Source organism: Eleginops maclovinus, chromosome 8, assembly GCF_036324505.1.
Source record: "Eleginops maclovinus isolate JMC-PN-2008 ecotype Puerto Natales chromosome 8, JC_Emac_rtc_rv5, whole genome shotgun sequence".
NCBI classification, from domain to species: Eukaryota; Metazoa; Chordata; class Actinopteri; order Perciformes; family Eleginopidae; genus Eleginops; species Eleginops maclovinus.
Genome location: NC_086356.1, coordinates 10,987,788 through 11,276,145, shown reverse-complemented (window position 1 = coordinate 11,276,145; position 288,358 = coordinate 10,987,788). Strand labels below are relative to the sequence as shown.

The 288,358-nt window shown below is 40.1% G+C and overlaps 12 protein-coding genes across 23 annotated transcripts; 7 read left to right on the top strand and 5 right to left on the bottom strand.

The window, feature by feature from the left end:
• Positions 1-10,483: 10,483 nt before the first annotated feature.
• Positions 10,484-45,980, bottom strand: eng (endoglin). Of its 3 annotated transcripts, none has more exons than XM_063889154.1 (14): positions 45,888-45,980; positions 44,628-44,771; positions 31,962-32,104; positions 26,424-26,537; positions 22,234-22,411; positions 19,629-19,797; positions 19,427-19,529; positions 18,998-19,193; positions 18,611-18,762; positions 18,134-18,364; positions 17,823-17,889; positions 14,508-14,618; positions 14,371-14,418; positions 10,484-14,284 (listed from the first exon to the last, which is right to left on the bottom strand). In XM_063889154.1, the coding sequence occupies exons 2-14, from the start codon at positions 44,683-44,685 to the stop codon at positions 14,163-14,165; spliced, it is 1,692 nt and encodes a 563-aa protein (XP_063745224.1). In that variant the 5' UTR covers positions 44,686-44,771; positions 45,888-45,980; the 3' UTR covers positions 10,484-14,162. The 3 variants fall into 3 exon arrangements, with proteins under 3 accessions (XP_063745224.1, XP_063745223.1, XP_063745225.1); XM_063889153.1 differs by having other exon boundaries at positions 44,628-44,826; positions 45,888-45,976; XM_063889155.1 differs by having other exon boundaries at positions 44,628-44,803; positions 45,888-45,973.
• A 5,193-nt stretch (positions 45,981-51,173) lies between these two features.
• On the bottom strand, positions 51,174-57,073 carry ak1 (adenylate kinase 1). Its single transcript, XM_063889400.1, has 7 exons — positions 56,923-57,073; positions 53,825-53,861; positions 52,928-52,963; positions 52,657-52,820; positions 52,269-52,385; positions 51,993-52,184; positions 51,174-51,910 (listed from the first exon to the last, which is right to left on the bottom strand). Exons 2-7 carry the CDS (start codon positions 53,829-53,831, stop codon positions 51,842-51,844), a joined length of 585 nt encoding a protein of 194 aa, XP_063745470.1. The 5' UTR covers positions 53,832-53,861; positions 56,923-57,073; the 3' UTR covers positions 51,174-51,841.
• A 566-nt stretch (positions 57,074-57,639) lies between these two features.
• Positions 57,640-78,391, bottom strand: gpsm1b (G protein signaling modulator 1b). 3 transcript variants are annotated; one of them, XM_063889399.1, is made up of 14 exons: positions 78,159-78,391; positions 70,556-70,777; positions 69,326-69,461; positions 68,768-68,910; positions 68,323-68,446; positions 67,103-67,218; positions 66,712-66,867; positions 66,513-66,621; positions 66,269-66,383; positions 64,693-64,763; positions 64,418-64,588; positions 60,266-60,428; positions 59,754-59,959; positions 57,640-59,574 (listed from the first exon to the last, which is right to left on the bottom strand). In XM_063889399.1, exons 1-14 carry the CDS (start codon positions 78,218-78,220, stop codon positions 59,374-59,376), a joined length of 1,995 nt encoding a protein of 664 aa, XP_063745469.1. In that variant the 5' UTR covers positions 78,221-78,391; the 3' UTR covers positions 57,640-59,373. The 3 variants fall into 3 exon arrangements, with proteins under 3 accessions (XP_063745469.1, XP_063745468.1, XP_063745467.1); XM_063889398.1 differs by lacking the exon at positions 78,159-78,391 and adding an exon at positions 71,797-72,501 and having other exon boundaries at positions 60,305-60,428; XM_063889397.1 differs by lacking the exon at positions 78,159-78,391 and adding an exon at positions 71,797-72,493.
• A 14,330-nt stretch (positions 78,392-92,721) lies between these two features.
• Positions 92,722-102,955, top strand: lhx3 (LIM homeobox 3). The gene is made up of 6 exons (XM_063889819.1): positions 92,722-93,189; positions 97,934-98,105; positions 98,217-98,419; positions 100,030-100,181; positions 101,237-101,408; positions 101,742-102,955. Exons 1-6 carry the CDS (start codon positions 93,120-93,122, stop codon positions 102,173-102,175), a joined length of 1,203 nt encoding a protein of 400 aa, XP_063745889.1. The 5' UTR covers positions 92,722-93,119; the 3' UTR covers positions 102,176-102,955.
• A 28,932-nt stretch (positions 102,956-131,887) lies between these two features.
• LOC134868009 (transmembrane protein 250) lies at positions 131,888-133,607 on the top strand. Its single transcript, XM_063888862.1, has 2 exons — positions 131,888-132,093; positions 132,417-133,607. Exon 2 carries the CDS (start codon positions 132,596-132,598, stop codon positions 133,013-133,015), a length of 420 nt encoding a protein of 139 aa, XP_063744932.1. The 5' UTR covers positions 131,888-132,093; positions 132,417-132,595; the 3' UTR covers positions 133,016-133,607.
• Positions 133,608-137,112: 3,505 nt separating this feature from the next.
• LOC134868226 (nucleus accumbens-associated protein 2) lies at positions 137,113-165,227 on the top strand. Of its 2 annotated transcripts, none has more exons than XM_063889194.1 (7): positions 137,113-137,613; positions 154,950-155,131; positions 155,244-156,008; positions 157,541-157,717; positions 158,961-159,066; positions 159,305-159,402; positions 159,493-165,227. In XM_063889194.1, the coding sequence occupies exons 2-7, from the start codon at positions 155,020-155,022 to the stop codon at positions 160,011-160,013; spliced, it is 1,779 nt and encodes a 592-aa protein (XP_063745264.1). In that variant the 5' UTR covers positions 137,113-137,613; positions 154,950-155,019; the 3' UTR covers positions 160,014-165,227. The 2 variants fall into 2 exon arrangements, with proteins under 2 accessions (XP_063745264.1, XP_063745265.1); XM_063889195.1 differs by lacking the exon at positions 137,113-137,613 and adding an exon at positions 153,262-153,795.
• A 674-nt stretch (positions 165,228-165,901) lies between these two features.
• Positions 165,902-192,774, top strand: nup214 (nucleoporin 214). Of its 3 annotated transcripts, none has more exons than XM_063889979.1 (36): positions 165,902-166,055; positions 166,846-167,041; positions 167,181-167,335; positions 167,825-168,023; positions 168,115-168,185; positions 168,283-168,346; positions 168,533-168,636; positions 169,343-169,449; positions 169,570-169,639; positions 170,083-170,206; positions 172,437-172,595; positions 173,288-173,717; positions 173,795-173,931; positions 174,036-174,136; positions 174,944-175,027; positions 177,003-177,152; positions 177,303-177,461; positions 177,541-177,644; positions 177,721-177,900; positions 178,073-178,161; positions 178,247-178,330; positions 178,922-179,230; positions 179,862-180,023; positions 180,355-180,460; positions 181,606-181,660; positions 182,257-182,326; positions 182,506-182,590; positions 183,227-183,279; positions 183,367-184,776; positions 186,441-186,505; positions 186,609-186,795; positions 186,918-187,070; positions 188,545-188,716; positions 190,308-190,453; positions 191,056-191,095; positions 192,184-192,774. In XM_063889979.1, exons 1-36 carry the CDS (start codon positions 166,014-166,016, stop codon positions 192,218-192,220), a joined length of 5,859 nt encoding a protein of 1,952 aa, XP_063746049.1. In that variant the 5' UTR covers positions 165,902-166,013; the 3' UTR covers positions 192,221-192,774. The 3 variants fall into 3 exon arrangements, with proteins under 3 accessions (XP_063746049.1, XP_063746048.1, XP_063746046.1); XM_063889978.1 differs by having other exon boundaries at positions 174,941-175,027; positions 186,612-186,795; XM_063889976.1 differs by having other exon boundaries at positions 174,941-175,027.
• Positions 192,775-199,501: 6,727 nt separating this feature from the next.
• fam78ab (family with sequence similarity 78 member Ab) lies at positions 199,502-211,150 on the bottom strand. 2 transcript variants are annotated; one of them, XM_063889985.1, is made up of 3 exons: positions 210,656-211,150; positions 209,633-209,936; positions 199,502-204,655 (listed from the first exon to the last, which is right to left on the bottom strand). In XM_063889985.1, exons 2-3 carry the CDS (start codon positions 209,893-209,895, stop codon positions 204,130-204,132), a joined length of 789 nt encoding a protein of 262 aa, XP_063746055.1. In that variant the 5' UTR covers positions 209,896-209,936; positions 210,656-211,150; the 3' UTR covers positions 199,502-204,129. The 2 variants fall into 2 exon arrangements, with proteins under 2 accessions (XP_063746055.1, XP_063746054.1); XM_063889984.1 differs by having other exon boundaries at positions 209,633-211,150.
• LOC134868693 (inactive phospholipid phosphatase 7) lies at positions 209,631-219,018 on the top strand. Of its 4 annotated transcripts, none has more exons than XM_063889982.1 (4): positions 209,631-209,983; positions 211,998-212,113; positions 212,282-213,012; positions 217,502-219,018. In XM_063889982.1, the coding sequence occupies exons 3-4, from the start codon at positions 212,541-212,543 to the stop codon at positions 217,888-217,890; spliced, it is 861 nt and encodes a 286-aa protein (XP_063746052.1). In that variant the 5' UTR covers positions 209,631-209,983; positions 211,998-212,113; positions 212,282-212,540; the 3' UTR covers positions 217,891-219,018. The 4 variants fall into 4 exon arrangements, with proteins under 4 accessions (XP_063746052.1, XP_063746051.1, XP_063746053.1 ...); XM_063889981.1 differs by having other exon boundaries at positions 209,631-210,306; XM_063889983.1 differs by lacking the exon at positions 211,998-212,113 and having other exon boundaries at positions 209,631-210,306.
• Positions 219,019-221,694: 2,676 nt separating this feature from the next.
• Positions 221,695-240,895, top strand: prrc2b (proline-rich coiled-coil 2B). Its single transcript, XM_063889420.1, is given in 32 exon segments — positions 221,695-221,841; positions 224,947-225,124; positions 225,249-225,426; positions 225,820-225,922; positions 226,382-226,445; positions 226,597-226,740; positions 226,861-227,174; positions 227,316-227,440; positions 227,547-227,710; positions 228,100-228,184; positions 228,273-228,354; positions 228,356-228,442; positions 229,343-229,682; positions 229,788-229,993; positions 230,716-230,917; positions 231,001-231,208; positions 231,384-233,423; positions 233,815-233,972; positions 234,222-234,337; positions 234,424-234,565; positions 234,780-234,856; positions 235,004-235,291; positions 235,491-235,592; positions 235,754-235,946; positions 236,030-236,127; positions 236,220-236,347; positions 236,479-236,719; positions 236,893-237,060; positions 237,172-237,251; positions 237,384-237,465; positions 237,851-238,060; positions 238,789-240,895. Coding segments are annotated over 31 exon segments (6,708 nt in total). The 5' UTR covers positions 221,695-221,841; positions 224,947-225,009; the 3' UTR covers positions 238,957-240,895.
• Positions 240,896-244,049: 3,154 nt separating this feature from the next.
• Positions 244,050-247,024, top strand: edf1 (endothelial differentiation-related factor 1). Its single transcript, XM_063890074.1, has 5 exons — positions 244,050-244,309; positions 245,367-245,418; positions 245,534-245,694; positions 246,272-246,365; positions 246,449-247,024. The coding sequence occupies exons 1-5, from the start codon at positions 244,232-244,234 to the stop codon at positions 246,508-246,510; spliced, it is 447 nt and encodes a 148-aa protein (XP_063746144.1). The 5' UTR covers positions 244,050-244,231; the 3' UTR covers positions 246,511-247,024.
• A 2,967-nt stretch (positions 247,025-249,991) lies between these two features.
• Positions 249,992-268,736, bottom strand: LOC134868489 (inactive tyrosine-protein kinase PRAG1). The gene is made up of 6 exons (XM_063889668.1): positions 268,522-268,736; positions 265,025-265,368; positions 263,293-264,944; positions 256,092-256,237; positions 253,999-254,765; positions 249,992-252,533 (listed from the first exon to the last, which is right to left on the bottom strand). The coding sequence occupies exons 2-6, from the start codon at positions 265,292-265,294 to the stop codon at positions 251,373-251,375; spliced, it is 3,996 nt and encodes a 1,331-aa protein (XP_063745738.1). The 5' UTR covers positions 265,295-265,368; positions 268,522-268,736; the 3' UTR covers positions 249,992-251,372.
• Between the last annotated feature and the right edge of the window lie 19,622 nt (positions 268,737-288,358).

Sequence of the window (288,358 nt, the reverse complement as noted above, 5' to 3'; positions counted from 1 at the left end):
CCCAGTCATTTACAGCTGATTGCCCGCCTTCCCAAACTAATCTGGCCAATCGGGTCATGGCTCTGAAACGGTAGTGAAGAGTTAAACAAAAATAAACATTGTTTTCAACATTTAACAAAATCCTCAAGGCCTAAGTAGATTAATTATCTGACCTTACAAAACACTGTACATTCAAAACAAACGAGATCTTAACAAAACGGATAGTTTTTAACTTAATTAGCACACCTTACATCACACACATTTTAGACCAACCACAGCCAAGACTCCACCTACTCAGAACACATATAAGCAGCAGCTTGGAGGTGTGCTCCCCCTTTGAGCACTGGCACAAGATGGCCTCCAGGTCTGAACAAAGGAAAGGGTAAATCATATTGTGATTGTGTGGCTTTTTAAGTGAAATGAATTTAAATACACAGCATCTTTATTTGCCTATGTAAATGTGTGTTATGAATTTTAACTTAAATAAAGACAGCTATTCTAGAACATTTGCCTACCTTTCTTAACAAAGAAACAAATGTTAGTGAGGGAGTGTTTGCTTCCTCACAGCTTGGATGCTCACAGGAACTCACTAATTGGCAGTACCATGTTGCTAGACGTGCAGTGGAATCAGTTGCGTGCTACCGCTCTGCCCACTGTAAGCAACATAATACACAAGATCAAATACCTTGGGAATCTATACCAATAGTGTTAACTATTACACACAGTCTGGTAATCCAGGTGATTCAGAATTTTTAGCAGTTGTTTAAATGTCTGTGTTTGTACAGCAAATTTAGGATTTTAGATGTCAGTTGACTTGATAACTCATCCAACACTGTCTCCTGCCTGCCAAGTTAGGATCATCTGCAGCACTTACTGTGACAACTGTGTTCTAGGTCCACACATTATTCACACATCTATAAACTACTTCAATATACACCACAAACCGCCACTAAACCTGTAGTAGCAGATTATTTGATATATGTGACATGGTGTCTGGTGGCTAATTAAATGACTCTTATTAATGTGTACACAAAACTGCAACATGCACACAGAACATAATATTCCTGTTTATAGCTGTACATTGTGTCTTTATAACTGTGGGTCTTACACTGTTCTGATCTGATGTGTTTGTTGTTCTCTGGCAGGCAGACAGTTTTATAGTGCTTTTTGCCATTGTTGTGTTGATTCCTAAACCTTTGTGTTTGTTTGGATCACAGGGTGCAACTTTAAAAGCAGTCAGAAAGCACTGTGGTAGAGTTGAATAGTTGTGAATGTGTGACATGAAGAATGCTGTGTTGTAGAAAACGTGATTCCACTTCACACCTAATGGACTGCAGATTGCAAGTGTTCCAAAAAAAGGCCCAGACATTTTGTCAAGGTGACAACACAGCTGAGATCTTGGTCAGACATATAACAAACGCATTCCTACTGTTCATTGGTGCGATAATGTAAATGTTCACTCCTTGCAGAAATGTAATAGCTTCTGTGATGCATTCAAGTCTGAATCCTGCAAAGCACCATAATCTTGTTCCAGATCGTCCATGGTTTCAAACCAAATAACAGGCAAATACAGTATCTAGACTTCCTTCTATTTGGTACCATCATAAAGCCTTAAGCTCCGATCACAGATCACATATCTCATCTCTATGCAGTGAGCTTTACACAGGAACATATGAACACACAGAGAGAAACAGACAAAGTAGGACAAAACACCATGCTGCTTATAACCTTTTCTTAAAGCGCTCCATCTCTGGGTATTTAGGCATCACAAACACAGAACAGAGCAGTGGGCAAACAGGGACGCTGCCCTAGTCTGACCTCGCTAGAAATGGGATGACTTTGATATTCCCAGGGCACACGACACTAGGCCTTTGGATTAAAAGCCTTTTATTCACAATGACCTTTCCCTTTCTGTCTTTCCTCTGAGAAATCTTCCCTCCTTCTACTGCCATCCCAGTGACAGGCCATCCCCATACAAAACAAAAGGCCAAGTGGTAGGGTGACACAAAGTCAATATGGGCGACTTGTTCCCATTTGAACACATCACACAGTAACCTGTGTGTTATTGTTATCTATAACTCATTGGGGAGATAATGCAACCAGAGATGAGACGTGTTGATTTATCACCATTGTTCCATGCCTGATGCATTTTGAACAAACTGTAGATTAACTGTCTTCATTAAAGTAAAAATGTTGAAGTAGTGGATGTTGTGTTTTTCAGATTTTTAATCTACCTTCCTAAAACTTTAAGTGTTAACATATTTTCACTCTTTCCTGGTTTTGCTTTAATCCTTTACTTTTGACAATAGGCACTTTATCATCCAGTGCTCTATGGTTGACAGGACGCAGTGTGACACATACCTGATTGGTTTCCAGCCTCCATCCATGTCCAAGAACACTGGTCATTATCACCTTCTCCATGTGGACGTGGCCTCTCACCCTAAATATGTCATGTCTGCGGGTGGACATGGAACTGATTCATTACTTAATCTTATATTTTGATGCTTGATGGTGGTACAACAGCTCCCATGAGGTTTTGACAGCCCACCTATGTCAAAGCTGTTTGAGAGGTGCAAGTGTTGGCTGCTGGACTAACAGATAAAACAGCATATTTCACAGCTTTTTAAATTAAGCTTTTTGGATTAAATGGGATGATTTAAATATTTAAAAAGGAATACAGAAACAGAAAACCTGGAAGGCATAAGAAACCTCTAACAAAAATGAAAGTAATGTGATGACATTCTCTTTCATATACAAGTTACTGAAGTCAAATACAATTAAAGCATCAGATAAAGAATTATTACCCTTTACAATAATTCTGCTTTTATGAGAGAGAAAAAGACATGGCATAATGCATCATTTGTTCTCTTTTACTTGTATCGTCTATGAATAATTCCCATTGAATTGGCTTCCACTTATGCAGCTCCCCACAGATTTGGAGCTGTGCTCATGAAATCTTACACTCAGACTTACAGTCAGCACAAGCATGTACATACTGAGAATTTACAGGAATAAATAAGCACAAATTTTACTCGAGTACACGAGTAGCCTTTTTAGGATGCAGTAGAATTATGAAATAATGTATAAAAGTGTTTGCTTTTGGAAAACCATATGAAGAGATTTTACTGCAGAACTTCCTTTAAATGGGCATTTTTTATTTCATAATGCAATCTCTATTATATTTTCAGGTATTAAAAATGATTATGAACACCAATCTGTTCTACTAGCGTGTGAATTGCCTCAGCAGGACTCGTATACATATCTCTGCAATCACAACTGCATTAACAGACACACACACACACACACACACACACTTTCTTTGAAGTATGGATAAAGCATGGAATATAATCATAATAATTCAATTTGCACGCACATTAACATGTATGTTGTTCCCCTAAATTCATTACGGCTGTGTTTTTGGCTCGAGGCTTTGTTTGTCATTGTCCAATTGGTCTATGCCACCCGCTAGTAACTTTATCTCTCAGTCCAGCTTTGCCTCCACCATGGCCAATTCCTTCTATCCCTCCACCCACAAAAACTGTCCTCTTTGCACAAGCCCCCCTCATTCATTCTAATTAAGCCAACTGAAACTAAATAGCAGAAGCTTTGTTTACAAGGGGCTAGCTGTGCTCAGCATTCTGTGCACGCAGACACTTGTCTTTGCAGCCAGTCAGGGGTTTATCTAGAGCTACACTTTCTGCTTACACTAATTTACATTTGTGTTTTCCTTTCCACTTATTTACATATCTGCCACTGTGGGGCTAGGTTCCCGCTGCAGAAGAAATGTATCAATCACATTTCAACTATGACTAACACAGGCTTTTCCAGGACCACAAAATGATTGGCAAACACTTTTTTTTTCAAGTTTTGAGAGATTGAAGAGTGATGCAATAATGTCATCACCCAGCAAGGAGATGATAATGTTAGACGAGGTCAATGAGGATTTAAGTCTTAGCTAAATAACATCGCCAGGAAAAAAAAGATCTAAAGACAGCCAAACAAGTTGAAAGAATATATCCAATACTGACAATCTCTTGACATCTTCACATAGTTGATAAGAGATCAAACACCCGACAGCATGGTGCAATCCATTCTGTGCCACCTCAGAATGATCGAGTTAAAGAGGACTTTGCGAAGGATTAGAAAAACATAGAGAATCGAGATGAGTGATCGTTAATAAACTCAAAACACATGATTATTTGTCAAAAATGTCTTCACACAATTAAACATTCAAATGCTGCCAAGGCTAGGATGCCAAACCCTCCAAACATCATTAGCCAGTGTTCAGCCCTGGAAAATACCCTCAATAAATGATTTAGTCTTGAAAAACAACATTTACAGGCTATGGTGCGTTAACAAGTTCTTTTTAAAACTAGTTAGCTGTTATGCTTATCTTATATAGTGTGCTAAGATTGAAACAACTGTGGCGAGTCAGCTGTGTAATTGGCCAATATATTATGTTCCTATCCAGGAACATACGTTGATGTAACTGCGTTTGAATGTAGGTTTGGCCTGTAATGTAACCAGTTCATTCACTCTCATTGATGTCTGTCTGAAATCACTAACATAGCTACACATAACAAGCAGAAACACCGCCAGTTTGATACTATGCTGAATGAAAGTGGTAAACTAGAAAAGTTCTCTCAGAGAACTCGGGATTAGCCATTAAAGGAGAGAGCAACCAAGATGAAAAAACTATAATCCGTTGTGGCAGTAAGCAAAGAGCCAACCCAGAAGAGAAAACAAAACCCAATACCTATAAAGCGTTTAGCTGTGGCCAATTACACACCAGCTGGATCACCAGGAAAGAAGCTCAAGAAGCTCACCCTCTGTCTCACTCCAACAGTCGGTTTAAAGGAAAAACATTACTCTTCTAAAACACTTAAAACAAAGGTAGGGTTGTGGAATGGCAGTGCTTACGGCAGTAAAAAAAAATGCTTCAGGCCCCACTTTTAGGTATCTCACTTGAAATAATATTCAGTCTGAGCACCACTGACAACCTGGCAATTTTAGATGAGGAGACAAGCAAGGGTATTTGGAGGTAAAACTGCTTCAGAAGTGGAATCTATTGACCACTAGCATCAAATTGAATAAGTTGGAGTTTCTGATCGGTGTTATGGATCCCAATCAGGTGAACACGTGGATTGAGATGTGCACTTGACTTCTGGTTAAAATATACATCACAGTGATAAGAGCTTCAAAGGGGTTTGTGTGATTTTAGAGAGTAGCTATCCTTTCAGCAATTAAAAGTAGATACATATAAAAGAAGCTGGAAAAAAAGTACAGGCCTATGCTGCATCCATCAGAGCTCTAATGCACACCCCGTTCATTTTCATGCAGGTGATGTGAGCCCCTAATCACAAAACACATGATGTGGGTCTTATCATTTTGTGATAACTATAACACGCCACATTGTAACAAATTAACATGTGATTAAATAGCAGGTCCTGTGTGTAGTGGAAATTTCTTTAAACATGTTCAATAGTTAGGAGCATGCACAAGTGGAAGGAATGAAGCAAAGGGAGCAAACATAAAAGAAGGCATGGTTTAGTTAACACCTCTGAGGTGTTTGCGCTGCAGTTCCAGAGGTGTCTGCATTTTGAAGGAAAGGGATTTGCTCCGAGCACCCAGCACTGCCTATGAGTTAGAGGATTACCCCTTTCCAGGCTGTGGAGGCACAGCGAGGTGTGGGCTAGTATATGGTATGCTTCTGAGGGAGTGAATTTGAGAGTGTGGGTGAAAGATGGGGAGAGAGGCTGAGCCTGTACACAGTGCTGATGTCTGTAAACAACCTTGTGTGCAGCACATCGCCTCAGGGTGTGAAAGTCTGAGGGAGAGGCGGCTTACTCCAAGCAGCTTCAGTTATGCTCTCATGTAGCTTCCTGAATTCAACATGCCCTCGAGGCTTTATAGGCTTCATGTCAGGATCAGTCACAGATTTGTGAACCTGATTCTAAAAAAGATAAGTTAAATATAGATAGACCTATGATTATCTTAAGTGCAAACAACGCGTAGAAAATCAATCATTTGTCATCCTTTCCAAAAAACAATATTATTACATTGTTTTAGTTATAACTGCTGTCGTTAAAAGTTCATGGTACCTTGCTCTGCAATGAGGCTCACTGTCTTCTTCTGTTCATAGACAATCTAAGTATTTAGAGAAAGTGATCAATATAGCACCATCTGGTGGTGGTAAATGGTAGTCCATTTATCAGAGTAATTAAATGTAATGGGACGTTTCCCTACAGCCACTCATTACGCAGCGTTCCAGGCAAATCTGACACTATAATGAAAGTTATGCTGGGATAGTTTATCTTTTTAATTTAATTATAGGCGCAGGTCAACTCTACACAATTGACAGTTTGTTGAGTACTTATGCAGTGCTCAGGGACATGCAATTAAACACTTGACCTTTACTGTCTAGAATCATTTCAAGATTCTTTTTACTCAATGTTGATTATCATGTTCTCCCATTTGTATATTCTTACTTAAAATGATCAAATGGAATCATCATATTTTTTAATCATTCTATTTGACTGATTTACAATTTTGTAATATGCTATGTTTATAAAAATGAAAGATACGTATTTGTCAATTAACCAGATAAATAATTCATAGATAATAATGAATTATGCTATCAACAATTAAGAACGTCAAAATCAAGTTAAAATCTGACAAAACTGTAAAATTCTGATGTTAGTATGTCTGTGTATTTATTGAATAACCCCATAGTTACGATGAGGTTCTTTAAATAGAATTGGGCGTTATTTTACTACCTTCTGACTATGAAGACAGTTTTATTGAAGGTTACGGACAATACAATGCCTTTGCTGTTATTCAGCTGAGAGCAACCTGTCTCTTCAGACTAGCTCAGCTCAGCTATCTTTGTCTAATCACATTTTTCTCATCTCTTTCACTTTCACTGTACTTTTCGGTTATGTTTCAGCATGGTTATTACAACAGATCTTGTTAGTGTCCGTTTAAAGGTTGGTTTCCCCTTCAAACAGCATCCATACATGTACAGTGGTATGCAAAAGTTTGGGCACCCCTCTGAGATTTCATGACAATTTGCTTTTCCTTTATAATAGAAGATCACAGCAACAACATTTGTTTTCCTACAAAGATGTAGACGTTTTAGTGTTTTCCAGACCAAAATTCTTAGGGTAGCATTACATAGTTTTATTATAATAAAATAAAATGCAAAAAATGGGATGTGCAAAAGTTTGGGCACCCTTATAAATAGCATTCATTTCAACACCTGTACGGATTTATAGCTGACAGGTTGCTGCACAAAATTGCTTTGATTAGCTCATTAGACCTTCAATTACAAAGACAGGTGGAACCAATCATGAAAAAGGCTATTTAACATAGGTAATAGCTGGCTGTGCCTGGCCTAGGTTCTTTATTAGGGAGTGGCAAGATGGGGACCTCAAAACAACTCTCCACTGACCTGAAAGCTAAGATAATCCAACATTATAAATTAGGAGAAGGGTACAAAAAATTATCTGACAGGTTTAAACTGTCTGTCTCCACAGTCAGAAACGTAGTTGTGAAATGGAAGGCCACAGGAACAGTCCGTGTGAAGGAAAGATGTGGTAGGCCGACAAAAATAGGGGAAAGGCACAGGCGAAGGATGGTGAAAATGGTCACAGAGAAGCCACAGACCACCTCCAGAGAACTACAACAACATCTGGCTGCTGATGGTGTAGTTGTTCACCGTTCCACAATCCAGCGTACTTTGCACCAGGAAGAGCTCATTGGAAGGGTGATGTGCAAAAAGCCTTTCCTGAGTGTTAATCACAAGAAGAGTCGCATGAGGTATGCAAAAGCACATCTGGACAAGCCAGAAGCATTTTGGAACAAAATACTGTGGTCAGATGAGACCAAGATTGAGTTATTTGGTCATAACATGAACAGGTATGCATGGCGAAAAAAACACACTGCATTCAATGAAAAGAACTTGTTGCCCACTGTAAAATTTGGTGGAGGATCTATCATGTTATGGGGCTGTGTGGCTAGCACAGGTACTGGAAAACTTGTTAAAGTTGAGGGCCACATGAATTCCTTACAGTACCAGGAGATTCTTGACAAGAATGTTCTAGAGTCAGTCACAAAGTTGAAGCTACGCCGGGGTTGGATTTTTCAGCAGGACAATGATCCTAAGCACCGATCAAAATCCACCAAGGAATTCATGCAGAAGCACAGGTACAATGTTCTGGAATGGCCATCCCAGTCCCCAGACCTTAACATCATTGAAAATGTATGGATTTATTTGAAGAAGGCTGTCCATGCACGGAGGCCAAGAAACCTGACTGAACTGGAGACGTTTTGTGTGGAAGAATGGGCCAAAATACCACCTGCCAGGCTTAAGGGACTTGTCTGTGGCTACAGGAGGCGTCTACAGGCCGTTATTGCAGCAAAAGGAGGCAATACTAAATATTAATGGAATTATTTCTTAGGGGTGCCCAAATTTATGCACATGCCTATTTTTGTTTGAATGCACATAAACATGTTTCTGTTTGACCAATAAAAGTTATTTCACTACTGAGATGTTTCTGTTACCATAAGGTATAACATATGTTAAAATGAAGTTGCTGCTTCAAAAGCTCAGCAAGTGACAAACTGATGCAGTGGTTTTCCTAAGGGGTGCCCAAACTTTTGCATACCACTGTATATGTTCACGTTTTTGAGCATGCAAAGCGGTTGACATGTGAAAAGTTAACAACTTAATTGTACTCAACGATGTCAGTACGCATAATACACATAGTAAATGAAATAATTTCCCCCAATGCAACTTGTTAAGTGATATGAGGCTATGAGCTGACCAACAAACCTTCAATAATGACCATTTACTGTACTTTTTTCTTGAGAAGATAGTGGCTATATTTTTTACTATAAATTCCAAAGACAGAGTTTATATAGAAGCAATATCCTTAAAGCGCATAGTGCCATACAATACAGACACCTGCTTCTTTATTCAGAATAGTAGTCACACAAAAAGACCTAGACTGTTTGATCCCATCAAGAGAAAAGGGAAATCCCTTTTCTTTGATTTACATCATCATTTTTTTTATTACAAAGTTGTGATGAAAGGTTTTGCCCTAGGGTAATTGTTGCATGATTTATGCACTTTTGAAAAGAAAAGATTCGTACAGAGATGTAAAGCTGAATTGGTAAGCCTGCAAGGACACACACAAAGGCGTCACATAATACAGCCTGTGAAGGCCAAATGGTTCCACGGTCGTATCTGGAGATGACGGCAGCCCATAAACATATATTGTGTGCCTTGGCTCTAGTCCTGAAATAAGATTTTGTATATAACAAGGAAAATGTGAAACCTTAGGAAGGGACATGAAAGAAAACACTATTATTGTTATAATTTCTCCTAACAATAAAGGATATATATGACTCATAACACCATTATAGTGTAATGTTTTCATTTCTTTATGCTCATTGTGTTTTCACGTCACTCATTAGGCATGTTGTGCTATCCATTGTATGAAATGACAAAAAGATAATTTTCTGCATAATTATGAGAGTTAAATAACTACAAATATTGTCAACCACATTTTATTTTTGTAAGAAACACGTGTGAGAACTAAAAGTTAAAAGAGAAATAAAATAAATGTAAAAAAATTGTATCAGGATTATTGTCATGTTTACTCTGGTGCCGATAAGTATACACAGTATACAGTATATGATGTAGTTTGTACTATCTGTTTATGTATGTGCATTAGTAGCATGGTGATTTCAGGACTTTTACCTGTAATGGTGTAATCTTTGACTTTGTAGTCTTGCTAGTTTTACTTGTGTTGAGAGAATGAGAAAATTAAATCAGCTACTAAGAAATTATTTAAAAGTTGAAAATAATATAAGATTTTCGGTTTAGCTCGGTTGTTTGTTTAAGATCTTAGAATCCTTTGAGTAAAAGACACTTGTTTTTCAGGTTTTTATCTCGACTCCTGTTGTGTAGGCTTTGGATTTTACGTGTTTAAACTGTAAAAATCTCGGTTATTAGTCATTATGCCAAACCAAACATGTCCACTTCTTGGGTAGATGGCAACTTTTTCTTATTCCTTGCCAATTCTGTGAGAAGTCTCCCTAAGCTCACAGTTCTCATGTGGAAGTGTCATCATATCAGTAACACAGAATATAACAGAGTAAGCTAGCACCTACAGTAGAGGCAACAAGTGACGGTGTCGCAGCATTAAAGCTGACAACACCAGACTGAGGACAGGACATTTTCTCCACAGCATGTTCAACAATATATTTTAATTAGGTAGTTTACAGTTAATACAGAATATCTATATGTTACTTTTTGTCATTGTTGTTTAAACATTTTAAATTGTGTAATATTTTCTAGACCTTCCAAATGTGCCAGATTATTACTTTAGGACATAACGGGTCCCTGGAGATCTGGGGAGCTTGTGCTTTCCAAACCCACATAATGTGATTACCCACTACAATGCCGCACTGCTGTGAGACAGACCCCAGACAACTCAAATAGCGTTTGTCATATTCACTTTATTAAGATAAATCTGGACAAAACATATATTTCTTCACAGACAACATGAAGGTACATGACATCAGTTGAGTACTGTCTCAAGAAATAGATCCATTTTAAATGGTTTGAAAGTAACTCTGCATCTAAGGAGACATTCTGACATGTTCAGGCTTCTTTAATAAGAATTCATAATTTGGACATTGTTGTGCTCACATAAATGCAGGTATAGTTTGTTGTACAGACACAGACACACAGACACAAACACAGACACAGACCGTCCGTTTTGGAGGAAGCTGTTTTCAGAGGTAACGAAGATCTACAGGTGAATAAACTGGCAGCCTGTCTGATTTTACTGTCAGTGCTCAGACAGAATGTGTCACTGGGAATCGTTTAACACAGGTACGGCCTACCTGACATTTAAAAAATATATATCCTACAATTAAAAGAAAAAAGTTCTCACCAGCCAAACATTTTCACTCTTAAGTTTGAGCCTTCCATGTACAGGAGAAGTTTGTGAGTGATGAACACTTTTCCTGGGATGCGTTTTTGGACAGACATTGTGTTTTTCAGAATGCACTTCCCCATCACACCCACTGAAGATAGCAAAATGAACACAAAACAATGTCAGGATGTCAGTATCAGCAGAAATATGCCATGTTTTGGACAGCAGGGGAATTGTAGAGTTAGCAAAAATCCAACTTTTGTCTTCGACTTGTGATGTGACACGCACTGTCTGACTACAATATTATTGAAAGTCAAATCTATATGGGGATAAAAAAAAACAAAGATTACAATACAAAACAAATGTTATGCATTTGACAAGTGCCATGATTAGGAATTGTCCCAGTTCTCCGAAAATGTAAAAGAACAAAGCATGTTAAGAAAATGCCTCATATCATACAACACTTACAATAAAAAAACATGGTAAAAAAAATACATATAGACATTACATAGGAGTTTACCTCATCATATTGCACAAATACTCAAGTGGAAATTTGTACTGGCCCTCTTTGTTCTCCGTATCACAAAATACAACAAGGAGATTAAGCATGCACAGAGAAATGTACTGTACATGCACGCCCGCTGAGTAGGAGAGCGGGTAATAAGCTACATAGCTCACATACAATGAGGAGACATTTTGGAAATGCAGTTACTTCGGAAACGTTGAATATTTCTGTGATTACGTTTGAAAGCGAATAAATTATTTTAACCAAAGAAGGCAAAGTAACTATCGGGAGTGTGAATATATACATATATATGCATGTACAAGTAGATTAGTGAGTCAAATATTTATAAAGAAACATTTTTAAAAATCACAATTTTGGTGCATGTGCCAAAGCTATGTTCTGTGAATACACATGTCTGATTGATACCACAAAACAATTGCTGAAAATATGTTTTTAGAGGTAACAGTAATAACAGTAAATACATTGACAGTCCTACATTGAACCAAATATTGGATTTACGGATCAACCGTCACTACAGTTTTAGCTCTCATGAGTTCCTTATTATGCATCTATACATGTTCTGTCTAGCCTTAGCACTGCAGGGCCTGAAGCAGCCTATCAAAGCAGGGAGCAGAGGTTAATCATTTGAAAGTTAAACTTGTCTCTCACAAAGCTCAATTTCCATAGTATTTGGCATGTTGTGTGATACCTGGAAATATGTTTTAAAGCACTCTTTATGGGGTAAAAAGCATTAATGATTGACTGATGTGTAGTTGCAACTAACATATCCTCATAAAACAGTCCGTATGATATCTTACAAAAAGATCACTTGTTATTTTTCAAATAATCTTCAACTTAAGTCCAGCAACAGTTCAGTGCAGAACATGAACAATTCAAATGTTTGGGTTGGGTTAAAATAAGTAAATCATCTTTGACTTTTTGTTTAATACTAAACACAAAGTCTTCTGTTTGATTAAACCCATCAATTAACCCAACCTCCTCCATAAGCTAATTTTCTGACTGAAATAGAGGCTCACAATTATGTATCAAATTGTGTGAGCTTTTATTTGTATTGGTATTGGAGTACAAATGGTGAATGAGGATATGTTATTGCAATACATATAACATGGCCTTATACTGTTTTTACTATTGATCATGCTAGTCCTAGTAGGCTGTAATCAGAACTGGTGACTTAAACGGGAAGTTTAAATTAAAAACATAGGGAACGTTGGGGTGGGGTGTTTCTTTTATATATATTTGATCTATATTTGGATTATTGTAACTCAACAGGTCTAAGATTGTCAGTTTCAACAGAAATGGGGTTTTGTAACACATTTCTTTAATAAAACATTAGCTTCTCATCTCACAGAATTGATTGCGAGGCAAAAACTTATCAAAATAGAATTTAGTAAAACAGAGACATATCATTCATAGTATGGTGAAAACAATTTGGACTGAAATGGATATGTGCAAAGGAAAAGTACTGGAATTCAACCTCCAGACAGACTATTTTGGGGAAACTCCACCCTGTGGGCGTAGCTGTATTAGTGGCGCTTTAATCCTTATACAGTGAAAGTCTGACGCCGGATAGATTTGGTACAAACTCCTCATTATAAGCACATTACTCAGCTCTGGATACAGCCATGCATCTCTTCATGCTGTGATTTACATTACAAGAGTGATTATGTCTCAGCTTACACGTTTTTCCACCTAATGGTGCTTCATTTATTGCTTCTTTTAGGGAAAATAATGCAATGTAAGATCATTTTATTGCGTAATTAAGAAGTGTAAGTATATTTGTATTTAACTTTCAATAAACAATGGAACAAAGACTTTCATAAAAAGGCTCTTTACAGCTATCGCATCGCATAAAAATGACACCATGACTTTGTTTTGTGAGCTACAAATGACCCAGAAGATGAACTTAAAGATGAACCAAAAGTGACACAGAATACATAACATTAAGAATAAAGCAGAAAATAATATCAATTCACCAGAGAAATCTAGTTTTAAGTTTAAACTTAGCTCCAGATTTCTTAAAAACAGGAGGTAGCTGTTAACTATTGACCTCAAACTCCAATTAAGACAAATAGCCCTTAAAGTGAGCATTTCATTGATGGGTTTGAGATCCTAACATGATGAGCTTTTCAGTCCCCTAGACGTTGTTGATAACATTTTGGACTGACCTAGCCAGGAGCCCTTTGGATTGAAGAAGCTTGGATGTGAATGCAAAACAGCTTTTAATCTGTTTTTCAAAGACGATCTTTTGACTGGATTGTCTCCTGTTAAGTATTATTGTGCTTCCATCAGGCAAGCACAATTCATTGAAAGGAATGCAGTGAATTTCCTGTAAGCTCATGGGGGATATGGTTTGTTTTTCCTGTTGCTGGGAGCCAATTTTCTTTTTTTTTGTGTCCTTTTGCCCTCCTTAACTTCCTGTCTAGGAGCTTGACTTAACAGAGAGGATACAGAGGTAAGCGTCAGAGGCCACTGATTAGACTTCTGTTATCCCTCACACAGCTACTAGCCGCTCCAATCCACCAAAAAAAAAACCCTCCCAGGACAGATCCATTTCAGGCTTGGTGGGTCAAAGACATAAATTGTGCTTCATAATGAGAATTAAAAATGGAAATGCTTTATAAGCATTAATAAAGAAAACAAAAGCACATAACCCGTATAGGTGACTTTGAAGGAAGACAGTGGCTCTGCTGGTGGTGAAGATTACCATAATCTCATGCCATGCTGCTGGTCGGTGTGCTTTGGGTGCTTCCAATGCTTGCATTGGCGCTACTGTTCTCAGAAGGGGAAGGGTTGTTAGAAACTGGTTGTCGTTTAGCTCCTGAGCAGGGACATCCTGAAGGAACATGAAAGAGAAGTCAATAAGAACCTGGAAAAAATAGGAAAAAAACTAAAACTAAAAAAAAGGTTAAAAGTTCTTACCAGTAAGATTTGCTGCAGTTGAGCTAATGTCCAGTCCAGTTGGGTAACCTGAGAAAATCAGATTGAGACGATTTCAAATACAGACAAATATCATTAATATTAAATCTGAAACGATGTATTGTTAGTTATACATTTACCTGTTTTTATTTTGATAAACCACAGTGCTCCAATAAGTAATACTCCAATCAGGAACCCTCCAAATGCAATGCCCAGTACACCAGGTAGACTGAAATCAATGCACGGTTGGGCTGAAACATACACAGGAAAAAACACAAGTTATGCAAGCTTCAGATAAAAAACAGCAACCATTCACGAAAACACAATATGAAAATAAATAAGCAGAGACTTGAAATGTTCTTGATATACAGAAGGTGGTCCATCACAGTTAATGTTCTGATAGTGTTTTGTATTTGCATCACAATGAGTATTATAATGATAGTTGTTGATGCAAAGAAGTGAGATTGTTTCAGATCCAGATATATATAATATATAATTTTTCACTCAGGAACAGCAAAGAGTTCAAAGATTTCAGCAACCTCATCAGATTGGCTGATTTCTCCTGAGAAGTACAACAAACCAGTAGTACCGGTTGCCTGCACCACATTTTCTTGCAGTGTAACAAAACACCCACGCAGTAATTGTACCGGTGGGTCGAGTGAGTATGTTTTGAGGCAAATGCATTGTGAATTCAAGGTGTAAGAGTTTGTTGGAATGCATAAATAAAGGTGTTTAAAACAAAAACAAATCTTTCTTAAAACAATAGAACAATTTAATGAAGATAAATACAACACAAAAATAGACATAGACTCATATATTGATGGTATGGATTTAAAAAAACGACAAACAGCAATGCTCAATATATGCTATTTGCACAAGGTCTTTTAATACTTCTCCCCTCTAGTTACCATGGCAATTTTAGCAAAGCCCACGCAGTATATAACATTGTTTTTGCAGGGTTCGACCTGGCTGACCTGAACCCAACATTGTCTCTGTTGTAATTTAATAATACAAATTTACAATCAAGTTTGACATTGATGGTTCTGTGTGCTTGCCCCGCACAACGTCCTTCATGTCTGACAAACTTAATAGAAAACATAAAAATCTGAGCCAGCAGCAATAAAATATAATTTTCTCTTAAATCAGCTCTGAAAAAGTAAGAGAACAGGCAAACACTGAGACTCCCTCAAGCCCATGACATGCAGCAGTGTGGCATACACATCTGGCGTGAGCATGGCGAGGCCATCCCACAGTTTTTCTTCGCTCATTGTGGTCTGGCAAGGCCGTGAATGGATTACCTTGAGGTAGATGCCATTTCAATAAGGCTGTGCAATAAATCACTGATACATTCCCCCTTCACTCAGACTTCACCTACAACTCTACAGTCACTGATCTTTGCTTTTTAAATCAGTAAAAAAAAAAACATGCTAGATATTCTTAATTTCTTGAACAACTTAATTAAACCTAGATCATGTCTAAATGATTTTGACAGCTGATAGCAGCTTGAAGGTTTGAAATGTTATATTTTCAACTTAACTGGGTTGAAAAAATTGGGACATTTTTGTTAAGACTCAAATAATCCATCATACTCATCAAATAATAATATATTTTAGCTTTGAAAGTGTGTGTATGCTATGTGTTGCAAATCAACAAAACAACACACCCTTCCTTCTTTGCTTCTTCTGCTACCTGTAGAGCTCATCCCAAGTATTCAGAACATTTGGAAGAAACTAATCATCACCTTAGCACGAGTTTCTCTCACCTGCCTCTGCTGCCTTCTGCCTCCTGGTGGAACGTGCTAGGCTAAGTGCTAACTGGGCTTCATAACCCTCCCTGTCCTGAAGTACATTAAATAGAGGACATGAAGGACAAAAGAGAGTGGGTTGTTTTGTAGAAACAAGTATATGTACCACTTTAATAGTAACTATTGCCCATGAAAAGAGCCGGAATTAACTTATTGATGGTATCAGAACATTTTAACTGAATTGTAGTGACATTAGGAAAGTACAAAGCCTGATTTTGTTCATTTGGTCAAACAAATATCAAGCAAATTAAACATGACCCAGATCACAACAGTGACATCCTGTGGCCATTCATGGCGACTGCATTCCAGAGAGCCAACCCAGTTTGTTGATCTGTCAGCGAGGAACATTCCTTGACCCTGAATGAGCCAGAAACATCACAGCAACTCCTGCAGGCTTTCTCTAGAGAGTTTTTTCTGTAATCAGTTGCTGTGTTCGTCTGTACGAGTGAGGCTTTGACAGCAAAGCTGAATAAACAAGAGCAGGAAGCAGACGCTCCACTGAAGGTGGACAGGAGGAGGCAGAGCCCTTTGTATGAACACTAGCAAACAGGAATGAAGCTGATGTAAACCTTTGTATCTCTTACACTGGATAATGAAAGGAACTACATAAACAAACCTACTAACCTTGCACTATTTCTATAATTCAGCTCCATGTCTCCAGGAAAACCAAAATGTTATTGCGCAAGTTAAAGCAAAAAAAGCAAAGACTAAGAGGGGACAAACAGGACACAGGAAAGCATGGATGAGTAGTTTAGTCTGCAGCAGCACTGTATGCTGCAACAGTGACATACCAACCTTTATCTCTCCGCTCTAGGAGGAAATGGAGGATAAAGGAAGCTTAAGGAATGAACACATCCATTATCAGTTTTACAAGCCTGACAACTCCAGGAGACTCCACATTGAGTCAACATCTTCTTCCTTTGTATTTTTTTGAAACAGTTTGAATTTTCATATGAATTATGTCTGGAGACTATTTTCTCTGTAAAGCATGACATCTTTCCTTGTTTGAGTCAACTGTGTTGAATGCTCCAACAATAGCAGCAGGCCCAGTGGCTGTGTTTGGACAGCAACACAGTCAGACCCCCTTGGAAACACAAAGGACCCCCCCCCCCTCCCATGAGGGCCATTACTTCTGATTGTGGCCACAAGGTCAGCCTGCAGACCTTCCTAAAGGACGAGGCCCGGCCCCACAGCCCCTTACTGGCTTCACTGCATATCCTGAGTTCACTGCTATGACAACCACCTGCGCTCCACTGAAAGCAACAATTGGGATGAAAATTATTTGCGATTCACTGGCCAGAAGCAACAGACTAGCAACTAGGTCCAAAGGCAAAAAACGGTCATACCATTTTTTGTTTATATTGTCATTACTGTAAAAGCAATTTGTATTTGTCTCTTAATGTGTTGTTGAAACAAATAAAATAAATGATCAACCCCATTTTATTATACTTTATTTTATTAATAATGTTAACATTCATATAAAAAAAGGAAATTATCTACCAATAATCAACCAAATATTCAACTAATTCAATTGATATACCCGAGTATAGTTTCCTTATAACACATTGGGATTTGTTCTAATGTGTTCCAATGAGCAGATTGGGAATTCCACTCCAATCGATCCATATTTTGGAGTTTAAACTGAACTCACTTGGTGGTTGCAGACACGGCTGGGTAACCTCCAGATTCCTCTTCACTCTTCCTCCATCTCCACATTTCTAGTGAGGCAGTGAAAGAAATAAGTTATTACCATACCCATAAGGTCACCTGTCACAAGTGTGTGGAAAAACACATTCAGCCTTTAGTATTTTTGCTGTTGGCCAAGACTCAACAAAAGGCTCCCATCACAACAGATTCTACAATGACCTCCACCATATATTTCAGGCAAACAGAGGAAGTTTGTGACACAAGTTACGATTTGTGTCATGAAGTGTTGTTTTCGAATGAAATGTTGACTCCTACCTCACTGTAGCAAAGTTTGACAGAGCATTCCAGGTCCCACGTGGTGGTGGTCAGCTCTTGGAGCTGATCTAAGGAGAAGCTCAGTCGGGTGCTGTTGGGACAAGAATTTGCAGAGCAAGCCTCTGGCATGAAGGGCAACTCTTTCACTACAGAGCATGAGCCAGTGGAGCGCACAAAGCAGCTGATCACCTTAATGGTCAAGACAATATCCCCAAAGGTGTGCCCTGAGATCTACAGGAAACAGAAAAGATACAAACACATTTAAACAGAATGGAAAGAGTAATAATAAGCACAAGAATCTATCAAACGGGCATTTTCTGAGCCTTAACTACAAATGCAATGAGTGTACAGCTGTGCGTATAAAAGTGAATGTGTTTCACATTGAAATAAAGAATTATACACAACTGCATTAAAGTGATTTTGAAATGTTGAATTAAGAGGCGTGAAATACAGCGAAGAGGGTGAATGATTTCTTACCTCTGCATAAATCCTCTTGTTACTCGGCACCCTGGTGTTAGGGTCCATTGGAGATTGGTAGTCTGGGGAGGTGTATAGCTGCATCAGCAGGGGCATCTGATGGGTGGCGTCAGTGGTGATGGGGGTAACTGTTGTTGCTGCAGTTTCTTTAGCTGAGGGAAAAATGGGTAAAATAAAAAAGATCAACATAGAAATGTTTATATGTTTACTTTTATTATTTAAAAATGAAATTGGTGAAGAATAGTTATTAAAGCACTCATCATCCAAAATGTTCCATCTTTGTGTTTGCATTGTGTAACATGTATTGAGCGTAGGCTGTGGCCTTTTTTTCAGTTCCCAATCTATTCTCTTTGTCAAAAATGCCTCAAAGCTGAAAAATCATCATACCTTCAGAGTTATCCTCTCTTTTAAGAACCAGAAGGATCATAGAACTCTCTGGTCTGACTTCAGTGTAGCTGGTGAATGTACTGGCTTTGAAATAATCTAAAGCTTTCCTTTGCACGTCCCCTGCATTGTCGCTGTTCAGTGTGATTGAAGGCGCGATTCTGTGTTTGATGGTGGGCAGCAGGATGTCATTGTTAGACTGTAGAGAAGGAGAAGACCAGGTTAAATAAATGATTAACATTCACTCAGAGATTCTCTTGCACAAGCAGTCACACAAAAACATTTTCCCAGGTTACTGTGTGTAAGAAATACTCTAACCCTGTTAAGCTATATCACTCTATTGAGTGGAATCAGTGTCCTTATTTATCTTATCTCACATCTGGTCGTGATACAACAAATATATACTGTATGTGTGTGTGGGTGTTAGCTTACACCAAAATGTGTGTGCAGTAGGTTGATGAAGGTCCATGTGGTGCCCTGAGGGCCTCTCAGGAACAAACTGGTTTTCTGAGTGTCAACGCGGACTGAAACATTGCTGCAATATGAAGAATCAGAATAAACATTATAAAACTTTTGCCAAAAAAAGAAAAAAACAATACATGAGGCGCCATGCTGTGTGAATTGCAATGGTTACCAAGGGATGGCACTCTCTGGGATGTTTATGATGTGAAGCTCAGTTTCATCATTTGGATTCTGTTGCGGTGGGGAGCAAGATGAAGACAAGGTGTATTTAATCTTCATGAAGTCCTTCTTTGATGCATCTTCATTTCTAAGTGTGCAGATAGAGGAGCCTGGTTTGGTTCCTGTAAAACCACAAACATGCATTTACCATTATGTTGGCTAAACAAACAAGATTAAATAGGGAAATAATAAGATTACATAGAAACAAGACAAAAGCTCAAAAAAACGGACTGACGGAACTTCTGTTTTGCATTGGGGTAGCGGCTGCAGTAATTGGCAAAAACCAATCAAAATTGTTTTACTATTCATACAACAGAGTAGTTTGACGGTGAGTGATGCTCGGAGAGACTATTGCTGGTCGGTGAAATAAGTTCAGTTTACAGAGTTGAGTTGCCAACACTGGAAATCCATAGCCTGCAGCAGAAACCAAACCGCAGGGACAGGCATATCAGTACCATACCTTTCCCCGCTATAGGAGAAGTTCCAGGAGCAGTCTCATGAGGGTACACTACGCTCAGCCTTTGACCAAATAATGCTGACTGATGGTTTGCAGGTGCACCCTGTTGCAGAACTTAAATTGCTACGCACATTTTGGTTCCAAAACACTATGCTGGTAATGGGGGATGTATAGCCCACAGTAGTACCTCGTATAACCTTATCAAACCAGCATCCTCATCCTCCATCCTCCAAGAGACTTTTAACAATGTGGACATGTATTTGCAATGATTTTTGAGTGCTTTTTCACTTTCATTGACTTTCACTATCAGTCCTGATATTGTGTAACTAATATTTTAAGAGAAGTTTCTTTAACACTGTGTTTGCCATCTTGCTTGAGTCTACAAAGCCTCTGCGTACCTAACATAACACAAACTATGACAATGTACCATGATACTGATATTTCAACAGTATTATGGGGTTTACGGCTTTCACAAAATATTAACACAATGAGAAAATAATCATTAGTAATGTTCAAGTCAAAATTAGGACGATATCTAGTCTCATATGTTAGCCAGCCCTAGCCATTACATTGTGCTATAAACATTATTTTCATTTTGATCAATTTAAGTAAAAAACATTTCAAATAGACACTCTGTCTTTCCCACTCCTTAAAAAGCTTCTTCACACCAGCAATAGCATTATCTTAACTTCACATCGAGACATTAACGAGGGACATTTCCTTCTTTTCTCCTCAGCAAGCTTTCATAGCAAAGCACTGTTGTATAGTCATTGCAGACTTTTCAAACGCCTACAGCAAAGCCTACACAAGTTCACCTAACACCTCGATACGGGCCAAGGGATACAACAAAATAGCAATGTAAACTGTAGCACTGCTTGAATTGAATGCCCTGGACTATGAGTGAGTAAAAGACAGATTACTAAAAACATAACATTTCATCACATTTGGAGAAGGACAGAAAATTATAAGAAGAGAGATTAACACTTAACTGCTAAGAAATACTGAAAAAACACAGGACTTAAACACTGGAAATCCAGCTACTGGCAATTGCAGCCAATACTATTTGTAGTATGTAGCCTTTCATGAGGATTTCCTTTAAATCATATTAGCCTCCATCTTTAGCATTGGTGGCTTTTCAAAGTTCAGGAATTAGTTTCAAACATGCATCAATATATAGTACAAAGCACTTTCAATTGGGTTGCAAAACCAAAACCCCACATGGTGGAAATATGCTCTATATATGTTATGGTTAAATAAACACACATTTCCCCTAAGTAGGTTTCTCTAAGTCTAAACAGATCCTCTCAGTTATTAAATTCAGCTTTTTTTTGCTGTTATTACTCAAGCTGTTGTTTAGCTCACTGCTGCATATGATAAAGGATTACGCATAACGCTCCCCTGGAAACGTCTCATAAATGTCAACATTAGTATGTGCAGTCTCTGTGTGAATGTAAAATGTGAAAAGTGGAAGTACATTATATATGGTGTATTCGGTATCTTCAGTATAAAGAACTGCGACATAGCAATATATATATTGAAATGGACTATCTTGTTTGTCTTAGAGGGTTTTTGGCCCACACATTATTGTAAAAAAGCATGGCATCTGCTTCTACACAATGTGTTTTTTTTAATGCAACGTGGTCTTTATAACAGCACTGTTTTGTCAGTGATTCACACTAGGAAATGTCCCACACACTTATAATAAGAGAATGTTAGTGATAAATGTTAACAGGAGAGAGACAGAGAGAGAGAGAGCTTTGTATGTGTACACAAACGCTGTATGCAGCAGTGATTACTGTACTGCAAACTCGCTGCTGACTTATGTAAGCTGTAGCTGTATGTACTTCCTTTGGTCCCTTCGGCAACACAAACATGGCCTTAGACCAAACAAAGATGCAGATAGCATACTGTAGATACAAATCATAGTAAGGCTGATGACTTTTAAACTATTTAAAGCAGGCAGAAAGTTGTGTACAGTACCATGTTATGCAATCTGATGGAATCCTGTAATTGACTTCCTCCGAATTGGCAAATTCAACCAACAAGTAAATAGAAGAAACCCTATAAGTGTTAAAAACGTATTTTCTAAAACGACTCTCACCGTTTGTTCCTGTCGACGTCAGCTTTATCAGATTTCGGATTGTGGTGAATGAAGTTACACCCCCAAACTCCTGACTCGCCCACTTGACCAGCTCCTCGTCTTCAGAGGGAAAGTCTCTCTTGTAGACGTTGTTGTTATGTACGTTAGAATAAAGGGTAATGTTGGAGTCATTTTTTACCTGGAAAGTAGAGCCCAAGTCATGACAATTAGTTTCATTACATACTATTTCCAGAAAGAGCACAGTCAGAATCACCAACTGTCGGTTATAAAAAAGAAGAAAAACAAGAGTCTGTCTGTAGCAATAACACCAAACTGAGTCAGCTTTTCATTTATTTATATTCACCTCATGTCTGCTCATATTTTGTCATATCAAACGTGTTAGCCCATCCCTTTTGATTCTCCATTATTATTTTTTTCTTACTCTCCACTCAGCGCTCCCTCTATTCTCTGAGCAGGGTGCTGTTAAAAAGAAATGTTTATTATGGTTAAGTGTCCACGAGCACAGCCTGCACAACCCTGTTGGAGCCATGGTCTTTCCTTTGCTTCCTGAGTGGGGCCAGGAAATGGGATCATTTTTAGCTTTGTGCGTCACCACAGTCGGCTGGAATCTGGCTCCATACAAGGTATAAATATATATACATCCATCCCATCGACTAGACACCGCTGTTTCCTCGTCTGGGCCGATGGGAAATAATGGAGTTTACATTAAGCTTTGCATGAATAAGAGGGGGGGGGGGGGGGGGGGGGTTGTGAATAAGGCAGTGGAGGCTGTCTACAGTAAAGTCATGAAATAACAATTTGAGAAAGGAAATATGTGCTCCAGTTTATATTGTTAGCCCTTCCACAGGATTTATAAAACTGACACCGGTTTGTTCTTCTCCGGAGGAAAAAATGCCTAAGTGAAAAAATTAAGTACTGTATAAGTATTTAATTTGTACACACAGTGATGCTCACAAACAGCGTGTTTTGCAGGAAGGAAACACTTTTATGACTGTACAATGAGATCATCTACCAGAAATACATTTAAGATTTTTAAATTAAAGCAGTATAATTGGTCATCATTTTACTTTGTGTTTTAATATGCTTTATTTTAATCACTTTATTCAGTAATCCTAAAGTTTTAACTTAAACACAGATTGTTATTTGGACTAAGTTACGTATTATTGAGCTCATAGCATCATGTGTGACTACATTTGCCGCAACTCAGCCAGTTAATGTTTATCAAGCAGGAGTATGCTTAGTTTAAATAATGAAAGTCCCCTCTCCTAGCGCGTGTGACTATTTGTGCGCGAGTTCATGCATCACAAAGCAAGACAGAAACGAAGGGTGAAAGCCAAGTAAGCCTGAGGGGGTCTTTCTACATAAATATTTGATTGACGGTAGATCAAAAATAGCGTGAAAGGAACCTCCAGAAATAAAAGGAGGGAAAGCCAGTCACGACAGAACCAGGCAGCGGACAGGAAGAAAAAAGGGAAATAACAATGGTTAACATTTTAATGATTACGGTGACATAACTCAGATAAGACACTATCAGTTTGATATTTAGCAGGCTCACAGTAAAGTTCAAGAAACTCAAAATCGTTTTTGAAAAAATGCTTCACTGTCTTCCAGATATTCCAGGAAATTCTGATAATACTTCTTCCCCGTTATTCTTTGTCGTTGGGTATGAGTTTCAGATAATATGGCCCAGCCTGATGAGTAACCTCAGATTCTTCCATAAAGTATTATAGGTATATCCTAAGTGATTATATTATAATACATATCTGATTTAAAGTGGAAACCCTTATTTTGCAACTAACCAAAAAGTATAAAAACTCACAAAACGTATTATACAAAATCAGGCAGTCTCCATGATGTTTTGGTGTGTTTAATTAAACAAGTCCATGTACTAGGGCTAGATTTTGAAACCCAACAAGAGCTGTGATTGTGACACTGAGCCAAGCTGTCAAGCCAATGACGTACATTCTCAGACACAGAACAGATGCTGTTTCTCTTACACTGCAATCTGCAGTAAAACACTATTATCCCCCAGTGATACTGCTCATCCCACGAAAACATCCTGCAGTCACAGGCAATGTTGTCCAGGCTCACGACAGGACATGATACAGGATGTGCGTATCACACTGCTGTCAGCATATCATGATGACATTCTCCTAAAACTTCACCACTGTGAGGTCAGCTGTGATTTCTAATTATCTTATTATGTTTTTGTAGTTGTTATGTGCATCTGCTCATAATGCACAATACTGCTGACAGTTCTTCAAGCACATTAAAGCATTTTATTTTATTTTGCGTGGCTAGTAGCATGCTGTATGAAGCACATTGACATATTGGTTATAAACACAGTAAATATTTAAAATCATTGTTTAAAGATCTAACATGCGAGTCAGCTGCCAAACAGATATGCTCTTTTGAGTACTAATGAGTACAAAACATGTAAGATTTAAATGTACAGTTTGAACCCTGGATAGACCACCAACAGCCAATGCCGGCAGAACTTCTTGCTGTTCCAACTGGACCTGTAAAGTGGTCAGTATAGCTTCTTTACGACCCTGCTTCAGAACCTGTACCTCAAAATGATCTGCAATGTTTAATAGTTGGTCTTTAGAACATTTCTCCAACAATTCCACACAGGGACCCTTTACAAAGTCCTTTGCTGTACCCATATTTCCCTTACCAAGAATGACCAAACCTGGCAACATCAACTTACCCAATGTTGACAAAAGTCCAACCAACTAACATACCATTTAATGACTTTACAGCCCTGTTGTTCCACCCAGACTGGCTTAGTGTGCACACAGCTTCCAAATTATTTTTAACAAGCCAGTTAACAAACAAAATCCATTGACCCTGGTGTTTTAAAGGTTACTATTTGGGCGCAGGCTGAAGATGAAGATTCAACTTTATTGTCATTGCACAGAGTACAAGTACTAGGACAACGAAATGCGGTCTCTGCATTTGACCCATCCTAGTGTTAGGAGCAGTGGGTCAAATCTCAAGTGTTTCCAAGATACGTTTTCAAACCATCCTAAATGTTTTGTCAGTATGCAGGAAGGAATAAAGCTGATAAAATGTTCATTATGATTTCTCCTTTTTAAGGACTTAAACTAACAAAAGTACAACTTTGACCAAGGCACTCTGACACCACCATGCATATTATGGAGTTGTTGCATCAGCACTGGAGGCTGGAACTGCTAACAACATGGACTGATACGATTTAAAAAATGATAATATAATAAATAATGCAACCTATAATTGATTTGTAGCTGGGTGCTTTCAAAACTGTAGACACTGAATATTTTTAATATAGTTTTAGTTATAGTTTTTACATGACAATAAAACAACCGTATTTACAGAAACAGTAGTTCCATGTCTAATCAATTAGAGTTTTTCATGAATAAATTAGACATCAATACTAATAAGCCAATGTCATTACATTTACTCAGTCCCTTTTAAAGTAATTTCCTGTTAAAGAATGTTTTTTTTAGCTTGGTGTTGAAAGACCTTTACACATAAACAGGGATTTTCTGTACTATCACCAATGCAAATTGAAACACCAACATAGTTTGACGCTACAATTACCAACCAATACAACTGCTCTAACACTTTTCCCAATAACAGTATTATTCCTCTATTAACTAGAAACTCCAGTATCTGAATAAAGCATGTTCTTGGCCTCCCTGGACTTAATTTACAGGTTTAATCTGCAGATAGTGTGTAAAAGTCACAATATCCAATTTTATTGGACATTAATTTTACAGCTGATGCCATCAGCCCTTTTTGTTGCTGGCCACTCTCAAACTTCTCTTAGAGATTTATAGTGTGGAAAATAAAAGCTCAAAAACACAAAGTGCCTCGTGCAGAGCAGCCACTGGGGAATATCCACAGAAAACTGACATGGTTCATTTTCTCTTTCAAGCTTCCCTATCCAGAGCTGCACAGCTGTGGCAGACTGTATGTAAAACATCTGGCACTTGACAGAAGCTAAATACATCTGGATACATTTAAAAATGATAAAGTGCAGAAAAAAACACCACTTACTCTACATTTCTAATGATTCGTTTTATATTGTTAGACAGCCTTTTGTATCAATGGCAACCCTTCAGAAAAAGAGCTGAGCACATATTTATTAACTCTGCGACCAGAAAAAGGTATGAGGTGTGGGCACATAATAAAAAGAAGCTACTCACATAAAGTTTTACATCAGTGTTCAGGTTGTGTAGGGCAAAGGATTTGACTCGCGATGTGAGGATGAGGTTCATTGGCTTGGTATTGTTCATTTCGAGAGAAAACATGTTGGAATCCTGAAAGAAATCAGAGATAAAAAAAATGTTACTTAACCTCGCATCCAAAAATAAATGGAAAAATGACATATTCAAATAAGACAAATACAAAAAAAATCTTTATGAAATGTTTCAAGCACAACTTGGACTCCAAGCAAGGCCTCTTGCTCTTTTTACAGAGTAGTCAACTGTGTTAGCATACAGCCCAGTGTGTGGGCACTATTATGTGGGCAGTTTTGGAAAATAAAAAAGCATGACAGCTTCATACTTTACGACCCAGAATAAAATAACCATTACATTTGATTTAAGCTTTTAATACAGAGTGACCCGAACCCTTGAGGCATACAGTATATCACAACAGTAATTATTATGACCTTTTGCACAGAATGAAAATCTGCCAATATGCTGCCTTCAAGCTAGCATTTGTTTTCTGTCTAAAAGACTATATAGCTTCTTCCCAATTTGCAAACCTCCCTATTGGGCATGTGTCATTAGATGAACAGACCTCAAGTTGACAGATGGAGCGACATTTTGCTTGCCGCACCAGGTTTCAAAATATTTCCAACTCCAGGTAAAATTCTATATACGTTTGATTCAAGTTCTACCCTATTGCTATTGTGGGGGTTGTGGCAATTATCTTTGTTTTTGCAACTGTAAAATGTCAACACATGCATCTCTCCAGAAAAAGCAATGCCAGTCAATTCAGTAAAGTTTGTAGACAGACAGGAAACTGTCTTTGCCTTCAGCCTCCATGTTGACTCAGGCATTAATGAGGTAATACAGTTTACTTCTATTCTTATATCTCCATGCAGGGCAAGTAAACAAGGGAAGAAGTCCAAAGCAAACAAAAAACTATCAAAATCAATTATTTACCCAATGTGCAGTGAGCTGCACTTTTTATATATTTATGCGTTATGTCCTTGTAGCATTAAAACTGTGGAAGATATTGTGAAAGTACTCTGGAGTAATAATAAAATGATGAGTAAAAACAGTACAACCTTGTAATGACATTAATAATAATACATGTTACTTAGAATTTTCTAAGGTACAGTAGTCTTATTATTAATTCATGCATTTCGTATAACTTGAAACCCAGTATATGCTCCCACATGTGGCTGATCTTGGCTGTAGTCATTGACATAATTTAACACATAATGTAATACCTCATTAGCCATATTATCAACTGAGGGTAATACAATGGCGTTGTGATTCGGTAATCACCACCACAGTCACTCTATGAATCAGCCTTAATTACCATGCTCCACATGTGCGTAGGGTGAAAGCTGGTACTGCTGCGTTTTATGGATGTAAGTGGTGGTGAGTGAACCTTTTTCACTGTGGAATAATAAGCGAATTTAGCCTTTTTTGACTGACTTGATTCGAATAAATCCTAGTCCTAATTACTTTTGCTTTATAATTGGATTAAGAGAAGAGTCATGGATTTCAAATCAATTGAATTTTATGACTCAATGGATTAGAAAATTAACAACATTTTTTTAAACTCTAGCAAATATCTCAACATTCAAAACATTTAAAAAGTCTGTCTTTTTCTATACGTGATGTCTTTTGACACTAAATACTTCAGTCTGTTTATTTCCAGGTATATTGTTTTCAGAGCTGGGCCTGCTGGGGAGACAATGAGCATGGTGGGGAAACCAGTGTGAATCCCTTATATATAATTCATTTATCTGCTACCTGATGTTGCCTGAGCTCCAAGAGAATTGTGATGAGCTCAGGCTTGAGCTAGGAACATTTTCAGAACCTGTACAGAACAAATGAGGTCTGAGGAGAGCATCAAAAAATTGCCTATGAGCAAAACAAAGATGCATCTGAAAAAGAGGCTTGCACACCAATTGCAATCGATTAACGATTCTTTCATCATTCACACACTACAGTATCTCACCATTGTTTTGTACAGAAGGGGTTGCAAGACTTGCTGCTGCACCTCATAAACGTGCATCTTTAAAGAAACCGAAAAAATATGACATTTGTGAATGTCAAACAATACTGACGACCAGTAGCCTGGATCATCAGTTCAGAAGACATGTTGCCTTGCTTGTCATTGTTGTTTAAACATTTTTATAAGACGCTCTCCAGCTTAAGAAAAACATTTTGAATCATGAAAATAATAAAGCTACAGTGGACCCGAAGACAGAAGGAACAAGAAACAACTGAGACCCCGATATTATCACAGAGAGTGTAAGATTTTCAATTGTAGTGACACAATGTCTTCCCAGAAAAAACACTTTATTCTTTTAAAAGCCATAATGCGAGGCACGTACATAAAGTAAATGAATGAATGGCATTTCCTGTGGAGTTCATTGTGCTTCATACAGAGATAACTCAGTGGTGCTTTCCTTAAATACTCCTTTCTAATGAGCTTCATTGTCTCTCCTTCTATTTCCTCCCCCTTCACCCTTTTGTGACTTTCATTCTTTCCTTTTGAACTCCGAATCATGACTGTTGCAGACCCTGATCACTCACCTTTCTACTTCTCTTCCTGTGCTTTCAAGATACAATTGTTTTCCTTTTCAGACATTTTTTTTTTCTCCAGAGCATTTTTTGAAGGACCTTTGCTGATGCAGTTTCCAGTTATTTCTTTTGGCTCACCACCTTAACTCGAATTGGCTCCGTTGGTGTAGTCTCGGCCTTGTGCCAGGACCCTGACTACCCCACGCCACCATGTGACATCCAGGGACCCTGTGCTAGCAGCTCCTCCCTATGAATTCTCCTGGCTTATGCAGCCCCCTGATGCTCTCTCTATAATTCCCTGAGCAGTCAAACTGTGAGAGTCAACTGTCTCTGGCAGGTTATAAATCAGAAGGAAACACAAAAGAGATGGGAAAGAAGGTGATAAGAAAATTGAAAGGGCAAAGAAAGGGGAGGCAAAAGCAAACCTCCCATCTGATGGGACAGTTTGGCATGAGATGAAGACGTTCCTCTTCCTCAGTGTTGTTTACAAGAAAAATCTGTTACAAACAGACAGTGGTGAGCAGATAGTAGTTCTTATGTCCACTTTCTTTTTTCATTTGATAAAACGATCAGTCCCACAAGAGAGCAGGATGTGCAAGCTCTGTACAACATCCATTGCATCACACAGATCCAATGTCAAATTCCTTTTGTGAACTCCCACACCAATGTATACTATTTAGTAAGACAACTTAGACTGTTTTTGTAGGAACTTTAACTTCTCAATCTTTTCTTACTCCCACATATCATTAAGCAGCTGGTTTCACTCTTCAAGCCTAAAAAGATGAGAAGCATTTCCCTCTTATTAAACTTTAAATCTGTTATGTCATCAAACAGCCTTTTCTCTTCTGATGTTCCAGCCCATACTCCAACACATCCAATAAATGAGACTAAATACTTGGCAAAATAGTCCAACAGTCATTCAGGCAAAGACTGTCATCTGCTTGCACAATGTTAGAACTCATATTCAATGCAAAATAAAGAAAGCCAAAACTTCTTTTACAGATCTGTGTTTATGCGAGGCTTACCAGTTGCATAACAAGTCTCAACATAAAAACAAAAAGTCAATTTTCTTTAATGTCAGATTAATTTTGCTTCCGTTCTCATATAGCCTTCAAATGAAAAAGAACGGTCAGCATTTTGAAAAATGAAAAACAGACAACAAATAAAAAACTGATGCTGAACACAAGTTATGTGAAAGTATTACATAAGGAACCCTAAGTGAGAACAAACAGTAAAAGCAACAAACAGAAAACACTGATAAAGAGATGACTAATGTGAGCTGACCGACAACGTTGGACAGTGAAAAATGGAGTCTGGCTCAGCAATAAAAACATATAGATTAAAACTTTTCTGGAGTTCCAGTCCGGTGTCATTCCCTAGCTAAAAGTTCTACCATAAAAAAAAACACATAACACTTTCTGCAATTATGATGCGTGATTGTTCAACTGGAAATCGAAATTCTTGGAACACACAGCCATATTTGCAGAGCTGGGTTGTCATGAAAGTCTGTTTAGTGTCAAAATAAAATAAAACACTCTGGCATGGTGGAGTTGTCATACGTCTGGCATCCGTTGAGGGTTGGCTTGTTATTTGTCTGATAAAGGTTGGACATGGAGTGAGTGTGTTTACATGTTAAAGTGTGGGAAAAATAGTTTTTTTGCATGTATTTAAGGGATTAGAGTTTGTGAACCTATGAACCAAAACAAAGCCTTAAGAGCAGTTAGCATATTAGAGAGCTTTAGAGATTAGAGATTTAGCATAAGACCTTGATAACATTATCAGACTTTAAATATACATTAAAAAAAGGAAATAATGTTTGCAGCAGCACCACGCGTCTTATTTGGGATTTAAACCTGGGCCATACCAACAATGCAACCAACCGCCTAAGATATCTGTTTGTTTTAAGCTAAGTAGCCTTAAGCAGCTAACCTCAAACACACAGTAAGAACCAAGATAAAGATGTGTGGCAAACTCACTTTTTTTAAACGCCATAGGATATTTTCACTTCTCACTGACACTTTGTCAGTCAATTTATCAGATTTTCTTTTTCAAAACGGTTTACACACAGCTGCTTCTGTAGCCAAGAGGGCTTTTTTCAGCATGCAGTTGTATTCCTTAAAGTCAAGTAAACAGACTTTTAATGTGTAAAAACTTATCTTATCTGTCCTTACTTCTTGCCTCTGCTGACTCTGATTAATCTCCGTATTGTGCACACTAACCTCTCATTCTACATCTGCCATATTTCTCCTTTCGGCCAAACATCAGTGTCTTCCTGCCTCAGCTCATCACATGTCCAACTCCCCCTGCCTATCCAGCTGCTCCTTGTTTGCAAGTGGTATCAGTTTTTATATAGAGGGGAGCTATCAGTCAATCTCTGCCAGGTCTGCCATGTTGTTTTTAGGCAAACCAGCTTTGATGTGCTTTTTTCCACAGCAGAGATTTTGACTGAACAATGGCTCTGTTTTATTCAAGTGTAAGCCAGAGCAGTAAGCCCTGAAAACAAAATCACTGAATCTGTTACCACTATGAACTCAAACCTCCCTGTGTTTATAACAATGATTGACCTATTTTATTATCTAGAAGGCGTACAAGGTGAACATGTATTCAATGCATGGACCAGCATATGGCTTCTTCCTTTTAGGTCTGACTGGACATGACACATTGCACTGTCCACTGCAAAGGATGATTAATTACAGGGTGATAACATACCCATGCACAGCATTGGATTTCAATGAGGAGTAAGCTGGTTGTCAGCCTGACAGATAGCCATAGTGTTGAGTTTAACCGTTCTCTTGCAGTTTAGATTTGCAATTGTCATCTGGTCTACTGAGCAGGTTTCTTTTGCCTGCTGAATTGCACTGCTAAGTTATGGTGCTGCTCTTTCACTAGTATAGCATCGCTTTTTTTTGTCTTCTTCTACTTAATTAGCTCTAGTTTCTCAGCATTTCATTTGTATGACCTTGACATGCTTACCGGGGTGGCAAAGTTGAGGCTGAGGATGTGGACCTCTGCGTTGTCCTGTCTGACGAAGCTGGTCCAACAGCCAATTAGTTCTTCAGTCACGTGCACCCATGGGTTGTCATTACCCTGTTTTGGAACACACGTCTGGCTTGAAGCTGAAAAGAATTAGGTACACATGGTTAAGCAGTATCAGAAACATATAGTCAAGTTTAACTAAATAACCTCTTGCCTCCAACATTATCTAGTTATGTGTATCAAATGCCAAGTACTGAAAGATTATGGCTCAATCCACAAACATCCTGTCATATTTGGATATGAACAGCACATGAATGACGACCATTATTTAAAAGATAGATTAACCCAAAATCTTAGAGAATCCTTTTCTGAATGTGTTATTAGTCATTTTGAAAGCTTTTCCCTGGTCTCAAGAGCATGGATGTTAAATGTGAGGGTAGGACTACATTGTTTAAAAACTAATCTGCCGGTTCACGTTTATCAGGCGTGTCAGGATCCCGGACTGCAGTCATTCATCAAGCCTGCTCACTCTGCTCTCTGCTATGAGCCTGCTGTTTAACCTCGGGATCCGTGCCTCTGGAGGCTGAATTAATCGAGCCGAGGCTGAGCGGTCATATATATATATATATATATATATATATATATATATGAATGCCTGCCATTTGACCCAAGCCATGCGTGTGTTTGTTCTATCGGGTTGTATTGAAAGAGAGTATGTGTGTGCACATCAACTCAACTTGTCAAAAAAAAAGTTGGCAAGGACAAAATATTCTCCAGCAGACCTCATTTTTAATGAAGAGAAACAGTGGAAATAAAGTGTGAAGGGTGGGGTTTTTTTCAAACTCAATCAGAAATCTCTTTCCTGGCACATCTCATTTGATGATTAGAGATGAAAGAGTCTGACTTTGGCATTATGCAAATGTTGTGGTATTGCAGTTTTGGTGGCAACCAATGGCTGACGTCTCTGATCTGCAAAACCTAAAACTTCCTTTTGGAATGGACTCTAATTGGATCAGTCAGAACTAATCTGTACTGCTCTTAAGCCTTAGGTTGCATTTCCGCTGCATTGTACGGTAATATTTATAATGACTTGCCTTTTTTGATTTTTTGTTATGACTTCATCGGAGGTTAAAACATTGCAGAACAGTGATTGTGTTTCAGGCAACGTCCTGCATACACTTCAAATAAGGCAAGCTATCGTCAATAGCAACAGTTTTTTATGATTAATTGGTTTGCCAATGAAAGGATTCAGGAAATGTCCAACACCATGGCCGTCAAAGTAGAATATGGCCTACACTGAGAGGAAACTATCAGCAGTGGAATGAAAGTAAGAAAATCACCTAGTACCAAAGCTAGCCAAGTTAACTCAAGCAGAGCCATACAATGAGGAGGGGAAACATGGCATTAGATAAGTATATCTCCAGTTAGATGAATATACATTAAGCAATATACGTCCAAGCCAAGCATTTACTTTGCATGCCTCAATCACCTCAAGAACAGCTGGTGCTGAAGCATACATGTATAAGCGAGCAAGACTGATATCGTAACAGAAACAAATAATTTAGTAAGCAAATGCTGCATGACATACCGCTCCATTGACTTTTATGAGTCAGCAGGCCACAATCTCTCAGAGAGGAGATAGGGGGTAAAAGAAGTGAAATGAGAAAAAAAGAGGGATGGAGAGGAAAGGGTTAAAAGGAAATCGCAAAGTTTGGAAGGTCAACAGGATGTACCTTTTTTAGAAGCAGCATGAATCAAAGACCCTGGTTACTGCACTCTCATCACAAGTGGTGGAGGAAAATTGAGAAAGTGGTGGAAAGTAATGAATGCAATGAAAAACTGCAACCCAGAGTTAGAACATGTTTCATAATCGGCCCTTTCACCGCTTATTGTTGTCGCCACAATGAAAGTGGGTTGCTATTATGGTCAATTATTAACCACAATATCACTGATTGAAAAGAGCAGCGGATCAGATATGATTTTAATTTGATCAGAGTTGTATCTCATTTTTTTGAATTAGCTGTCACAGACAATATCTTATTGTTGGAAGTGATAAGTCTATTGTTTGTGTCCAATTCAAATCTTATTTGTTCTCCCATTTTCTGTGGAAATGACATTGGGTATTTCTGCCCTTTATTAGTCTTTCATCCCAAAATTAAAAGACACTAGTAAGAGGATTGAGGGGGGGCTGTATCCTGCCTGGAACGATGTCTTCCCTGTTTTTTAGCCTGCTCAGCTTTGGACTGCATCTTTTCTAGCAAATCAAGATGGAGAGCAGTCCACGCTCCCTAGCCATCTCCCTCTACCTCCCTCACTGCATAGGTCAAGGCTGGTTTCCTGTTATTCTGGCCCTCTGTGTTAATGTCTGTTGCTCAATATCCACATCCATAAAGTTATTTCTCTCTTGTTCTGCTGTGACAGAGTCAACGGCCCATGACTGTCGCCCAGGAGGTCTTGGCATAAATCACTCCGACTGCGCAAAAATGTGCACCAGCATATGTGTGTGTGTGTGTGTGTGTGTGTGTGTGTGTCACTGGTCTCTTTTTTACGAGTCACCATAGGATATGAAGAACATTCATTTTGCCCTTTTGACCCCGGAAATGCCAATGGCCTTGCTAAGCGGTTTGCTGGTAAATGAGGTATAGAAGAGCCATTTCATTCCCTGTCCTCTTCATCTACTTATATCAGTGTCGTCCCCCCCCCCCCCCATTTCCCATTTCATGAGAAGACATGTTTATGGATGTTGATGATTTCAATTTAGATGTAAGGTATGAGGGGGAGTAGAAAATATCAGGGAACATACGGGAGGACAGATAATGGACTCAATTCATGAAAAGTGCTTATAATCACATTTATTTGCTTTAATTCTTCAAACTGATTCGATTAAATACATAATGAATATCAATGCTCGAGTAGACTTAAGAAGATTACCGCGTTACCAATGCTATATGGCCGATTTCCAGACTTAATGGGCACTTTTATCTAACTGGAAACATATTAAAGAAAACTGCTTAAATGCTTATAAAATTAAAGAGTGTGCAGCCAAAACAAATGATGGCCAATTTGCGGTTGGTGCAGCAGCTTTTGGGGAAATCAAATTTAGTTGGACTGTGCCAGAACGTTGAATAACTTACAATATAATGCCCTTCTTCCCTCAGCTTTCTCTCGGTTGTCTGCAGTACTCTGGAGCCACAGCTAACGAGGAGAACACAATCTGCCATTTAGTAACTTCACATGTCTAGGGACTATCTGCTTGGTCTTTCCTTACCTCCAGGGCATTCCAGACAAAGATAGGAGACAAGTTCACCAAATCACAGACATCCGCTTTCCATGTGTTCAATCGTGCATAGTACCATTTAGGCTGCTCCACTACTGTGACCATTTTAGGGCATCTCAGTATCAACTTAGAATTAACTTTGTTCTCTTTCAACTGTCTATAAGCTTCATTTGATAAGTTTAGCTCCACATACTGCATTAGCTTCATGTTGTGATACAACGTTAGCATTAGTTATTCTCTATCAGTTTCACCTTTAATCTCTTTATGAGCTACAAATGACAAGTGGTGAATGCATTAAAAACATGTGTGTTTGACACTAAATTACATTATATCATTACATATAGTCTAATAAATATGTTTTCATACTGTGAGGTATTAGCAGACCAAATAAGCATTGTATGGATTAATTTGACATTATGATGATAACAGACCCATCACACCAGAGTTTTGAGTTTTCTCTTACTGTAAGTGGAAAAAATGATGGAAAGCTGTAAGTAAATAACCTAGAGTGGTTGAGAAGGAAGTGGCCACACAAGGCCTTAAGCAAACTCCACCACTCATTTACATAAGCACTGATTCACCATACAAGACAATTTTACACAAACAAATTAGATACATAATTGAGAAGTCACACTGCACGTCCTGAAAATGTCACACTGTGGCACCTGACTGACTGTAACTGTATAAAAAGTGCAAACATAGGCACCTGGTATTGTATCTGAAAGAAGGCGTTATCACTTCTTGTTTTGGACATATTAATGTGTCAGCATGTTATTGGTCAGCAAAAATAAAAATGACCCTTCATTTAAAATGACAGAACCTGGGTTAATAGGGGTTAAAAACCTGCCATCAAGAAGACACTTCCAGGAAAAAAGAAATCTTGAATTACTAACAGATGTTTGCTGTCATTTGAGGAAGTTATATGTTTCACATTTACATTCTTTTTCGAAAAACAGGATACTTAAAAAGGTTGCATTAGGTTAAAAATGTTTGGCAAGGTTTGTTTTTAGTGTAACCGGCCAGTGTTGTTTCTCTTAGCTGGCTTCTTCTGCCAGTAAATTAAAGATCTTTGCCCGTCTGTAACACTGTAGCCTCAGCTGTGAGCATCTGTGCTGTGCCGACATTGCGAGTACTGACAGGCAGTGATGAGGCCTTGAATTATACATTTCTATCACACCTCAACTAAATGTTGATTAAGATTCAAGGGATTGAGTACCTACGGCCCAAATAACAATCTACCTTTTCACTCACCCAGGGTGAGCAAGTAGGCAGATTTGATTACATGCCCTGTCTTTCATGCCTTCCCTCATTATAAGTCACTGTGGAAAAAAACATCATCTACTTGCCAAGAAAAAAGTGGAAGCTACAGTCCATGGCGGGATTCGAAAGAAAGAAGGGGGAGGGCTGGAGGGGAAACCCTGGAAGCAGACGACGTCAACACCAACTGTCTCCCTTGGTCCCTTTGGGATAAAGTAATCTGTTTGCGTCCAGGGTCGGGCGACAAAGTCATGATAGAAAAGGGGGAGGGAGGGGTCAAGAGTCCCATCAGAGTTAGTCAGAGAGGGAAAGGAGAGATTCAAGGCTGGCTAAAGTCTCTCTCAACTCCACAAACACACACACATACACACACACACCTATTGTCCCAGAGTTTCCGCAACTGCAGATGGAGGCCTGACCATCCACAGGAAGGTAAACAAGCCCTTATCAGTGCTCTGCAGGGGCCTGCACTGTCCCCTGGCCTCTCACCCCTGCATACTACACATTACACACTCCATACAACACACAAGCTTCCTGACCATCTCACCTCCCTCCCCCCCAGTTCTGAATTTCTATCCAAAAAAATGTGCTGATTAGTCTAGTCACTTTAATGGCTTAAGGCATTTCTGTGTGTTCCTGTGTGCCAAGTCTTGCGTCCAACGTTTGCTGAAGAGGAACTGAGGATGTGATAGCAGGTCTGGAGACAGCCTGTCTTCACACTAGCTCTGTTTACACCTCTGGGAGCCATTCGTCCGTCGTCTCATCGTTGTCGGCAGCCCGCGGAACAACAAGTCCGACAGTGGCGTATGGAAGGTCTATGGCTCACTTCCTCCCTGGTTCCCTGGCTAACTTTAAGCCCTGGCTGATGCTCATAATTAGCCATTCTATATTATTTGATGCAGATAAATGTAAGCATATCGATTGTGGTTCTTTGTAAGCAAGTAGCAGCTTCAGGCAGGAAAATTGTTTCATCATTTTTTTGTTGATGCTCAAATATACTCTCAGGTGATTTGTTATATTCCACACACCATCAGTTAATGTCTATATACGTCCTTCCCATTCACTTATATGTTGTTTTTTTTCCCCCAGCATACAGTGAAAAAGCACTAGCAAAACACAATTAATCATCCGAGTGTTAATTGGTGGATAGACAGACTCATTTAGAAAGTTTCATGCTAACTGTGTGCACCCAAAGCAGATTGAAGCTTTAGAGATTCATTGCACAGTGGATGCTCCCAATCATTCAAGATTGATGTAGCTTTGCACAACATATGCTTCACGGAGAACCAACAGAGATTAGCTTGCTTTTCTTGACTGATTTTCGCCAGTAAATATTAATGCTTTCCGATACGAGGGTAGCATAGCAATGAAGGCTCTGTTATTTATTGAACATATTTAAAGTGAGTGAAGTCAAAGGAACAATTGAGGACGACAAAAAAAAAAAAAGACTCCTCTAATGTGCAATATACAGGATCAGAGATGCTACCACTTATATAATGGACAGATCTTTTAATATGCCTTCACCGGATTTACTATGATCGGTTGAGAATTTTTATTTTTTTATTTTTCTCTTTATTGAAACACGTAAATTATTGGTCACCAAAGAAACCTATTGGGCTTCTAAGAACATGAAAGCTCTTTGAATTATCTCAAAAGATCTGGGACAGCTTCAAGTTTATGATTTCAATTTCACTATTTAACTAATGTAAGTGTCTGGAATAGGGAGAGCTGTTTGACATATATAAATGTTTTATTCCTGAGGCCTGTGTGAGAAGATTATTAAGTATCCCGAGTTTGACTGTTGGATTTGTTGTAGTTACAGTATATGAGGAGATTAAAATAATCCGTCAGATGTCTCAAGGCTTTTTCCTTGAGCAACATAGTCTGCTTTCTAACGTATCACAGCAATAGGAGCTCAAGAAAAATCCAGTGTTGATCACACAGCCTCATCACATCAAACAAACTGCACTCACACAGTCGGACATCAGAGTGAGATTTCAGCTCTCAAAATACATACTGACCGGTGTAGCACCTGAATTGACAGGAAAACGACCCCCCCAGTACTTAAATCAAGAGTTTCTGTGCCATTATTCAACACTGGATGCACACTGAACACTGACCATTTTTAAAATCAGAGCTTTTTCTTGCAGAAACAAAGTCTGTTCTCTGAAGGTTAATGTACTTATGCAATAAAATTACATGAATATGCTCTAAAATGCCATTTTGGGTTTTGGGGAAAATGTCATTCTCTTAAGGCCTAGAGAAAAGTTCATAGCAAAGGCTTTTCCTTTCAGCAAACACATGACATGAAGCATTTGAGCTGACATTTTAGCAAAGAACATTTTCTTCTGTCAGTGAAAAGATTAAGGGACGGAATCTGCCCAGAATAGTATCCTTGTTAATTAAGTCACTGGTGAATAAAGTTTCAGTGGATTAAAAACACAGTTTGATATAAATCAAACTTTTTTTGTTCTGCCAGGAAGCCCTTCCTACTTTGAGAACCTTTGACCCCTCGAAGTCATAGGTGAGTTAGCTGATTCATCAAGAGTTTTCCCTCCAAATTCTGTCCAGGTACATTTCCTGTGTTTGTGCAGACCCTGGGGTTGACCCTGGGTAGACAGACGTAGAGATTAGAGAACATAATGCAAGGTCTTATCTGCACAGACAGCAGGCATGTTGATAGGAGCATAAGTGGTCGCCATGCTGACGAGGCGTTTATCTTGCCCACTACTAATGAGCCATTCAGCGCTCATGCAACTGCATAATGAAAAGCAGTGGGACACTGGGTGCAGGACATTGTAGTCACACAGCGATCATGTCCAAGAGAAAGAGAAACAGCAAAAAGCTATTATTATCTATAATGATTAAGATCACACATTTAAAATCTTTTTTTTTTTTACTCTTGAGAGCTATTTAGAAGGAGGTATGACTATTTAAGCAGTGCAATTCAAACGTTGTTATTCAGTTAAATACGGTAAAGATCAGACACTATAAGAAGGTAAAAAAGTTGACGGTTTAACACAATTTACAGAAACTAGAGTTCTCTCACAATAGGGAAAGCATGACATATGTTTCTGATGATGGATTGCGAGGAGATAAAAGGGAAGATAACAAAAAGAAACAGATTTATCGTCGAAAAAATTCCAACACTGGAATAAAATGGACCCTTAGCCTCTTCTATCATTGTCACTTAAAACCAAAGAAATGCCATTCATCTGTATTTATTTGTTTAAGCATCCAACAAATATCATTACTTATGAGCCATGCTGCAGATAGAAAGTGTTAGCTGGTGAAAATGATGTGGGAACAAACATCAGAGAGGAACATAGTGTAAGCGAGACTCCCTCACACTGCTTTCTGTTTTCAAACAGAGGAAAAGCGAGGCAGTCAGAAATGGATTGTTATTTGGGAGGGGCATAACATTGGAGGAGATTGAAATCGGTCTGAGGCAGCGACAAGTGGTCGCGTCTCCCTGCCACCCAGTCTGACTGCAGGCAGAGCTGGCTCACGACAGTAAAACAGGGGAAGTGGACTGTTTTGACTCTCAACGCCATTTTTAACATGACGTTTTTTCCTCTTTTTTTTTGGCTCCCACCTTATTCTTCTGCAGCCTGCTTTCCGGGAAACTCTTTATTCTTAAATCAATGACACGCCATTTCTTTTAAATAACAAATGTTTTTCTTTTAAATATATTACTCTTGATCTTTAGTGTTATTACTCAAAGTGTTTAATCTTTGACTGGGTCTCCATATCTCTCAGTCTTTGTCTCGGTCTGGTCCTTTTTTATTATCTGTGTTTGTTAATCCCCTATTTTCTTCATTTTTCCCCACATCTTCCCTCTGAACCACTTATCTGCTATTTGACACTCGCATAAATTTGACCCCCCCCCCCCCCCCCCCCACTCCCCTACTGTCTCCATGAATTATGTTATCTCTGTTTGTCTATCTGTCTGTCTCGCTCCCTTTCCCCCTTTATGAATCATTTTCAGAGGGCCTTCCCTCCTTCTCCCACAGCTCAATAATCACTTTTGTGCTTTTCCTTCAGGCCGTAGAGAGAGACTCTGGGGTAGGCACAAATGCAGCAGGAGGTCTGCTGGTGAGCATGCTTGATGCCTGGCTCCTGCTGGGAAACTTGTTGCAAAAAGGCGATTATTCAACACTACTTCCCCGCCAGGAAACGCCGAGCACATAGTGGATAAAATCCCTAAAAACAAAGACTTCAGTCAGATGCATAGATAATTGTTTATGAGTTGGAATGCCTCAGCCGGCTAAAGTGGTAGAGTTTATTGTATAAGCAATTATGAAGTGGTCTATTAATAAAAAATAACTCCAATTTAATAAGCAACTAGGCAGAAAAAAAGAAAAAGCTCCCAATTTCAAAGTGCGTGCGCAAGGTCCCACAGCTTAGAAATGCCAGATAGGGAAAATACATAAATGCTCAGATTCTAGGATTTCAAGGTTTCAAGGTTTCAAGGTTTTATTGGTCATATGCACAGCATATACAACCTATATGTTGGCAATGAAAATCTTATGTCCCATGCTCCTCCAACAACTCAACATACATGGTGCAAATAAGATAAATAAAATAGTGCAAAAAGAGAGAAGAATATTTACAATAAAAGGATTTAAAAGCCTAATAAAAAGGACAACTTCACACACGAGGATCAGTGTTTATATATAAATAGATATAAAGCAAGGGATAACAAACACTGTTGAGTTGTATTAGGAGAAATGTTGCCATTTTTGTGGCGGTTGAACCATGAATACAAACTAAAAGTCAGTATATCATGGCTTCTGCTGCTCCAGTTTTTACGCTTTTTTTATTTTTCCTCCAGATAAATGTGTGAGAAAAACTAAATCACCCCAGTAACTCTCTAAGGGTGTGTAAAAATGAAATTATAGGTACATTGTGTGTTTTGCCATCGCACCAAATTAAATACATTCGTTAAAATTTGTTCAAAAACAGTTGCAGGGAAATGTTATGAGCTGGTAGCAGTGCACAAACAAACTGAAATATAATAAGATCAACCAAAGAGTAACATCCAACAGTAAATGAAAACAGGCAATATAGTTGGACATCTTTGGACAAAAGCATTTAGCATGTTTTATTAAAAACAAAGGACTCTGACCAAAACAGAGGGAGAATTAATTCAGCTATTGCAAAGGCATCGACGCTTGTATGATCTTGGCACGAAGAAATACCCTAGTTAAATAACTGAGGGGATTTAGACAAATTGTGGCACCACAGGCAGTCAGAGATAAACCCATAGGCTGGACCATGTAAGGCCTTCAAAACAAACAGCAACATTTTAAACACAATTAACCTCACAGGGAGGCAGTGCAGTGAAGCTAAGACCAGCGTGATGTTGTGTGTTTTATTGAAGCCTGACAGAAGTCGGTCCACAGATTATGGATAATCCGCAGACAAGAAAGAGAGGCCTGAAAGATCCCAGTATATAGAGAGTTGTAATAATGAAGGTGTGAGGTGAATGCAAGGTTGGTCTTTTCTGAGTTTAAGAGAGATAGGCAGCGGGTGCCTTTATAAGTAATCAGAGCAGACGAAAACAGGAGGAGTCCCGTCAAAATTAGGGTATCTCTGTAGGAACCATCCAGCAATTTCCATCAACTATAGTTAAATTCAATAATTGTTCCGATTATTCAGGAGATAGTTTATCTGGGTCTGCGGCAGTACTGTTATCTCCATTATTTGGACTCACCCGAGTGATGTTGTTACAATTGCACAACAATAATTTTCCATTAAATAGCCAGTCATCATATTGCATTCGTCTAAAAATAGATAAAATGCATGGCAACAGAACTCAGGCCAGGGGGTTCACTAAGAAAGTATTAAAGTTGGAATTGTCAAGAACTGAAGAGTACATCTAGTGTCAAACATAGACATTATCCTCTGGCTCTACTGGGTCACTTGGCAAGGTTAGCATCTATATAATTACATTTACAGACATAAGTAGTTGGGTTACTGTGAATGCAATAAATGCTGTACAATACAACCAGGCTTCAGACCTTGCAAAATAATTGAAAAAGAATACAAGATATATTCCATATATCCAATCGCCTGAAACTGACCCACAGTGTCTTGGGATTTGTTGCAAGCTGCAGGCTGTTTTTGATTTACTTTTTTTTCCATTTATTACTCCTTCAGAAGGTTTGTGTCTGCTCCCACATTGACTTGCAGCTGTCGTGGATGCTATTACAGAGACCTCAAATCCCAGTAAATATTGCTGTATAGGTGTGGTTTTGTTAAGCATTGCTTTGCCCTGTCTGGGAATTTGATTTGGTATGGAATATACTTTGGGTCTTTGAGTCACACTTGATGTTCATGCTTTATTTGTTCAACAACAGCATACAAATAAGCCAAGTAGACATTGTGAGAGAAAATGACAAATCAATAAGACACTACTGGACTATATAATAAGAAATAAACAATGCCTGAGATATAGGAACTTAAACATGTCATACTAATGTTTTGATTAACGCTTCAACATTCAGCACACAGGGTCAGTGTACCCTTCTGTCTGAGAACAGTGTCACAGCTTCCTCTGGGATTTCTCCGCAAGCTGTTGTAGGCAGAAAAATAAGGGGAGAGATAAAATTGTTGGAAACTCTTTCAAGAGAAAAATAAAATGTTAGGGATTTCGGGACTATTTGTCACAAAGGCAATTAAGGCTGGGCTAAACAGCTCCTCGCAGACTCCATCAGCAGACAGTGAGACTGATCCCCTGCGGTGTAAGCTACACAGGGTCAACTCTACACAGGTCTGCCAGTTGGCCAAAAAATACCTCTGTATCCCTGCCACCAGCACCCCTGCTGAGGGGGTGTTTAGCACCTGTGGCAATACTGTGATTTGTCATACAGTAGGTCAGCTCTGAGGGCAGATTCAGTAAACAGGCTTGCTTTTCTGGCACATAATCTTGACAGTGATATATGCTGCCAGGGCCAATTTGCCTTATTTAAAAAGCAAGTTGGAAATGCCAGTTTATTTTTCTGGTGTATGATTACAGATACGGAGAGTTAATCACTGAAAAGTGAGTGCGGACCACCTCATTTAACTGACAGTTCATGTTTGAATTATATTACATAACATCAGACTGAAGGGAATTGTATAGCTATTAAAAAGCAGCTTATAACAGAGTTTGTGTAGTTTTAACATGCGAAGATTCTTTAGTCAAATCATTTTTCTAACTACTACCAGATTCATACAGATGAAAATACCAGTAAATATAGATTTAAAACTATATATCTACCGTTTTTTGTCTTTTACAAACCAGATCTATAAATTTGGAACATTATATTGAAGATAAATTCAGAAAAATGTAATAATAAATCAAATAGAAATAACTAAACCAGCATTGTTTTATTAATTGAAAGCCAGGTCGCCACTGAAATGCCAGATTGCCGCAGGGAAGTGAAAACCAAACACCCCGAAGCATCTCTGCAGAGCACTGGCGTAAGGCTGGATTATGGCCTGAGGGCACATGGAGGGTTTCACATCCCTATGCCACCTAGTAGGGATTACATGTTTGAATTTGATATGGGCAGCCACAGGCAACCAGTGTTGGTGGTGTTAGAGGGAGGCCAACGGAGGAGGATCACATAGAATCTAAAATCCCCCAACATGTTTGCTTTCTTCTTGTGCCTGTGCGGTCTTACAATAAAACGTTCTTTCTTCACTTAAATCTGAACAAGACAAACAAGTACAGTGATGACTGTGGTTCAATAATTGAAATGAGACTGTTTGGAGTTACATATCCTTTAAATGTAGCTATTGTGTAATACGTTATACTGTAAACTACATGATCTTTTAGTTATTGTAAGGAAAAACCTTCATTCAAGCCCAAACTTCACTACAACTATTTTGCACATGACCACCCTCTACACCACTAACAGCATTGTAAACCATTCTGTCTTCAAACACGATTTCTTTTTCAGAAAACAGTGGTGGATATGTATATTACATTTTAAGTTGATAGAAATAGGCTTTGGAGACTTCCAATCCAGTGGCCTAATGTCTAAGGGTATACAGTTTTCAAAAAGTGTATATGTTAGTATGAAACCCAGTTACACAACCTATACATACTGAAAACACCAAATATGATTTGGTATACTTACCAGAGGCTGCAGCAGAGATGCACAGAAGCAGGGCAAACAGCGCCGCATGACCCTCCATCTCTGTTTAGTTTAAGTTGGAGCTGTTGGTAGAAGCGGAGTCTCTGGGGTGTGAAGATGCTCGAGCAGAGGTTGAAGTGTCCTTGTCTGCAGAGGCAGAGCAGAAGTGACAGTGTCAGCTGTGGAGCAGACAATACCAAGCCTTAAAAAGAAAAAAGGTGGAGAAAAAACAAGCCGGGAATCAATAAGGAAATGTGATGTTTGATAAGGATGTGACATACTGCCAATCTCATACTCAGAGTACAATATTATAAAACAAGTATGGTATGCAAATTTGTATCCTGTTGTTCAAGACTGTTATGAAAAGGATAAAACACACATTATTTGATCCTGTTCAACAATTTGTGTAGTCATAAGTATTGCTGGCTGAACATGAACATTAAAAGTGCAGTTTATCACATCTGATAGGATATTTGATTTATTGCCAGCACCATGGAACCAAATGATTGAGAACACAAAGGGCATTAGTCATTTACACAACCTATTCATCACTGACAGTAAGGGAAATGATGCTCAAATGTCTTGAATTCCTTTAGTGGGATGACAGGATTTTCCTCCTAAAACAATCCCATAATATTTCTGTCCGCCTTCACAATAAGGGTCTAACCCTAAGGGTTATCTGGTGGTCACTAACTTCTGGTCGACCCCGTTTCAGGAAGCAAACCTGCATCGCTTTCTTTAAATAATATCACAATGCCTAGATCAGATAAGGAGGAGACTGCTCTGGTTATATGATTCATATATAGAGAGAAAGGAAGAGCCTGTGTAAACTGTTTATGTAATTCCAGAGAAAAACAGTCACGTTATTTCCCCGCAATAAGGAAGGAAACGGTCTTAAACTATCAACTTAATCACTAAAACTGCACTTAAAAATCAATAAAGTAGGTTTTGTTGGCGAAACAACAAGTAATTGAGTCCACAACTAAATGCATAATAATTAATAAGGCACAACAGAAAAGTAAATATCCATAACAAACGACTATCAGCGTTTTGGGACATAACTCCGTGTTTTCACAACTGTGTTAATTAGCACTTCCAACTGTGTGAGCTCATCATTTCAAAACAGATTTAACGGGGACTGTTCGACGATTCAGGAAAGAGCATGGCTAAGTTACTGCCCGCAAGCTTATCAGGGAAAGAACATAGACTTTATAGACCTCACATCCCTGTGGAAATACGAAAGGTATTAATCACAAAACTTACTCTTTAGGTAGGGTGGCTGTCTTGAATTAAGTATGCTTTATAATCCATGCGCGAGGATGTGGCCGATGTAACGATGTCAGGACTTTCCAAACTTTGTGAGCTGCCGGGGCGGTGCACAATGACTTTTGTAGCCCTCCCATCGGCCTTTTTTTTCTTCCCTTTTCCTGTATGTGCTGCCCTATAGTGCTCCCCCTGACATAGCATTGTCTTATGTGGTCAACACAGCATCTATTAAAAATATGAGTAAATATAACCAATGTTGCAGAAGTGGGAGAAGTGCTGAGGTCTTGTATTTTAATAAGTACCTGAGTGTAGAAAAACTCTGTTTACAAGTCAAAGTCCTGTAATCAAAATTGTACTCAAGTAAAAGTAGAAAAGTATTGGCATCAAAATATACTTAAATTACCATGAGTAAAATGAGTTATCATGCAGATCGTCCCATTTCAAAATAACAATATACATATGTTATTAAAATGAGTGATACATCAAAGCTGGTAAAGTTGGAGCTATTAGAATTACTCTGTATACTGCAAGGTAGCTTGCGAAATTACTTCAGGTGTTACTAAGGTCTTGTTTTAGTGTTGATTATATTTTATATAATTAATCAAAATCTGTAAAGTAACTAAAGGTACTAAAGAAATGCAGTGGCGTAAAAGTACACGATTTTGAATTGTATTGAAGTAGAAGTAAAAAGTACCTCAAAACTGTATTTAAGTACAGTACTTAGTAAATCTACTTAGTTACTTAACATCACCACAAGTTTGTGATTGTATAGCACTGTCTCTTTACTTTGAACTGCTTCAATTATGTTTATTTGCTAGACTTACATTCTTATTGTTCTTTTTCAAGTGTCTGTACTATTCTTATGTAAGTCTACCTTTAACCTTACTTGAATTCAAACTCCAAGTCTCACTGTAAAGTGGAATCTAGCTGCAAGGTTGCATATTACAAACCAAAGTTACAATATTTATAATCCTGTAGATTTCACAAAATACATTCCCATGTGGAAAATTATGTGGATTATTGTCAGAATTTCAAGACAAAGTATGACCACAAATACCTTGGTTTTGCAAGTTATTACTGCTTTTTACTTGCACCTTTATGTAAACTATTTTTGTTGTAGTTGTATTTCTTTATGGCTTCAGTTTTCTTTATGTCACATTATTGGAGGAGCCTGGCAATAAAAATGTTAATAGCAAACAACTACACTGAAGCGGTTGTACAAATGACAGTATGACCTTTAAGTCTTGAATCTTGAAATCTTATGCTACTGTGGAGCCACACATACATCAAGGCATGTTTGTATTCACTTTGACCTCGATAGATATTACTAGTATGTGTTGTAAACTTTACAATCTGCAGAACTAAAAGCATTTTGAGAATTTGATGTATGTATGCATATTTGTATCCGTATTTCATAGCAAATTCTTTTGTTCTTTATTATTAGCTAATATGTTTATTCTGTCTTTAAACTTTAAAAAAGGGTAAAGCCATAGGCTTCTCTTAAAGGAACATAATGTACCTAACAGTATATCACAGTAGGCTACTAAAAAAAAAAAAATGTGGAACAAAGCGTAGACACAACATCCTTTCTGTACTGAACAGACTCAGAGGAGACATCGTTCCGTTGTACTAACTCTCAACACAAAGTATTTTGGCAAAACAGAGCAGTGTGCTACAAAAGCATTTAGAATAATAACAAAAACACAATTTCTCAAACAGCCACTCTGTTAATTTGTCTCTTTTTGCTCGAAGAGTGTGATATTTGGTGTACTTTTTAACAAAACTGGAACACAGCAGGAGAGCAGAAGCTCTGTCTCTATCCTCATCCATTCTCTCTTCCATTCTGTAGAAAAGCCAGTCAAGCTATTTTCAGTTCAATGTGCTCCTAATCCGGATATTTGAAGAAAAGAAAGTCGAAAGGACTGTTTGAAGTGAAGCGCATCTCCTTTTAAGATACATTAAAAAGGATTTATCTGCCTGAACAGTTTTTAATTGTGCTTAATATGAACTTGAACTGTAGACTCTTAACAAGACTCATTTATTTATGATTGCAGATCAAAAGCAATTGATGTATTAATTGACATGTTAGTGTTCTAAAATCCAATAGTAGTGTATAGACAACAGTTATACATAGAGCCCTGTTTTCTGAGACTAGTTGATATTGTGCCCATTGACTCTGTGAACCTGCCTTAACCCCATTCCTTCAGGCAGCACAAACAAAGGAATGACATGGTTGACTACAATTTGACTCTGTGTAACGTAAATAATTGCAATCCTCCAGCAGTCAACATGACTTGGATTTAGTTTCTGAGACATATGTCACAGTTGGCTTTCATTTAAAGTACTTCATCAAATCTGAGGCTGGCCCAAAGACACTTGTGCAGTAGCACTCTCCTTCAATGGCTTTCCTTTTTATTAGAGCCTGCCCCCTACTCCCCACCCCCGCCCATGAGTAGTGTTTCAATAACAGGAAACAATCGGCCATCGTCTTTCATCACAGGTTGACGTTGGTTCCCGCACGGTGCCACTGGGTCTCTGCGGTGCCAGCCCTCAGCAGTCTATAGCAGAGGAGAGAGGGGATAAAGTGTCTGCGCCAGCTTACTTGTTTCCTTATCGTTCTCCAAGGGGGGATCTGACGCATTCACTTGTAGTGGTAATATCCAAGCGTGATACTAGATGAACTAAGGCCTGTCAGCCTTAAACAGTCACTCAATGTACATCTACATATCATAGGGCTGCTACTTGAATGGGCATTCATTTTAGAAGCTTCCCATTTGTAAAATAATTTCTCAATTATTAATGGAACTTGCATTCAACAAAGTGCAGTTAGGATTCAGTAATCAGTGAGTGGTTAATTTTACATTAGAGCAACAACGCTGCATGTAATTGTCTGTGACAGTCGAAAAAAGGATTATTTCTCAGCTAGCTGAGCATATTTAAATCTGTGAATGTCCCCATATCACCCTTTATTGGAAAACTCACTAGTGATGATTCCCACTCGTTACAACTCCATCAAGTTATTTCTGGCCTAGCTTTTATCTGACAACAGAAACAAAAGTATCATGAATGTATAATGAATACATAATCTATGTGACAAGCCACGTGCCATATTACATTTTCCATCTGATTAGTTTTGTTATTAGCAACCTAATTGAAAAGTGACCATTTTTTTCTAAGTACCAAACCTGTAAGTGATATTCACGGCTGATTTCACCTTGATTTCCTTGAAACTATGTCTGTGTTTTTATATAATTGTGCATCTCATTGTCAACTATATATATAATTAAAATAGGGATAATATTATTGTATAATCATCATTTCATACACAAGAAATCTGCGGAGGCTGCTTTCTGTTTTTATGGCTCCCATTGGATCTTAGAACAGCAAACACCAATGGAGTTTTTAAAAGTAAATTGAAGACCTATCTTTTTCATTAGGCTTTTAGTTTGGGGAAATTTTAGTTTTATTACTGTTCATGTTTTATTGTTTTATGGATCTGTATAACTCTTTCTGTTTGTTTATGACTTTTTTCTTTATTTTGTATGTCACCATTATGTTGTATCTGTAAAGCACTTCAAGCTACATCTTGCACGAAAGGTGCTATATAATAAAGATGATTAATATTTTATTATCATTGTTTAAATATTGTTTGATTGTATTTTTATTATCATAAATATTGTTCATATGAATATTTGATTGATTGACATTCTTACTAATCACCATCTTTTGTCTTTCTCTCCGCCACACATCCCACAGCCAACTTCTTATTCCACACACCAGCATGAAGTAAACAAGGAAACATTTTACTGCTTCAAAAAAATGTCCAAACACAAACATCCACACACCCACAAACACACACTAAGACACCCACACACACACACACACACACACACACACACACACACACACACACACACACACACACACACACACACACACACACACACACACACACACACACACACACACACACACACACACACACACACACACACACCACATGTACTGGACCCTGCCATATCTACTCTCTACTCATGGATTATATTCATATGATCAGACATATCATCATAGTGGCTAAAATTGTATTTGTTTGTCTGTTTGTTGTAACCTCGTCAACCTTATTATTATATTTGTCCTTCTTTCACTTTTGTCCAGTTTTTTCACCATATATGAAAAATATAAAAACTAGGTTGTGATCCCATATGTGTCCCTTTCTTTCTCTATCTGCTGTACGTGATAAGTAGCACTGCCACCTCCATTTTCCCCCTTTGTTGTATACCTTTATTAGGTAAGAGCAGCATTCCTAGCATTCAGACAGTATCCTCGATGGCTTTATGAAAGTGCTCACAGGCGCCTTTTCTTGATTGACTTTCCGATGGACACATCCTGTCCCCCTTCAGAAGTCGTTTTCCTCTTCCTCATCCCCACAGCGCAGTCATGTTCAGAGCTCTCCTTGGAGGGTAGCCCGGATACCTGCTGCAGTGTTTGCTTGGCCAGCTGGAAGTGTTTGTGTGTGTGTGTGTGTGTGTGTGTGTGTGTGTGTGTGTGTGTGTGTGTGTGTGTGTGTGTGTGTGTGTGTGTGTGTGTGTGTGTGTGTGTGTGTGTGTGTGTGTGTGTGTGTGTGTGTGTGAGGAAGGTGAGAGGTAGAGGAAGACCTTTGGGTCCTCATGGGCTCAAAGGAAAAGTTATGATAACAGTGGTGAACTGCAGCTGAAGCAATGTGTCCTGTATCCTGTTGTGTCTACATTCTCCAGCACCTTGACCATGGAACATGTTTCCTTTTTCCAACATGATGCATTGTCAAAGTCCCTTGTTAATACGTGTGTGTCTATGTGTTTTTCCAGGATTACTTAAAATGTCAGTCTGCATAGTCAACGTGATGTCACCCTTTGGTTTGTGGACTTTTGGCCATTGACAAAGCACATGCTGCTTTATCCTGTATGTAACTCTAAATGGAAACATGATTCAAGAAGTGGTCATTATGCTGTGTCATAAAAGTCTTGGAACTGGTGTTTAAGAATACAATTGTCGGGACAATGTTTACTGAGTTACAAAATCTAGTGAGAATATCAATCATTTTCTCATAGACTACCATACAATCTGACTTATTTTTGCAACCAGTGTCCCCTGCTGGCCAATAGAAAGAATGCAGGTTGAAAGCATTTAAGTACTGGCTTCATTTCGCTTTCCAGGGGTTGCTCCTAAAATTAGATAACCGTGATGTAGATTGCATGTCCTTGGAAATCACATCTCTTAAAAACACAGCCGCAATTTATTCAAATATCATGTTTTTCGTATACTTTAATTTTTTCTTTATTTTTTGTACATATACTTTATAAACACCCATGTTACATGTGTACATCTTAATGAAAAACATATGTCTGTGCTTGAATCACAGTTGTAAATGGATTAATATAAAATAATGTATTAAATATATGTTCTGTAATAAAAGTAATTGAAATGTTCTGTGAGATGCACCACCTATCTGTTAAACTAAATGCAAGTAGACATATATTCACCAGCTTGTCTCCTTTTGTTCAATGGCACAATCATAACCAAGTGTGTTAGGGTTAACACAAGATTGTGTAAAGTGCAGGTTTGCCCCAGAGTGAGCATGGTGCCTCTAAGGTTAGGAGAATGTTGAAAACTCCTGTCACTTGGATACATCCACATACATGTTTAGCACAGAATAGAAGCAAGCCTTTTGTAAAGAATTCTCAGATACTTCTTTGTACAGACTCACTGTTGTTTGAGCTTTGAGCCTCCCATTGCTGAAGGAGGGGTAAAGTTAAGGCATATTTAATCCTTAACGGCCTTCAGTTTGTTTTGTTTTTTGTTACCAAAATGAGTGGGAAAAGTATTTTTTCTGTTCATGTTTTGCCCTTGTGAAATTGAGACCGACAACATAAAGATGAGATAAAACAACAACCAGACCATCTAGTTCTGTTGTTTTACTTCAGCGCATCAATAGCCGTTGAGACTTGTTTGAAGACCTCATCCACTGGCAGCTCAGAGTCAACCTAGTATATATAAAAAATGTTAGATTTTACACAAAATTCAAACCTTATTTTGAATGTTGACTATCAAAGAAGTCATACACACCTTCCTGACAATGCCGCGGCCCTCGTAGAAGGCGATGACGGGCTCAGTTGCTTTGTAGTACAAGTCCAGGCGCTTCTTGATGGTCTCCTCGTTGTCATCAGAGCGGCCGCTGGTCTCACCGCGCTTCATGAGCCTCTTGACCATGGTCTCTCCTTTAGCATCAACGTAGAGCAGCAGGCAGGGTTTGCCAATCTGGGATCAAGTGTAATATACTTGTTAAAGGTGTTATCATTGTTATGCAGAGATGATTTATGAACACCTCGTGCCCTCTCCTACCTTCTTCTCAAACTCCTCGCCCTGCTTCACCTCACGGGGGTAGCCATCGATAAGGTAGCCCTTGGAGACATCAGCCTTGGCGATCATGGCATCCTTAATCATGTCTAAGACTGTGTCCTGAAGGCAGACAGAACACATTATGATCAACCTTCACAATGATATTCATCTGCTAGTTTATTATACTGACAAAATGTTGTCCCCATAAATATCAATGAGGCTAAATGACAAAATCCCTTCTCTGTATAATGCAACACAGTTAAACGGCACCACAAACTACTACCTCCTAAATGATGATATATTATAGATCAAGTTGAATCAACACCACTCTGAATGACTTTAAAACTTAATAAAGATAGAGTTTATAACAGGACTGTCCGTTTTTTCTTACCAGGGGCACAAGCTCTCCCTTCTGCATGATAGCCTGGAGCTGCTTGCCCCTCTCTGAGCCAGAAGCCACCTCAGCACGGAGCAGATCTCCTGATGACAAGTGAGTGTAGCCATACTTTGCAACCACCTTCTCACACTGGGTGCCCTTTCCAGAGCCAGGTCCACCTGAAAAACAAAAACAAAATATATTGGTGTGCCAAGACGGAGCAGCTTCTAAACGTGTTTTGGTGCAAATTAAAACAAAATTACATAAGTCAGTGAACTGTACTCACCCACTACAAAGATGATCTTTGCATCTTTAATTTTGTCTGAAAAGAGAATGTCAAAAAGACCAAATGTCATTTGATATGGCAAACTTTCTTCTAAAACAGTTACATTTCACAAGTAAAATATAGTTGGAACAAACCATCTTGACAATCAGATGTAGAGGAAAGGTCCTCATTGATATCAGAAGTACTCATATTTTCCATTTGTTAGTTGCAGGGCACTGTGTCGCCTGGTCCTCTATCCTGTTTTGACTGTTGCTTTGGTGTAGCTTTGTGCTATTACTCAAACATTGTTGCTATGGCAACTGTTGTTTCCTGACTTGATATTGTTTTTCAGTCAGGTAACTGTTCTCACGGAACTACGTGTTACTAAGTCTAAATAAAAAGTTATGAAAATACCTTAATATTTGACATATGTTTTCAAATGACTGATTGAAAAACATACACTTTTAAATGAATCTAACTGTATAGGGTTAGGATTAGTTACTATATTGTGAATGTGCACTGTGAAACTAAATTATATCTAAATGATCATTGTTTTAGATTTAGTTTTTCTTATTTACATGCAATATCATATACAAATCTTAGGATAGCCTACATACTGTAGTGCAGTTAAGAAAAAGTAACTATTGTATTCTTCAAAATGACCACACGATGGCGGTAGAGTCTAAGAAAACAGGTTTATTTCTGTCTCATCATTTATCCAGTAAGAAGTCTGAGAAACAGCCTGGTGCTATAAACTTTACATAGCAGCATTTAAATCCTTCAAAGGGAGCTTTTAGTTTCTCTGTTTTATTTATTCAGCAATCCATGCTATCAGGCCCTGGGTTATGGTTTATCTTCTATTCTTATTGACACATAATTAATCATCATCAATGAATGTCTTCCATGATTTAATATTACCTGCCATTGTGTTGCGTTAGATGAGTATTTCCTTTAGCTGAAAGAGAGAAAAGGACACAGAAAAAGAATTAAATAAGTTCCCAGCTGAAGTAACTTCCCCAGAAGCATGTTTTTAGTGTTACATAACAGAGTTTTCTTGGAATCAGTTTCGATGTTTTCAGGAAATTCCTTATTTTGTACCACTCAATAATGAAGACCAACACAAGTAACCCACTTCAATTCTATATTTTTAAACTGATCATTTTTCTTTTTAGAAATATATCAAAAGTAGCCTTAAATGCAATAGTAATAATATTGCTGGTAATGTTGTCCACAATCACATATGTAATGTAAATACAATGTAAATTTCCCCGCTGTGGGACAGTAAAGAATTTCTGATTCTGATTCTGATGCATCTATTAAAATGTTTCGAGAATGGGTGAGAACTTGTCAAAGACTTACCAAAGTTGACGCACTTAGTTTATAAATAGAGCAAAACAATACTAAGAAGTGTTTACAGTGTGTCTCTATACTGATAAAATGTTGCTGTCCCTCTACATCTGATTGAGCCAGGAAATGCCTGTTAATTCTGTGTATATATAAGGAAGACAACAGCCATATGCCTTCCTGTTTACACTTCTGGTTTAGATAACTTAAAGGCACACGAAAGAGGAAGGAGTTATTGGTGCTCTGTAAACAGATATCTTCAGCTAGCTGCTTGCGTGTGTCATGTGTCTCTGGTTAAAAATGTGTGTTTGAAAGATCTTGCTTTAAATAACTTTAACATTTGGCTCAACAGTTGCTGACCCTGTCCAAAATAACGAAGACATTTTGCATCTGAAGGGACTCCATAGATCACTGATGATGCATTAAATACAATTATTTGCATGGATTTTAAATTGTTTTCATATCTTCAATACATATACTGATGCTTGGCATTCATTTGGAGTCCGAATACAACCTTAAGCCAAGTATAAATGTGAAGTACACCGATTAGATTTTGTCTATAAATCATCACAGTGTTAGTCAGATTCTAATACAGTTATGCAGATTTGACCCTTACATTTGTCTGTCACTAACATCACACACACAGGCACAGTATGTTCATCGAAACACCTGAGAGGTTGCTGGTGTCAGTTTTGCGAGAGCAGATTTGTGACACAGGAAAAGGTCTGATTTATTAAGTTTCGTGGTAAGATTCAACCTTGGATCTAAGTTTCTAGGCATGGTTACCAGGAGGAAATTAACATACTGTACTGCACATAAAAATAGTATATGAAACATTTTGAGTACATGCAAAGGTCTCTAGACTTATTAAGTATTGGTGTGTAACCTAATTACCTACATATTTATATTCCTACATTGCAAGGCATAAAAGCAAGGGGAGGGACTTTAGATTACATTAACGAAACCTGGATTTGACCTTGTGACACCAATATGGCAGTTTGCTCAATACCCCATTCTTGCAATAAAAAGAAAATGACTATAGGGCCAGATAAAGAAATGTGCTTGTCTAGTATGATATAGTTGATATGAATTGTTTTATTGTACAGCAGCCGGAGGAATATTGTTGTATCATTATACTGTACATGGTTTGTTTTATATCTAGAGCAAAAATGTGTTTCCTGGTTCAATATTAAGAGTACACCAAAATGCTCAGATGCAACACTCCTCAGCCCTGGAGCTGCTGCTCCTCAGGTGTCCGGTTTTATGTAATGGTCATTTAACCCTGTGGTAAATGTCACTTGGAGGCCGGCATCCATGTCAGCACAGAGCCTGTTTGGGAATCCTTCCCTGGCCTATTATGGTGCCATCATCTGGGTCCCCTGCTTTTTGGCATGTCAGAGGTGTTCTGGTTCTAATGCCATGCCCACAACATCCAATCCTGCATGGAATTGTGGCAGCCAAACATCACATGTCTTTGCTGTAGTTTGATTGTGCTAACAAATTTTCAGACAGAGGCGTTATCAGTGCTGGAGTTGGTGTGGCAAGGTGTTTGCACTGGACTTCATAAGGACAAAGCACAATAAATGTTCTGTAGGATTGTTTACATATTGTTTAATATGTAAATATATGACACCATGTAATACCATGCAATAAGCACTAACCTGATATGTGGAGAACATGTGACTTCTGTAATTCTATCCCTCATGTTCAACTGTACCGATACTGGACTCACCACAACCCCCTCCCAAATGTTAGTGACCAGTCCCACCCTCATGTCTTATAGCTGTTTTTTAACATTTAGCCCTGCTAAAAAAAGACTCAGCTGTTAAGGGATAGTGTGTCGACCATTCTTGAAAAGCACATGGGGCTGAAGCTTTCACTGAGGGCCAGTAGAAGCAACAGGAGTGAAAACAAAGTACTGAGCACATGACCTATTAATGCATTCTCTCTGTGCACCACTGGTTACTGAGGCGCTTTGCAAATTAATTGAGCTTACTGTTCCTTTAAGGGAGAACAGGGGATCCTTTGACGTCAGTGCGGTGGGAGATATTTCATGGTGTTTGTGAAAGGATGGATGGAGCAAGATTATTTCTGTGTTAGCTGTGGCTCTTATGGACGTGTTAGTATTCCAAATTGCAAGCTTTGGTTCACTTTAATGTAGGGCAACTACTCACAAGAATCAATAGTACTTAGCCCCTAGTCAATTGTTAATGACCATTACTGGGGCTAGAATCATAGCAGTGGAATTAAAAGGCTACAGCATGCATGATAATGACCTTTAATGGGTGTAGATGGAGGATAATGTTAAAATTGTATTAGAGCAAACCATCTGCAATAGAATGTCTGGGGCAAAGGATAGGCATATTTTGCAGCAAAACAAATATGTCATGCATTGAGTGGCCTCACTGTCAATGACACACAAGAGCACCATGTCTTTGAAGTATACAGAAATGCCTGGTCTTCTGACAACCATTATTTGACAGTGTGACTAACCATGTGTCTCGGAAACCAAATTACCAATGAGTTTACCATTACAGTCTCTCCATCTTATCACACAGCCCTGCCCACTCTGCCTGCACACACTGTTTCTCTTTGATGTCTGCCTCTGACAGCAAGACCCACTCCCTGTCATTTCATGCTTCCTCCATGGAGCCTTTGTCCTCTGTACTGACCTCTCTCTTGCGTTGTGGCTCTAGATCCCAGTGCAATGGGCTGCCTTTCCTGGATCCCCGTGTGTGTGTGTCTGTACAGTTCCTACTGCACGGCAGCCCTCCCTCCCCCTTCCTATGCCTTTTTATAGCTCAGCTGAGCCTGCTGAGCCTGCGTTGCATTCTGGGTAAGAGGGAGGGAGAGAACGGATGATGAGCCGAAGGAGGCATGGGTGAAATTATGGGGATAGGGATATGGAAGGGGGGGTGACAGAACTGGACACTGTGGGTGATTAGAGCTGTCTGTGCAGTATTTGATAACTTAAAATGGTGAGCTTCACTTGTTTTTGTTCTATACTTCTACATTCTTATTATTTTTTATTATTATCATCATTATTATTATCATTCAAGCTCAGCAGTAACGTAGAAACTTTAAATATTTTTTAACATACAGTAAATAATCATACTAATACCGGTGTGTTTTATTATTGATAGAAATAAACCAGGAATTAAAAACACATCTATTATAGTGTTATTAGAAATTGTGCTAAATAAGACGTCAGCAGTTCAGAGCTTGTTTGTTATTTTTGAATGTACGAAATGCGCTTTTTCTTAGCTATATATGTAGGTCAGTGTTGCCCATTTAATTTCCCATTGAATAAAAAGAAGAATTGATGTATGAAAACTTTACAAAAGCTCAGATAATCATTATTGTGCCAACACTAAATAAAAAAAGGTCAATTAAACATCTGAAACATTTTATTAAAAGCTTGAGGGGACATATTCATGTCCTCATATGGAACATAAATACAAAATATATTTATATGTACAAGTTATGGCAAAGACAAATAGAAGCATACCAGGTACTAAAAATGTTAATTCACAAAACAACATGAAATATTAACTCCCAATGTGTTATTTATCAAAGATAGATCACTATGACCCTGGTACATGATCCATCCTAGTTCAGCACTTAAAATCTCTAAGGTTCATGAGCTTTGAGGTACAAAAATGAGGTATGCACTACTTTTGAATAAAAAGCTAGCCCATAGGTAAGGTCAAAAACTGTTTTTACAGTACCATTATACAGATGCTCTGTACAGCAAAAGGTTTCAAACTCTCAGCCGATTAAAATTTTATCTCGGAAGTTTGAGCCTTTTGCTGATTTTTTATGGCAACAAAGGGATAGAAATGATCACCGACCTGACACAAAACACTAATCTTTATGAAACAACTGCAAAAATCTCCAAATTTATGTTAAAAGTTGACAACATTTTGGTGCTCAAACCAAAAGGGAAAGTTCTTAGAGTCGTCATACTTTATCACAATATATCTATAATAATGTTAAATATTTAAGAGTATGGAATGACTTTTATCCCCGACAGATGGTGCTCTGTATTTCACAGAGGTAGAACAAGGCTTTGACCACAGGGGGGCAGCACACCGGCAGCAAAAACTACAATTAGTGTTCCAACATTGTTCATGGTATTAGACTGGTCAAAAGTATGACATATCCATCTGGTTCTATTCCTATGTTAGGTAATAACAATGATGGCAGTAAGCAGCAGTTTGCATTCTGAAGTTGTGAACAGTATGGGCAGCAGATAGCATTACAGCTGAAAATAAGCGGAAACATGTACTTGGAGACAGAATCAAACCCTATTATCTAATTTATAAAAAGAATCGTTTGCTCAGTCCCCTTGGTTACTGCGTACTGTGTGAAGAGATGCATCTTTGTAAATGCAGAAATGCACATTAATAACACTTCGGATTCAAATCAGTCTGTTAATTTGGACAAATCTTCTTTTTTTTGTGTCTAAAAAAACAAAAAATGAAGCATGGAATGTTTAAACTGACCGAAGCCGTTTGTTTGACACTAAAGGACGATCCCTAATACTGTTACTGCACAAATAACACACGTTTCTGTGAGCAGTCGGAACTGTAAAGATTGAATGATAAAACATTATCGATCAGACTGAATAGAAATATTTTGTTAAAATGTGACTTGTTGGATAAAAAACAATGGTAAATATCATTTCTTTATAAAACCAGTCATATCTTTTATCAGCTGTTTTCCTATCATTTAATCTTTGTGATTCCATCCACCACAGCTGTACGGGGTCCACATTAACTCTGTATGCCCGACGCGTGCTTCTACGAAACAAATCTGACACCAGGGAATACAATCTTGAGTCTGAAAAGAAATGCTGATTAAGGCATGATTGAGTATATATCTGTTTCATGTTACCCCACCGAGCTTAAACTCCCCGTTATATTAACACACCCATTTAGAACATAATACATCGAGCAACATTTGACAGGGCACCAACTATTGCACATGAAATTTGTCTTGTTACTATAAAATCTTGTTAGTTCACCCTTCAGTGCCGTCTTTAAATGTTGCCTCATCCCTCTTTCAATTCTTCTGCTTTCATTTCCTTTGACAGGAAATATTGCAGCATTATTCAACAAGTCCTAGCTGGGAAAACCCCCAGGGGGCTCTGGGTCAGGAGACGGGGGGTCATCCTGGTCGTCTGAAGGCAGATGGACGCGCTGTTCGTCCATACGCTTGGCCTGCACCCTCTGGATTAGACTGAAGAAATCTTCATCAGGCACTGTGGGGGCGTGGGGGCCTCCTTCTGGTGGGGAGCAGCGCTGATCATCAATCCTAGAGGACTACAGGCAGAAAATATTGGAGCATTGAAGCAAGGGAGAAACAATGGGGCTTTGGAGTTTAATAAAAGAGAATTATATTGGCAACTTCTACAGTGATCTTAAGGATTTATAAGACTTATAACTAAGGATCTATGCAGATTTACCTTTGAGTTCTTGTCATATGTGAAATGTAGCCTTACCTGGCACTTGATGAGCATGTTAAAGAAGTCATCGCTGGGTTCTTGATGATCTCCCTCACCCACAAGGTGCCCCAGATTGTTATGGGTAATCCTTAGGCCTGGAAGGTTACCAACATTAACCCGCTGGTCATCTAGCCGGCGACTCTGGGAGCTAGCAATCAAATCAAACAGCTCCTCCGTCTGTGGGGAGGTGGTGATCGAAGGATCTAGCGGAAAGAAAGAAGACTCAAGTTATTAAACAAGAGGTTCTTAAAAATAAATGCAGGTACGGCCCCGGAAAAAATTAAGAGACCACTTCAGCATTATCATTTTCTCTCATTTTATTATTTATAGGTATGTCTTTGAGTTAAATGATTTTTTATTGTATTCTATAAACTACTGACATTTTTTCAATAGACATGCGATATGGTATGATATGGCTGCCATACATTTAGAGATAAAGATTTGCAAAAAATGTGGAGTGGTCACTTAATTTTTTCCGGAGCTGTATATAAACGCTTTCTTTAAGTGACCTTTCATCTCATTCAGGGATGCCATAGAGTTGGCAGCACCTTCTCCATTGTCTCCGTTCTCAGGCTCATCAAGATGGCAGCGCTGGTCATCCATGCGGCTGCTTTGGAACTTGCTGAGGAGGTCGAAGAAGCAGTCTTCATCTGAGGGGTCCCGGCTCAGCTTCTGAGGAAGAAGATGTGATTTACATTATTTTACTACAGTTATGCTGAAACATGTGATCTGCAGACAGTTAGATTTGGTGACAGGTGCGGCGTGAGGACGAGGAGTTTCAAGGTGGCCGGCATGTGAAATAGAAATGTAATGTGATTAACTCACATGGGATGGCATTCCTGGTGAGAATACCTCGGCCTAGATACTGAAGGGGTTACAATGTAATAAAATGTCATGTAAAATTAAACATCCCATTTGTATTAAAGTTATATGGCCCACATAGTGGTGCCCTGTCAGAGCAGATGGATATATCAACAGATATAGATGAAGCCGCTGTAGAGCATCAGTTATAACTTTAACGTGATAAAGTATCAAAGTAAGGTCACGCATCTACAGTCGAGTCTTTGTTATATTGGCACAGTTTTTTTTGTAAATCTCTGGTTTGTATAGTTTGATCTTGGTCACTATAATCAAGCAGTCCTTAATTTGAATGTAACTGTTTTGGTTTGAGATTCAGCTAGCAGTGCTGGAAATGAGTATACAGCTCAAATCAATGATCAGCTGATCAATAAGTCAATCACTGACTGACGGAATAAATATTACTTCCTCACATCTTGTCACGTCTAGTAGAGCTGCTCCCTTGAGTGTCACAGTCTGGCTGTGTGTTTAAGCTTTGCAACTGAAGTGGATAACATATGCATGAAACTGTGTTTAGCTACAAATACACTGAGCCCGCAGAGCAGATTTGGAATTTATTATGTTTGACCAGCACTGCAGAAACATACGGGCAGTCAGACTGAGATGTTGTGATGCCAAATGAGAGGTAATCTACTGGACAGCAGCAATGAAATTAGTTTTACAAAATAAAAGAACAATAATGAAAATAGCTGCTAGCACTCTAAAAACATTATACTGTAGACTAATTGAAATGGTCAGATAGTGTGGAAACATTATAATATAAAAAAATATTTTCTTCAATAATGAACTAAAAGTGCAGAGAAAGCTGATTTCCTCTATCTTATCCTCCCAATTTTAAGGGCTCTGCTTAGAAATACATGCCTGGGGTCTGTTCCAAACAGGGGTTTAGTAAGAAATCTGGATAACCCAGCAGAGTAAAAGCCCCCCCTCAAATCTGAAACACAAAGAGCAAATAGTCCTGTGCTTTGACTTTCAACAGCAGACAAAACCACACAAATAATTTAAATAGTTTCTAACTGCTGTAAACATTTGTATTCTGTTAAGCTTCGAATCGGAGAAAACTAAGAACTTTGAAACCATGCATCTCAAAGCAAGGAGTTCAAATATCCAAATGTTGTGACAAAACTGAACAAAAATGTGATTCTCGAAAATATTTTTTCACTTAAGAGAAAACTACCTATACTCAAATTGCAGCACAATAAAGCACTTATTACTTAAAGATACAACTTCAAAAAAGGAAGCTAAACTTCTTATCTCTACCCCTACCAATATTCACAGTTACATCTATTCCATTGTACCACCATCTTTTCTAACATATGACACTTTAACACTAACAAGTATGAAGTTAAAACACTTCCAGCAACATGTGAAGTAGGGCAGGGTCGACTGACAATGTATTTTACCCAACTCTAATCTATGCGACTGAAACTTATATTGTAAACCACACTATGCTTCAGACAAAACAGAACTGACTACTAATGAAATAAAAATCCCCACTTACACTGCACAAGCTTCCTGAAAGTAGAGCAAAATGTCTATGCGTGGAGGAAGAATCAAACAGGTACACGTGTAAAGAATGTAAAAGGAAAATAAAGTTAATAACCTAAAGCTTTCCTTGCACTATGGAGTTATCCAAGCTGTAACACATACATGAAATATCTTACCAGCAGCACTTCTTTGTCCTTTATGTATCGCTCTCTCTCATTTCTCTCTGTGCTCCCTTTCCCCCTCGCTCTGTCCACACGCCTGGATCACACCTCCTTCTCCCATACTTTCACCCACCACTTTACTTTCTCTCTTTTTGCTCCCCCGCTGTACTCGACGCCCTCCCTCTAATTTCCTCTCCTCCTGTATCCCTCTGTTCCAGCCCTCTATGAAACCCTGCCATCCCCTCTCTGTCTATCTCTCTTCTCCTGTCTCACTCCCTCTCACTCTCTGTGGCTCTGCTGCCGGGCATTTTTGTCCCTGTTCGCCCACTGTGGGAAAACAACTCATTATGTGAAGCGGGGGGGGTTTGACGCCATGGGGAGGGCAGCAGCTCTGTGATCAAGGTCACATTATCAGCAGAGGGGGAGAGCTGGAGGGGGGACAAATGGGAGGAAGGGGGTGCAAGGGGTACGGTCATGAGTAAATTGCATGCCAACAGTGGCAGCCTGCAGAGATCAACAACCTCTAAATTACAAGAGCTTCCAATGTCAGCAGTTTAGTTTACAAAAAGTGTGATTTCTGTAGGAAACCATTCACAACCAAGGACATCTCTAAAAGAACCCTTCGTGGAGTTATCCTATCTGCACATTTGTCAGCTGTGACTTATAGCAGTGTCTCTCCTTGGCCCCATGGTCTGTGTGTGTGGATCTCCTCACTTCCCTCTCGGTATTGTCCAATTAATCAAGTAGGCCAGAGGGGCAGAACAAGAGAGAAAGGAACATGTGATGGTGAGAGAGGGAGAAAAAAAAAGGTATGAAGCGAGTGAAGGGGGTGATTGCGTGAAAGGAGAGTAAAAGACAGCAATTAACTAATTGTGTATTTAAAATTCTAGCTTTACCTACTGTAGCTGTACTTTGTAATACAATGCTATTCCCCCCCCCCCCCCCATTTTTTAAAGCAGGATATCATGTATGTTGCCAGAGAGCACCGACATACAGCTGGCTTCAAAAGATGGACATGGTTTAAAAAGTGTACGCTTCAATGTCATTAGGATTACCACCATTTAGCGCTCCAGTCCCTCGTGATGATCTATCATCAGGCAGCCCAGTAATTTCCGCTCTTATCTAGCATGTGAGCTTGCTGATAACAACAATCGACATTGTCACAGAAGCAATGCATGATTAGGTGCCGTGGGGGAGCAGAACTTTAAGGTTACAACAGCTGTTAAACGGTTAATTCATTAAGAAACTAGTTCACATAAAGTGGACCACTGCTGGCATTTAATGAGAACACACCTTTTACACTGTATCTGACTTCTAACAGAACCTCCTGGGAAATTAAGAGAAATGTGGCTAATTTAATCCCTCTAAATCCACTCATTTTCTCTTTAAAGCAGAAGCCCTCAAGACATTTTGACAGAGGATGAAGTGAACAGACAAAAGGGGAGAAAAATAGTTAGGAGAATTCAGCAGTCAGCATTTTAAATCCCTGTGATGCTTTCTAGGAGAAAGATTAAAACCATCGTTTCTCAGGTGGGCTCTCAGTTATCGTGTGAGTGAATTAAAAGACCGTAAGTAAAGAAATATGTAAAGAAATATCTTACATTCATGGCAAATGTGAACTGGGCTGCTTAATACTCTGAGACATGAAATACAATGTAGAGATCAGCAGTATTTTCTGACAAAAACTCAAAGAGAAGTACTTGAGTTGTTATAATACTGGAAACTGGTCTCAGTTTTATGAGTGCTATAGCGTGATGTTAGAGAGCTCAAAACGTATATTCACATGATTATGTCAGTTTAAATTATTTAATAATACGCAAAAAAACATATTAAAGTATTGTAAAGGTATTCTGATTCTGGTATAATAAGATAATAATAACGGAACTAGAGTGTTAAAAACTAAATGGCTAAGGCCAAAATTAGATTTAAACACCAAAATTCAAAAATGTTTTACATTTGGGAAATATGCGTGACGAATGGAAGATAGATGAGATGCCTGATACCACTTTTATATCTGTATAGTAAATATGAAGAGACAGCTACCAGTCAGTTAGCTTAGCTTAGCACAAAGATTGTAAACATGGAAACGGCATAAGAACCATACTTTGATCTGAATACGAAGCCAATAAGAGAAATCAATTTAAAGTTACTCACTGGCACTGGAGGCGGGACTTGCACTGTGATGTCATCAGTGTCTACGGGAGAGTCCAACCACAGCCTTTCATCTGATGACTGGCTGTCAGGATAGCCTTTTCTCTTGCCTGGCTGCGACAGCTGACTCTTGGATCTCCTGGGTATACTTTCCAAGTCTTGGTTCTCACCGTTCTGCAGCAAAAGAACATATTGTTAGAGCTGCTTTGATAACTCTTTGGGGAGAGGTGTATGGGCCCCAATTTTCTCTCTGGAGTGAAATGTGAGCTGTAAATCACCTTATCTGAAGAGTACTTCCACAGCTCTACACTGTCCATGCTGTTTCTTTTGGTGAATTTGGGTCTTGCTCCTACAGAAAAAATACATAAGAAAAATAAACATAGCTTATTACATGGCATTAAAATAACTTGTGTCACAGCTGTAGTCTCTGAAGTCTTGAATTAACTAAAGGATGCAAGGCGCTCTTTGTCTTTTCATCTTGACAGCATTGGTCCCATGATGTTCAAAATGGATATGCGGGTTTAGGCAGACAACCAAACAATCCGTTGAGTTCATTGGACTCAGTTTTGCTTGGCTGAATAAGAGTCTGTTTGCCAGCTCCGCACCAGACAGGGAAATGTAGGACATGAGTGTGAGTTTCACCCCGGAGGAGGGTTCAGTCATCAAAGCAAACATCGCACAAAAGCCAGGCTGACGGAGCAGATCAAGTTTGTACAGTTCCTTACTTCATTTTATACATGTTGTTGGAGCGAATCTAATCTAATAGTAATAATAAATCATTGTTATTATATGAGGATAGTAGGACTGCTCGAGAATCAAGAAAACATCTTCTTGAGACTGGGGGGTTAAGTCAGGAATTTTCTTCTTACCCAAAAAATGTGTACACACCCATCGCTTTCTCTCACATTTAGCCTCAGTTCAGACATCAGAGACCAAAGGTGTCTGTGTAATGTCTGCACTCACCTTCAGTTGGTTTTACATTTAAATGGCCACCATATGTACACATACAGTCCTCCAGTTAGCTTACTCAAGCCCACATATGTTATTTATGTTAAATATGAACTTAAAAGACCAGCATCTAAAAACTAGTGTATGTTGTTTGAACATCTGTTATCATAGGTTTTTTGGAGTTTCTTATAGTTGCCAATTTACTCAACCCTAAGTCAAGTTTCTACATTTAAAATTCCTGGTGTAAACAATTTCCTAGAGCTCAATGGTTGTTATATTCTGATCCTAGATCTGTGAGATGGGAGGGCTAAAACAGCTCCAAGACAGTTTTGTTTAACCACAGTTTGCAGAGTGCAAAAAAATAGACCCAACTGACCCCAAAACACAAACACAAGCACACACAGAGGCAGGCTATTTCCACTGACACACCCTCTCGCTTGAATAAACTGCCTAAACAAAGTTAAAGAAATCTTGCTTGATGAGTGCATGTAAACACTGAAGGATAAAAAAAAACATCAAAGAATAATTAGTATGTTTGTTTTGTTTTTTCACATTTCATTTTATGTGAACTTAAACATTTGAGGAGCGATGACAACGTATATAATTAGGAAAAGGACAGTAATCCTCAAATCAGTGGCCCTTTAAAACCAGATTTAAGTCTTTTGTATGATGGTATGACTTCAGAAAGGCAATGCATTGCAGGTGATATTATCACTCTTAAAATTGTCTGCTAATATGAAGCTGCAGCTAGTTAGCTTCGCTTAGCCTTAAGTCTTGAAACATGGGGCAACAGCTAGCATGGTGCCGTTTGAAGGTAACAACATTTGCCTATGAACATCTTTTGAAGCTTATCAACTAACGCATTGTACTCATATAAAAAGGAAAAAATATAATTTCAAGGGTCACCTTGCATCTCAAACTCTGAACTGGAGGGTGAAAGGTCGCTCTCGTTGACTCCCAGAGACTCCATGAGCTGCTCCACATTCATTCTGGCTGTCAGTTCCCCGTTTCTGTCTCCAATCTGAGGAACAAATGATGAGGTAAGGACAAAGACAACCAGAGCCAGATGGGCCAAATTAGGTTAAATGCCCTTTTGGTTTGTTTTTAGAATAACTGTGTCTGCAAGAAAAACTTCTATAAAATGCCTCACCTCGTTAGAGATGTCCAGGTGCTTTCGGGCGTAGTGGAGAGCTTGTTTGTGGTTCCCTAAAGACACGTATGCATTTCCTAGACTCCAGCAGGCACGGCCCTCACCAACTCTAATAAGACATGGACATACAGACATTTGTTAAAAGCTACTCCTGAGCTATGCTTGTGTGTATACAAGCAGTATATGTTGCTTATTGTACCTATCAGTTAGCTCCTCTGCTATGTACAGGTGTTTCAGGTGGTAGTCTATTGCCTTCTCATACTGCTGCAAAAGTGTGTAGGTGTTCCCAAGACTATAACAGGCCTGAGCCTCCATCACCTGGTCCCTCAGCTGCCTGGAGAGCTGCAAAGTTTTCCTATAGAAAAAGAAAAGGGAACACAGGGATAAGTGAGAAAAGAAACACTGAAGATGAAAGAGGTATCAAAGAAGTCAGTGAGAATGATGAGAGAAATGTCGGGGTGTGAGACAAATAAAAAGGATTTTTGATCATGCATCAGAATTGTGTTATTTTTCATGTTCAATCTGTACTTGATCAAAAATGTTCACTTCAACTTCCCTCCACTAGATGTCAGACTCCCCTCTCTCCTCACCTGTAGTATTCTGTCGCTGTGTTGAACTGGCCCAGGAATATCAGGGCATTGCCAAGGTTACTGTAGGCTCTCCGTTCTGCAGCTTTGTCTCCAAATTCTTTGGCTATTGATAATCGCTGTGAATGACAGAACAGGTGGAAACAAATGAGCAAAATCCTTTTCAACCTGACTCTTCATTTTATGTGGTACATACCACAAAACATGCGTCTAGTTTAACCTTAATTTGTATTGTGCTTTTCTCTGCTGTACAAGCAAATACAATAAGACAAGTCGTTGTCTGCTGCATCAAATCAGCTTCTCTGATTTCATTTCAAAGAAGTGTGATGCCCTCCAAGGAACAATGATAGATTTGTAATGGGAAAGCGAGGAGAGCCTGGACTTTCACATAAGAAAACAAGTGGTTTACAATGGAGAGTGACAGAAAACATGGGGGGGAACAGAGTTCAAAGCCATGCGTTCGAAGGATTCACCAAGAAAACAATTTCCTCCCTTTTTTTTCTATAAGATGTCATCAATCTCCGCAGAATGAAGAATGTGGTCCACTGACAACACACCACAATGTAGCAGGACTAGCTATCTTCATACATGACAATACATGAAAAAAGTGCTCAAAATTGCTGTGTGTTAGTGAGTCGCATGTAATATTTTAGAGAATCTGTGCAGGGCAAAGCAGGTCAAATCTTTCTCAACAAGAAGCAAATGCATTAATTCCTTCTCTTAACTGAAATGAACAGCAGTCTGACTGCACCTCTGAGCTATGCAAACATGTTTGAACACAATGCAACAGTAAATCAAATGTTGTGGTAATCACTTGTTTGCTTCTGGGCTTCACATTACACAAGTGCACGCAATAATGACAACCAAGGTCTGCAAATGCATGCTGTTGCTTCAGGGAGCACGCTGAAAGATCCCAGGCTTGGACGTCATAGCCACACAGCATACACACAAGCCGACAAAACAGCCCAGAGCATATCTCACTGAGCGAGTTACTGGGTTTGATAAGCAAACCAAATATGATGAACCCCAAACAGGAACATGGGTTTATATCTGTGTATTTGTGTAACTTATTAAGAGGAGATGAAAAATGTTCGAATGACCTTGTGTTCAAAAAACGATATAAGGCTGTTCCCTTGGCAACGCAAGGTCACTGCACATCAACCAGGCTGATGACTCTTATCAGTGCTCTATTAACATGCTGGTAAACATCTTGAATTTCTCACCTGACGATGGAACTTGATAGCTTCGACAAAGTTTCCCAGCAGGTAGTGGGTGTTGCCCAGGTTCCCAAAAGCCCTCCCCTGAGCAGCTCGGTCTCCAAGTTCTTTGACCAAACACAAGTTCATCCTACAGAGCGAAAAGTGAAACATCAACTACCTTTCAGCATGTAAATGATGTTTAAGGAACTGTGGTTATACATGTTACCATTAAACAATAGCCTTCTATTAGTATAAAATATTTTTCTTAATAAGCACGAAGAAACTGACCACCACAGGGACACATCTGACACATCTGACACATCGATAGAACTAAATATTTCTCAATGTTCGTTTTCCGCATAATTTGCATCCTTCCATACGAAACGCATTTACCCTCACTAGTCTAGACTACCATTGCGATTCAGATTTTTTTTCCTGTTGCTTAAGTTCATTACCCAACAATACATACTCATAAAAGCCAGTAGCCTTCTGCAGTGTGTCTCTGACGTCGGGAGGAAGGTCCCCCGGTTCCTGGGTGCAGCCCCACAACTGCTGCTTGCCCTTTGCATGAAACACGTTCCCTATGTTGTACAGCGCTCTGGCCTCTCCAACCTGCAATCGCATGACAAATAGTCACAGAAAATAAAGATCAGAGCAAAAACGAAATGTGTCAAAGCTCTCTCTGCAGATATCAAGACTGTATAAACTTTTGACAATATTTCTCTGTGTTGGAATTCAACACACACTGGAATGACCATACATGTAGAGATAAAGATTAAAGAAAAATGTGAAGTGGTGTCTTCATTTTTTCCAGAGCTTTATATAGTTCTCAATGCTGAAAAATAACCTGCAAATTTAGCAAATAGATAAATAATGTCTTAAATATTAAATAAAGATGCTGTAGGACAGTGCTGATGTGTTTGCAGGACCAAATAAACAATAAAGGCAGCAAACGGAAATTGTAACATCTCTTTCAGGACTTTTAAGAACACGCTATAATAAAATAAAAAATGTAAATGCACGTTACCTTGTCTCCCTGTTCTTGAGAAATATCCAGGTGTCTTTGGCAGCACACGACGGCCTCATCAAAGCGCCCCAACACTTTTAACGTGTTGCCGAGGTTGCCACTGGCTTTTCCTTCTCCAATTCTGTCTCCTATTGTTCTGTAAAAGCAAAAGAAACACATATGTAAAGTGGTGGGAGTAATACAGCTCTACAAATGATTTACTGAAACAATATCCATTAAGGTATTGCAAGAAGATTTAATTTGGAGATTTTAAAAACAACATTTTTTAATTGGTTGCTTCCTAGGATCCGGTCCTGGTGGCGACTGTAATGCAACAAGGTAAAGCTCCCCGGGGTCTTTTATCGGTCCCCTGCTGAAGGACCAGCTGCACTCACTGCAGGGGACCGATTTACTCATAAAAATCTGAATACCCAGCTGGTAGTTGTCGACTGTTACTATATGAAAGTCCCCCTCACTTTTTTTGAGGAACTTCTCAATGTCAACAAAGTAAAATCCCTGACACTCATGTGGTAAAATACGAAGAAAAACAAAATCAGCAATGCTAAACTAAATCCTATTTTAAAATGTAATTCCTCCTAATGAAACAGAGGTCCTGCATAAATGAGCTGAATGTAGTAATATGGCTTTTTGTTGTTGGTTTCTTGCCGGGATTATTAAACCATTATCAGACCACGATTTTTCTCATGTATTGAATTGCTTTATGGCTTCAGGGATAGCTATAACTGAATATATGTTTGTTTGACATTGTTCGTTCTGCTACGGTCTATGATGTGTTCAAATGTATCTCAATCGTTAATGTTTTCTCAGATGCGTTACAATATAGGCATAATAATAAGCAAGACAAAAACTAATAACAAGAATCTACTACTACTACTGCTACTTCTATTATTTACAATATAAAGTCCCATTAAGATCTCTCAGTATCAATATTTATTAGAGCATTAAAGTGCTTTAGGCAAACAAAAAATATATATTAAGTGCAACATAACATGTTTGTGTGGGTTTCCTCTGGTATCTGATCCTTTACAGACAGATTATAGGCACATTTCCAACCACCTAGTGTCTGACTGGATGAAAATACCTTTTCATGAATTTAAATGAACATAATAGTTAATAAATTGTGTAACGCACTTATTCCAGCACCTACTGACCAGCTCATTGCAAGTGTTTGCAACTTGACCAACTTTAACTCTGCAGCATGTAGCACCTACTAAAAGATGCATTGCTCACCTGGCCAGAGTCAGGTCGTGTTTGTGGTATTCCAGGGCCTTGCCGTACTCTTTGAGGTAGAAGTAGGCGTTGCCCAGCTGGCTGTAGATGGCACTGAGGGTCTTCAGGTCTTCTGTGCCGACCTGCACGGCTGCCTCAAAGAACGCTGTTCCCCCTTTAAAGTCCCCGGCTTTGCACAATCGCTCTCCTTCCAACGCCAACTCCAAGCAAGAGGCCTCCATCCTACAAGGTGCAGCCACAGGTTCACACATGTGGAGGGGAAGACAGGAAAAGAGGCATGAGCACTATCAGAGAGAGAACTTTTTACAGTGGCAGGGCAATATCTTCTCAGGATGAAGAACAAATTCCCATTATCTCCATGACAACAAGGTTTGTAACCACCATATTGACTGTTGCCTTAGCAACTGAGTCTTATAGGCTCAGGGATGCGCACCTTAAAGGTGTTGCCTTTTTACTCATTACTTCTCACATCAACTCGATTTGATTTTGATGTACAGATGTTTTGCTTCATTTGTTGAAAAGGTCTATATTTGTTAGCCAAAAATTCAAAGTATGCTAATGCTCTCTAAATAAAAGACATTAGAGAAATCGTTAAATTATATTGGTCATGTGAACACTGAAAAATCAATCATGTCAAACATGTGACAATCCAAGTAGGTCTCTTCACTCCTGCATTACTTTGCTGAAATATAATCGAAGCAACACTTTTCATATCAAAAGCCAAGCCAGCGGAGACTTCCTCGTTCTCTACAATGCCTTAGTTACCCTGACAACTATTGGATCAATTGGCTGAGTATAAAAGAAATGTTAACTTTGTGTATATTGATAACTTCCTGATTGGACATGTCAATCAAAGCCTCAGGTTATTGATAAACACATATATACTGGGGGGGGGTCGGTCCAGAGGGTCTTTAAAAAGATTTTGCAAACAGAGTGTCTGAGTGAATTGTATCCAGAAAGGTTATACCCCAGAGTCATTGTATAATCCAGGATAAACTAAAGACCAGCCGATTTGGTTGCAGCTCTAAATTCCAGATAGTAGAATGTAGAGCTAAGCAAGGATTATTCTCCAATCTAATCTGTTTTACAAAGGGACCCAAAAATGCAATGGTAGGCATTTTTCTAATGCCCAAAGGACAAACATGATCTTCTGCTAATGTAGAATCAGAGTGGTTACCCACAGTGCTCGACAGGCAACAACACCCCTGAAGACCTGGTCCTTTCTAGGGTTCAAACAGTACCTGTGTTTTTTCTTGGTTCGTGTTTTGTCCACATACACCTGTAGCTCCAAGTGCAATGGCCTTAGTGAAGCTTTAGGTCGAGGTCCAGAGTGGACTAGTCTACACACAGCTTTCTCTGCTCCTGTCAGAGGGCAAGGCTCAGATTCCATCATGGAAAGGGTTAATAACAACAGCTATGTCAAAAAAAATCAGGAAGTGAGGAAGTCCTTATATGGAGCTTAAGAGTGCATTAGAGCAATAAACTCAGTGAGAGGAACGTTCCAGCTAATAGTTTTTACAGAATCAAGTCCATAATGTCCACTGAATGACTCAATACAAATCCAAAATGTCAGCAATGTTGCAGCAAACCTGGAAACAATCCAACTAGACTTTCTACACACAGTCCCATACCAGCCAAGAATCACATCTGCTTTACAAGTCATCAAGATGGTTCCAAAAACTCAACGATGAACTCTCTCGTCAGACAGCCAAGCCAGTCAGGAAGTAATTGTACAAAACTCCACTTAATAGCAGTTCCTGTTACAACTGTATTTTTAAGAATATAAGAAAAAGAAAGGATATGTTGATTTAGGAGTCTACAGAGGGCACGTTCCCCTAATCCAACTGAATTTGAGTGGTCCTTTGTCATTCAGTACTAACTACCTCGTAAAAAATAAAACCTAGATTTCCATCTTCATCAACCTGTCCTCAGCTGAGACAACAAGGTCCATCGTTCTTCCTTCCGACTACAAGCCACAGTTAGATAAGAAGGAGTGTGTTATGTAGGGAAAGGATTCGGGTGAGAGCAGAAGTACAGTCAGGGACGACAATGTGAGTATAATACTTCTTAGCTTGACCACTGCTCCAATGAGAGACAGAGAGAAAGGAAAGAGACATTGCCTAATCCAGTGAGCTGCACCCCCTTGGTAGAGACCACACAGTGAACTGATTGGCCGAGGCTAATCCAGCTATCTGCTGACACTGGCAGTAACACTAATAGGTCACCGGCCAAGACAAATACAATTGTTTAAAGAGGAGGTAAGGAACATAAGTTTCCAACTGTGGTTGCATAGTACTGAAATAAAGGAATCTATGGGACGAGAATCATATATGTCGACGTTTTTGGTAAATATATTTAAAGCTGTATTTTGATTCCTAACGTAACAAATAATATAGCAACTATTAAAAGACTAACACAGCGTATTGTTAACGTAATTACCAGAGTCAAGATTGCAAACTAAGAGGTTAAAATACTTAATGCCGATTCCTCATTCAGTAACTCGGGACTTTTACTCACGCAATGTGCATATAAATGCCCCCCCTAAGTGTTTACGCAGCCAAATGCTGTGACCTAGGCTTAATGCTGTACCTGAATACATCATGTGTGTAACTAATAACATTAACAATGGCTCTGTTCCATTCACTGACGTCAGCAAGTCGAAAGAGCACACCTGTGTTTCCTGCCAGGACATGAAAAGTCATACCAGGAAAAAGGTTTATAAACTCAGCGGCCCCTTATCAAACATGAAAATCTAGACATATGTAAAAGATACATATACTTTGAGGCATATTCTTGTGTCAGCTCTTCTAGACATTTCTCACAGCAGACATTTGGACTAGGTCAGAGCCGGAAAAGGCGCATGTGTTCCTAATAACATTAACGATCGATCACATTAAGCCATGACAGTGAGCCAGGACCCAGAAACCAAAAGCAGCTACGTAGAATAACATCCATCTTTCATTTTATTATTTACACCTGGGCTTTTGTGACTGTGGCACATTGAAATTTCTTTGTGAAAAAGGTTTGTGTGCCGACCTCTTCAAAACAGATGCTAATACCGCAGAGAGACACATCCGCTTTGATCTTGTGGAAATAAAATGCTTTATCCATAGGTGTAACTCACCATGGAAGTGTCTCTTGTTTTCTTGCCCTTTCACTTATACCATCTTTTAGCTTCCGAAATATGGAAAAAAAACAACTATACTTTTATATTTAGGTACAATATATTGGTACAAAAATGTTGTGATAAATCAGTTGACGATCTCTGATGCTTCTTAACATTGCCAGAGCCTAAAACTCTTTCTATCTTTAATGGTTCTATATTATTAGTCTGGCTTAGACAACAAGGCTAATGTTTGGTATTAGAAGTATTACCCTCACTAAAAGGCTAGATCTGAAATGGCCAAACTGTCCTCCCCAATAACAAATTACAATGTCTGTTTTTGGTTCAACACAACCAAGCCCCAGGGGGATAATTGTCTAAACATCTTTTAGTTGGGCTGGCAATAACAAATGGAAAGTCCAGCCCTTTGCAAAGTGGATCGGACCTGGTTACCAACGTCCTGTCAAATGTGTAAGGTCATATCCTTGGCGTTAATTACTTCACATAGAAACAAGAACAGTGAGTACAAACCTTCTGAGTGACAGCGCATAAATGTGGATAATTGCAATAACCTCGTCTTAGGTTGTAGATTGCACCAAGGTTACTCGTCAGTGCAAACAGGAAAGTGCAGCAGGCACTAGCCAGAGAGATGAAAGTTACAGGGTCAATGTAATGAAAAACAAAGGGAATATGTTCATAATTTAGCAATTACTTCCCTGATGTATAAGACAGCTCAAGACTTTCTCTTCAGCTTCCCTAGAGGATAGGGCACTGAGCAAGTCGAAATTGTTTCTAATGCTGCACGCAAGGTTTCAGCATGTGGGCAGGAAGCTCCCAGCCAGTACTAAAGACAAAGGAGATTATGCTTTCCTTTGCCTCCTTTGGTTCTCATACAATCAACTTAGGGAAGGTTAATGATTGGCTAAGACTCTGTCTTGTGCAGTGCCTACGAGATGGTAGCTTAAATGCATGAAGCTTATCTGTTTCCATCACTAACAAGATTTCACAGAAGTATGATATTAAACAAGCATCCATCCAATAAAAGGCACATGTTGAGGCCTTGAAGGGACATGAAGGCAGTAGCGATAAGGAGTTAAGTTTACAGAGGTAAATACGAAGGTGCTGTCAGGGTGGAAAGACAAAGATAAGAAGGAAGACACACAAATTCAGTGTCAAGCTACAGATGGTGAAGGGGGGCCTCTATAGACCACGGCCAAATTGTAAAACTCTGAATTGTAAAAACAGATTGTGGAAATAGGGTGTCGCCTTAGGAGTGCCTGGCGACGTGGTTAAATAACTTAAGCTGTGCAGTTGTAAAGTTAGAGGCCAATATATCACCACTCATCTTGATCAAAGTCAGTAAACTAAAAGTACTGCTTGAAAACTAGCTACAGGGCTGACTGGCAGACAGAAGGATAGAATAAAAAGGGAACAAGAGTGAGAGAGGGAAATTTATGGGCATTAAAAAAAAAGGCAAAGCCAAGAGACAATAAGACCAAGACAAAGGAAACGATTATTCTCCATGAGAGGATTTTCACAGTGACTTTCATTCTTGTCATCGTTGTGGTTGGAGTAAGAATGGATGTGTGTGGTTGAGCCTGCTACTCCCTCCTCTGATTACCACTCTAATTGGTCTGTTTGCATCCCATAATAGCCTGCCTGTGGTCTACGAGAGACAGTCTCCCAGAGTGCCATCACCATGGCAGCACGGGGTACGTGTAACATGCTGGACAGGTTTCAGGAAGTTAAAGTAAGGGAGGTGTGTATATTATCAGTGAGATATTGATGGAGGGTCCATAGTGTGAGTTTTTTGTAAAAGGAAACTGAATACTTATTGGCTTTTAAGCAGTAGGTCAAACAAGCTATCAAATTGGTCATGAGAATAGCCGTAAGTAGCTGCCCTAAATTGTCAACTTAATTTATTTGTGTTTTGGACTGTTATTCAGACAAAACAAGAATTTGAAATTGACATAATTTGCTTTCGGAAATGATGGTGGGATCTTTCTGACATATGTGTATCTATAGAGATAAAACCATACTCTTAATTAGTCAAACAAACAGCAGATTAATCGGTTACGGAAATAATCATTGACTATAGCCCTATAAAACATTTACAACCTAAATAGATGTAAACATGGTGCACCCTGCTACATATTGTACACCAGCTCTTCCAATATATTTAATAACAATGCAAATCCAAGTCCGATAAAAGGTATATCAAAAAGGCTTTACCTAATAATACACATTGATCTGTTCCAATATGCAGCCACAACCTGTGTTTTTTTATTGAATTGTATAATCATAATTATGTAAATATTAATAAAAATAAGCCAAATATGTATCTTGATTTTTTTTTTTTCTTGCAGCTCTTCATTAGTTCATGAATTCCTATTCCATATTCAGGCATCTACATATCTGCCCCCGTTATTCTTGGCTTAGCTAAGAAACTCTGTGCTCTGAGTAGTAATCCAGCCATAATTACAGAGTGCCACGGTTAGTTGTCAGGGAAACCAAAGAGAAACTCTCTAGGAATGTTTTTTTCCTCTTGCAGCGCATGTCTCTTTCAGTTTGAGCGGAGCTGTCTCCTTCTTTTGTCTGATTTGTTTGTTACTGTTTATTAATAGTTATACTAATTGAGAAATATTATATAATATGGTCCTTAAGAGAACACAACATCACATGAAATTTAGGGAAGAATAATTGGAGATGCAGCAATGCTATAACAAAGGTTATATGCAGCAATCGGACAAAATCTGATTAATAAATAGCCTAGCTGAATGCTTTGAAAAATGCTTCTTTAAATGTCTGGCTATCCATAGATTGACACAAAATATCCAAAAACCAACTTTTTTTTTTGTTTGTAACTGAACAGGACTTCTTTTCTGACAAAGACCCTGCAGATTATATCCGTTTTTATCTCTCATCTGTGTTTCCTTAGCAGCAAAGGACACGCACACAACCCACATATCAACTACCCTCATTGCAGAAAGGTTATGTATTCAATGTATCTGTTTGTAAAATAGAGAGGGTAGACCTGGCTCATTACACTATGTTCTTATCGTGTGTGTGTGTGTGTGTGTGTGTGTGTGTGTGTGTGTGTGTGTGTGTGTGTGTGTGTGTGTGTGTGTGTGTGTGTGTGTGTGTGTGTTTGTCAGGGACATAGACAACCTTCAAAAGGTTCATGAATGTCACTTCAAACTTTCAACATTCATTAACATTCCCAGCCTTCTGCTCTTTGTTCCACTGCCTGGGCTTCAAATAAAGGCAAGGTGTTCTGTCAAAAACTAAAATATTGGAGCGAATTTCTGGTCTGTAAGTTAGTTTAGTTTAGTAATAGATAAAATGTCAGGACAGAATACGTGCTTGCTGAAAGAATATAAGACAATCACACACATACCGTCTTAATTTGACTTGCAGCACTCTCCACCAAAGTTCCCTTTGGAAAATTGTACCATGCGGATATAACATAGATAACATTTATTGGAATAATCTGTGGGTTGTAAATCTGGCACATTATACATGACTGACATGAGTAATTAGCACATGTTTGAGGCACATTTACACAGGTTCATAAATAGTGTGTCAATATATTTATAATACATCATTCTGAGAAGTTCTACCAAAATCGGATCATTGGTGTCCAAGATATTTGTTGACAAAAAATGTCCCAGTGACATAATACATAGAGGTGATTTTTATTTTATATCATTTGTTTTCAGCTTATCAAAAGGTGAGTTTTTGATGCTTTTGTTTATAAAGCTCTTTTTTCTGACATCTGCCAAAAGAATGGCTCAAAGTCATTACAATGACTTTGAGCCATATCTCAATTGATATATCTCTGATATATCTCAATTGGGACTACCATTGAATGACAGTTAAAAGCTGATGCAAATAAGGCAATAATACAGCTTGTGAGGCTTGTTATGATGACATCAAATATGCAAATAAGGGTTGAAACTGACATTATGACAAGTGGAACAAGACTAATCTTCCTACACAATTACTATGAGCATCTATGTTCAGGGTTCAGCCATGTGATCTCCTGACTGTATATGATGGTTCTGCATCCACATGGCACGTTAAAACCAAAGCCATGTGTACTGTCAATGTGTTCAACCTAGACAAACACACTCCTTTTTATATTCCTTCAACATCCACATCTTATGAGGCTCCGTTCAGTCTGCACATTCCAGCCACAGCAGCTCAATGACCCGAGCCAGGAATGAGGCTTGGAAGCGGGCTCTGGCTGCAGCTGTGGCTGGTCTGGAGCTTTAAACCAGTGAAAGCTGACCGGTCAAGTTCCGTCTGCCTGACTCCTCCTTAGTAAGAAAGCCCTGAGCTTGTAGCCTCTATTATTGCCCCTAATGTCTGTTCCTTCAGCCGCTCCCTCTTGTCTGTCTTTTCTCTTTCTCCTGACAGCCATTCAAGGACAGACTACAAGACTGACCCCCCCCCCCCCCCCCCACCCATGTTTGCCGGTGTACCCCCCCAGGGTCCTACCTTGAGTGCAGCCTCTTGCTGGCCAGATCCTGGTCCACACCGTTAGCAGCCGACTGAGCCATAGAGCCGCTGCTACTATTCCTGCCTCCTAGCTTGCTTCCACCCGCTATGAGGCCCCCCTCACAATAATTTCCTCCAGAGGCAGCTACTCTTTCCTTCTGTCTGTCGTTCCGCTTCTCTGTCACTCCCTCCCCCCTTTTTCTCTCGTTCTTCGCCGCTGTCTATCACCCTCCCCTCTTTCCTCATTCGCCACAGCAATGGCAGCTGCTGAGGAAGTGAGGTATTGTGCAAGTAAACCATGAAAACACAGAGCCCCTCCTCCATGTGACGTCACGGGCCGGGGAGTTGCTTATCCTTGGAAGTGTTGATTGTGCTGGATGGTGAGCAAGGGTTTTCAAACACATTTCCTGCTTATTGAAAGTATTGTATTATTTCAATGTTTTATTTTTTCTGCAAATGTGCTTTTATATATATTTTTTAATTGTTACCTGTAGCTGGTTTTACCTTTGATCAGACAACAAAATGATATGTTTGGGTGTGGTCAGAACTGGGCATCCTAGGGTGCACCTGAGGATCACAACAGCAATGTGTGCAATTTGCATAAAGTCAAGCAGTGTATTTACTAACATAAAAGAAATACTTCCAGTTTCCTTTTCCCTTGTGTCTCTCAAAAATCACATTGTACTTTTGTTTTTGCGTTAAGTTGAACTATTACAGAAAGTATCCTTGCATTATAATGAGTTAACATTTTAGAAATAATGAGAGAGAGATATGGACTTTATTGTCTAAACACTTTATATCCCAATAGGACAATGAAAAGGCTGCTACTTCTCAATACTATCATTTCATACAATACTATTCAGTTAATTATTTGCCTTAAAGTGGTTCATTGTCAAAATGTATGCCTCTTAATAAATCAATGTGTCAAGTTTTTTTTATATTTATTCAAATGTTCCAGTTTTATTTTGAAATATTCACCTGCCTCTCATTTCCAACTCACCTGCAGTAACCTCTTTCCAGCATTTTCCAATCCCTTGACCTTTCGTGACCACTAACGCACCAGTTTCACATTTCCCCTGGCTTACCCTGTAAATATACCAGTTCATTTCCAGTAGTATACCCTAACTTTCCAGCCTTGATTTTGCCATCTGTCTGAACCTGCCTGCCTGTTTCCCATATTATTGGCTAATAATACTGTCTGTCTGTCTGTCTGTCTGTCTGTCTGTCTGTCTGTCTGTCTGTCTGTCTGTCTGTCTGTCTGTCTGTCTGTCTGTCTGTCTGTCTGTCTGTCTGTCTGTCCGTCCGTCCGTCCGTCCGTCTGTCTGTCTGTCTGTCTGTCTGTTATATGCCAGTAATACATTACCTGGGGCATGCTTGATTGTGTTATTCTTTTTAATGCCTCTGAAAACTTGGTCTGAAATCAGTTGCAACTTGGAAGATTTCCATTTTGTTCTCTTGGCCGCACCTATTGGCATAAACGATAATTGAGGGGGAGTTTCTTTTCCTCTGAGGGATCCAAATGGTTTGCCTTTCCTAGGAAGGTAACAACACCAGACGCTCAGTTTGTAATACAGAAATTTGAAGGGCTTGCATTAGGGGGTCAAAGGGTCAATCTAAATTGGCAATAAATAGTCCAAGCCAACATGCTGATATCTCAACAACTGTACACCCTCTGTATACACCCATGAATAATTATTTTAAATTATTCTTACCAACCTTATGTAATTTAAGACCATTTAGATGAACCATACCAAACATGCCACTAGACATAACTTTCACGTAAGTACTATTAATAAAGTTTGTAGCCAACAATATATAACAACTTTTGAAACCTCAATCAATGTAAACAAAATAAAGATAAACTTTTCATTTGAAACATGTTTCAAGATTAATTAGTTCGCTGCTCACGTGATCCTAAAAACGCGCGAGAACTTATTTTAAAGACTTAAAATGACACGCCCCTTTCTTGCCAAACAAATTCTCAGCTGGGAGGACTGAGCGATTCTGGCCTACACTTTAAAACATGTAAGTAGGCTAAATTTAAAGTTTGTGGAAATGTTTGTTTGAATAGTGGTAAAGCTGCGTGCACCCATGATCGGTCTGTCAAGTAAAGAAAGATATTATCGATATTTGTGTACTGGGCTACGCTTACTTACCTAGAGCATCTCACGTGGGGTATTTACTCGCATATTGTTTGCTTTTATGTATCCATTTTAAATATAACATAGTTTCATCACTGCAAAGCGTTTGTCTTTAATTGCTCTTGTAAAGTTCATGTTTTTATTTACACATGTGTGAAGTAGGCTAACTACGTACAGGCAATTTTGAAACCCCAGTACTTGAGTATTTCCATTTTGTGCTACTTCGTACTTTTACTCCACTACAATTCGGAGGTAAATCGTGTATTTTTACACCACTAGAATAATTTAATACCTTTTTAGTTAACACAGTTGTATTGATGATGTGAAAAATAATCAACACTTAAAAAGGACTTGAGTTACACCTGGAGTAAAATCAACATCTACCCTGCATCATACAAAGTCATTAAAACTAGTTCCACCTTCAGCAGCTTTGTTAAACACATTAATGTGCAGTAATTATAATCAAAACGTATATGATTCTGAAAATGGGCCAATCTGCATAAGAAGTACTTTTACTTTTGGTACTTTAAGTATATTCTGACTCTAACACTTTGTAGAGTAACATTCTGAATACATTACTTTTATTTGTCACAGAGTATTCCTACACTCCGGTACTTTTACTTAAGTACTTCACCTCACCCCCTCTGGTTGTACATGGAATTGAGGATTTAAAAAAAGGTATGCATCTTCTCTGCAGTACCTGAGATTCACCATAGGAGAGCAGCCTTGCACTAGTGAATGACCATCTATAAGGAAACATCTCAGAGACACAACAGTAGGACCTACACTATATGAACACTTACTGAAATAACATACAAAATTATGACCATGCAAAAATACACCATGCTTTTAAAATGGGCTTTAAAGCCATCACTCACATTTCTGATACACTGTTGTATACTATTTAAACATTTCTTAATCTTGTTCTTCTAATCTTATATTGGTTTATATGTTGCAATTGTTTCAGAGTTTCTCTTTATTTATACCTGTATTTATTTTTTATTTCTAATCAAATCTGTAATGTCTCATTGGGTTCTATCCTGATGCTGTTTACAAGAAGGGGATGAGCTGACTTTATTTCCTGAGGAGGCTGAGATCCTTCAACGTGTGCAGCAAGATGTTGGAGATCTTCTACCAGTCTGTTGTTGGCAGTGCCCTCTTCTTTGCTGCTCTCTGCTTGGGGGGCAGCATCAGAGCCGGTGACACCAGCAGACTTTAATAACTGATAAAGAAAGCTGGCTCTGTCATCGGCATCACACTGGACAATTTTGAAACTGTGGTGGAGAGGAGGACTCTGAACAAACTGTTATCAATCTCCACCTGCAGCTGGACAGACAGCGGAGCTCCTTCTCCAACAGACTGCTCCAGCTCTGCTGTCATAAGGACAGGTACAGGAGAACATTCCTGCCCACTGCTATAACACTGTACAACTCACCTCTGGCTGGCAGAGTACTTTATGCTCCATAGCTTATCTGTTAACGGGAACACTTCACTCTCACTTGTCACTTTACACTTACATTGTACATTTATACTTTATTTAATAATCCATTCACTGCACTATAATGTAAATAATACCCTGTTACATTTTTTTAATTCAATAGTCTAATTGTCACTCAGTTTACTTGTTATTTATGTTCATATTCCACTGCATATATATAGATATAGATATCTTGTGTATTGCATTGTATTTTGCTGCTTCAATACAAACAATTCCCAGTCTGGGATTAATAAAGTAAATCTTATGTGAACACGGTTGTTTGGCATTATTATGCTGGTAGCAACATGAAAATGAGACTCGCATACGTTTCATCCGTCATCTTTAACCTCCCAGTCTACTTAATCCACCAGAATAGGAAATGAAAGTTCCCTCGTAAAATACAAACAAAATAAAAAATATTCCATCAGTCTAATATGCTTAAAGGACTATCCCCATCAATACATGCAGATCCAAAGTGACACAATATAATGCGAGACACATTCTGAAAGAAAGACATGTAATCCTCAAACACAAACATCTCAATGCATTTTATATTGCTGTTCTAAATTAATTTGCTGTTATGCGTTACCTGTTTTATTTTCCTCCTAATTATCATATTAACATATTAAAGATATGGTATCACCATATTATTTAGACAATGATTTTTATATTTATACAGTCAGGTCAGTTTAATGGCAAATTTCTTTATTATTCAGAGCTTGTGCTTTCACAAACTAGGGATTATAAGAAAAATGTTCCTAGAGGACAAACTGTCATCCGCTAATCTTCAGAGTATGTTTATACTGTATTTGTTTTTGTCAGCCATTATATTATTGCAATGGAAACCACTTATTCTGATGAAACTCAACTTGTACAATTGAAATAATAAGCTACTTCATCCTCCTATATGCTGCTTTCTGAAATAAAACTGTTTTTTGATTCTTTCTCTACATTTTGTGTGTTCGCCTTAATCCTTCACTCGAATATCTGCTGGATCTTGTGCGTGGCAGCAGCTCATTACAGACAAGGAGCAACAAAAGCAAAATGAGATTGAGGTAAGCTGATTTCAGATTTAAACTGAGCAACTCGTATTTGTTTCTCATTTGTGAGCCAGCCCATTTTACAAAAACAAAAGCATCTGCCTGCATATATTAGGTACTCGTAAAATGTTTTGTTTTTCAAAGGGTTATTGTAAGTTCAGTCAATATCAATATGTCAAGGGAACATTCCTTACTGAAGATGGACATTGGTGCATACATATGGCTAAAGAAATTCAAATACATTGTACAGTAGTATTGTTTTGTCATTGTTCAAGGGTGCTTAACATTGGGTTGGGGGGACAAATAAATGTTATGTTTGTTGTCCTTGAGACTTTATCTTTTTGTTCAATTTGACACATTTTGATCATGAGACAATAAGGTGTTAAGTAGGTTGTCTTTGATTTCTGCCTAGTGTGATGGATCCAAATTCCCAACGATTTAAAAACATAATTTCAAATCTATTAATAAAATATAATTACCTGTTTCTGATAGGTTGTTACCATTGACAGCCATAAATTGCATTCCTCAGCTTGGGATTGGTTTGTGCTTTCTCTCGTTCTGCTCTTGTCCCTGAGCAACCGAACACTCCTCATGCTGGTGTTGCTGAAAATGCGAAGGTGGGAAGATCCTTATCACAGCTCCAACTGCACAAGCACTCGTTATTCCAGCAGATAACGGGTACTATGTTGTTCTGCATCGTCTTTCCCTGGTCAGTGTGAGATCATTTTAAAAAGTATAGTGAAAAGCATGAGTCAGACACTGCTTTTGACCTTTCTGATGCCATTTCAAAGGTATTAGGAAGCATTAACAAATTAAACATTTCCGCGTCATCTGCGCAATATGAACATTTGTGGAAAAAAAAAATCAATTTAGTTCTCAACAGTATGCACCAGAGAACTAAATGACTATTGTGAGGCAGATAGACCTATTTATTTAAAGTCCAAGCATGACAGAACTAAGGCAATTTCAAAATACTGTGAGGAAAAGTATGAGTAAAGCAGATAACAGGAAGCGAAAATGTCTGTGTACTTCTTTTAAACAAATTCATCAAAAAAAAGTGCTGCAATGGGTATCTATACCACCATAAAATATGGGAACTAAACAGAAACCATGTTTTTAACTTTCTGAAACAGGGTTAATTATATATATATTAGAGGTGCTTAAAACAAGGAGGTGTGGCAGCAAACGATACATTCGTCATTGGTCTCTGCCACAGTATGTAAATTCCAAATGCAGCTTATTTTACAGTAGGTGTAAATAGGGTCCGTCTGTGCACCCTGCTAAATATGTAAAGCTTGGGTTTATCATATGGCCTATGCGTATAGCCTGTTTAAGAACACTTGACCTCATGTGTGGCAGTCTGAAGATTATTTTCAATCTGTGACCTCGCTGATTTAATCAGTGGGAATTACAAGACGTGCATTCAAACCTTTTTAAGATTATGTAATTTTACAGTTTCTATATATTTGTTTTACATTCCATATTTCAAAAAGGTGTACCAATTCCAAGAGAATTCACAGGGATTTAAGAAAATAGGAGTTTGTGCTTCATATTATTTATGGGCAACCACATGCATACATATATACACATATGCTCCATATCTATCAGATTTATAAAAATAACACCTTTTTTTCAGGCAGTGTGATTGTCAATCAAACATCTGGACTTTCTAGTTTCTGAAAGATGGGCAAAAGGCGTATGTGGCTTGTTATAATGCACCACACACAAAAAAGGCTATTTTGTGTGCAGTTTGGCAATATCAATAGAGCCATCTATCAACAAAACTAAGTGATGACAGGGAGCTGGGAAGGGGAAAACAATTTGCATAATGGAAAAATAAGACCTAATCTACTCCAGAACTTGGCCTGCATGAGAGCTTTGTGAGAAGATGAAGAGAGGGAGGGTGGGAAGGGAAAAGCAGTGGATGAGCCTTTAAATCTGAGAATCCAACCGCAGCTCCAGTCTCTCAGTTCTAGCTATAAACCTCTTTGAACGCCCGTTATCTTGCAGCAATCCCCAAGACAATACTCTGGCCTCCAACAATCCCTTAAGAATAGAATCATAGCTTGTTGAATCCAGTTTTTCTCAGTTTTCCATAATGTTACGCAGCCATGTGAATTCCAGGAAATCCTGGAACCATCCACAGTCAATTTGTATGTATGGTTGGATTTTCTCTTGGTGATCAAAGGGTGGCAGTGTTGTTTACTCCTTTGGCATGAGATTACTCAAAATGAACAATTGTTAAGAGGAATATTATAAAGCAAATTACATTATTTTGGTTGCTGACACAATAAAATCACACAAAAGAACGTCTATTGCAACTGAATTACAGCTAAACATGTTTTGTGCTTTGTACGCAATTTGCAACTTAAACATGGCGCTTTTTGCAATACTTTGCACACGTTTTAGGTTAAAACGTCAAGCATTTGTGTCTCTAGAAAGGATGTTCTGTACCGCAAAGTGCGACCTTAAGAAATGCACAGCTTTATTGACTGATTTTCCAATGTAAGGAAAAAATGTATTTGAATCAATATATACATGAATATATTAACCAAACACTAATTTATATATATTCAATGACAAATGACAATACAAAACATTGCAAATGTATGTAGCCATTTGATTTTTGTTTTATGACAGAACTTATTTAACTATACTTTTAATCAGTAAAAGATCTAATGTTTACACCAGAAAATGTTCAGTTGTTTTGCTTTGCATTATAAACCATTTAGAAGATTCTGAAGATTAATTCATTTAACATATTTATAAAGTTGTTTTCTGATTAGGGAAGGATTACTTTTAGCCGTGTATTTGAGAGAACTACTTTGCTCAAGTTTACACCACATATGACTTCATAGCATTGGAGGTGTGTCTTAAGATACACCTCTCATCATGGCTTATGAATCTATTTCGCTATAGTTGCAGCAATACTGTCCACCAAGCATTTGAAAGTGGGCCTTTCAAGTGTTCCTCCACAGATTTTTGAGCCAGAGTATAATTTGCACACGCTCACAGGTTGCTGAGAACAGCATATGTGGATGTGATTTAGAAAATTATTGATTTGTGTTCACAGTTTACACTCGGCCCCTCCGGCCATACTGAAAACTGGGCGTCACACCCATTAGGCCCATGTACACTGAAAGAAAGTTATTACCTAATCAGGAGAAATGGGGAATAAACACACTGGGATAGAGCTGATCTAGCTTCCCTTCCTGTGGCCATGACGAGCCTTGGAAGGGGTTTGCTGAAGAACAGGATATGACTTGAGTAGAGTGCAGCAGGAGATGGGATGGGTGTATGTGTCTCAGCATTGTGTAAGGAGTGCAAGGAAGAAACCATGGAAGCAAGTGTGTCTAATTTTCAGGTTAGCATCTGGGTGTGTCTGTATGTCAGCTTGTCTTTACTGTTCTGTATACCAGCTTATACGTCATCTGTCCATGGGTCTGTCTGTGTGTGTATATGCCAACGGGTGTGTCACTCTTGTCTGTCTGTCTGGCAACATGATAACGCTTAGCCCCTCGTGAAGCCGCTTGCCTCTCTGTTGTGGCTCCTTGTTCTTGGCCTACTTTGGTCGAGGTGAATTTAGGGCAACTCGAGTCTATGGGTAAGGGGATTAGGTCTCCAAACACGCTCCTCTCCAGTTTGGGATTTTGCCCCGATGCCAGACACTTAAAGTCTGCCAGGGATTAAGATAAAGAGAGAAGTAAGAGCGGCGTGTATTGTGGTGCACGTGGGGAGATGTTTTCAACAACAAAAATAGAAGAGGAGGGGCAGGTGGTGGTTAATAAAAAAAATAAGATATGCAGTATGGTGTTGATATGATCTAATACATCAATGCATTATGACCTATTTGGCTGTGGCGCGTGCCATGATGTCGGTCAGTATGTTTTCAAGCGATAAGACACAATAATAAAGAAGCTGTTCTTTTCATTTCCTTTGTAATAATGGATGATCTCTGCTTAATTCAGTGGTTTAATCAGGAAATGGCTTGGATGTTTGCTTATTGTTATTGGTCTCGGAAACAAAAGAGTCATTTTATATCACAAAAGCACTAAGTGTTAGGAAGCATCCCAAAGAGAATCCCAGTCCATCCGACATGAAGGTCAAACTAACAAAGTAGGCATGTTTGAAACTTCTTACCATGGCTTAGATTTTGAATCTTCACTTAAAGTTGAACAGCATCTGCATAAAGTTATATTTTTGTAAGTGCTTAAATAGTTTTGAGGACAGCAACATGTGAAAGAATAAGACGCCTCCAACAAGATACTGTAGTTGGCACTGAGAACAAAGTGGCACATCCTCTGAATTATTTATTAGATAGAATGATAAGAGCATCAGGTTGAGGTATTAGTATTCCTTAACCTCTTATTTGGCTTTCAGGAGTCTTCACAAGTGTCTGTCTTTTCCTTTGTCTTTTCCCACCCCTCCACCCTGCGTCTGGAGGCTCCTCCTGGGTAAGAGGCTGCTGCTCCATCACGCTCCTCCAAGAAAGTGGGTCATGAGTCTGAGACTGTGGGATTAGCGACCGTCAGGCAGGCGTGTGCCGGGCCGCCTCTTATCCGTAATGTTAAGACCCCCACCCACTCCCCCTCCCTTCAGTAAAAAAGAAAGGCAAAAAAAAACACATGCCCTCCACCACCCTCGGGTATACAAACAACCATCTTTAGCCATAAGCCTGTTAGCCTAAGACAATTCATAACTGACTCCCAAAGCAGCGTGGCCACTGTGGAGTGATTAAGGGGAACATCATGTACAAACTGCTTAACTTTTAAAAGTCATGGAGATGCAATATTACAAGCAATAACATCAAGGCATTATTAAAAAAAAACAAAAAAAACAATTGGAATAAAAACTTGCCATGCCCAGTAAATGTGATACACGCTATTCCTAACATTGTTTCCTAATATACTGAAACAGGAACCAGCTCAGCAATAATGACATCTACTAGCGACATCATGATAAATGATACCTTTTTAAACAGCTGACCCTGTGATACTCATGGCAAGCTGGCTGTCTGGTTCCATGCTCGGACATGGTATATGATTAATTAGCAAATAAATTGCTGATAATAAATACATTCATTTTCCAGCTGAATGATTACATCCATCATTGAAGGTGACTGTTCCCTAGTACTGTCGCTAATCATTGTTTCTCTCGACTTTCCAACTACTGATGGTTAAAGAGAGGGATACATCAATAAAGGACTGTGGAAACTTTAAAAGGGGATATGGAGTAAAGATGGGATTGGGATACTGGGAAATAGAGTTTAAAATCAAATAAAAAGAGACAAGAAAAACAAAACCATAGTTATGTGTCAGGGTTGTAGCTCTTTCACGCTGCACAGAGGGAGCTATAATTTATCTGCTCAGCTCATTGTTTTGGTCCAGATTGGGGGGTCTAGCTCACTCTGTGTCTGGGAAGGTTCATTAGAGAGAGAGAGGCAGGACAGAGATTTCAATTAGAGTTCAATTATAAGCACACTGCCCCTCATGACCTCCTTAAAAACCAAAACACAACATTAAATTCAGCCACCAGTGTCTCATTCAAAGGTTTACTGGTATTACGTAGATGTAGTAAGTTATTTAATTATGCCTTTAAGGTTATCAACAGAGAAATAGCTACAAAATAAAGAGATAAGAGAGTAATATTTTTTGTCAGGAAGTTGTTTTAAACTTAAGAGTCGTTACTAAAATATGTAGAGACTCAGTGAGTAAACTGTCTTTTTACATGGGGGAAATGTTATAAACATGTGTATTCTTCCTTTTTTTATTGAACATTAGAAACTCAACTTACAGAGGTCATCGGTTATCTTTTAAACATCTAAGTACTGTCAATGTCTGGAAGTATTAAGTTGTGTTAGCAGTATATAAAATAAGATTAAATAAGAAAAAGTAAAAAAAAGGTGCCACCATTTTGGTTGAATGTGTTGCCATTGGCCCTGTGCACCATCCTTTGTCACATGGAAGCTTTTTTATAATCAAAACATGCCAAACATAAATAAATATATCCTATCAAACCTTTTTAAAGCTGATCTACATAACTGGCTTTAAATCAGCCCATAGATGTAAATCTCATATCCCTGTTGAGCTGTTTAAGAATATTTATTTTTCTATATAAGATATTTCTACCAATAAATACCACCTGCAAACCAGATAGACCCCACAGCAGGCCAACATCTGTAATGACAAGCTAGGTCAAGCCTCAGGTCTGCCTGAAAGGTTTGACCCTTGACCTCCCAGGCATTATGTCTGCCTCTGGGGTGGCTTATCATTGCTCTAAAAAACTGATATTTCCCACCCAGGACAAAGACGGGTAAAACACAACGTAACCAGTCGGGTCCCCAGACAGTGTGTCGGAACAGAGTAACAGCATCCCCCATTTAAATGGATGGACAGTTGTTGGCCTTTATTGTCTGAGCATGAAACCAGGGACACATGTTGGGTGGTAAAAGTGTCAAGGCCTGACTGAAGGGCTATTGTGTTGCTTTCCAGTGGTAGCAGTCAGGCTTTGTTCCCTGTGTTGTTCATCATTAGCATATCAATATTCAAAGGGGTTGATGCCGGGCAGAGGTGGCAGCCTTTTTAGCCCAGAGTAGGCCCTCCTGGACAAATGAAACCTGCATTCGACTCTGAAGGGCCAGCTGTTGAGCTTAGCCCATAAAGATAAGAAGTATTGGGGATACCTGACTTTGAGTGTTTGTCCATTTTGTCTTTCTCTTTAAATTTGCAAATATAATTTTAAATGCGTGTACATTTGAAGCACTTCTGAAACATTTCTCCGATTGTCTTGGGTGGATAACAAAGGCCTAAATGGTGTCACCCATTCCACCCCTCACCAGCCCTCCAGCAGGCCTCCCTCCCCTTTCTTTACTCCAGCAAGCTGACCCCACGACTGGTAGGCCGGAGGACAGTTAACCTTGTGTGTTATTGTGTGTGAGTGAGTATGTCGGAGGGGTAAAGCCACCAGAGAGTGTCGGTTACTCCGAGGGCCAAGCGGAAAAGCGGTTGGGCAGTTTAGCCAGCTGCTGGGGGAGCGAGCCACGGCAGGCCTGGTCAGTGAAACCTTGCCAGATGGAGCCATTTCAAAACAATGAGAGCTGCTTGCTATGGTTGAAAACTAGAGGCTGGTTGCTCAGGGGACGCAGAGGGCGGTCCTTTATCTACAGTATCTACACCCTGTGCTTTGGTTTGCATCATCTGAAAAATTGTCTTTTGGTCTGCAACTTATTCCTGCAGACATTTTGTATTTTTAAGTTTCACTGCTGACTTTGTTGACTTAATTCTCTAGCAGCAAGTGATTAAATCTGATCCCATTTACCCTTATCTATAGAATGTTACACTATGTGTATTTCTTTGCATGATCACTGTCGAGGCTTGTTGTTCAGATGCACAAGTCATTATCTTGCCGTCTTTGACATCATCTTGATAACTATTTATTTCTCTCAATATTTTCCCTCTCTCTCACTCTTATACACACAAGTTTGCTCTCATCCTCTCTATCTCCAGACAGCAACAGGCTGAGTGTCCTGGGACTACTCCGCTTAGGAGTAACCAAGCCTGGGTAATGAGGCGTGTGATTGGTCCCCTCCCTCCTGAACAAGGCCAGTCTTAGGACCACATGATTGATCATGACAGCAGCACAATGGTAGCCTGGTGTCAGAGGGGTGGCATGGGTGCACATGGACCCCCGTAGTAACACTCAGTCACCCTACTCAGCTGTGCAAAATCAGTTACACACACATGCACACACACACACACCCAAACATATTCACATGTATGTGGACAATTCAGGACAGCACAGAGGCACTTGTTGACACATGCAAACATGTAAAATGACAAGTAAAAACAAAGCAAGATCTTGTGTCCCAATATGTGAATTTAAATGCATAAAAAGGCCACACCGTCAGACTGATAATTTAAAAAGTCTCTTCAGATCGGAGAAACCTCCCTCTAGAGACGGGCAGTGTATTATAGGAGCTTATAATCAATATATTTCATTAGTCAAGCTTTTGTCATAAGTTAAGCCCTTTAATCGTAAGATTTTCTCTTCTTGAAAATTGCTGATTTTCTATGTTATGCAGATCTTCTCCCATTGGAAATTGTTCTGAGTGCAAAAATACAAACATAAGCTGAGATAACATTATGTATGAAAAACAACTGATCTCATTAAAGATCTGTGGTCGTAAATCATTGTCTTTTCAGGTGAGTGCCCTCACTTGAAAACCGAACTTTCATGTAGTACATACCATTCGTTCTGTTCAAGAGACCCTTAAGGGCCAAGCCTTGTCTCATCCACTTGTGAGCCTTTTGAACCTGCTCATATTCAAGGTTAAAAATCAAGTTCCAACTGTTGCAAATGCTGAATATTAATAGAGGGCCCTTACTGGCTGATTGCAGCTTCTTTCTCAAGTAGTTCCCAGGTGTTTTAAATCTTTACCAATTTTCTGTGAGGGTGCTCTAGGCTTTGCAAAGGATGAACAAAACAGGATAAAAGCCTTGGCCTGTTTTCAGGGTTGGTTCTTCATGATATTCATGCAAGGGAGCTGAGGACACAGGAACATAATATGTGTGTGTCAGTATCTGCACAGTTTTACAAAATAACTTCCAAATCGCATTGCTTATTTGTGATCAGTTTATCCCTAAAACTGTTACATATATATAGTATCTTGTGAACCAAGCCGAACCATAATTGTGTTGTCATTGTTTATCAAAATAATAAAGAGGATAATTCTCTATTATTTTTAGAGATTGTGATTCCAACCTTTTAAATAATTTTTATTTGAGATTTGAACATGCATGAGTCACCATGTACTGCTTTAAGTGCAATACCAAAGACTCTCTTCTCAAAGTAGGATTGTTGTTGTTCTTGTAGTCTAATCTTATTTGATGCTACAGTGGCTTTCAGTTACTCTGTACATCTCCTTCCAGATTTACAAACAGTTTTCTCTTAATCTGTGTAAAGATCCACACTGAGTTGTTGACCAGAGATTACTGCCCATGATAACACCCAAAATGTGCTTGTTATCCTTGAAAACAAATACCCACCAGATATTGTTTTTTTCAGAACCATGTGTTTGTTGTGGAATTGCTGGAATGAGGAAGAGAAGATGTTGAAGTACAATGACTAAAGAAAAAAGTAGTGGATTTCTTTCCAACTTTGTGAGGCTAATTGCCCTGAGTGGACTAATGAACAGCAAAGATCTAATTGGCTTACGGCATTTGTGGGCTGGTGTGCTGGGCGAGTAAAATTGAATCAAAGCTGTAGGACCGTCAGAGTAATTTTGTGCACTGTGGTGGTAATTGGCACAGTGTCAAAGGCATGTAGCATGGCACTGAGCCAAAATGCTCTGCACAAGCGCATGAATTTAAATATTGTAGGAATGCATTAATTGCTTTGTTTTTAAGAAAGAACAAAAGAAAAGTGTTCAAATTAACATCGATGAATTATAATAATTGAACTTGTTTTTCCTTTTACCCCTAACACTAACAATATTAATATTTCTTTTTCTCAAACAAACTAGGTTTATTTTTTTTTAAAAGCTACTTTAGTTTAGTAGTGTCATCATTGTAAACTATTTCCAACAGTTAAGATGTGCAGCTAATATCACGGTGTTTATGCTACCCTACAACAGCTATGATGTTCGTTCTATTTTTAAACAAACAAAAGAAAAACAGAAGCGATACAAACGCAACAATGTCCCAAACACGGCCCAATTGCCCCATTGTGCCCCGTGAAAGACAGACACGTGCACCAAAACATAGATAAGGAGAATAGAGGGGGGGGCGGTGTTTGTGTCTGTGTGTGCGCGTGTGCGAGTTCTTAAAGATAGCCACGGGGGATACAGGAGCACACACGCCTCTAGCCTGCAGAGAAACTCCCCCTTCAGCACCCTGGACAGAGGCAGCGCTGCCCGCCGGGTACTTGAGTATTTCAGTAAAGTCACAGGCAGCTGGGCTCACAGTCAGGTCAGCTGCTGATGGTCATACACTTTTCCACTGCCACACGCCCCTCGTCTCCACCTCAACTCGAGCTCATCAACACGGAATCAAAGAGCAACTTGATGAATATTCACAGTTTACGTCCTCGGTGGCTGACGAACGGTGAAAGATCGACTGGTTTTCTTTTTAACATTTTTTTAGAAATCGAGCTTTCTTCGACCAGATCTCAACTCCAGAGGATACATCTCCAGGAAAGTTCGGGTTTGAGTCCATCGTCGCAGTAGTTTGCTTTTGTTTTTGATCACAGGCGTTTCGGCGCTGCTTCTTCTTTTTTTTTCCTGTTGGGACATTGGAACATCTTGAAAATGTTGCTTGAACACCCGGGGTCAAGCTGTCAAAGCACCGGAAATTTCTCCCGGTACAGTTCAGGACAAGGTAAGAAACCATTTTAATTTGTAACACTGTCGGTATGCATTAAAATGTGGGTTTAGGGAAAGATCCAGGCAGAGTTTAATATTAATTGATGTCCTGTGGTCAGTTAATCAGTTACAATTGGCGTGAAAATGGAGGATAATACAGCAGATCAGCACAGCAGGCTCTCTGAAGGCTGCCCTTGTTTTGCTCAGTGAACTCTGACAAGCGTGAAATAGACCTTGTTAACTGTTTTTTATCTTATCCTAGTTTGGACAGGGACTAGTGTTTTTTGTTGCAATGAACATTTGATAATTTCTGTATTCCAGATATTGTTATTGTAGACATTAAAAAAGTGATTTAAAAAAACAAAGTGTTGCAGAAAACAGTTCGTGTTGATGTATACAGACCATTTAGAGGCGCTTTCTTTTGCGCTGCGTGTGGAAGACGTTATGAATCTGTAATGAGCCTTCATTGTTGGAGAATCACACGAACAGATGTTATGCGCGTGCTGTCATTTCACGCCACCGCTTGCGGTTGTAACGGGAGCGCAGGCAAGGTGCATGGTGCAGGGAGCAGATATGGAGACCACCGGACCCCCCCCGGCTCTATCTGCCAGCAGGCGCGGAGCAGCTCCCACCCGTAGTCCACCGCCCCGAAATGCTCAACAGGTGTCACATTCCTGCCCTGACAGGTGGGACACCTGAGGTTGGAAGTGCAGGTGATGAAGTGAAACTGGTCGGATTCTAAGCTTCATGGGGGAAAATTATTATAATTATTAGAGGCTTGTAGAATTATTTAGCGGCACTCAAAGATGGAAAATCATGCTCTGTTAGTTAGGCTTGTTTCTCGAACGATTCTGTCTTCTGTTAAGGCTGCATTTATTATTTCATTATCTAAGGCATCACAAAACTACATTTTCATTTGATATAAAATATTGGTGTGTTAAATTATGGAGAATAAAACTCAAACATATTTTTCAATCAGGTGATCTAATTTATCTAGCCAAAAATAAGATACAAATTGAGACAAGAAATAAACGATAAACGGGAATTTACGTTTTTATTCTTGTGTCTTTCTATAACTGACTGACCATTTCTTTGATGATCATTTTATCGCTTTGTTGTCGCATTACTGCCGTGCTCACCCCCTCAAAAGTCAGCGATCAATGTGACATAAAAATATTACAAAGCTGAAAGTAAGAGGGGCACCCATGAACCCCGCACCTTTCTCCAAAACGTCTTTCATATACTTCTAAAATGCAGGCAAATAGGACATTGATTTTGGATTCATCAGCGGCCCGGCTGCTGTGGCACTACCAGTGATTTCCCAAGGCTCTCTTTTGTGCCAAAGATCAGTGTCAATAAAATTCATTGGGGTGTTGGCCCTATCAACATGTTATTGAACAGCCAATCTCTCCCCTAAATAAACACTTGTCTTTGAGCACGTGTGCGCGCGCGCGTGTGCACGTGCACGTATACCATATTTGAAATGACATTGTTACATCTGATCAGAATAAACAATTGTTACCCATTGCTTTATTATAAAGTATACAAATTGTAAACTGTTATTGCACTGTTGTGTAGTAATAATAATATAGACAAATACAACCATGGATTTGTCATGTTCTTCCAAGTCTGAAATGATATAACTAACTGTAATTGTAAAATAGAGCGATTATTTGACAAAAAAATGTTTGTTCATATTTTGCAGGGGAAAAAAACGTGAATTAGTGATTCAGGCAAAGGTTTTTAAAAGACCACTCCCCCATCAGGGCCCAATCTTTCCTTTGCGCATGGCAGAACTGGAATCTGAATTAAAATAGAAAGCCAAGGCGAATCCTCTCGACACACTATGAATCAACAACATAACAGTGTCTAGTTCCCTGGATTTTTTTGAGGCTGTGTACGTATCGAGTTCGTTTTGTTGTTTTCAAGTGTTCATTTGCATCAAGTCCACGCGGGGATCATTAACATTGTATGTAATAATGTTCCGTTTAAACGCATGCCTTGTTGGGCTTCTCATTGAAAACAGTTAAGGGAATATAACGCATTTACTCGGTAAAAAATATATGTGTAATCATTATCATTTACAGAATATTACCATATAGCTTTTTTCAAAAGTGGCATGTGTATGCATCTTTAAAACGTACCTTCCATAGAATTACCCCTGTTTGTTTTTTTACCTTTGTTATTTATAATATTAGGCTATATATCGAGAAAAGACAATCATATCGTCCAATCTAATAATGAAAATGCATAAAGAGAGCTCTGACTTTCAAAGTGGATGTTACTATATCTCAGTTTCTGTTTGGTAACAAAATACAAATAACAGACATGTTTCTATATATTTGTTTTCATAATTTTGGCAAGTTATAATAGTATATATTTAAACCACAACGGTGAAACTCTTTTGGTTATTCCTCTCATCTCTTGCATGTTTACTCCTCTTTAGGGTACTCGGTAGGTGATGTTAATCTATCTGCCTGTCGCCCAGGAAACGGCGCAGTGTAATCCAGCACAGGCTTCAACTCAGTGGAGCATAAAAGCAAACTCCACTGCGCGCTCGTGTTCGCATTTGGGCTCATTCTACACACATTTATCAACACTTGACTCCTGCATATGCGTGTGGATAGAAACTAAACAAGATATATTTGATTTAATATAAGCATGAGCTATGGATGGACATGGTGAACGCAACTCTCTAAAAGAGACACCAAAAAACACGGAGATTCTCCTTGCTCTGCTGTCGCACAGTGAGGAGCTACTGAAAGGTAACCGGAAGCCAACATTTAAACATTTCATTCGTTTTTGCATAGTTTATACTTCATATATGTAGCATGTGATAGCCTAACACATGTTGGACTTAAGCGTATTTGGGCCTTTGAGTGTGGCTGTAGATGCAGTTTGTTGATAATATTTCCCCGATGGTAAATTAGTGTGTACTGTCATAACTATGGATAATGGATGCTACATATGTGCAGTGGCTTTAATGTCAGGATATTGTCCTGTCGGGCGAAACAGTTTTTTACAGCTGGTGATGCTCCAGATCTTTTACGCATCAGGCTTTTATTTGACCTTTGATTTATCTGAATGAGCGTTCAAATTTAAAAGTATCATATTTTATAATTAGTGCTCTTTTTTGGAATGTTACTCACTCGTGGTTCACGTACTGTTTTAATTCGGGAAAGGTTTTTACGCGTTGTTGAGTCTAAAGCTTTGTGATGACTATTCAGACGGTTTTACTAAAGAATGCGTGTTCTTGCTAAAATGTTTCTGTATATGCATGTTTTTCTGGCGCTTTGGTGGTATGTTTAATATTAACTATAAACCACAATGTGTCCATTATTACACAGGTCCATTCTGAGCACTTTATGTTACATAATATACATTTACGCACGAAATTCCCGTTTGGATTTCCAAGCATTTAATTTTTCAAGTGTGCCCCATAAGGCAAGCAATTTGCTTAGACACCTTATTGGTTTGTACCCTTAGGCCGCAGCTTTCTAGTTTTACAGCGCGCACTGAATAAATGATGGCCTGTATACACCTGTTCTTGATGGGGCTCCCACCACCACACTTGTACAGTGTTTCGCTGGTGATGCCAAAATAAATGGTTCATTAATGTGTCATGAATTGTTGACAACAGAACAATAGGAACGAGACTCCTTGCACAGGCAGAATATAAAGTGGTTGAGCATTTTTTAATTAGCAATAAGGAGGACTAATAACGTCACTAATAACGTTTTTTTACCTTTTTGTCTTGTCAGGTTTCATAAAGCGTGTTGTCTTAATCCCTCGCTATTGTCTTACAATTTCACAAATGGGGATTTCTTTTGTACATATTGAAGGCTTGTGGGTCTGAAATTGACCTCGCAAAAATAACCTGCTGCTTGTTAAAGATGATTACACGTGACAAAATAAAAAGCAGCCGATCACCACTCGATTCACGAGTTATTAATACCCAAGATGATCCTTAAACTTAGACCTCATATATGGATGTCAAAGGCAGTTTTTTAATAGAATCTTGCTAACGTTGGTCTTCACTGTTGGATTTATATGAATATATTATATTCTAGTAAAATATGTTGGCAGAATCAGCACATTTCGATTTAAATCTCAAGAAGTTTTGTTGTCTGTTATTCGCTACAATTTTCTCTGATAACCATATTTATCCAGCATAGTTTTATAGAATGTTCAACAGTGTAACAGTTTTAAAATGAAACAATTTTGTTTTGTTGTGTGAGTTATGAATAAACTGACTCTCAAAAGAGCAAAAGGGCTATCTTTTTTCTATGGTTTGCGTTTGACTGTGTTTGTGTGTGTGCATACAATTATGATTATGATCTGGTTCTCAGTTGTTTTTGATTGATTAGGTCGATTAGTTTTGGATATGGGTTATTTATTAAATATGATTTCATATAATTCCATTTTCTATTTAAAATTGAACATTTATAGTATGAGTTAAAAAATGGTGAATTAACACGACGAAACAAACAATTATTTCAAACTTTAAAAAGAGATTAGAAAGTAATTCATTGTCTCGATATATATTCATCTTAATTTCTGCAATAAATGCTGACGTCACCTTTTTGAGCGTCTTACATAATTAATCGTGTGTACATTAACAGACAATTACTTTAAGTACACGTGCACATATTAAAGACAATCAGCAGGATCAGATGTCACTCAGTAAAATGTTTCCTCATGAAAGTTAATATATAGTTTAAATTAAAATCACAAAACCGATCCCATCATGTCTCCTGCAGAAATCCCAGTATGTGCAGGCTGCAATCAACACATCGTGGACCGCTTTATCCTCAAAGTGCTCGATCGCCACTGGCACAGCAAGTGCCTGAAATGCAGCGACTGCCAGGCGCAACTGTCGGAGAAGTGCTTCAGCAGGGGCGAGAGCGTCTACTGCAAAGAGGATTTCTTCAAGTGAGTAGATGTCTAAAACTATTTAAACAAGAAAATATATATATATTACTATTTAGATTTAATTGATTGAAAGTTATTATGTATTGATGGAAAACGTCTAATTTCCAAAAGGAGATTCGGGACCAAGTGCGCAGCCTGTCAGCAGGGCATACCGCCCACCCAGGTGGTGAGGAGAGCGCAGGACTTTGTGTACCACCTGCACTGCTTCGCCTGCATCGTGTGCAAAAGGCAACTGGCCACAGGTGACGAGTACTATCTGATGGAGGACAGCAGGCTCGTGTGCAAAGCTGACTACGAGACCGCCAAACAGAGAGGTGAGGAACAAAATGAACATCTCAACATTTATGTTACTGGCCTGAAAATTGCGTCATTTTCAGACAAAACCCTGCATGTTATATGATGCGTTACTCTGCGGACTTGTTTTTTAAGTACCTGCTTTGAGTTGTGAATCAGACGTGACAATTAGGTCACCCATAAAGTCTGACCCACGTGCGCTGATTGCGTCGTTGCCTGCAACCCAATCGATAGCAAACTGCGTAAAGTGGAGTCCCGGAGGCTTCCACTTGCACTCTGCGCTGCAAGGAATCAGCTTTCAATAACTCTTATTACAGTATTGTGTTTGCCTTCCGGAGTAGAGGCAGAGAGGCAGAAGTACGTGTTTACAGTATGTAGGCCTATAGCCTATGAGAGTCTAAAACTTAAGAAACAATGTGTTACGTTTAATAATGAATATACTTTACGTTAATGGTGCTATTTTTGTTTAGCTATTATAAATATCTTAATGCTTTTAAATGAAACGTTCAATTTAGCTAAATTAAAAATGTATATATTAATTGGTATTATCTTTAAATCCACAGTTGCAGTAAATTCACCCTGTATGCTTTTATTCATGTAGGAACTCAATCCAAACATAGAGGGGAATTGTCGTGAATTTTCAATTACTCATATTAATACTTTGTGTGATAATTGTTCAAAAAGAATATTCCTTAAAACAACATTGCATACAAGTTGTGAAAAGTCAAATTACAAAAAGTTCCATTAAGAAAATAAAAACATATGGTTACCAACAAGATAACATACCTATAGTATATTAATATAGTAATTTGAACCTCAATAACAAATATGTGAAGCGTATATAACCAAACTATGATCAATTCTTTATGCATCTACCAGAGATAGTTTATTTCATTTGTTAAATTGTGGAAATACTTACGAAAAAATCCGATTTTCCTCCAATGGTATTGCTAAATGCAAAATATTTTTCTTTAATATCCTGAACAAACAACCAAAGCCACAGTCACTTCCCAGCCGGCTGTGCTCCTGATAGGGCAGAGTTTTTATCTCCCCATCTGTTTGTTTGAATTTACTGCCCAGCACCAAGTGTTGATTTACGCAGCGAGTTAACGCAAGTTTTCACTAAAAACACACACGTTTATTTTACTAATGAAAGGGTGCAATTACTTGGGCAGCATCCATTTGGATGATGGTTTTGTATTTTGCTGTGCTGGCCAACAGATGTGCAGACATGATGCAATTATGCACAGGATGCCAGAGTGTTAGTTTATAGGCAGGGCAGAATTTATGCTTTTTTATGACAAATTATAAAGTTTATATGATACGGAACATTTTATGCTATTGGTCACTGTGAATGTGTATTTCTTTAAAACTGTGACGTCATGTTAATGATCCAAAATACATATCAAGATTCTATCCCAGGCAATCGTTTTTATGGGAATGTTGTTGGGGAAGCATTTATTGAAAGTATTAGATGGAATTTATCATTTAATGCTCATTCTCTCATTTGTCTTTTTCTTGTTTACTGATTTCAAGACTAAACCATATTTCTTGAAAATCGCGGCCTGGAAACTTGGAGAGACACAGTCCATCATTGTCTTACATTGTGTGTTCTTCATTCTCTTTTCAGAAGCCGACTCAACTGCAAAAAGGCCACGAACAACCATCACTGCTAAACAGCTGGAAACACTGAAGAACGCTTACAATAACTCTCCCAAACCTGCCCGCCACGTCCGGGAGCAGCTATCGTCAGAGACTGGCCTAGATATGCGGGTTGTGCAGGTAAAGTGTATTATTATCCATTAAGGGCTGTTCCATTAGTGTCCTGACTTCATTATCAAGGGACAATTGTGGCCAAACTGGCACAAGTCTACTGTACGAATAAGAGTGTTTGTGTGTAAGTGTGTGTGTTAGGGGGGAATTTACGGCTAGATGGAGTAAAATGAAGTCTACATGAAAGTCAGCCCAGTTTAAGTGCAAGCTCGTTAACAATGCTAAGAGGGCCCCTCGCATATTGTCTGCTGCTGAGGAGCCTCACGCCGGTTGCTAGGTGGTGGTCATATATATTGTTTTATTTGCAAGGACAAAAGTAGAGACGGAAGCCACTAAAATGCTCCTCATTATTCAGTGAAAGGGAAGGGGTGAAGAGGGTTCACTTAGGGCGGAATATCATTAAGGAGAATGTAAAACTGCTTTTTGTGCCAGTGACGGATATTAATACATTTTGTGCATAAGATAAAATGATAAGAAATGTTAATTTTGTATCAGAAATCCTATCCATTTGTGAGGCAGTTGAATTGCTTGACCATGTAATGCTTGTGTTTTCAAAAGCTTAAGTTTATAGTACAGTGTAGTACTTTATTCAGTAAAAGGGAATAGAGGAAACTCTGAATAATTTAAACTAGTGGCACGTTAACCTGTCTGCACCTCGGGGTGAGGAGAACTTGTAGCTGTTTCTTAGTTAATTAAATGCGTGATAAATCTGATGAGGATTACTCCTCAGTGTCACTGTTTGGGGTGCAAAGCCATGTCCAGATAGTCCTTGAAAACTGACTCTTTTATGTTTTAAAGCATAATATCTGCATCAGTGGAAGAGCAGAGGACTTCACACATAGATGACTTTGACTTGTGAGGCACAAGGACTAAAACAATGTTGACTTTTATTGTCCTGAAGAAGATTATGCTTTCTATTTGTGCTAGAAAGCCTTTTGTTTGTGTGAGTTTAAAGTGTCACAAATGTGTTATTTTCAAAAGGAAGAACTTGAGGCAACAAAATACGATCTTATTAAGTCACTAAATCCATTAACAAACCAGATGTATTGTCTTTTTCCCTCCAGGTTTGGTTTCAGAACAGGCGAGCTAAAGAGAAAAGGCTGAAGAAAGACGCCGGTCGGCAGAGGTGGGGGCAGTACTTCCGCAACATGAAGAGGTCACGGGGAAGCTCCAAATCTGACAAGGACAGCATTCAGGAGGAGGGCATGGACAGTGATGCTGAGGTGTCCTTTACAGGTACAACCATGATTTTTGATACATTTTAACAAGCTGACTGCTAACACATTTGCAAAATGGGCACAATTTCCTGCTATTCACAATGGTGTACCAACAAATTATTTTATTGTGTCTGTACTATTCAGTTGTTTTGTTATTTGGCCTTTTTTCCCTCGTTTTGTAGATTATTTTAATCAATAATCGCGGTATTGAGGATGTGACAATACTATCTGGCTAGCTAAGCACAATTGTTAAGGAAAATAAATGGTATAGGATAACTGTCCCAGAAATCAATTGTTTTCAGTGTGGATTATTACAGTTTTAGTAAACCCACTCTTGCAATGATTTTTACAGATGAACCACCCATGTCAGAGCTGGGCCTCACTAACGGCATCTACAGCAGCCTGAGCGAGTCTTCACCGTCCATGGGGGGACGTCAAGGTGGCAACAACCACAGCTCCTTCCCCCTGGAGCACGGTGTCCTCCCCTCTCAAGACCAGTTCCACGACATCCGCTCAAACAGCCCGTACGGCCTTCCTCAGTCGCCGGGGTCGCTTCAGGGGCTTCCAAGACACCAGCCTCTCATCTCCAGCTTAGTCTACCCTGACTCCGGCCTTTCCATCATGACCCAGGGCAGCGGGCCTGGGATCAACCCCGGTGTGAGGGTCTCCATGGGGGCCGCCAACGGCCCAAGCTCAGACCTCTCAACCGGCAGCAGTGGAGGATACCCAGACTTTCCAGCCAGTCCTGCCTCGTGGTTAGATGAAGTGGACCACGGGCAGTTTTGATTGGTCAACATTGAAAAATTGGACTGTATTTCTTATTTTTTTAGTTTTCTGTGTCTTCTGTCGGATTTAAGGAATTGGGAAATCAGGGCAGTAATTGTGCAAAGGACTAGACTGCTGTCTTTGGATTTCCAAAATATCTGATGAACAGGTCAATTTAAATCTTGGATCCATGAAAGGGAGGAGGGAAATGTCCTTTCTTAAAAGCACTTGGCTTAACAATTGTCCTTCAGTAGTAAAATCGTATGTAAAGCAAGAAACCTGTCTAAATGTTCAGTTTTCAGATACCACAATAAGCTTTTCATCAATGAGACTCATTCTATCATATGGATTTTCACCAATTCGCTCTCTTTATTCTCTTCTCTTTGTTTTCTACACTGTGTTTAGGGGCAGAATTCAGTTTACCGTTCAGAGTCTTTAAATGTCTGGTTGTTGCCAAATGTCTATATATAAATATATAATGGTTTATCATTGCGGAGACTTTATTTTTATACACATCCCTTCCTGGACATAAATAAGAACCCAGATATGAGGACTTTGTACATTCTTAAACAGGTATCTAGGCAAAATATAGATGTTGTCTTAAATGGAACCTAGGGGTCCAATTACTTCTATGCATTTGTGTGTTCTCAGATGTATCTCGTTTGTTTTGTTCTACCGAAAACAACCCCAAGGAAGAACTCGCTGTAGCACCTGGGGCACCTGTATATGTTTGTTTATGTGGAAAATGTTTTATGTCTTATTTATTCCCTCTGGTAATGATGACGATGATGATGATGATTCCTGGTTAAATGGCAGGACTTTAATAAATTTGTCACCTAAATTAACAATGGAGTTCTATCCTTTTTGGTTGAATAACAACATTGTGAATCATTTGGGAACTAAATGACTAGTGAGAAAACAAACTGTTGACAGTGGTTAAGCAACTTGTATTAATTTCCCACTAATTTAAAATGTGTTGTCCAAGCCAGGAAACATGAGACCACGGATAGATCCATCCCTGTCTTATATCTTGCATGTATTTATCTATAGCTCTGAAACAAGAGCAAGCCCACAGTTCTGCCTGTGTCTGCAAATTGAGTATCTGGCTAACTACCAACACTGTATCAGGGGTTCAACAGCTCTTTAGTGGAGAAATTTGATGCAGACAGAGTCAACTCATCAATTCAGAGATTACTGGGCCTTGTTTGCCCAAATGCCCCTATGGGAAAGGAATCTCCAATCCATTAGCTGAGAAGGGATCAAGTGCCCCTTGTGAATTTCCTCATTTGTTTAGTTATTCAAAGTCAGGTTCAATTAAGTAGATTAAACAGGGTATGTGTTGGTGGGTGCACGAATGAGTGTGCCTATGTGAGTGCGTGTGAGTGCGTGTGAGTGTGAGTGTGTGTGTGTGTGTGTGTGTGAGAGAGAGAGAGTGCGTGTGTGTGTGTGTGTGTGTGCGTGCGTGTGTGTGTGTTTATGTATTTCCTTTTATAATGGCTTGTGACATAAATGCCTTAGGTGATTATTAAGTGATGCATTTTAAACCTTTTAATTTATTTAACATTTATTTATAATGTGGTTCTAAAACCAACACTGTGTGAATGTTTTTTATTTTGGACAACCTGAGGTGAACAGTTTCAGTGCTATACTTCAAGTACATGGAGTTTTCATACAGTAAGTACTTTGACATTATTCTAAATACATTACATTTACTGCATTTCTGAAGGGAAATTGTTTGTTTTACTCCATTACATTTAGAGCTACAGTTACGAGTCACTTTTTAGATTCTGATATACAGTAAGGTACACAATTAAACAAAACACAACATATACATATACAACTTTTTTTTAAAGAATTGTTTTGGGCAACCAGTGCCTTTAGTGCAGTTGAGAAATGGGGAGACAGAGGGGAACATGCGCAGCAAAGGGACTCAGGCGGGATTCGAACCTGGGTCCACCGCATATGGATCAAGCCTCAGTATATGGCTACCAGCTCTACCCACCCATAGATGAAACAGCCTATAGATGAAACTTTTAAGCAGAATATAAAGTCATTAAAATCCTCCCTGCATAATCCAGCAACATTAAATGGCTTTCTTTACATACAAGATTTTCCATAATTGGCAAACACCCTGAAGGGATAAATATGCTTTATGAGAAGTTGTATTTTTGAAACTTTATTTTAACTATATTTGCTTATAGTTCTTCTCAAATCCTTAAAAGTAAATAGTATTGTGATTTTATTTCGAAATGCACTAATGTGTTCCTGCATGATCGTGTAGCTTTTACTGTTAAGTATGACATGTTTGAAGGTGAGAGCCAGCTGTCCTCGAACCTTTTGTCTGGATGTGCAACCTCCAACTTCCTCCCCCGTTAATGGCTGGCTGCTCTGCTCCTCAGGTTCCCACAACAAGAAAAGAAACACCGGACAGGATATCCAGCTGAATCCTTCCAGCTGAGTGGCAGGTATCATTGTTGCCTGGCAAAAGCGACAGGTGTGTAACTCGACCCAAACAGAGTTTGGCAAAGTCAGTAAGGGGGTGAGAGTGAGTGTAAAAGGCAGCGTTAATCCCCCCAGATACCCACCTTGTTCCGTTTTCTAAACTGTTTGTCTTTGGGGTTAAACAGGCTGATGTGAAGAATTTCTTGACTGCATGGAATTTGTCACACAGCAGGTGTGAGATTTTGGTGACCATGAGATGAACTCTTCTTCACAAATAACTGGGATTACCCCACCCCACTCTTCAGATTGAGTTGTAAATCCAGCGTTTTCTGAGTAAAGAATTAGATTAAGTTGGATATGCAATTTGTCAGATGGCTTGTGTAAAACTGGCAGAAGTAGTTTTTAGTGAGGTGTTAGTGTCAGCAACATGAATGTGGGGAGCTTCACAATAATTAAGTAAATGGTGGGAAAAGAGGGTGGGAAAAAATCTCTTCCTCGTAGTGATGAAGTGTAGAGCTAAAGATGAAGATGCTGAGAGATACAAGATCTGGTTAATACAATGGGGTGAACAAACACTTCAAATCAATGTGTCATCAAACAATGAAATGTTTGTGTTTCACTAAAGACTAATAAAATGATTTGGACATGAGTGTTTATTATGTTTTTCATTTGAATGTTAAATATCACCTCATTTTGAGTCTGGGATATATAGAGGAATAGTCAATGCAGTATTAGAAAATGGCTCGGATAAAAAGAAGATTTTGCTTGGTCCCTACTGAAACAGGACTGTTATTGGATTAGAAATAGAAAATCTGCCATGCAATCTCTGAGCTTTTTATTGAAAATATGTAATCCCTGGATGCTTTAGGAATATTTGGATAACTGGATATAACTCTCAAAATAAGGCCCATCTTAAATGTGCAGTGTATTTGAAGATGATAGAAATGTAGCAACAATATTTGTAGTTGTGTATTTTGAGATTTCATATGTTTTAAAGTTTTCAGTTTAATTTGTGTTTGGGTAGTGAATTATTGATTTTAAATTGATAACTGTAATGAGACAAAATCAACAAAAAAAATATGACAGAAAAATAGAAAGTCAGTAGCGCATAAAGAATAACAATTAGAAAAGAAAATCATAAATATAAATTGATATCATGATCACTGTTATGGTTGCCAATTGCTTTGCAGCTTCTGTTAAACTGTTGCATTTGACTGTCCTTTCTGTAAAGGATTCTTTGCCTGGCAGCATGCCTGTTGTCTCTCAAATACACACACACACACACACACACACACACACACACACACACACACACACACACACACACACACACACACACACACACACACACACACACACACACACACAGGCCCCCCAGCCCCGTGTCAGATGGTGCTGAGTAAATCAGGTCTGACAATAACACCTCCCTTGGGTCCCACACATCACAGCTACAATTCAGACCTAATGGAGCAGCAACGGAGGGGAGGCCGCATGGTGGTTGTGTTGGGGTGTGTGTGTGTGCATGTGGGTGGTTGTGGCTGTGTACGTGCACAAATGTATGCATGGATGCATGGAAGCAGCGTTTCATTTTGGGATCTCTGGAGGAGGGGATGGACATGGGGAGAGAAGTGGAGAAGCGCTGAGGATTAACTGTGGTACAAATATGAATCAATTAGGGGAACGTGTTAATGACAAGATCCTGCCGTGGATAGCTTTGGGGCAGTATAGAGGCAGACATGTGAAAGGTAAAGATGCTGGGAAAACTGAGAGGAAATGAAAATCAGTCATACAAAAATGTGATCTGGCTCCCTTTTTCCAAAATACTAAAAGTTGCAATAATATGGATAGCTGGTGAGTTGAAAAAGTAAGAAAAAAACACATGTTTTCCTGATGGTGCGCACACACAGAGGGAACAAACTGCAAACACAGCACTGACCAACAAGATACTTTTGTTTGTGTAGATTAATGGCAGCAGCAGCATTAACTAATCAACACGGTCATTAGCGTGTTTTCACTGACAACTTTAATCAAATCTATCACGGCTCCACCTCTCCATTACCCGCCAGCAGCATAATTATCTCTTCATTTCATTCTTAGACGGGAATGCAATATCTGGTAATCTGTCTGCAATGGTTGACTGAAATGCATTCAGGAACATTCATATTAGTAATGTGTCGGATAATGTTTCACTCAGCGCTTCTTCTCATTGCTGGCCCTTAGTTGTTTGTCATTTTTTATGCAATCTTTAAAGCACTTTATACAGGCATTAACCTAGGAGTGTGGACATGAGAAGCATACTGATTTTCAAATGTTATGTTTGAACAAGTACCATCAAAAACTTGTTTTACAGTTTCACTTGAAGTGGATGTAGACCGAGGGATATTTATCAGATTATATGTTTAGGTATTTCTAACAATTGTGATTTTTTGTTATCTAGTCCATCTTTATCATCAATTACAGTATGGAGTTTCAAAGCTATAAATTATTACTAGTGTTGAAAATTGTTTACTTTTTCTAATCTAACATTTGTTTTTAAAGAAAAAAAGAAAGCAGCTCTTTTGCATTTTGAGGCTGTTTTGATAAATGATGAAAACAAATGCTTGTCCAATCTGGATTTAATTAATTTTCCATGGAACAACTGAATAATTGAATAATCATTTCAGCATTAATTGTTTTTTTATAGGTGATAAATCTTCCCTCTTCAATCTTGTTGGTTTATCACAAACAAAATCCCTTGTAGAATACAACAGCAATCATTTAGCTGCTGAAGACATTTGGCAGTTGCAGATATATTATAAAACATTTAAAATACTGATACTTAAACAACATTTATGGTGGACTTGGCCTCCTTATCACTGTTGTCAGAATTCATAAAAGCAAGTGTTTACATTTGCCTCACTGTGGGATAATCACCCTTTTTCTCATTAGGAGCCTTGGCTCTGTGAAGGGCCATTTTGGGGCCTTTCGGCATCCATGAGGTGTTAACAGCTCCCCACGGGAGGCTGTCTGGCTCTCACATAACCCTCGACCTCACCCGCCCACAAACGAAACACTCACCAAACCACTCAGACTCACAGATGGTCGCTACACCAGCAGCCAGCCATCACGCTTTTCAATTATTGCTACGCCCGGCAAGGGCCATTGCTCAGCTGTCAGCGCTTAGTGACACAGAGGGAAGAGGAGGAGCCAGAGTGGGATAGGAGACAAAAAGGACTGCATCCAAAAGTTAGAATACCCAAAGAATAAACTCCAGTATTTAGGGAATACACGATCGCTGCTATCTACAGAAATGTAAGGCATTGCCTTGACAGTGACAATCAAAAGTGTCCTTATGTCTGCTCTGATCTAGCTGAAGAAGGAAATAAATCACTCAATATAATTGTTGTTTTTGAAGCTAGATATTGGAGTGGCATTGGAAGGAGAGGGGAGATGAAGCACGCTTTTGTTGTCAGGGTAGGAGAGACAAGCCCTGCATGTTTGCTTGTTAGCATTTTCATTTGAATATTGCTTCATAGTGGAGAAAAGAGGGCAGGATATTGATCATATTTAGTGCGGTTGCCAGGCTTTTTTTCAGAGAAAAGCACCCCTTGTATCTCAATATGTATCACTTCACCATATTTTCATTTCCAGACATGAAAGTAACCCATTATAGGCCACAGACAAACAAGCAATATGGTTGTTTTCTTATCTGACGTAAATTTCTTCTAATGATTCTGCCAAATCTACTGGAGCTGATTCTGTCAGTAGACACTTGAAGCATGCAGAGGAAATTTAGGACATTTGATCTACCGATCAAAATATATATTTGTATTCATTTTCCCCCTATGTCATTTTGGGATTTTCTTTTCACATTTTCTATCTCTATCCAATATTCACCTTATTCCTTCCCTGCTTATTCCTGTTGGCTGCTGCAACTGAGGGTGGGGTGGGGGGGGGGGGGGGCATCAGGTAATCAATGAGGCCAGAAACATGTGTCAGGAACCAGGTCTTCTCTCATTAGGCCTGACATAACAGGAAGTCATCCGTCACAGTATAAAGCAGCTACAGGACCACCGTTTACCTGCATTGTCAGACAGGTCACAGCTTGCAGATTCAGTCTCTTTGTGGTGGTCTTAACTGATTTTAGAGGGATAGCGAGTTTCTCGTGCACTGAAAAAACTGAAACGTTGACTTTTTAAAAATGTATTATGTCAATAGATTTCACATACCTGTATTAGGTTAGTTGAAAGCAATAATATTAAGTTAAACCTAATATTTGTTATTTCAACTCAATATTACTGCTTTAAACTAACCTAATACAGTTATGTGAAAGTTAATTTAATTAAAGTCAACATTTCAGTGTATTCAGTGTGATTATATAAGCGCAGTATGATTTTGAAATGTCCCCCTTATATTTAATTAGTGAGTTATGAGTTGTAATTGGTTATAGAATATAGTTTTATTCTCAATAAGGTGCTGCTTTAATAATGTGCTCTGAAACTGGAATTTGAGGTTTTTATACGATTTTTCGACATTTCTTAGATACAGGCATGTTGACTGTCTGAGAAATAGTACGTCTGTAAATTCATTCATTGCACTTTTCCTGAACCTGAGTGCCCAGCTTTCCATTTGACTGTTTCCAACCATGCTATTTGTCTTTCCCAGAGAGAAGTAATCCAGCTTCAGCGCGAGGACCCCCCCAAGGTCGCCGCCGTCAGCCGCCAACGCTCAATCCAGGTTTGAACATTTGTTACATCCCTTCTCTCGCTCAACCCTTTGGCTGTTGTTTTCTCTCCTTTTTTTCTCGTAATTCATGTCAGAACATCTATGGAGAGATGAGCGAGTGTGGTGTGAGTTGGGGTAGAAGGGGGGCGGGGGGGTGTGTGCAATGGGTGGAGAGGACAAGGGGGTGGAGAGGGCACACACTTAATCCCTGGGTCAAGATGTATTTATTGAAGATTAATAACCGAGCAGCAATCTCATCATGCTCTCGATGATTTTATAATTTGGTTCTGGGGGTAGGGAGGGAGGGGTGAGGGGGGGATCAGGGACAAAAGCAAGAGGGAGATGCTGAACTATTGTTAACACAGGACCAGGATACAGTACAGTGCATGACTTTATGTTGGGATTTCAAGCTTAGATTTCTGAAAAGGATTGAGTGCTATCTCTTCTCACTGTACAATGTTTTTGAAAGGCAGCGCCCAGCATACATGTTTCAACAGCCCTGAAAGGAATCTCTCCCAAAGTCTATTTAAACCACAGCAACTTCTCATTTGACTTGTTGTAACCAAACCTTAAGGGTGTAGGACATCATTACGTGCTCTCACTGCTTACTGTCCAGTGTATGTGCTGTGACTTTACACATATTATGGATTTAACACCGCTTTTTTTTGTCCAAATCCTCCTGTTTTTATATTTTTATTTTAAAAGAAAAGCTGTGCTGTAAATTCCTACTGACCACAAAAGCCTTAAACGTCCTTATCTGAAACCCCTTTACATTGAGTGGCAGTTAAGGGATTGGAATCTACAATGTAGATCTAATCTACATAGTTTTTGACACGGCCGAAATTCGCAACTTTTCACCAAGGTTTAATTACTTTAAAGGTTGATTATTTATTATCTGCTTTCATTATATAAAATAATTTAGTAGCATGCATTGATAAACTCGTATTTTCTGTAACCCGATAGTGGAACAAGTTGTTTATATGGAAACTGTATCCCTCTTATGTTGCATATGTAGAGTGGCAGCATCCATCTCATTCAGTTAATGGATTTGTCGCACACTTAGAACGAACGCCCTAAGAGAGGGAGAGGTAGAGAGGTTGAGGAAGAGACACCTTTTGTCACCAAGCAACAGTGGGAAAAAAATGGCAAAAAGATAAATTTCAGCGCGGGGTAAAGGTTCAGGGTTCAAGGTGCAGTGTCCCATCCAAATTTATTTATACCCCTAATAATAATGAGTGGATTGAATAGATTGTTCGTCCCTGACCTTGGTGATCAGGCAAACCTTATGCCACTATATCAAAGCAGACAGGCAGACATGTCGGCAGCTGTGACGGCTGCCACCGTCGGCCCAGAGATGGAGGGAAGGAAGAAAAGGTGGAGGGAGGGAGGTATGTAGAGCAGAAGTGATGGGAGGTGAAGGGGCACCGTGTTTGCATTTTGTATGGAATGAGGAGTGTGTGTGAAGGACACAGAGGAAGGGCAAATTTGCTGCAGGTTTTTGTTTTTGCATGTGTGTTTACTACCTGTGAATGTGTGTGTAAGTGTGTGTTTGCATTTAAATAACAGAAAACCAAAAAATTCTACAACATATTTTTATTAGTCTGTTAGTTGAATAATCACCCTTATCCTCGAAAACAGAAGGATGGACAAATTATATTATTATATCCTATGACAAATAACAGCCGTCTTTTTCCTTACTTTACCAAAAATGTTCATGTTTTTGGTTCATTTTAGGGACTTCCAAATTAGGCTAAAATCTTTTTTAGTTAGGGTCAGTTTTAAACAGTACAGTAATGGTAATGGTTTAGTGCTCAAGCTTACTTTTTTTTGTATATCAGTTGAGAAAATGTCTCTTCCTTTTGCACAAACAGGTACACATTCCTGAGGCTAGTCTCTGGCGGCACATTATCCTACCGATTTCAACATCAAAAAGCTTATCAACCTTGCCCTCACACGTCCTTCCTCCACACATCCCTCCAGAGACAAGACCATCACTTGAATCTCTGCGCATTAGCCATCAAAGAGCCATCCCGGGCTACATTAAATGTATTTAGATCTTATAAAGTGCTCCCCCTTGAATCCATCACTTCTTTCAATGACTTAAGAAGCAAAAAAAGGAGGTTCAGGAGGTGGGGGTGGCTAACAGAAGAAAAGGGAGCTCCGGGATTTACGGTGACAAAATGCCGGGGTCAGGCAGGGTGTGTGGCGGCGGTATTGATCAGTGAGGCATGCAGCGCACACGTGGCCCGAACCCTGACCCTTAAATAGCGAATGAATCTCAATCCAATAGACTGGAGTGTCTGCTACAGCTTGCACACACAGAAACAGATAAAACACACACACCACACAAATATATATGTAGAAATACATTCACAATCCTTCTGCCATTGCCCCTCCCCCCAATCAATATCAGCAGAGCATGATTTCCCATATTACAAATTAGAAGTTCCTTAATGAAATAAAAGGTGGGCACTTGTCTTTGCTTTTTTTTATTTAGAGAAAACATACTGAGATAAAGGTACATAAACTCTGAAAACGGATACGTTGACTTTAATTGAATGTATTATGTCTGGGGATATATACTTGTGCTATGTCTTATGCTGAAAAAACAAAATACCAAAACAAACATTTGTAAAAAAAATGTATTATGTCACCAGATATTAAATAAGAGTTTTGAGGTTAGTTGAAAGCAATAATTTAAAATAGGTTCAACTAAATAGTATTGGTTTCAACTAACATAATACAGTTATGCGAAATTTGTATATATTTTGAATATATAAAGAACACCCCAAAAAAAGAGATAACTTTTGGAGCTACAAAAAAAGACAATCTGTGCTCACAATCCTGAAACATCTCAGAGCATTAGCCTTTGAACAGGCCTGGAAAAACAGGAATGGGTGAAAGGAATGCGGTAAAAGATAAAACACTTAGTCCAAATAAACATTTAATTACAATAATTGAATGAAACAAAGCAAAGGGCATACAGTATATGAGAAGAATGGGGTAAGCAGAGAAGCATCAAGACAAATGTCACCTTCATGGACATGCAGAGTGATAGAAACACACTAAGAGATTTGCATACAGGCCTACATGCACAGAATAACTGTTAAAAATGAGTCCATTCATTTATTGATATGCTTTTATTTTTGTTTGGTTTATAAATGCCTCTTCATACAGATTTGTTTACAGCATGCTCTATTGTCCTATACAGCATCTTTGTTTTGCCATAACATATGGTACATGTTATAAATAACTACATTATTAAAAACAACTATTCCATATGGTCTGACATGATGGCAAACAATACACCAAGCATGTTCTCATACAAAGCATACAATGGTACACTTTACAATATTCATAAATGTATGGGATTACTGGTATATTGAAGTGCTGTAAATAAATCATACTTACCTAAATAAAGCCAATTTTTAATCATCATTTATGTTTCTCATGAGGTTTATCGAAGTTCAGCCTGTGTTTCACATTACTTTACATTACGAATTATTGGTTTCTGACCTTTTCCATTTAGGCCCATATGTAGATTGCCTACCTATTTAAGTGCATGGTCAAATCTCCAAACAAAAAACTGTTCGGATTATTCTAATGTCAATGAAAGGCTCTCCTCTTTATTTAATGCCTCTGCCCACTTTGCATTTCTGGGATCTTGGTGCTGACACGCATTCACCCTCGACCCTGCACAGTACGCACAGGCATGACACAAACATAAGGCTTTACTTATAATCACTTCTTCTATCTTCTTAACCCCCTACCACAAACAGCCCTCCCGTCCACACACACATACACACACACACTTATATACCTCCCGCTCCCCAACAAACACAAAACCCTTTTACGTAATGAAATTACATAGAGTCATATGTTACACAGTGGACTAGAGTTATGGGTACGTTTTACATAAAATTCACATCGGGGGCATTGTCCAGGATGCATGTGTGCATACGGATTTACATTTTAAAGGGTATTAAAGAAATGAGCGAGGTGTCGTAAAATAGGCAGGGGAAAAAATGAAAAAGCGGCCCAATTTCCTGTTCTATCATGTTGAATCCTGGCAGCCATAAATAACATGAACACACACCCACTTCCTCTCTCTATCACCCTTATACACACAAACACTTGCACAGAAAAAGAGACTTATATGTGAACAAGGTAATTTTCTCATCTTTTTTTACAGTCGGCACAAAAACACATGATTTTCTGGATCAAACTGTTTACAAAAAATGTTGTTTATTTATACACAGAATTAAATCACTTATTAAGATAAAGAAACATTCTTTGATGTCAGTACAGCTTCACCAACTAAAACTATTACTCTACCTCTGTGCTTTTCACACTTCCCTGACTGTCTCTCCATCCAGAGCCGTGATCACCAGGAGGCTCAGAACCACCGCCTTTAGGCCAGCCTAGGCCACCCTTAATCCAACATGGCTCGTTGGATTCCAACAAGCAAATCTGATATTTCTAAACACTGGATTAAGATTTTCTTTTATTACTGCTGGAGCTGGAGGAGAGTTAGGGGGTAAGGCCAAACTGATAGGATTACCAGAAAAGCCCGTGGACTTAAATATGAAGGGAGGAATAATAAAAAAAAATACATATATGTGTTCATTAAGATGATGACTGAATGAAAAACCTGTATAAAAGAAGGGCTAAAAATACTGATAAAAGGTAAAAGTAGGTCTGACAGAATGATAATCCCAAGATAAGCTCAAAAGCATCTCAACAATGACACAGAAGACGATTTCACAAACACACTTGATTACACACAGAGAGCAGAAACTTAGTGCACACACATAAGCTTCTCAACAAAGAAATGTGCATATCGGCTAAACAGAAGAGAAACGTGTGTACACAGACAGCACACAGACACATGTGAGCCATTGCTGGTGAATGTGGTTAAAATGTTACCATGCTACAGATAACCTTGTCACGATGCAATCGTCTGCTATTCCTACATGTGTATCATTTTATCATGTTTACACCTTTATGAACATAATAATACCATCATGTCTCGGTGTCACGGCGTGCTAACAGCCAAGAGGAGAAGCTGAGAGAGAAATGAGAGGGAGAGAGAGGGTGATGTAGACTGTGAGATGCAGAGGAAGGGGGTAAAAATGACCTTGCTGGAAATAACAACAGCAACCCTTAATGTGTTGCATTACAAGATATGTGATAAAACACTTTTATGGGTAGGGCTGTAAATGCTGCGGTCTCATCCCACACTGTGCCCACTCAGCGGCCCATTTTGTGTATATGTGTGTGAGAGTGTGTTTGTGTGGGGCTGGGGAGGAGTTGGTGTCCAGTGTCCAGATCCAGTGAACCTGATTGGGGGGGGCCATGAGCGCAGACTAATTGTCTTTGTTCTCACCTTGGTCCAGGTTCATTCTGGGGAAATTAATTTGCTGCCTCTCTCAAGTCATGCAAACATGTTTGTCTGATGTGGGCATCATGACTTTATGATCAGTTTTCTATTGAGGCATTTTATCATAATGAGAGCTTTATTTTTGCTGCATAGATATAGGGTTTCTCAAGTTGACTTGAAGAGGTGTTTTTTTTAATGTTTTTCTACTCTGCTGTGTGTCAGACTGAATAGAGCATATGGAGTAAACTCAGCATTGCCCCCTGATGGGTGTACTACAGTATAGCATCCCCTTAACTTCAGGTGTACGAACACATGATAACAAACAGGGCAAGGTAAAACAAACAGGACTTTATATTCATTAATCTGCTGATCATCTTATTTATTTGAATATTCATTAATATAAAAAAAACATGGCAGAATATTATGAAGATCACAACTACATTAAGCCCAAGGTAATGTCTTTAAATGAGCTGTTTATCCAAGCATCAGTCAAAAGTCAAATATATTAAATTTACTGTCTGATAACCAGAAGAACACAGCGAATTCTCAAAAACGGAGGAGCTGAAACTATGTTAGAAATGTTACAGTTAGTTAGTTAGACAATTTATAACACCTTGAAGATTACAATTATTTGGTGGTTTATTTACAAAAATGCAGCTACACAACAGGAATCATTGTATTTCCTTCCGGCATTTTACAGTGGAAGACAATATGAATTGTGCAAACACGGATAGGTTTTCGTTTTTGTGGATTAGTGATAAACTAATGTCCCCTCTGTCCTTCTTTTTCGCAAATTCATAATCCTTTTGCTCTGTATTTGGGTAATGTTCTTGACTGTCAGTGTATCTACATGGTTTATCCCTATTTAGCATCTGAACACGTCATGGCTTGTTGTTTTCATCATGTTTTCAATGTCTTAGAGTATGAATTTCACACTGTCGCTCTCTGTTTCTGTCCCTATCTCTATCAATCTTTCCTCTCAGTCACTTTTTCCTTTTTCAACACTCAGCTTCTTCCCTGTTTGTGGACCCCAACACTCCTTCTGGCCCTCATATAGAAGCGGTGTAGATGTTAGGCCAGGACTTATCGATTAGACCATAAATTACCCATGCATCACTTCTCCTCTCCTCATTGCGTGTCTCACAAGCCGTCTGAGACCTTATAGAGAGAAGAAGAGAGGGGTGGGAATTGGGAGTAGAGCGGGGAGGGAGAGAGAGTCTTCAGCAAATTGTTAATTAAATACGAATCAATCCTCTGCCATTTATCAGGCCATACATCCACCTCACCTTTAGGAGGGGGGTTGTGAAAGGTGGGGGGGAGCAACAGGGAAAATCAATAAGGCGGACTGAGGGGAGGGATAAGTGTTTAATCCACCAATCAAACTATATCATGGCTATTATAGAGAGACAACTGGACATTATGGGGTGAGCAAGGTGAGTTTACATTTCAGCATCTACTATGGTATGTAGCATTTACAAAGTGTTGTCCAGCCCCAATGGATTGCAGAAAGTAAAATATAATTATACATTTAGCTTAAAAGCATTATTTGGTATTGGTAAGAATGTTTGGTAGACGCAAAGATAAAGTAAAATCCATATGAAGTGAAAGTTTAACCGAATTGTGACAGTTGAATCATTAGCAATATCCGGAATCAACACATAACTTAGGATTTTTGTTAATAATGTGGTATTTAAATACGCCGAGTAGTTTGGGGGTTACAAGTTGAATCTAGTACCGTCCAAAACTTCCTGTGGGAACCTTTATCTGGTCTGTTTCCCATTTGCTAACTGTCTGACTTTTGATGCTGAACAGGTAGAGAACAGTGTATTTTTTGTCTATTTTTAAAAGCTTTATTCACAAAAAATGGCGTCTGCTGTAGCTGAAAATATCACTTTACGTTTAGTGAGAGAAACCAAAACACTGAATTTGCAGACTTACGTTTCATGATAAACAAGGTAAAATATATATTGAGATAACAGTTTGTGAGAGAGCATGGAGTTTGTGTTCTGAGTGATGTGTTAATTATTTTCAGTCGAGCTGTTGGAGACTGACCCAAAGTCCATAAATCTGCAGTCTGTGAATAACAAGTGATCTGACCCTGTACTGTAAATCTGGAGGAGAGTGCTAAAGTTAGCAGCAGCAGGAAAACGATCATGATAGGAGTTTCAGCACGTTTGCATTGACTGAATGTCGTACACAGTATGTCTTTCAGTGGTAAGAAAACAGCTGACTGATGTCAAGTCGGATTTGATGAAGCAGCAGAGAAGGTTGTTTTTTGTTTTTTTACCATAACTCAATTGTGACCTTTGCCTGTTCCAACATGAAGATGGACAATGTGACTTTTGTCCACTGGCTTGGTTTTATCCATAATATGCTACATTACACGTGCAGTTAAACAGTTAAAAATGTTAAGGGTTTAACCATGATGAATTGGCTTTTAAGGCTCTTTTTTTTCTTGGCCTTTTTGCAATTTGACATATTTGGCCTTTTAACATTTAAAACTGTATTGCATCAATTAACAGGACTGAGAGTCTTCAAACATGCTAGCTGCTGTGATGCTCTACTTAGGCCTAACAGCTGCTTTCAGCTAAGTGCTACATCATACGCTAACATGCTAACGTTTTTTTTATTATTTATTTATCGTGTTTACCACGTTCATCATCCCAGTGTAGTGTGTTGAACAATCTAATATTGTGACCTTATTATGGCATTTTGGTTTTATAGCAGTCCATGTTATTTGTGTAATAAATTAGACCAGATGAAAGGTGTGTAACCTACTGACCGACTAACAAACAACATAGCATCGAGGCTGCTAGTGTGGCTAAAAATATACCAAAATTTGCTGCGAAAACCCAAATTCATATAAATCAGTGCTGAAAACATGTCCTTGGTGCCCTCAAAGGGAGTTTTAACCCCTTACCTTGACCAAAATCCATGTTCACCACAAACATAATTTTTAAACGGTTCTTCAGTTTCTGCTAGCTTCTACAAACATGTCGTCATACTTACATGTCTTATTGACACAGAGCTATTTTTGGACGATCAAACCATGGGCAACTCTCACATCTCCTTCCCTAAGAACCCTGGGAGCTTAACAATCATTCAACATCTGTCTGAAGCCCAGAGAAAGGCAGAGGCCCAGATGTCAGAGAGATTGGTCTTATGGGAGGTTTCTTGGCACTGGGCAGCCCAGTTAGCGAACTAGGATTAGAGTTATGACATATCCTGGAGCTAAAACATAGCCGGACTCTATCCTCAGATTTACAGTATGTAGGCTGACTGTAAGAACAACTGACTTCAAAAAGTCCCTCAAGTAATGAGGCATATAAAGGCAAGTTTGAGCACCATTTAAGTCATTTTCTGACAGTCTAGTCAATGTTATGCTCGGTGATGATAGCAGTAGAACATTGTCCTCATAAAATCCAAATTAACAAGGGGTTCCAGATACCAGGGTCTTAAATAATAAGCCCTGATTTATGTTGTCTGCATCAACAAATATTTATCACTTGTCTCACAAATATTGCTGTTGGCCCAATGCCTCGTTGCTGCTGGTTCGAAGAGTTCTTAAATCCACTCTTAATATAAGTATATGCTTTTCAGTGCATAGTTTTTGTATATCTCTCTGTGTCTGTATTTCTGCCTTTTATCTGCTTTTTTGGTTCGCTTATGTTTCTTCATGGGTGGTTGGCAGGGCTTGTTCAAGGCAGCTGGATTGTCCTCTATTAGTGTTGCTTCTGTTTCGCAGGCGTAATCCTCTCCACTGGAGCCTCGCCTCACTCCTAATCTGAGGCAAAATCTCTCCTGCAGATGGTTCTCTCCTTAAGCACTGCAAAAGAAGTGAGCTCATCCCTATCGCTCCTGTTATCTCTCAACTCTCTCATCCCTTTCTCCTGACATTACTCTATCATTTCTCATCCCGAGCACTTGATTTTCCACAGAACCATAAAGCATAGAGCACTTTCTGGTATGCCATCAGACGATGTGATTGTGTCCTTTAAACACATACCTACAAGGGGATAGCAACCTAAAAGAAACCTGAAAAATAATGTAGGTGTCATTTTTCCTCAGTTAGGGTTTTATTGTCCTCACCGAAACAATCAATGAGTTCTGGGAATGTGGCAACATTGCTACAACCAAGTATAGCAGGACAAAAAATCAATAGGTCAGATGATCAGAGAAATTGTAAACAAGCAAACAGCTTTGCCAGAAGTAGAAGTAAAAACCAAAATGAATAACTGAAATGTATATTGCAAAAGAAATGCATTATCTTGTGATAATCTAAACATTTTCATACCCATTGCCTATTCTACCCTGTTTTAAAGGGTACATTTGGAGAGTCTGTACTGCAAAACCCATGGCTTTATTACAAAACTTCCAACTTCCAAATCGTACAACTCAATAAGCGAATCAGCACCCTTTTCCCTAGAGTACTTTTTCTTATGTCTTCCACTCTTCCCCCAGCAGCCACACTAATAGTTTTCTGTGATAGGTATTTTTCTCTTAAAACTGCGCCTAGAGGTGCACGTTAAAGGAAAAGGATAGATGATTAGGGATGATGAACAATAATCTGGCCTGTTTCTAAAGCAACCCAGAAACAAGATCCTGGTTAACAATAACAGCAGAAAGCCAGGAGGCTGAGGCGGTGATCAGCTGCTGTCAGGATACCGTGGAGCGGGAAGTAAAGCTTTGGGTGTTGGAAATGAATTGCAGGGTCTTGATTCACTGCAGAGAGGAAAGAGAGACCGAAAAGGGGGAGGGAGAAGGGGAGGAGAGGGGCAGTGGAGATGAAAGTTGCAGCACCATTTTTCACAGCAGACAAAAACATTTGCTGGGATATCAATTTGGAGCTGCAAAGCAGTCTTCCCCTCCTGCCCTATCATCCATCATCTTTCCGTACTAACCACCACTTGTGCACTCTGCCCCCCCTCCCTCCACCCAGCCACCCACGCACATGCACACTTACACACCCTTACCCTCTGTTTTCCTCCCACACTTATGGCCACACATACAGCAGCACTTTCTGCAACCTCATGCAATTACACAAAACATACATGCACAAATACACACACAGCATGCAATGCAATGCAATGCCTTCCTCAAACCCGAACAGTAGTGTGACCAGGAGATGCTGTGTGTGGGAAGAAAATGCAAAGCAGAGCTGAAACGCAGCCCTGAACGTGGCCAGGGTTGAGAAGGCGGGGCTGAGCGGCCGTCTCCCCTAGTCTTCTCCCATTAGCGCCAGCAGGGGAGACCCCACCCTCCGGCTGCCCCCTTATTGGCACCTTTGCCTGCACCCCATCACTCATCTCCCAGCCATCATCCATCACCCATCGCGATCAATAGTAGGCCACGCATTCATCAGCCCCTGGGTGCTGATGGGAAAGAGGAGGGCTGGTGGGGGGAGAGATGGAGTGAGGGATCACATGGTACAGAGTAGAAAAAGAGGCCAGAATATTTGAAAGTGGGGAAAAGCAGTAAAGAAAGGAGAATGAAGGAGGAGGAGCCATCTAGGAGAAAAGTGTGAGAATAAGAGCTCAACAGTGGTGCACTGATAAAGCAGTAATATGACAGACGAATGATAACTTGTTTGTGTTTTTTGGTTTTAACAAGAGGAAAATTAATATGTTTTTGGGCGTAAGATATGAAATTGTACAGAGGCACATTAAAATGTAAAAAGAAACAATTATTGGACTCTTGGGAAAGGATGAACACCATTACACTGTGGCAATGATTGAAGAAGGCTTGTCTAATTTGACAGAGTCACATTTCTAGGTGACAGTGTGGAAGCCATCATAATGATAAGTGGTGGCTGTGTACATTGCTTCACTACGTGACAAGTAGCACCAAAAAAAAGCTTTCGGGGAAAAAGAGGAATATAACTGGAAGGAGGTTTAATGTGTATGATTATACACACAGGCATACAATGCACACACACACACACACACACACACACACACACACACACCACACACACACACACACACACACACACACACACACACACACACACACACACACACACACACACACACACACACGGAATATAATGGTGCAATGTCCCTGTCAGTCATTCAGCGGTTGTCAGTTTCCGGCAAGGCTCTGCACTTTGTGCTGACAGCCCATAAGTTGTGCCGACAACAGGCACACAAACACACACACACACACTCACACACACGCTGGCTCAGGCCTTTCCCCTCCTGACTGAAGGTGGACCGGAATAGATCGCACTTTAAGATGATGGATGCTCCCTCTGCCCAGAAAGGTTAGGGAAGGGGCGATAAGTTACTGAGCACCACGTTCAGAGCGAGTCGTAGAGGTGGCCAACAAATATACAATAATTGTGATTGCTTGACAGCCGAGACATGACCCTCTGTCACCACTGGACCACACCATGACGTACTTTGGTGGAAAATGTATGAAAAAGGTGCAACATTGCATTTCTCAGTAGCCTGTGTATTAATTTATTATATTCCATTAGGTTTCTAAAATCCAAATATTTGAAAAAAAGTCATCAGAGTTTTTAGCAAGGTTGCTTATTTTAGTATGTTATCCTAAGAATTTTCCTTTGTCTACAAAATCTAATCAAGATGCAGATCAAAAATGTCAAACCAGGCCAAAACAAGACATCAAAACCAGATACTGTGTGGTGGAAACTGTACCCTTCAAGTCCATGTGAGACAGTTTGTTTATTCCAACCACTATACCCATTCTGCCCCATTTAGGCTTCAACAAGGGACTTGAGGGGAAGGGGGGGTGGAGAGAGCTGTGGGTTATGTGACATGTCCAGAAGCCACACCACCATCACCACCACCAACCACCTGAAGTCATTCAGTCCCCTGGTCCCCTCTGTGTGTATGTGTCAGATGTCACTCTCGGGTTTCGAACCCCAGGCCTCCATCTACCGGATGCTCACATTGGATTATTCAGGAGAGGCTAAACGCTCTTTGTAGCGGGCTGACTGGGACAAAACCCCACCTGGGCGGGATAAGCCACCACAAGCTCTGAAGCAAGCCTGTTCTTGCGGCATGAAAATGATGTTACATGCTAAGAATTGTGGACGAACTTATCAAGTTAGGAGTCGTCTTATTAAAAAGTTTTGTGTAGCTTCACCTTCATTGCTCAAATACAACATTTACAAGATTTGTTTTCAGAAAATGTAAAACATGAAAGTGATAGAACAATTGTTTTCTAGAATGTGTGATTCTTTCAAAGTTCTAAAGAAATGAACACCATATGCTAAAATGAAATTAAAATAAATACAACGCGGAAGAACAAAAGCTAAAAGCTAAGCTAACACCAGGGATGTACACAGGAACTGCAAAGCACGTGTTAGGTCCACTTAAGCACATAAGCACACATTTTGAAGTTACCTGTTTCTTCCTCTTTCTCCTTGTGATGTGAACACTAACACCTACAGGCTGTGTACTGTTCTTTTTCCTAAATATTTCATTGTGAGCTCATCTATTGTCTTTATCGTCCACACACATACACACACAGGCTCACAACACAACCAAACAAAACACGCGTGCACGTGTAAAGGCAGACAATTGTGTATGTGCGTGCATGTGTGTCCCCGTGTAAAGGGAGACCAGTTGAAGATAATAGACGTCTATGTTTAATATTGGAGGAGTTTGGAGGTAACCGCAAACCTGCAAACCTGGGGTCACCGTGTGTGAAGCTGGACACCTGATCTGTCGCACAGCTGAACACAGCTATTGTCTAAATGGCAGCAAGGAGGACTGATATCTTTAACCTGATTTATGTTCCATTTGTTTCATTCATTGATACATTTATGTGTGTTAGAGGGTGTAGAAGATACCACAGCTGCATCTTATCACAGCTGATATAATGATATTCCTCCCTTGTGAAATATTTAAATGTGAAATATCAAAAACGGAGAGAGAAAAATGCTAATACTATATTTCTTCAAGAGGCAGGTTGTTAAGTGAGTTTCGGGAATCTCATAAACACTAATTGACACTGGTAATCTCCTGTCAGCTTGCAAAGAAATGTGAGGTATGAGTACTATCAATCAGATTCTTAAAGACCTCTGTTGACGTCTTAACAGATGGGGGAGAGGGGAAATGTAAGAGAACGTTGCAGACGACTAAGCAAGAAGTAAACTCATGCTGCCAGGTTGAGGGATAATGGGGAAAGGAGCCCCTAGAATTACCTTTAATACACGAAATTCTGTGAGAAACGAAAGACAAAATAAAAAATAAAAACAGGGGTATTAGGAAGGTACTAGTAACAGGTTCTGACGTCTCCTCTGGGGTTTTAGGCTTTTAAAGCTGCTACTCTAAATATTTATATCAACAATAAGATTAAAAGCATCTTGCAGTTCATTGGTTTGGTCTTACATGCACAATTTCACTGTTTTGGTTTACTCTCACAGATCTCATCAGCGTCATTTCCACATATTCTTACCGGGAAAAACTCTCTGTTACACTCACTGTATGCCACAGCCCAGCAGTGAAGAGCCGACAGACAAGGTCAGTGGCTAGCTGGTGAGCACGTTGGAGCATTTAGCTGCTAAAGAGCCACTGATATTCCCTTAGGAATTGGTGCCCAGACCAGAGCCGAGAATATTGGACTCGCATAAATCAGGTTGACACAAGCATAACTCTGAATGAATTCTAATTTTACAAAACAGTGTCAGAGAAAAACTGATTGTCCATTGGTTTTGGAAAGAGAAAGCAACCCTTGCACCTCGGCTCCAGGTAAATGTCTTATTAAAGGAAAATGCTAAACAAATATTAGTAGCAACCATTCCCCTTCCAGATTTTTGGTTTTTGCCAAGCTGCATCTAATATTTTTACATAACCCTGTTTTGTTTAGTGTTTAAGCGGTTTAACTCATGTCTATATGTTCCATTAAGTAGGAGACCTCTGATGGTCATTAGAAAAAGTAGGAACAATAAAGCTATCCAACCCAGAAAAGCTGATGCAACTACATCCCCCCTATGATTGACCCTACGGTTGAGAAAAGCTATGTGGCAGTCGTTGCAGATTTGAAGTAGATTGCATTATGTCAGTGTGTTTTTGAATTCAATTGTAGTTGGAACTTGGCTTTCCATGCACCCACATATAAGAAGAGGGGCCAACTATCAAAAAAGGAGACATTTTGGTTAGCAGGTTTGATATTTACGCATTTTAATCTTTTTATTCCTGTGTTGGTGGAAATGATACAATGAGGTTAGGTCACCGGTTTTGCTGACCCCTAACCTTTCGACCCCTGACATCCTGTCGCTGGCAGCAGCATGTGGAGGTATTTCTTTCTGGTGGATCAGGCCGATCTGGATCTGGCGGGTTAAAGAAAGAGTGGTATCCGAGCTGGGGTACTTTTGTACTTGCTGTATCATTAATGGGGCACCGATAAAGATACGCGGATCTTCTGGCACTTTGCTACAGATTAGGAGACAGGGTTCGAAAACTGATGCGTTTATCTTGTGTTTTCTATCTAGGCCACGTTTTGGTTCAAAACACATGTAGGTCTAGCCTTTTTTAATTGATTGCCATAGTTTATACAACAGTTAAAGGATGCCAGGTGAAATAAATGTTCATTTAAATGGCTTGAATAAAGAGATATTGAAAAAAATCACACACAAAATATCAGATTTCTTAATGAGTATGGTTTGAAAATAATACAGCATAACCACACTGCTCAGATGTCAGATCGCATGCACTCATATTTTATCACTGTGAAGTAATTTGCCGCATAAATCTTGCTGCATTTAAAATGTTCTCTTGAGCTGGTCAAGAGGGTTGACAGGGCAGTGCGGTCGAGGCGTAAATCAGCATAAGTGATCGGATAGATTTTTCTGTGTTAATGTAACGTAACCCTGGCTTGCACAATAACTCAGGCGAGGGGAAGGAGAGCGAGAATGTCCAGCGACCAGCCCTCTATTTGCCAACTCAATGTGGTTGGGTCATCAAATCGACACTGTGATTGACCCATCAATTGACCCCAGCTGACCTCTCAGGCCAATCAGGCTAATGGTGGCGCGTGGTCCCAGCTTTACCTCACTTGTATCCTTTTACTCGCACTCCTTATTTGTATGTCCAAACACACACACCACACATACACACACACACACACACACACACACACACACACACACACACACACAAACACATACTGACATCCAGTCCTATATCACACCCTAGGTTTCTAACCCGTCTCTATTTTAACTGCCTGTATTGGCACGCCCTTCACTGAGGGACTCTCGTTAGCATTGACCTTTCTTTCTCTGCATGCTTGTTAAAAGCAACAGGCCTTGGATCAGTTCAATTCATAATACAATCACACAAATGGTTTGCTAGTCTTCATTGTAATCACAGCTAACTTTTTGCTGTTACAGTTCTCAGTCTCAACATATTACATCTGGGACCACTTCAAATTAATCGTGAATAAATGCTGAATCACCATATTGCATCAAAACTGCCTTATGTGGATCAATATGTTTCTGCAGGCTGATGCTCCAAAAATGTACTACATGTGTGTGTGTGTGTGTGTGTGTGTGTGTGTGTGTGTGTGTGTGTGTGTGTGTGTGTGTGTGTGTGTGTGTGTGTGTGTGTGTGTGGGTGGGAGGGGGGACTGTATTGATTTGATCCTGTATGTGGTAACTATATCATGTTTTCACTTATTTGATGTAATGGAAGTGTATGGATTCATAATTGACAAAAGGGGTGTTGATTCAGACACTATACGGGGGTCAAACTCAAGTGGGATTGAAAAAAGGCATCTGTTCACTTGTTATACAAATATCGTAGTGTCACATCATATTATGTATTTGCAGTACAGCACCAAGCATATATTTATAGGGTTGAAATGCAAGAGAAAAATCAGGACAAGTGCTGCAGATCTTGATCATACAGGAGTCTGAAGTTTGCACCATTTAACTGAAGCAAATCCATGCAGTTTACTTGCCTTCTATTATTGCCTTTACGGATTTAAAACTCCAATGAAAAAATAAACTAAATGTAATTGATGAAGCAGCCAGTCATGCTGAGTAAGTCAGAATCCTTTTTTCCCATATTTACCGTAACTGTGACCACTTCTATTGTGGTGAAGTTGCTGACACAGCCACAGAAAGCTCAATTTGCATGAATAGCACAAAAAAAAAAATAGGGGACGGCGGTTTAACTGTACATGCCCTCTACTTAATATAGCATCTATTAAAAATGGGACATAGGCCTCAACCAAATGTTGTTTGCCTAAAACAAATTACTACACTGTTCAACGTGTTTGCTGCACTCAAGTGTATCGTGATTTTTGTAAACCTAGAAACCCACTCCACCAGACTTCAGAAAGCTTTCGTGCATCACCTGAATTTCCTCACACAATGAGAGTAAAGTTCACCCTGCCAGTAACCTCTCTCTCTCTCTCTCTCTCTCTCTCTCTCTCTCTCTCTCTCTCTCTCTCTCTCTCCCTCTCTCTCTCGCTCTCTCTCTCGTTCTACAATATCAACTGAAATAAATTGCACATCTTTTCCAAACAGAGCAATTTCTCCGCCATCTGTTCACAGACGTAAATCAGGGCTTGTTGATGTAAACCTCCTCCTTCCTCAAACTCCCCCCAGTGAGGACTGAATCAGGCCTAATCCCCCAGTCTCCCCTGCCCTCTAAATCATCCCTGCATATTAATAACTATATGCAGATAGAAACGGGTCTATATGTAAAATATGCAAAACACAAAACCCAGGCCTTGGTCTTATGCGGGCTCATGTTGATCAAGAAGAGAAACAGATTTTCTTTTAAAGCTGTGCATGCTGGCAAATTGGCAGTCACTTCAAATACCCTGATCCAAATACATATCTTTTTCTCTTTACTGAATTATTAACAACATTCTAAACATGACAGAGCTGTTAAAAATGTGGACAGAAATGTGTTGAAAAATGTTTTAAACTTTAATTAAACCTACTTTATTTGTATTTAATTGAAAACTCCTGCAATGGTTAGAATAAAACGGTATTCTGTTTGGGGCAAGTTAAGAGAGGACACAAAAGATCTCGTGATGATCTTCATGATGTGTGACGTCTTGGAGACTCAAATGCAGCTTCCCCACTCACTTATCCACACATGCAGATGTTTCCACATCAGTTGATAATCCAGCCTAGCCCCCTTATGCCAAGGATTAACACTAGTCAAGCCCAATCCAGCCACATGTGGGGGACAAGAAAGAGAGACCAAAAGGGAAATAAGTTAAATGCTCTGCTCTGTTTCATTCAATCATAATCTAGAGGCAATATGTGCAGTATTGGAATGAAAAATGTTTTATTTTCCAAACATGAGCATTTCCCCAAGGTGTAACCCCTCTCAAAGTGCTAAATAAATCCCTAATGACACATGTGAACTCGTTACTTTTTTAATTTAACACGTTTGTATGAGCTCTTCTTAGTGTTTCAGGTTTGTGAAAAAACAAGCAAAGAACTTTGAGCTACTATAGTTCAAAGTAACATCTGGCAAGAGGAATACTTTGGATCTCTGGTGCAACAGGAGCAGGTTTTAATGACAACAGATGGCTTGACAGGATTATGAAACAAACACACACACACGCACACACACACACACACACACACACACACACACACACACACACACACACACACACACACACACACACACACACACACACACACACACACACACACACACTTGCACTTGACATACACAAACGCATGAGAGATTGTGAAACCACAAGAAAAAACACTGAGGATGATTGAAAGTGTTTGAACAAGCTCAGGGCTATTTCCTTAATAATTCAACTTTATATAGCATAGAAACTTGGAAGCAACAGTCTGACCTGACTGCCTGCATCAGGTTAATTTTAATTAGTTGAATTGGGTACTCAATTTTCTCTCCGAAAGCTTGGCATCCTCTGCACACCTAAAATTGGATCGGTGTTAGGCCCTTTTCTCATCTTTTAATTTCCCTTTTCTTTTCATTAATAATTCGATTTTTCAACAGAAAACTCAGACACACCAATCCTAAAATAAATAAAAGAGGGCAACTAATCCCATTACTTAAATTAAAAAATAAAGAATATATAAGCATATAAAACTGGACATGCTTAAAAGAGGATAAACAAAAAGAACCGGATCTTGCAGATTCTTCATGATGTCTGATATATGTGGCCAATGTTTGGTCTGACGGGCCTAATGGATCTTTCCGTAGGAGATCCATTGAGCTGCTTCATAACGCAGCACAGAGCAAACATGGCTTTGATTAAACTTTCACTAATTAAAGTCTCCCTCATCTTATTAGCCCGACTAATTGATTTAATTTGTCTGAGCTAAACTATTGGCTGTGACCTCTACTTAGTTAATGAATTAATTGATTTAGCCCAAGTGTATTTGGAGGAGTCAAAGAGGATTTTGACATGTTGCCCCTTTAATCTTGCTTACTCCTGACGCTCTTTGGGTCATCATGGAAATGTATTGGCAAAGGTTTCAGGAACTGGAGGGTGGATGACTGTAGATGGCTGTGGATCGTGATTGCCACTCCACAATTCTGCGGAAACTGAGTAGATTTGGCCTTCTGCTGTTTGTCAGTAAATGAAGAATTAGCCTTGGCAATAACATTTTAAAACCACCATTCTTCAGTTGCTTTCAGCCTTGGAAGTAAACTTAAACATGCAGAATCAGCTTTCCCTGACCATCCTCCACCTTCAGGAAGATGAGGCAGCACTCCAAAGGTTGTCATTTTCAGAAGAGAAAAATATGAGTCAATAATGTTGCAATAATGCATGATTAGAAGCAGTATACATATTTTACAAGGGCACTTGGGTGCCTAAATCACAAGCATCCACTTTATTGACATCGTTTTTCTTGATAATGTTACGAGACAGAGGAGCATCCTCAGCTTGGATGCAGTTATTAACCAGATGTAGGGAAAGGCAACATCTGAACTTGGCCCTATTTAGAGACATTTGAAGCTGTAATGGTGCTGCATGTGTTCATTTATCAAAGACAGGAGTAATGAAAAAGCTGGATTTTGTTCAAATACGACTATACAAGAAGGAAAAGAGATAGCTTGGTGCCATGTCCTTGAATGTGCTGCTCCTCATGAGTACTGGATGAAAAAGAGCTGCAGTGAAACCTGAGCAAACAGCTCCCTCCAGTGGTGACACATCAACCAACAAACACTATGGATGTTTCGTCTAACCTTTCTAAAGAATAAATGAAAAAGCAATTCAATGTTCCAAACAGTGCAAAGAAAATAAGTAATTTCAGCAAGTAATTGGTATTGAATTATTTGGGATTTGAAAATACTTATTCTATCATAGTCCTTTGTTTCTGTGAGCAAATTGTTTCAGATCTCCCACTCGGAAACACCAATTATGAACTTGGCCTCACAACTAAATTCAAATGTTGCTTTGTTCTGTTTGATCAGGGAGCCTTGTAAATGGGTCAACTCTCCTGATTCAGTCTCATTAAAAGAACAGCTGATCTGTGTGTTAGACAACTGTAGGTTGTGTCCTCACCTGTTCTGACAAGGACAATTATTAGTGAAACTTGCACGCTTTCAAAATGCAGCGAAAACGAAATGCAATCAATCCTTGTTTTTTGCCAAGAAGCAAGAAGTTTCCTTTTTTATGATTTGTCTTAATACATCCATATGTATACATTTGTAATTCTCATCTTTAAATATTACTATTCCAACATAAATGTGAACTCATCCATCTAAAGCCTTGTGCTTAATCTGCCTCTGTACTTTCCGGCTGCAACTATAACCTGCAACGTCATTTTATTTTATTTTTTAAATGGCAACCATAAATCTTTTAACCAGAAAATAGTGAACCCCATTATGAGAATATAGAGGAAGACGGGCCAGCTGGGACAACAAGCTGCATTGTAGGTTCTTGTCCCAGAGTGGCATAAAAAAAGAGTGTTGATCAAATGTAATGCCAAATGGATACCTCAGAGATTTACAGTAATTTATGGAGAACTTTGGTGAGTTTAAAATGCAAGGCTTCCACAGAATCAACCATGGAGATATTGAGTTTTTAAAGTTTTCAGCAACAAATTTAGTGAGGTATATAACCATGTATTTTTTTGTTTTCGAACAATAATTATTTTAAAGGACAAATCATACTGAAGTTTAACACTGGTGCTTTGTGTGGTTAGAAGTAAACTAATGTTTGGGGTTTGAGTGAAGAGTGATAAAGTTAACTGGAAGTCCACGGAATAAAACGTGATGGAATAGCATGTATAGTTTTCAGGCTCGTACCTTGAAAAGAATACTTAAGGTTCCTATGATAAATATTCTGATGTGACACAAGTCTATAATTATTGAAAATATGTAGTTTTTTTCAGCGCCTTTGCCAGGTTGTTTGTCAAAGTGATGGCTTTGATAAACCAAAGTGTATACAGAAGCAATAATAAATGGATGAAACAGGGTGTTCAAAGCAGCTCTTCCAATGAATTCGACATGACCCGGAGCCTGAACAATTCTTTATCGGGAGCAAGGAGAATACTTCAAAGAAATAAGCCATTTAAGATAATGAATCATGCAAGACTACAGACGACAACAGACTGATTATTATAGCTGATGTTAAGTGGTTTTTAAGGCCGCAGTCAGTTGCATAAGGCCAACACATTTTTCATCAGCTTTGATGTTGACTGAGGTAGCAGAGGACACTTCAGACACTTTGCTTTTAACAAGAATGGAGGAGATACAGTATGAGCAGTTTATTTGTGAACCAGGATTCAATATAAAGGTATGTCCTGCATAATTGGGATTCATTCCAGACCAATGTGGCTTCCTAAAGTGTGAGGTTTAAACTGTGTATGGATGTTTGGATAAGTACTGCACGTTGAGCGCTCTCTTGTGGCCAAAGAGAATTTCTAAAATGTAATAAACACCGTTATTTTATTTTATATTAGAAGAGCTTACTTCAAATGTTGATTGCTTAACTCGAAACTAATTAATTAATATATTCGGTCATAATGACAGCTTAATGCATGTTTGATTAAATATTAAAAGGCTTGTTTTTCAAAGTTTGCATAAAACACATTATTAATTTCCAGTAAAATGATCTAACAACATCAAACCCTTTTTTTCCCTTGAAAAAGTCTGTATTTATTATGATTCATTGCCATCTGCTGTCATCTCCTTGCTGACTGATATCTGGGATGTAATCATTCTGTTAACCCATAAATCTGTCCAATGAATGTTACTTGATATACAGAGTGAGAGGCTTCGCACACTTCCGAGGACGTGTGTGTGGACTCGCTGTGCAACCTTGTCTGAGATTTACAGACACATGACTGCCCACTTGACCTATGCAGTCCAAGTCTGTTCTTGGAAATGGAGGGGAAAAGTTACCCAGCACTTTAAATAAATGCTGAGGTAAAGAGGTGAGTGAAAAAAGTGAAAGAGTGATCGTATGAAGAATAATAATCGAAAGTAGAAATATAAATAATTTCACAGATTGTGTATTTGCTTTTTCAATTTGATCTTTTGATGTTTTAGTGATCGTGGATACATTCCTCCAACACTGCCAGAATCATATACCAAATCTTGTGACATTTTGCAGGGGGTGCATAAATATTAATTTAATGCATTTTGTCTATAGGGAAAGTGTGTGTTAAATTGACCCTTTTTATAATTTTTTTTATTGCATAAATGTAAAACTGCTCAGGTTAAACCTAATTTATGTGCTCTAGAAAGAAATCGAGATAAATGTTAGTACAATAAATGTTTGATAAGGTATCAAAACTGTGTAAGCATGTGCTAAATTAATATTTTGACTTTAGTTAAAGTCTATTTATATGTGTTGACCCCTGGCGTGATTTGTTAATGTATTGTTTTCCTCTTTTTTAACGATATTTTATCCATTTGTTTTCATTTATGTATGTTTAACAGTGTATCTATTTAATTTAAAATATAAAGGATGATTTGAATAACCCTATAGTCAAACAATTTACTTCAAATAAAGTATAGAAAGAGAAGGAAAGACACAGGCCCTTATAAAATTGACCTTCACTTACCGTTTTTGTATGGAAAATCCTTAATTTAAGGGGGTTTTTTCACTTAAAAGCAAACAAAGATCGTCTTCCCATCATGCTTTGGCAACACACTGTAAACTCTGCTGTTTGCTAAATATATGGATATTAAATCTGAACTGTTTAGCCAGCATCGTTGCCTGTTTAGGAGCACTTCCCCTTTAAGTGTGCAGCTGTCGTCACAGCAGGATGACTCGTATATTTTGCGACACAACGTACAGCCACCGGCTCGCCGTCGCTGTCTCATCTCCGCTGATATACAACAGTTAACCGTGTAGAATAAAAAACAGAAAACAAGTCCCCAGTGTTTACAGACAACTGCTCACAATGTGATACAATGCTCCAATCGTCTGAGACTCAAACACCAGCTTTCTTGGTGATCCGGAAGACGTCGTATTGTTGCATGTAAGATTACCACTGGTTCTGCACGATCAATTATTTCAGGACTAGGGGATGGATGGATCGAAAGATATACTACTGTGTGCTAGTTATGATTTTGCCATTTAACATTATTGATAGCATTATGTTCAGACACGTGTTTCAACCTGTTTCTCAAAGTCTCTGGAGTATAGATGTAGATTGTATAGCTACTGTTTGCATCTGAAGGAAATTGAATGATGCACAGGCCTGCACTTCTTGTGTTATATTTGCAGCAAAGTGTGCATGTGCATTTTGAAAATCTATCTAAAAACATACAGTAAAACTGTCATTTCTTGTTGCATTCAAAGGAGCAAGCGTTGCTGACTGGAATCCACACAGACGGACACTATCATCTCATTCCTGGGCTCCTGTAAGAGCCCCTCTTTGCTCCAAAACTAAATGAAGCTTACCAAAAAGCCACACTCTCAGAGGACTGCACCTACAACTAGGACTCCTGTGCACTGTGCTGGGCTCAAGTAGCCCATCCATGCCTGTGATCCCTATCCCACGGCGGGTGCGCAGCTTCCATGGCCCCCACACCACCTGCATGCACTCGGCCTGTGGGTCCACGCACGCTTCCAAACTTGTGCGCACCAAGTACAATAACTTTGACCTCTACCTGCGCTCGCGCTGCATGTACAGCTTCCTCCGGTTCCTCCTCTACTTTGGGTGCAGCTTGCTGACCTCTCTGCTCTGGGTGGCGCTCTCTGCTCTCTTCTTCCTGCAGTATGTCAGTGTGCGGGTTCTCCTGCGGCTGCAGTACAAACTGTCTGTCATTCTGCTTTTGCTAGGGCATCGGCGCCTGGACTTTGGGGTGCTCAATGACCTGATCATTTACAGCATGCAGATCACTATGTTCCTGGTGGGGGGTCTTGGCTGGTGCTTCATGGTGTTTGTGGACATGTAGCTATAATGTAAGCGGCCTGGGAGATGTAAAGTGCAATGTGGATGCTTCACACAACAACTTCAGCTTTCTGTGTGGTTGAAAGACTCTTGATGTCAACCCTATTTTATTGGTTTAGTTAAAATATATGACGGAATCCAATAAGAATGTGTGTAACAACTAGGTGGATGGTCGTTTAACAATATTGATCCTGTATATCTCAGATAGAACCATCAAAAATGATGCATGAAGTCAGTCTGAACATGACACTTATAGGACTCTCAACAGAGTAATAGGTTCAAAATATATTCAAATTCAATTGACATTTCATGCCATTTGTACAAACATTTTGAAAGGAGTCTTGACTCAGAACTAATTTGTTTATAATAATCCAAATGATAAATGTTGCATGGAGGAGTGACTGAACATATGACTGTTGTCGTCATGGCTGTGGGATGCAAGACAGTCATTTGTGCCAAAAAACCCAGAGTTGGGCTCCAAGCCTAAAAGTCTACCATGAATCCAAGGTTGATAGTATTACAGTTATGTTATAAACACAATATCATGTAAACATGTATCACAGTAAAGTATATTTGGTTTAAGTGACCGAAAACAATTTGTCAACGGTGTGTGTAATGTGTTTTTGTGGGAAAAGGTGGGCCAGCATAAAATGACAAAAACATGAACTTCATTAGTAACGTTTTTAAATACATGTTCTGTTGAAGAGCTGTTTTGTAAATGTGCCAAGTGAATGTGTTTACTGTGTTGGCCCAACACCCATGATGCCATGCCTCGAGCTGTGTCACAAGAATGTGTGACAGTTCAAATTATGAACGTCTTTGGGTCAAAGGTTCCATCAGTCGCTCTTCACGCTCCTCTGACAGACTTCTCTGTTTAGCTTCCTGCAGGATGCAAACACCAGACCACAACTAGAACTCTCTGTTTCTGCCAAGCATAACAAAGGCAATGGCTGTGTCCCAATCACCTTATATAGCCTGTGTTTCACATGGTGTGACGTATGCTTACAAGATCTAAGCAGGACTCAAGCTTTTCACTCTTAACTTAGTATAATTGTCATGTACAGGTAGGAGCTGACATCTCTGTGTTTATCATTTGCTGATTGAAACTCTCCTCTCTAGACTTGAACTTTCGACACAGAGTCTGTGGCCTGACGGAGACATGGTTGAGACTGGTATGGCCTTGGGCTGTAATTGGGTAATCTCGGGTTTGAACAATAAGCGTTTGTTCTGAGGATCAACACATCATATGCCTCATGCTCTGAGCTGGGCTGATCTGACAGCACAGTTACAATAGAGGAGAACTAGAGAACATGATTTGTGATGTCAACATATCGCTGAAGGTAGGCTGAATGATAAAGTCATCGCCTACACATTTTTATTTCTTCTATTCTTATGGAAAGCTGAAGTCATTTGCACATGTCAGAATGACTTGTCATTTTTTGTGTATGGTCCAGGTCATTACATTTTGAAGTTCCTAAATGTTGTCATACAATGTCAACTTCAATCATCCCAAGTTTTATCCACTGCATTGCTTCTAGGCCACAGCTACTACCAACTGCCATTTACAAGGCTACAGTTACAGTTTACATGGCAAACTGAACAATAAGTCTTGATGAAAAATCTTTAATTTCCCTTGTAAACATTACCAATGTAGTAATGGCATCAAGTTCATTATAAACTCGCCACTCAGTACCTCAGACACATGATAGTCCCTATAGGAATATTATAGTGCTACCATACACTTTTAAATACAGAGAGGTACAGTAAGGGGGCTGTAAACTCTATTGCCATTCCCCTACTGTGAGCTCAAATACTGTAAGAATATCACAGGACTAATAGAGGGGTTTTACATCATGGTACAGTTAAATACATTATTGTTTATTTGACATTTTATGTAACATGTATATGACCTGGAAGTACAACAAGTATGCAACATCTGAAGATGTAGAAATGTTCCTTAACAAACACTGACATTTCTTTGATAGTCGCTTTTAACTTTTTACAAAAGTGGATTAAATTCTCCAGCTTTATAATCAAATAAATAATATGAAAATGTGAAAATCATTTCAGAGCTCACAGTTCCTATGATTATTTAAATTATCAATTGGCTTCCCTTTGTTTTAAACGGTCACAAACTAAAAATGGAGGGGGGGAAATGAAAATGAAACAATATAGAAGTGAAAACAAGTTTATATCAAGGTATTTTGTGCATGTTGTGTATAAAAACAAAAAAATAAACATAGTGAATCAAAAAGCATGATAATTGAAAGTGATTATATTTAATGGACAATTTATTGGAAAATTGTTAATTTGCTTTCTTGACTTTTAATGAAATTATTTCCGTTACTTATGGATTTTTAAAACATTTTTACAACAGTGGGTATAGTTGTGTGACCCAAGTGTGCTGAGGGAGTCACCCTGCCATAGATATGAAGTGATGAATCATGAGTAACATACAAACAGGGGTGTGAGACGTTTTCAGATCTTGTACGTGTAGTACATTGTACATTAATGTGTTTATCAAAGCTGCAAAGGTGCAGCTAGTTTAAATACTTTGTATGCTGCAGGGTAGCAATATTTACTCCAGGTGTAACTCCTTTGTAAGTGTTGATTATATTTCATTTTAATAACCCAAATCTGTAAAGTAACTATTGGTACTAAATAAATGTAATGGAGTTAAAGTACACAATTTAACATTGAATTGTGACTAGAAGTACAATGTTGCATAGAATGGAAATAACCAAGTGATAAAATCTCAAAATGATCTCAAAATTGTACTTAAGCATAGTATTTGAGTAAATGTACTTAGCTATTTCCCACCTCTGCTTGCAAAACATATCAAATGCAGGTGTAGTATAATATTGATTGTTCAAATATAACCCTGGGTGGTTCTAGGGGGGTGGGCAAAGGGGCCAGTGTCCCTGTGACACGGAGCTTGGACCCCCTATGGCCCCCCTCCAAAAGAATACATCTATGGTAATGCAATTTATCAGTCTGCTACCTCACTCACCTATTTTCTGCATTAGTATTTCTCAGTCACCTTAGTCACCTGGTAGCCAAACCCTGTTTCTCTGTCACTCTCTGTTGCACCCATCAGCTCCATTAGTAGGCCCCCTTCACTCTCACCTCAGTGCCAGATCGTACTTCGCAAAATGCAAGTCTTTACCGCATTACCTCCACGATTGCACTCCCGGTTTCGAACTCGCCTGTCACTGACCTGCCTGCCTCGTCTGTTTCCTGACCCCACCTGCCCTTTGCCTACCGTCTGCCAGATTGTCTTGTACCAGAACTGTACATTTAAAACTAATAACAATAAAGTTGGTTACCAACGTTCCCTGGGCTCCCGGGTGTTGCACTTGGCTCTCAATTAATGTAAAATACTAAATTACTGTGCAGTAACCAGGGCCAAAGTTAACCGGGATTTATTGTATTGAGTGATGTATTTTAATAAATAAGTTACTGAAACAAATATTGTGACTTAACAAATCCCCCAAAATACTTAGAAATAAAATAAAATCAAAGTTTGGCTGCATAAATAATGTATTATTACCGCAAACTTCTTTATGTTCTGTTTCTTGGGCCAAAATTGTAACAAAGTCATTTACATCTAAACTCTGTTACTAAACCAAACACCGATAATGGCATTTTAATGCACTATGACTTTAAACTAAAAATGTTAAAATCTCCTTCTTCCTGCATTAAATGTGCCCCTCTCATTAAATGATTGCACGCCCCCAGCAAAGTTAGTCTAGAACCAACACTGAATTTTACATTGCACCCTATGGAGTTTAACAGTAGTGATCATAAACATCACATGTCAAGTTGGAACACATTCTATCATCGTGTAGCAGTGATTGGCTGAGCTGTGGCACTTTGACATCGCATGGCTGCAGTAAAGAAAAGTTGACTTGAGGTCACACCGCCAGCAGTTGGCGCTTAGCCGAACAGCACATACACACACATGCGCATCATGTAGCCTGAGCTGTCATCACATAGGGACACGTGAGGTAACCACACATGTACATTTTCTTAAGGAGCACAATGTTTGAACCACGAATGTGAATCTTTTCCCATGAGTTCACTTTCATACACGCACAGACAGTGTTTGTAGCAGGCTATACCTCGCCCCGAGGGCTTGCCACAGGAAATTCTGCACCTTTAAGCCCGCAGAGTGCACTGAGTTCGTGTGTCCGTAAAGGCGCACAATATGACCGAGCACTGCTGACAGTCCATTGCCGCGTACATTACACTAGGACAGTATACCTACAGTAACCTGGCAGTCACGCTGAAACGTCTGCCTCTTTAAAAAGAAAGTCTTTACCGAGTGCTGCATGATGTCAGGCTGCCTGCACTGTTCATGTGAGCGGCGTTCACTTCCTGCACAGGGATAGAAGCGGCCAGAGAGAGAGTGGGATAGAGAGATGGGGGACGAGCAGCCAAGATAGGACTGCTGGAGTGATAGAGTGAGCCAGCGGACCAGGGGAAACCGGGGCCTGCTTTTTTAACACCCCGCAAACTTTACAGGTTATCCGAAGAGAAAGCCTTCCGTCAACATCCTCGCCGTCGGACAGCTGCAGTTCATGGAATAGCGACATATATCGGGTAAATATATCCCCTTCTGTCTTGGCGTGATGTTTACGGTGCCTGATTTGTGTGACGCATAGGTTTTACCATGCATTATTCCCTCGCCTCTCCTTCTTTATGGCCGCACACCGTGACAATGTGCTGACATTATAGCTCGAAAGTTGATTGACAAAAACACTACCTAATAAAGTAAGTTAGGCTCTTGAACTTTCGAGAAGTGATATCTTGAAATGTGAAGGTTTTACACGGGGGATGATAAGTGTAGGCTTCCACGCGGCAATAGAAGAATTGAATTAGACTATTTGTCTGTTTTACAACACTAACATTAGCCCACTGTAGTGTAGTGTGTCTATAATGTTGTCGAGCACTTTTGGAAGACTTGATAGTGTTTCATCAGTTTCAACTGTATGCATTGGAAAAGGTGGCACGGTATGATTTGTCTTGCGTCACGATGAAGCCAAAACAAAAAAAAATCTCCACCCATAATGCATCTATTATAGTGCTGTATGTTGCAGGATTGCGGCAATGCATAGGCTACTACACACAAAGCATCTGAAGTTGTTGTCAGGGGCAAATAGTATACAAAGTTTATTAATAAGTTTAAGATAATTCCAAACAGCTGTCTTCTGTAATCCTCAACTCCAAGCAAGTTAGTATAAGATATTTCTTAAATATTTCCGGCTTTTGCTAGAAAGTCTTGTAATGATTTAGTACAAGAAACACACTAAGCATCAAATTATAACATCATTGTTTAAACGTGATATATAGGCTATAAAATATGTGGGCTGGGAGGATTGTAAACCAAAGTGGATCACTATATGTAAATGTTTGTGAAATAAATTGAGCAAAGTCTATGTGATTCCGAGATTACATTACAAAAGTTTCACCTACACACGTTACAGTTGCCTACTGTAGTGCAAGGTATGTCAGTACAGTTAGTCTTCTGTTTACCTTACCTGACCTGAACCCTGCAGGAGTCATCTGACTATACATGCAGTACCTCCCCCCTTTCTCCAGTGTGTACATGGTTGCAGTGTGTGTGGCTAATCAGCATGAAGCTTGTGGCAATTTTCTTCATTTCCTGTCACTTTCCTTCCCTCTCACATGCACTCTTTCTCTCTATCATCCAGCTCTCCTTATTGTACTCTAGTCCACCCTGTGTTTGTGCTCAAGAGGAAACATTCTGGTTTTGGTCTACATCTTTATCTTTATCAGGTCGTAAAAAACTCACACTGATAGTGTTGCTTGCGGTTTATGCAGCATCCTGGTCCCAGACAGGTGTCGCACAGGATGGACGTGAAAAACGACAGCTTGCTTAATAGATTCATATGAATCATTTAAGTAAAGTAGTGTGAAGTGTGTAGTGTTCCTCACCATTTGAGAGTTTTGAATCCCACTTCAGAGTGTTAGAGCATTTTAGTGCCCATCTGTTTCTGTCCGCTTCTCCTATGTAGAAATATCATTGGGGATAACAAAATGAAAATTGAAAATCCCTTTTAAAAAACTGAATCGGTATGGATCCATAGGTGAGCCTGTCAGCCCTAAGGCAAAACACAGGCAGCATTTATCAAGGTTTCATATTCCTATCTCAATTCAAGGAAATCAGTTCTGGGAAATGGGAGTTTTGATTGCCAAGTTTCTATCTTCAGTGTTCATCATAACATATATGGAAAATTGAGGACTTTTTTTTCCCTTTCTAAACGGAGGCCTTCATACACCACTCGTCTTTGACTTGGACGTCTGCCAAAGGGTTGTGATGGCTCTCAACAGCTGTATTTCTCTGTGTGTGCATGTGTCGGTGAGTGTGTTAGCATGTGTGTGTGTCTGTGTGTGCTCTCACCGTGTCCCGGGATGCCCTTCCTCCATAGGCCTCACATTATACAGCATTCCACAAGGGGGCCCGGGGGCTGTGTGCAAGTGGGGAGTGTCGAGGAGAGAAAACGACAACACCGTTTCAAATATAACTGGTGTGGATCCTGAAAGGAGGGTGAAAGAGGGGAGAAAGTACAAAAACTGAAGGAGTCTTGACTCATTACATATGTCATCCCTTGTTAGTCCCATAAATGAACAACAGTTTATGTTGCCACAGCATATGGATAGACACAATTAAAAAAGCTTATTAAAACCTATATTAGGTTAACAGAAAGGAGATTCCCACTCACATATATCTCTGACAGAAAATATATAAGGGCACCAACAGCACGCTTAAAAGACATTTATTGATCCAAACTACATTTTTTTTAAATCCAAAGTGCTGCTTAATTGCTCCCATTCTCGGTGCACTGTAAATGCGTGTATACTCATGTGTGGAGTGTGTTTATGTGTGTTTGATTTTCCTTTCCAGAGACAGTAATGAGTCACTGCTGATGGTATGCGATACAGAGCACCAGTCATACATCATATTCTCATACGTTCTTGTTTTTATGCAGCGTCTCAGTGCTGTTGCTGTTGCTGGTGTGTTCAGGCTTGTTGGTAGCTGTTAATAAAACTTGGGTTCACACAGTTGAGGTTAACTGTGTAGAAATGTCTTTTCCTGTTGAATGTAATGAAGCTGTTTCTAAATTCATCCACATTTTTGGACAAATCAGTTGATTACTGCATGCAGTAGTTTTCTAATTGACTATGTTGGTGCCAAGAGAGTGTTTCTTTAAAATGGGAACAATTAAAATCAGATTGCAAATTAAACTCAACTATTTTTAGTTCTCTATGGCATTGGTTATGTTTGGCCAACATGCAAAACATTTTTGTCATGCAATTTATTTTTCTTGTTTCATTTTTTTTCATAAAACTTTTTAATGTCCACAAATGAAAGTGAGGAAAGTAAGTTAGTTTTTTCTCTTCCTTATGGTGACAAGTATGAGAGTAGTTCAGTATTGATAAGTCCATAAATCTAATATGAATGTAATGTTCACCATCCAAAAGCCTTGAGTTATGCTCAGAAAGTGTATCCACTTAACTCTGTGTGTTTAAAGGGGTGTAATAAATTGCCAACTTATTAAATGCAGGTGAATAAAATTGTTGGAGGCCCCAGTGACCTTGCCTTGTCCACATATTTTCTTATCAAAGTTAAAATTAGGTTTGGAGACACATCAAATCAGATTGACTTCTAAATAGTAAATCTGGCTGCACTGCTTAAAAATAAATTAACTTAGATAAACTAAATTACGTCCAAATGACTAACGTTCCCCTTGTCTGTGTGATATACAGTAGCATCCTGATAGGTACAATTTCCCACCTAAATCAATAGTGAAAAAAAGGGTTTGGTCCAGTAGAGGGAAGGAATATAAAAAGAAAGATCAGCCATTAATAATATCTACAGTGTGTGTAAGACATTTGCTTTAATCAAGCATCACACAATTCATTTGCAGCCAAACTACATTTCTTAACTCATAAATGGTTTAAAAGGTGATTGCCAAAGCCACAAAAGAGGGTGGGGCAGTTCCTCAAACTCTTTTCTCATTTCAAATCGCTTTCTTGGAATTAGCTACTACCTTTTTGTCAGTCCCCCCTACTTTCAGCCTCCCTCTTGGAAAACACATATTAGTTAGAATAGAACATAGGGAAACAAGTATGGCTTTTTACTCAATTAATTTATTATCTGTCTAGTCACTTGTAATCCACACAGAGACAATATTGACACATGCTCTCTTTATTTTTTATATACTTTGCACAAAAGTATACTATTTTTGTAATGTAATACATAAAAAACTAAAAGCCATTATACATTTTCAAATATTGCAGATTTGTGTTGATTTGGCTCGCTACAGGCTTTTCAGGAAGCCTTCCAAGAATTTGGACAATGAACAGCAAACATGGCATGTTCCTCAGAACAATTCCACATAAGATCTCGAAGACCACGTGTCTCTCCTTTTCTCAGAATCGCCTGCCCCCACAGCACGCTACATTGCAGATAACTTTAGCAGCTAAATCTCATGTTCCCTGTGTATGTACTGTACTTACACTTGACTAGGATCTCTCACAAACGGACAAATGTGCAGAGTCTCTCTCTTTCTATCTCGCTCTCTCACTCTCTCAGAGATTTCTGGTAAGTGACATGTTTGGCCATTGGCATAATGCCTAGCAAGATCACATGGCCTGAATGTCGTGCCTGTATTGTGTAAGTATGTGTGTGTGTGTGTGTGTGTGTGTGTGTGTGTGTGTGTGTGTGTGTGTGTGTGTGTGTGTATATGTGTATGTGTATGTGTATGTGTGTGTGTGTGTGTGTGTGTGTGTGTGTGTGTGTGTGTGTGTGTGTGTGTGTGTGTGTGTGTGTGTGTCTGTGTGTCTGTGTGTCTGTGCCTGTGCATTTGCACTTGAGTCGAAAAAAAGAAAAGAGGCATATCCACAATTGACTGTTCCAAGTATTTTCAGCATGAATAGGAGCACGTCACCGTTGCAGAGAATTACAGAGTGCTGAGAAGTATGAAAAGGACGTGTTTCTGATATAGTCATGAGATTGCATACTCAAACTGGATGGAAAATTAAATTTTGCACAATAATATTTCAAAGTCGAAGCCTAATGTTATGGTATTTGTGGCATCAGCCCATTAACAATTCATGAAGGGTATGAAGCCTTATGGAGAGCTTTTTTCACTTATATGCATTAGGGGCTATTCTGAACAGCTTAAAAGATTTTCAAGTTCTTCATACTGACTGTAATCACCCAGTATGACCTGGCACTTCCATTTCTGGGAACCTCAGTTAAAATCCTTTTGTGTATTTAACTCATAGTACGTCAGAGCTCCAGACCATAAGGGCACTGGCATTCACTTAAATATCTCTAGAGAAGAATGTGTGGGCTTAAATCAACTTTTTTCCTCCCGCTGTCTTTGCAAATGCTTTATTCTAACGGAAGGCAGTTAGCCTGATAAATGATCTCAGATCCTTTGAGTTTCAGCAAAGGGGACATTAGACTTACTGTGAAAGTCAAACCTATAATTCGGGGATGACACATGCAGGCATGCCCACACACACACACACACACACATACACACACACACACACACACATACACACACACACACACACACACACACACACACACACACACACACACACACACACACACACACACACACACACACACACACACACACACATAAATAAACCCCACCGAATCATTTAGATACACACAGAAGTAGACAGAGAGAGAGAGAGCACTCTGGATGGCATTTATTCTTGCAGCCCACCTCAATTTTCCATGCTCTTTTGCTGTGTGCTGTACATAATTAAATTGCTGCACACTTCAAGCCTCTGTCAAGACTCATGCCAGTAAACAAAGCTAGCTAATTAGTGCATAAAGAAATGAGTTAGGAAAGTGAGGCTGACCCCATCTCTGTGGTTATGACCTGTCCTCTATGTGGTCTTCATGTCCCAACAGCCTGGCACAGGGCTGTTAGGAGCCAGTGGAAAAAGACAGGAATCTGAAGCGGGTAGTGTTCAGTACACAACCCCCAGCCTTTCCCCTTCCCACAGCTAACATGCGTTAGCAATTACTGCTAAATCCCAGCATTGCCTACCTGAAGCTTTCATTACAATTGTGTTACCCGCAGAGGGTGAAAGCTCTGACTTTAAATTTTGTCCTGACATTTATAGTTGGTGATGTGGGTTTTCTGATGCTAACAATACGTTTATAAACCTTGCACGCTTAGATGAGAAGATTGAAACCACCCTCATATCTGTTGTTCAGTATGTAGCCTTAGCCAGGAGATGGTTAGCGCTTTAAGCGTAAAGACTCAGAATAGGCAAACGGCAAAACTAGAAAATAAAAAAATAAAAAGTCATAATACCGTTCCCGTAGAAATAAACCACAATATATTTTTAGTGGAAACGTACTTCTCCTGGATTGAGGATTAAGATTTAAAGACGTTATAAATCAAAACAAAACAACACAAGTGTAACCAAACTACTTGTTTAGGTAACTAAATTAGTTTTCTTCATGTTTAGTAAACTTATAAATTATATGGGTCCATTTTGTGTGTGTTTTAGTATCCTCAGCTAACCCATTTGTACAGTACAATTGCATTTGCATTTTTTTTCTGCTGTGTGTGGGGGATTCCATGTCCATGTTGTTCATGAGGCAGATATAAACAGGCCCTACTCTCATAGGTCAGCTCGGGCCCTCTTCAGTGTTTCACCAGTGTGATGAGGTTATGAAAGGTGGCATGTTATTTGAGCACATGTATGCTAGCTTAGTGTGCTGCTGACTGGAAGATTCTTTGGTCACAGCAATGTGTGTGTGTGTGTGTGTGTGTGTGTGTGTGTGTGTGTGGGGGGGGTGTATGCACTCAAAATAAATGTGTATGTATTGCAGTGCGCTTGAACAAACAGTCTTTTATGATACATTGTAACAGTAGACAGCATTATGATTTTTATCATGGGAAATTTTTGCCGCATGTCATGAGACATTCTTTTGATTCACCTCCCCTTATCATATCAAACAGCGTTTCGTTCCCCCTGTTTTTTTTTTCTTGTGCAGGCAAGAGGATGAATTAAAGCATTCTGTCTGCTCTAAATGAGAAATGTACATGGGGCACTCAGTGGATGTGGGCGCTGCTCTCTCTGTATGTCTTTGTGTGGGTGTGTGGGTGTGTGTTTGTGTATGCTTGTCTGTAGACAGTGGGGCACTGATGCTGAAAGATGTGTCCTCATTTTTGCATTGCACTGGGCTCCTCTGGTGCTCATGTTGGGCTGCTCTGATGTCACGCATGTGTCAGAGCAAACCATTCAGCACAGTACAGAAACGGCTGTGCAGGGTGATCAAAATGGCATGCTCATCCTCTCCATATATCCCCCCCCCCCCACCCTCTCTACTTCTGTGTCACTCTCTTCCTGTCTCTTTTTCTTTTTTCACTGTGTTATATGCACTGGAAACTTTGTCATACATTTAGCATTTTTTAAACTTGCTAGAATCCTACATTTATTTTTCATGCAGAGAGACGCCTCATGAGGGAGGAAATAGCACCGGTTTTGCTGTGGAGGAATTTTAAACTCTACTTTCAGACTAAAAGGTGCCACAATCCTATCAGAGCACAACCTCATTTTATGTGTTTTAAATTCCTCTCACCTTGCCTGCCCCTGTTTGATTGACACTCTTGCCGCAGCTGCAATCTTCCTGCTTTAATCGTTTTTGGATGAGCATCCACTGATATAACATGTCCCATTTTTTGTTTTGTTTTTTGTTTTAACTTGCGTTTGAGCAAGTAAAAACCTATAGGCAGAGAAGAGTTTTTTTTCAGAGAAATCAGAAAAGACTAGACCTTGAAAAGCCCTTCAGCCTTAGAGACGGAGCTGTGCCTCAACGGCTTCATTCCTACTGAAGTGGCATTTGGTGTAAGCATTTCTATCTAAGCTATCTTTATGGCTATCCAGCTTGCTTTTAGTGGATGTCAATGGTATTGATATGCAGAGATACCGTAGACTCAAAAATGCCACTTGACGTAAGCTGTACGGTCATTCATTTAAAATGTTTTACTAGACCGCTATCCTAGCCATGAAAACTGCCTGTGTTTCACCAACCTCAAGTTTTTTTAACCATTGAAGCCCACCCTATTATTACTTTAGTCATATTTTTAAAATATTTTGCTGGACAGCAACTAAGACTGGTTATTATTTTAAAGGAACTACCAAAATCATTTATCACTTATCATGTTTTGCGCCTTTATTTTCAACCACACTATTACATTTGATCCCGTTATTGACTTAAATTAGGTTACTTGGAATTTCCCACCATTCATTACTAACTACAAACTAAGTTTGTTGGAGAAGTCTAACAGAGAATCCCACTTGCTTGGGCTTTTCATTTAGCATTTGACCTGGATGACTAAGAATCTTCTTTGACAACATTTCCAATGCTGAGGAAAAAAAAAACATATCAACAGACCACAAGTAGAGCCAAGTGATGTCTGGAGTGAAAACAGCAGTGGAAGAAGTGTTAACTACGGTTAACCTGAAAAACCCACACATTATATATCATAATCTCGGTAGAGTTTTTGTGTCATCATTCAAAGTGAATGCATTCCCCACTCCTGCCACCAGTTTTGTACTGGTAGACCCATAACGGAAAATAACATGGCGATACACCAGCCAAGGTGGGGTAGCAGGAGACTGCAAGCTAGCAAGCATAAATGTAAAATAATCCATATGTGAAATATAAAAGGTTTCCTAAAGAAACAAAATCTGTGTGTTTATTAAGCCTTAAGCATACTCACAATTTGTTGTGATCAATTATTGTGTACACTGAACAAAGAGCACCTTAAGGAGGGCTAGGGCAATGGGATATTTGTGTTATTGCTAAATCAAGACAAACCATCAAGAAACAGCACCATGTTTGATTATTGTTTGATTCAAGTCAATCCATTCAACAGATTGATATTAAAACACACTGTATAAAAATTCCACCAACACCCACTCCCTTCAATTGGTATCTCATTTTGTAGAGTACGTGTGCGTCTGCAGGAACTCCACATACGCTTTCATTTCATGCTGATTCATCCCATTTCCCTCATTTTGCATTTCGTCTGATTTTCTGCACCATAAAAATCAAATCATGTTTGGAACAAATGCATACAGCGTGTCACTACTAATACACATACACTCACAAATACACAGACCTGCTGTGAAATCTAACCTAATTGTAGTCGCTGTGTGACAGTCAGTGACACACAGCAGGCCATCATGGCTCCTCTTGTCCCCAGATGAAGGTCATGTTAAGAAGGATGTCAATGGGCTTTAGTGCCCTGTGTTTTTTGAAGTAACTGCTCAAATCTGCTGTGTTTTAGCATACTTTAGTATCAAATGTCTTGTGGCAAGAAGTGCTAGCACAGCAGTAACACACCTGCCTTTGTAAACTCACTTGCAAGAATAAATTATCAAGGAGCTCCAAAGCAGACACCAACTGCAGCCAATTAGCTCTTTCTTAAACCTGTAAACCACTCCCTGCCATGGAAATTAGGTAATGCATTTGAGATGCCACAAAGGCTTCTCCAATGTCCTTGTCAAAGCAGAGTCACAAGGCAGGAGTTCAACACTGCTGCTGTGATGCCTGGGGCACATGATGTTATCTCTTCACATACACCTAACTTTGCACCATGAATAAGTTTCATCACTTTCTGTTACTGCAATACCTGCATCTTTCTGAAAGTAGGATGAGAAAAACTTCATCAAAATGAATCTAGTCTCTATACTAGACAATTGTTTAAGTCCCATTTTTTATAAAAAATCTCCAATTAACTATGTCTCCATACCTAAAACAGTATCTGTTTTCAAGTAATTTCATCACAAAACGGGCAAATCTGCCTGGGCCAATCAAATATGATACTTTGCTGGCAGAACATTTTTTTCACCAGCATGAAATTGGGGCCCTTAGGCTCATGGAAAATGTACAGTTCTGTGTTACACTTTGGACACCCACCAGTCACATGGTAGCTGATGCCAATGTACAGGATCTATGCGCATGAAACTTTCCCAAAAAATGAGATATCACATGGCAGTCGACGTGCACACACACAAATTCTGCTGCTACACATACACACATTTATTCTTCTGATACGCCCAAATCATTTCTTGTGCTAGTGGACTCTCTTCCCTACTTTTCTTCCTGTTCTAGTTACGTAGCTTCCTTTTTTAATTTGGAAATCGGGGGAATTTTTTGTCTAATGTCAATGTGTGTTCCAATTATCTCAGTCTTGCGTGAGTTGGGTGCCAGAGTTCCCCTGCTGCTTTAACGTCACACTTATGAGTTGCTTTATTGGTACAAGCTGCTCTCATCCGTGCCTCTGCAATATTAGATTAGTATTAGTGAAATATCTGACTGTCTTTGTTCTTTAACACTTCCTCCTGTTGTTCTCACCTTACTGTCTTTTTTTTTCATACAGCAGGGGTTTTTTTGTAGAAAAAGGCAGTCTGGGAAACCTCTTTGGTGGAGCTGACATTTTGTAGTCAGTTATGTGGAGGTGGACTCTCTTTTGATTAGAACAAAGTGTCAGTTTGTTGATATCACTTGGCTCGGATTGTTGCCTTGCTCTGTAAAGCAGGCAGCAAATGCAGTTGAATTAAGACCATATACCAACACGTTCTGACAAAGTTTTGAATGGGAATAAAATTGACACAATCAGTTCTATTTGATACAGTATTCTGATACAGTATTTCATTAGCATTTCCCCAGAATTTTCTACAGTTTTTGCCTGCAACAGATTCTTTCCTCATACAAACTGCCTTTCTCTATCACACGCCTGATTTCCCTGTTTCTCTCTAACTCCCCTGTCCCTGTGACTGTGCATTGTCTACTTCTCTCTTGTTCTTTTCTATTTGCATCTTTTACACACACACTCCCTCTCTCTGTCCTCTCTCCTTTTGTTCGTCTATCTCCTCTATTCCACCCCTACTTTTTGGCTCTCTCAATTTAATCTCCCCTCATGTACCTTTCAATTTCTTTCTCTCTATCCCTCAACTATATGCCCAAAAGCCATTACGTATATTGAAGGGTATGTGGGTAGATGTTTCTGTGTATGGGCGTGTGCAGCAATCCCGATATCCTCGTCACCAGTTTGGTGTGATATAGTAGCCGCTGCTATTGTGTGTTTGTTTGTTTGTTTACCTCCCACAGCCACTTTGTGTTCATTAGCAATGCCTTTGCCTCAGGAGGATCACACACACACACACACACACACACACACACACACACACACACACACACACACACACACACACACACACACACACACACACACACACATGCTCTCCCTCTGTCTCTTCCACAGTCTGGTTTTCTCTCACACACATCACCACAACTGCAAGCTGAACTGACATATAGCCCAATGGTACTGGAGTTGTCCGCCACAACTTTGTGTTTGATAAAGTGACCAACCACTGGGAGATGTCAGAGTAGTTGTTGCGATATAAGATCGTTAACTTGCTGCAGTGCTGTCATCCTCCACAGAGCTTCTGCATTTGTATGTATTTGTGTATATGTGTTTGCATGTTTATCCCTTGTCCCTGCACGTAGAAAAAGCAATCATGGACGTTCTTACATTAACAAATAACAAGGTAGCCCTTGACTTATTGTGTAGGAAATAAATGGTATCTACTAATTCCAGTAGCAGCAGGCAATGTGACTGGACTAGGGAATAAACACAATTCATCAAATTAACACATTTTGTTTGTTTTTCCAATCCAAGTATCAAACTATACGTTTTATTAATTACTTATTGTTTAATCAACGCTGTTTTCCTTTCTGTTCCCTTAAAAAAAAAATCTAGTGTAAAAGGTATAAACAATTGAGAACGAACACCATGTTTATTCAAATACATTAAAACAAACCTAATTCTAAATCACCTTGATTAAATGTTGTTAAATTAATTAGTGTCCATTTGTCAGACACGCTCTATGTTCGCATTGGTTGCCTATTTTAGCCGCTTTCTTCTTCGACAAACAAGCAAGATTGTTTTTTCCCTCCTATACCAGATTGATTTTGTGCGGAGGAAGACTTTCTCTGGCCTTGCTGATAGCAGATAAGTAAATAAACTAGAAATCGTCTTGTGATTGAATCACACCAGCCCCAACGCCAAATCGGGCTTCCTACTATCGTTCTTCCTGCGCCTTTTTCTCTGACCACACCCATCCTTGAACTCTGGCCTACATACTGATCTCATTTAGGCACCTGCAGTTTTGTGACTGCATCTTGCCCAGTTGTGTTCACAGACAGACAGACAGACAGACAGACAGACAAACACCTGGAATGGTATTCAAACTCTCTGTGATAGTTCCTCCTACAGTAAGTGTCTCCAGGAGCTAATGGTGCCACAATGACACACACAGACTCACAAGGTGAAAACATGACTAGCTGTTGGATGGTTATTATTAGACACTGAACACTTATTTTTACATTAATTAAGTAATTGTGATAACACATGAAGAAACAGGTTTTATGTCCCATCATCCAGCCCTGGTATATATTCACATTATTGTTTTTATATTGTTTCATATTCTGTCATACTATCAGTTTAACCTAAAATTCAACCTCTTTTTTATTCCCTACTCAAACCATGATTACATTATTGGTGCATATTGAGTGAACACAAGTGGAAAGATACCAGACAATATTCAGCCCACAACAAATCATTTCAGAGTTGTCTGTTTGTTACATAACTGCATGAATCATAGGGAGATTTTTTTTTTCCTTTTTTTTTTAAGAAAAAGATGATTTTGATCCAGACTATACAGACAACTTCACCCAGCAGGGTTTATACACAGAGAATGATGTTGCATTATAAGCAGTGATAAGCAGCCTCTCTCGCTCTCTCTCCCTCTCTCTTTCTCTCGACATCCCATAATGATACTCAGACAGACTCCGGCAGACACTCACTCGGTCCCGATTGGTAGAACTGTTGCCAGGGAGCGTTGCCGTCTCAACGTGGATAGAATCTGTTGTCTGGTACACTTTAGACATGAGAACAACTGCAGGATCTGAATATTTATAACGAGGGGACTGTTCATATTGAGATTGTATAGAGGCAACATAAGCAAGAGAGGAACGAGCTGCTCCTGCTCTGCTCACATCTCAATTTTCTTTTAATTTGAGCTTATTTGTGAATTTCTGTACTTTAATGAGATACTAATTAACATTAACCTTATATGTGTTTGTCTCTTTAATGTATGTTGGATCTAGTAAGGTTTTTATTACCTGCATTGTTAATAAAAGTTAACTTAACTTCGAGGTTGAACTCTGTAAAGCACTAAATGGCATTTACGTGAGTCTTAATTTAGTATGACTTTTACAGTCTTATCTTGGAGTGTTACCCTATTGTCATTTCGTAGAGATTGCTACAGTATAACTAGTAATTAAATCTGTGTGTGTGTGTGTGTGTGTGTGTGTGTGTGTGTGTGTGTGTGTGTGTGTGTGTGTGTGTGTGTGTGTGTGTGTGTGTGTGTGTGTGTGTGTGTGTGTGTGTGTGTGTGTGTGTGTGTGTGTGTGTGCGCGCGCCATCTGGTCAATCGCTTTATTTCTTCATATTATTCAAATATGCCCGGACCTGCTGCTACAGTTAATAAAACTGTGCGTAGGTATGAATCCTTTTATTAAAATGAATGTAACACATTCCAACAAAGCAGACAACAGCAATCAGAACTGCATTCAGATCTCTTATCTGAACTCACAAGCTAATCCGACACACACACACATACACACACACACACACACACACACACACACACACCTGTCATACAGTGCTGAAAGTCACAGCCGGATTTATAACAATGATTATAAAAACACGCCTTGGTATGCGAGAAACTTTGACATGGTAATGCAAACACAGACGGAAATGAGGACACAAGCAACAGACACACACACACACACACACGCGTGCACACACGCACACATATATAATCACTTGTTAGACAAACAAGTTCAGGGAGTTCATGCCTTTATAATTTTTCATCAGGGATGTGCAAAGTCTATATTTAATGCATGCAGGAAGAGTTTTCAATTTCCGTGTGAATGTTTGTGCGCGTGTGTGTACATTATGTGTGCTTTCATGCCTGTGTGCCTATCCGCATAATACACATGTATATTTGTTTCAAATTCATCCGTGCATACATTTACACGAACATGCGGCGGTGAGTGTCTGTATATGTGCAGTGTGGCACTCCGCCGTCCTGTCTGCCTGACTCAACATATTCTTCGTTCACTCTCCTTTGCTCTCCCCCTCCCTCTTGCTTTTTACCCTCAACCACCCCCCCCCTTTTCTCCCTCTCCCTCTCCCTCTCTGCCCGGCTGGCACGTACATGCATGTCTGTAGACTCTGTACTGTGCTTGCTTCCGTGGCACGCGCCAACCTCACTGCAATGCAGCCCTGTGTGCATTAATTGGCAGAGAGACAGTGGGTATGTGGTATGCAGGGCGGCAAGGATAGAAAACAGGGAGGGGGAGGAGAACCAAGGGGCGATGTAAGGACACAGTAATGACAGCGACTGATGGATGGACCGATGGACAAGCAGTGTGACAGGATCACAGAAGGACAGACAGACAAATAAACCAAATGTTTAATGCTGAGTGTGCACAGGGAGATTACCTGACTGTGTGTGTATGTCTGTTTGCATTAGTGTGTGTGCGGATTTGTGTCTCATGTGTCTGACTGTGCTTTTTGTGTGTGCTCACTCATGTGTGCCTATATGTGCCGTGCAGATATCACACTGCTGGGGCAGAGCTCTCTAAAGCAAAGTCTGACTCACTGTATTCACCGCTTTGTGATATCCTCCCTTTTATATTTCCGCGGTGACTGAAGAGTAAAAGTTTGCTCAGTTTAGCAAAACTTTCTCCACTTGAGGTTTCTTTGGCAAAATATGAAACAATGTGTCTGAAAATGTTCCGGGGATATGCTCAAATACAAAAATTCTCTGCATCAGCTTTTTATAACAGATTGTTGTAAGGTGAAAAGATGTTGCAAAACAGGAATGTCTTCATGTCTCCTCGTCCAAAATGTGGCGCAGAGGTCAGACAGCTTCCTTCATTGTGTTTTTGCCCTGCAAGAATACCACAACAGTGACTTACATACTGTACAAATGCACTTGCTCATCTGTCACAGCAATATTGCATTCTTATCCTCCCACATATATCTTTCTGGAACGTATCCTCTCATTTTCTTAGCTGTTGTCCTTTTTTCTTTCCTTCCCTGACACCGGCTGTGACATCTGGCTCCTGTCCTGCCTTATTTTTATCAAGCAACATTTAGGGAGGTCTTCCTTGTGCTGGTGAAAAGATTGAAACAAAAAGCCAACACAGAAATGTCACCTGAATAAGCTGAGCCAGCAAACTGGAGGCGTGAATTAATCATTACATTTACAATTTCATGTACAAATACAAAATAATCTTGCGTGAAGACAGAACTTCTCTCTGCTTGTGTGTAGGTGTTTGGCAGAGAGGTCCTTGCGTGATTCAGAGGAAAATACACAACACTTGCTCAAAAGTAAAACCTGTTTTTTTTTAACTATTGTCCTCTGAATATTGTAAGATAATGGGAGACACCTTAAAATGACAGATTTTTTATTAATCTTTTAATTCAACAATTTGAATGATTAGAGGAATACTGCATTGCATATATTAAAGCCTCACTAAGAAGTGTTGCTTTACCAAGACCTGACGCATTGTCTCCAGACTTGCGTCAAACAGGGATTTCAGAAGTTTCACTATTCGATGTTTAATTAAATAACGGTGGCTTTGACCTCTGTCAGCTTTTTCATTTCTCTTTTGCCAGTGTCACCCCCGCCCTCTTACTGTTAGACCATATAGGCATCCGTGTCCAGGGGCAAGTGGCAGAAGTTGCTTCAACCTAATTGTCTTTCTCTACTCGTACTGTCCTCAAATGACTTTCTCTCTGTCTCAACTCTCCCCTCTCTCCCTCCCTCCCCTGCTTCTCTCTAGCTCTGCCCAGTCTCTGTCTCCGTCTGTAACTGTAGCCTGTGTTTTTCTCTCCCTCCCACTCCCTGCGACGTATAGATACTGCATTGATCAGACACACGCGCGCAGACACATGCACACACACGCACACACTGAGCCTCCCACTCCTTTCATCATTGATTCGCTCTGCTCTGCTCTGCTATCTTCTCTCTCTCTCTCTCTCTCTCTCTCTCTCTCTCTCTCTCTCTCTCTCTCTCTCTATCTCTCACACTCTCTCTCTCTCTCTCCCCCTCCTCATTCTCTTTCTCCCCCACTCTCTCTCCTTACAGCGGCACTTGTTGAATTCAACCCTTGGAGAATAGAGAGAGGGGGGAGAAACAGAGAGATAATGACAGGGAGGCAGAGGGAGGCTTTGAGGCAGCGCTAGAACAGACAGTGAGCAGAGAAAGAATGGGGCTTTGGAGGATATAGAGATAGAGAAGATAGGCAGGCAGAGGAAAAAGTCAGTCAGACAGCAGAGAGAGAATCATTTTTGAGACAGTGGGAATGACACTTTAAGTGAAAGAGAGAGTCGGCCAGACGGAGTGCATCAGAGTGCTCTCCTTCCATCTCTAACTACTCCTCTTCTGTCCTGGTCCGGTCTGCTGCTGGGGTGTTAGTGTGTGTAAAGTCTACATGGTGTGTTTTAACCAGAAGACTGGCTAACACAGGTCAGAAGTGTCTGGGATAACAGTGGGCGCTTTTTTCTGCAATTTGCACGTGTGAGCATTTTTTTGTGAAGGAACGTCGTGTGCTGGTTTCTCCAGGTGAGTGCTTGCTTGCCAGAGTACACAGTTATTTCCCTATGCAGCCTGTACTGTGTGTGTGTGTGTGTGTGTGTGTGTGTGTGTGTGTGTGTGTGTGTGTGTGTGTGTGTGTGTGTGTGTGTGTGTGTGTGTGTGTGTGTGTGTGTGTGTGTGTGTGTGTGTGTGTGTGTGTGTGTGTGTGTTTAGGCATGCACACTTTTATGTAAGTAAGCCAGAGAGCGTGCCTGACTGTATGGAGTGCATGAAGTGGGAGAGAGAGTGAGTGTGTATGTGTGTGAGAGAGAGGCGGTGACATTTATTTTTTTTCAGTTTGTATTCCTGGAAACTGTTCTGCAGCATTGCTTAATAATGAAACCAGAGCGTATATGCATGTGTGTGGACGTGTGTGTGTGGGGAGAAAAAACAAAACAATGACAGGCACAAGGTTCAGGAAAGGGAAGGAAGGTGCAAATATGACTGAAGTATGTTATTGAGAAGGATCAAACTAAGTGTAAATTATGTGCATGACGTCAGTTGGGATGTTTTGTTTTCTGGCCAGAGTTTACAGAGAGAACAAATACTGACACTGGTATATACTGTCAGCAAAATCGAGGAGTATCTTTGTGTAAACTGTGACATTTTCCATGAAAAAAAAAAGTTGTATTCAGTTTAGCTTTATCTCAGAAAGGCAGATTTATAGGTCATCCAAGTTCATAGTTGAAGCATTAAGTACACTTCATGGAGCGAGTCAAAGGTTCTTGGAATTTAAGCGATGTGAGACAACATAGCCTTAAGGTATTTCACAACGTCCCCATGTACAGTAGGCACAGCACAGCATTGTATTGTATTTTTTTTCCTGTGGACTGACTTGACTCCTTCTTTCTCTCTCCTGCTCTACTCTCTCACCCACTATCCCAGCATATCTTTCTCTCACACACACCTCTCACTTCTCCCTCAACTGCATTCATTTTCTCACTTCATCACAACTCTATTTCATTCTTGCTCTTTCTTTCCTTTTTTAAGATTTTCTCAATGTTCCCTTCTCGTCTCTCTACCTCCCTCTGGCATGTCTTTTCATCTTTCACGCATTTAGTTTTCACTCCGTCTTTATCACAGATTTTTTTTTCGATGCCTTTTTAAACACTTTTTTCTTGTCCCTCTTCTTATTTTAATAGATGCCTCTCTCAGTGGCGGATTCTGCAGTAAATATCTGAAACCCCATCTTTCTCTTCTTCTGCGGCCAACATGTCCCAACTGCTCCATGTGGAGATCCCAAACTTTGGAGCCACAGTTCTGGGCTCCCTCAATGAGCAGCGCCTGCTGGGACACTACTGCGATGTGTCCATCCTGGTCAAAGGTTGGTTAGTTTGGAAATCTAGAGATTATATTGTAGTTACAGAACTTTGAAATTATACTAGAATCTTGTATCTCACCTTTTTGTTCTGTTCTCTGTTATTTCCATCAACCAGGTCAGGCTTTCAAAGCCCACCGGGCTGTTTTGGCTGCCAGCAGCCTCTACTTTCGTGACCTCTTCAGCAGTTCAACCAAGAGCCAATTTGAGTTGCCCTCCTCAGTCACACCTGCTTGCTTTGAGCAGATCCTCACTTTCTGCTATACAGGGAAGCTAACAATGGCCGCTAGTGAACAGCTGGTGGTTATGTACACAGCTGGCTACCTCCAAATTCAGCATATAGTTGAAAGAGGCATGGACCTAATGTTTAAGGCAAACTCACCTCACTGTGACTCGCAGACAGCAGGGTCTTTAGAGGAAACAGGATCCGAGCCACAGAGTCCTTGTAATAATGGAAACGGCTTAGCCGTGGCTGCCCTTTTGGGAACCCCCGGCTGGTCTCCATCCCTACTCCTGCCACAGCGTAAGATTAAACTAGAAGGGGGTGACCCAACACCCCTCACAATACCTATGACGCAAAGCAAGATCTCCTCTTCAGAGTTGGGGAGTCGGTTGGCGAGGGCCAGTTCCCTGTTCTACACGACGGCTGGTGGGACCGCTATACCCGGTATGCCTTCGTACCACATTCAAGGGGCTGGGGCTGGTGGGGGTGGAGCAGGAGGAGGAGTTGAAAGGTCAAGTCCTGGAGCATCCAGCCTGCCAACCACTGACAGTCCTACATCCTACCAGAATGAGGACGAGGAGTTTGAAGAAGAGCCATATGATGGGATCACTGAGGATGCCTACAGTCATCTCTATGGACGTTCGGCTAACCCCTATGGGAGTGAGTATTATGTCAAATTAATGTTTTTGTAAATCTTTGTGAAGTGTTAACGTGCTTGTGTGTCTGTTCTCTCTCAGTTTTTTTTTCATTTGATTCCACTACACACACTGATAAGTATTTCGTCCCTAACTCCAATTATCGAAATAGCTAATGCTAACAAGAACATTTCAATGTCAACCCTCGATCAATATTTTTAAAAAAAACTCTTGTTATGTAGCATCTAAGTAAGTGAATTACTTTTCAACTGCCCTTGGCTCAGATAGGGAAAATCATTTGATATCTGCCTGATCTAAAAGTAAAACTCTGCATGACTTGCAGAAATACAGTACATACCAATGAATGTAGGGTTTATTGAACATGGTTGCGCCTTGTCTAGACTTAAGTATTGTGCGAATAAAAGTGATGCACATTAATTTCATCCCAGCTACATTATTTACACTAATCTTTCATAAATCATGTATCCTGAGCTTCTAGGATAAAGCAGGATGTTGTGCCTCCAGTGTGTGTGTGGGTTCTCTCAGCATAAAGATAGCTTTATGGAGTTATGATTGGAGTGCATCGTGACCAACAACACACTCGGTATCACAGCTCCAACAGCTGGTACTATACTGCTTTCTGTAATGGTCTTTATACGGGTGCAGGTTTACCTACACATGTGAATATAGAAGCTTTATTCGCTTGTGTTTGAATTCACACAGGGACGGGGACTCTCAAACTCACATGTGCACAAAAACAACACACACACCCACACACCCGTTCCATCATTGTTAGCTTCCTGCAACTCAAAGGCATCGCACAGGTTTGTCAAATACTAGAGTTTCAGATATTTATGAAATCCACTCTATCTGCAATCATTCAGAGCACCCCAGGGTGACATTGTGGGATATTTGAGAGCATTGCCCATCTTTCTGTGTGTGCGTGCGCGTGTGTACGTTGTTAGAAGTGTGCCTTAATCCACACTTTTCACTTTGTGCATGTGTGGCAATTAATTGATTTGTTCTCCTGTTCTGTGTGTGTGTGTGTGTGTGTGTGTGTGTGTGTGTGTGTGTGTGTGTGTGTGTGTGTGTGTGTGTGTGTGTGTGTGTGTGTGTGTGTGTGTGTGTGTGTGTGTGTGTGTGTGTGTGTGTGTGTGTGTGTGTGTGTGTGTGCGCAGAAGGTGCGTGTATACACTCACAAGTCATCTTAGAGGTTAGGGGAGGCAGTTTTGTAAGATAGAACCTAACACCCAGCTTCAGATCTGTCCCTCTCCAAAACTCAAGTTGCTGATGCAGCATCATGACTGGGATACATCTGCAATGCTCTAAAACGTTTAGAAAACACAACAAGCTGAAGAGTTTACATAAACCTGCTCTGTGAATTAAATTGTGTAGCTTTTATTTAAATAGAGGGCACAGAGGGAATGGATGGCAGTTGTTTTTCTTTTGTGGTTTATAGTCTGATATTTTTATGGATGCATACCCAGTTATCTGTCTCTGTTTCGCCGTGTAAGAAAAGCTTTCTGAACCCTTTCTGTTTCCTTTTACTTTCATCAGTCCAGGATAAGCCAGAGATGGCTTCGATGCCCTTGGCCTTGGAAAGTCGCAACTGCGTGCTGATCCGCAGGGACCTGGTGGCGCTGCCTGCAAGCCTCATCAGTCAGATAGGCTACCGCTGCCACCCTAAGCTCTACACTGAGGGGGACCCTGGGGAGAAGCTGGAACTGGTAGCTGGTAGGCACGCACACACAGACATGAATGTATTTATTTCACTTTCAACACATGTAATACGTGTTTCATGGTTGCCAACCCTTTTGATATTCCTCGACTCTCTCCCCGCTGTTCTCCTGCAGTTTCAAATCCCATGATTTTTACCCCCCATATTGATGTAATTTCCTAACTACCTGTCCACTTTATGAATACACTAGTATCACTGCTATTTGTGATTACGGTTTTTAAATGATCTACTTAACCCAGAAATGTGACAGTTCAAATAGAGAGGGGAGAGACAAGTCCACACACGCACAGACAAGCAAACAGACATACAGACACATTATGGCAGGCTAACAAAAACAATAACCACTTTCCTTAAGTTGTCTACTGCTCATATCTCTTTAATGCAGTATACATACTATATTCCTGCATTTCACCTATGTTTAAGCTGAGTCTGGATGACCCCCATGCTGTTTTTTTAGTAACATTACTGTGGTGATCCTAAAGGGACAGAACAAAGCTGCAGAGTTTCTCTGCTGGGATTAAGGAGAATGACAGAAGGACAACCATCTCTGCAGTACTCATCAATCAGGTCTTTATGGTGGAGTGACTAGACAGAAGTCACTCCGGAGTAAAAAGCATAAGACAGCCTGCAGGGAGTTTGGAAAATGGCCCTTACATGCCTCCAGAAGCATGAGAAATATATTTTTTGGTATGATTAAACAAAAACTGAACTCTTTGGTCTGACTGCCAGACATCGCTCTTGGCAGTCAGACAAGAGACTCTCAGAGAGACCAGGTACCATGTAGCTAATATAATTTATACAAAGGAGGAGGGCTAAAAGTTGAATCAATTTACTATTGGTTCAAGAGTTCAAAAAGTAACTGCAAGCTCTGATTCAATCAGACGGGGATGAAATAGAAAAACACAAAAGAAACCGATGGTAAAGGGTAAATCAGTTTTGTAGTGTGCTTATAAGATACAGAATACAATACATGAATGTGAAAAGGATGAGTTTTGAAAAGAAGGCAAAACCAAGTAGTTTAATTGTGTGCCGTTTGTATGGCCTTCAACTATGATTTCTCTCCTGATTTACGCTTACTGAAATTTCCTTGAACAGGAATTTAAAATGTACCAAAAGAACAAAGGATTAACTAGCAGTTGGCCCAAAGAGAGAAACGACAAAGCCCTAGAGAATCTGTAAGGACAAATGTATTGTAATATGAGTAGTTTTCTCAACAAATACTTTTTATTTCTATTCCAGGTACACAGGTTTTCATGACTCGAGGACAGCTGATGAATTGTCATCTATGTGCTGGTATCAAACACAAAGTCTTGCTTCGCCGCCTGCTTGCCACATTCTTTGATAGGTGAGTATAAAAACATGCACTGTGAAGAATAACTGTTGGTATGAGTCTTTAGGGGCCTACTGTAAGATTTGAGTTCTTTGTATGACTGCAACACTACCACTGTTGTCTCAAACCAACTTTCACACTCCATCTGTGGCCATGTTGTGCAATGCGGTTAGTTGTGTGTGTTCCCATGTTTATCTACTGTATGTGGCTGTTGCTGACTCTGCCCCCTGGTGTTGACTCTGTATTCCTGCAGAAACACTTTAGCCAATAGCTGTGGGACAGGAATCCGTTCTTCTACTAGTGACCCCAGTAGAAAACCCCTGGACAGCAGGGTCCTCAACGCTGTCAAACGTAGGTTTACTTCCCAACTTCACCAATATTTGTGATAACATTTCAAAAGAGTTCACTTTTTCCACATTGACTTTTCTTTCTCTTTTACAGTCTACTGTCAAAATTTCAACCCTAACTTCAAGGAGAGTGAAATGAATGTGATTGCTGCTGACATGTGCACAAATGCGAGGCGTGTCCGAAAGCGGTGGCTGCCCAAGATCAAGTCCATGCTGCCTGATGGCATGGAGGTGTACCGTGCAGGAATGGGCATGGGTGCTGCTGTGGGTCTAGGCCTTGCACTGGGTGCCTCTCAACCAGGGGTGCCCCTCCCATTCGAGGCAGACTTCAAGGCCCTAGAGCCAAGGTTGTTTCCTGATCGCAAGGACCCTCTCAGGACTCACGCACCGCTGATGGAGGACAGTCCCAGGGCTGGGGCGGCTGGAGCAGAGGCTGAAGGTGGAGTCCAAGAGGAGCAGGAGGAAGATGAGGATGAAGCTGGGTTAGAAGGTGTAGACGGATCAATTGGGGCGCCAACTTTGATCACAGGAGCTGAGGCAGGCCACTGTGGCGACACGCCGCCAGAGCAGGAAGTGGAAAATTTTGGACAAGGTCTGCGGGTGAACGGACAGTGAATGACGTTTTGGGCTGCCTCTCACATTGTGAAATCTGTTTAACAGCACATTTTCTTTTGCTTGTTCTCTTACTCAACATCTCGTCCACCACTCTTTCTTCTCCTCTGTGCTTCCTCAACAGGAATTAATTCAGCACAATAGCTGCGCTCGTAGATCTTAATATAGGCATTCATCACACATGCATGCGCACACGTGTGCTTGTTAACACGCATACTTACTGATTGTAGAAGTAGATCACTCATAGTAGAAGTAGACACAGGCATGGCATTAGCATATTAAGGAAATCAACCCTTTTTTGCTCCTCCTTTTTCTTGGTATATTCAGTATTTACCCGGTTGTTTCGGCACCTGCAGCAATATTACAAAGGCCCGATAGCAGAACAAATGTCTGGAATGATTCATGATATCAGTGCGATACAAAAGCAACAGCTGCTTTGCTGGCGTATTAGGGTTAGGGTTAATTGCATGTAAAACTATTCTGTTTCCTTGAAAAGCCACATTCGAGAATAACCCATGTCACCTTGGGAGAAATAGAGAAATGATCAAAAGATCAGGGAAACAAAGCTTTTTTAAAAGCAGCTTATTTTTGTTGTATTTGTATGAATACAATGATTATTTTATTATAAAAGGTCAAGTTCTGCATTACCACCATTAAACAGAACAAATTGTACTTCCTTTTATAACATGGGGTCATTTTTAGGAAAAAGACGAGAAGTTCTCCACAGTCAAACAAATAATCTATCACATGAAATGTAGTTTTCATGCATATTTGCCCGTTACATATTGGATTAGATTCTCAATGTGATGCCTGTGTCTGCTCCAGACTGCCTCACCGAGCCACACACACATAAACATCAGCACACACACACACACACACACACACACACACAAGCCCACATCTCTCACCTTATGAAACTTAGCCTTTAATATCAAAAATACACTGTCCAAAAAAGGCGCAACAACGCTTTTTCAGTTTTGAAAAATCCTTTTGGATAACATCATTCTGTTTTGGAGGCAGTCGGAGAGAGACATTAACAAGAGCGTGTGTTAAATCCAAGCGTGCATGCCTGCAAACAATGAATACAGAGAATTATGGAAAACAACAACAAAGCTACACACCTGCATCTAAATAATAACTGCTCCTATTGCCTCACGATATGCCATGAAAGGACTTTTGTCCATTTTTCACTTGGATCTGTCCTCAGTCTGACACCTGTTAGAACTGACCTGGGACGAACACAGGATCGACTGTGTTAAACACAGGACCCATTGGATCTGCTTTTTTAACTGCAGAGCGTGCTTTGACAACGGGTAGAGGAGACTGAACATATAGAGTGGTGAGAGGAAGCGCACTACACTGAGTGGCAAAGGAGCGAAGCACTGTTTCACCTTCATGTGGTCGTCTGATTGACTACATAGTCTTGCTTCCATTCTTTTTTTTGTTTTTCCTGGAGGGGTTGGGGGGTAAGTTATTGAATAAAACGTATAAGAGCAATTCTGCTGGCTATTTGCATTTGCACTCAAAACAAAAGGGTGGGAAACTATGGAGTTTTGGCAAAATGTGACTATTAAAGACTGAAAATGTCCTCCACATCACAGTGATTGTTTATTTGAGATTGTGGGTTTGTAAAGAGAAAACTGTTCGTTCTAAAGAAGAACGGTTTCTATATTTTGGAAGGGGGGTGGGGGTGAAGCAATGTCCGACAGGGACTAAAAACCTGTAATTTTTTTTATATCTTTCGGCTGTTCATGTTCTTGCCACGCATATGGGACTTAGTCCAAAAAGCCTTCCTTTGTTGCATTTACTTTGAGAGATACACTGTTGTATGTTTTTTTTCTGTTGTTGTGTTAAAGAACATTAATTCCAAAAGTCAGACCATCAAAATCAGTGAACCCCAAAGTTATTGGAAAAATCACACTTTTCCACTGCAAATTTGATGGCATAAATTGACTAGCAAGCAAACATACAATATTGCCCCTGATGTATTTGATCTGTTGGTTTTTGCTTCAGTGCTGTGCCACCTCAAATGTTGTGTTTACGTGTCATGTTTAGGATTCTTTATGAGAGGCTTTAAGATGGCCCTGCACAAGAAACACAGGGTTATAATTGCACTAGGTAATAATAATGATGACGTTTACAGAATCTAGTATGTTTTTCTTTTTTCTTTTCAAAGACATGGAGTCCACCATGGATAAAACAGGGCTGTGATTGAATGGCTGAGATGATGAATGAATGTAAACTGTAGCACTGTTCTGGCGAAAGGTCGAATCCTTGATTAGTAAATACTAGGGATGCACCGATACATCGGTGAAACATCGGCATCGGCCGATGTTAGCCCTATTTACCGCAATCGGCACATCGGTAAAATAAGGTGACATCACCGATGGCAGTCGCCGATGTTTATGTTTTGCTACGTGACCGGGAAAAGTCGCGTTAGTGTCGTTGTTTTTAAATCTGAAAATCAGGGCATCATTTTGAAGGATTATATCAGTGACTGTAGGTCTGCCGTAACTTTAAAGTCATTTGTCGTCCTGCAGATACCCGTGTAGCGACATTTTTGCAATTGGTGCATCCCTAGTAAATACATTTCTTTTTATCTGACCCTCTTTTTCTCATTTTCTATAGTTGGCCATGAAAAAAAACAGGCAGTTATATAACATTAAGTTCGATGGTGTTCAAAGTTTTAGTGATTTTAAAACTGGTCTTCCAAATTGGTATTTCCCTTAAATACTGAAAACTGAGCAGGGTTCGATTACAGGCTTTAATTTCTCTTAAATACTATTATGTTTTTAATCCTAATATGATCCCTAATTTTGTTTGAACAGTTTTACATTTATGGATGTCTTTAATGTTCAAATGACATATGTGTTGACAAAACAGAAAAATTGTGACGTTTCCTTTGATAACTTTTAAAACCTAGTGACCTTTATCATGTTTTTATTTTAATTTTATTAAACTTCACTTCCTTTGGTTGCTCTTGCAGGAAAATTAAGATATTTAGTTCACGATTGGCACCACTAGCTTAACTTGCAGGGCTTTATGATAGGATCACCTGCACTTCTTCGACGGGTGGGTAGTTATTTTGTGAGATGAACCTTTATATTCAAAGACAAACTAGACAAAATATTATGCCAACATGTTTTTTCTTTACGGAAATTGGTCTTTAAGAACCTTTGCTCAGTAAAATGTACTTTTTATTTTATTCACTCACTGTCTTGCTTAATGTTTGCCATATTTAATTATATACGGGTATATGGTTAACCCATTATAACAGATTAACTGCATTTAGATGCATTGAACAGTTAATTTGTAACTACCATCCTAGAATGATCTCCTACATTATTTATAAGATTGACAGACATCCCTAAAAAGTATACCAAAAATCTAAAGTATTCACGTGTTCATATTTAATATCAAGCAATCTTATAAGGGGCTAGTGTCCTCAACAAGACATTCCCACTTACATGAAACATTTTACCATTTGTTTTTCCATTCTGCATTCAAATTTCTGCTTGTTTACAGTTAGTCTGCCTTACTGGAAATATGTCTGTCTCCTTCCTTGCCAACAAAAAAAACAAACCTTTTTATGGAAATCTTGTCTGGTTTCTGTTCTGCTTAGTCTTTTTTTTCTTTTCTTGTGCAGGGCAAATTTAAAATGAATGATGTTGCACTATAAACTGAGATATTCTCAGAGAATGTCATGGGTAACCTTTGGTAGGGTGAGCTCTTTGAGGTGGCCTAAAGAAAAAGTCCTGTTAAAATGTATGTACTGTTATGTATTTTACATACTGTATATATTTGATTGAAACCAGGTCTCCTTCACAAAAAATTCTGAATTGATGAAAACCATGTTCTTTGAATATTTTTGGAAATGTGTCTTTTGCAATATCTGCCATTCACCTGGATGATCATTGACAATTACAAGAAAAGAGATAGGAAGGGATTGTTAGTTGAAAAGAAACTGTTTTCCAATTTCTTTGCAAATAAATTGTTACTTACTTTCTAAAACCTTAGTGCTCTGTTCATCCCCCATAACAGTAAACCATATGGGCACACTAGTGCCATTGGTTTTTCCAGGAAACAATCCATGTATATGCAAAGAGGCTCTTGTGTCATATAATGCATGCCATTCAGAAACTCACTTTAACCCAATGAAACCTCTGATCTTTATGCACCATGTATTTTATGCTGAATAACTGTTGTCACTGTTAGCAAACAAAGACTGTGGAGTCCTGCAATGAGTAGGGTTGTGCTTTTATCACACCCTGGCCTTTTTTTGAATGTCAGTGTCAAGTTTAATATTCTTTAAAAATGACAGCAGAGTAGTGATAAAGAGTGGAAAACATAAACTAACTACCCAGTTGAGTGTGCATTTGAACCTTCTGCAGACTCAGAAAAAATGCACTAAACGTTTGTATGTGTCCTTGAACATAATGCCAGCACTTTAGAACTACTTAGAAACAAAGAGAGAAAAGAGTAACTGTGGGTTCGGTGAACGAGGAGAAAACGCAACTTTAAAAGCCATGTGTTCAGAGCGCTGACAATCAGAATAGGGATGAGACCCAAAGTGCATTATGGGAGATCTGACATGACTTGCTGTGCTCTTGCTGTTTGCTTTGTCTTTCTCCAGCTTGCTTTGGTCTGTGCTAGCTTACTTTCCAGAGTAGAGGGACTGGATGATGTTAACTCCAGCCTTCTTGGTTAAAAGTGTGTGCAACAAGAACTGACTAGATTGGATGATACCTTGGTGCTTCGTGAACAGAGCTATTCCATGTTGACATGGACAATATCTGTAAGGCTCTGGTAAGCATGGCCCAAATAGGTCCTTAGTCTGGGCATAGTGGTATCCTCTACATGGACAACAGTCTTTAGGACAAAAGAGGAACCTATCATCAAGCCTGCACCTTGATAATGGTAATGTACATCAATATCAACAGGGCTTGGACCAGGCAAACTGGGATCTGACAATTTCAGTGTTGATCTTGCTTTATGTTTCAAATTAAAATGTTAATGCGCCTTCTGTCTCATGCATCAAGAATATATACAACAGAAATGCAAGTTGCCACTTTTGATGTTGCATAAGAATCTACCTTTCATTCCCATCATGGTATTTTCCATCACCAGTCTCAATTGTGTAGTCCAAGAGTACCTGATTTCTTTAAATGCAATACAGAAAAATCTGCTTTCTAATAAAAGTCCTTACTTCACCAAATAGCTCTTGTATCTTTTGTCTCTGTTAGTTATGGTCCTGTAATATTTATTTAAGTTGTCTACGGTAAGCTACCTCCAGGGACTTGTCGGGTGCAGAGGCCCAAAACAGGTATTCAGAGGCATACAGTATGTGTACCCAACCTCTATGCTGTTTGATAGCCTATGAATCAACAAAGTCAAAAGAATTTCTAAACATTTTAAATATGGATATAATATGTAGCCTATATGCTATATCAATATATGTGTTAAATGTGTAATAACTTATTTAATTACAATTGTATTATAAGATGAATTGACTTAACCAGGACAGATGTTGTAGACAAAGGTTTAGTAGGCCATGGTTTGATTTTGGGGGATTGTTAAAATTGCATTGGTTCCCTACATTTAAATGTATATATATATATATATATATATATATATATATATATATATATATATATATATATATATATATATATATATATATAATGTGCATTGGAGCTTTATATTTTCTGGAGGTTTTCTGTAAAAATAACTTGAAGGTTTTTACATTGAATAACAGTTATTGTCATCATTTTGTGTAGTAACTAAGTTAATGTATTAGTGTGGGCTCAGGATACTCTGGTATCTACTTGTCATCCTGCGTGAATGACGTTTTTTCTGTGGGAAAGATTGCGCGGCGTGTTTTCGTCTCTCCTGAGTCCTGACAGACCAATGTGGCTCACCGTAACTTTATCTCGGACACAAATAAGGGAGGAATAAAATAATACACAATATAATCAGGAGAAGCAACACACTCTTTGCTTCAAAATGAGTGACGACACAGACTCCCCTCCTGAGAGGGAGATGAAGGTAAACTGATGTCAATAAATAGTGTTGACAAGTTAGCATTGTTGAGCTAATGTTTGTTCGCATTTCCAATGCTTCTGGGTAGCTTAGCTGGTTGGCTAGCTGTTCGTCTTTGGGTTTTCTGTTTAAACCAGGAACATATGGACAAACAGATTGGTCACTAATACAGGAATAACAGTTAGATGTGTTGGTTTAAAAGTGTGGCATGAGGAAGCTGTTACAGCAACTTTTATCTTCTTAGTTTGTAGCCAGGTATTATCCTAGTACGCTAGCTATTAGCACATTTGCTAGCTACGTCATATAACATTATGCTCATTTAGTGTTCAGTGTTTTTTGTGTGAATAAACAACTTTATGTGAAATAAATAAAGTAAATACTCGTCACGTTTGATACATGTTTGCGCTAATGGTATAAACGCAGTCGAAATGTAGCATAGTTAGCTAATGGGACAGACTGCACAGCTAGTCGGCTATCAACAGAGATTTTACTTTCATTTTGAGGCTTTATTTTAATTACCGATTAAACAAACTTGTCAAATTGAACGTATCAGATACCTGTTTCAATGGATAGCTTAACAATTCATGTTACTCGCAGTAAAATAAATGTTATAATATTCAGTTTTCTTCTACATACTGTATGTCTTCAAACATGGTTACCGTGTATATTTGTTTTTGTCCCTAGGAAGACAGTTTAGTTTGCAGATATTCAAATGGACCACATACAGTTTGTTCACCAATCATAACTGCTTACCCTGGAGTTATAAGCAGTGCTTGTGTTTCTTTCTTTTTTTCAGGATTTTCAGTTTCGACAAATGAAAAAAACAAGAGTCTTTCAGCCCACTGAAGATTTGCCGAAAGAAAGAACTAGTCTGCTTACCATCTCAAACAAATTTGGTTTAACTTTTGTCGGGCTCGGCAGAACATTCAAAGTTTACCAAACTCAAGTCATCCTGGGGGCTGATAAATTTGATGGCAACCCCAACGATATAGGTAGGTATATGACTTTAGAAATTTGGATTTGAATATTCATCCTGTTGGTTTTGCACAACATTTGGATGCCATTACCTGTTGCCAACAATTAATCTTTACCCTGTTTTCTGTCTATGTTTTTTTCCATTGCTTTTCCTAGTCGAGGGGACAGCAGTTCTGGCAGAAATGACTGTGGACCTGTCCCTGCACCACTTGGCTCTCAGTTGTGATGAACTAACTTTGTCAGTGTGTGGTATTTCTGAGGCGGGAGGGTTGTCCTTCACCTTCTACGATGTCCGCACCTTCATGAACAAGGTGACTATTTTGATCTTACTTTGACTCTTTTAATGTATTTATTAAGACATTGTATTTGAATATGGTATAGTAGTGTTTGCATACCAAAAATAGCTCAAATGGTGCAAGGTTTGCTATTAACTGACATTGTTATATCCAGTCTGACCAGTAGCATGTGCCCTTAACATGAAGAAAACCCTAACATGCAGCAAACATGTTGGTTTAAATAATCATTTATAATTAGTTTTACAGTTCACAATAAAGTCTCCGGATAATGCCTTTAATTTGTCTACGTTGACCTTTAGAAATACACAGTTTGTAATCCTTCCCAGCAGATATACATAGTCTGCATGCAACGGTTTCATTATATTCGTACATAATGAAATAATTGCATGGAATTTTTGCCAATTTTATTATTAACTATTTTCAGGTAAATGTAGTGTTACTCAATTATTTAATGCCCCAGTATTTGGCAGATTTACATTTTTATATTTATTTTTCACTTTCCAGGCAAGATCACAGAAGCTACCCTTTGCCTCCCTGCTGCCTGCAGTACCCCCTGGCTGTTTAGTGCAAGACCTGAAGTGGAATCCCGTACAGCCGTCAATGCTCGCCGTCTGTCTGTCTGACGGCTGTATGATGATCTTGGATGTTACTGACGGTGTCAAATTGCAGGCCCAGCTTCCTGCTTCAAATGGCATCACATGTAGTGAGTGACACTCTGCGCACAAGTTGAGTTTACTTGTCCTCCATATATTTATTGTGGCTCAATTTGAGATAATGTTCTTTGTCTCTCAAAGTTGGCTGGAGTCCAAAAGGAAAACAAGTTGCTGCAGGAAAAATGAATTCTGAAGTCAGTCAATATACACCTGTAAGTAATCCTTATTCCTCATAATTAAAACTAAATCTCCTAGAGCTGCAGCATCCGAGTGACAGAAGGAATAACTGAACTGAATTTCTTTTTAAAGACACTAGAGGAAAAAAGAAAAATCCCATGTCCCAACTTCTACACTTCTGACGACCCTGTCAAAGGTAAGATATATCCTGTATTGGAGACGGACAGCTGTGTGTTATGCACATTAACTGAGCTGGATTATTAATTAAATGCTTTATTTATTTGACATCAATATATTCAATGTTGTCGTTTAGTTTTACTTGTATAACTGTATCTGAACCCTTTCTACGGCTAATGCTTCTCTTTCCTGTCGTCTCTCACAGTCCTCGATGTGCAGTGGCTGAAAACCTTTGTGTTTGCTGTGGTCTATGCTGCTGCAGACGGGTCCCTTGAGACCCCTCCTGAGATAGTATTGATCTCCCTTCCTGTGAGTACACCCTACAACCACACTGAATTCACCTTCACCCAGTTGGATTATTTACAGGTTGCACCCCTTCAATCTCCTTTGCTTCTCACTCATCGCCTCAGTAGATACATTGGACCATATCTTTTTTTTTAATTCACATGAGCTTTTCGTGTTCAGTCAAACATTTTTTCTCCACGTGACCACAACAACAAGGTGAAGAAACGTGAAGCATTAGAAGCTTTGCCAGATTATTCAATTCAAAGGGGCTTTATTGGCATGAACGTTAAAAGAAACAAAGTTGGCCAAGCATCAAAATACAAAATAATTATGTCAGCTTTAGAGGCCATGTGCTTTGTGGTGTGAACAGATTGTAGTGGCTCTGTAGTTGCATAGAGGCTCCTACTGCAGCTCCTTGTGCCTCCTGTTGTATTGTTATTTCACTAGGATGCGTCTTTAAACCGACAACTAAAACAGACCGTGTAAAACATTATCTTTGGTTTCATAGAGCTGCACATCATACCACACATTCTCCATATCCGCTGTTCAACAGATTATGACTTTCTAAATTGCAGTTGGATGTCAATGGGCATTGTTTGCTTCTCAGTTAACAGACATGTTTTTCTTGTAAAATGGAAAAAGCAGCTAGCAGTTGTTTCAGTGGTTGAATCCTGTTCATGTACCTCAAGAAGCTGTTTAACGTTGGATTTCTTTCTGTGTGTTTTTGTAGAAGAAGGATGAGAGGACGGAGATAAAGTATCTGAACTTCAGTGACACGGTGTACGGCAGCTGCACCGGGCGACAACACCACTTCTTTCTTAGCCATGTGGAGGACTGGTGAGTTTGATTTACATGCATTGATTTTGAAGGATTCCCCCAAAGCAAGATAAGAAGTTTGATTTATTTCAATATCATGAAAAATGGGCGTCATATTTGCTTTTTGTTTCTTTTATTCAGGGACCTCCTGTTTGCAGCATCGGCGGCCTCCATTGAAGTCAGTGTCATAGCCGCCAGACAAGAGGACAAGGTATTAAATGGCGTGAAAACCTAAAGATATAATAGAAATCATACATTTAAATTATACACTGTTTTGAATAAAGGTAGAAAGGAAAGGTGTCTGTCTCTATGATGGATTTCCATTGTCATTAGAGAAGTAAAATCTGATATTTGTATAGTTTTGATAGAAAAACATGACATAATGTGGTGAGAAAGTATCAAGGAGAGTTGCATAACTTTTCTAATAAGATCTTTTCTCTCAGAAGAACACTATTTTATTAAATAATTCAAGCTACCAGAGCTTCCTCCATCCGCAGTGAACAAACCTAATGCCATAAATCAAACTAGCCCATTCGAGGACCGTGAATGTGCGTAAACACATTTTCCATTACTGGATCAGGTTTCCACTGAAATGTTATCTTGTTTCTTTATCGTTTTAAATGCACTTAATTTGACTGTTTGTTGTCCTTTTAGAACTGGGAGCTTTGGATCCTGGAAGATGCGAGTAGAGCTGAGCTTCCAGTGACGGACAAGAATGAAGACACGCTGCCTCTCGGCCTAGCGATAGACTTCACCAGCCAGCAGGAGATCTTCATCAGTGAGTGAATTCTCTCTTCAGCTGTCTGAGCAGATTTAAACGTCTACACAAAACAACTACACTTACCCCAATAAGTGATGGTCAATTAACATCAATTTTGGATGTCTGTTTAAGCATTTTAGTGTTCAATTTAAAGAATGTTGCTAATTTCTATTGGACTTTCATAGTTTAAAAAAAAGTTGATTTCATTCAATTCAAATAATCTAAATTAAATTTTCAGAATTGTACTTTATCACAATATACTGATCACTACATCATTATAAAATAATAAATACTATGTGTTTTTTGTATACTGCTTTTATTTTGCCAATGTTATTAGTTTTTGCACATCTTTGAAGTGCAAAAAATGCCCTGGGTTTAAAAGAAAATAGTGAAGAGACAGAATTAATTTTTAATTAATCAGGTTTATTACCAGGTATGTTTACACATACACGGAATTTGCTTTGGTGTCTGGTGGTGCGAACATAAACAGCTGCAATAGTAGTAGGTAAAACATCTAAAGGTAAGAAAAATAAGTATTTTTAGGAAACTATTAAGCGTTAAAAAAGAAAATAGTAAAGACAAGTATTTACACCAAATTGTAATAAACAAAGCTGAATATATTGAAATATTTGCACTCTATCTTCCCTATAATCTTGTTTTATGAACATGTATGCTTAGATTATGTCCTACCGTAGCAGGTAAGGCATAGGATTTCACTGCGTGTTTTCTAAGATTCCTACAAACGTAAGATTTCTGTGATATTAAATGAGTTTTTAGGCATGTTTTAAGTATTGAGTCAGTCTGTTTCCTATTAATATTAACAGTTGGAGTTATCTCCTGAGCGGCATTGTCCTAGCTTGTGGTTAACACTCCCCTAATGATCAGAGGAAGCTGAAAAGAGCCGGGTTCCGATGTGCATACAGCATCCACTGCAGTGCTCTATTGCAGCATGTGTCAGGAATAGTGATAAGCTACCGTCTCAGCACACTGTTTTATCTCAAATGGCCCAGTCTGGCAGACATTCACGTAGAGCTGCTGGTGCTGTCTAGTCACATCTCTCTATGCTCACTCAAAGAACTCCCTCCCAGCGAGGGAAAAAAACCTGCAATTTGGGCCACATTGTAGTCTGATCAAAACCTTTTATCTGAAGTGAGAGCACATTAGATATGGAAAGCAAAGGGAGAGTAATGACAGTTATGTGGAGAAGAAATGCAGTCATTAAAACGGCCCAGACAACCTAGAAGACCACAACAAACAACAAAGCCCAGACAATCCTGTTGCAGAATGCTGATGAGCTTAACCGAGTGCCGCTCCCTTCTTGTCCCTCGCTCCTTATCTTTCAACTATAGTTTCATAAATGAGATTAAACTGCACATTAGAGGCTGTATCTTTGTCCTTGTCGCCTGCATTTTGTGCTTATTCTGTCCACAACTTAGTATCCCTCTCTCTTGTGAAACGTAATAACTATGTTTGAATATACAAATGCATGTTTGTGTATAGAGTTTATGTAAAGAATAATACTCAATACATTGAAAGGCTTATTACTTTGAACAAAGCAGACATGCTGTGGGTGGAATGAATATACATTAGATGCAAAATATAGGATAATAGCCAGGGATATGAGTCAGTGGCAATTAATCAAACGCTGAAACTCAGAAAGAACAGCTGCTGCTGTCATCTGCCGGTGACAGTGAAAGTTATACGTGAGGAATAGTGTCAGATATGAGACAGCTGTGGAGAGAACAGAGAGGACAAACTGCTCATTGTACTTTTGGATGTATCTGAAATGACTTGTGTCAACTCTGACTAATTCATCTTTATTTTGGGGTGTGAGTACTGAACACTGTTTTATTTTTTTTAAACCACTGGGGGGCAGAGTTAGCCACGGTCAATGAGATGAGCACAGCAGTAACATGCAGTCTTTGCGCTCAAATGCTGTCGACACTTTCATGATGATTAAAGTGTCAAACTGCATTTTGCCCTCATGGACATAGCAAGCATAGTGAGCAAACAACACCTCCTGTTTGTCATTTCCCTTGTGCAGAGGTGTGAGCTAGAGCTGAAATGTATTACCAAACTCTGTTGCACATGTTTTGGCTCTCAATTATTAGACTCTATACACAATGTGAAGATAGATATAGATTCCTCCTGACTCTCTGATCTGTGGAAGGTAACAAGTGAGGCTTTTACTGCTCATCGTGTAGACTACAGTGTTTCTCCATCTGATTATCCCTCTCCCCTCTCAAAGCCGATGAGAAAACCTTGCCTCCTGCGCCCACTATGCTGATGCTGTCCACAGAGGGACTGCTCTGTCCATTTGCTCTGCTCAACCTCAATCCTGGCGTCAAGCAGCTGGTCGCACCCCCCTCCGCCCTCGCCTTGGATGGGGAGAGACCGCCCATGCCAGGTGAGACAACCAGTCAACAGATGTTTTTAGAATAAGATATTGGAGAGACTGCTGCCATTATTCATAAGCACACATTGCAATGGTATGTGAAGTCTTCTAATGTGGTGATACCAGAGTGTATTTCCTTTACTGGTGGGATGCTCTCATGCTGCTGACACGCATCATCAGACATGTCACCCATTCCTTTCTAAAGGAGAGTTGTAAGTCTGGAATTTGGTTACACAACTTGGTTAAACAGCTCGAGAGATTTCAATCAAACAAACAAGATATATGAAAAGGAACAAGACTTTTATTCTGCTTATCTGATTTTAAACTAAAGTACATGTATACCTTTTGATCATTTTATTGCAGATAACTTAACGTTTGAGTATGAGAGGAGAAAGGAAGTCATTTTTGCTAATTACAGTATTATGTTTGTCGTTTATTACACACAAACTTTCGTTTTGTTTTATAAATGTTTTTTACTTTATATTAAAGGAGACCTGTTGATTTGCTAATACAGGGATCTGTCTGACTTCTATGAAGCTAGAAAAACATTGTTCTTTACCGAGCAGAACACTTCAACAAACTCTCTTAAACGAAATAACCCTGAACTTGTTCTTTCTAATGCTTCTAGATTCAGCCTCCTTTGCTTGTAAACACTTTGGATGAAGTTAATATGAAATGAAAGCAAATTCATTTTCTCTTCCCAGGTTCTGTGGCTGCCCAACCTCCCAAAGTTGCTGCCTCCATCCCATCTGCCCCAGCGACATTCCCAAACCTGGGTTTTCCCCCAGCTGCTGCTTCCACTCCTCTGGCCCCGGCTCCCTCTGCTGCTCCGTTTAGCGTCGCTCCTGTAGTTCCCGTGTCGTCAGCATCGTCCAGCTTCGTTTTCTCGGTCCCGACCACATGCGCCGCCTCTGCTCCTCCAGCTTTCTCCCTGGCGACAACTGCATCTTTTGGCTCGGGATCCTTCAACTTCTCCTTTGCCAAACCTCCCTCAGACACTCCCTCAGCACCTTCAGCGTTTTCTTTCGCTCCGCCCATCAAACCAGCAGCGGTGGCAGCTCCACTTCCAACTCCCACACCCCAGAGCATTGCTGCTGCCTCTCTACCAACAGTGAAGCTGAATCTGGCTGATAGGTAACACATTATATTTGATAATTCTATTCTGACTAAGACACACCCACACTAACCACATATGCTTTTTCTTTCCCTAGGTTTACAGCATTGGAGTCACCAGCACCACCCTCACAGCCTTTCTCCTTCAATCCCTCACTGCCCAAAACAGTGACCCCCATTAGCAGTAGTTTGACCGCCCCTCCACCCTCAGCCGCTAAGCCACCAGCTGTAATGGGTAAGGAAGTCCCGCCTCAGTTCCTTTTGTTTTCATCCTTTGAATAAGTGTGTTATTTAATATAAGTGTACAGGCCTGGTTTGTGATATTAATATTTTTCTCAGCTCCAATGCGTCCGGTTCAAATCAGCACGCCCCCGTCAGTCGTTCAGAAGCCGGCTCCTGCTCCTGCTCCTGCTGCACAGGGACGCCTCCAAACACCACAGGTCTGTTCATCTCAGACCTCTTTTCAATAGTGGTTTATATTTTGCTCTAAATATATAAATATATCCAGCATAGAGGCATGTTAACTTTATCATCAAGGTACATGTTTTTTGTGCAGAGAATTAAAGTTGAATAGATAAATATTATGAAAAATCTCCGTGTGCTGAAACGGTGTATAATGTAGGTTGAAGACCACTGTTGTCTTTAAAGTTTTAAAAAGAAGCAATCGTTACACTGCTATGGATAAAGTTTGCCCACAATGGTTGTTGAGATGGGTCAGGACAGTAACAAGAAAACTGTCAAATTAGTCACAATATACCTCCCTGTATCAAGAAACAATAGATCCCCAGCGGAAGAACATCATTTAGTCCTAACAGGATTTACGCCAAGGTAATTTATATAGTAATCATCGAGTCCTCTAGAGTAAAGGATATAAAATGGTAAAATACTGTATATATAATAGTAATATAACAATGAGTATACTGGTTAGCTGTTAAACAGTAAACAGATGATAATCATAGCTCAACAATCACAAAACCTTGACGGTAATACAGCGACAGTGGTCGCAGTAACAGATCTGAGAAATTGTAGCAATGTCGGTTAAACTGCCACGAAACTGCTGGTAGCGGTTGCCACTAGCAACAGCCTGTTCAATCTGAAATCAACTGTTGGTGGCAGAAGAAAGGTGTAACTATCACATTACAGAAATGCTTGCTAATTTCAGTTTTTGCTAGAACTAACTTTCTGTGTTTCTATGTTTCTTTTTTTCACTGACTTTTTTATGTATTTTAATCTTTTCTCAAAAGCAGGCAGCTGTTAGTATCAAGACTTTGGAGAAGCAGCTACAGCAAAAGAAAGACTCCGATCCAATCATGGCTGGCATATTTGAAGAGGTGAGTCTGATCAAACGGTACACGAGGGATGACAATGCACCACTTTCTTTTGGGTAGCTTGAAAGCCTCATGGCGCAAACTACAGTGGGGCAAAAAAGTACCAATTGTGCAAGTTCTCCCATTTAAAAAGATGAGAGAGGCCTGTAATTTTCATCATAGGTATACCTCAACTATGAGAGACAAAATGAGAAAAAAAATCCAGGAAATCACATTGTAGGATTTGTAATGAATTAATTGGTAAATTCCTCTGTAAAATAAGTATTTGGTCACCTACAAACAAGCAAGATTTCTGGCTCTCACAGACCTGTAACTTCTTCTTTAAGAGGCTCCTCTGTCCTCCACTCGTTACCTGTATTAATGGCACCTTTTTGAACTCGTTATCAGTATAAAAGACACCTGTCCACAACCTCAAACAGTCATACTCCAAACTCCACTATGGCCAAGACCAAAGAGCTGTCAAAGGAGACCAGAGACAAAATTGTAGACCTGCACCAGTCTGGGAAAACTGAATCTGCAATAGGTAAGCAGCTTGGTGTGAAGAAATCAACTGTGGGAGCAATTATTAGAAAATGGAAGACATACAAGACCACTGCTAATCTCCCTCGATCTGGGGCTCCACGCAAGATCTCACCCCGTGGGGTCAAAATGATCACAAGAACGGTGAGCAAAAATCCCAGAACCACACGGGGGGACCTAGTGAATGACCTGCAGAGAGCTGGGACCAAAGTAACAGAGGCTACCATCAGTAACACACTACGCCGCCAGGGACTTAATCATGCAGTTCCAGACGTGTCCCCCTGCTTATGCCAGTACATGTCCAGGCCCGTCTGAAGTTTGCTAGAGGGCATTTGGATGATCCAGAAGAGGATTGGGAGAATGTCATATGGTCAGATGAAACCAAAATAGAACTTTTTGGTAAAAACTCAACTCGTCGTGTTTGGAGGAGAAAGAATGCAGAGTTGCATCCAAAGAACACCATACCTACTGTGAAGCATGGGGGTGGAAACATCATGCTTTGGGGCTGTTTTTCTGCAAAGGGACCAGGACGACTGATCCGTGTAAAGGAAAGAATGAATGGGGCCATGTATCGTGAGATTTTGAGTGAAAACCTCCTTCCATCAGCAAGGGCACTGAAGATGAAGCGTGGCTGGGTCTTTCAGCATGACAATGATCCCAAACACACCGCCAGGGAAACGAAGGAGTGGCTTCGTAAGAAGCATTTCAAGGTCCTGGAGTGGCCTAGCCAGTCTCCACATCTCAACCCCATAGAAAATCTTTGGAGGGAGTTGAAAGTCCGTGTTGCCCAGCGACAGCCCCAAAACATCACTGCTTTAGAGGAGATCTGCATGGAGGAATGGGCCAAAAATACCAGCAACAGTGTGTGGAAACCTTGTGAAGACTTACAGAAAACGTTTGACCTCTGTCATTGCCAACAAAGGGTATATAACAAAGTATTGAGATGAACTTTTGTTATTGACCAAATACTTATTTTCCACAATCATTTGAAAATAAATTCATTAAAATCCTACAATGTGATTTTCTGGATTTTCTTTCTCATTTTGTCTCTCATAGTTGAGGTATACCTATGATGAAAATTACAGGCCTCTCTCATCTTTTTAAATGGGAGAACTTGCACAATTGGTGGCTGACTAAATACTTTTTTGCCCCACTGTATATGGGAGGAAATAGTAGCATAATGCTAGTTGCATACTGCTAGCTAACTCAACTACACTTAATGACAAAACCAATGTCCGCTTGAAGATATGACGTGTTCAGATTGAACTGTAAAAGAGGTAATGAAGTCAATATATCTGGAATTTTATCAATGTTTTTTTTAATAACGATGCAAACTGTACCATGCTTATATTTCATTCTCGGTTGTGGTCACGATTGAGATAGCATTTCATGAATATCAAGTTTTGGAAAGAGTCCTCTTATTTTATTGTAACCAAGCATGTCTTTGTCTTGTCATCAGATCGCACACTTCCAGAAGGAGTTGGATGATCTTAAGGCGCGAAGCTCTAAAGCTGACTTCAAGGTCGGCACAAATGATGAGATGAAGGAGTTGAGGAAGGAGTCAGAGGACCTCCATATTTTCACCCTCGAGATCAAGGAGACTACAGAGGTAAGGAAAACCAAATCATGGTGCTGGGCAACCCCAAGTAGTTCATCAAGTACATAATTACTTTTTATAGTCTAACTTTTACATTTAGTTAAAGTAGGGTCGTACATCATGGCAATCCTCTTCTAATCTGTTTTTCTCTTTTATTGACAGTCTCTCCATGGGGACATTGGTACGCTGAAGACCACCTTACTGGAGGGCTTTGCTGGGGCAGAAGAGGCAAAGACCCAGAGTGAGCTGAGCAGAGACAGAAATTACAGACAGCTGCTTTACAAAAAACCTCTGGACCCCCGCAGCGAGGATCAACTCAAGGTGAAATATTTAAATACTGTTCATGTATCTTCAACACCTTCCCACTCGCAGCCTTTAATCCATTGTATTCCTCATGTAGGAGATACGCAGGCTGTACCAGTACATCATGTTCGCTGTGGAGGATGTCAATGATGTTTTGGATGTGGAATGGGAGAAACACCTGGAGAAAAAGAAGAAGCAGAAGTAAGAAGCTTTTTGAAAATGTAATACTACAAAGATTTGGTGTATAATTTGCTAAATAAAATGATGATCTCCACAGACACATGGTCGTGCCAGGGCGCGAGGGTCTGTTCACTACGCTGGCCAACAACCTGTACATCATCAACCAGCAGAAAAACAGACTGGACCAGCTGGTCAAGCAGCTCACTTCTCTGCGCCTCTACAACAAGACGACCGCTCCCACAATAAGCCACAGTGCTGCTGCAGAAACGGCTGCTGGGTAAGAGTAATGTTAAAATAGCTGGCATAAATTAGTTTTATGTTTTGAGTTTGTTGTGAGAGAGAACACTGTGGAGTACTTTTAATATTTGTTTTCATAACTTGATACAAAAAGCTAATTCTTCTGAAAGTGTTTGTAACTTCAACATGTTGTGTATGTGTTTTTACGACAGTTTGGAAAGCGAGATTGAGAATTTAAGGGATTCCCTCCTGAAAGCCAAGCTGGGCACCAACCCTCCCATGCCAAAACCCAAGTCTCCAGGTATCAATGTTTATATATTCTAAGAATGCCCAATACCCAATTTCTTAATTACAACATGTACTGACTGTAAATGTTTCTCCCGCAGTCAAGATATCCCCAGTGAAACAGTCCCAGCTGCGTAACTTCCTCTCAAAGGGGCAGATGCCTCCTGTCCGCTCAACTGCACCAGGTACACATTATACTCAAATGTTTGTTTTTGTAAATGTGGAATACCAACAAGAAAGGTGTGGTTGCCTGAAAACTTACAAATGTAATTAAGGTTTACAAAAATGGGAAGGAATACGAATACTTGTCAGTCAAAGAAAAGGGAATAATGTTCACTTTAATATAGATAAATAGATAGAATTACTTAATTGATCCCAATTTGGGATTTTTTTGTTGTTGTTGCAGCAGCATAAAAACAAGGCAATCTAGTTACAATAAAATAGCATTTAAAAAGAAAGTAAAAAATGTACAGAAAATATTAACAAAAACATGATTAATGGTAGTATGGTGGAGTTTTCCATTAATGTAAATAAACAACTGGCTAACCTGTTAAGTAAAGTATGTCCAGTGCATTAAAACTAAAAAATAAATGAAAATAAGAGACATTTTTTATTCAATTCCTATCAGATGTGCAAAAACCAGCATTTGTGAAGCTTCATGGTTTCGATGACATTCATGATGAGATGTTGACGTGATTACCGTGTATAAAATATTAGCATAATGCAGCTATAGCAGTTTTTCCCGGTCTAAATGTTCTTCATCTCTTCTCTTCCAGCCAACCTGTCTCGCTCTGCCTTCCTGTCCCCTAAATACTACGAGGACTTGGACGATGTGAGCTCTACCTCCTCCCTCTCTCAATCCCTGGAGCCCCACCCGGCTGACTTGGAGCTGGAGGAAGAGGAGCTACAGTTGGCACCCCTTCCCCTTTCTATCCACCTTCCAGCCTTGTCCACCCCCCGCCATCCCACAGTTGTGAGGACCCCCTCGATCCAGCCAGGCTTCGGGGCCATCCAGTCCACCCCATTGACAAAAATTCACTCGGTACCAGGTTTGGGCTTTGGACTCAGCCCTATTGCCAGCCCTGGTGAGTAGATCTACTACCTGTGCGCTCAGGCATTAGAAATAATGCGATGGCTGCTTTGAGATTTCACATGTAACACAGACCCTGTTTATAAATGTGTCTTGTGTGATAAGCTTACAAGTGGACAGAGCTATACAAGATGTAGCGGCTAAAACCCATCACTCATACCTCTTGCCGCAGCGCTCTGCAACATATATGACCACATATCTTTTGTAGTTTAATGGAGGAATTTTCAGGAAAGTATCTTGTCAAATCCAATGAGCTTCCCTTTTTCTCATCTCTGGTCTCTCAAGTTGCATAAGATATTTTATGAGTAGTTATAGTAGAAGTCAAACCCCTTTTTTTTGGATTGAATAGACTCGGTCTGTATTGTTGTGAATGCTGCATGGGAAGCACTATGCTGCCTCCCACCGGTTAAAAACAAAAGTGCATTTTGTCCAAATAGAGCGGAGAATTGAGATCTAATCACAATTTGTCACTAGAGTTGAATCCAATGCCGGGTGTGAACTGAGGGTGTTGTTATTGGAGACCTAAAGAATCAGTTTAACGTCCACTGTAAACAGTCAGAGAATGCAGCTTCTCAAAACTAGTAGACTCGCTTTCATAAATGTGGCTCTCTGTGTTGATATTTCAGTTCCCAGCAATAAGATTAACCTGAGCGGGGCTGACAGCACTGCTCTGGCCACAAAGACGGTAAAACACGGAGCCCCCCCGACCGACAGGAACGTCACCATCCCAGCCCAGCAGGCTGCAGCCACTGCTGCCCTACGCAGGCAGATGGCCAATCAGAAGCCAGGTAGGAGGAACATGCTACAGTCATCAGCTGCAATTGAAAATAATTCTTTATTGGTCTGTTTTCTAAATGTAAAAAGAAAATGCAAGTTGTAATTGTGCACAAGAAGCTATTTGTAAAACATGTTATTGCCACCGTTACTCACCAGGGGGAGACACACACTGCCAGAACAAACCTTTGATCCTGCTTTACTTCCCAGCACATCTGAGAATAACTTGTAAACTGTTTTTCAGTTTCATTCAAACCGGGCTTAAGTCACCACGGAAACCTAACATGTACTAAGGAACACCTCTGAGGTGTTGTATTTTCAATATAGTATGTTTTTGTCTTCCAGCTGTTGTCAGTGCGTCCTTGACCGAGTCCACCCTGAAGACTGTGCCTCAGGTGGTCAACGTCCAGGAGCTCAAGGACAAAGGGCCTCCCATGCCAGTTTCCATCAGGTGAAAACAATAAAATGATATGAATTAGTATTTCAGATTTAGTTGGGGTTATGCCATGAGATTTAATTAAGTAAGTGACAGTTAGTTTCTGGTGTTCTTTAAAGCTTCAAAGTTGTAATGCTATTTCATTTCATTTGGAATAATGCCTTTTTGCTATAGATTAAGGCCATAAGGATTTTGCAATTTCTTATTTTACTCAATTTAATGTTAATAAAGTACTTTTTAAACATTATTTATAAGGATCTGTCACACCTATATATTTCCCGTCTAATAATTAACATGCTATATAAAATATATGGCATCAAATCATGCAATCAAATGGATTTATTTGTGATTCAGTGAGTAGACGCTCTCTGTCAATGCGAGTCCTCGAGGGTCCGGTGTTTGTTTAGAGTGCGTCTCCCTGGCCCCGATTTATCAGGTCACTGACTCCACCTAATCTTAGCCAGTGCACACAGCGAGCAGAGGCCAGCAGTCTTATATTGTAGAGCTAGGGCTGGTGAAAAAAAGAAAAGGTCAGATGAAAGTCAATGCTGACTATAACCCTATGGTTTTCAGATTAGCGGAAGAAATATATCCAGAACAGAACAGTGTGAACACGGTCTAAATGTCTCTCTTCATTATCCTCCTCACCTCGCTCTCTTCCGCTCTTTATTCATTCCATGATTCACAGTCTCTTGTTCAGCCCCTTCTAGTCTATTGCACTTCACTCTTTCTGCTTCACTGGGCTATGCTCCACTTTTTTTGCTTGATATTTCACAGGCCATCCCTCCTTGAGGCCTTTTTTTTCAAATAAAGCCTGCTCACAATAACAAACAAGCAAAGCAGGGCATTGTGGGAGTAAGATCACAATGAAACTGGGTCTCAATTTTGTACTAAAATAGCTTTTTATCTGATGGTACCAAAATATTTTAGACCTATTTCTTTAAATGATGGCCAGCTTGATGTTTTTTTCTCTTGCCTAAACAAAATTATTAAAAAATATGTGTTGCCAAGAATAAACAATTCTTCGTAGTGACCATGTCGTTGAAATGTACACTGATCAGTTAATGAATGTTCCAACGGAGATAATAGACTGTACCATTACACTTGTTTCATGTGGGGAAAAAGCCCTAACACTTTTCTCCTTCCGGTCTCTTCCCCAGCTCATCAGCAGCAGACTCAGCAGCTTCGGTCTTTGCGATTCACCAGGCCAAACGAGTGAGTACAATACCTATCCATCCCTCCCCAAGCTTTCCTTTCTCTTATCATATATTCATACAATCAAACAGCTATATCACTATGATAAAGATATCCTTACAGAATGAATGAAACTTTGATGAAGCATATGAAAACGATGTCAGTTGGAAATATCCATGTTAAACTGAATAGTCCAGACACCCGTACATGTCTTATCTTCATTATGACTTATCCATTTACATGCCGTTACTTAAATACACAAACATTACATTCAGTATTTGAGTCTCTCTCCGTGCAATTTAAAAGAACATTCAACCTGCGAGATTTCACAGCTGGCTGACGGGTTTGCATGTCAAGACAGACCATAAACAGCACTGGTGAGAAATGTCCCAGCTCCCTGCCATGTTGATGTTACAAATCGCAGTGAGGTGGCAGGGGAACTCCTTGGACAAACCCCGGTCACTGTTCAGGCTCAAGTTCAACTGACTGGGAATGACCCACACGCTCCGGCCTATAGAGCCCTTTGTATGTTTACACATAACGGTATAAAATGTTGTTCTGCATTACGGTTTTGCGGAATTATGCTTAAACATCCAATGCATTTCCTGTCTGTGCAGAATCCTACCCAAGGTTTCCAGAAGATGTCCAGTGAAAATACAAGCACCCCCCAGTCCAGCTTTGTGTTCGGTAAGCAATGCCTAGTCATCATGTATAGTATACACACGTTTTTTTCATAATTATTGCCCGGATTTGTCTTTAATAAATGCATAACACTATAAAGAACCCTTCTTTATAATTATTGAAAATCTGCACATTTTTTATATAGTTTGCAATTTTAATTTACTTTACAAAATGTTGTCTTTCAGGTCAACCAACCAAAACAGAGGCTCCAGCGGCTCCTGCTGGCACTGCCGAGCAAAGCTCCAGCAAAGGCTTCTCCTTCGCCTCAGGGTGGGTCACCTGATGCAGACGAAAGAAAAATTCAGAAATATAAAACGCCTACTATTTGTTAACTGAGTATACAAAAAGTAGGCGTTTTTTTTTTATATTTATGAACATATAAGAGTCTCTTATATGTTCATAAATGTATTTATTGTTTAGACAAAGTGAATTGATTACAAATATTATTAATCTCAAAAACATTTTGAATATTATCAAAGCCCCCTCTCTTTCCTCCTCCTGTCCTGCTAGCTTGTGGTTTGAAGTAGCCACATCAACTTTTCCATTAGTGTGTTGTTAATTATAATGTCTCCCTCTGCCCCTGACTAGTAATCCGTGGGAGTGATCATTATGATAAAACAATGTTCCCTTAAGTTACACCGCAGAAGAAGAAAACCGCATACTTCATTATTTCTACAATGGGAAGTTCAATATTCACTCATTAACCCCTAACCCTAACCTGGAAATACACACACGCATTTCTGGAGAGGTGTCAGTGCTATCATGGGCTGCCATACTTCAGGGCTGAGGTGGTAAACTGGGTCCTGTTTTTTCTGGTCTATCCGGGACTCGAACCCCGTCACCCTCCAGTTCCGGAACCAGGATGCTCTTACTGTTGGTTCATCCAGTCTCACATTTGTTTTGCAGGTCCACAGGCTTCAGTTTTTCTTCTGTTACCCCAGCAGCTGGAGGGTCACAAGGTAAAAAAAACAATACAGTAACTATGGTATCAGATCGTTGAGAGGATGATGTCACACATCCAACGTCTTTTGTTTCTGTCTCTCCAGCGAAGGATGCTAATAAATTTGCCTTTACCCCGAAGTCCACCTCCCCTGCTCTCGGCACTGCCTCTCCCACCTTGCCTATAAACACGTCAGGAGACAAACCGGCCCAAAGGATAGAGCCACAGCCCCTGAAAACGATCGGTGGGGAGACTCTGGGCATCTTCTCTGGACTTCGCGTGGGCCACGGAGAGGAGGCCAAAGAGGCGTCCGCTAAAGCTGCCAGCTCCTTTAGCTTTGGGGAAGCTGGACTCGGTCTCGGCAAGGGAGTACCGCAGTTCAGCTTCGCTCCGGGTCCACAAAAGCCTGCGGAAGATTCTACGGGAGTGGATCTGTCCAAGGGGGGGGCGTCGGGCAGTCTGTTCAAGCCCCCTGAACCTACCCCCAAGCCAGCCTTCTCCGTCCCTCAGTCCAGTCTGACGGCCTCGGCCTCCCCCACGTCTTTCAGCAGTCTTCTCGCGGCTTCTCCAGACTCTGTAGAGGAACAGAAAGTTTCCCCCCCACCTTCAGAACCCACCCCATCCCCAGCTGTAGAGAGCCCTGGCCCCCCTGCCGCACCTGAGGAGGCAGCTGCCACAGAAACCCCAGCAATTACAGCACCATCACCCACCCCTCCTCTGGTCGCTACATCCCCGACCCCAGACCCCCCCTCCTATACCAGCGCCCCCGCTTATGCAGTCCCACCAGCCACGGCAGCTCCCACAACAGCAGCCCCCCCAGACAGCACCACCACCACCGACACTGCTCCTGTGCCAACCTCTGCTGCCCCCGCCCCTGCTGTAGCCCCCACCCCTGCTGTAGCTCCACCAGCCTACCCGGTACCCAGCTCTGACAAACCCGGCTCCATCTTCACTCAGACGGCCCCCGCCATAACGGACAGCAGTTCCCTCGGAGCGACACTGGTGATCAGCACAGTCGCCGCTGTGGCCCCCACCCCCACCTCCACTGTTAGCACATCTGCCACTCCTAGCACTGTGTTTGGGCAACCTGCGGCCCCTCCAGCCTCTTCAGCCCCGGCCCCCTCAGGTTTCGGCTCCACGGCGTTCGGGGCAGCACCTGCAGCGGGTTTCGGCAGCTCTGTGTTCAGCCAGGTGAGCGGCTTCGGCCAACCTGCCGCCAACACTGAAACACCTGGCGGCTTTTCTTTCGCCCAATCAGCATTTGGTGCGAGTTCTAACAGCGCCACGACCGGCGGGAGTCTCTTCGGCGCCGCGACCCCCACCAACGCCAGTTCCTTCTCCTTCGGCCCGAGCGGCGCCAACACAGCCAGCAGCACCGGCTCAGGCCTGTTCGGACAGACAACAGCACCGGCATTTGGCCAGAGCTCTGGATTTGGGCCGGGGTCTGTGTTCGGGAGTAACACCACCACCTCCTCATCTACTACAGGATTCGGCTTTGGACAGCCCTCAGGCGAGCGTGAGTCGGCACTTTTAGATCTTAATGCTCATTGGTCAAATAGGATTCTTAAAGATTAGAGATGTCCGAACTTCCAGGAAGTTTAAGCTTTGATCCCAATCATGTTGTTTAATGTTTCTAAAACATGGATCTAACAGCCCTGGCTACTATATCGGGCACATTTTAGTGTATTACAAGGTACTCTAGCTACCAGCTAACATTAGTGATATGTATAAAAACTGGAAATCTAAATCCTGAAGTGACACGATCCCTTGGATTCGTTCAAACTATTTCCAAAATGTTTTATTTTGAATGTTTCTTCCACTATATAGGAAATCCTGTGGCTGTATTTTAGGAGAATTACACATTTTTAGGTTTGTAATGTAATTGGCTAGGCACATTTCTTAATTTTGAATTCAGTCAGCTGTAAAAACAAGTTGGGACGTTGTCAAAGTGGTGTTAAATGAACTATGATGATTGCTACACAGCTACAAAAAGTGAAGTTGTGTCTGACAATATTGAAGCCAACAACCTCAGGCGACCCCTTCATTGTATTTTGGGCAGTGGGCCTTAAACTCATTCAGCTGACCAGCCCACACAGTCCACAGTCTGGAGGTGTGGGACTGGCTCTGATATTTTTTTTTTTTTTGCGGGGGGGGGGGGGGGGGGTGCAGCAGTCTGAGTAAGAAGGGGGGCATGAAGGGAGTTGTCCCATTCCCAAAGATTCTCTGAATTCTCAACACAGCGTGGGAATGTCTGTGACTCTGGGACAGCTGATGGAAGTGTATCCGCTCAGCAGTAAAACACAGTTTGTCACATTTTAAGGAGGGGGGGGGCCTCAGAGTTCCCAGAGCTGACTGTTTTACACTGGAGGAAAATAATTAAAATATTCATGGAGTGGTGACAGGAATATTTAGATGGCATCATTGACTGCGGAACATCGAGCAGCGCTTTGTGATCAACGCGTCTTCACTAGAATTGAACGGTACTTGTCGATAGTGATTATCGATCCGTTACTTTAACGGTATTCTTATCGCTACTTTTCTATATTTGTTAAAGGGAATAACTAGACAAATTGGAAACTGAATTAGCATTGCTTTATTTGAATGCCAAATAAATACAAAATATGTGATTATAATATTGTGCTGTACTTGAGTACAATGTTGACGGTCTGCACTTGACTTATTTCAGTTATTTGCTACTTTGTACTTCTACTCTACTAAAATTCAGAGGTAAATTGTGTACTTTTACTCCACTACATTTATTTAATACCTTTAGTTACTTTACAGATTTGGATTAATGATGTGAAATATAAACAATCGATTTTAAATCCTGATTAAAACATTTGAGATTTGAGCAGATTTGTTCCACATCCAAAACAAAGATTGTTAGTTTAAATGAACCCTTCGAGACCAGAGACAGGTGTAGTGTACTTTTTTGTATTTATATGCTAATATTTTTGTACTTTTACTTGAGTAACTTGAGTTGGACACAATTTGCAAGATAACGTTCATGTAGCAATAATATGTATATGAAATATGTTTTATATACTGTATGTTTTACATTTCTCCAGTACCGATAACATTGGAGCTTATTGATACCACGATCTTTAAAAATATATGGGCGTTAAATACCGGGACCCATCCCTAGTGTTGACTGGATTTGTCTTCTCTTTCTTATCACAGCTTTTGGCTCTGCCGCAGGCCCTGTGTTCGGCCAACAAGCTAGCAGCGGAAGTGTATTTGGACAGGTATAATCCACAGATTTGATTAATAGTAACCAATACATTATTATGTCTTAAGATAAAATGTAAAACATCTGGGATCATTGTTAAACCAGCTTTAATTTCCCAGCAGCAGCAGCAGCAGCCATCGTCTGGTGGCACTCTGTTCGGATCGAATTCAGCCAACGCACCAGGCTCAGCCGCTGGAGGAGGATTCTTCTCTGGACTCGGAGGCAAACCCAGCGAAGAAGCTGCCAACAAGAACCCATTCGGGACCGGTGCTTCCCCCGGAGGGTTCGGGCAGCCCGCTCAGACAGGTAGAATCAAAAAGCATATTGCTGATTGAGTGTTACTGGAAGCTAGTTAGTAACGGTACAACACATCCTCACCTTACTATCCGTGAAACACACCTGTATCTGTGAATGTATTTCCTCTGTAGGTGCCCCCTCTCTGTTTGGGAGTAGCAGTGCCAAGTCCTTCAATTTTGGACAGAGCTCCTTCGTTGAGCAGAAGCCCAGCGGGACCTTCACCACTGGGGCAGGGAGTGTCGCAGCGCAGGGATTCGGCTCCTTCTCATCTCCGGCAAAATCAGGTAAAGCTCCTCACATTGCTGCTGTATTCTCTTAACACTGTGGTTGTACAGTCCTTGCTCTCATTCACTCTCCTGAACATTTAAGGCGTGTTCCCATGTGCGGTTCATACGCCCCTTATCGTTCCGATTCATTTTCTTAATTAAAGTTGAGTAGAAGGCCTAACAAATGTAAACAGTTCTGTTATTAGATAATCATTTTCACGCTTACAGAAATGTGTCTGACTGGATCAGTGGTGTTTGGGGTCGGGCTCAGGGGCTCTGCTTTAGTGAGGATCAGTGGTTCAGGGGCGGCTGTGATAGAAGCACCGACACAAAGTCGAGCTTTACACCTCAGCTGACTCTTGACATGCATTCTCCTTTATCACCTGAGCTACAGCAAGAGCCCTTATCTCTCTCCCCCCCCCCCCCCCCAGCAGTGCAGAGAGGGAGGCCGGCATTACCTGCCAGAGTCCTGCTGATGCTGCGACATCTTAACAGCAATTGGGATGCGATGTTATGGGTGAACAAAAAAGTTTAGAGTGCTGCGATTAACAATTATTTTAAATCAAAAAAAGAAAAAGAAATCCATCCCAGTTTTGTTCTTTATTAAATATCTATAAGCGTAAGACTTGCACAAAAAAGTCTTAACGCTTTCATCATTTATGGATTATTATTCATTATTCTGTTAGTCTAGTCGAGTCATGAGGTTCATTTCGCCTATGGTCGTTATGGTTGACTATTTAGAATTAATAAATTGCAAATTAAATTAACTGTTCAGCAAGTTTAAGAAAACTTAGATTTAAGATGTAACTTGAGCTTCTGTCTTTCATTTTATTTTTTTATTTCTGGGTTCAAAAAAGTCTTTGTTGTTTTGGTCAACATCCAAGCTATCCTTTAGCTCCAGCGGGATATGGGTAATACTTGGCTCTGTGATGACCCATCACTGGTGAATGCAGAGGGAATGTAATCCTACATTAGCTCAATCAATTATTTACTGCGGCTTGCTGCTAGCCAGGCTGTAATTTCAGAACGGTGTTTCTCCCATACCACTCCCACCTCTGAGGCTCCGAGCTGGTGTGAATATCCTGTTTTCAACCTGTCAGCGTGCTGTTCCAAAACATGATTTACTGTATACAAATCTGCCTTTATCATGTTGAGACATTTTCTTGTGAGATACAGTAGGGAAACTGTGATTACCAGCATTTGTATATCTATTTACGTGTACATTTGATACCCTTTAGGTAGTGTCGACCCCTCAGAACACATGTGGAATGTATGTAGTTATTTTATATATTCACCCAGGCGTCCAAGCAGAACTATTCAGCCTTGCCAGAAAAGAAACCCCTCCACATGGGTGAAATATCCTATGCTGCATCCTGACCCTATGAAAACATATATTTTCTCTATAGTGCTGAGGCCCGTGTTACTCCCTATATGTTCCACTGCTTTCTATTACCAAACCTTTTTAAGCCCTTATCCATTTTCCCTTCTCCAGGTGGATTCGGCAGTGCTCCGGTGTTTGGGAGTCCCCCTTCCTTTGGGAGTTCCCAAGCTTTTGGCGGTGGAGCATCATTCGGCTCGACCGCTTCCTTCGCCAACCCCATGGTTCCCTCCGCCGGTAAAGTGTTCGGAGAGGGAACAGCAGCCTCCAGCATGGGAGGATTTGGGTAAGAACCTTGATAAACTCTGTGAAAGCTTTGAAGAAAAGGTTTAAAATCACATTTTTTTTATTTGTGTATACAAGTAAGAATAAACATAGAAACTGCCATTGAGAAATAAATGGCCATTTTAATATGGAAAACAGACACACTCTGGCTAATGTGACATTATGTGTAATTTGCATTCAGATGTTTACTTTGAGAATACTGAGTGTCAGAGTCAAAAGGTTTTTTTGCAGCACAGAGGGATGGGGGGGGGCATGCAGGAGCAGGATTTTGCTCGCAGGGTGAAGCAGCTTTTTTTTTGGAGTCAGAACATCTGTTCTCTCTTGCTCTCTCTGTGCCCCGTCACAAAGAACAAGACATCAAATAAATGAAGAGCAGCACTGCTGCGTACCTGATGCACAAACACTGATGCGATGATATGGGTGAAACAAAGTTTTGAGTGCTGCGATTAATCATTTAAATTGAAAAAGAAAAAAAAATCCATCCTAGTTTTTTTGTTATTAAATGTCTAAAAATGTTTAAATGTAAACTTAAAAAAAAAAGGAAATCCCTTAATTATGAAGCTGAAAAAAAACGTTTCTGCCACTTTGCACGAAAATGTCTTAATGCTTAAATCATTTATTGATTATTATTAATTATTCTGTTAACTTAGTCGAGTCATGAGGTTCATTTCTCCTATGGCCGTTATGGTTGATTATTTATAATTGTTTTGCTTTTATTAGGAGTCAGAACATCTGTGCTCTCTCTCTGTATATAATGACATCTGTAATAAGACAAATGAAGAGCAGCGTTCAGCTTGTTAAACGCTGTGTTTGCATTAAAGCGATGGTGTGATAAAATAAACCAAATCGGGCGAGTTTGAAAGCCGTCATGAAACCTTATTCATTTACCGTGGGAGACTGCTTTCACACCGTCACACACACACACGTTTTGTTCTCACTTCACCTGAAAAGACTTAAAAATAAAACTTTTAATTTGACAGAAAAATCTTACCTCAAGCTCCCCTTACTGAAGCAGCAGCAGATCGGACTTATTTAAATTCAAATTGGAATTAAAGGTAATGGAAAAAGGATTATTTTATTTTTGCCTTCCTTCTAATTCCAACTTTGATTCTCCAGATTTATTTTTTTATTTATTTTTTTCCTGCGTTATATTGCTGAGAGCATGCCGCTGCAGCCCTGTGCAGAACAGCTAGATTATTCCCCTCACATAATCTCAGGCTGCCTGCAGATTAAACCCCTCTCTCTCCCCCCCGCCCCCCCGTTTTCCCTATTCTCCCTCTTCTCTCGCTTAGAGTCCATGGGTGGGATTATCGCTTAAACCCCGTCTCTCAATCCTCACTCACTCACACTCACACACACACACACACACACACAATCTGACCTTTTCTGGATGGTAGCATGTTTATTTGGGAAGAGCTAAAAAAAAAGGGAATATAAACTAATCAGTAATTTCTGTCTTTAGCTCCTTTCTTCGTACAAAGAAATTATACATTTAGGCAGGGCTTTAAAAATGAGGCCCAACGATTAGTATTTTCTAGTTCCAGTTGTACCTTTTTGTTGCTCACAGCATCTGTGTCCGCTTCCGTTTTCAGATTTGCCTCGCCTCCCAGCGGCCCGTCCTTTGGGTCCCTAGCCAATCAGAGCGCTCCGTCGTTCGGGGGCCTGGCCCAGCAGAGCCCTGGGTTTGGGACTCAGCCCAGCAGTTTCTCCGGGTTTGGACAGCAGCCACAGGCGGGAGGTGAGACTACTGCTTTAATGGCTCTGCTCTCCCCTTTCCTCTTCCTCCCTCATCCTCTTCAAACATCCCTCCCAGTGCTAAAACATGTTGTACGCAGCACAGTCAGCGCCTCAATGCTCCCAACATCTCCCAGCAACTTTTACCTATTCCGAACACTTACCTTTGTCCCTCTTTTCATCTCATAAGGAGAACATTTGACTTTACGTTTCATTCTGCAGCGACACTCTTTGGCTATTTTAAGAGCCTGCAAAATGCAGGGATACACTATTTATTTGTATTAAAGTAAGGAAATGAAAATGAAATATTTACTGTTTGAAAAAAAAGAACTGGAAAGATGTTCATTTCCTTCTTGTCTCCTTAACTTTTTTAATCAAATATTGTAAATCCCATCATCCACCTGCACCCTTCATATCTTTATCTTTCTGTGCCTTCTCTGTCTCTATCTTTCATAGTGTCTTACATACACAGCACCATAGATTTGTTGGACATGGATGACTCATGCTTTGAAATTAAAATTGCATTGCCTGTTTCCATATTGAACACACTTCTTTGATTGCTACTGTCACCTAATCTATCCCTTTTTTCCTTTTTTCATTCCCTAGCATTCTCCGGACACACAAACACCTTTGGCTCTGCTAACCAGTAAGTTCTTTGTGCGGGAGTAATAAACGGACAGACCCTCATTTCTCTCCTCCCTGTCAGCAGCGTGGTGTGTCTGTAGTGAAGCTCACATTTCTTCAGCAGCGCAATTTCCCACAGAAGCTTTGTGAATGAATTCTCTGTTTCCTTATCTGTTTAGAGTGGGATTCCCTTTGTTGCTATCTCACTGGATTGAATTAGTGAGGGGAGGAAATGAATGATTTTTTAAAGCTGGCTTGAAAAGATGATCCAATAAATAAAGCAATAAACACTGAGCAAATATAACTCAGTCTGACCCCCCGTGGAAAGACCCTGAAACGGGTGCTGCATGGCTGAATGCTTTAGTGGAACTTTCTTACTAATTGCCCCGATGTGATTACATTTTCATTTTGCTGCTGCGTGTCACATGGCGGCCATGTTCCCCGGGGTGTGTTCGGGTGGAATGCACTGAAGTGAAGTGTGCAGGAGTGTGTCGGTGAGCAGGCTTAGCCTCTTGGACGCATTCTCATGTTGTTAATTATCCTCCTCTCTCCGTCGTTTGTACTCATTACTTTGGGACTTCCTCGAAGAGTACATCCTTACGCTTATTGTGATTCTTTGCTAAGCTGGGCTGCTTTATCGGATTGCATTATTCCTTTTTTTCCCTACGGGTTACTTTAACTAATAACTCAACCAAAAAAAAAAAGCATTTTGTAGCACATATTGACAGCCCATCACCGACAAAGAAACAGACAACAGGTTCCAACCTCAATCCATTGTGCACCATATTGAGTCTTAACTACATGAAAATATACCAGAAATGAGGTGTGTGTGTATCTGTACAGCTCTACTGTGTGGTTGTTTATTCCGATACTCTTCTTTTAAGAATCTAATTTGTGTTGTTGTTCCAGCCATTCAATCGTTATTGTCCCTATGCTGAGAGAAATATTGAAAATGCAGTATTTTAATAACCGCACCACAAAACGAAAGGAAAAATGTAAAGCTCTTGTTGTAAATCTAATAATAAAACTACAGCTGGTGGCATTTCAACCATTGAAACTCTTTTTCAATAATCTCTCCCTCTCTGCTTTGTCTGTCATTTCTTCTTCCAGATCAAGTGCTCAAACATTTGCCAGTTGGAGAAGCTAGTTTTATTAAAGCTCCACGTCACTGCTACAGTACTCTCTGCAATCAAGCTCATTGTGCCACATAATGGGTAAAGGGAGAAGAGTGTGTTGCATTTGACTCGAATAAAGTGAATTAAAGGATATTCATGCATTTTCAGGAACACTACCTGTTATGTAAAACAAGCTCACATCCTTCCTCGGAAAATATAGTACATTGTAACTCGCTGGTTTACAGGATTGTCTTTCTTTGCTGTCATAACGAAGGGATTCTGGCATTTTATGTCCAGCATTTTTAAGTGTTTGTGCACTTTTAAACATATACACGTAAGCCTAAACTCACTCAAGCATCTGAACAGTTGACTCTTCCTTTGCATTTTTGGAAATTGTGTTTTCAGCATGGCTAAACAAATTAAAATCAAGTCGTTTCTGTCAGTAAAGTAGCGTTTATTAAAAATGAGAATGGTGGTCTAAGGTGAAACGGTTCTATTTTCATTTTCAAATGATTTTTGCAATAAATCCCCGCTTGATGTATATTTTAAATTAAAAACATGGAAATAAATGACATTTCTCCAATTATTTGTCTATTCAAAATTGTATTTCTTAAGCAGTCATGTTAAATGGAAAGGCACAAAGCATTAAAAAAAGCTTATTAGAGAACTGAAACATCATTCATCATACTTTGGTTTTACGCCATTTGATTGGGCTAAAGATTCACAAAACCTTTACTAAAACATCTTGACATGCATTGTGACAGCATTTCACAGTTGACTTTGCTCAGTACTTCCTTACTGGAGAGGAAAATGTGAAACCAAACCCGCTTTAATATGAGGTGGCATGATGAATAGCATGGCAGCACGCCCGAGGCCCTGTGTACACGGTTCACTAATTAATGCTAATTCCTTGATATGCAGCTCGTTCCTCCATCTTCAGCCAGGAATTCATTGACTGGCATTCAGAGCTAAATCGTGCTGCGGGAGAATGCTGATGAGGAACTCGTATCAGAGCCTCGATGTTGTGGCATTTGGCCACCATCGAAAGAATTACATTCCCCGGCTTATGGCAGTGGTGCATGTCACTGTCACTCCATCCAACCTTATCTCGCGCTTCAACAGAGGGATGGCGTAGCTCCTAGTTCCGGTGAAGTGGCATGAGAATGTCATAAAATGTGACCTGAACCCACCCACATGCCTAAACGGTCCAATCCACATTCCCCAATAGACTTTAATAGAAATAATCTACCTGCAATCAGCTTAAGTTTTGAAGATTTGAATAATAAATGGATATTAATAAATGATATATATTGTTTAAGCAGTGTGTACATGATCACTATTCTGTTTGATCAGTACCAGCGCTATATGATGTGTCAGGTAAAGAGAAACACATCGGCAGATTAAAGAGGCACACGGGCAGTTACAGAGCCCAGGGTCTGTAATGCTGTCAGCTAAAGCGGATGAGCTTATGAGATTTTCAGAACCCACTCTGCGACTCGCCTCTATGAAAGCACTGAAGGCAGAATTATAAAATATATATTATAATAGAAATTCTCAGTGACAGTAGGTTTTTTTCTAATTGTGTCACTGTTCCTGGTGATGGGAATGCTCACAGACGCCTGGAGGGATGGCAGCTGTCTACATGGAATCCAGATAAAAATAGCTTAGTCAAAATCACCTCTCCCCCCCCACTCCCCTCTCCCCACCTTCAATCTTTCTTCTCTCTCCACACCAGGAGTGAGTGATGATTAGCAGCTCTTGAACACATCCTGCCTTGTTTTGCTGACATGTTTCCATCATCTCTACATGTGGGTTTCTCTTTTGGGTCATCAGGCCTTTCCCTCCCCAGTAGTCAATGCTGGTTCTGGTCACTCAAGTGTCTCCCGTTCATGAACCAGCCAGGCTGTACAGGTCACTGTAACTGTGTGAGGTCAGTGTTATCCAGAGCATTTTCCATCACGCTACAATTTTTCCCTAATAGGTTGTTTTGTCTGCGCAGATAATCCAAACCTAACAGTTGTGTTTCTCTCCTCTCTGTGCTGACTGACCGGGCTGCACTGCGGATCCAAGCCTGACCCTTGTTTGGAAAATGGCACTTTTGTAAAAAATGTAAGATTTTACCAGATGTAATACATTAGGATACATAATCAAGAAGATGAATAAATGACATCAACCGTTTTGGTTAAATTCCAGGTTTTTAAGTAGTCTCACTTTTAAGGGATGGCAAAGTTGGCTTCTTAAATTGCTTCAACACTTTGTTCTAAACTAAAATATATCAGATTCATCTTATTTTGCCTCTGAATTATGTTTACTTCACATGACACGAGCCACTATAAACTACCATTTTTTTCATTACCAACAAATTACTGCTTAAAATCCAAAGCACGTGACTATCTGCTATACCATTATCTTCCATTTTTCACTTTTAGTTTGGTGTGTTTTTCTGCAGGTTTAGAAAAAAAGCTTTGGGATTTTTGATGGCATCAGAATCCCAAAGCAGATACACAAAACTCTTTTTTCACTTTTGATCATTTTTATAGATTGGGCATGTTGCCTTGCCGGAGGTTTTTTTCATGTATTGCAACTCATTTTTGTCTCTTCTTTAACTGCTGGCAGACGGTCCTTCGGGTACTGTTACTATTAAGTTGCAGAATGTAAGGGCATGATCACGTTGTATGCCAGTACTCACGCTTAATGCTAAGCAGAGCTTTGAGCATTATATTGACATTAACAACATGCAGAAATAACAGCTGCAGCTACGCCAGAGAGTCGATCCCAACCTCGTAACCTACCTGCCTGAGTTCCTCTTCTTTACCTCACTCTTTAACCGACTCGCAAGGATTACCCAGTTAAGTGTCATTACTTATCCTGATACTTCAAAGAAGCTTTATACCAGTGCAATAAGAGTGTTTAAATTTGAATCAGCCCTCATTGAGTCTTTAGGTGTGCACAAAGGGTCCAGAAGAAGAGCCCTGCCTCTGCAGAAGAACTCGACACTCCCTCTCCATTTACATGGGGGACAACATGAACAGGTGCTTGCAACAACAATTTCAACACTAACACTGCGTGTGAACGGATTACTTAGAACGGGCTTAAAGTATTAACTAATGGACTTGATTGTGGATGTCAGGGGGAAAGCTCTGAGCATCACCAAAACAACACACGGATGGCCTTCAATTACAAAAACAATGCTTTTACCAACTATGTGTCGCAATAAACCATAAGACTGTTATTCACAATTTCTTATACTACTTCGGAACAAAAACTATATTACAAAACACCTTAAATGAGACATTAAACTCCACCAGGAGAAGGAAAACGGATGCCTTGTTGGAGTGCATGCCTTGATTTGACAGTATCCTAAGGGCACTTGAGGTTAGATGCTGTTTTTCTGGAAGTGTGAGAGCTGAGCCACAGCTGGCTGCGGAGCATCACCTCCACATTTCCCACTCAGGTGAGCATTCCTTGTCTAAGCTTAAGCTCAGGTCTCAGTCATCACTCTGGTTTCTTCACCCTTGTCAGAACTGATCCCGAACGTAACTATAGATAATCTACCACACCTCCTGAGGTATAATTTAACTTGTGGACTTCCATCATTAATGTCCCTTTGAGAGTGTTTCAGTTTCAGCTCTCTGAATCTCATTCCACACTCTGATTTGCTGAATAAAGTACTTTCCCCTTTTCACTTAGCAAGCAGCTTGCATTTAAATGCATATCAAGCCCTGCTGGTGTCAGCAGATGTATGTTTATGGTAGCCCAAATGTGGTACATAAATTAACGAAATACATATATGGCCCTTTCCACCCCCATTTTGGATCGTCCATAAAATAGAAGGCTCTTTTGATGAGACTTTGCAAAGGATTCAGCACAAACAGGGGGACAGTGCTGTATTTGTCATCCAGCTCTTTGGTCTTTTTTTAACTACATCGCTAAACGCATTGCTTTATTGCATAGGAGTTTAACAGACACACTTAGATTTAGAGTTCAGTGTCATTATCTAATAGTATGTTTGTTTTAACTGGCATGTCGCCAAACTACCCGTTACCACTGGCTTACTTTCTGATTGGTCAAAGAGGATAAGCATAACAGACTCCAGATCACTAAGCTTTTGCATTAATTACCTCCAAACATGCAGCTGACGTCCGAGTATGCCAGCCAATGTAGCGTCTGTTTCAACCTCCTATTGTAACATGGCTTTAGCTGAACAAGAACAGGTTTGAAAATGATCACAGTTAAGCATTAACCTTTAACCTTTAACCAGGGAGGAAAATATAATAGTAAACCTGCAACAAAAAAAACCTGTGGATAATGTAAGGTTATATATACGAACATCTCAATAGAATTCTATAGAAATAAACAAATGTAATGCATAAGTTTACCTTGTTATTTTTTCCTTTGACGTAATGATATTAAATGCAATTCGTTGACTGACCATTTTTTTAAAAAAGGACCCTTATAGAAGGGTTTTTATTAAGTGTTTAATTAATGCTTTAAATATCACTTTGTTGGTTAATTGGTTGTAAAAAAAATGTTGAACAGATGTGGCTGCAGATGTTGAAAACCTGATGTTCAAACCGATTAATAATTGTAATCAAATAAATTAGAAAGTAAGATAAACACTGAGAATATATTCATGGGTAACCCTTGTTTAGTAAAAGAAAAGAAAGAGGATAATTGCAGAGAATTAGGCTTTGGTCACACCAGGAAATGTTGGATTGTAACTGACCCATAAGCCATTCATTTATTATGATTTTTAACCCTTTATAAAGCCGCAAGCTACAGCAAATAAGCCCTTTATTAAAGCTCTCAGAAGCTGGTACTAAGGTTGTTTTTGGTAGAGCACTGAATGGCTTGTTGATATATGGAGGTGCTACACATGACACAGGGGCGTTGAATGAGAAAACATAACAGTACACGCTCATCATTTTGTTTAGGCTAAATGACAATGTATAGTTTAAACTTTCTCGTTACGGCTATCAATCTTAATGAAATGTTTTTTGATATTTCTCCACAGCCAGAGAACCACATGCGAGATTAAAAAAGGGAGGGGGTTCAACATACATGAACACGTGACAGCACATCAACAGCTGGGACCACACAACAACACTGGCTGTGTAAAGAATGATCAATGTGGCAAATGGCTGTGATCGAAATGATTCAAATGATGCTTTTTTCCATCTTTTTTAGACCCGACTCCTACATTTTTAAAGCTGCTTAACATTGTTTAAACTGTAGAGAGACAGAAATTGAAGTACCAATGAAAAGAAAGAAGACTAACTATGTTTTATTCATGTATTTTAAGGGATTAATATTAACATAAATTCATTACGGTCTAGGCAGGCAAAGGTCAGATGAGGTAGAAGTTGAGCTTTAATTCTTTAAAGCATCCCACAGGAGCTGCTTGAGATGTCTGCTTTTATTACAAAAGCCTTGGCAGAGTGTGTGAGCTGTAGGATCCAACGACACGCTGTAATTACTCTGATGGCAATTAAAGTTTCCCTATAAGTAATTGTCCCAGCTTGTGGGATGTTCATTAATTTAAAGGGGGAAGTGGACCATACACTATAGTAAGATGTTGTTGTCCTTATTTAAGGCTTAGTCTCACGGTCCAGATGTAGCCCTGTTGTTGGGTAAACACAAACCTCTTACATAACCGTTGGAGTTGTATTGAGAGTGCCTGGCTTGAACATAAGTGATTTGCTGCAGCATTGCATTTAAATTAAGAATCCCCTAATATTGTCCTGAGTATATGCAGGCTAATAAAAAGGTATTAACTATAAACTCATTTAAAAAGTCTGACATTTTTTTCCTTTGCAATGCATTAACCACTAAAATCAAGAAGGTGAAATAGTAGTCCTGGTCCAAACAACAAAGTTACATAGAGGTCAATCCTGGTGCAGATGGGGGTCTCTACAAACCGAAATAGCATGGCATATTTCTGTGGATCAATAAACCCCAGTGTTATCCCAGAGGTTGGATCAAAGAGCGCTATTGAAACGCCTAACATCGGCTCTGCAGGAGTATTAATAGTAATGTCTGATGCCAAAGATAAAGCGGCACCGCGATTATTCCGTATTACAACGAGGGACAGGTGGATGTTTGTGGGGAGACACTGCAACATACTCACGGTCTCTGAGTCGAGTAAATATAGCCGTGAATTTAGAGCTGAGGAATGTGTCCAGGATAGCACAGAGGCTGTAGTCCAGCTACAGACGCCGCTGCTAGAGACTTTCATTTGGTGTATGGATCAATAATCTTTGATAAACCAGCCATTAAATCCTATATTATCACTTCATTCTTCCCTGTTTCCCTGGTATCTCACAATTCTCATTAAAACATTGGCTAAATCCCAAACTTGAGTCTGTACTGAAAGGGATAATATCAGCTCCCTACTTTTGGTGCAGACTAAAGATTCATTTTAAGACATTACCTACGTGCTTAATGTGGAAATATTATATACCAAGTGACAGACTGAAAATGAAGCTACCCAGAGAGACTCATTTTGAGAACTCTTTAAAGAGTTATAAAGGAGGAGAAGAAGAGCACAGTGGGTTCAATCATCTGTTAATATAGCTTTTCTGAAAGACTGTGTTCCCTCTTGCATTTCAATTACGTAGTTCTGATTCATTTTGATTCATTTGACCTGGTGATTGTGTGTCGGAGGTATACAACTAGTTTTCATTTCTCTATTGTGCCCTATCTAATATGATGTCGCTCATAATTTAAGCCTTAAATTTCCCAAAATATTTAAATCTCCTTTGGAAACTAAGAGTATAAATAGAAAATATCCATCTCTAATGAGAGTTATTGGCAGTTATTGCGTCTTATTTTTCAAATAACAATTTAGCTCAAAGTTTAAATGAAAGCAAAGTAAGAACTGAAATCCCCCCAAAAAATAGAGACACATAAAGAGATGTAATGTATTTCCCTGATGCTGTAGAGATCTCTGACTGGCCGAGGCAAACAGTACATCATGTGCTCAACCGTGTATGTGTCGCCTCGGGGTTTGTTCGTATGCAGAATGCTTTCAAGATTTTTCAATTCAGCGCTCAAGACTCCGTTTTCTTTCTGCCGTGGCTCAGGGGGTATCTCGTTCTTCGATTTGTACAGTGAATCAACGCAGCCCAAAAATGTTTGGAGAGGAAAGTGACACATTCATGGCTAAAACTAGAAGATTAATGAAGTACAATTATTCATTAGGGACGGAAATGGAGAGTGTTTTTCGACCAGGCAGAAGGAAACTCAGTTTGTTATTGCGGTGGGAAAAATACATGTACACATTTAGGTTAAAAAGCAAAAAGGAAAACAACGGAAATGTTTGTATATTTTATTCCTTCATGAAAAAAACCTTTTTATATATTATTTTTTCAGGGTTTGTTTTCCCAGTGTTGTGCATTTTCACAGTTTTAAATATTTGCCAGAACTGACCCATTTTCAAGTATTGGTGTAAAAGTCAAAGCTGAACGAAAACTGCTTTAACTTCGTCAGAGCTGTATTTCCAGAAAACAAACATACATAGTCGCTCATATTATCACATGTGCTACATTAAGGTTGTATTAGAACCATGGGACTGTGTTGACTTTCTTTTGGACAGCAAAATAAACTTTTCTTGGGATGAAGAAACCAAAAGTCAAAGTCAGGAAATAAAGGCAGGTGGTCCTATGGTTTGAACCTGGGATGTTTTATTGGTTTAAATAAAGGGATGATTAGGATTAACTTATGTCTCGTAGCAGTTCAACAGCTACTTAAAACAAAGGTTGCAGCCTTCAGAAGAACTGTGTGCATTTAGGAGAGGAGGCTTTTATCGCCGAGCTTGGCACAGCCCTACAAGCAGAAAACACTTGAGCAAATAATCGTCCACATGGCTACATTTGTGATGTTTCCCTGGAAATACAAACATGCCCAATCATTTTCATAAACAACTGAAAACAGGACTGTAATTAAGTGCCACAAGGTTTTAAAGTTCACCGATGTCATAATGCATAGTTTTGGCTTTGTCCAATTTTGGCACCTTTAGCCTTCCGTATAGCAAACAAACAATATGTTATTCTGTGGCTTAGTTAAGGAAGCACGTAAAGCATTTATGGAGTTCTTCTGTGTTGTTTACATAAAATACACATTAGAAATACATCTTCAACAGATTCACACACACAAACAGAAGACTATTAGAACCCTTATCCTACAATATGACATGTAATGCTGTTGATAGTTGACAGGCACCCACTCAATGACCTCAGTTCTTCTATTTTCCAACTCTTACTAGACACAAAAAATACATGTATCACTTCCTGTTTATTAGCTAAACAGGCTTGTTTGTGCATATGGCTTTGCAGCATGTGTTCAGACGGTCCACGTGCAGGGCTGATAAATGAGTCTCACTGCCAATGTGACACTGCTGTGACAATCAGATACCACGCCAGGCCTACTCCTTTCGCCTCAGGGTGTTTGTGCCTGTCTGTGTGTGTGTGTGAGAGAGAGGGCAAGCTCTGTCCCTGTTTTATGACAAGGACGTAACCTTTCCTGCGCTGTGTCCGTTTGAGAGAGCCAAAGAGAGAAAGCATCATGACTTAAAAGCAGAAGCACACCAGTGAAACTCCTCATCCTGACTAAATCCCTCAAATAGGATTTAACAGACACGCTCACATGAACACACACACACAAACACACACACACATACATGTTGTGAGCATGAGACACACTGTGTGTTTACATTTTATAACATGTATTCCATTAAGAGTGCTGTCCACTGTCCGCTTAGGTTATTGGGAGGCAGACACAAATGCTACGGTTTGCTACAGCTTCCTCTGCTACCTTGGAAACAAAAACCACAAATTAAAATTCCTTGTGGTTCACATCCAATTTGCTCTTGGTAAATGTCACTGTTATTTTAAGCTGGCTAAATGGATTTAATTTGTTTTCACCATCATATTAATTCCATCCGTGCTACTGTGTCTGTAGTACACTTTGAGTGCGACCCTCACACAAACACTTGGACCCTGACCCTTGCTATCCGACCTCACTTAAATCTCACCCATGACTTTAGCTGGCCTGTGCATTGCATGGCACGACTCAGCACAGTTCAGTACATCTAGGGCATGGAAGTGTGTCACGACAGATCTAATTATGACAGCAGCAGCCCCCCAAAAGTTCTCATCTCCCCACAACGGCGCCCTGTGAATCCAGCCTGCAACAGAGGCTATCGTGGTTACACCATAGAGTGTGCCGAGCAGAAGTGTCTATATGCAGCCTTGTGAGGGCTTAGCTATAATGTGAACAAAGCAGTTTAGCTGGTGGCAGGAAACAGATGTAATTAATTGACATTTGAGCTATGGTGCAGCTAAATATTGCTAAATTAAGCCAAATGGTGCTCTGGTGCTAATTCTCCATAAGTGTAGGTGGTCATTCAATTTAGAAACAGTTAAACCTTTTACTTGCTTTGTTGTTGAAGGCTCGAGATGGAGATTGGTATGACTTTTGTATCTGTATGCTAGCTACAAAAGAAGAGGGCTTACTTAGCTAAACAGTAGAACAGTAAACACTCCCTGTAAAGCCAATATTTGTCATTCTTACACTTTGGTTTGTACGCATAAAACAAGTGAGATATTGCGCTGTTCAGTCTGCTTTGGAAGTGCTGGTAGATTTATTGTGTTACCTTTTGGCAGCGAAGCTATTTCCCATTTTGCCAAGCTAAGCTAACTGCTGGATGTAGCGTCCAATGTAGCATACGGCCATGAGCGTTGAATTGATCTTGTCATCTAATTTTTGCCATTTATAAAAAAGCATGTTTTATATTACGCAAATTTAAAGAACTGAGTTACATTTTAAAATCAGTCCGTTTTGTAGTTATTTAATGGACAGAATATCCTTAAGAAATGTGGCTTGAACCAAGTTTGATGGATGGATATTTTGTATAGTTGACAGTAAGGAGACACTTATACACTAAAATAGCAGCAGCTTACTAATCTTTGTGAAAAACATAAACTGGTTAGACTTGCATGCTAATTATTTCTTTGGTTAAAGGCAAAACACAGGAACTTGGTGAGCGCAGCAAGCTTCCAAGATTTTTGCCTGATTTGAAAGCAAAAACTTGGCCATTTAAATAGCAAAGTTACAGAGCTCTCTAACAGATTGTATAATACTATGTTTACATAAATAACCTTTAACTTATATTTTGGCTTCCCATGAGGCAAATTTCAGCTTTTCTTTCTGCTTTTAGGAGTTTCAGTTTGCAGATTAAGCCCTTTTTTTTCAAGATTAACACCTAAACAGACATTTTTTTAATGTATTGGTATTTAGCTGAGCGGAGCTGTTTGTGTATTCATGTGTTTGTGTCTTACATTTGCTGGCAGCGACAAAACAGGGAAACAAGCCCCACATATCTGCGGCGATGGCTACAACTGGCAGGGCAGAGAAGTGGGTCATCTATATGCTATCCGAGCAGTCAGGAGGAAACTTGCATGCCTCCTGCTCTGCTTTTCAGCCTCAACAACGTTTGAGAGAAAGAAAGGGGTAGGGAAGGGGGAGGAGTGGGAGGAGGAACTCTTGTGTAGATGATGATTACAGATGATTGAGGAACAAACATGAGAGACAGGCTTAATACTACGTAAAGAAAGGGGGAGTTATAGATTTAAAGGAAGGCAACAATTATACATAAACTGTTAAATTATTTCCTATTGTCGAGATTGACAACATGTCAGACATCCTGCTGTTATCATTCTTAGTTTTTTTAAGTCTCTAGTTATCTTGTCTGTGGCTGCTAAATGATCAAAGTATTGATTGTTTAATGTGAGCATGGCTAAAAATGAGTCACTCACTGTGGAAAGAAAGAGTAGGCCAGACCGGATGGATAAATCAAGAGAAGGAAAGGAAGTGACAAAGAGGCCCTGAGATGGAGTGATGCAGAGAAAGGAAGAGTTGTGTTCTGATGTTAAATGCTACAAAGGCCTATAAATAGAATAATGTTAATGAAGTGAGGTTAGCCGAGGTGTGCTTTTGAGTACTTTTTGTCCAAATTGCTATTGCACATTATTGTGTTGAGTGCTATTGACCAGTGTTGGCTTTACTGGTGCTCTCTGTTTCGGTACAGAACATCTCTTCCGTTGCATAATGCACTTGAAACACAACCAGTTAGCTGGGTTGTATAACTGTGTGTACTATAATGCTGGTTGAACTCATGGGACAATACATTTGTCAGGCAAATGCAACTGAACATAAAAGACTTGGAACCAGGGTCTTCGTCTATGGTATTTTTCCTAAATCCACATATGCCAGCACTAATTGTCTGGTAGAGATGGGACAAATGAGCAAAACACTGCATTGCACTTTGTTTAAGGCTAAAAAGTTTGCAGTAGAAAGCAATGTAAACTTAAGGCAGCATGGATTGAATGTCTCGCAATGTTTAAAAAAAAAGTACTTAAATCTAGGATGTCACCCAATGCAACAACAAACAAAATAAAATGCTCCCAGTCTATAAATAAAAATACAACTGGTATTCATACACAAGGTTTGTGCATGTCCATGTATGTATCATGTGCGCAGACATGGACATGTAAATATTCAACCCACACTCACAAACCCCTAATCACAACATATAAAACTGAAATAAAAAACAAAGAAATCCTCTTGTTTTTAATTTTTGCTAAACTTCATTTAGCACAGTGCGATCCCGACCCAGGTTGAAGGTAGAATGGTTGTGGTTTGTTCGCTCGAGTTTCAAAAGCTTCCACCTCAAAGCAACAGCTGGTCTTTTTCTCAAAGCTGGTTTTTGTTTGCCTGTTTCTCTCCCTCATTCAGTCTTTTTTTAAACAAAAGAGAGAAGAATATCGAGGCAAAAATTAGTGGAGGGGTTAAAGCAGTGAGAGCTGGTGACGAGCAGGAACAAAAGAAAAATAAGAGATGATACTGTTAAGGTATCCAAGGCCAGTCTGGTCAGTAAAACAAGTCAGTATTTGGGTGGGATGACCACCACAGGGTCACCAATCTTTGGCCGCCACATCAGCACCTGGGCGTCATTGGCGTTGGGCTTGACCATGGCGTTAGAGAGGATGGACTCATTTTTGCCCAGGATCTGAGGCTGTTCCTGGGCCACAGGCTCGTTCAGAGCGGCCCTGTGACCCAGAGGCTTCTCTGGGTCGACTCGGATGTGAAGCCGCATCCTCCAGCGGATTGTCTGCAGGACGAGTGTCTCTGAGGTGGCCTGGTTAATGGCCACAAGCCAGGTCGTAAAGCTCTGGTCGCGGCGGATGCTGGTAAGCTGAGGCACGTTGCTGTCGCTGACGGGCACACCCCAGGTCACGCTGGGGTAGAAATTGTCATTCATACTAACAGTGAACTTGCTGTCTTTCTTGGTGGGGCCTACCACAGTGCAGGTCTCCGTCGTGTTGCCGTACCACGGGTAGTTTACCCCATCCGAGTCGCTGATGGCCTGGATTTTGCCGTCGCGGAGATCGGGGAGCTCCCAACTCGACCTGGGAATTTAAAAGGTGACCCAGATGAGGATTTACTCAGACATATCACACATAGACATAAAGAGGCTGTTGATGTTATAGGATCATTGTAGTTTATTACGACTTTCTGAGTAAGTCAAATGAGCAGACAGCTCTTATCGAGTCAGTTCTAATTGAATTCCAAATTTGGAGACAAAACTGGATGCATGCATGTGTACAGTAAGCAAATTGAACCAGGAAGTTGTCTGTAAACTGAGATGGATGGCAGTTTGGGTCAAAATTCTACTGTTTGCCTTTTTTTTCTTGTTCAAATAAGTTATGTATTTGACCCCTCTGACTTCTTTTTAGAGATCATAATTTGTTTAACTGAGAAAAATCCCAAAACAACAGACTTGTTCACCTCTGGTGCACTTGGATTCATTGTATAAAAAGCTGAGAATTTGTATCTTAAAAGTCTTTCCCTTGATGTCACAGTCTATGCAATAACACGTGATAGACACAAGAAGTTGATGAAAAGTGTGTGTGTGTAAAATACTGTGACACACACAGCAGGCGACATTAAGCGGCTCAAGCGACCTAGCACCTCTGGTCTGTACACCTATGGATTTTCTGCCTGCAACAGGAAAAAGATTACCTTTCTTTCCCTGAAGCTGTGGATCAGCCGCACAGAGGAGATAACAGTGTGATCATCAGACACATGACTTACTGTCTGCTTGTGCCAGCCTCGAATTTTGATGTGTGTGTGTGTGTGTGTGTGTGTGTGTGTGTGTGTGTGTGTGTGTGTGTGTGTGTGTGTGTGTGTGTGTGTGTGTGTGTGTGTGTGTGTGTGTGTGTGTGTGTGTGTGTGTGTGTGTGTGTGTGTGTGTGTGTGTGTGTAATTGTGTAACTGTGCCTACATTTGTCTTCTGAAAAATCCCATTATCCTTTAAACTGATGGCCCCAAATAATACTCAGACACTTTTTTTGTTGGGAACTCAAATTATATATATTAGCTGTGAATATCTGTATTTCATTCTCAGTTAGAAACTTTTTAAAATGTATTATTTATGGGTACATAGACTGATGTAAATCTCTGTAAAGGAAAAACGGCCATAACATGCAATTGCCTGTGTATTTCACTTCATCACTAAACTGCCTTCATGCTGGTTTCTTTGAGTCACTAAAACGTCGTCCTGTGGTACGATGTGCTGTTGTGTTCCCGCTGAGGAACTGTGAACAAAAGTAGGGGGCGGAAGGCTTGCAGAGATATGTCTCACTTCCTGTTTGTGTCTTCACTGCCTGGTTTGGCACAGACAAATGGGCTGCAATAAGTGCTGTGAGTGGTTGTGACAGAACCTCAGAGATGTTACAAAACATTCACTCAAATGTCATACACAGTGGCTCCTGAACATGTCAGTTATTCCAAAATGTTGCATGCATTCTAGCACCAAGATTTCCCATCCAGACTTACTTGTAGCTGGGGGGGGGGGGGGGGTATTTCTGCGGATACCAGAGGGTACTTGTAAAGATTGCAGATTACCATGACGTTAAACCCCCAGTGATTATAGGCCATGCACTACACGTTAACACTGAAAGCCCTTAATCAAAGATTTAACTGAACCAAATAGGGCTGCAAATAATAACCATTTCCATTATTGACAAATCAGCCAATTATTACTTGGATTAATCTATTTATTGTTTGGTTTATAAAATATAGAGCACACACTTTTTATCCTTGTTTCTCAAAGTCCAAGATGATGTCTTTTAATGTCTTGTGTTTTCAGTGCAAATCACAAATGTATTTAGTTAGAAATTATATGAACCAGGATATCCCCAGATGTCAGATTCTATAAACAGCATGTTCTGCCATTTTGTCAACTAATATTTGCACCTGTAGAAGCCTATTAAGCCAAATATACCACAATATGGAAGATATAGATATATAGATAGATATATAAAAGACGTCTTGAGGAGTCACACTCAATGCATCCAAAAGATATATGCTGTCTTACAACATATAATGAGACTTGCATGTTTTTCTTGCACAGGCTGGAATAGGGAAGACTATACTGGTGATCTGTAAAAGGTTTCAAAGCGTAAGGTCTGACGACAAGTCAAGAATTCTAAGAAATGTACCGACGGCATCATTGAGAAAACGTTTGCCTTCTGAGCATGCCCATATCCTGTTTCTGAAAATGTTTCGCTTCATAAATGTGCATGTTGCTATGCAAATGATTAACAATATCAGGAGACTTTTGACAGCACTTCATAGCAGATGGCCAATTTTGGATCAATCTCTGTTGGAGTGGAAGTGAAGAAATAGGGTGCCAATGCTATTAACTAATCAATTACAGCATGCTTAAGCCTCAGCACCTCTAGTGTCGTGTGCAGACAGTACCCTGCTCTGCCAAAAATGTTGGCAGGAAGTTCCGTCTCCAAGGTTTACGTTCATGACTAGAGTTAACTTGCAATCTAAGAAACACTATAACCAATGCAAGTTAAACTTTACAACAGATAAATGTCCATTACTTTTTTAGTTTCACGTCTACCACAGTTTCTATTTTTAGCACTTTTGCATTTTTAGGGCAACACTAGACGCCGGGTGGAGCCACACATTGGGTATGTGTGCCTGTCTGTCTGTCTGTCTGTTAATAAATACACACACACACACACACACACACACACACACACACACACACACACACACACACACACACACACACACACACACACACACACACACACACACACACACACACACACACACACACACACACAACCATACAAAGCTGTACCACAGTTAAAACACTCATTAAGACACCTAAAACAAACAGGCAGAAGAGAGAGGGGGAATGTGTCCAGAATCCAAAGCCGACAGAGAAATTCTCCACATTACCGTCCTCAGCTGCTAGGTCCAATTAAAGCAAGCTGATGCTCTATTGCCATCAAAGAAACTACTTAGTATGAGAGTCTCGGCAGTGAGAGCAGTATCATCTCCTGCATCCTAAAAGTGTCTTGAAAATGGACTTCATGTGGTTGCGAAATTGAATGGCTTTAATATTGAAATGAAGATTATATATCAAGTAAAACTGTTTTAGATGCATGAGCTACAGTGGTACAAGAAATGGTAACACTGCACAAAGAGGGGATTTGTGGGTGGGTGGGTGCCTTCAAAGACCCCTATATATATAGTGCTATATATATACTGAATTTGTATCTCTCACATCAATGTTGGTTAGTTCCAGCTTGAGATCAATGGTCTTCTTTATCAGTGTGTGGCCTGTCTTTACGATATGCTGATATGATGTTTAAGATCGTTATCTTATAATTTTGTGTATGCTGGCTGCAATTTGGACACAAATAATATATTGATTTTATAGCTATGTTCTTAAGCACACAGTATGTGTTATAGTGCCACTTAATCATTGATCTTCAATAGTTGAAGTGATATTTAACCTACTATGACCCAGTTCTATGCCAGTGATTGCAATTTAGAATGGAAGTCCTTTTCAATTGAGAGTTCAAACCTTTTTTGCATCCCATTTGTTGGAAGTTTGTTCCAACTTTTTCAAGAACCTTGAAACATTTGAGAAAAAAGTATGACTACAGTAGAGGGCAGAACCCTGTCAGTAAGTGGACAGTTTTGTGTTTAGGCCTACAAAGAAGGGGCTATTATTTTTTCCTATTGTGTTACAAAATTGGATATTTGTGAATGCATCTATTTTCCTTTTATAAGAACAGTACATCACTAACAAAAAAAATGACGTGACAAAAGAGCATGAGGGTTTAACTTCAGCTAGATAAAAGAGTACATTTCCACAATACAACAATGTTGCTTAGATGAACAATTACTGAAGCAATTACTGTTAGCAATAATGTGGTTTAGAAAAGGCATTTATCTTCCATGACTTTGAGTCCAAGTCTTGTTTTACTGTCGATTTCTTTTTTTAACACTCACAAACACAGACACAGACACACACACACACACACACACACACACACACACACACACACACACACACACACATGCAGGGCCAGACTGGGTTTGGGTTGTTGGGGAGGGGACTATGTATCTAATCTTAGACGTGCAGCACTCAAACATCTTTAGCTACAATTTCAACAGATAAAGCATAATTTGGGTACATGTCAGGTTGTGGCTGCCAGCTACAGGATACAGAATTGCTAACTAGCATTACCGATATCCCAATATTAACAATGAGAAGGAAAAGAAGATAGGAAGGAACAAATAAAGAAGTGTTAACTGTCACACTTTGTCCGGCTGAGCATGTTTTCTTTAAGCGTAATTTGCTCATGTTTGTAACCCCCACAAAATCCAATGACCAGGAGAAATCTGAAAGATCATAGGATTCATTTTCCATCCCAATGTCCTGCTCTCTTGTCAGTCAGCTTTGTCAAGTACTTTGTAGCCTACAGGCATGCAACCATGGCCCATATACTGTAGATATGAGCTACTGAAGTTACACTTTTCTATAAACCTTTTAATTACCTTCCTTAATGCAAATATTATGTACTATTTTGATTCCACGGCATTTTACAGGTAGACAAGGGTCATTAAATTACACTATTTTCATTGAAGAATCATTTTAGCATTATGTGTAGAAAAAGAAGAAATACAAATAAGCTTACACTGACATTACACTGACACTAAGGTTGTCTTTTGGGTAGGAACCATCTATTTCTGTTCATTTGCCCAGAGTGCTGAATATGCTTGATGAGTTCCGTTTCCCGAAGTTCGATCTGGTAAAATATGTCTTCTTTAAACTTGAAATCTTTAGTTCGCTATTCTGGGTAAAAGCATTTCACCATAACTACCACATTAAGCAGTAAGAGTTACATGGTACAAACAAAATATATATAAACTTCTGAACACAAGTACAACATAACTATTTACTTATGTTTACTTATCTGGTAAGTGATTTGTTTATTGAGTCTCAACCATATGTGCTGAGGCCATGCTCCTCCCCATAATAACATAGTAAACGAGTCTGCGATACTCACATCCCTTTGTTTCCATACGTATTGTAAAACTCCATGTGATTACAGGCTTGGATCCAGCCGATTGTCCATGTCTCTTTACTGGCTACTGGCGGCACTAGGACTCGAGCATGCGCTCGGAAGTGCGGTGTCCGGTAGCGCAGCACCACGCTGGATGACTCGTCGATGCTGGTGGGGTTGGGGTCGATGGAAGTGTTCACCTCCAGGACGGTGATACTGTCTCGGAAACTCTTGGGCTTACACCTGATACTCTGGATACAGCCCATTGCATTAAATAGCAACACAATCCACAACAACGTCCAGAGGTCTGGAGAAGAAGAAATACGCATGGAAACAGCAAGAAAATCACCACAGGTGGATCCAAATCATGATCTCCAAAAAAGTTTACCAGATTAAAAAGCTTGTATTTATAGCAGGCTGTGTCGTAAAAAAAAATAGCCATGCATCTGTGCACATTTTTGATTCAAACCTTCTTTCAAAAAAAAGGAAGACGGGCCTGGAGCACATGCTTTCCGGTGCGTAAACGCAACTTCATCAAACAAGTGCAGAAACAGAAACTTTCCTTTATGCGTGCACAGATGTTCTCATGCTGTCTACTTAAAAGCCATTGCCTCAAATGCGCTTTTTCACAAAAGAACTTTGGCAACATGCATCCATTGGAAAGGTGCACGTAAAAGGTTCGGGTAATTATGAGCTAAATAATTAACAATAACTACTAATGTTACATATTGGCGTCAAATTCTCTTTTGTGTAATCATTGTTGTTATTACTCGTTTATATCTTGAACAAAAGCTAAAGCTATATGTCCAGAATTGTAATGAAAATGATGCCCAGAGGTGAATTTCGCATTTTATGGAGCAGCCTTATCTCCATTTAATCTGCAAAAACGTCTTTGCTCACAACTAAAAGTGAAATTTAGAGCGTTAACCTGAACGTGTTTATGTGCGGATTAACGGCCCATGCAGTGCAATTGCATGAATTGTGGGGGTTTTGCCGACAAAAAACAACATGCAAAAAGAAGTCTACCTATAAAACAATTGACTGGAAAGTCTCCTGTGTCATCAGCCTGGTGAAATCCTGGACAGCTTCAGAGTGATCGGCGGTTCACAGTTCTTCGGTCAGAGAAGTAATTCCGTTATCCCGTTCACAGCCGCTCCCGTTATTTCTCCCCTACAGCTGCAAATAATGTCACCGTCCCAAAGGGAGAGAGGGAGCATTTCCACAACCGTTCAAATTTAGCCGAGTTTCAGCCGGAGCACATCCAAAGGACACCGCCGGGTCAACTTTAGCACCCGTTTCACAGAATCCATACCTAGATTTAAAAATAAATAAAACATAACGCCTCAGAACGAAGAACCTCCAGCTCTCACATAGTTCGACCGAGCCGGCAGTCGCAATCCTGTCCGTCCGCCTGCGGTGGGATGCAGTTCAGCCTAAATTCCTGCACAAGCTGTCATTTCTCCGTGCTCGTCCCATCGCTGCAACGGCAGGTTCACCCCGCTTCGCATTGGTCTATTTCAGCTGCCTTGAAAGCGGCTTTATAAGTACCATCGAGACGACACTTCCGGTCCGTACCCGAGGCATGTTGGGAAATGTAGTCGAGGCGGACCTATCACGTTCAAGGATGAAAGCCTCTGTGTGATGTTGAAGACAGATGTTTTTGTGTTAGCCCTTTTCACACAGGCGTTTAAAATATTCTAGTTATGTCCTTTCTGCTGTAGTTAAGTATATTGCTGCTGTTTATTATGTTTCCGTTTGATTTTATTATCTCTATCCATCCATCTATCTATCTATCTATCTATCTATCCATCTATCCATCTATCCATCTATCCATCTATCTATCTATTATCATAGGCTAGTGTAGTTATTGCATTTTAACTGACTTGATACCATAATTAACTACTTTAATGAATAAAAACGTCTGATAGAATTAAATATTATTATTATTATTATTATTATTATTATTATTATTTGTTTCTATTCACGCATTTGAAAGTAGCTTTCCATTGACTCTTCATTTATTGATGGATATTCTCCAACCATAACACAATGTTTATTCATTAATATATGTAATCACTCAATGTATTTGCGTTGGTGTTTTGTAAAGCAGCATGGCAGCTCTTTGACAACCCTCCCTCTGTCTCCATAAATTTGACATCATGGCAGTGCTGCTGTGTCCTGCCGCTGTCTGTTTAAGCACCTTGGAGAACTCCGTTCGACAGCAGAGCGCACTGCAGAGGTTGAATCGGGATTGTGCGTAAAATTACGTCAAATCCGCACGGAAGTACCAGATGCTGCACTGACAGGACTGCCTCCCTGTGCTCACCCTTTGTTGATGATATTAGCTGACGACAGTTTACTGTTTCAGGTTTAGACTGCATGGTTTTACACTATACCCCACTCTCCTCGCTGCCAGTGCATGTTATGGAAGCACCAGGGCAGATTTAAAGTGATACGTTTTGCTTCATATTCATCCTAAAATCGGTAAGATGACAACAACGTTTCTTGCGTAGCCTTTTTCTTGCACAATGTTTACACTTAATATGTTGTTCTCGGTAGGCTGTCAAGCACCTGCTAGCTGTGTAATTGTGTAATTGTGCCATGCTTGGCGTAACAAGATGCCCATGTTGTTATTTTATCTCCATGCTGTAGGTCGGGTTTCACTGGATTGGCCGAGGCAAATGCCACTCTATGAACTCTTCCAGCGTGCATGACTCTCGGTATAAACAGCATGGCCATTGCACATTCCAGCTGGTCTAAATATATCTATTAAGGCCACAAGAGGGGGAGGACTGTTGTACGTGGTTTGTCCTGGGACGTTTCACTGTCGTGGTGGACTCGCACCACTTGAATCACCTTCCTAAAATTGACAATTGTTTTTTAGCAGAGGAGAACTTGGCCCTATTCAAACATGCCATCGAGTTACAATATGAGAGCCAGGGCGAGGGAGAGAAACAGCGTTCTGAGCAGACCTGAGTTTTTGTCTCTGAACCAGCCCCTCCGCAGCGGCGCTGCCGGGGGCGGCGGCGGTGGCCCCCCTGAGAGCCGAGGGGGCGCGAGGAGACCCGGTCCGATCAAGCACCAAACAAGCCAGCCGAGTGAGGAACCGGTCGAGCCAAGCAAGTTGCCCGAAGAAGACTGTATGCTGCTGAACCCCTCTTTCAAGGGAATCGCGAAGAACTCCCTCCTCGCGATAGACATCTGTCTGTCTAAGCGCATGGGGGTGTGCGCCTACACGTACTCCTCCTGGGGAGGCTGCCGCTCCATGGTGTCCCTGTTAGCGTTCACAGGCCACGGCATCACGTGGATCATTGGCACTATCCTGTGTCTCACGAGGAGTAACACTCTGGCAGGGCAGGAGGTCCTGGTCAACCTGCTGCTTGGTAAATGCCACACCATTACACTCACCAAATACAAAAATGCAGCACTATAATACCCAGAATGCACTATGAGCAAGTCACTAATGCACTCTTTTGTTTCTGCATGGGTGAAACTGCTGTAAATGGAGACTCTGTAGCCTGTTACTGTTAAACATGTCAGCTGTGTAATTCTGTAGTTTATTTTAAAAACAAAACATGCTTCTATAATGGCTTTATGAGTTGTAATTTAAATTATTAATACACCTAATACTTCCAATATATTGGGATGAAAGAAATCTTCATGACATGATAACTTAAAAATCTAATTATTATAACTTTCTGACTTATCTGATCTATAAAGTATAAATAACTGATTTAATAACCACTATTAAACCATCATCAATACTGTTTAAGGTATTGATTATTAAAAAGTTTCGGATTGTGTTTTCCAACTTATACACTTTATGATACAAAATGCCCCTTTTTAATCCTTGTATTAAATATTGTTCTGATCGTTCTACAGTAACATAATAAGAAAAGCAGACTTTGCAAGAAGAAGGAGGGAATGTTAAGATTTGCCCCTTTAATTTACATTTAATTGACATTTTTTTATTATAAATGACACCTTACCATTATGTAATGTAACAATAGCATGCAATTTAATGCAGCCATGCAAAAAGTACTGACTCAAGATGACAACTATATGCAACAAATTGTATTGTTGGTGTCAAAAAGGATAGAAAATCAAGAATGTGACTGGAAGGTAATTTGTTCAATCTCCTGCACATGCAGGATACTTTTTGGAGTATTAAAAAGCCTTCTTACCACTAAGGTAACAAACAGGTCAGACTGTGGTTGTCTAGGTATGAATGGGGATCTGTGTAAATGGGATCAAGGTGTTCCTGAAAAATAAATCTGTTCTCTGCAGTAAAGTGTGCTCAAATGTGAAATGTTGCCCCTCTCTATGTGCGATAAAGATTTAAATGACATCAAATAATACATTTGGGACCCTAAATAGGAGTGCACAGATACACATGTGCACACACATATGCATCATGGACCCAAACACAGATCATTGATTGAAAAGAGCTGTACAAATCTCCTGGCTGTGGTTACATTGAGCTCAAATTGGAAGCCAGTAAATCTCTGGATTTAAGACAATGTCGTTTTGTTTTTGGGACATTTTTCAGCCACAAATTCCTGTAAATCAGTTGGTGTTCCAGGATAATGTCTTTTCTATTGAGGTCTTTTGGGAGAAAATGTACAGACATGCTGTGAGCACTGGTTGGGGAAATAATATTTGGGAGAAATTCTGTTTTGTTTTCACCTAACAGGAAAGTAATCAGCCAAGACTGGCCTGTCAGTTATGGTTTGATTCAGTTCATTGCCATGAGCAAATGAAATGTGCAGTGCAGAAATATATTTCCCTTACGCTGTTTTGAAGTGACTTCTGGTAAAGTCTGCAATTCTACTGAGCATCTCAAAGCAGACCTTTACTGTGCAGAGGATGTTGCATCCATATCGTCTGAGTTTCAGCTTTGCTTTGGTGTTTTCCACCTTATTGTTTCATATAACTTATTTACTCTGTCCCTAAAATAATCCATGTTTTATGGACAAACCCTTTTTAGAAGTCATGCAAAAATAAATAATTTAGGCAACTACATGCTTCAGTTGAACAGTCGTGATTGAGACAATATCAATAACATCCCTCTCACCATGTGTCCAGGTAAGATCACTGAGGCAGTCTGTTGTACCTACCTCCTTGTGCTGTAGTTCAGGCCTTCATGGATGATGACAGTATCAACAGACATGACGTCAAACAGCTGTTGTCTTTAATTACATTTTCATCAAGCTTGATGGAGTAGATCAGTATTACACACAGCTCTCTCGGAAGCAAAAGGAAATTCAGCAATAGCAAGATAATTTAAGCAATTTCTAATCAGTATGTTTATATTAACAATGAATCACATGACTACATGTACTATAAAGAAGCAATTGAAGTAACCCTCAGCTTTATAGCATCTTTTGACTTGTTTTGCTTCCCCACTTACCCCCACTAAAACCTACTGTGGGCTATCTTTCAAGCAATAAACGGCAAACAAATAAAGTTAATGACTTGCGCTTGTGTAAATATATCAATATTTTTCCCAGGAGTCGGTGGAGACAAAGCTCAAGAGAGTGAATGCTTCATTCATAATCATCTCTAAATGATGAAGTATAAAGTTGCTCCAAATCTGCTGGATTTATAAATACACAACTCTTGGCCCTATAACTTTAAAAGATGTAATAAGTGAGTGTTGTGTTTACAGCTTGACCCCAGGGGACTTAAAAAGATATGTGTTGCGATTTTAAACAGACTGTTGTTGCGGATATTTTCCTATTAAATGCCAACCTTTGTATTGCCATAGAAACAATACAGGTCTGCAGGAATTCAAAAAAGCTTCTTTGGGATTAAAAATTAAGAAATAATTGTCCCTGACAGGTTCATTTCAAATAGGTTAAATCATCTTCAAAGAGCTGAGTACTATTGTAAAGGTTAATTGGATGAGCAGTTAAAGTGTAATTTAGGAAGGGTCTGAGATCGGACATTTTTGTATGTGATTATTTCGCCTAAAAGTGTCAATTTCAATCAGTCAGACTCATCCTTGCTGAAATTGGATGCAAGAAACTCATAGGAAAGACAGCATAAATTGGTGTTCTAGTATTCCTTCATCTTACCTTGGTAGTGTGAGAAACAAAGATTATTGTTGGATCTCCTCACACAGTTAGCTAGACTGTGGCTGACTAGGGATGGAGTTTCAATTCAATTTCCAATACAGCAGTTTCCCTTTGAACACTAAGTGTGAGCTCAGAATCGGACTCACTGATTGAGAGTGTTTGGCTGCTTAAAACATATTCTTTGTGATCAATTGTCTTCTGTCTGACTGGGGTAGGACTTGTAACATGTGCTGCCTGCAGCCATGGACTCTGAAGGACACACACCCCGGCTGGGACAAAGAAGTCACACAGTCTGCTATCTCATTTGTTTAAGAGAGCACACCTGGGAAATTTCGGGAAGGAAAAACATCAAAAAGGAAAACCAGAATTTCCAGCTAATATTCCCACAATCTTAATAAGTCAAACCAAATCATCGCTTTTGCTTTATCCAGCTGAAGGGCACTACAAACCAGCTTGTGTTTACAGCTGATTCTATGATGCCTCATTGCTTGGCTCACCTTCAGCCTGCCATAAGTATGTTTGAGTTAGTGTGCATGTGGCCTCTAACATTTCACCAGTTGTATTGTCCGCTTAGCTCCTGAACAGTTTCCTTTTTTTCTTTTTTACTAAAGTGCCCACCTGTATTTTGTTCCTTCATCTCGTTCTTTGGAACTCTCCACCATCTTTCCTATCTGCCTTTAAGGAGTTGAGGGAGAAGTTTAAAATAATGATCCTGTTGGGACAGGCAGTGGGCGAGTGGAATGAGAAGTAGGGCAGCATTACCAATATGTCAAACGACTGACAGTTATTTAGCGCGTGGTTGGTTGTGTGTGTGTGTGTGTGTGTGTGTGTGTGTGTGTGTGTGTGTGTGTGTGTGTGTGTGTGTGTGTGTGTGTGTGTGTGTGTGTGTGTGTGTGTGTGTGTGTGTGTGTGTGTGTGTGTGTGTGTGTGTGTGAAGATGGCAGACTTTAACAGAAGTTAAACATGGCAATGGTAGGGGTATTTTTGGGAGTGCTATGGAGCTATAAAGGGCATCTGTAAATGTATGGTATGTGGACTCAAAGCAAATGCTTCTCGGTATTGTATGCCTTATTGGTTATACTTGTTAACCAACATATGGATTTACATTGGTACTATTGTTTCTGTTTTATTTGAATACTCACTCCAAAACCATAAAACCCTGCTGTCCAGTTATATTACTCTTTTCACCATTATTATGCCCTGAATTATTTACTGATTTAACAGGACTTCTACAGCCATGTAGCTATTACAGCTATTACAAACTAACATACTGATTTTTAAAAGGTATAATGTATAATTTTCACTATTTTAGTTTAGCCTGTTTGCATTTTAAATAGGGCTGTCCCTATATGAGATTTTTCATTACATTATTTTTTTCAACCTTTTTTTAGATTACATATTTGGGATGAATTACACATACATATAGGTACACATAGGTGTGTAGAGAGGTGGACAAAAAATGCTCCATTTTGTTATACAATATTATCATATGTGTGTTTTATTTTGATATCCTTCATTATCTATTTAAATACCAGTATATCGCAACACCCCTAATGTTAACATTTGCTTATTACCGTCAAACAGAAACAGCTGACACTGATGGAAATGTCATTCATAGTTAGTCAGAAATTAGAATACTGGATCAATTGAAATGTTGACCTCATTATTAAAGCGGAATCTCATCGTGACGCGACAGAGATTTAATTTATTGGTACTAATGTTAATTAAAGGCATTTAATGTTTCACTATTGAGTTTTCTAGCATGTCATCCATTCTGTCATCTTTTTCTCGACAGCCCTCATTGTTGATGTCATGACTGTGGCTGGCGTCCAGAGACTGGTGAAGCGCAGAGGACCCTGGGAGATGATGCCGGGCTTGATGGACTGCGTTGCCATGGACACTTACTCCTTCCCAGCTGCTCACGCTAGCCGGGCCGCCATGGTTTCCAAGTTTCTGCTGTCTCACCTGGTCCTGGCTGTGCCGCTACGCATCCTGCTAGTGCTGTGGGCCGTTCTGGTGGGCATGTCCCGTGTGCTGCTGGGGAAACACCACCTAACTGATATGGTGTGCGGCTTCGCGCTGGGCATGCTCCACTTTAGCCTGATGGAGACAGTTTGGCTCTCATCAAGCACCTGTCAGACTATTATTTCTATCAGCACGCTCAGCTGGAGCCCTTTTTTCTGAGCTTTTGATATAATTCTATGCTAGCGCTCAAGGCTAATTTGATACACTAAACTTGCAGTGTTAAGGAACAGTGACATTTTTTTGCAAGCTCCAAAGTTCTTATCGCAGGTTGTGACCTGTACATTTGGATTTTTGGAATCAAATGCTGGCTTGCATGTAACACCCAGGACAGGCATGTCACAAAAACATCATAATGTAACTTCATAATGCTTTACAAGTCCTAGTATTTTCAATCAAACCTACAAAAAGACACCACTATATCTGCTTAATTTAAAATAAGTCCTGATATTAAAGCAAAAATTCAGACTTTTTGACTGGTCAAATTGCACACGCAGGATCATCTTTTTCTAATTGTTTTCTATACTCATGTAGTATGAAAGCTGGTATAATTGCAACTCTTTCTATTCAACAAATTATCTCTTGAATCAGTGTGCCTCTTCCTCTTTGCCATTTTACTTCCTTTTTTTCCTTCCCTGCTACCTCTTGCTCTTTTCTCATTTGTTCTTAATAATTGTGCTTCTATTTTTGAACTAGTGATATGCTTAAACCATGTTGGACACTGATTAGCTTGGTGTAAGGCTTTAATATTGGATGTAACAATAAAATATATAAAGTAATGGTTGTTTGGATATTTTGATAATTGTTTCTGATTGGCATGACTATAATGTTTATATATTTCTGATGCGATTCCATTCTCACTAAATGTTGATCAAATTTTAACACATTCTGATGCCTCTGTGTAAAACGAATGATACTCCCACAGAATTTTTTCTCACAAAGGTCAAATTTAACTTCTTTTGACATGCCATTATGATTTACTGAGTCTAACTGTATTTTTATTTTATAGCAGATGTTTCTCACTACTGTACAATAGCCTAACACATTTTAATGATATGCCCCACAAAACAAATTCATTAACACATTTTCTCTATCTTTTTCAAATGTGTTTTTTTGTGGGTCTTATGGGAAAAAACTTGCTGTTTTTTGTGAGGAACTTTTTATTGGTTTGGTGTGTAAATACAGTTTTGTGTCCATTAGTTTGCTTTGTTCTGTACAGAGATCTGTCCGGTTTTTACTTTGTATTTTTTCCATCTCATTAATAAAACGAGGTGGGCTGTCAGTAAAACGTGGATGCCTCTGTGTTTTATTATTTTCACAGGAGAACATAAAGAATAATAGTCTTGGTTGTTTATTGTTATGTTGGCTATCAAGGTGAATAATGTGGGGGTTTGGTGTTGCCGTGCATCCGTTCATCTGCAATACTCAACAGTAACAACACAGGGTTATGCAAATATTTTAAATTAAAATGTGGGTGAATCTGTTAGCCAAATAGATCCAGGAAAACCCCATGAAACTTGATTAAATGATTGTTTCTGAATCAACTGTATCATAAAGCAATCTTAACTACCTATATATAAAGTGGCTGTTGACTAATATTAAGGCTAGTTTCCTGTCAGCTGACTTATGCCACAAAAATGCTATGACAGGAAACAAAACCATTGTAATGTCTGTTCTCTAAAACAGTTAAAATAGCAGGAACAGAAACTGCTTCTAAAATCATCTCTGGCAGAAAGAGAAGAAAGGAAAGAGTTTCAGCAGTCAGAGATGTGTGTTACCTTGTGTTTTGTGCTTTGTTAGACATCACAAGTGCATTTAGGGCTTAATTTAAAAAGAGGAGAAAAGTGCAAGACTGACACCCATCCTCAATAAGAAGCTGTTTTTGGCTCAACATTTAAAAAGGAAGAGAGAAATTGGGATTTTGCCGTCAGCATAATCATGCTCTAATCATTTGATGTTGCACCAGAATCAAGGCCTCCACAACCCTGCACACATAACACGTACCTAAAACACCCCTGTGAGTAAGAGCTGATAGTGCTTACAGGTCTGTTTATGCAGGGTTCACATGAACAGGCTGGACACCACACTTCCTACTGTTGTGTCTCTGTGCTCTGTTTGAGTCATGCTCTGAAGAAACATTAGACACTACAACGTTCCAGCAGTCACTGACCGCTGTATATCATCAAGGTATTAGCTCTGAGCAGGTTATAATGACAAACAGATATTCTGGGGATTGTTAGGGACATTTGCATTTTCCCATCTTCCAAAGAATATTCGGAAATATTCCTTCAATGGTACAATAAGCTATTCACCTTTAAAAGCTTTGCAGGTTAAATAGTCCCTGGAATGCAACATAGCTGCATTAAAGTTTAATTAACTTACAAAAAAATAGTTTTTTGTCAAATTGGTGGAGGGGGTTATGTGTTTAGACTAGAAACCTACATCACAAACTCACTTTTAACCGCATTATTAAACAATTGTGTTGATATTTCATTTTTTGGGGTTTCTAGTTCAAGTTTTACAATGTGATTTGTACTAATCATTTGCATGAGCGTCTTATTGTATTTAGAAATAAAATCATACACCTGGATCAGTGGGAGATAACGTATTTGCAGCCATTTGAAACCAATGGTTGAAGAAGGGTAGGACAAGTGCTCCCTCTAGAGGGGTCAGCTAGTCTTGCCCCCCAAGCACTGGCAAAGTTTTGTAAATATATAGTTTTTTATTGTTATAACCACTCAAAGCAGCACAGACTATGTAAACATGTCTAACATAACAGACTGTGACATGTGAATATCAGCCAAATCAAAACATTTGTAGAGAAATGTAATTAGGACATATCATTTTAAATGTGGCCACTGTCACTGTTATCTCGCTTTCAGGATTCCTTATCTCTTTGTTATGTTCATTGTCTGATTTAATTCCTTTCATTTATTTGATATCATTTTGTCTAACTGGATGATATTTTAAACATTGAAGATCTCTTTCAGCAGAAGTTATATCATGTCCATGTATGTCCCCTTTACAGACATGTTTTCTGTGAAGGGAAGCAGCAGTGTTCGAACTATGCCGAGATTTTCGGGGGGGTCCCATTTTTCTCTCGGGGGGGGGGGGGGGGCGCTTGCTCTTGCGCTTGACTTGACTGATATTTTAGAGACCCCCCAACATTTCCCAAATCATGTTTTCGGGGGATCTCGTGTCAGTTTCAGGGGGTCTCGGATCCCCCGAGTCCCCCCGTAGTTCGGACACTGGGAAGCAGCATATTCTTTTGTTGCCTATAAAGGATTTAGGCTTAGAGAGTTTTTTAATAAGAAGAAGGGGATAAGATCAGATTCAGAATATGAGTCATAACTAGAACACTTATGTGAATGTAAACACACTCTGACATAGTTCCTGAAATGCTGAGTTCATTTTGTATACATTATTTATAATGTATTATTATATATTGTAATGTATTCCTCACACATCATTTAATTGACAGGGTATGCTTGATGAACATGCATGATTTAGTTGTGAATGGATGAACAAGAGATAAATTATAGGCTGCGATCAGATGTTTAAAGAGCACTAAATGTAAGCTGATGTTGCAATGAGAGTGTAGATTCTTATACATTTTTACAATTACTTTGTGGAGTAAAATGGAGTATACCCTGCAGAAACCTATATTCCAGCTAATTGTATAATGACTGGGTGCTCCCTTTTTGATCCAATGGTATTATTTCAATTAAATGTTAATATGTCTGCAATGTGAGTTTATTTTTAGTTTTCGTGCAGTGAGACTTACTGCAGTTGTTAATCTAATATTTATATTTAAAAGAATGTGAACATTGCTGAACATGAATAGGGGTTTCTTTAGGGATTCAAATCGGCCAGAAGAGGAGTTTTTTGGTGCGTTTCCCTGCCAACGACGTTGTATGACGTATGACGCTCGCAGCCGAGCAAATCCAGCCTACACACAGCCCTGTTCATTTCCAGGCCGGGTAGAATCCCAGCAACAACGCCGCGATCGGTTAAAGATTGGGCTTTCAATCGCCATCCATCCTTTGAATTTACAACATTTTGTGGAAATATATCACTGTCACTGATCAGAAGATACACTAAGTCTTTGAATCGGTAAGTTATGGATGCGATTGGTTGTGTTAAATCTCAAGTTTTTCCTGTCTTCTCCGCTGCCCAGTTTTATTGTTGCTTTGTTCTGGGCAGCAGCCATTTTTAATCGCCTTGTCCTACATTCCCATCGCTGTGGTGAAACCGATTTGAAATTATACACGAACTGTTGAAATTGTTTGCGTAGGTCCGAGTGTTTTATTGTTATTTACAACAAAAAAAACGGGTGTGATATAATCCCAAGCACACATGCAACTGCTCTAAAAATCCCCGGCCTTTCAGAGTTGTTATGGGAACTCTAGACTAGAGTTAAACGGGATTGCCGTTTCGCTAGTTTTCGAACAAGCTGTGTCTGTTGAGGCTAGCTTATGCTAAGTAAGAACACTTTGATGTATTTCTGCGTGTTATCGTGGATACTCAGAAACGTATCTATATAAATATATGCAGCTCTGCAAGACCTTGGCCATGTTTACATAGCCATTTTTACTTGAGCCACCAGCTAGCATATTTTACTAGTGATAGTTAGCTTCTCAAGTTATGGTCCTTTTGACGATTTAGTTGTTGCGTTGCAATTAAGGTAAAGGTGTATTATTTGTTTGTTCAATTGACAAAAATCTGTTTTGATTAATGTTTCTAGTTGTAATAGACTTGTGTTTTTGTTTTCGTGCGGCGGAACTGTATGGTCTCGGCTGCTTGTGCTTGAATTAGCATTAGCTTCCAATGAGGTAACAACACCTACAAATAACGTGAGAGAGGTCAAACAATATAAATTAAAAACAATATATCTTGGTATGATGTTATCCTGCTATAGTTAAAAAATATATTATACTCATAACATGCGCCTTTCTCAACTGGCTGTCTGACAGAAATGCCGTTTAAAATGCAATCAAAGGTTGTATAATGTTAGCTGTCATATCGTTAGCTTGCATTTGCGACACAACGTGAAGTAACTAACGTACACAAAATTACTTTGGCTAATTTGCCATTAAGTGGTTATTGTACAACTTCTAAAGGAATTAATAAAAGGGAATTGCATGATCTGTTTTATTTGTTGGCTTAATAGACCTAGGTGGACAGATATTTGTCTCGGTAAAACGCCTATGCGGAGCTTTAACCCGAGCGGCCTTCGAGACCTACGTTAGGTGTTATTTTCTGGTACTCGACTGAAACGACAATATTTATTCGTTTACAAAAACATCATAATAGCAGCTGTGGTTTTGCGCCACAACTAACCTTATATAATCGAAACGTAAACAGTTAGACCACACAGTGTTAACGCTTTGTGTAGCCTTCTTTTCACATACAGCACATGAAGCCACAATTACCGTTAACCAACAAGGATCTGTTTGGTCGTTTATCACAACATTTAACTAGAGAAAAACACATTTTGGGGTGTGCACTCGATTTAATAACTATTTTTGTAACCAATGATAAAAATAATAACAACAAGCTCTAGAATAGGAAGCTCTTTTGTCACTGCTATTGTTAGAAAGTGTTTGCAGCCACTTGACTTGTGTGTCAGTAATTTACTTCAATAATTATATATAGATTAACAATAATAAAACAGTAAAGCCCCCATTATTTTTGAAATATTTCATCCAGTGTCAGAACAAAAGGTTTCCTGTCGCCCTAAATATGAGCTCAATTTGTGAGTCAGTTAATTCTTGTTATATTTTTGTAATGTCTTTCAGAATTCTGTTTGCACTAATTGTATTATCACATTAGCGTTAACAAGAAGTTGGTCAGTCATACTTAATTTTGCTAAAATATTGGGTTACACATGTCAAATTAAATCTCAATGTGGTAACAAGCCATGAAGATGATTGAATTGATGATTTAACAAATCTGATACTTTTGGAACATTCAGAATAATGTCTGAGGTATTAGTTTTTATCACAGCAATGCAGTGCTGTTTGTAGGTATGTGCTCAAAACATCACAAGTCCTACATGAGGAACTGAGCCGGTTATACATGTTGCAGTTTCTGCACTCAGGTCTGGATATGTAATCCAAAAAAACTCAAGTTGAAGTTTGACAGCAAACAAAGACATGGAGAAATTCACCTTTTTTTTCAAATGTGAAATCAAGATAAACATGTTTGTTCAACACAAGACATTATTTTTATTTGCCGATGATGCCTGCTCCAATCCATGTTAACCGTGATCAGAGCATTCTTTTTTTCTTCATAAAACTGTGATGTTGCTGAAGTTGCAGTTGAACTGCTTATGATCGCTGTGTGGCAAAGGACCCTGATGAACGGAAGCACTAGCACCGACAAAGGGTGACTGAACCACCTCACATTGGCTTACATCTTTTGTTAAATGTTGCACATGAAACAATGGCAAACACTTAACACGGCACCCATCTGACCACCATATACGTGTTGCACCTGTAACAAAATATGTTTCTACCATAAAAATTATCCATCCATAGTTACAGTTAAAAGTCAATCTGATTTAACTCATAGGCTCACATTACAAACTAGAGCGTAATTCAACATTTGGAGATGTTGCTTTGCATTCCTCTAATTGGTTTGCAGGGCATGTGATTGTGAAATACTTATTTAATGGGTTGACTAAATATAAAAAAAATCTCTATGGTAACCACTGCAGATTAATGCTTTTCGGTCACTACAAACTACACCACTCCATCAGTGCTGCACATTGAGCTAACACTAAGGGCGATGGCCGGCCACAGAAGCATAACGGTGAATCAATGGTGTCCTGAAATACAATGCCAAATTGAAAGTTGCCATGAACTGGAGATACATTTTACCCCAAGTTTATTCATTTGTAATGACATAAATAACACAAACATGAATCGCATAGTTGCATACTTCTTTTATTCTTTTAGAACAAAAAGACAAACCAAAGCTTTAATCACGATTTGCTTTTATGCAGCAAAGATGTTTTTACATGAGTTTTTTTTCCCCAAAAAATGTTTTATATTTGGGTTCAATATTCTTTTCATGTCAGAATCAAAAAAATATTTGAAAATCTAGATACTGTTGAACCTCACAAGGACATAAATAAACACCCCACTCCCTTATGTTTGAAATAGTTTTCCTACATTAAGTTCTTCACTGACATTTCTTCTCCTGTTGTCTTTGTAGAATCAGAAAGCACTAGAAAGAGGCGCAAACAAAAATTTCCATACTCGATGACATTACATCGCAATGTCCGATCGTTTGGGGCAAATAACCAAGTCCAAGGATGGGAAAAGCAAGTATTCCACACTCAGCCTATTTGACAAGTACACGGGAAAATCAATAGAAACTCAGAAAAACGCAGGTACGTTGAAATTTTGGGTTTCTCTATTCAATATCCTATTACTTTGTTTACGTCTGTTACCAATTTTCAATCCTTTGTTAATCTCTACTCCCCTCGCTTCCCCCACCTGTGAATTTTCTCCCAGTAGTTCCGCGACATGGCTTGCAGAGTCTTGGCAAAGTGGCCGCAGCCCGGCGCATGCCCCCACCTGCTCACCTGCCGAGTTTGAAGTCCGAAAACAAAGGAAACGATCCCAACGTGATTATTGTGCCGAAAGACGGTACAGGATGGGCGAACAAGCAGGAACAACCCGATCAAAAGAGGTACGGAGAGTACCGTTAAACAATACAAACTGTCCTCTCGCTTTATTATATCAACCATTCTGCCACAAGTCATTATTTTGTATTTAGCTATGATGTTGTTATGCACTGCAGCTTTTACATTTGTAATTTCAATCATAAAGATATATGCTGTAGGGCATTCAAAGAAAACAAGCTTCACTGGGCGCATCAGGAAGGTGCATTCTAAGATTCAGCATCAAGAAAAAGTACAGCTAATCTTCGATTGATGATGATTTGAGAGAGTTGATAGATTTACACCTGCCTGGAGGTCGAGTCTTCAGTAAAGACTTGTATCTCTTTTGTGCTCATGCCTTGCTTAAGGGAATTCACCACATTTAATTAAACCAAGCGTTTTCTTTTTTTCATTCTCTGTAGTTCTATTGCATCGACACCACAGCTGCCGGAGTTGCAGCCACAGCTGGCTTCACAGAAATCTGTCTCCAATCTTCAGAAGCCCTCACCAATAGCGAACCAGGAGGTGTGTATGTGAAGCGATGGTTGTGTTTAACATGGATGTATTCTTGCTTAATTTGACCATCAGGAATGTTTTCTTTAAGTGATCTTCGCTAAGCCCTACTTGCAAATGCAAGTCTAGTGCGCGTTTCCTTTAACTATATAAAAACGTTTTTAAATGTGACCAAACTATTGAAGTAAAAAATCAAAACCGTTTGGTAAGGTATAATTCTTAGTATTCTTAGAAAGCAATTGTCTTTGCAAGTTGGAAACACATTTTTTTCTTGCAAGCTACAGAGGAGGATGCCAGTCTGATTTTAAGTTCCAGTTATTCTATTCTGCTTCACACGGATCAACTGACATCCCTTACAACAATACTTTTTACATTGTTTTGTCAGTAAAAAAATACTTATTCAAGGTCTTAAAGATAAACAGGAAAAACTGTAAGAATTAGATATGTAATCTGTTGTCTTCATTTCCACAGAACGGAAACGCAGGTGGACCAAAACAATGGGCCCTGCTAAATGGAAAGGCAGTAGAGCAAGATGGTGAGTCCTTCAGCTCTACCTGTAGTGTGGTGTCTTTCAAATTAAAATGACTTCTGATTGTCATCCCCATATTGCATTCGTACATCATTCTTTGCATATGTCAGACAACCATTTCCCTTTTATGACACTTTCTTTTCATTGACAACATCAGGTTTAAGGGCCTCAAACCGACTTCAGCCCTTCTCTCACGAGGAATTTCCCACGCTGAAGGCAGCTGGAGAACAGGACAGGGCTGGCAAGGAAAGAAGCGGCTTCGATCCGTCGTATGGGCCCGGACCAAGCCTCCGCCCCCAGAGTAAGTCTTAACTCTTGAGAATTGACTGGCAGTCTCATAAATAAGATCTGCTGGCAGGAAGATTGTTCAATTCGTGGCACGATTTTTGACTGTCTGAAATCTCCCCCTCCCCACTTGAAGATGTGACGAGCTGGAGGGAAGGTGGTGGCAGGAACCTCCAGCCCTCGTCTCTGACCCTCGGCCTGCCAGCTGATCCTGAGGGTAAAATCACTGCCCTAGGGGAGATTGGCACCCCTCCCGCCACATCTCACCCCCCCTCTGCCATCGGCACAACCTCCTCTAGTGTAGTGACGGCTCAGTCCCCAGTCCTTGACCCCAAGGAGCCTTCACTACGACCCGCCCAGCCTGTCCGCAGAACAACCGTCCCTACTGCTCTGCAGTACCAGCTTCACCACACTTCCACTGCTGTCTACCATGACATGTTGCCTGCATTTGTAAGTACAATATGAATCATTCAAACCTTTAGAAAAAGACAATATTCTTGTACAAAAACAGCTGTTGGATATAGCCAGACAGCTTAAATCCCTCTTTGTGTTCTGTATTACAAACATTTTGTATCCTCCTGCTGTTTTCAGATGTGCACTAAAGACACACGTGAAGCCCCAGGTACAGACCATGTTCCCACCACTGTGGCAGCCCCGGCACGATTTGAGAGCAAACCCACTTTTAGACAGAACTACCCTAAACCTGAACTTGCCAAGTAAGTGCATTGACAATTTGAGAGCTTTTATCCATTTCTGTGGTCGTTGGAACGAGAGGCATTTGATGTTTTGCAGTTGCTAATTGGTCTTTCTGTCTAATTGCAGTGGGGATGTGAGAAGAGAGAATCGCTTTGCCCGGGCTGCACCTCGACTCTCTTCTCAGCCCATCCGGAGGCCTGGGGAAAGACCACAGCGCCCAGCCATCATTAATCCAGACGATCTGAAGGATCTGGATGAGCTTGACCATGACTGCGAGGATGGATGGGCCGGTCAGTATTTCTTAGTTGTGTAACTTCCTCCATTGGCCTCCTGTAAGAGGTCAGATAAAAGACTACAACATGAACATGGGGAAAATAGTAATCACATATGCATAACATTTAATCAGTTTACATTAAATTAAAACCAGTGTTAAAGATCTGCATTATATTAAGTGATGTTACTCTTATGGGATTACATGGCTCAACCAAATCACTGAAGCAATTGTGTGTGCATTTATTAGACAAGTATGATGTGTTTGGGCGTAAATGCTCAGGACAGAGCTAGGTGTCTTTTATGGTCATAAAAGTAATATTATAACATGTCTGAGAGCATGCAAGTGGATACCAATACCTGTTTCCATACGTAACTGCTGCTGACTGTTGTCTTGTTGTTCTTACAGGACTTCACGAAGAAGTTGATTATAGTGAGAAGCTTAAGTTCAGTGATGACGAAGAAGACCACTCCGGTGAAAAAAAGAGGATGTGGTGAGATTTCTTTCCTAAATAAGTTTAAATTCTTCTTTTGACATCATTTAAAGGACTCCTGGTTTAATTTGGATGTTTAACTTCTTAGGACTGAATGGGAGAGGGAGAGAGAGATCCTGCGTGACTGCCAATCCTCTCTTAGTTCAGGCGAGGTGCCTTATCCCCAGGAGGGCCCCTGAGGAGAGCTATTCCTACCAACATCACCACCTCGAGCCTCCCCGAAAGACTAACGGCAGATTTCTCCCTGCAGACGCCCCGGTAACCACACACTATGCAGAACCTATGCTGTGTTTTTCGACGTCCCTCCTCTGAGATTATGTTAAAACGGCATCTTGTTCTTTTATCCCTCTGACTGTCGAGGGAAGGCAACAATACAGAGCATTTGAATAGTGTTGTACCTTTACACACCCTCGAGTGAGACGGTCATGAATTGGCAGAGATGACCTTGCAGTAACCATAGAGATACCTTCCTGACTACTTTTCAATTGCTTGGCAACTGAAAATGACATGTCAGGCAAAATAGAAACACACCGTATACCCGTCAGATGAATCCCCTCAAATAATCTACAAATATAATATTTAATATTTCTCTTTTGCTAAACGAGTCTTTGAGGCTTTTAAATTGTCGTTTCAAGCAGATAGTCTTATCAGATAATGCAATCCTCAAGCACCTTGAGAAAATGTGTTGTTAAAGTGTGCTACACAAATACAATATATTATTATTATTATTATTAATAATTTAAGGTATCCTAAAGACCTTTTGGTTTGAGGTGCATTTTTAACCCTTAAGTATGGATCTGGCCTGACCCTAGTTGCTTATCATCATGTCATGTTTCAATAATTAAAGGAAATGCAACTTCTTTTATACACTTTTCTTAGAAGTTTTAAATGATCAAATCAGGAATGTACTGCCGTGGAAAAAAGTGAGACAACTGCAGCATTATCACTTTCTCTTGTTTTATTATTTATAGGTATATCTTTGAGTTCAATCATTTTTATTTTTATTTTATTCTCTAAACTATTGACAATTTTCCTCTGTTTTGAAATTCAACAGACACTGGAATGGCTGCCATAAATGTAGAGATAAAGATTTAAGAACAATTTGGAGTGGAGCTGTGTATATACCTCCCCCTTACACTGTCCCTGTTTCATCTCTAGGTCCAGCCGAAAATCCAAGGTGAGCCACTGTCTGACCAGGACGATCCCCAGCGCCACTCCCAGGCTCCAGCTAGGGCCAAGTATGTGTCACCCGAGCTGTCTGAGGCTGTTGAGAGGGCACGCAAACGTCGGGAGGAGGAAGAGAGGCGTGCCCGGGAGGAACGTCTGGCCGCCTGCGCTGAAAAACTGAAAAGGCTGGATGAGAAGTTTGGGAAAATTGAAAGGCAGACGTCAAGGACAGAGGAAGGCCAGAAAGAGGTAGAGGGCAAAGAAGTGCCACTATCCCCTGATAGAGAACCGAGTAAGGGCCATCATGAGAACTGGCAGTACAGCACAAAAGGTGAAACATAATCGAAAGCAGACTTTCACTTTTAGGGTTACAGGTTGAATAGGCAGGTTATAATCGCACTTTTCTAAGCATGTGTTGTGATCGACCGATTTCCAGATGGAATCGAGGTTTCCCAAGACAACTCTCCTGTCCAGAGTTACCGTGAGGAACCTGCCCTCTCCAACTATCATGCCAGTGAGGATGATGTTCAGGAGCCCTCCTCCCCCCCAGGAGACTACAGCGGACGTCATGCCTCCAAGCCCATCCCACCTCGCTTTCAAAAGCAGCAGCAGCAGCCGCTGCAGCACCATCAGCAGCAGCAGGTGAGCACCATCTGATTCCACTTCTAACCCATTAAAGTCTTAATCCCAGACTAATGCGTCAATGTATTAGAGTCTGCTTTAGAGTAGAGGTCTTTTAGAGTTCATGGTAGCGGGGTTTTTTCAACGTTTTAGGCCTTCATGCAAACAGCCTTGTGAAGAGTGTTAACCTACTTGTTTTTTGATTTGATTTGGCTATTGTTAATTATTTGGGAGCTAATGTCATTTGGTTATCTCGCAGATAAGAGACCTTTTTCACTTCATTTGTGGCTGTTGAGAAGTGAATGATAAATTCCACTGCTTCCGCTTACTGTCAAATTGCCCTTTCTCCCGAGTCACAATGTTTGCTTTGAGAAAGGATGATTACACCCCCCCCCCCCCCTCTATGGTAATTTTTTGCTTTCTCAGAGAACAATTACTGTGATGATGCATGAGGAGTGAAACATGGAAGTTCAAATAAGTCACAGTTTTCACGAAATTGATCTTCCGTCCATGATGTAAATGATCATTTCTTGCTCAGAACAGCTTAAATCTCTTGTGTTAGAGGTGAATGTGGAATTAAAGGAAATGGCTCTAATGCATGTTAAAACGTTGAATTTAATCTAAGAAGACTGACCTCTTGACTCAAATATTGTCTTCAGTGGAAAGTTATTTTCACACAGAGCAAGTACTGTGGATTATCTCCACCGTCTCTTAAACGTGTATTCCCTGTACACAATCCACAGGAACAGGTATACAAGATGCAGCACTGGCAGCAGTCCGGTCACCCTGCACCTTCTGGCTCAAGCCACAGCCAGCGGGGTTACTACCCCCCGCATGTCCTCGGGTTTGATCCCCGCTGGATGATGATGCCGCCTTTCATGGATCCCCGCATGACCCAAGGACGATCTCCTGTGGACTACTACCCCGGTGCTGTTCACTCTTCAGGTGAGCAATAACTCAATAAAAGGAGGGCACAATGTCCAAGGATTTTATTCAGGAAAAAATGTGAAACTGTAATTTGTTTACAGCAGGAATGATGAAACCCATGATGCATCAAGACCATCTGAACAGCCCTGGTTCTGATGAGGGATGCCATCCTAACCTGCACCAAGAGAGAAGAGCCCCTTCCACTGAGCCTTACCCTATGTGGAACCAAGATGGCTACCCCTTGCGCAGCTTCACTCCACCTTACCAGAGACAGCATGAAAGCTCAGAAAGTGGCCAGCCAGATGACAGGTACGTTACTGTGTGTTTAAAATAAAAGAGCCTGTTAATCTTTTGTGATGTGATTAAAATCCCTCAAACCTGCCTCAACAGCTTTATTTCTGTCTAAACCCCTGAATTGTGCCCGAAGCCCCTCGTGGTTTTTGCCATTCTTTCTATTTTTTTGTATCTTCTTTGTTTTCCACAGAAGTGATATGGCTGGCACCCAACAAGACTCTTATGAAGAGAGGGCCAATGAGGGCTTGACCCACCCCCAAGATGATATCCACCATCATGCTTACAAGAGCCGAGGCCTAGACAGAGAACACCATGAGCAAGGCTTGCTGACTACCGCAAAGAGCCACACCTTAAATCATGCAGATGTTGATTACCAAAAACAAGACTCTAGAGACAAGCACCTGAAAGACGGCTCTGAGTCTCACGATGAGACCTTAGACGGCTCCAAGGACAACTGGAAAAGAGATGGAGGTCAGAAACAAGACGGAGGACTCAACAGTGCACAGAGCCAGTGGTCCGAATCCGCTTCCAGTAGTAGTGTAAGTCAGCCATCTGAAAGCAGTGGGCGCACCTTGACTCGCAGAACTGGGCCCATCAAGAAACCAGTACTGAAGGCTCTCAAAGTGGAAGACAAGGAGAATGAGAAGCCCAAACCAGAGCCTGAGGAAAAACCTGTCCCTTACCGCCTGGAAAAAGAAGTCCTTACTAATGTCTACGACTTGAAAAAAGATAACCAGCCTGCCATCAACAGGCGGTCGGCCTCACCGGTCGTTGAGAAACAGCCCGAAGAGAGGCACCGCCAGTCCCCAGCTCCCATCAAAACAGAAAGACCTCTGAGCACACACAGTGAGGACTCTCCAAAGGAGAACCCCTGGGACAGCGGCAAGAGCCAGTCCCCTAGAGATGTCAGCCAGGAAAATCGGGATTCCCAGGCACCGCGGAGAAATAACTGGATCTTCATCGATGAAGAGCAGGCCTTTGGTGGAGTCCGGGGAACAGGGCGGGGCCGCAGTCGAGGCTTTAGGGAGTTCAGCTCAAGAGGTGGAAGCCGCGGTGGCCGAGGCGGAGACAATCTCAGAGGGGCCTTTAACAATAATAACAACAGCAGCGGGGCCCAGCGCACCGGCAGAGGCAGAGCAACACCCAGGGACATGGTCAAGGTGGAGGAGTTCCAGAGGGGGAAGCCCCGCAGGAGAAATGTAAGCGAGACCTTGAGCGAAGCCTCTGAGTATGAGGAGCTTCCCAAGAGGCGCCGCCAAAAGGGATCTGAAAATGGAGAAGGTTACACAGAGTCTGGAGAAGTCCGAAAGGCTGATCGAGACTCTTGGAGATCCAACAAGGTCTACACAGATGAACAGGCAGCCCCAGATTCTAGAGACAAGGCCAAGGCCAGCAGGGGCTTTGGAGGTCGCACGCTGCCTCCCAGGCTGAACACCACTGGAGGCTACAGTCGGGGCTTTGGAGGACCCAGGGACATTTCTACATGGAGGGGCCGTGGGCCCCAGTTTAACAGCACTGGTGGCTCCATGCAAGAAAATGGTTATAGTCCTGGAGGTGAGGCAACTTACTCCCGCAGACCCCCTGTCGACCGCGAGGCTCTGAAGTACCCTCCTAAATTCACGGGCTCCTTCATGGAAAATGGCACCGAGGAGCGTGAAGGAGAATATTACTTTGACAATGAGAACCCCGACCGACAGATGTTACGAAGACGCCGTCCCCCCCGTCAAGACAAGCCTCCACGCTTCCGCCGTCTCCAACAGGAACGGGAGCCCGGCTCAAACCAGTGGGCAAGTGATGAGTACATCAACGGAGAGTTTACAAACCCCTGGCCTGGCCGCCCCAAAGGCAGTGGGGAAGAAAACTGGCCCAGTGGCCACTACTCTGGCGGGCGCCCCCCCGTCCAGCATGGTCAGACCGAGGAATGGGAGACGGGATCAGAAAACAGCGACATTGGGGACTGGAGAGAGAAGCGAGTCGGAGCTGGAGGCCCGCCGCCACAAGGACATGGGGATATTCCCTCAGACTCGGGCCACGGAGAACCAGGCTCTGGAGAAAAGAGGGAACTTTGCAAGAGAAGTTTCTCCAGCCAGAGACCACTGGTGGAAAGGCAGAACAGGAAAGGAGAGCCCTCACTGCTGGAAGCAAGCAAGATGGCGCGTGCACCTGATAATCCCCCCACCTCCTCCAACAGGAGTGACAGTTGGCAGAACGGAGGGAGTTCTTGTAAGAGGTGAGGAAATAACTTCAAGTTGAAGTAGTTGTCCTTTACCCATATGTATTGCTACTTTCCCTCCTATTGAACAAAGCATGGGGTACTGAGTGCAGATTGTCCCAGATGAGGTTGAGCTCAGTTTCATCCTCTAGATGAATGTTGGAAAGACCCGCGCCTGACAGGAGGATTGGCTACTAATACTGTAGATATTGCACAGCATCCCTCCTGAGCTTGAATTTGATTTCATCCTTTGTCTTCTCCCTCTTGTCTTCTGTAGTCATTTCTGAATGGAATTGGCTTCCTGTAAGGTCTATACTTGATACCTGCTTTTTGCCAATGTGTTCACATTTATTTTTTGAATATCAGAATACCAAATTAGAAACTCTCTCTCCCTCTTCCTGTTTTTCAGCAGGAGCCCAGATGAGTCGGTCTACAGCATAGAGCAGCCAGACGAGAGGGAGCCCATTGAGCCATCAGGCAAGAAACTAGAGAAGGAGCTGAAGCAGGGACCGATCAAAACCGACATCGTTGAATCTCTGTCCCAGTATGAGCTCAGCAGCTACCAAGGTGAGTCAAATGTTTTAAATGTAACTTTTGTGTTCTCCATGTTGATAGAAATTAAATGTTCTTAGGCGATACTGTTGCCCATCTGCTAGTAATAGAACATAGACTTTTGGTTTTACTACATTTGTTCGGTAGATTCTGATACTGATCTCATTTAAGCTATATAAAAAAAAAACGTACTTGGAAAAAGGTGAATTGCACTCGTTACCTGCGGCAAATAACTTTTGTCCTTGATCCCATGTCTGTCTGTAGTTGAGGGCGATCCTGGGGGCCAAATGTCAAATTCAGATGGATACCAGGATGCCTTGTCCAAAAAGCAAAGGCGCCCGCAGGAAGATGATAGGAGGAGGAAGGAACAGGCTGCTGCCGTAAGTTGACCTTTGCTCAAGAGTTATGCCATCAAAGAGCATTCAATTTGTAGTTTATTAAGTTTTCCTCATTTTTTTGTTTTTAGGTTCCGGTGAAGAACAGGACAATCGCTTCCAAGATACCGCCACGCTTCGCCAAAAAGCAGGGAAGCCTGGGACTTGAACAACCCGAGGAAACACTTTCTTCCAACAACCTGGGAACTGAAATCTGGGAGACCAACAGCTCAGGTAGCTGACAACTACAACTTTGTGCCGATGCTTTTGTTCTGGATATTTCTTCTCTGCTATATATTGAAATGTGCATTCATAGTTTAAATATCACTCTGTTTTTCAAGACGAAGCTTTTTCTGCTTATGAACAATTGTACATTTTCACAAGGCTTTCTCTTGAATGGATGTTGTGTGGAAAAGGACTCATTGATTGCATTCATTTCTATTTTTAGCTCTTTCAGTACAGTCCTCAGGTGGAGACTCGTGGACTAAACAGGTGTCTTACACTGGGAGCGAGCCCAACTCTGAGGTAGTGTGCGCTCTATTTCTGCAGTTAAAACGTATATTTTTTAATCCTTGTATATATTTTCTGCCTTCTATTATTGAATAACAAATTGCCGCTGCTGAATTAACTAGAGAAACATGCCAATTATTCCCTATTCTTCTTCCTTCCCAGGACTCTGATGCTGGCCCAGAGCAGAGTAAAGAACAGCACAAGCCCGGGCCAATCGGAAATGAGCGCTCCCTGAAGCACCGCAAGGGATCAGAAGGTGTTGATCGGCTGGAAGGTGGCCCAATCACTCCGGTCAATGGTGTGGACCTCCATGTGGACACTGTGCTGCCTGTGCCTCCTATTGAGTTTGGTGTCAGTGCCAAAGACTCTGATTTCAGCCTACCACCGGGATCCGTCCCAGTGCCCGTGTCCAACCCTGTCAACAAGCTTCAGGACGTACTCACCACCCATGTGAGTGATTTAAACATGACTTTTTATGGGGTTTTGTGAATAAAACAAGTAGTGGGATCAGTGAAAAGTTTGACGTGACAATTACCACAGGAATCTGTAATACAGTTCTTCATATCTTTTAAATTAGAATGTGTTTTTCTTGCTTAAAAACAAGAGATATTGACTAATTCAATCTGAACTTTGGTTTGTTTTTACACAGACGGCTCTTAATCAGAGTATCCCTATGCTGCGTTCCAACCATCTCCAGCCAGGGATCAACCTCAACCCCATCTCCTTCCCCAGCGCTGACCTCACTCTCAAGGTATTTCAATTCCAAGCGAATGTACACAGAGCTTTATTTTTCATTCAAATAGGAGATAAGGAAAGTCTATTTATGGACATAAATAAACACGATAAAAAGGAAGAAAGAGACTGTGTTATTCAAATATGCGAATTCATTTTTAAATGTTTATTTTCCTTCAGATGGAGTCGGCACGTAAGGCGTGGGAGAACTCCCAGTCCCTCCCCGAGCAGGGCTCTCCTGGCGGAGGCGTTTCAGGTGTTCAGCCGCCCTGCAGCGTGGGCTCATCCAGCGGTGTCAGCTACAGTTCCTTTGGAGGAGTTTCAATGCCCCCCATGCCTGTGGCTTCAGTAGCACCTTCCATGTCCATGCAGGGTAAAACTGAGTTTCCTTTCCTCTAATTGATGGTGGCTTTTTCCATGAGGGAGACTAACAGCCTGTCTTTATCCCCTCTCTAGGTAATCATATTCCCCCGTTGTATCTGGATGGTCATGTTTTCCCTAGCCAGCCCCGCCTTGTTCCTCCCAACATGACCCAGCAGCAGACCTACCAACAGGTAGACAGATAAACACACACACAATCTGAGGCATGTTTGTCCATCAGCAGAATCCTCATTGTGTTTTTTTTAATTTCTATCCACCCATTCAGGCGGCCGCAGCCCAGCAGATCCCAATGTCTCTGCACACGTCTCTTCAGGCTCAGGCTCAGTTGGGGCTCCGTGGAGGTCTCCCTGTCTCTCAGTCCCAAGAGATGTTCAACTCTATTACCCCTTTCAGGTACGCCCCCTTAGTTCATCATGGATTTCTTAAATGAGCTTTTCTTTATTATAACCTGGTTCATGAATGCAGCCCCACCCTGTAGTCTAATATGTTGTTCTGTCACTCTCTATGCTTCGTCCTCATGTCAGGTCCCAAGTTTACATGCACCCCAACCTGTCCCAGCCCAGCCCCATGGTGCTGTCGGGCGGCGGCCCTCTGAAGGGGCCCTACTCTGCTTTCCCTGGCATGCAGCCCTCTGACATGGTGAAGACACAGTCAGGCTCACACTACCAGCCTATGAACGGCAGCCAGCAGCTAGTTTATGAGAACCAGATGAATCAGGGGCCCGGTATGGGATCATCCCAGCTGATGGACTCTCAGCTCATCCAGGTCAGTGGAGCTCTGTACACTGCAGCTCAGATACTGCATTCTTATTGATGCTGGTCAGATTTCAAACTGATACATTTACTTGCACATAAAAACCTAGAGAATACTCGCCTACATAGATTTATACTGTTCCTTTTTTAAACAACAGTATTAACAGTACAACTTGTTTTCACTAGGTGACCATGCCCCTGCCGGGCTCTCAGCTGCGCTATGGCTCCGCTCAGCAGCATCTCATCCTCCCACAGTCCATCCAGCTGCAGCAGGGACAGAACCTGTCCGTCGGGGGCCCACGCCGAATGATGCCCCCTGGCTCCCAGGCCACGGTGATGACTGGCAGCAGAGAGGTGTGACTTACTGACCTTTATGTTTTTCAACCAAACAGTATCGATCCATCATTGGGTACCATGACTGTTTTTGTGCAATAACAGTTGTCGTTCTCGTTCCCTTACTCTCAGGGCTCGCAGATGGAAATGAAAGGCTTCCAGTTCTCTGATAAGCCCAATCATTCCCAGGGCATGTCCGGGGGCTCCTACAGGTGAGCAGAAATGATTTGTGTAAATAATGGAATGCAGCGGTCTAAAAAGTGGAGGTTTGCTGTGAGACATGGTTCATCAGCGATGCAGTAAATGATCTAAAAATCTTTTATTATCTTCCCTCTTCTCGACAGGCCTGGATCTGCCAGCCCCAGTGGGAAGCCCTCTGGTCCCGGGGGCCAAATGGGCCCTCTGCCTACACATTTTGCTCAACAGGTATTTCACTTTTAAAATGATCACAACTCAATTTAAAAAAATATATATATATATATATATATATTTTTAAATCAGGGCATTATTATTCAAGTGCCAATGAATGAGGTTTAAGGCCTTTGAGTTGTTACATTTTCTGAAGTCTAACAGCTGCTGTTAAAAAGGGCTTTCATGGCCATCTCAAAGATATTCTCCAGGCTTCACGGATTGGTTAAATGCATCGACATATAATACAACCATGAGATGCAGTTAAAGAATCAAGCCTGTGACTGAATTCAAGAATTTGGACCAACATTTAAAAATGTACTCCTACAATATACATTACTGGTATCCTAATTGTGTTTTCATTTATTCCCTCCCCCCTCCCCTACTCTCCATGGATAAATAGGTCCCAAATGCTCAGGGCAGCATGGTGATGCACATGCGGCCCCCCACCACTGGCCCTTTCCCCAACCCCATACAGAGACCAGTCATGCAGGTCAACAAACCTGTCATCATCCGCCCCCCCCCTTACCCCAACCCTGGCCGTGACCTCTCCCACTCCACCCCTCCCTTGGTCCCTGAGCCCCCTATTAAAGGGCCAGAGGATGGCATGAAGGTGAGCCACCCACTGTAAATATAGGTAATTTAATTTTTTCAATTTTCTTTTTCAATATTTGCATTGTGTGTGTTGTGTATTCTCTTGGTGTGTGACTTTGACTTTAAGGGTATATTTGTACGTATCCGAGAGGTTTGATAGGATACATGTGTTGCTCTCACAATGATCTAGGACAGTATCATTCTACACTGTTGATAATGATGTCATTCTAACTAAACTGTTCTATGAAAATCAGTCAGAATACTTGTTTAAAATAATTATTCGGAAATAATTAAGTGATGACTTGTATATCTTAATAAAATGTGAATAAATGTTGGATTTTTGGACAATCTATAGCTGATGAAAGTAAGAATTGTACAAATGAAAAGTTTATAATGTCTTGCGTCCAATTTGTGATATTGGGTATTAATAATTATCTCTGTATTGTTGTGTTCATGGTACCTGAGCATTAGATGTTATTTTAGGTAGAAATATGCCCCATGACACTGTTAAACTGATCCATTAAAAAACGAAAAGCTAACAATACTTTGAGGTGAATCATTCACTGGTGTAGTAACATCTACAATTTTAAGAAAATCATCTAATGCCTGTTTAGCATTTGGAATTCTTAGCTGATAGCTGAGCATAAGCCTTGAGCTATCAACCAAATCCAAATGCATGCATACCTGTATAGTTTTCCATGCACTGCTGTAGGTCTCTGTAGGTAACTCTGCCTTTTCTTTGTGCAGAATAAAACCATGCGAGAAGTGCGTAAGGCAGTGGGTGAGGGCAAGACACCATCCGGGGGAATGACCAGCAAACTCCAGGAGCCCCTACCCCCCACAGGGCAAGCCAAACCAGCACGCACTGGAGCCATCAAACCCCAGGCTGTCAAAGTAGAGGAGAGCAAGGCATAACAATGGACCTTAAAATCCTCATCAGCGCTCAGCCTGCCAACACAAGCCCCTTGACATCGCCTGAGCCTCTTAAGACCACCTTATCCCGAGGCGCCATGGCAAGGGGTATACATGCAGACATCATAATTACCCCTCTTGAACTGTCAGAACTGGACACTTGTTTCACACAACGTATAGAGATATATAAATATATATAAATATATATACATAGACACACACAGTCTTTTAAGCAGATCTCTTCAAGGTCCTCTTTAATTTATTATTAGTCACTTTTAAGGGGAGATTGATAAAGAGAAAAAGATATTTCTGTTTTTTTGTGTTTCTCTTCAAGGTGTGGAAAACAAAAATGGCCGACTCAGAAAGAGGGCCCATTTTTTTCATACCATTTTTGCCAAACTGTATTTACTCCCTCTTTATGGACTGTAACCGTTAAGACAAGACAGACACTTGATACAACTCACTATGAGAAGCTATGTCGGTTAACATTTTTAAACATATTTGAAAAGAAGTGGGGCACTTTTTGTCATTTTTCATTAGCATTTTTGCTGGTTAAAAATAATGTTCATTCCTGCTTTGGTAAAGGACTCCTTTTAAACCCCGAAAAAAAAATCATTGCATGTCACCATGGCAAAAGCTCAAGCGCATCACCCTAGAAATGCATCTTCTGGGGTTCTTCACCCAACACAAAAACTTTGGTGAAACTGTTCAGATTTTTCTTAAAACTCTGTTCTTTGCTTTTACATTCTGTCGCTCTCTTCTGTATGTAAATTGAAAGGTCAAAGGTGGACGTTTTACCAAAATCATGTTTTTTCCATGGGAACTTCACTGGCTTTGATACAGCGTGTGCATGTGATGTGCTGAACGTGTAAACTTGCGGGACTTCTTAGAACAGAGCAACATTTCACAACGTCATGATTTTTACATCCCTCGGTCTGGGGCTTTTAGCTTTCTTCTTTAAAGGCTCTTAAAAAACTTAAATGTCTAATTCTGTTAAAATCCCACTTCAGTGTTGTGGGGACTTGTGAATAAACATTCATCATCATTTGATAATTCAGCATCTGGTCTCTGAGGTGGCACTAGCAATAAATGCAGCCTAAATATAATCACAATCAGGGTCCAAATAAAACATTGTTTTCTGTTAGAAGCTAATGATCACGAATGGGGGGCGTATACCATTGCTTGAGGAATTAAAATGCGATATTTGCTTAAGCTTTTTTTGTGAAAACTGCAGTTCCAGTGGCCTACGAAGGACTTTTAAAGTGGTGTTCTATTTGAAAATGTGAAGCTGTTGGAATCATTTATCTTGTTCTTTTTGTAATGGACACTCATTTTGAAACTCACAATGCCAATGTCCTAACTGGTTAAATGTTACTGCTTACCATAACGCTCCACGACACTACAAAATGTTGCAATTTATCTTTGACAGTGTTTCACTGGTATATATGTATATGCATTCTTATCTGTACAGTTGAGCCTTGTCAGCGAGGGGAGTCATAAACCCACATTTCATTTTAGATATTGTGACACTATAATTGATTTAACGATAAACAGGTCACTCTTCAGAATGGACTGCTTTCACTTGTTGATAGGTTTATCTGGCTTGGAGTGTTTTTGCTTCTTATCCCTTACTGCAAAAGATCTTGACGCTTCTCATCACTGTACCCGCACCAATATGTTGCCCCAACCTTTTTTTTGTTTTTGTACTTTTAGGATGCATATATTTCATTTTGTCAAAGGACCAGTGCTTTCGACAGCTGATCCAGCATTTTATTTATCCTACCTGATCTTTATCCTTTCAGATATTTGGTCATTACTCTCCCTTGTTAAAAAAAAGAGCTTATTGAAAGAAAAAGAAATAAAGCAGTTGTGATTTCTTAAATGTACTGTTGATTCTGTATTCTCACTTTGTCATATTAAAATCATGCATCAACTGGGGAAATGATTTTAGGCTGTGTCCAGCACAATCATGGAAAAAAACTGACCACACAAATGTTTTTATCATTTGTGACGCAAGAAAAAGCTTTTCCTTCAGGCACCTGAGCACTGCGAGTCCAGTGGCCAGTGGCTACAATTAATGTGTACACCATCCTCAAGCAAGCATTTCAACATTAAAACATTTTCTTTGTATTAAAACATTTAGTTTGCATAAACAAGGCTTGCATTGTTGTGCAATGAAACCATTACTCCATGTAGAAAATACTTTATAGATTTGCATGGTTTCGTAACGGAGATGGTCTTTTTACATTTTTACAGTTGAAAAAAAACGTTTAAATGAAAAGCCAGTTCAAGGTATGAAATAAACGTAATGAGCCACCACTACTAAATTACTTTTTTTTATCCACGGTGTTATCGAGTGATATTATAACAATGTATTATTGCATTTTTATTGGTGCGGAAACTTCATTATCGGATCACATTTTATCGTAAAAGCACAAAAACATGCAACGTGACGTCAGAAATTCCCGAGATTTCTGCAGGACTGAAGGAACGTGTCTGGACAAAGAAAGTGTTCTTCTGTAGCAGCGGGTGGAGGAAGCCTTGTTCTGTACCAGAGGATTTATTTGCGTTGGACAGGCTCCGAGCATTTTTAGAGATCTTAGAAGGTAATTTCACTTCTGTTTTTAACTGTATCCCCCCCACCTGCCGTAGTAACTTTGAGTTTGGTAAAGTTAGAAAGATATCCAACTTGACTCGAAAACAAATCGCTTTTATTACACAAACAAAGTCTCTGATCATATGTAGCATGACAAGCTACAAACTTAATTATGATTAAAGCCAAATTGCGTTCTCCTTCGAGCTGGATACATTGGTCTCTATCTGCAGCCAGAGGAGAGACGTGCGCAGCTACGCCAAAAAAGACAATAGCCTACTACCATAATATTTAATTACTTCCCTGTATTCAATGCAGTCAAGTACTACCAAATTCACTTGACACAATAATTTATGATATTTTCTTGTGTAAAATTTGCTTTTGCATAACTTTGGTGAATATTTCTCCGGTAGGCTGCAATACCCAACGTCCCTAGGCTAGTGCTACCAAAATCCCGTTATAACGTCTGAAAAGTGGGTAATAACAAAGTACATTTACTCAAGGACTTTACTTAGGTACAATTTTGAGATACTACTACTTTACTTGAGTATTTAATTTTTGTTGCCATGTTGGTAGGCTACTTCTACTCTATTACAATTCAGAGCCAAATCGTGTACTTTTACTCCACTTCATTTATTGTGTATCTATAGTTATTTTACAGACTTGGATTAATAATGTGAAATATAATCAAAACTTAAATAAGACTTTAGTAACACCTGGAGTAAATTCACAAGATGCAGCCTACAAAGTAATTAAAATTAGCTGCACCTTTACCATCTTCAATAAACAAATTAATGCATCAATAATTATAATCAAAACCTATCATAACATTTATTCTGAAATGGACCAATCTGAGTACTTTTCGTTTTGGTACTTAAAGTATATTAAGAGGCTGATGCTTTTGTACTTCTATTTAAATAACCTTTTGAATGCAGGACTTGTAACAGAGTATTCCTCCCTCGTGGGTCAATATATGTGGAAGCTATAGAAAATACCTTTCTCAGCAAGAAAATAAAGCTCAATTTCAATTAGAATATTCACACACAAAAAAAATAAGGTGGACTTAAATTTAAAAAAGTGGTGTGTCCTGTTTTGCCAGTGTAGTAATTCTAGCTGCAGTGATTTAGAGCTATTGGGTCACATGACATGGAATGTGTGTGTGTGTGTGTGTGTGTGTGTGTGTGTGTGTGTAAAATGAACGTATATATATATATATCTTCTGCATGTTTTATAATCATTTTGATAGGCCTCCCAACACAGACAGTATGTTTCAGTTTTCGGTGAATAACAGGTGTGTTTATGTGACCCAGGATGGCGTCCAAGGGCGGCGTCCGGCATAATGAAAGAGTGATGATGATGCAGGAGTTTGACGACCGGCTGAAAGAGCAGATGGACAAACTGGAGCATGTTCGCCTGTCTGCACTTGAACTGAAAGATAACTTGTCTGCGGTACGTTCAGGATATCAAATCCACATTTTCAGATGGTTTAATCCAAACAGGTTTTCCTTGAGATGTTTTTATTTTAAAATTGTTCTTGTTATTGTTACAGTGCAACAGTGATCTCACTGAGTCTATCGCTGACCATCTGGAGTGGCTGAATCACTTGTCAGAGCGAGTGGAGAATCTTCACCTTAACACAACTGTTTTTGTTCAGGTGAGAAATGGATAGAGTTTCTGAAGGAATCTCTGTGAATTGCACACATTGGCAAGCCTCTTAAATACACTGTAAATATTGTAGTGCGTTTTATGCCATCCTTATCAAAACTAGGAGTTTAACCATCCCGTGTCTAAATATATTGAAACATTTTTAAAAAAGTAAATACTGCTCTTCACTTATTTCTCAATTTATTTCCAGATGAATCCCAAACCTCGTTCATGGGCAGGCAAACAGCGTTCCAAACAAAGCTACCGCCTTGGACGTTTCCACAAGGCAGAGGACGTCCAGTCAGAGTTTGGCTGGTCCCCCATCCGTACACGAAGAAACAGTAATGCTGCATCTGAAATGTCTTGCAACTGGTGAATTGTGGCCTAAAACACTACTGAGGTTGCAAATAGATCCACATATTCTAAAGCTCACTTCCACCAGATTGATGATTGATACATTTTGTAATAATGCTAGGTTTTACATGTAAGGTGATAACTTACATGTCACACACATTACCTGTATTCTTGTTTAGGATAAACAGTAGATTGTTTAATAAAATCATGGCCTATCGTATCCTGCCAGAATGTCCATTTTATTGTGTTGCTATCTCATTACACACATAACATATCTATTAAACTACCATGTAGCAATTTTCACGGTATGATTATTCAGTTGTAGGCTGTGCACTTTGTTCTCAAAACATCCAAAAACTATTATTTTGTAACAACAGTCTGATGTAATGTGTGTTTTAAATGTGCAATCAGGCATTCTGCACAGTCACATGGTTGAAGTTGCTGGTGTGGCTGCAGGTCAGCGGGCTCCACCAGCAGGGGTCGCTGTTAACCCCTCCTTTTATGTCCTTGTTCCTCACTTTCGTAAATAAAGCTTTGGCAGAGCGCGTGGTGATATTTCTAGAAGGAAGGTCCGATTCGCCAAAGTAGCACTACCTTCATAAAAAGGATAATTTTGACCACACTCAGTTGAACCTATTTTTGTATCTATATTTAATATTACGGGTAACCGAGTAAACCGATAGAAACATGGCAGAAAGTGACTGGGATACCGTGACTGTCTTGAGGAAGAAGGGGCCGACTGCCTCACAGGCCAAATCCAAGCAGGTTAGCTTCAACGCCTCACTTCGTATTTGTTTTTGATATCTTTCTGAATCATACTCTCAACTATGGACCCTCTCAACCAGACAACATGTTTCAGGTTTGAGTAAATAACGTCAAGAAAAAAGTCTACTGGTAAAATGTAGCACACGTGGTTGCGGGTTAAACTGAGCAGCAAACATGCTCCGTAGTTTGGTTTAGCTTGCTAACGTTAGCTAGCTAGCTAATAACAACAACAGCAGACATGTTATTTTTCTTCCTCCAGGAAACCGTTATTAACGGGTCGAGTGTAAGTTAGCGGATAAGAGCGTCGGGTCCATTAAGGAGGGTGTCAGAGCTACAAAACATCTTTGTGCTGACCATAAAAACACACAACTCTGGATGTAATCTAAGCCAAGTTTATGTCGAAAACCAAACGGCTAGCTTTGTGTAGTGCACATTGAAATCATATTTTTAATACGTCACATTTTAACTTAACTTGACCTGTAGTCTTTTTTGCAAGCCACACCTAACCTATCAATGTTGACCTTAGTCCGGGTAGATAGGAAATGTAAGTGTTATTTTAAAAATGACGGTGACCAACCAACTAGCTAGCTAGCTAGCTTTAGCCAGCTAACCTAAAAAGGATTCTTGGCTATAGTTAGCTTAGGCACTCGTAACCAACGCCACTCCTTAAAACATTGTATAACCCCCATGCTGATCTGGTAATGATTGTTAGCAAATCATGTAGTAAAACACCAAAGGTAATGCTGTAGATATATGTATAATTGTTGCAGATGTCACAGGTAAATTCATCTAATGTAACAATTATAACATTTAGGAAGCACTGTTTACTTTATGTTCTGGAACATAGATGCGTGGTTGTGCTCGGGACAGACTGGCCATGTTGTCTTTTGTTGAATTAATGCGTCATATATCTACATGGGCAGATTAGTAACATATTAACTATATAGTTGGAAGTTATGAGCCAAAAGTTGAACCTGGCCATGATGCAATCTACTGCCAATTTAATTTGGAATGTGTTTTTACATGAAGGTTTTAACCTGTCCATTTTCCTCTCTAGGCAATCGCTGCTGCTCAGAGACGTGGGCAAGACGTTGAAACCTCCAAGAAATGTAAATTTATACTTTCTGTACTTTAACAGCTTGACCTGTCTTAATGCTGTTTATGCTGGTCTTTCACCATAGATGATGCCTCAACATTATTTGTGACCCTCTTGCTATCTCACAGGGTCTGCCGGGCAGAATAAACAGCACCTAGTGACAAAGAACACATCCAAATTGGACCGGGAGACAGAGGAGCTCCATCATGACCGGGTTCCCCTGGAGGTGGGCAAGTACATTCAGCAAGGCAGAGGGGACAAAGGCCTGACCCAGAAAGACTTAGCCACTGTGAGTATACACACTTCTCTGGGTTTATAAAATGCAAAAAATCCAGATAAAGCTTATGATTTAACAGTAAAACGTATATCCACACATTTTGATAAGCTAACTGATGCGCAGCTGCAGTTGGCATAACACCATCCAGGGGTTAAAGCTAAGAAGGTAGGACCATGATGTCTGGTCAGGAGACTAGCTGTGAGAGCTATAATTAGCTGCCTCTTAGTGAATAGAGTATCTTAGATAAACATAAACATTTAAACGTATTTAAAGTATTATTCAACTGCCTTGCACAGTCCTGTATAATAAAAGAAAATAACTACATTACAACAGCATTTAATTGTTACCGAAAGAACAACTATGCATGTCAAGATTATGCAATAAAGAACTTATTTCTAGTTTAAAATGATCACATCATTTATTTTCTTCAAAATAGGATATGTTAAGAAATCACCTTCACTTTAAACATGTTGGTTTCAGTTTTCTGTAATAATGTGAACTTAAGTGGTGCCCGGCTATGCTTGAGTAGTTTGGCTGGCTCGTGGTTTAACAAAATCTTTAATTGTTTTACAAAAAATCTTTTCCTCAGAAAATTAATGAGAAGCCTCAAGTCATCGCAGACTACGAATGTGGGAAAGCAATTCCCAACAACCAGGTCCTAGGCAAGATAGAGAGAGCAATCGGTAAGAGAAGTCTCTGCTAATAATTAGGATTGTCATGTCTCAATTTGCCGTTGTATAACACTTTCATGTTCTTTCACGAACAGGCCTGAAACTGCGTGGGAAGGACATTGGCCTACCCCTGGAGCCAAAAACCAAGAAAAAGTGAACACAAAGCCTCGAAATCAGCCCTCCCCAGGTCCTTTCTTTCCCTGTCCTGAAACTACAACCCTTTCCCTACCCTTCTTCCAAGAACCCTTTAAACCTACCCCCTCCCCCTCCCCCTACCTGGGCTGATCTCACCCGTGTCCTTCCTGAGGACCGGGTGCTCCACTGCATTACAGGCTGCTTACTGAAACTGTTTCTCGACCACATAATCAATGAATGATCGAACGTATTTTTCAACGTCACTAACTCGGGAGTTCTGTGAACCCGTTTGCTTTGGCCTTGGCATGATGAATTCAACTTTTTGATAGTAATGTAACTCATTTAAAAAAGTAGAATTATTTTTTCATTACCAAACAAACTACTTTGACTCACGTTATTTCTGAGCATGATGATAAGCCAAAAGTGCTTGATAGCATCTTTTTTTCACACAGGAGGAAAGGTGGATGTCATTACAGTGTTGACATGTTTTAATGCTGTGCTTTGTTTTGATCTATAAAATAAAGTTTGGCAACTCATGACATTTCTCTGTGTGCATTGGTGGGCCAGGGTAGCACACGATTTCCTAACAGAGTTTTTAATCATTCCTAAAAAGTTATATTGGATGAGTTTCTTTTACAAATAATAAACACATATTATTTCTTAAAGCTGAAAAATATTCAAATGTTTAAGTTTTATGTCTCACAATGACAGAGCATGAATCAAACCTGAATAGGTCTTTTTCAATGTTAAAAACTGAATTTAAAAAAGAGTAGTTTTCATGGCATTAGCACTATGTCTATAATTGTAGTCCCCCTACATTTTTGGACATTTGGATTGCTGTACTTTTAAGAATTCAGGTGTCTTTGCAACAGCCATAAGAGTTAAACACAATACAGGACAGAAGAGTTCAAACAAGGATAGTTAGAATAACAAAATACAAATCTGACATCATAGATTAATGATGAATGAAATCAAAGCGGTTTACATATATACAGATACTCTTAATGATGAATATGTATACATTAAAATGTAAGTGCAAGTCCAGATTATGTACAAACAGTGCATTTCAATAGGTAAATAGGGTGCAGATCCAAATGAGTGATCCTGAAACCACCTGCAATCTGGATGTAGTAGTAACATCGATCCACTAGATGTCAGAATACTACCAGGAACATATTGGGAATGGTCCACTGTGGTATGTTGTAACATATTTGTATTGCAGCTTTTGTGCGAAGGTGTGACTTATTGATGCAAAAGGAGTACATATAGTGAAGAACAACCTTTCAAACACTTCTTAAAAAGTACATCTTGCCTAATACTTTTACACTTCATATATGCTGATACAGGTGCAAAACACAAAGAAAGTGTCTATTGAAACTTTTGGCCCTTTATGCATAGATGTTTACTTTAGTCTTAAAGGATTATCTCTCCTATGATGTTAACACAGTGGCACTTCGCAAATACTCTAAAACGACAGGCCTTGATGAAGCCTTGCTTTTAGCTGTCTGTTTCTCTACAATAATACACTTCCGCCATTGGTTATTGATTCAAGAAGTGCTGGTGCCAGTGGGAGGGTGCCTTCTGTTTGATTAAAGATTCATGGACCTTATTGTTGCAGAATCACAGAAACAGCATCTTAAGCAAGGGGAGTAGTCCATCCCAGCTGCAAGTGGGACCGTCTACTTAAAGGACAGATGTAAACAGGCACCAGGTTCTCGAGTGAGACAAAAAAAAGAGCATTCAGAGGTCAAGCATTTTCAGTCCTAGCACAGCTCTATCAAGCCCTAATGTGCAGTCTGTTGTCTGGTGACATGACACCCTGTGGGGCCCCTGGCTCACCTGTAGATCAATGTCATCATCATAGGGAGGGAGTTTCAAAAAAGAAACACAGCCGAGCACACCTGCAGGTAGCTGTGACTTTACATTACCTCCTTGTTTTGGGTCCCAGGTTGCTTGATAACATCACTTTTAACTTTTAATTAATTGGAGAGGAATGCAGCCATATCTGATGATGTTACTAAGTTAGCAACAATAACAAGACCACGAGATTAAATCAGATAAATGAATTCAGGCATCATTAACTTTAATATATTCAGATAAGGTTTCCGTACTTTCACATCTCAATTATCTTTGGTGTTATAAAATAATATACTACAGAAAGTCCTCTCTACTGGACATTCTTTAAATATGACATTAAAATAAAATTGGTATCACATTTAATTCATGTTGTATAGTAGTAAGTGTGTACTTTTTTCCTTCCTCTGCTTTTTTCGCTGTATTGCTATCAATGTATTCTTTGTTTGTATTGGATTGTGCCCTACTGATTTGTAGTTTTATTTTTTTGCACTTTTTTTGATCATCTGGAAGTTATAAACAGTCTTATGTGTCCAAATAATGAAATGTAAGGACCACGAGACGACTGTTAGCTTTCAACAGTGCCATAGTTTTTGGAGTCGAGTGTTTTACTTCAACCATTTTCAAGGTTTCCCATTACATTTAAGTGTGGGGTTTTTGCTTTTGTCTAAGTTCCCTTAGGTCGCATGTTGAAAAACATGAAAGAAATGTTTAGTATGTTGAAATAGTCATAGTATAGTAGTATAAGTAAATCATATAATTAAACGTAATTAAAAGTCATAATATATACAAAGGTCAAAGAAGTCAGTGTGCTATCCAATAGAAAGTCACAAAAAAGTGAAGGAATAGATAGTCAGAAAATGTCAAAGTATATTATGCAACCTCCTGACCCGCGTCCACTGGACAGAAAAAGATGGAAGACAGTCATTCTGATTCTCATTCAACAGGCTGCTTCACCCAGTGGGTGTGTGTGTGTGTGTGAACAAGTGGGGTACGGAGACTGACTGCGTTCCATTGGTCAAAACACCATAGCAACATAGTTCCACCTATGACAAGGGAGCAGCCAACAGTTTTCAAGGAGTGATGTGGAGCAGAAAGCTACATGGTGGAGGATTTGGGGGGTGGGGGGGAGTCTGGGGTCTAGTTTGGCCTGAGGCTCCAAAATCAAATTGGGATTCCAAAACACGTACAACCTGTTGTGTTGCTCCCTGCAAAGCCCTCTCCGTCTCCCCTGCAGCAGCAGATGCTTCTTTTTCAAGCGTTGTTTGGCTCTTTCTCACTACTCTCTTCCTGGTTAAATGAATTGTAAAAGGTACAATAGATGCCACACTGCCTTGCATAATGAATTTTCAAGCAAAAGAAATCCAATGTTTAAAAACAGAGGAAGACAAGACACATAACAAAGACCAAGTTACTTTGTATGCAGTAATGCTCATGTTGTAACATCCAAATCATACCTAAGACTTTCTTTCACACAACATGAGGACTGGACTCAAACCAAGCACTCACTTCCTGTTAAATCTCAGAAGAACAAATTAATACATGATTTTTCTTCATGTAGGAGTGTAAAAGTTTTGCAAGCACTTAAGTAGACACAGTTGGTAATTCAAACTCGATATTAAGTTAGAAAAAAAAATCAGAACACCAGATTATACTGTGAGAAAATATATGCACAGTTTATTGATAGATGCAAATAGGTGAGGAACACACAAAATAATTGAAATCCATAATGCATTAGTTGTGACCACGTGTTTTTTCTGCAACATTAGGAACATCAGTCGGGCTGAAACCTGGTGCAGGCTGTAAAAATCTTGACTTTATTAGGAAATTCTTTGTCGGAGATAATATTCCCATGAACTCGAAGCTTTCTCTGCAGCCTTCATGGGACACAGTAGGCAAAAATAAACAACTTGATAATCCACAAATGAAAAATAAACAGAGACATTCCAGTGACTACTACAGGATAACAAATTATTTCATAAATAGATGTTTAACTGCTGCTCTTATTAATGGCTTTTTAAGACCTGCTTGGGCTCATTTTCTACTATCATCTACAAATTGCTGTACAAAGTCGTTTCGGGAACATTCGGTGAAAGGCCAGTTTCACTAAGGACGAATGATCGGCATTATTTACATGTTGCTTCGGAGTCACTGTAACATACAAAGAACAAAAGGCACTGCGAAAACATGTCAAAACATTGAAATATAGACTAAAAGTAAGGAGAAACTGGTTATCCATTCAGTAGAAGATACGCTAACGTTGCCAATAGTTTAGTCAATCCAATTAATATTGAGTTGCATGGCTTATGAATAATTCATAATAAGTCTTTATTAGGCATTGCTGTCTAACAAAACGTATGCAACTAGTACAGCAGCATTCACTGAGGAACCGGCATTACTCTGTAACTTACTGTGGATTTGGTTAAAGAAAAGTTTGTATCGTTTACACAGTATACAGTACAGCACTATGTGCCCATGAAAAAATGGAAAAGGTGCAACAGTGTCAGTCTGCTAGTGACCTCATATCTTTTTTGTATTAAAAGTTAGCTGCACAGTTACTTAGAGACAACACAGCATTACTCTGCAAAGCTAGCTGACGTGATGAACTGTTAGCCTCTTCTTATCGAGTAAGATGTCTTTTATTTTAATAAATACTCACAATACAGTGTCAAACATGAAGCTTTGGTAAGTGTATTACAGGATTATGAATACTGTCCATATTGATCAAAAGTGATTCTAGTCGATAAGCGAATTTTTAGTCCATGTCTTACTGTTACAAGAATATTTAGAAACAGATGAATGTTAATGGGTAATGTCTTTGTCATGTTGACAGTCTGTAGCAGTTTTACAGGTAGAGAGTGGACGGTTAGGGTGATGCAGGCTCTTCAGCATGCAGCAGGAGCGCAAACAGGTGGGCAGGTTCACAGTGTCTCCCATCCATAGTGTCTAGACATTACCTTTGTTGTTGGTCTTCCTCATACACACATTAGTTCTAATCAACTCACACACATTTGAACTCTTAAGAGGCCCTCACTTCAGCGAGTAGAGCAGCTCGGCAGTATGGCAGAGAGACAGAGGGTGAGCCGAGGAAAAGTACTGACAGCACAGCCAGTCCTCCAGCTCTGCGTTCCTCTCGGGCTCCAAGGAGCGCTCTGCGAACTTCATCATCAGCAGGGCCCGTTTAACGTCCAGCCAGTTCAGGAGGCCCTCGTGTCGGGACCCATCAACAAAGCCGACTCCCTGTCCGTGCCTCTCCCGCTGCTGCTCCATCAGGTCCTTCCTGGGGCCCCAGAGCAGGCTCTGCAGGATGCGCTTCGCCTCCTGAATGTGGATGCGTTTGATAGGGTCAGGTTGGAGCAGGAGCTGCGCCAGCCTCTGGAGGCCGGCGGAGTAAAGGGACACAGAGGGGATGGGAGGCAGCTCCTCGCAGCGGTAATCTTGTTCCTTCAGAGCTGGGCTCACTTCGAATGGGTTGGCTTGGTGGAGGAGTTCATAGATCAAGATGCCTGTCTGGAACTCGTCAAATTTCCGGTACTGAGCAGCTGACACGATCTCAGGAGCCAATCTGGCGTGGTCGCGTTTAAAGCGAGGGTCCACGCTGGTGGAGGCGGCATCCTCAGAGGAGCGACGCTTGGCCTTAGCAAAGTTGCTGATGAGAAGCCGGGGAAGGTGTCGCTGACTGTCTACACCACCTGAACCGTTACTGGTGCAGTTTTCGGAGGTGCTCTGTGCGGAGAACTGGGAGTGCCTTCGGAGATGTGGCACCAGCAGCAGGTTCTCCAGGCAGATGTCCCGATGCGTGACCCCGTGCTCCTTCAAGTGCTCCAGGCCATGGCAGAGCTGCAGGAGGAGGAAGCACACACGGCGCTCATAGACTTCTGGCTGAGCTTTATGGAACGCCGCCCACTCCCGGACAAAGTCAGCCGCTGTCTGTCGAGGGATCTCGGGGGTGATGACCACCACTCGCTCTTGCTCCACCTGTTGGCCAGGCACAGACCCGGAGGGTTGAGGCAGCGAGGAAGCAGGTGTGCTGGGCAGAGAGACTTCGTCAGAAGGCAGCATGCTCTTGGGTACACAGGCGAGGAAGTGGCCACAGTCCTGCTGCAGGTTGAAGTGGGGGGGCATGCTCTGCTGCACTGACAGGCCGTACAGATGGCCCTGCTTCGCCTCCACGGATGGACTCTTGCAAATCTGGGGAGGTATAAACACAAAGATCAGTGGGGGGAAATGATGAAGAAAAGGAGATAAAAGGGCCAGAGTGGGGAGAGGCAAATTCCACAAACAGAGCAGGAAGGGAGCCGAGCCAAGACACACAAGGAAGGAATTGTTGTTAGTGAGGTTCCAAGGCTGATTCAGCTCCTGCTCTCATTCAAGTGAAATTAATGTCCTTCATGCAGCAAAGGCTTCTTCTTTTTTACAAAACTTTAGTACAGCCCCTCTTTGTCTGCAACTTCGCTAACATGCGGGGGGAAAATTCACACTGGTAATAATAATAGTCTAAAACAAACATACAAATGTTACAACTCTCCTTGTGTGATTGGGTCCGATTTATAAACTTAATCTCTGCTCGGTGATTAACTGGACTAAAACCAACTTTCATGGGGTTAAAGTTTCAGCCAGGAACACACATCTGAATATCCATCCATAGAGTTACACAAACACTTTCAGAGAGAAAGATTTTAATATGATTATTTGTGACCATACTTCATGGTGTGTTTTTGGTACCGAGTGTGTGACGGCCTTGACAACAGGGGGTTGTCTGATTGTAAATCCTGCCTGGAATGTAAAGATTAATTGGGCCTGGGGTTATTAAGCAAGAGTGTGGGCAGCCACATACTGTACAAACAGATGCTGCTTTGTGCTGCACTAATGACTTTAGGACAAAGGTCAGAGAGACTGGATCCACACCCTTCTTCCTGGTTGCTTACACTAGATGCCCTGAAGGTTCCCACTGTACTGGGGCTATCCCATCTGTAGCCTAAGAACAAACAAGACCACCGCCCAATTTTAATCTCCTCCTTCTATCCCCAAACTGTCAAATCCCTGCTTAAAAGATCAGTTTCAACAACAGCCGCAGTGGATTCCTTGCTCTCTTGACATCAAACTTTAAGTAGGGAGAATAAACACGATCTGTACATCACTAAAACACAAGCAACACTTGTTTACAATACTACCCTCATTGTCCTCTAACCGTGGAACACATTTTGAAGCCACCTCTGAAATTCAAAGATGAATTTATCACCATCAATTGGTAAATTCCCGTAAAACTCACTTCAACAGTTAGTCTGACGAAAAGGATATCAATTATAATCCCTAGTATTTCTCCAGACCTGTTCTGTGTGTTTTTTAGCAAAAGCCATCCATTTTCATTTACCCCGAAGATTTACATTTCTCTGTGGAACATTTATGTAAGAGCTAATTATTGACAGATTGTTTTGTAGCTCTAACAACATTATTTTACTTGATAGACTTTAAATAGACTAGTTTCTTGTTATTTTGACAAAGTAGTTGCTCCTGATGGCTACCTTCAGGGGTATTCCGAAATGAATCTTGTCGAAACATAACTTAAGGCATTCAGGAAATTAACAAGGTTATTCCTAAAACACACTTAACAGAGTCACAATATAAAATATAAGGCCTAGTATTTAGAGATTACCTTCACGGCGTATGAGTTGCTGGGGTCGGAGGCGCAGGCAGCAGAGTAGTACACAGCGTCTCCCGAGTTGCAGCTCGGCTTGTTGGAGGTGAGCCTGAACAGAGACCAGTTGCTCTCCTCAAACCTAAGTGGGTTTCTCTGGGAACGAGTAAAGTGATCCTCGCATTTCAGAGCCAAGCGCCGCAGAGACTCTGCATACAGGCCTCCCAGTTTGGAGTACACTCCCTCCCTACTGTCCATGTTACTCAGAAGGGTCTGTAGTTGCAGGCTGGAGCCCAGATTTGCCGCAGAGCCAGGTTCTGTGGCTGAAAAGGGCACGCTGAGTTGGGGAGAAGAGGAGCAGGTGATGCTGCTCCGGCAGTGGACGCCCAGACGCCCATGAGTTTTCAGTGGCTCATCCAGTGTCCGGGACCTCGAGGGTCGGCCTAGCGGGGTGTGGCAATGCTCCAGAGACTCGTTAGAAGAGAAGACGGGTCGCGGGTCTATCGGGCTGGAAGGTAAACTGCAGCGGGAGCTAATATCACCAGGGCGGCACACGTTGCTCTCTGAGCCAGTGAATGGGAGACGTGGGTAGGCTCGGACAAAGGGTCTTCCGTTTGCGCTATCTGGAGCGGACACGGTGCGGTTGACCATCTTTTTCTCTGGAAGTGGAGGTGGCGTGTTACTCAAGCTGTTCAAGAATGGTGGGTGAGGAGATCCTGGAGCTGAGGCCGCAGGACTTCTGGAGAATGGAGAGGAGCAAGACATCTGGGTAGCATCCCGAGAACCTGAGAAGAGAAAAATAATCCATATCAGCAGGTTTACTTAAAATAAGTTAGTCTTATTTCAGTCAGTATAGTGTATAGTTTATAAAAGGAAAGGTAAGTGTTAAAAGATATATTAATTGTTAAAGAAATAGTTATCTTATTTGCTTTCTTACTGATGATTAGATGAAATTAGTTATACCACTAACCTGTTTTTAAGAAAAGCACATAAATCAGTAAATATATAAAGTGTTCATTAGTGAGTGTTCTTTGGGCAGAGCCATGCTAGCTGTTAACCCTCTTCCTAGTGTTTGTGTTAGGCTAAGCTAAGCTAAGCTAAGCATCTGTAGCTTCATATTGAAGAGACATTAAAAAAACAAACATGCTTATTTCCCAAACTCTTCCTTAAATAGAATAAACACAGATACAGATAGATAGCAATGACTATAGGAGGCTTTTATTTTCACTGGATTTAAACAAATATCCTCTGCTTTTCAGCATCCTTGTGGTAATTTCCTGTAACCTCACAGTATTCAGACTCCGTACTCCTGGGTGACAGCTGTGAATTTGATTTATTTACTACACCCCGTCTGTCTCTGCCTGCTGCTCAGCCCTAGCACAAATACATACCTCGTTTCCTCAAAAGAGCTGGAAATTTCCAAAATCCTGGGTTCAAGCTGACACTCAGAACATCTTCCACTGAATTATGATCCATTTGTCAATTAAAGACCTAAAGTTGGAACTTCACATTACATTAGAGGAGACAGATACTGAGATAATTGTGCGGTGCAGTCTCCAATAACTGCTTTCGCAGAGGCGGAAGACTGTAAAGCAACCCAAAAAATACTCTGTAGGATGTAGCCAAGCCCTTTTTCCCTCGTTATCAGAGTCCATAATTATCTCTTCAAACAACATAGCTCAGGAAGTTACAGCAATTACAACCGTGGAGGATATGTGAAGGATGCCACTCATTCTGAGCCACGTTTTAGGTTTGATAATCGTAGAACTCCTAAACGTCTGTCTGTGACTTCACAAAAGAGGAAGAGATAAGCAGCTGTAAAAACCATCCAGCGCTCTGTTCCCTCTTTTTACTGTAGTTGCACAGTGATTCACTCTAGACAAAGTGCATCTTTATAGCAAACATGGTGGAATAGCGTGTGAGCAGCCAAACTAACACGTCAACTAAAGCCCATGTCTGTTAAAGAGGTGGAAAAAGCACCAGCTTGATCTATAAAATACTAAATATTTGATTTACCAGCTACTATATCCAACATATATGACCCCTGTGTTGCTATTGGAGGAAATGCACAACCGGTACCAAATATAATAATATGAGTGAGTGGGGCTCACCACTATCCGCATTCAGGTTGTCAGTGGAGGCCGTGGGTAGGCTGGCACTGCCCAGGCCCCGCAGAGAGGAAGTGGGGCTCTCAGCCGACCCTTGTTGGCTGCAGCGGTCCAGCTCCATGTTACTGCCACTCATCTTACTGCACACTCTGTAATGGAGAATATAACACAATGAATATGATACAAAACAGACATGCATTTAAACCAAATGTTGTGTCACATCATTACCCAACATTTTTTAAAGCCGGGTGTAGCGCCCCCCCGTTTTTCTGCTGAAAGAAATCTGACCATAAATGTGGAACAACTCTACTTCCCCTTGATGTTTTCCTATCAGCACTAAGTTCTTCTAATGAATCCATGCAAAACTGCACACGGCTTCATTTTAAATGACGCACAAGTAAATGTTAAGGTGTAGTTCCACTTCCTTGTTCAAGACCCACTTCTTGTTTTTGTCATGACTGTCATGGCATGCTATGATTCTATTGGCTCACATCATACACGGGTATCTGGACCCTTAAGTGAGACTAAGTTTCTATATTTTGCTACACATCAGACATGCGGTTGGTGGTGGCAAAGTCGAAAGGGAACTGGAAGGTCACCGGTTCAAGTCCCGGAAAGACCAAGTGCTACGAGGTGTCCCTGAGCAAGGCACTGTTCCCTACACTGCTCCCCCGGCGCTGTACATATGGCAGCCCACTGCTCCTAACACTAGGATGGGTCAAATGCAGAATGTAAATGTCCCCTCTGTGGGACGATTAAGGTCTTCTTCTTCCACAAGGTGCAATGTAATGTAATGGCGCATTGAATATTTCTACATTTCCTAAGATTCCCTCGACCTAAGTTTTTATAAAGAAGAAGTGACGCAAATATTACACATCGTAGTCTGTAAACAGGTCTTGAGTAATATTGCTTAATTTATAAAAACGGTTTGTACAAAGGTGTTTATTGCTCCAGAGAGAGCAGTGTGATCTAAAGACTGCAAACACGTATTAAATAAAAGAGCAAAAATATTGGGGGGGGGTGGTAATACAATTTAGCAAAATCTATCCACATGAGCTACCTGTTAGTACTACTAAAGCTGTGGTTAGCCTCTGGTTGCAGCAAGCAGCACCCTTTGTTTCATGTCCTTTCCCGTACCTCTCAACCTTGTTTCCTGTCATCTCTGTACTGCAGACTATAAATAAAACCATAAAAATATATTTTTTAAGAGGTACAGCAACAGAAACCCTCAGTATATTGAATCTAGTGTTGTGTCAATACTGATCCATCTATCTTTATTTGCAAACGATAGATTGTGTTCTTTCTTAAAGTTACATAACATTGCTTTATTTCTTTTTTCTTAAGAGAAAAGCATCTTTTATTCTTCTCGTTCGGTACGCCTGACTGTCATGATGGCGATGTATAATACCAATGAAAACTGTGCATGACCAGACTTCCTAATCAAGGTGACCAATTAAGGCTGAGTGACAGCCCTTCACTAGTCTCATTATACCCGCTAATGGCTGAGGGAAGCTGGGTCCCATCCCATCTCTTCATCTCTCTATCTTCCTCCATCGCAAAATGACTCCTCCATCCATTTATCCCCCCCCCCCCCCCCCCACCAACTTTAATTCAGCCGTAAATCAGCAGAACAAACAGATGGGGAGAAAAAGGAGAGGAGCGCAGGAGGAGACAAAGGGTTAGGTATTCTCTGTGGGCATTTAGCTCAAGGATCAGCTATCGTTTTACAGACAAAAGAACGGTGATGAAAGGAAGTGGAAATTCTCAGGCAGAGGAAAATGGTAATGGCTAAGGAATTATGAGTCCATGTGCAAGTCTCACTCTCGATCTCTCAGATTTGTTTCCAAAACATGAGATTTTCCTTGGTGGAGGAATGCCATTGCTCTCGTCCTGCGGGAGGATGTGCATGGATGAACGAGGCTTCGAGCAAGGGCATGCAACAAAGACCTTCACTTAGATTAGGGCTGTGTGGAAGAATTTACATACACTTAAATGGCCATTAAGGGTTCCAATATGTGATTATTTTCATTATGAATTAATCTAGGGATCATTTTCTTGATTGACTTAATAACAGCTGTCAGAAAAAACCCTTCTTCAAATGACTTGAGTCTGTAAATCTAAATGATTTTAAACCCAAATGTATTATATTTATTGAAATAGGCAAGGAGTTGATGTTAATAATATTCTGTTGACTACTTGACTTGTAGCTCTACAAATACTAATCTACAACCCGATCGACAGTGAATAAAAATGATTTTATTTTTATCTGAACTCCAAATTCCAAAATCATGTTGTCAGAACACAAAAAAAAGCATCAGTCGCTACAGTTGTATGCCTCAACTTGGAATGCTGGTTTTAGACTAAACATCTATTTATAAAAACATCTAAATTGCTAATTTCCTGTGAACAGATTGAATCATTTCCTTTGCTTGAACAAAGTCTACGTGAGACCTCATGATCTCCCGAGTAAACCTGCTGCAATCAGCCCGGCAACGAATACAACCCAGTTTAGAAATGTAAACAATCATGCCATCCTCACGCTGTGTGTGTGTGTGTGTGTGTGTGTGTGTGTGTGTGTGTGTGTGTGTGTGTGTGTGTGTGTGTGTGTGTGTGTGTGTGTGTGTGTGTGTGTGTGTGTGTGTGTGTGTGTGTGTGTGTGTGTGTGTGTGTGTGTGTGTGTGTGTGTGTGTTTGTTATTAATAAAGCTGTCTGAGAGGAGCTACGGGAGTTTTAAAAATGGATCGGCTAGAGTTAACAGCTAAGTGTAAAATGAGACCCAAACTATACTGCAGTGTTGTTGTTGATGATGATCAGGTTCTCATCACTGGTTTCACTCCCTGATTATTTTAATCCTTCTCCATTGTAGTTTAGAAAATGATGACCTATTAGTGTGTATCGCTTCATTTTTAGCCAGAAATGCAGGCTAGTTCAGAATGTACTGTGTAAGTGTTACCACTTCCTTTAAGAAGCCCAGAAGGTGGTTTGTAATGAAACGCACAGGAAATGATTGTATTTGTGGTGCTGTTTTATAAAACGAGGTAGATGTTCTTTAAATGCATAAACTCACAAAGGTTGGATCCTTATACAGTATGCCATGCATGTGTTTTTGTTATTATGCAACCTCTGTATGTTACAGCACCGTGCAGAGAAGAATGGCATGCATTGTCCCTTTCCCCATGATTGTGGGATAGTTACCATGGCTATATGGTCATATAAACCACGTCTTTGGAACAAAGATCTATCTATTAATGTTTGACACCGACCCCTGCCACTTCCGCAAACTACTCCAGCCTTGCCTTGTTATCTTCTTCTCTGACGGCTATCTCTTTCCCCATAGAAGCCACTTTCCTTTATTAGCCCTACAACACACTTTGTTCTGAATTAGTTTCACTTCTCATCCTCTTCACCTCAACAACTACTACCAACCAAATGCGCTAAAATAAAATAGATAAAATATAATCGATTCAGCAAAGGGCAAGACGAGATCAGAAGACGAGCAAACGGCAGGATGTGACTGAGGGGGGAAATAAAGTTAAAGCACAAATATGACAGCCTGCCACCATCTCATTCAAAGCGACCTCTCAATGTGACTACCGAGCGATTGAGGTGTGAGAATCCTGCTGAAAACCACTCAACTGCAGCCATTCTTCTTCAAAAACAAGAATATCACCACTAGTGTTATGATAATTTATAGAGTAAGATGCTATCAGGTGCCTACCTCATGCTGGACAGGCCAAGGTCCTTGTTGGGCTGGCGGGCACCAAATGCCCCTGGATCAGACTGGTGTCTCTCTAAAGCCTCGACATATGTAGTAACACAACCCTGGCTCCACACGAGTCATACGTGTATTTAAAGTCTCTCAGCAGGAAAAGAAACAGCACCCATTAGATGTGCAAAATATAAATGTAAGCACCCATATCTCATTTATAGAATCCCCTCATTGACCTGGTTGTTAACTTCGGACGGCAACAAGATGCTATCTGTTCTGCTGCACAGAAGGGATCAGGACGGCTCTGCGGAGGGAGGGGCGACGCATCTTGGAACGATAGTTTAGGGAGCAAAATTCAATTCAAACCCAACTCAGTGGACTTGAATCCACACAGCTGATCTATGAATTCCACTTCTACTGGTGGCAACCGACTGCCAGACTGGGACAGATTGGGGGTAGCCAGGGGCAACAATCTGTTCACTAGCGCCCCTCCTTTAATGCAACCTTCACTGACCGGTGTGACACGCCTTCCCTGTATAAGAGTACTTACACACACTCATGACATAGACACATGCACAAACACAAACGCCTGCTGGGCTGACCCACCACATGATGTAGGTTGACCTGTCGGTAGGAATAAATGAGGGGAACGGTTGTGTGATTACAGGCTCTGTGAAGCAGATTGTTCAAACCATCTGTGGCTTTTAAATGATTCAGCACATCAAATTGCTGCCTCACAGGCTGCTTGTACACACGTGTATTTCCATTGTGAATGTCAATTTTTTGACAATTTTGAAGCTGTGGTGGAGAGGAGGACCCTGAACAAACTGTTGTCAATCATGGATAACCCCACCCACCCTCTCCACCTGTAGCTGGAAAGACAGCAGAGCTCCTTCAACAGGCTGCTTCCACTCATTTAACTATTATATATATATTATATCCTGCGTTATATTTTGTTAACTCCAATAGTGTTAACTTGTCTGAGAGTTTATAGATTATTTATCTTCATAGTCAATTGTAAATATATATTTTCTCTAATGCCAGTTTATTTTATTTCTATTTCTTCTTTGAGATGTCTACACTGTTTATTTCTTCTTTTTATTTCTAATTATTTTCAATGCCTTGTATTGTATTATGCTGCTGCAACACAAAAAAATCCCAGTTTGGGATTAATAAAGTAATTCTTATCTTATCTTATGTCCCCATTCCTGCCACACACACTTCTTTCTTTTCGTCAATAATACATCTTTTCATGAAGATTTAGATTTGGATTCCCTGCCGCACATTCCCACACTTGTTGATTGAATACACTCAACCCGCCAATAGACTGGGAAAGCCACAACTGTCACGGGCTCGAAGCGTTCCCACATGTGTCTGAACAAGGTGTATTTTTATCAGCGCAGAATGTTGGCAATGTCATAACAGGAGAGATGGGCCCTTACTAGAATTACCACAAACATAAGGGCCCTTGAAATGTGATCAGCAATCTGTGTTTTTGACAGTAAAAGACTCCCACTTAGTTTTTGCTGACACAAGCAGCTCAAGAAGGCACAACATCTGTTTGCCTTGAGGAAGTCACAGTGTGTTTACACCCCACTGTGGCATGTCAGACAAAGCAAAGTTTATTTTGGGGAGATTTGATGTTCTAATAACTGCAACACAAGGCCTCTTCTCTGTTTCTGCTTTGGTGTAGCTGACTCAGACAGCGGAGTGTGTTGTTAGCTGCATGCAGACTCAGAGTAAAGGAAATGTTACTGCGAATAAATCCTAGGAGCACTGAGCACAGTGGGTCAACATAGAGACAAAAATATTGGGACACTCTAGTATATGGGGGATGTTTTTGTGGGGTTGGCCTTGTCCCTTAGTTCCAGTGAAGGGGATTCTTAATGCTTAATCTTACCAAGTCATTGTGGACAATTCAAAGCTTTGGAAGGCACTTTCCTATTCCAACATGACCTTTGAAATGAACTACAACAGAGATTGCGAGCCAGGCCCTCTCGTCCAACATCTCGTCTGACCTCAGAAATGCTCTTCTGGATGAATTGGCAAAAATCCCACAGACACACTCAGAAATCGTGAAGAAAGCCTTCTCAGAAGAGTGGAAGCTGTTACAGCTACGAAGGGGGGGGGGACCACTTCATATTAACGCCTAAGAATTTGGCCTTTGGGTGTAATGTGTAGGTGTCCCAATACTTTTGTCTATATAGTGTAGTTTCACAAGGCTTGAATAAAGGTGAAAATGTATAATCCTACAAATCCCGGAAGTGATGGAATTAGAGACTGTTTCTAAGCCTCCACAATAACCAGCACATGTAAACATCAAGAACTAAAAGCTCTTGCTAACATAGTTGTATTCATTTCATAAACAACACTATGACTAAGCATCAACAATCCTTTTTTCCGTGACTCAGACAACTTCCTTAAACACTGAATTGTAGTTTGAATAATTAAACCTGTACTAAAACCTCTGTTTAGATTTTGTAAGGCCTGGGTTTTCTTTTCTTTTACAGTTCTGTCTATTGTGCTTTAGCCAAAACAAACTCACAGCAACTTGACACAGCAGGGGACTATTTAACAGACCCATTTTGTGTGTTAATTAGAATTGAAAAAGTCACATTACTAGCATGAATGGAACAAGGCATGCATTGAGGAATATCCCGGGACAGTAGAATGATCACAAGCAGCAGAATGGAGGCTGATTCAAGGCTGAATAATGATGCAATGAAAGGAGAGGGCACAGTGAGATGCATGTGGACAGTCACAGGCAATATAGCATAGCTTATGATACGTAAGCAGCACAAACACAATATCCTGTATATATACTGTGGCCATCTGATGGCAAAACCCATCTGCATTTAGACTAAGTGCATTTTGTGCTAAATTATGGAATAATAAAACCATGTGCCTTGACTGAATTAAAGTCCCAATAGTTTTCATGAAGTCACAGGTAGGAGCACGCAAAGATGTGCTATAATGGGCATTTCAAGTTTGATAAATGCATAGCATTCCTCTCACAGCAAGTGTTTCCAGTACTAATGTGAAATTAAACCTCTATTGAGTTTTCTTTACCGTAGCTGCCTTTTCGTATAATTATGTTTATAGTGCTTTGCCCTTTTTTAGCGTGAAGAGTATTAAGAGACATTATTTAAAAATCCTTGTATGAAACGCTGAATCGTTTTAGCTTCATTGGACAAAGTTTAAAAATAATTTGGCATTAAAAACATTTGATTAAAAAGCGCTTAATCATCCGAGTCTCTTATCTTATCTCTTCTCTCTTTAACTCCAACTTGTAATGACCGTTTTGTCATTTCTATTGACATGTTACTGCCGACATGATATCTGAAAAAGATGAATTAATAATGATAATAATCTCATATACTTCCCTGCTATGTATCAAATACAGTCCTACCCAGATACAGAACAAGTGCTCTGTCCTTTTTGAGGGTTGATAATTGAACGGTAAACAGCCAAACAAAAGGTATTTGTTGTTCTTACCTGTGCAGTTTCTTAGGTGGGGGAGGAGGTGGATTGGGCTCATGGTTGGCAGATCCCCTCGCTGCTGCCAGCAGCTCTGATGAGCCGCCATGAAACAGTTGCTTGGACGGCATGCTCCCGTTATGCTTGCCCTCCTCCTCTGTACCGGTGCCCTCAGTCTCCCCCTGACAGGCACCATTGTCGGGGGCAGCCGGGGGGGCCGTGCCTGGCTCTGTCACCGAGGGGGGGCTGCTGTGGGCCTTGCAGTCCCTGGCCTCCTTCCAGACATCGGCACCATTGACCAGGCCCGTCACCCGAGATGCTGTCCCTGGGTTAGCGGCCAACTTCTTCTTCTCTCCCTCCTTCCGCTCTCGCTCATCCTCCTCCTCTTCCTCCTCGATGCGGCAGTTCCAGCCAGAGCTCTGGTGGTGGGGCTTGTGCCAGCGTTCGGATGATGCTGAACTGTGGTTCTCTGTGTGGACCTTGAAGTGGCCCTCTCTAGCAGAAACTAGGAAAAGCATGGGGAGTTCAGGGAGAGGGACTGGAGAAGAGAAGGATGGCGAGAGGCTGGAGGCGCCTAGTTTTGGGGAACGGCTGGTCCTTTTCGGGGGAATGGGTGGGCTGGACTGAGGCTTGGGGTGGAGTGTTGGGGTAAGGCTGGCTTCTGTGAGCAAAGAAGGTGAGCTGTGGCTGGGGCTGGGCCAGCGAAAGGCCGGGCTAGTGGGGTCTTTGCGTGCTGTGGGGCTGAAGTGGCATTGGGTGCTAATGGCTGAATCTGGACTGCTCAGGAAGAATGTCCTGTGGTTCTCCTTTGTGTGAGTAGCCATTACAGTGATGGTGGCCCGCTGACTCTCTCCTGAATAATCAGAGCCCGGGGATAAGTTCTTAGTCTGGTTTGGGGACACGGGATTGGATTGAACCCCATTTTCTTGTGGCCTGCGCTTTTTCTTGGTGCTCTCAGCATAAATGGGTTCTGAGTCTGTTTGTCCATTGGGAGAGTTGGGAGCCGACTGTGAGCCTCCCATCGCATGTGGGCTTTGGGGGCTCCCTGACCGAACTGAATCTGTACTACTTCGATAGGAAGAAGAGGAGTCCGACAGGCTGGTTTGTCCAGAAAGGGCTGGATGAGAGTGGAGGGATAGTGGGGGGTTATGGCAAATGGTGTCCACACTTAAGGCTTTGGTGAGGAAAGGGGTAGAAGTGCTTGATATTTTAGCAGTAACAGAAGCAGTACTATCACTACTGTTGCTATGACCCCTGGGAGGACTGGTAGGGACAATATCCACAGAAAAAGGTATCTCCACAGATGCCTGATCAGTGTCCTGAAGATTTGCTCTGGTAGTCACACTAATGCCATTATAAGTGCTCTTGGTTCTAGTGGTGGTTGTATTCTGCTGTCTACAGGTGTCTCCATTACCATTTCTCAAACTCGGAGAACCTCTACCCTCTTCCTGGGTGACAAAGATATTGCTGATGATCATAGAGTCTTTAGGCAGGTGACTGGGGGATAAAGAAGACAGGGAAATGCAGTTGTTGTAGTCCTTCTTTGTTTCAGGACTCTGCAGAACTGCATCCCTATGGGCCTTGTTGCAGCCGTTACTATCAATGTAGAGAGACGACAGGTCCAAAAGCTTCTTCAGGCCTAAACGCTCGACTGGGCTCTTTGTGTTCTCCTGAAACATAAACATGCATTAAAGAACAGATGCATCATTCAGGGCAGGGATAAAATACTTTAAGATGAAGAGAGGATTACCTGCTCTATGTTCATGTTGACATCAATCATAGACTCGTTGGTGTCAAGGCTCATCATAGTTGGTTTGACAGCGATGGTTGGCTTGCTGTAGGGTGAAGGCGACGTTACTCCAGGGTCTTCATCGCCTCCCAGGATGCTCTTGAAACAAGCAGCTGTCACACTGCCATCCAGGCCTCCGACAGTCTTGTGGTGCGCACTCAGCGGGTGGAAGCAGTTCTTACAAGAGCCGGGTTTCCACACGTGTTCAGCAAAGTCGCTGCACGCTGACATCTTTGGTTTGCTAAATCAGGTTCGTCAGAAGTGGCTGTTGAGTGATGAGGCAGATACCGGATGAAGCGTCATGGCTGGCCGACAGAAGGTGGCAATGTCACAAGATGTTGATCACAAGGCAGAATGTGGAGGACAGAGAAGAATGGGAAACATTGTTATTAGAATGAAGCCAGTAAGTCTTTGTAATTATTTTTTGGACCATGGGTTGTATCATCATCACAATCCCATGTGTCTTTGTGACCAAGTTAAGCTGTTTGAATATATAGGAACTGTCTAACAATCAGATTCATTTGAAGGACCGGTATCGGAGAGAAAAGTAATACCAGTGTTTTACACCTGAGACATATTATTTCTGAATCTAGAAGTCTGAAATTTCAACAGAGAAAGAGAGTTTGTTATTTTCTGTTAATATAGTGATGAGTGAGTCCGGGCTGTCAAGTGTCTCAGAGCTCATAGCGGACCTCCGCTCGGATTCAAGTGTCATCCGTGTGAGTAATTTAAGAAGACCTGATGTGTGCTGTGCCGCTTGTTCCCATGGCTTCCTAAATTAGAGGGTATGTGGTTTCTGTTCAACCAAAGGGTCTGTCGGTGAAAGCCCAGTGACATAAAAGCCCCCCCCTGAGTCCTCTACAGCCCCCGAAATGCTACAAGAAGACGGAGGAGCCTCAAGCATCCCAGAGGTCGGAATGTCAGGAATGTCTAAAGGCGCAAGTCTCACCAGGGTGAATCTCCCACCAACGACAACCTCCCATCCCCCTTCCACACACACCAACAACACCAAACATGTGTGTCCTCCTCCTCTCACAAACAAACAGACCCACACACACACCTCCTTCCTCTCCCTCTCCTGTGTGTCCTGTTTAAATGGGCTGACAGTGAGAAGATCAACACCATTTCCGAGAGATCATTTGTCTCCTTGCATCTGGGTGTCCCTCTTTATGTTCTTTACACAGCCTTAATTGCCTCTCAACAAGGTGCTGCTGTGACACACAGGGCAACATTAGCCCACTATCTGGACTCATTATCATAAAAAACATGAGAAAGCAGGAGGTGGAAAATGTACTCTCCTAAGACAAATAAAAGAGGCCTATATATGCAATCTGATAACCTAACTTTGACTTATAGGAGGCTACTATTGCATTGACTTTAACACGAGAACAGAAAGATGAATGTTTTTCCTTAAGACTCATTGCTCTAGTATTAGAACCTTTCAATCTACTAATCTGTAGGAATTAAGTGTTTCCTGTTGGAGAAGATAATACACGTTTGCATTTTTCTTTGTTCTGTCTGACTCAGTTCAAGCAGGAAAGCACCCACTATTTCACTGTTTGTTTAACCGTTCCTCCAACAACAGAGGAAACGGAGCCTTGCCTAAAATCTTATGGCATTGTGCATGAGTCACATGAAGTGATGACTGATCATTGGGCACTCAAGAACATGTCTAGGGGGTTAATGGGACGGTCAGGCAATAACGAAGCATTCACAGACCGAACATTATCATGGTGTATTTAATACGTCAGGATTAAACTAACACGAGCCATTTAGTCTTTGTTGTTCCACTTTCTCTGCAGGGGACCCAAGAAAACACCACGAGTTGACATGAGGGAATTCAATCTGAATTGGAATTTGAGATGGTAAACATTTTCTGTACTCCCAGAGAAAACAGAGAGCCATCTCCACCTGAAGTTATTCTACCTCTTGTTTACATGTTCATCCCGACTTGTTTGAACAGAAATAGACCCCGCTGTCTACATTTCCCACACCTTCTCAAGCTCAAGGTCCAATATTTCTCACTTCCTCTTGTAAAAACACACACAGGGCATAACCGCAAGAAATGCAGCCACATGACAGAATTCAAGGCCTGCCTTCAATCAAAACAAAACACAGACTATGAAAAATGTCTCATGAACATGTTAGCAGTCAGACTCTGGAAAAAAACAAGACGAATGGAAGGAAAAATGACTTGGGGTTGGAAGTCAGTCTGGTGTGAAATTCCTAATTTTTGGCAAGACATCATGAGCCTTGAAGTCACTAAGCATGTCCCCATGACCTCTGTACATCATTCAAAGTGGCCTGGCCACTAGATGTCTCAAAAAATCACACTTGATCTGCTTGTGAAATTAAAACCCACTACCCTAATGTGTGGGAGTCTGAACATTATACCCTTAGACTAAAAGCCAAATTGTCAGTTTCCCTTGAGATCACAAAACTAGGCATTTGCTTTGAGGTAACAAGTTGTAATGCATAGAGGTTGAGGAATGCAGCCAGGGTGCAATGTTAGACTGGATGGCAACAGTTTAAATAGCCCAGAGATATGGTGAGCAAGAGGAGTATAATTAAGGTAAAGGTTAGAGGGCTTATCAACACTCAACAGCTGGTAAAACTGCACTTTGTCTGAATCCTTGCAGGACACATTTGACCCCCCCTAAACACAACAGCACAAACAGCATTGGGAACATACCTACTGAAGTACAGGTCACCTGATGGTTATTGTTCTTGGGTAACAATTCATGGTGCTATCCGTTTTTTAAAAAAAAAACTGAATTACTGTGCCATGGCAGAAAAAAGCCTATACACTTAAATGAATGAAACCTACAGAATGAAAGAGTCCAGCCATTTATAAACTGAATAATTAGACAACCTATAGTCCATGTTATGGTCCGATAACCAGGTCAGCGTGTAGTCACCCACTTTGAATACAAATGCTTTCATGAGCAACATTTGTCACGCTTGCCTCACTCACAGCCCATTCATTCATAGGGGCACACAACCTGTTTTTCAATACTCAGAAGGGATTTCCGCCAAAACTTGTAAACTTCTGACAAAATATCTCACAACTTCCACCAGTGATTTATATTTTTGGTAGCATGTTTAGTTAATACACATTTAGCATAACATACACATCCCATGTGTTTAGCCTTAAGCCTCCTTATTTTAGATTTGATATGAAGATTTGGCTAAACACTTGTCTCGCCTGTAACCAAGTCTGATTTAGAAAACGTTATTGTCTCATATAAATAATTTATGTCTGCGAACCTGAGGGATAACGCAAGAAAAATAACAACGCTGTTTTATTTACCTGTATTCATTCAACACATACTTGGTAAACGTAACTATGGCTTAACATATATCGCAAAACCAACCTATCTGAAGAGAAACAGAAAAGCTACCATGTAAGCATGCTAAAGTAGCCAAGGTTATCTCGTGCCTATTGACTGGCTGCTTACCTGCTCGGACTTTTTCTTCCCTGGCAACACAAAAGCCCTCCAAAAAAATGACAAAAATAACTCAACAACACAACTGTGTCGTATCTGCTCTTCTATTTCCCGCAGGTACCCGCCTGTCTTCAGGTATCCCACATACGACAGGTCAATAACCCAGGAGACTGTTCGGCTTGCTGCAGGCGGCTCTCGGTTCTCGCTGCTGCTGTTGCACTGTGCAGAGGTGGAGTGTCGAGGCGGAGCAGGAGTCCTCTGCAGCAGCGTGGAGAGAGCACAAGGAGGTGGGAGGAGCTCAACACCAACCATGCAGTCTGGCCAGTGGGCACTCTCACAGATTTTCATTATGGCTTTTGTTCTAATAGCTGTCAATATTATTAGTTTTATATCAGCCAGCTTTCATTTCATTTTAAAAATTACACGACTGTTACAGCTCAAAGCAAAGGATGCAAGGTCTCATAAAAGCAAATCCTTTTTTGGTTAAAGCCCCACTGCTGTGCAGGTTTGTTCTGCGAGCAATTCATCTTGATCCAATGCCCCTTTGATGTGGGTAAGGTGGGTGTACACAAGCTTCCCTGGGTATTGCTGCCCCTTTCCTCCTGCTACCCCCTGGACTGCTCCTGCTTCTGTTCATCATGGCTGGGGTGACAGAGTGATAGATAAACACTGCCGCCAGGCTGGACCCCCTGATGTTTTCCATTAGAGGCAGCAAAAGGAGAAGCAAAGAGTGACAAACACAGCCGCTGTGTTGGATAAGGGCGGTCATCCACAGGTATTAACCTTTTAACCGAGCACCTCTTATTACTGTATGTCTCTGAAATGAGGCACCATTTGTTGACTTTTTGACTAATATAAACATATTCAGAATTTGACCCGTTTTTGGCTCTTTACATTATCTTTTGGTTTTCTTTACTTTGGCACATGGAGGTAAAAAGACGATTCCCTCTCAAATCCCAAATCAAGTAGCGTTCCTCCACTCTGAGGATGGCATTGCTCTGCACTACTTCCTGTGAAAGGTCACACCCGTGTAAATGAATCGATTGGACACAGAACTGGCCAGTTTCCTGAACCTCAAGCGAGGATTTATAGCGGAGCTGAGACAATCAACATAAGTGGCACAGCAGAGACTGTATCCAGGAAAAGTTATATCTTTTACAAGACCACCTGTTGAATTTGGATAGAGTCACAATCCTCTCAAGAGGATTAAGAGATGGTTGCATTGCATCTATATTTGGCACTATGAGTATGCAATAATTCTCCAAAAGACCTATTACAAATAGCTTGTGCTTTGCATACACATTGTAAAATAAGATTCTCAATACATTCTGCAGAAGTAAACAGCCCTAAAAATGGTTTACATATAGATTCAGGAAGTGGCATATCATGTTCTATTATTGATGTGAACTTTGCTTAGAATTCTCTTGTAACTATATGGGGTGTCGCTCTGTATGCTCACAGGAAATGCTGTCATATAAAACTATTTTCGAGACACACTGATATAAATCTTCCAGCACAAGCTGAGATTTTAGTGCTGAGATGTTGTGGGAACATCCAAATCAAAGGAGCGCAGCAGGGGGGATCATTTATAGACACTGGAGTGTTGGAAGACCATTTCCCATATCATTCATGTCTTCAGTACGAATTGCATAGTTAAGAAAATCACAAAGGCGATTTAGAGAAAAGAGCATTGGTAAAAGATTTTCTTGGCTAGTTTCTTCCATGATTCACATGTACCATCCTCCAAATACCTTACAGATGAAATATCTATAAATGATTACTGATAAATTAACGATGCCTTTGGTCTGCAAGTCTTGCTTGTGCTGGCAAGAAGCTGAAGTTGTCAAGCTGTGTCCTATAAAACATTTGGAGTTGCTCATCTTATATAGCTCTTCCTTAAATTATGAAGGGAATTCATTTGCCACACTATGTACCCTGATGAATTAGCAGTTTGTTGACATGCTGCAGACAGCTGTGAGTTTGTGTGAGAGAGACTGTAATGGTGGCAGCCTCTCTGTACCTCTGTGCACTGCGACATGAAAATGGTGTTGGATAAGAGCCAATCTTAAACTGCACAGGTCCCAGATACAACGTCAAGATGCTGAAATATGAGCAGTGCTTTGACAACTCTATAAGATGTATATTGTCTCCTGATGTTCCTCTGCACTATAACCAATATCATAAAAGAATAGCATAAGTCAATTAAAGGCTAGAATATATGATGATAAGATTGATCCAGTGTTGCCAAGAAAAATCAGTATGGCTTTACACTCCTACATCTGCTGCAGCTTGCCAGCATTCAAAGCGCTGTACCTGCTCTCTTTTCTTTGAATTATTAAAGGTACAATCATCTCTAATTAATTTCAGACAGGCGATAAGTGGGTTTTAATGCAACGTATCAAGAAATAGACCTCTTGTGATGATTGAAGGCATTACTCAGGTCAGATAGGACACTACCTCTCTTCATAGTCTTTTGTCATCAGCAATGAGTAGAATAATATTACGCTGCTCAGAATGGTTCCCGCGTTGTTATGAATAAAAGCTCAGCTTAGAGAGAATATCTGAAGGAAACTGGTGGAAGACTTTTTTTCATTCAGTTTATTAATTTAAGAAGGTTTTTCTGTAAATTTGTATCAGAAAGATTCACTATGCAGAACTTAAAACAATTATACACAAAGTCGTTATAAATGCTGTGGGGTCATCAACCTTCAACAAAATAAAAATGGCTCTGTTCCAGAGAGGGAGGAAAACAAGATTTGCCGATCGTATGCGTTGAGACAGTTGTTAGATGGTATGCATCGTAATTAAAACTATAACAAAGTAAAACAGTTTTTCATTCCTATTATGTATGTTCCTTTACTGAGATGAGTTCTAAACAAAAGGAGAAGTTCAGAGTTTTGCCCTTTAACAGTTTTGTTTGGGTTAATTGACAAACCAGTAATGCTTGGGTTTCTTTCTGTTTCTGTGTGCAGCTTCCCATTACCACAGGAAGCCCCATAAAAGATATCCTGTCAAGACACCAAAAGGTCTTTGTTTGCATTTGGCCTGCATGTGAAGAATACTCTTTTAGTCATCGGAAACTTTAGACTTACCACTAGAAACTCAATGCTTATCTCAGATTCTCGCGCTGAAAATAAAAAAGCTCAACTTTTAAAGTTCAAGTGACAACAGGTGTTTGAAATGAAAGATGAAAGAGGGAAAGAACCACTGTTTGCAGTCGCTCTGTTTACTGCTTGTCGGAAACACTACAAAGAGCGAGAGGGGCTGAATGCACACCGGCTCCCTCAGGACTTACTTTCTTCTCCACAGGTCGTCCCTCTTAAAACCTCAACATTCAAAGGTAACCTTGTGTAACTGTATGCCTCTGGGAGCCAGGCACCAGGAATTAATTGTGTGAGTGTGTGTGTGTGTGTGTGTGTGTGTGTGTGTGTGTGTGTGTGTGTGTGTGTGTGTGTGTGTGTGTGTGTGTGTGTGTGTGTGTGTGTGTGTGTGTGTGTGTGTGTGTGTGTCAAAGGGAGAGATGGGTGTCAGATTTAGTGCCTTTCCGCTGCTGGGTTGCCATGGCAGTCGTGTAGAGGAGTTGCTGTAGTTAGGAATTCAAAGATAAGGCAACCCTGAGCCGCACCTCACATGCAATACAGTATACACACACACACACACACACACACACACACACACACACACACACACACACACACACAAATAAACCCACCCTGTATACTTTCTATCACTTACACAGATGACGATATTTCTCCACTGCCTCCATCGTTGCATTCCTCTACCTGTCCCTACAGGCTAACCCTCTGATTACGAAACACACACAAACCCTTCCCCATCAATAGAACACATAATTTGTTTACAGAGATTGAGGGATTTTTTTACGTGATCTCACCTTAATTTACCTGGATTACTTATAATAGTAGAGGACGCTGTATGTTTCAAAGTTAGATTATGAACTATACTATTTAAAAACTTTAAAGAAGTCGAGCCATACTATATAAACTTCAGCTCCAGACACCTCAGAGTACATTAACGTAGAAAAGAAAGGCTGTGTTTAAGTCATTATCCATGTTTGATATTCTGCTTGCGGGCCATAGTTAAGTTAGTGTAGTATAGTTTTGCATTGTTGCTATGGTAACCTGCTGTTTAATAGAGCTTTAAAAGAGGGTTTCGAGATAAAAGTCTTGTCTCCGACGGTCACCATAGGGAATGTATAGCGAACGTTTATGCACTGTCCAGGCTTTTGAGGACATGAGACTATCAAAAACAAAACATGAAATGAAAGGTAAAGAAGTCAGGGGTTCAAAAATTAACATTAAAGCAATAGTTTACCTCAGGGGAAATGTTCTAATTAGCTTTTTACTGAGTTAAATGAATCTCTCTCGAATGTACGTGTGTTAAGCATAAAGCTATAGGGCAGGAGAAAATCAGCTTAGCATGGCAAACAGCTGCCAGGCACAGTAACGTCTTGTTCCTCAACAATAAGATATGGTAATACAGTAGGTAACTTTCAGTAAAACTACAATGTCCCTGTGCCTCCAGCTTTACACATGACAGAAAAAAAACATGATTTGTTCGTTCAAGAAATAATACATTGCCGTATCAAAATCAGAGTTTTGATTTGTTTCAGTGCATTCAACAACAACAAAACATATAATCACATGTACACACACCAAAGAGTGTCTGGAACACACCGCGACTCTCAGAATTTAGTAACAAAACAACAATAATGCAATCATATGGCTCAAGCAGCAACAGGTGACAAAGTAATGTGTGTGTGCTTGTTTATACAACCAGCGAAGCATTTAGGATGCAGATTGCCTCAGGTTGAGTCCTATTAAGTTAACAAAATACAAGTTTTCGTAGGGATTACAGGGTGTTGTGTCCTTTAAACATAAGAATGCAAGAAAAACTGAGGATATCACTTAAAGAAAACGTAAAAACAGTCATTTTCCTATTTGAAATATGATACCGGTCATACCAATATAAAGCAGTATACAGACCGAAGCTGTATTTGAGTTGTCCAACCTGCTGACCAACCAGAGAAGAGCATTTTCTGCAGTCAAGGTATAACACTTCATTATTTAAACAATAAGACATCTCCTTCTGCAGGGTCAAAGCTGATAGATTTTTGCAATCAGGTGGACATGTGATGGTGATATAAACACATAGCAGCTGGCCAGCTTGTGATTGGCTGCTCATCTGGCTCACACCCTAACTGCGCTAATACCTATTGCACACCATTGACCTGCTTGTCCTGGCATGTGCCTGCTCTTCTGCTTGAATACTTAAAACACATGAACACAAACACCAATGTTAGCATAGTTTTCACAGATGCCCACACACACCAATACACACACATATAGCCATCTGCCAGCTACATTAGCTGTCTGCAGATGCCCAGGTCAGGCCTCAGCGATCACAGTGCACTCGAAGTGTTTGAGTTCATGGGTTCATGGTTGGCTTAGATCATTTTGAAAAGTTAGCCATAGCCCTCCTTTCTCAGAGGGGGTTCCCTCTGGTAAACACATTAAGAGAGCTCTGGTCATCTGTCCAAAACTAAATTATCTGTGGTTAAACTCTTGTCAGATGCCTTCAAATGAGCTTTAGCAATATGTTTAGAACAGCCTATGACTTGTTAATAGCTTTGTGCCACATCAGATAGCCTTGAGGTAACCCAAGCCCCCGAGCCAAAATATAAACCAAAGAGAGAAGGATTTGTTTTGTCTATAATGCTATATTTGCTCTCTGTGTAAAATGTAGTATTAGATTTTAAAACCTGCTGGAGAAGCACATTAAGTAACACAAATCTGACTTCTCAGCAGATCCTCTCCAGAGTTATGCCTCTCAGCAACAAAGTTGACAAGTTTTGTTGAGTTTCATTTGATGCCTTGCTGATATGGAAGGAGAAGTGCTGATAGCATATGCTCTTATTTATGTTATACAGTGTTTTAAATGACTTGAGTTACTAATTTGGCTCATCATTTCATTCCTAGTACATTATTCATTATAACTTTTGAAAATATTTGTGAAACCACAAACCACATATCGGAATCATTTTCTCAACCTGCTTTTTCTTGAGACAGAAGACAAGACAAGTTTTCCCGGAATGCATCTGCAGGAAACAAGGTAAAGTGGTGAAATGAAGCAAAATACATAAACACGTTTTGAAAAAATTAACTATGCTGTGTCTCTGGAGTCACATTAACATATGCAATCATAGGAAACAATGGGCTATTCACTGAACTAACTCCAGGTTCATTTACCTTACAGTCCCACCAGCTAAGAGAGTAAACCCATAATTATTAAAGAAACTATTTCACTCTAAGTTCCATACACTAAAGTAGTCCACGTCAAAATGCTATCAAGAGGAAATGCAGCGAGGTGTCGTCCAATAGAAGGGTTGACTTCCAAAAGCTATCTCTAATTTTCCACACCACAAACATTGTTCCATGGACTGACGCTGCAGTCTCCTGCTGTCTGCTTCAGAGGTTCCCAAAAGATTGATCCTCTTCACTGCTGTGATTACAGTTAATCGTGTCAATGTCACTTTAACTGACTGGATGTTCACTCTCTCTCTGTCCATCTCACTTTCTCGGCTTCTCAAACAGATACAGTACTTATCCATTAAGTGGCCTATTATTAAATAATTAAACCTGCCAGTTTTGTCTAAATGAAGATGAATGTAGTTGCACTCTTTTGAAATATAATCAGGGTCAACGGATACAGTTTTAACTAGCTTGGGATAATCATGTCCCATCACATAGACAGAAAGTGATTTTAAGAGTAAAAATTCCACAATCTTCCTCAATATCCTTATTTCTGTGTTTCTTATTTAACACAGCATCTTAAGGGTGTTTTTTTAAATGCTTGTTGTTGTAAAAAAGGCTTTCATGAAAGAAGAATTTGCAAAGTGTGAATGATGTAGTTGGCATGTAGTTGTGAGATTTGTGACTGTGTTGTCGCTTTCAGGTCTCAACAAAGAGGTTTGTACCAGCGCTCTAATTGCCTCTTTTGTGGATAATAACATCCCGCTTCAACATTTACGCTCATCTACTTGCTGCCACATGTTTACCGAAACATTGCAAGTGAACAACTTTCTAATTGTGCACTGGCTGTTAAATAAAACACGTATAAGAGGGAAAGCTAAGATCATAGCTTTCAGTTTCTTGTTCTGAACGTTTCTTGGGCATACCAGCAGACTGTACTTAGACCGTTTTCTTTCTGCAGGATGTTTTCAGTCTGACAAACAAAAGAGTAAATGAATGAATGAACGATGAACCCTTGATTAGTCAGAAGGAGAAATGTACAGTTGTTGATTCACAGGAGGTCTTTTTAAACTCTCACTCACAAACACTCAGAGGACTCCTAACAAAGCCCCCCACTCAGTGAAGTGCCTGGGGCTCTGTATAGAACAGAGCTGTATAGGGATGAGTAGCGTGTGAATCACACTTAGTTCCCAGACGCACGTTCGCTCCAGACTTCACCCCCCTCTCTTGTTTGCCTCGTCCCTCCACCCTCTGATGACCTCCTGGAGGTCACATGTCTTTATATCATGTCAAACACCAAAGGCGAGAGCATTGTTCTGAAAAGAGTTGTGGAGTTGCTGAAAACAGCCCTCTTCATGTGTGAACTAAACATGGCAGAGTCTCTGTAGACGGTGCTCGACTTTTATGAGTGAATGCTCACTTCAGGGTTATTGGTCGATCATTTTTTAAAAGCTTGATTTTGGCTAAAAATGAATCTCTCCTGATAATTTAGACTAAACTGTTTGACAGGCTGCACCACCTCCCTGTGTACAACATTGGAGATATTTCCTGGCAAAATGTAGCTTGCACTTTAGCTTTGTAAGAAAGGTTCTCTGTAAATATATTTACCACCTCACAGTGTAAACTAGAAATTACTTTTGGATACATCTGCGTTCTTTACTCAACATTTGCCAAGATCACGCTTTGTTTTACATTTTCCCCAGCGTTGTATTGCTTGTTAATAGTAGGGGAAGTGGCTGGGGTATATGTTGGGAGCACAATATTATTATGATCAATATATGAAGGCATTACTAATTTAAGCACTTTTAAATGGGAAAAAATCTGGTCAGAAAACATTCAAAAGCATTCAAAAACACACTGCAGTTTACATGCCATTGGTAGTGACAGCGTATTCTTTACAGACTCCATTATGTACCATTCAGACTCATGTGAGCAGAGAGGTCATAGCTCCCTGATGATTGTGTGCAACTGGTCATGACTCTTACATTTTGGTTTTATTTTCCCTTTTGTGCATTTGTTTGGTAGAGAGCAGGATGTTTATTACATATTTGTCAGCCTTCAACAAATTGAAAGAGGTGGAGTATGTAGCCATTTATAAAAGCTTTTAAATGTGGACTTTCAAGGTCCAAACTGTGAGGAGTAAAAGCACATGAAGCATATTTTCAGCATGTAAAAATACCAAATGGTAAGAACTAATAAACCTTTGTATTTATTTGCTGGCTGGTTGTTGGCAGGGAGTTGTTCCACCAACAATCATGGTGGATTCAATATTTGCCAAGTTTAGAAGAATTCTAATTTCACCAGAAACATGCACATACAATACTGATAGATGTTCAATATGTTACCTCAGATGTTAAGAAAGGAAGGTGTTATTGTAAAGAAATGTAGGAACAGAGATAGAAATGCATAAGTTAAGATGATATAAGTTTGGAGGAGTAAAGGCAGATTTCTGTGCTGTAATTCTAACAGCAGATGTGGAAAAGACACATCTTATAAAGTCATAAACTGGGTGTGATCTGCTTCCTTCGTAATCTTTGCTTGTTAAATCTGTGGTTTAAAACACAGACTGAGTGGGATAGAGAAGGAGCACAAGAGAGGAGAGGGTGTGCCCTGAAGTGGGACAGAGAGATCAGTAAACAAGACTGTGACATTTTCAGTATGTAAAAATAGCCAGTCATGTTTTCAGAAATAACTCTTGTCTAGGGAACAGAGATGAAAATTGCAGATTTGGATAGCTATACTTCTGGTTTTATTTAGGGGCTGTGGTTACAATGACCTGTTACTCACCATACATGCGTTTGACTTGTGTTACATATAAGGTAGCCTCCACAAGTTTACAAATACATTTTATCTCTGAGAGTTTTGGTATTGTTACGTTGCTAAAACAATGTGAAATGCCTATATATAAGCCCTTTTTTAGCCCTTTACTGTCCCCATATGAAATAATTTGGAAACAGGAAACTCTACATCTCAGATCAGTATGAGGCATGTGGAAAATTTCATATATTGTCAGCCTCTCGAAACCTTGAAATTCCACACTGGTAAGCCAAAGTCAGCTTGAGTTGCAGGAAACCTGTCAGCCCACTGATTCTTCACTCACTTACATTTGTGTGTTGAACCAGAGCCAGAGACAAAGGGCTTAGGTTAAGTCAAGCATGCATGTGGATCCTCACCGGAGTCTCTGTGTACACGCTCAGAACAACAACGTCAGTGTTCAAGGTCAACTAGATGGGAAACATTGAGCAAGATCTTACATTTTTGTAAACTGCATTGATATAAAGCATGTTTCAAATGCATAAACACAAATAGTCCTTATTTCATTGCAGAATTTTTGCAACCACATAAGCTAAAGCTATCTGTAACATCTCACTGCTATATTTTGCCTTATTGCAAAACTACACTGCTGTCTCAAAATACAGCCTGTGTGAGAAAAACACAGCCCAAGTGGCATTAATATTAAATACATTCCAAGGAAATCAATATGTCAGGGTTATTACAGCGCAGCAGCCTGGTGCAATTAAATATTTTTCACCAAGCAAGAGTAAAAACAAATATGTTTGCAGTGTAAACCACAGTAGATTGTTAATGAAGTGGAAAGATGTCCATAGTTATGCTTCCTTGCAGTAATCCTGTCATGATTGGTAAACCTAATTTGCATTTCCAAGTTTCACACAGAGAGAAGCGTCTCCAATCATTCCCTCTCTCAGTAGGTTGTCTCATCAGCATTCAAATCAGCCATCACCATCTTCCTGCATCTTGCTTACGAGCAGCTGTGATAGGAATATCTCGATTGCTATGATGATCATCGCTATAATGATTCATATAATCGCCTTCATGAACAACAGATGCACTGTTCTAAAAATAGTCTTTAAATGAAATAACTATACATGATAGATATCAGATATAATCATTATTTGTAATTCTTTGGATATATTTGATTTATTGGAAAGAAACGTCAAGGTAGATGTAGAACAAAATGGATGTTGGATGTTATGTTCCAGAATGATCATCAAACTTGAGATAATAGAGGCTTTTCTAAATTTAAAACATTATATTATTAGTCAAAAAGATTCTTCTTCTTGTGAAGGATTATATTCCTTTATAGTTTAACTAAATGCACATGAAATGTTGTGTGTGGGAATGGCTATGCGTGTGTGTGTGTGTGTGTGTGTGTGTGTGTTAATCACAATGACTTTTTAAAGGCATGAAACAAGGCTGTGGACACGGGTCTCAGAGGAGATGGAAGAATGATGCATTAACCTCTGCTGCACCCAAACACCTGTCCCGCCAGTTTAAAGAGAGAAACGATAGCAGCTGAAACACAAAGGAAACACTGTGTTAGGCAACAGGATGAAAGGAAAGGATCAGCATTGTTTCTGCTTCAGAATACATATCTGCTCTGTAGCTCATGTCCTGCCTTCTTCTATGAGAAGAAATCTGAATTAAAAACTGAGAACTGTGTATGTTATTGTTTTCATGACCGCGCCCCTTTGTCTTTGTATTGATTTTTAAGAATATCATTAATTCCCCTTCTATACTTATTTCTCCTGTAGTGTTTAAAGCTACAACACAATTTTAAATTATTTACCCTTGCTCTGGACACTGCCTCCATCTTAAACAGACAATTGTTTACACATCAAATTTGTGAATAATACCCCCACAGAGAGGAGAACCGAACAATGACACAGATAGGTCAGCTGAGTCAGTGTGGAGAAGATATGATGTAAAGGTAATTTAAAAATGAATGATGAAGACTCAAATAAGTGCCAGGCCACACATAAAAGGGTCTGAATGAAACTGAAAGACTCCATACAGGGTAAGGGTTACCAAAGATGGATTAAGACATTAAATATATTAAAACAGCCACTAAGATGATGGAGATCTTAGAAGCGGACAAAGACATTAATGTGGAAACCCCAGGCAGACCTTATGTTTGCCAATATCATTTATAATTTAAGAGGGGCACATCTGGCACTCAGTACCATTACACTGATGATGGTTGACCACACAAATGCACACATAATCTTGCAGACTTGGACACAAAAGGTAGCAGATAAGAGGCCAGCTTATCTGCCGTGTTTTGTTACAGCAGAGAAACCGAGAGCAGGAGGTGGAGCAGCTCTTCAGCAGTGACGGTGGTTTGTGGTTTTATGCAGCGTGTTAGTCATGTAGGGCATGGGTATGATAATTATGGGGAGGAAAGTTTCTTCTTACAGACAAAAAAAGAGAAGTGTTACAACGGGGTAACCTAAGGTACAAAAGAAAAAGTCCTGATGGTGAATCATTCGGACTTATACCCATTTTAATAATTCAGATGAGCATATTTCTGACCCATGGGATTAGAAGAGATGACAGGGGGAAAACCGCTCGCTTACATCCCGTCTACCCTGGAGATCGCATTACCAGCGAGTGCATTAGGATGATGAGAGCACCTGCTCACTCTCAGAGTTATTATCAGACTCAGAAACGAGGTCAGAGTTTGTGGTGCAAAATTAAAATGTGGTGATTAATAATTATGTGTGGGGAGGGAGAAAGAGATGAGGAGTGAGATAAGCTCTAATAGGACGAAACTCAGATTGAAATGAGGCATAAAAATAATTAAAGTTTCATATTCTTTGAATAATGACAACAACAACCAGTGTTGCTACTACTGCTCAAGTTTTATAACACGGGTGATAGCAATAAAAGCAAGTCAGTATAGGAAAACTGCCCGCAGGGTTTTGTTTTTACTCAATGTATTCCAGTCATAGGAAACTGTGATGAAAAAATACTACTTATAAAGGAGTAGTTTGGCATTTAAGAACATTTCTTACTGAAGGTCGAATGAGAAGATGTATACACATGTTTCCATTTGAGGCCAGATCATGCTAGAAAAGTCATGAAATCAAAACTTTGGATAAAGCCAGGCTGTCTTCCTCTGTTTCTGGTCTTTATGCTAGGTTGAGCTAATCGGTAGCTGCTTGTAAACATATTTAGCTTACAGCCATGAGAGCAGTGACTCTGGAGAAGCACGTGCATTAGTGCGATTCTTTAAATGTCCAACCATTCCTATAAAGTACAGCACCATAACGGAGCAATGTTTTATCTACCTTCTGTTTCTGCTCATCTTATCAGTTTGTGCCAAGTAGATTGAATCCCTTCGTGGGTCCATACACACGCACTGGGCGATGCCAAACAAGAAATTAACGAGTTACAGTAACCACCCAACCAAGCTTAATGAGGGCTGTAAAGTACAGCAGCATACTGTATGGGGGCAAACAAGCTTTAAAGCTCTCCTCTGAAGCACGCAAGTCAAGAAAAAACAAACACACAGTGTAATATAACAACAACAAAAAAAATCTGGTTTTTTTTTGCCGCCGTCATGTCACAAACTGATGCTGCTTAATGAGAAAAAAAGGCCACAGAATAAATCATGACCAGAAAAATGCCATCTAGCCACAGAGGAAGTGCCGTCCTTGCTCCCACACAATCTCCTTAGCATTCAAGCATCCTTTAATCATAAAAAGCATACCATTCTCCATCAATAACCACCACAAGAAACCCCAGAGTGCTTTGGCTTCAAATATCAAACAACTTCGAGGGAAACAAGGGGGCAAGGGAAACCACAACTACAGCAGGAATATTAAAAGCAGAGATTTCTTCAGACTCAGCAGAACAGAGGTTTGTTACAGAGTTGTTTTCACTAAGAATGGGAGTCAAATCGCTCAGTCATGACATTCCATTATGAAAAAAAAGGTTGTGTCCTGTATGCAGCATTATTCAAAATATAATGGACAGAAAGTAACAAAACACATTTTTCTTATCCTTTAATCTGGTTTTAAACTCTATGGATTTCCTTCCATCTATTTGGGACTTCCCAAACAGCTTCGCAGGAAACTTTAAGAGTTTAAAAAGTTGTAGTTTATTTGCTGACAGCTGGTGAATAGAAAAACTACATTCATTGCTTATTTATCCCAAACAAAGCAGTACGGTGTTTGCAATACCAACAGTTGCCTAACAGAACGGGGGGGAAATTTGGGCAACATGTTCCACTTTCCAACATGTCCCAAAAAAGAGGAAAAAGAGATCCTGAGGATGGTTGTGGGTGGTCTGCCAGAAATCTTCATCACTCTTTCCATCTTGCTTTTTCCTCTCATATTCAGTCTCTTGACCTCTGCCAACTAGGGCACCAGAAGAAGAAAAGAAGGGCTTTGCTGTCTTAATAAGCACCTGTCTAGGGGGGGACCAGAAATTCCTGTCTGGTTTCTGTGTGTGTTTTTGTGTGTGTGTGTCTGGTAAGCCCTATCACAACAGAGATCACTGATGTCTTGTCATCTGTTGACAGGACTGCCACAGGTGCAGGTTTTTCTGGCTTTTTAGTGTTTTTTAAAGTGCTTAGTTTGGAATTTCTGCAGTAGCAAATGTTTGGCTACTGTTGAGTCTTTGTGTCCCTTCTCAACGTCTGCTATCTTTCTCTATCTCTTCCTGACACTCAGTTTTGGAGTTATTCAAATAAGAATAACTAACTAAGATAAATACCAGAAAATGACCGACATGGTGATACTGGTTTGTAGGTATGCTACAAAAGGATCATGGGTTAAGTCGTAGGGACGTAAGGCAACAATTAAAGGACCCAAAAAATGTGGTTATTTTTGGGGACACTATTTTGATTTAATAAATTATTTTGAATAGAATCAGGGGGTTTGCTTATGGGAGCAAAGTTATACTTTCTTAAAAGTACAATTCGTTTTGCATAAAGATCAACTTGAGTGAACTTTAATTGAATATATAAATAAGGAAATCCGTTCACTCACAGCAAGCAGTGTTGACAATAAGGACCGTTGAGGGATCAGAGAGCAAGAAAATCCAATATGGAGGAACACTGGAGCTGAGTTGTGTAGCATTAATTTAAAAAAAATCACCTCACATGTATCTCTAAATATAAAATGGGAACAAATCGGTCTTTGATGCAAATGTATGAATGTATTGACCCTGAATTCAACCAAACTAGCTGACGGTTAGCCATTTCTAGCTCTTATTTTTTTTACTCTCATTGTCAATACATATTTGCTCTGCCTAAATAAATATTTATGCTCATCTGCCTGCAGACTTTGTGTATACTGGAGTTTAATATCAATGGAAACACTTTTAATCAATTTGTTTGCTTATGAGCTAAAAAAGACGAATGGGGCATACTTGTATTCAGGGGCTGGAATGGCTCTCCTGCTCCAGACATAATCAATAAAATTAGCCAACTGTATCAGACACAATAAATCCCACAAACGTGATGGAACAATTTTCTACTGGTTATTTAATAATGCAGTACTGATATGTTCACACTATTACAAATCTTTTGAGTTTTGTAATATGTAATGAGACGTAAACATAAGCTGAATCTGTTTTGTGGGCAACAACTATAATAAAGAAACAAATGCATGAATTGAACAGCAAGACAAAAGCAGAGCAGATTGTAAGATGGATAGGAGATAAAGGACAAGAGAAAAGAAGAAAATAAAAGGCAATCCTGAGTAATGAGACAATAGAAAACATCTTCCTGTTATGCTAACCTCAGCAGCGAAGGATGTGCCCTGCAGACGGAGAGTCGACACAATGATTCAACAAGATGGAGAGAAATCCTCCGCCTGATTTCGCCTCAGAGCACAGCTAAACATTGTTTGGTGTTTCACTTCACATCATCTGAAATAAGACGGAGAGAGTGGAGCAATAAAGCGGATCGCTGGGGGACAATCCTGATTGCTTTTCTAATGGAGGAAGTGCTGAATCAGAAAGTAGTGCACTGTGCAATTACACCGGCCTGCAGCAATAAAAGATGCTCCAAAGACAAAGAGACTGACTCTGCTGTTTGGGAATGGGGAAAAAACTCTCCTTAATGGTTTTAACAGCTCATGGATGAGGAAACATATTGACTTTCTGATTGGTTTAGGCTGTACTTCATTAGACAGCAGGATAAGGCTTGTCTTGGGTCCCAAATGTACAAACTTTGATTAGTACGAAAACAAAATAATATTCAATGAATAGGTTCAAGTTCGGCCTTCAGATAGTAAACTCCCATTGACATCTCCTTTTGAGCATGTGATGTTGTTTTACGACGGAAAACGTTTTGTATTGAACATCGTTTCCATAGGTTCATAAGTGATGTTACAGCAAGAAGTAAAACAAAAGTAGGAAATTAATGTGTTCCTGTCCTTGATGCCCTTCATGAAATAACACTTTTTGTTGTTTTATACAGAAGTAATCAATTTAGCAGCAAAAACAAACAAGGCAGGAATTGTACTGTGACTGAAAATGTATTTAAATTATTATTCTCAGCCACTTCCATGGGGATTTATTAAACAATACAGCCCTTTTTTAAAGAAAAGAAACAGTCTGCTTCTAGAAGAAAATAATCAGAAAGCACTGACATGTAACCTGTATTTATTTAATAAATTAGGCAAAACAGAGACTCCCGTATTATCATCCCATTTAGACACATGCGTTGGGCCATTTTGTAAGGACCTTTTAGCCAATTTCCAAGAGCAGCATCTTACCAATATTACAAAGGAAAAGCCTCTAATGGTATAACACCACCAAAATCCTCATTTGCATTTTTAGTTTTAAGCCCAATGGGGGAGAACACTCCAGAGGTATAAATCTCATAAGATGCTTACATCTTAATCCTGTCATGCTTGATCAATGTCCTCAGGAAATACTTTTGTCCAATGTTAAAATCCTCAGTTCAGGAGAGAAAAGCAAACACCTGCTGCACACACACACACACACACACACACACACACACACACACACACACACACACACACACACACACACACACACACACACACACACACACACACACACACACACACACACACACACACACACTCAGACACACGTCTCCTAATGGAAACTATCTCCGGCTAGGGAAAGTGTTATGACTATTTTGTCCCGAACAAATTTCTCCCAACGATGATAATAAGATCAGCAATCCACGCTGACGCTGTGACCTTCAGAATTAGCAAACAAACCACTAAACCCTTTTTTCCTTCATCCTGCTCTGAACAAGCAAGGAACTTGAAAATGTCAAACTCTCTCAAGGGCACAGACGCAACATCTCCCTGTAAATATCTCATAAATTATCGAGTGGATTTGAACGCCTCCTATGTTTTCTTGAACTTTTCACACTGATTCATGTTTCACATGGTCCCATATCAGAAACATGTTCAATGATTTATGCCTCTGTGGTGTTGTTGTTCATTAATGTTTTGGTGAATTCAGTATGAGTTTATGTGCTCAGATGAAGAGGATAAATGTGTTTCCTTTGATGCTTCATGTTAAAAATCCACTCTATCTTTGTATGAGATTTTCTTTTTAATCTATCGATTGTAAATAAATGACACATGTTGTGTTTAAACAATTCAAAACTGAGGATGCAAACACAAATTAAAGGTAGAATTATTAACGCACCCTGCCCTTTTTTAAATGATTGGAAAACAGGCCATATTTGCTTTCTTGCCGAGAGCTAGATGAAGAAATCAATACCACTCCATGAGTATTGATCTTCTCATCCAAAAATACTGTTTGTTTTCCAAAAATATCAAAACCTCTCCTTTGTGTAACACGGGTCTCAGCATGTCAGTTTAGCCAAGTTGTTCATCTTTAGTTGGTCTTTTAGTTCATACTCAGAAGATCTGTTAGTTTTCTTGAAAGGTAAGTAAGCCTTTGAACCATCATGTTGCTTTCATACAGGTTTGAAAAATGCATTAAGTAGCGATAGTTTGCCGTTGAAGATTGCATGGAGGCATGGATTTGTGTGTGTGTGTGTGTGTGTGTGTGTTTGTGTGTGTTTGAAACGGTGAAGAAAAGCAACTCTCCCTGCTGCTGAATTATTCAAATTCATACAGCCCGTTGTAGATTGGAGCATGATATCCAATTGGGGAGTGTGAAGCAATCAAAACAACTGGCTTCATTTGCATGCATGTTGGCATCTGTTTACATATGTATGTATTTTGTGAGCTTGGAGATCTCAAGGTTAAAGATAAAGTATCTTAAAAAGCAACAGGGTGAATACTAAATACAATACTGAAAAACCATCGTTAATGAAGGTATTTGCATGACACAGAATTAGTTCATTATTTATAGTATACACCACTAATATTGTCTATTAACTATTTAATCCACATCTGGCTATATTGACCTTACAAGTTATTCTATATTTAAATATAAAACGTTAAAATAAATATGGATTCCCACAGATAAACATTAAGAAAAATCCAAACATCATCCTATCCTCTTGTGTCACACTCATCTTTTCTGGTTTTTTCCCCTTCTATTAATAACACAATATGTTCAATTATTACCAGGTTAGACACTGTGTCATTCAACTATTGTCTGTCTGAATGAGTCAAGACATGCCCGTTCCTCTGTCCTGTCTTTCTGTTTTCCTTTTCTTTTCCTCTTCTTTGTCTCATTTAATAATGATTCTTTTCTGCGTGAACAATGATTTTTTTTCCTGCTGTTTGAGGGGTCAGTCTTTGTCCAATTCGGTCTATTTCCCCTCTGCATAATATCCTCTGTTTTCTCTCAAAGTTTCACTAGTTTGCTTTTTATAGTGCGTCAAAATCTTGCATTTGAATAAACTGAGCCAACATCTGGTGGGTTTAGGCACTCTTTTCACATGCTTCAGTTCTCAAAATAATTGGTCTGAGAGACTTCACTGTAAAGCAGTGCGCAGATATAGAAAGGAGGGAAACTGTGAGTGAATCACACGAGTCCATAATGGTTGTTGGCTACATAGTAATGTATGCATGGTTAATCTTTTCCCATACATTCAACCAGTGTGTGTCAGTTTGGGGCTGTTTGACAAAAGCCCTTTGTGTGCTTCCAGTAACCCCAAGCTTTGCTGCTCATCTAACTTAATTGGCTATGCTCTGTTTGCGGTGTTGAGGGGAACACGTGTGTGTGTGTGTGTGTGTGTGTGTGTGTGTGTGTGTGTGTGTGTGTGTGTGTGTGTGTGTGTGTGTGTGTGTGTGTGTGTGTGTGTGTGTGTGTGTGTGTGTGTGTGTGTGTGTGTGTGTGTGTGTGTGTGTGTGTGTGTGTATGCGTGGGAGAGAGAATTTGGGCAGAGAGATGACCACTGGATTAGTCATTAGACTTCCACAGAGATGCTGGTTGGGGTTGCAGAACTATTTGGATCGCATTGAAATCACTGAACTTGAAGTGCTCTGTACTTGAGGTTCAGCAGCAGAGGGATTATTTGTGCGCACACACGCGCACACGCACGCACGCACGCACACACTCACACACACACACACACACACACACAGTGAATATGCTAGCTGTGAAAGTGGCATTCTTTTCTTTAGCCAGTAACCCCACAAACTAATGTAGTTCATTATGTAATAATTGGTTGTTACTAGGGTAGTGAGCTGGATATGGTTTTGATTGCTGCTTATAGAGAACTATTTAGCAAACGCTGAAAAAACATGCAACGATCTAATCTTTTAATGCCAAGTACGACTCTAGCTACCGCTTCGTCATCTGGAGAATTGTAAAGCTTGACAATGAATATTAAACTGTTGGTTTTGTCCTTTTACAGATTGGCTCCCAGAATTGTTTAAAAAACATAGTAACACATGAAACTGGTTTCCCATCGCCGGTGCTACCATCACGTGTTGACCTTTCATCTTCTTTCCTTAAGGAAGGATCGCTACCCGCAGGACATCCTGAACCGTGTGTCATCCATCCCACAGCTATGGAATGCTGCAGAAAGACAGGAAGAGTCTCCCATTGTATAAAAATACTAAACTACCAGCCTGCTGCTCAAGATAATGCATGTTACTTTTAGAGATGTACGGTTTCTTTCCCCTTAGAGTCTCAAACAGTTTTCTTGGTGCTTCTCTTTGATTTATACCAGAAGTATCTAATTGTGTGCCAGTATGCATTCATAGTTTCAAACAGAGATGTTGCAGTTCAGCTCAGTTTGCAAGTACAGAATTTTCTCCTTTGTTTCCATCCAGCCTTTTTGATGAGAAACATTTTATGTAAATGTGATACATTTTGGTCTTAATGAGGAATCTGCAGAGTCTGTGGTTTTCTGCAGAGAGTGAAACAATAAGCTCATTTATGGATGGTGCGCACAAAAGAAAACAGTTCAAGCCTTTTTTGTATCATACATCATGTTTCATGCACACAGTCTAAGGCCAGTCATGTGGTGTGTATACGATTGTGTGTTTCAGTATGTGGTCCTCTTTACTGATATATTTACAGTTGTTTCATTGTCCTTGGCTACTCTTGCTTATCAGTCTGACTTCCTGCTTTTGAGCTGCCAGGGGAACTGAAATGGGATCCTTCAGTAATCTGTTTCCTGTCGGTGGGATGCCAGTAAGTGACAGTTACTTCTCTCCAAGGTCCGGTCAGATCAAGCCCACATTAGTCTCGAGTCAAAACCCATTGTTTTCCCCACACACACTTCTCTCATTGTTTTCAAGTGTTTGGTCATCAACCATGGTACCAGTGTGTTGGTGATGAAAAAAATGCAAATGAATAGAAAATGCAAATAAATAAAAAATGCAGACTCAAACAATGTATTTGTATGAGCTGGT

Bases quoted from the DNA above. Each gene is read 5' to 3' on its own strand.
- lhx3 (XM_063889819.1), top strand. From the start codon at position 93,120: ATGTTGCTTGAACACCCGGGGTCAAGCTGTCAAAGCACCGGAAATTTC. The intron at 98,106-98,216 runs GTGAGTAGATGT...AATTTCCAAAAG, and splicing joins TGCAAAGAGGATTTCTTCAA to GAGATTCGGGACCAAGTGCG. The intron at 101,409-101,741 runs GTACAACCATGA...TGATTTTTACAG, and splicing joins TGCTGAGGTGTCCTTTACAG to ATGAACCACCCATGTCAGAG.
- eng (XM_063889154.1), bottom strand. From the start codon at position 44,685: ATGGAGGGTCATGCGGCGCTGTTTGCCCTGCTTCTGTGCATCTCTGCT. The intron at 19,194-19,426 runs GTAAGCTAACAC...CCTTCTCTACAG, and splicing joins TACTGCACACACATTTTGGT to TCTAACAATGACATCCTGCT. The intron at 14,419-14,507 runs GTAAATGTATAA...TGATTTTCTCAG, and splicing joins GTTTATCAAAATAAAAACAG to GTTACCCAACTGGACTGGAC.
- LOC134868226 (XM_063889194.1), top strand. From the start codon at position 155,020: ATGTCCCAACTGCTCCATGTGGAGATCCCAAACTTTGGAGCCACAGTT. The intron at 157,718-158,960 runs GTAGGCACGCAC...TTTCTATTCCAG, and splicing joins GAAGCTGGAACTGGTAGCTG to GTACACAGGTTTTCATGACT. The intron at 159,067-159,304 runs GTGAGTATAAAA...GTATTCCTGCAG, and splicing joins CTTGCCACATTCTTTGATAG to AAACACTTTAGCCAATAGCT.
- ak1 (XM_063889400.1), bottom strand. The intron at 52,386-52,656 runs GTAAGAAAAAAC...GTCTGCCTTCAG, and splicing joins AGGGAGAGCTTGTGCCCCTG to GACACAGTCTTAGACATGAT. The intron at 52,185-52,268 runs GTAGGAGAGGGC...ACTTGATCCCAG, and splicing joins GCGAGGAGTTTGAGAAGAAG to ATTGGCAAACCCTGCCTGCT.
- LOC134868693 (XM_063889982.1), top strand. From the start codon at position 212,541: ATGCCATCGAGTTACAATATGAGAGCCAGGGCGAGGGAGAGAAACAGC. The intron at 213,013-217,501 runs GTAAATGCCACA...TTTTCTCGACAG, and splicing joins CCTGGTCAACCTGCTGCTTG to CCCTCATTGTTGATGTCATG.
- LOC134868489 (XM_063889668.1), bottom strand. From the start codon at position 265,294: ATGTCAGCGTGCAGCGACTTTGCTGAACACGTGTGGAAACCCGGCTCT. The intron at 264,945-265,024 runs GTAATCCTCTCT...TTTATGTTTCAG, and splicing joins TCAACATGAACATAGAGCAG to GAGAACACAAAGAGCCCAGT. The intron at 256,238-263,292 runs GTAAGAACAACA...TCTCCATTACAG, and splicing joins CCACCTAAGAAACTGCACAG to AGTGTGCAGTAAGATGAGTG.
- edf1 (XM_063890074.1), top strand. From the start codon at position 244,232: ATGGCAGAAAGTGACTGGGATACCGTGACTGTCTTGAGGAAGAAGGGG. The intron at 245,419-245,533 runs GTAAATTTATAC...GCTATCTCACAG, and splicing joins CGTTGAAACCTCCAAGAAAT to GGTCTGCCGGGCAGAATAAA. The intron at 246,366-246,448 runs GTAAGAGAAGTC...TTTCACGAACAG, and splicing joins CAAGATAGAGAGAGCAATCG to GCCTGAAACTGCGTGGGAAG.
- LOC134868009 (XM_063888862.1), top strand. From the start codon at position 132,596: ATGCCTGTGATCCCTATCCCACGGCGGGTGCGCAGCTTCCATGGCCCC.
- gpsm1b (XM_063889397.1), bottom strand. From the start codon at position 71,948: ATGATGGAATCTGAGCCTTGCCCTCTGACAGGAGCAGAGAAAGCTGTG. The intron at 69,462-70,555 runs GTGAGCAATGCA...TTGCTTTTACAG, and splicing joins CACGACCTGACTCTGGCCAG to AACAATAGGAGACAGAATTG. The intron at 59,575-59,753 runs GTAAGGCTACAT...TTCTGCCTGTAG, and splicing joins ACATGCTCATCAAGTGCCAG to TCCTCTAGGATTGATGATCA.
- nup214 (XM_063889976.1), top strand. From the start codon at position 166,014: ATGAGTGACGACACAGACTCCCCTCCTGAGAGGGAGATGAAG. The intron at 169,450-169,569 runs GTGAGTTTGATT...TCTTTTATTCAG, and splicing joins CTTAGCCATGTGGAGGACTG to GGACCTCCTGTTTGCAGCAT. The intron at 179,231-179,861 runs GTGAGTAGATCT...TTGATATTTCAG, and splicing joins CAGCCCTATTGCCAGCCCTG to TTCCCAGCAATAAGATTAAC.
- fam78ab (XM_063889984.1), bottom strand. From the start codon at position 209,958: ATGCGTATTTCTTCTTCTCCAGACCTCTGGACGTTGTTGTGGATTGTG. The intron at 204,656-209,632 runs GTGAGTATCGCA...TTAAATTCCCAG, and splicing joins ACGTATGGAAACAAAGGGAT to GTCGAGTTGGGAGCTCCCCG.